The 288,358-nt window shown below is 39.9% G+C and overlaps 1 protein-coding gene across 1 annotated transcript; it reads right to left on the bottom strand.

Annotated features, from left to right (window-relative positions):
- Positions 1-85,879: 85,879 nt before the first annotated feature.
- On the bottom strand, positions 85,880-260,300 carry LOC115849998 (protein WWC3-like). Its single transcript, XM_060293136.2, is given in 25 exon segments — positions 85,880-86,564; positions 87,272-87,352; positions 89,899-90,038; positions 90,238-91,251; positions 92,270-92,374; positions 92,376-92,402; positions 92,549-92,776; positions 94,574-94,666; positions 118,298-118,587; positions 119,042-119,216; positions 119,755-119,947; positions 121,021-121,107; positions 121,812-121,886; positions 122,628-122,751; positions 127,326-127,648; positions 128,466-128,555; positions 152,157-152,399; positions 156,920-156,993; positions 169,349-169,498; positions 181,486-181,615; positions 211,732-211,811; positions 213,506-213,582; positions 232,757-232,960; positions 234,409-234,518; positions 260,068-260,300. Coding segments are annotated over 22 exon segments (3,225 nt in total). The 3' UTR covers positions 85,880-86,564; positions 87,272-87,352; positions 89,899-90,038; positions 90,238-91,137.
- Positions 260,301-288,358: the final 28,058 nt, after the last annotated feature.

Raw genomic sequence — 288,358 nt, 5'->3', positions numbered from 1 at the left:
GGCTTAAAAGCTTCCCCTGTGTCTAGGCCGATCTCTCCAATGAGGGTACTTCCCCGGTGGGAACATTTCCTCTTTCACGGCTCCTTCCCTGGGACATATTTCCCATCCTTATTTCCTTTCTCTCTTTTTTACCCCTTTTTTCTTTTGTCCTACCTGGTTACATGGAGATTTTCTTGCCTTTTTGAAAGCCTGAGGTCTTCTGCCTGCATTTATTATATGTTCTGTGCAAATTGTTCCACGTATAGATATATTTATGATGTACTTATGAAAAGAGGCAAGTTCATGTCCTACTTCTCTGCCATCTTGATCCTTCTCGAGAATTCCTGCTTTTAGTGAGGAATATGCTCAGTTTGGACCCTTAAACCCATCATCACTGTTTTAGTTTTCAGAATATATGTGTTTGACTTCCTAAGTTCATTTCTAGGTATTTTATTCTTTTCATGAGATTTTAAAAATGTTTGTTTAGGAATGCCAGAGATTTATGTGCATTAATTTTGTAACCTGCTACTCTCCAAATTCATTGATTAGCTCTAGTAGTTTTCTGGTAGCATCTTCAGGATTCTCTAGGTAGAGTATAATGTCATCTGAAAACAGTGATAACTTTACTTCTTCTTTTCTGATTTGGATTCCTTTTATTTCTTTTTCTTCTCTGATTGCTGTGAAAAAACTTCTAAAACTATGTTGAATAATAATGGTGACTGTGGACAACCTTGTTTTCTTCCTGATCTTACTGGCAATGTTTTCAGTTTTTCACCATTAAGGACAATGTTGGCTGTGTGTTTGTCATATATGGCCTTTATTATGTTGAGGAAAGTCCCCTCTATGCCTACTTTCTTCAGGGTTTTTATCATAAGTGGGTGTTGAATTTTGTCAAAAGCTTTCTCTGCATCTATTGAGATGATCATATGGTTTTTCTCCTTCAGTTTGTTAATATGGTGTATCACATTGATTGATTTGCGTATGTTGAAGAATCCTTGCATTCGTGGAAGAAACCTCACTTGATCATGGTTTATGATCCTTTTAATGTGCTGTTGGATTCTGTTTGCTAGTATTTTGTTGAGGATTTTTGCATCTACGTTCATCATGATATTGGCCTGTAGTTTTCTTCCTTTGTGACATCCTTTTCTGGTTTTGGTATCAGGATGATGGTGGCCTCGTAGAATGAGTTTGGGAGTGCTCCTCCCTCTGCTATATTTTGGAAGAGTTTTAGAAGGATAGGTGTTAGCTTTTCTCTGGCATTGCTATACACTAATGATGAAAAAAGTGAAACTAAGAAAACATTCCCATTTACCATTGAAACAAAAAGAATAAAATATCTAGGAATAAAACCTACCTAAGGAGAAAAAAGACCTGTATGCAGAAAATTATAAGACACTGATGAAAGATATTAAAGATGATACAAATAGATGGAGAGATATGCCATGTTCTTGGATTGGAAGAATCAACATTGTGAAAATGACTCTACTACCCAAAGCAATCAACAGATTCAATGCAATCCCTATCAAGCTACCACTGGAATTCTTCACAGAACTAGAACAAAAAAATTCACAATTAGTATGGAAACAGAAAAGACCCCAAATAGCCAAAGCAATCTTGAGAACAGAAAATGGAGCTGGAAGAATCAGGCTCCCTGACTTCAGATAATACTACAAAGCTACAATAATTAAGACAGTGTGGTACTGGCACAAAAACAAAAATATAGATCAATGGAATGGGATACAATGCCAAGGGAAACAGCCACGCACATTTGGTCACTTTATCTTTGATAAAGGAGACAAGAATATACAATGGAGAAAAGACAGCTTCATCAATAAATGGTGCTGGTAAAACTGGACAGCTACATGGAAAAGAATGAAATTAGAACACTCCCTAACACCATATACAAAAATAAATTCAAAATGGATTAAAAACCTATATGTAAGGTCAGGCACTATCAAACACTGAGGAAAAAATAGGCAGAACACTCTATGACATAAATCACAACAAGGTCCTTTTGGACCCACCTCTTAGAGAAATGGAAATGAAAACAAAAATAAACAAATGGGACCTAATGAGACTTAAAAGATTTTGCAAAACAAAGGAAACCATATACAAGACCAAAAGACAACCTTCAGAATGGGAGAAAATAATTGCAGATGAAGCAACTGACAAAGGATTAATCTCCAAAATTTACAAGCAGCTCATGCAGCTCAATAACAACAACAAGAAAACAACCAAATCCAAAAATCGGCAGAAGACCTAAATAGACATTTATCTAAAGAAGATATACAGATTGCCAACAAACACATGAAAGAATGCTCAACATCATTAATCATAAGAGAAATGCAAATCAAAACTACAATGTGATATAATATCACACTAGTCAGAATAGACATCATAAAAAAATCTAGAAACAATAAATGCTCCAATAAATGTGGAGAAAAGGGAACACTCTTGCACTGCTGGTGGGAATATGAATTGGTACAGCCACTATGGGGAACAGTATGGAGGTTCCTTAAAAGACTACAAATAGAGCTACAATATGACCCAGGATTCCCACTACTGGTCATATACCCTCAGAAAACCATAATTCAAAAAGAGTCATGTACCAAAATGTTCATTGCAGCTCTATTTACAATAGCCAGGAGATGGAAGCAACCTAAGTGTCCATCATTGGATGAATGGATAAAGAAGATGTGGCAGGGCTTCCCTGGTGACACAGTGGTTGAGAGTCTGCCTGCCAATGCAGGGGATATGGGTTTGTGCCCCGGACCAGAAAGATTCCACATGCCCTGGAGTATCTAGGCCTGTGAGTCATGGCCGCTGAGCCTGCGCATCCGGAGCCTGTGCTCCGCAAGGGGAGAGGCCACAACAGTGAGAGGCCTGCGTAACACACACACACACACACACACACACACACACACACACACACACACACACAAAGAAGACGTGGCACATATATACAACGGAATATTACTCAGCCATTAAAAGAAACGAAATTGAGATATTTGTAGTGAGGTGGATGGACCTAGAGTCTGTCACACAGAGTGAAGTAAGTCAGAAAGAGAAAAACAAATACAGTATGCTAACACATATATGTTCAATCTAAAAAAAAATGATCATGAAGAACCTAGAGGTAAGACGGGAATAAAGACACAGACCTACTAGAGAATGGACTTGAGGATATGGGGAGGGGGAAGGGAAAGCTGTTACAAAGTGAAAGACTGGCATGGACATATATACACTACCAAACCTAAAATAGATAGCTGGTGGGAAGCAGCTGCTTAGCACAGGGAGATCAGCTTGGTGGTTTGTGAACACCTAAATGGGTGCGATAGGGAGAGTGAGAGAGAGGGAGATGGAAGAGGCAAGAAATATGGGAACATGTGTATATGTATAACTGATTCACTTTGTTATAAAACAGAAACTAACACACCATTGTAAAGCAATTATACTCCAATAAAGATGTTAAAAAAAGTAAAAATGTTTTTTTTTCACATTCTCTTTCTGATATTTCATTATTATTTTATAGAAACACAAAAGATTTCTGTGTATTAATCATGTATCTTGCAACGTTGTTGAATTTATTGTTTAATTCTACTAGGTTTCGGATGGGGAATTTAGGGTTCTTTGTATATTGTACCATGCAACCTGGCAGTTCTACCTCTTCTAATCCAACTTGGTTACAATTTTTTTTTCTCATCTGATCTTTGGATAGGACTTCTAATACTATATTAAATACCATTCTTCACTTGTTCCTAAATATAATGGGAAGGTTTCCACCTTTTCACGTTTGAGTATGATGTTGGCTGTGGGTTTGGTATAAATTTTCTTTATTATATTGTGATATGTGTCCTCTATACACACTTTGATGTGCATGTTTATTATGAATCTATATTGAAATATGTCATCCCCCCCCTCTTGTTTTGCATCTGTTGAGATGTTCATGTGATTGTTATATTTCCTTTTCTTAACGTGGTGTATCACACTGATTCATGTGCATATGTTGAGCCATCCTTATGAATATGGAATTAATGCAACTTGATCATGGGGTAAAATATTTTTAATATATGGTCACATTTAAATTTTTAACATTTTATTGAGAATTTTTACAACTATATTTACCGAAGATATTGGCCTGTAATTTTCTTTTTTCTTTTTCTTGTTTTTTGTTTGTTTGTTTTGTTTGCTTGTTTGTTTGTTTTTTTGTCATGTCTTCATCTGGTTTTGGAATCAGAGTAATGCTGGTATCACAGAATGAATTTGTGAGTATTTGCTCCTCTTCAATTTTTGGTAATTGTTTGAGAAGTATAGGTGTTATTTTTCTTATATTTTTGTTACTTCCCTGTGACACTATCAGATCCTTGACTTTTTTTTTAATTGGAAGTTATTTTTATTACAAAGGCAATTTCACCTGTAATGATCTGTTTATTCATGATATAATTCTAGAATTTGTCAATTTCTTATAGGTTATCTGGTCTGTCTGTTATTATTTATAGCATGCTTTTTTCTTATTTCTGTAGTATCAATTTTTATTTCTCCTGTTTCATTTCATATTTCATTTATTTGAGTCCTCTCTTCTTTCTTCTTGTTGAGCCTGGCTAAAGTTTGACAACTTTTTTTTCCTTTTCCAAAAATCAAATCATGTTTTTATTGATCCTTTTTATTTCTTTCAACTATTTTACGTTGAAGTTTAGATGATTTACAAGATTGTGTTAGTCTCGGATGTACAGCTTAGTGATTCAGGCTTTATTGTGGGTTTTTTATTTCAGATTATATTCCATTACAAATTATTACCAGATAGTGGATATAATTCCCTGGAGTGTACAGTAAACCAGTTGTGCTTATCTATTTTATTTATAGTAGTTTGTATCTGTTAATTTCACACTCTTAAGATGTTTCTTCCACATCTCTTTCCACTTTGGTAACCATAAGTGGTATTTTTTTGTATGTCTGTGATTCTGTTTCTCTTGGTATGTCGATTCATGAGAGTTTTTTCCTTTTTTTTTAATCTCCTGAAGTCTGGAAGATTATACCTCCAACTTTGTTCTATTTCTTTTTCCCGATTGCTTTGATAATTTTAGGTATTTTGTTGTTCCGTACAAATTTTAGAATTGTTGGTTCTAGTTTTGTCAAAAACATCATGGGTAATTTGATAGAAATCACATTAAATCTGTAATTTGCTTTGGATAGTATGGCCATTTTAACAATATTAATTCTTCCAATCCAAGAACATGGAATACTTTACATCCTTTTTTATCATCTTCAATTTTCTTTGTCAGTGTTTTTTAGTTTTCACCATTTAGAACTTTCATCTCCTCAGTTACTTTCTTGTTTTTCTTTCTTTTTTAAAAAATCCAATCAAGTGTTTGGTTTTTTTTTCTTTCAATTTCTGGTATTCCATTATTAGTGTAAAGAAACACAACAGATTTATATGTATTAATCTTTTATCTGTTACATTGCTGAATTTATTAGTTCTAGTAGCTTCTGTGTGGAGTCTAGGGTTTTCTGTATAGAGTATCATGTCATCTGCATTCAATGATACTTTTACCTCTTCCATTACATTTGGATACTTTTTTCTTTCTTTCTTTCTTTCTTTTTTCCCCTCTCTCTGCTTAGGCTAAGTCTCTCAGTACTATGTTGAATAGAATTAGTGACTGTGGGTACCCTTAGTATTGCTCCTGATTTTACCTTTTCATTAGTGAATATTATGTTGGCTGTGGATTTTCATAATTGGCCTTTATTATGCTGAGTATTTTCCCTTCAAACCCACTTTGGTGAGAACTTTATCCGGGATGGTTGTTGAATTTTCTCACATGATTTTTCTGTGTCTATTGAGATGTTAATGTGATCTTGTCTTAACTTTTATTAATGTGGTGTATCACACTGAATGATTTGTATATCTCTAATTTTTCCTTTTGACAATGGAATGACTATACCTTGATCATGGTGTATGATCTTCTTTCATATATTGTTGGCTTGTTTGCTAATATTTTATTGAAGATTTTTGTATGTAGGTTTATCAAAGATATTGGCCTGTAATTTTTATTTTTGTAGTGTTTCTACGTGGTCTTCATATCAGGATTGTGGGGGCCTAACAGAATAATTTGGGAGTGTTCCCAAATCTTCAGTTTTTTGCAATAGTTTGAGATGGATTGGCATACTTTTTTACATCGTACGTTTGGTATAATTCCCCAATGAAGCTGTCTGGTTCTAGACATTTTTTTAAAATTACAGATTGTGTTTCACTGTTCATGTTGGACTGTTCAACACTATGTTTATACCTCAGTCAGTATTGGCAGGCTTAGCAGGCCATAGGTTTCTAGAAATTCCTCTACTTCTACGGTATTCAATTTGTTTTCATATAATTCTTCATAATATTCTCTTATGATTTCAAAAAAATTTCTATGGTGTGGATTGTTATTTCTTCTCTTTCAAGTTGTATTTTGTGTATTTGAGACTTCTCTCTTTTCTTTTTGATGAGTGTGGCAGGGGTTTGTCAATTTTGTTTATTGTATCAAAAAACCAACTCTTGGGCTTCCCTGGTGGTGCAGTGGTTGAGAGTCCGCCTGCCGATGCAGGGGACACGGGTTCATGTGCCGGTCTGAGAAGATCCCACATGCTGCGGAGCGGCTGGGCCCGTGAGACATGGCCATTGAGCCTGCACGTCCAGAGCCTGTGCTCCGCAACGGGAGAGGCCAAAACAGTGAGAGGCCTACGTACCACAAAAAAAACAAAACAAAACAAAACAAAACAAAAAACAACTTTTTAAATGTTGGTCTTTATAATAGTTTTGTTTTTATCTTTATTTTATTTATTTCCCCTCTGACCTTTAGTATTTCCTTCCTTCTAAGCTGACTTTAGGCTTTTATTGTTCTTTTTCTTTTTCTAATGTTTTTAGGAGGTGCATTATGTTGTTTATTTGAGATTTTTCTTGTTCTTGAAGATGACCAGTATCAGTATAATCTTCTCTTTTAGAATTGCTTTTGCTGTGTAACATAAATTTTGAACTTGTGTTTTTATTTTTGTTTGTCTTGTATTTTATAATTTATTGTCTGATTTTATCATTGACTCATTGGTTTTAGTAGGATGGAGTTTAGTCTCCATATGCTTTGTTTTGTTTCTGTTTTTCTTTTTGCAGTTGATTTCTAGTTTCATTCCATTGTGGTTGAAAACAATTATATAATTTATATTATCTTAACTTATTGAGGCTTTTTTCTTCTCACCTAGTATGTGATCTACCCTGGAGAGAATGTTCCATGTGTATTTACAAAGAAAATGTATTCTGTTGTTTGGGGAAATAATGTTCTGTAAATATGAATTAAGTTACCTTGTCTATTGTGTCATTTAAGATTATTAATTTTCTGTTTGGATGATTTCTTTATTGAAGTTGGTGAGGTGTTACAGACTATTTTTTTTGTGTGTCAATTTCTCCTTTTATGTCTCTTAGTATTTTCTTTGTAAGTTTAGGTGCTCCTGTGCTAGGTGCATATACGTTGACAAGTGTAAGATCATTTTTGTATTAATCCCTTTATCATTATATGAGTCCCTGCTTTGTCATTAGTTGTAGGATATATTTTAGACTCTATTTTGTCTTATATGCTTAATGTTACCCCTGTGTTCTTGTCAATTACATGAAATATCTTTTCTCATCCCCTCACTTTCAGCCTATGTGTGATTTTACCCTATAGTTAGCCTCTTGTTGGCAGGATATTGAAGGGACTTTTATTTTTATTCAGTCAACCACCCTATGTCTGTTTATTGGAGTACTTCATCTATTGACACTTAAAGTAATTATTGATAGGTATTTACTTTTTTCTATTTTATTACTTGTTTTCCAGTGTTTTGGTATTCTTTTCTCTTCATGTCTTCTTTTGGGGTCTCCAGCTGTGATTTGATGATTTTCTTTAGTAATATGCTTGGGTTCATTTCTTTCTTTTTTTTTGCTGTATAAATTATAAGTTTTTAACCTATAAAAACATATATGGACCCCATGGTAACTATGTTGCCCCATAATTACATAGTTTAGCTTTAAATATATAGTCATTAATGTCCAAACATATTCGAAAAGGTTTTTACTCCTTTCCCCTAAAAGTTATGGTAATGATATCATTTTTTACATCTTCAGGCTTATTCATTTACTGTTTATTTTAGTTATAGTTGATTTTACTATATTTCTGTCTCTTAATCTACATACTGACTTATTTATGTGAACTTCAATAGTTACTATATATTTGTGTTTCCTATTTTGATTTTCCTTTTCCTGTAGATTCTTACTTCTTTTCTATTTAAAGGAGACCCTTCAATATTTCTTTTTTATTTAACTATAGTTAATTTACAATATTGTGTTAGTATCTGGTGTACAGCTTCAGATTATTTTCCACTATGGTTTATTTATTATAAGATACTGAATATGGTTTTCTGTGTTTTACCGTGAATCCTTGCTTCTTATCTGTTTTATATATAGAGGTGTGGTCTGTTAATCCCATACTCTTCATTTAATTATCCCCACTGCCTTTCCCCTTTGGTACCCATAAGTCTGTTTTCTAAATCTATGAGTCTGTTTCTGTTTTGTAAATAAGTTTCATTTGTATTATTTGATTTAGATTCCACATATAAATGATATGTAATATTTGCCTTTCTTTAACTTACTTCACTTAGTATGATAATCTCTAGGTTCATCAGTGTTGCTACAAAGGACAATATTTTATTCTTTTTATGGCTGAGTAATATTCCATTGTGTATATACACCATATCATCTTTAACCACTCATCTGTTGGTACACACTTGGATTGTTCCATGTCTTGGGTACTGTGAATAGTTCTGCTGTGAACATTGGGGTGTATGAATCTTTCAAATTATTGTTTTCATCTTTTCTAGATATATTCCTAAGAGTGGGATTATTGAATAATATCATTGCTCTATTTTTAGTTTTTAAAGGAAACTTCACACTATTTTCATAGTGGCTGCATCAATTTACATTCTCACCAACAGTGTACAAGGATTCCCTTTTCTCCACCCTCTCTCCAGCACTATTTGTAGACTTTTTGATGATAGCCATTCTGACTGTTGTAAGGTGATAACTCTTTGGAGTTTTGCTTTGCATTTCTCTAATAAGTAACTATGTGGAGTATATTTTCATGTGTCTTGCCCACCTGTATGTCTTCTTTGAAGAAATGTCTATTTAGATCTTCACCCATTTGCTATTACCTTGTTTGGTTATTTATATTCAGTTGTATGAGCTTTTGTATATTTTGGAATTTAAGCTCTTGTTGGTCGCATTATTTGAAAGTATTTTCTCCAGTCCATAGGTTGTCTTTTTGTTTTGTTGATCATTACATTTGTAGAGCAAGCTTTTAAGTTTGACTAGGTACCATTTATTTATGTTTGCTTTCATTTCTTTTGCCTTGGTATACTAAGAATATTACTACAATTTATGTCAGAGAATGTTTTGCCTATGTCCTCTTCAAGGAGTTTTATGGTGACATGTCTTATATTGAAGACTTTCAGTCATTTTGAGTTTATTGTTGTGTATGGTGTGAGGCTGTGTTCTAATTATATTGGCTTACATAAGGTGGTCCAGCTTTCCCAACATCATTTACTTAAGAGACTACCTTTCTCCATTGTGTATTCTGGCCTCCTTTGTCAAATATTAACTGACTGCAAGTAAGTAGGTTTATTTCTGGGCTCTCTATTTTGTTCCATTGATGTATATGTCTGGTTTTGTGCCAATACCATGCTGTTTTGATTACTGTAGGTTTGTAGTATTGTCTAAAGTGTGGAAGGTTTATGCCTCCAGCTTTGTTCTTTTTTCCTTGGAAGAGCATTGACAATCTGGTGAGTTTTGTCTTTGTGAGTGTGTGTGTGTGTGTGTGTGTGTGTGTGTGTGTGTTATTCCATATAAAATTTAGGATTTATATTCCATATAAATTTTAGAATTTTCTTCTACCTCTGTAAAAAATGTCTTGAATATTTGGATAGGGATAGCATTAAATCTGTTGATTGCTTTGGGTGGTATGGCCACTTTATCAGTATCAATGTTTCCAATCTAATAGCAGGGAATATCTTTCCATTAATTTTTATCATCTTCAATTTTTTTTTTTACATCTTACTGCTCTCCACAGCTTTATTTTTAACATTTAACATCTTTATGGGAGTAAAAGTGCTTTATAATGGTGTGTTAGTTTCTGCTTAATAACAAAGTGAATCAGCTATACATATACATATATCCCCATATCTCTTCCCTCTTGCATCTCTCTCCTTCCCACCTTCCCTATCCCCGCCCTCTAGGTGGTAACAAAACACCGAGCTGATCTCCCTGTGCTATGCGGCCACTTCGCACTAGCTATCAGTTTTACCTTTGGTAGTGTATATATGTCCGTGCCACTCTCTAATTTTGTCCCAGCTTACCCTTCCCCCTCCCCGTGTCCTCAAGTCCATTCTCTACATCTGTGTCTTTATTCCTGTCCTGCCATTAGGTTCTTCATAAACTTTTTTTTTTAAGATTCCATATATATGTTTTAGCATATGGTATTTGTTTTTCTCTTTCTGACTTACTTCACTCTGTATGACAGACTCTTTTTACCATCTTCAAGTTTTTTTAATCAATGTTTTATATTTCCCAGTTTATAGGGCTTTTATATCATCACTTAGGTTCTTCCTAGGCTACTGTATTTTTTGAGTCAATTTTAAATGATAATTTTTTTTGCTATTTTATCTGATATTTTTACTTTTTTATCTGATATTTTATTGTTAGTGTAAAGAAATGCAACAGATTTCTATATATATTGTATCCTCCTAGCTTGCTGAATTCATTTTAGTTATAATAGTTTTTGTGAGCTTTTTTTTAAGGACTTTCTATAAGGAGTGTCATGTCATCTGCATACAATGACAATTTCACCTATTCTCTTACCGTTTGGATATAGTGTTTTTCTTGTCTGATTGCTGTGGCTAGAATTTCCAATAGTACATTGAAAGAAGTGGCGAGAATGGGCATCCTTGTCTTTTTTCCCAGAATTTAGTTGGGAGGCTTTTAACTTTTCACTGTTCAGTATTATATTGGCTGTGGATTTGTTATAAATGCCTTTTATTATGTTGAGATATGTTGTCTCTATACTCATTTTGGTGAGATTTTTTTATCATGAATGAATGTTGAATTTTATCAAATGCTTTTTCTGCAGAAAGCATGATCATGTTGACATGATCATGTTGTTCCTTTCTTCTGTTGATGTGCTGTCAACATTTCTGTTAGATGTGTTTAGTATTGGTGAATTCTTTTAGTTTTTGCTTATCTGAGAAGCTCTTTATTTTTTCTTCAATACTAAATGACAATCTTGCTGGGTAGTGTACCTATATTGCAGGTCTTTTTCTTTCAGGATTTAGATATATATCATACTACTTTCTTCTGGCCTGTAATATCTCTGCAGAAGAATTAGCTGATAGCCTTATGGGGATTACCTTGTACATGACTATTTTTTTCTACTACTTTTAGAATTCTCTGTTTATCTTTAACTTTTGTCATTTTTATTGTGATATATCTTGGTGTGGGCCTCTTTGTGTTCATCTTATTTGGGTCTCTATGTGCTTTCTGTACCTGTATATGTTTCCTTCTTCAGGTTTGGAAAGATTTTAGCCATAATTTCCTCAAATACATGTTTGATCCCTCTTCTCTCTCTTCTTCTGGAATGTCTATAATGTAAATATTTGGCATGTTTAAAGTTATCACGGATATATCCTAGATTACTTTCAAGTTTTGTTCAGTTTTCTTTCTGCTACTGTTCTGATTGGGTGATTTTCATTGTTCTATATTCCATATCATTTATATTTTCTTCTGTATCACTCAGTCTGCTCCTTATTCCTTCTTATGTGTTTTTAATTTCAACTATCGAATTACCTACTTTTGTTTGGTCTTCTTTATATTTTCTTCTTTCTTGTTAAACTGATTTTACTGTCCATGTTTTGAATTCTTTATCCAGTAGTTTTTTTCTTTCTGTTTCATTATCACTTTTTTTCAACTGTTTTCTCTTGTTTCTTCAGTTGAGAGTAGTTCCTCTGCCTTTTCATTTTACTTAACTTTCTCTGCCTCTATGACTTTAGGTGATACAGTTATATATTGTGGCTTTGAAATGGTATTTTTATGTGACACTGTTTCTATACATACTGTGTGTGCTTTGATGGGAGGCTTAGATTTGAGGTGGACCCCAGTCACCAGTTTCCTCAGGGTGTGCTCACTGCTATCACTTCAGCCGTGGGTTGGACTGTAGGCGGAGAAGCTGGAGCTTGCACAAGTATGATGCAACACTTCCTCTCTAGTGGTCATCATTACCCTGTCAGTGGTTGTATCTGATACCAGGATTCTGTAGCAGAAATTCTGATAATGGACTTGAGTTGTCTCTGTTCCCTTAAGTGTGATTTTTTTCTTCCTCCTCCACAAGGGCTGCTGGCTGAAGGTCCATGGGTTCTCAGGCCTGGTGTTGTTATGTTGGTGGGTGATGTCAGTGCCTTGAGGGTGGCCAGGGCCGATTTTGACCTACTTGTGGATGCAGCTGATACCCAGGAGTCCCAGTGATAATGCCAGACCACTTGTTGGCCGAACCTATTCCTTCTATCTCTCTCTGCAGGACCCTTGGTGTCCTGAAGTTAAGGTCAACCCAATGGTGTGCAGAGCTGTATCCTGAGAGCTGGGTTTGGGACCTTGAAGGTCCTGAAGCTAGTGCCAGTTCATTGGTGGGCAGGACAATGTCCTGTGTTCCCTGTGTATGGGTTCAAGTTTCAGGGCATCTGGGGCCTCAGGGCGTCTTAAGGAAGTTGGACTGCTGATTAATTGTGCTCTGTCCCCATCCAGGTAGTTGTTTGGCCTGAGATAAGACTTACTTATGCTGACAGACTGGTGGGTGGGGTCAGGTCCCTGTGACAATAAGCTAGAGGGAAAATTCCAAAATGGTACTTGAGAGCCCTAACATCCTCTTGGTAGAACGAAGTCCCCAAAATAACAAGCTATAACATCTATGTTCCCAGGGTGTGTGCCAGTTGCCTCTTGTCTTTCTGAGAGGATCTGCACTATCACCAGTGGGTCTGATCCAGGATATTTTGCAATTACTCCTTATATTATGGGTCTCAGAGCTTATGAGATTTTCTGTGCACTCTTTAAGAGCAGAGTCTCTATTTCCTACGTCTCTCTATCTCTCCTAAATTAAGCCTCACTTGTCTTCACAACCAAACATTCTGTGGGCTTATCTCCCTGGCTGAGGACCTCCAGGCTTGGGATCCCAATGTGTAACTCTTACTCCCTGCAATTGTTAATTATCTTCCCATTTGTGTGTTACCTCCCTGGTGGTATGGGTTTTTGCCTCTACTCCTCCCCTCCTACCTCTTTTGGTTTGGATAATTCTTTCTATCTTTAGCTGTAGAGATCTTTTCTGTTAGTCTTCAAGTATTTCTCATCCATAGTTGCTCTCTATATAGCTGTGATTTGGGTTTGCCTGTAAGAGAAGGTGAGCTCAGTGTCTTTCTGCTGTGCCATCTTGTTCACTCCATAGTGGTGAAAACTTTAAAATTTGACACTCTTAGCAACTTTCAAATATTGAATATGATATGGATAACTACAGTTGTTTTGGGCTTGTAAGAACCAGTTATTTTACTAGCAAATGGGTTTATTTGGGAACAGCAAAGAATTGCAATTCAGGACATGCAATCTATGGTGAAACACAAGCAAGTCCAGAAACCAAAGGAGGGATGTATTCTTTTACAGAGGAAAAGGTGAGTTGGGAAAAGCTGTTATATACAGAGATTCCATTGAAAAAACTGTGCTCTTGAATTGTAGTAGGTTTTTATTGGCTGAAGTGTGACAGTCTCTTGTTGACTGCACAGCTGTGGGCAAGGTGAAATTCTCTTCTCTTCTTTCTGGGTAATATAGGAGTAAAACTCTTACTTCTTACTGTTGAAGATGCAAAGTTTTGTTTCTTCCTGTTGGGCCTGCAATTGACATGGAGTGGCAGGGAATGAGAGCACACCCTCTGGCCTACAAACTCCGGTTAAAATGAAGTATCTCTTTATTAATGTTTATATCCTTGTGGTGTGCATTATATCCCCAGATCTCATTCACTTTTTAATCGGAGGTTTATACCCTTTGATGACCTTCAACCTTTATCTCTACTCCCCATCCCACCCCTAGTGACCATAATTTTTTTCCCCAAAAGAGAGGAACAGATTCGCTCTGACCCAGTTATTAGAAAATAATCATGACAAATCTCGTATAGAGAAAATCCATTGGTGCACCTCAATGCCCTGACTCTATAAGACCCCTCACACAAGCACTACTGACATGAGGAATTTCAGATGTAAAAGTACCCAGCTGGAAGCACACTGTATCAGGCAGTTATGAGGGACAGGTAGGCACATCCACACTGGTCCAGAATGTAGAGTGATTCAGAAAATACACTTGGGTTGAAACCCTCTATTGCCATCCATACCTTTTGCTGTTTCAAGGTTCTGTGGTGACCCAAGTCTCTTAAAGCCTTAAAATTTTGCAGGGCATAATGTTGCATATTCAGAGAAACATGAATATGAAGTTGCACATGGGCCGAATGTTAGAGAGGGAGTACATGGATCCAGGCTCCATTCAAATTCTGCCTCGGTGCCCTGGCACAGAATCTCTATAGTTTTTCACCTTGTGAAGAAAATCTGGGATCTCCAATTCCCCTGCTGTCTCCATTGTAGCCACATTCTTCTTTGGCCTAACTGTCTGTGCAGTAATTTGAAGGAAGCAAGGAAGGTCTTGATCATTTCAGACCAGTAAAGAATTGAAGTTTTCTGTTTCTTTGAGTTTTTATTTTTTAATCCAAATAAATGTGAGGTGATATGGTATTTTCTTTAATTTGTCTCGGTTGGTATAGTGCTCTCATGTTGCATCCAAGTTTTCACATATGACAGAATTTTTTTCTCATGGCTGAATAATATTCCAGTGCATATATTAATATGGTACATTTTCTTTATCCATTAATTCTTTGATAGACAAGTAGGATGTTTTAATGTATTGCCAATTGTGAATAATCTGGTAATAAACATGGGATGGATACTTATATCTTTCATATTGCATTTTCATTTCTCCTGACCAATATCCCCAGAAGTGGAATTGGGAGAACACATGGTAGGTCTATCTGTAATTATTATTATTAATTTTTTTTTGCGGTATATCGACCTCTCACTGTTGTGGCCTTTCCCGTTGTGGAGCACAGGCTCCAGACGTGCAGGCTCAGCAGCCATGGCTCACGGGCCTAGCTGCTCCGTGGCATGTGTGATCTTCCCGCACCGAGGCACTAACCCGTGTCGCCTGCAACGGCAGGCGGACTCTCAGTCACTGCACCACCAGAGAAGCCCCTATCTGTAATTTTTAAAGAAAATTTTACATTGTGTTTTATATTGGCTTAATAAATTTGCATTCCTATCAACAGTGGATAAGGATTCTCCTTTTCTCACTTTTCTGTCTACATTTCTAATTTCTTCCCTTCCTTTTCTTTTTCTTAACATCTTTATTTGAGTATAATTGCATTACAATGTTTTGTTAGTTTCTGCAGTATAACAAACTGAATCAGCTATATGTATACATACATCCCCTTATCCCCTCCCTCTTGCATCTCCCTCCCTCCCTCCCTCCCCCACCGCTCTAGGCACTCAAAAAGCACCGAGCTGATCTCCCTGTGTTATGCGGCTGCTTCCAAATAGCTGTCTATTTTACCTTTGGTAGTATATATAAGTCCATGCTACTCTCTTACTTTGTCCCAGCTTACCCTTCCCACTCCTCGTGTCCTCAGTTCATTCTCTACATCAGCATCTTTATTCCTATCCTGCCCCTAGGTTCTTCATAGCTTTTTTTTTTTTTTTTAGGTTCCATATATATGTGTTAGCATACAATTTTTTTTTCTTTTTCTGACTTACCTCACTCTGTATGCCAGACTCTATGTCCATTCACCTCACAACAAATAATTCAATTTCGTCTGTTTTTTGGCTGAGTAATACTCCATTGTATATATGTGCCACGTCTTCTTTATCCACTCTTCTGTCAATGGACACTTAGGTTGCCTCTATTTCCTGGCTACACTAAATAGAGCTGCAACCACAATATTGCAGTAGATGACTCTTTTTGAATTATTGTTTTCTCAGGGTCTATGCCCAGTAGAGGGATTGCTGGGTTGTATGGTAATTCTATTTGTAGATTTTAAGGAACCTCCATACTGTTCTCCATAGTGGCTGTACCAATTCACATTCCCACCAACAATTCAAGAGGGTTCCCTTTTCTCAACACCATCTCCAGCATTTAATTTTTGTACATTTTGTGAGGATGGCCATTCTGACTGCTGTGAGGTGATACCTCATTGTAGTTTTGATTTGCTCTACTTTAATGATTAATGATGTTGAACATCCTTTCATGTGTTTGTTGGCAATCTGTATATCTTCTTTAGAGAAATGTCTAATTAGGTATTTTGCCCATTTTTGGATTGTGTTGTTTGTTTTTTTGATATTAAGCTGCATGAGCTGCTTGTTTATTTTGGAGGTTAATCCTTTGTCAGTTGCTTCATTTGCTAATACTTTATCCCATTCTGAGGGTTTCCTTTTTGTGCTGTTTATGGTTCACTTTGCTGTGCAAAAGCTTTTAAGTTTCATTAGGTCTCATATGTTTATTTTTGTTTTTATTTCCCTTTCTCTAGGAGGTGGGTCCAAAAGGATCTTGCTGTGATGTATGTCATAGGGTGTTCTACCTATGTTTTCCTCTAAGAGTGTTATTGTGCCTGACCATGCATTTAGGTCTTTAAGCCATTTTGAGTTTATTTTTGTGTATGGTGTTAGGAAGCATTCTAATTTCATTCTTTTATGTGTAGCTGTCCATTTTTCCCAGCACTACATATCAAAGAGGCTGTCTTTTCTCCACTGTATATTCTTGCCTCCTTTATCATGATAAGGTGACCATATGTGTATGGTTTTATCTCTTGGCCTTCTATCCATTTCCATTTACCTATATTTCTGTTTTTGTGTCAGTACCATACAGTCTTGATTACTGGAACTTTGTAGTAGAGACTGAAGTCTGGGAGTCTGATTACCCCAACTCCATTTTTCTTTCTCAAGACTGCTTGGGCTTTTCAGAGTCTATTTTGTTTGCATACAAATTCTGAAATAGTTTCTTCTAGTCCTGTGAAAAATGCCAGTGGGGGTTTGATAGGGATTGCATTGAATCTGTAGATTGCTTTGAGTAGTATAGTGATTTTCACAATATTGATTCTTCCAATCCAAGAACGTGGTATATCTGTCCATCTGTTTGTATCATCCTTAATTACATTAATTACATTCTTCAGTGGGTTTCTGCATACAGGTCTTTTGTCTCCTTAAGTAGTTTTATTCATAAGTGTTTTATTCATATCTTACAATGATAAATAGGAGTGTTTCCTTAATTTCCTTAATTTCTCTTTCAGATTTTTCATCATCAGTGTATAGGAATGCCAGAGGTTTCTGTGCATTAATTTTGTATTCTGCTACTTTAACAAATTCATTGATTAGCTCCAGTAGTTTTCTCGTAGCCTTTTTAGGATTCTTTATGTTTAGTATCATGTCATCTGCAAACAGTGACTGCTTTACTTCTTTTCTGATTTGGATTCCTTTTATTTCTTTTTCTTCTCTGATTGCTGTGGCTAAAACTTTCAAAACTATGTTGAATAATAGTGGTGAGAGTGGCCAACCTTGTCTTTTTCCTGATCTTCGTGGAAATAGTTTCAGTTTTTCACCATTGAGGACGAGGTTGGCTGTGGGGTTTTCATATATGGCCTTTATTATGTTGAGGTAAGTTCCCTCCATGCCTACTTTCTGGAGCGTTTTTATCATAATGGGTGTTGATTTTTGTCAAAAGCTTTCTCTGCATCTATTGACATGATTGTATGTTTTTTCTCCTTCAATTTGTTACTATGGTGTATCACATTGATTGATTTGCCTATATTGAAGAATCCTTGCATTTCTGGGATAAACCCCATTTGATCATGTTGTGTGATCGTTTTTATGTGCTGTTGGATTCTGTTTGCTCGTATTTTGTTGAGGACTTTTGCATCTATGTTCATCAGTGATATTGGCCTGTAGTTTTCTTTCTTTGTGACTTTATTGTCTGATTTTGGTATCAGGGTGATGGTGGCCTTGTAGAATGAGTCTGGGAGTGTTCCTCCGTCTGATATATTTTGGAAGAGTTTGAGAAGGATAGGTGTGAGCTATTCTCTAAATGTTTCATAGAATTTGCCTGTGATGCCATCTGGTCCTGGGGTTTTGTTTGTTGGAAGGTTTTAAATCACAGTTTCAATTTCAGTGCTTGTGATTGGCCTGTTAATATTTTCTATTTCTTCCTGGTTCAGTCTCAGAAGGTTGTGCTTTTCTAAGAATTTGTCCATTTCTTCCAGGTTGCCCTTTTCTTTTGGCATACACTTGCTTGTATTAATCTCTCATGATTCTTTGTATTTCTGCAATGTCCGTTGTTCTCCTTTTTCATTTCTAATTATATTGATTTGAGTCTTCTCCCTTTTTTTCTGAGGAGTCTGGGTAATGGTTTATCAATTTTGTTTATCTTCTCAAAGAACCAGTTTTTCACTTTATTGATCTCCAATCTTTCTTCCTTCATTTCTTTTTCATTTATTTCTGATGTGAACTTTATGCTTTCTTTCCTTCTGCTAACTGTGGGTTTATATTTTCTTCTACTTCTTTCTCAGTATGCTTTAGTGTAAGGTTAGGTTCTTTATTTGTGATGTTTCTTGTTTCTTCAGGTTGGATTGTATTACTATAAAATTCCCTCTTAGAACTCCTCTTGCTGCATCCCATAGGTATTTTTCGTTCATTGTTTTTTTTTTCACTGTCGTTTAATTCTAGGTATATTTTTATTTCCTCTTTGATTTCTTCAGTGCTCTCTTGGTTACTAAGTAGTGTATTGTTTAACCCCCATGTGTTTGTATATTTTACACACTTTTTCCTGTAATTGATATACAGTCTCATAGCATATTGGTCAGAAAAGATACTTGATAAGATTTCAATTTTTTCAAATTTACCAATATTTGATTTTTGACCCAACATATGATGTATCCTGGAGAATGTTCCATGAGCACTTGAGAAGACTGTTTATTTTGTTGTTTTTGGATGGAATGTCCTATAAATATCAATTAAGTTCATCTTGTTTAATGTATCATATGAAGCTTGTGTTTCCTTATTTATTTTCATTTTGGGTGATCTGTCCTTTGGTGAAAGTGGGGTGTTAAAGTCCAATACTATGATTATATTACTGTTGATATCCCCTTTTATGGCTGTTAGCATTTGCCTTATGTATTGAGGTGCTCCTATGTTGGGTGCATAAATATTTACAATTTTTATATCTTCTTCTTGGATTGATGCCTTGACCATTATGTACTCTCCTTCTTTGTCTCTTGTAATAGTGTTTATTTATAGTGTATGTTTTCTGATATGAGAATTGCTAGTCCAATTTTCTTTTGATTTCCATTTGTATGGAATATCTTTTCCCGTCCCCTCACTTTCAGTCTGTATGTGTCCCTAGGTCTGAAATGGGTCTCTTGTAGATAGCACATATACCATTTTTGTTTTTGAATCCATTCCACAGGTCTATGTGTTTTGGTGGAGACTTTAATCCACTTATCTTTAAGGTTGTTATCGATATGTGTGTTTCTATTACCATTTCGTTAATTGTTTTGGGTGGGTTATTGTAGGTATTTTCCTTCTCCTTTGTTTCCTGCCTAGAGAATTTCCTTTAGAATTTGTTGTAAAGCTGGTTTGGTGGTGCTGAATTCTCTAAACTTGTCTTGTGTGTAAAGGTTTTAATTTCTCCTTCAAATCTGAATGAGATCCTTGCTCGTTAGGGTAATCATGGTTGAATGTTTTTCCCTTTCTTCACTTTAAATATGTCCTTCCCCTCCCTTCTGGTTGCAGAGTTTGTGCTGAATGATCAGCTGTTAACCTTATGTGGATTCTCTTGTATGTTATTTTTTGTTTTTCCCTTACTGCTTTTTATATTTTGTCTTTGTATTTAATATTTGACAGTTTGATTAATATGTGTCCTGTCATGTTTCTTCTTGGATTTATCCTATATGGGAATCTCTGCACTTCCTGGACTTGATTAAATATTTCCTTTCCCATGTTATGGAAGTTTTCATCTATAATCTATTTAAATATTTTCTCAGTCACTTTCTCTTTCTCTTCTTCTTCTGGGACCTCTACAATTCGAATGTTGGTGTGTTTAATGTTGTCCCAGAGGTCTCTGAGATTGTCCTCAATTCTTTTTTTCTTTTCTCTTTATACTGCTCTGTGTAGTTATTTCCACTATTTTATCTTCCAAGTCACTTATCCGTTCTTCTACCTCAGTTATTCTGCTATTGATTCCTTCTAGAGAATTTTTAATTTCATTTATTGTGTTGTTCATCATTGTTTGTTTGATCTTTAGTTCTTCTACGTCCTTATTAAACGTTTCTTATATTTCTCCATTCTATATCCAAGATTTTGGATCATCTTTACTATCATTACCCTAAATGCTTTTTCAGCTAGACTGCCTATTTCCTCTTCATTTGTTTGGTCTGGTGGATTTTTACCTTGCTCCTTCTTCTGCTGTGTGCTTCTCTGCATTCTCATTTTGCTTAACTTACTATGTTTGGGATCTCCTTTTCTCAGGCTGCAGGTTTGTAGTTCCCATTGTTTTCTGTGTCTGCCTCCAGTGTGTACGGTTCTTTCAGTAAGTTGTGTAGGCTTCCTGCTGAAGGGGATTAGTGTCTCTGTTCTGGTCAATGAGGCTGGATCATGTCTTTGTGGTGCACAGGGACATGTCCTGTGGTGTGTTTTGGGGTATCTTTTACCTTATTATGATTTCAGGCAGCCTCACTGCTAATGGGTGATGTTGTGTTGTTGTCTTGCCAGTTGTTTGGCATAGGGTATCCAGCACTGTAGCTTGCTGGTCTTTGATTGGAGCTGGGTCTTAGTGTTGCAAAGGAGTTCTCTGGGAGAGATTTCACTGCTTTGTATTATGTGGAGCTGGGAGGTCTCTTGTGGACCAATGTCCTGAACTTGCCTCTTCCACCTCAGAGGCAGTGGCCTGACACCTGGCCAGAGCGCCAAGACCCTGTCAGCCACACAGGTTAGGAGAAAAGGGAGAAAAAATATTAAAAATATATAAATATTAAAATGAAGTTATTAAAATAAAAAATACCTTTTAAAAATTTAAAAAATTAGGAACTATTTTTACAATTGGACAGACAGAACCCTGGACAAATAGTAAAAGCTAAGCTATACAGACGAAATCACATAAAAAAATATATACATACACACTTCCGCAACAATTTATTATCATTAGTATGTTATATCAATGATAATAAACTGTAAATACTAAACTAAGGTAAACTTAAGACCAGAAACAAATTAGATGCAGAAAACAAACCCCAAGTCTACAGTTGCTTCCCAAACCCACCGCCTCAATTTTGCGATGATTTCTTGTCTATTCAGTTTTCCAGATATGCTGGGTACATCAGGTTGATTGTGGAGATTTAATCCACCAATTCTGATTCTGCTGGGAGACATTTCCTTTTCTTTTCTTTGTTTGCACAGCTCCTGGGGTTCAGCTTTGCATTGGCCCTGCCTCTGTGTGAAAGTTGCCTGAGGACGTCTGCTCTTCACTCAGACAGGTCAGGGTTAAAGGAGCACTGGATTAGGGGGCTCTGGCTCACTCAGGCCTGGGGGAGGGAGTGGTATGGAATGCGGGGTAAGCCTGTGGTAGCAGAGACCAGTATGATGTTGCAACAGCCTGAGGTGCACCGTGTGTTCTCCTGGGGAAGTTGTCCCTATATCACGGGACCCTGGCAGTGCCGGGTTGCACAGGATCTCGGGAGAGAAGCTGTGGATTGTGACCTGTGTTTGCATACTAGGTTCTTGGTGGCTGAAGCAGCAGCCTTAGAGTTTCATGCCCTTCTTTGGTGTCCTCACTTGTAGCCGCGTCTCACACCTGTCTCTGAAGCTCATTTAGGCTGTGCTCTGAATCCTCTCTCCCTGCGCACCTGGAAACAATGGTCTCTTGCCTCTTAAGCAGGTGTGGATTTTTGCTGGACTCCCTCCTGGCTAGCTGTGGCACACAAGCCCCCTTCAGGCTGTGTTCACGCAGCCAACCCCAGTCCTCTCCCGGGGATCTGATCCTCAAACCCCAAGCTTAAGCTCCCGTCCCCCAACCCTCCCGGTGGGTGAGCAGACAAGCCTCTCAGCCTGGTGAGTGCTGGTTGGCACTGATCCTCTGTGTGGGAATCTCTCCACTTTGACCTCTGCACCCCTGTTGCTGTGCTCTCCTCTGTGGCTCTGAAGCTTTTCCCCCACCACCTCCCGTCTCCAGCAGTGAAGAGGCTTCCTAGTGTGTGGAAACTTTTCCGCCTTCACAGCTCCCTCCCAGAGGTGTGGGTCCTGTCACTTTACCCAGGTACATGGGGAGTTTCTTGCCTTTTGGGAAGTCTGAGGTCTTCTGTCAGCATTCAGTAGGTGTTCTGTAGGAGTTGTTCCACATGTACATGTAATTCTAATGTAATTTTGTGGAGGAAGTTGATCTCCACCTCTTACTCTTCTGCCATCTTGAAGTTCTCCCCTCTTCTCTTCTTGATGATAGACATTTTAACAGGTATAAAGTAATATTTTTTTGTCATTTTATTTTATAATTCCCTGGTAATTAGTTATGATGAGCCTCTTTCAAAGTACCTGTTGACTTTTTGGCTATCTTCTTTGGAAAACTGCTTATTTATTTCTTTTGTCCATTATTAAATCAGATTTTTTGTTATTGAGTTGTGTGTTTTTTCTATATTTGGACGTTAACTTCTTATTCAATACATGCCTTGAACATTTTTTTCTGCCGTCATGTATGCTGTCTTTTACTTTTCTTGACTGTTTGTTTTTTTATTGTAGAAGTTTTCAAGATTGATGTAATCCCATGTGTTGATTTATGGTTTTGTTGTTTGTACTTTTGTTGTCATATCACAAAGATTAATGTGAAAGTGTTTCTTCCCTAAGTTTACTTCTAGGAGTATTATCATAATGGGTCTTATGTTTAAATCTTTGATTAATTTTGAATAAATTTTTCTGAGTAGTGTAAGTTAAAGTCTAATTTTATTGTTTTTTCTGTGTTTATTTTCAATTCTCAACAGAATTTCTTTAACAAACTATCCTTCATTATTGGCCATTTCATCAACTATTAGGTGATTCTTCATGCCTAGGTTTAATTCTTGGCTATCTATTCAGTTCTATTTGTCTATTGTATTTCATGATGGTGCCAGGTTATTTTGAGTACTAGAGGTTGGTCGTGTGAAATCAGAAAGTGTGGCATGTTCAGATTTGTTTTCATTTCTCAGGATTGTTTTCATTATTCCTTATGGTTTCGTAAAACTTAGGATTTATTTTATGTGAGGAATGTATTGAAATTTGGAATGTATAGATGGCTATGGGTTATATCAACATTATAACAATATTACTTTTCCAAATCATCAACATAATACGTCTTTATGTTTTTTGTTGTTTTTGATTTCTTTCAAGAAAATTTTGTTGTTTATATTGTACACATATTTTACTTCCTTGCTTATATTTATTCCCATGTATTTCATATTTCCTGGATTCTATTGTGAATGAGATTGTTTTCTTTATTTCATTTTCAGATATTCATTATTAGTGTTTAGAAATGCAACTAATTTCTGTGTGTTTGTTTTATACCTTAAAATTTTATCAGATTTGTTGATTAATTCCAACAGTCTCTTGGATGAGTGTGTGATTTTCATATATAAGATCATGTGAATCACAAATAAGACCATTTTACTTACTACATTCTGATTCAGCTGTCTTTTTTGGCCTATTCAATATTTTTATATTTAGTGCAATTATTGAATATCTTTACTATTATCTTATTGATTGCTTTCTGGTTGTTTTGTATTTTTATTTTGCATTTGTCCCTCTGATCCTGCCTGCCTCTTTCTCTTGGCGGCCTTTCATGGTGGTAAAATCTATTAGTACTTTTTATTCTTTTGAGAATCTACTTTAGATTTTCCTGTGTTATTACTGTGTGGCTTACATAACATACAGAAATACAACAGTACATTTTATTATGATAACATCATATTTTTTTCCCTAAAAATCTCCATCCTTTTTGCTAACCTTCCTTTATATTCTAGATGTCACAATTTACCTTATGCTATGTATTTATTAAATTTATAGTAATTTGAATACGCTTTTCCTTTAACCTTTTTACCAATGATAAGTAATTAGCAAACTATCCTAATATAGTTACAGTTTTGCAATTCTATCTTACATCTTTACCAGTGTGTTGAGCGATTTCATATATTTACATGTCAGTGATGTGCATCTCTATATTTCAGCTTGAAAGCTCATTTTAGCATTTCTTCCAAAACAGATCAACTGCTAATTAATTCCATGATATTTTGTTTGTCTGGGAAAACCTTTATTTCTTCTTAATGTCTGAAGGATAACTTTTCTGGTTAAAGCATTATTGGCTGAAATGTTTATCTTTCAACACTGAATATATTATGTTTCCACATCCTGTCTTATAGAGTTTTTGCTGATAAATGTGCTGATAGCCTAATGGAGGCTCTTCATAGTTTACTTCCTTTAATTTTTCCTGTCTGCTTTTAAGGTTCATTATCATTGAATTTTGACATTTTTTACTATAATGTGTGTTTTTTTAACACCTTTATTGGGGTATAATTGCTTTAAAATGGTGTGTTAGTTTCTGCTTAATAACAAAGTGAATCAGTTATACATATACATATGTTCCCATATGTCTTCCCTCTTGCATCTCCCTCCCTCCCACCCTCCCTATCACACCTCTCTATGTGGTCACAAACAACCTAGCTGATCTCCCTGTGCCATGTGGCTGCTTCCCACTAGATATCTATTTTACATTTGGTAGTGTGTATATATCCATGCCACTCTCTCACTTTGTCCCAGCTTACCCTTCCCCCTCCCCACATCCTCAAATCCATGCTCTAGTAGGTCTGTGTATTTATTCCCATCTTACCCTTATGTACTTCATGTCCTTTTTTTTTCTTAGATTATTGCATATGTATGTCTTAGCATGAGGTATGTTTTTTTCTATTTCTGACTTACTTCACTGTGTATGACAGACCCTAAGTCCATCCATCTCACTACAAGTAACTCAATTTTGTTTCTTTTTATGGCTGAGTAATATTCCAGTGTATATATGAGCCACATCTTCTTTATCCATTCATTTGTTGTTGGACATTTAGGTTGCTTCCACATTCTGGTTATTGTGAATAGAGCTGCAATGAACATTTTGGCACATGACTCTTTGTGAATTATGGTTTTCTCAGGGTGGGAATGTAAATTGGTACAGCCACTATGGAGAACAGTGTGGAGGTTCTTTAGAAAACTACAAATAGAACTACCATATGACCCAGCAATACCACTACTGGACATATACCCTGAGAAATATTCTAGCTTTTAATCTCTGTTTTCCAGAATGCGTTTCCTCTTACACTAATTATGAGCTACAAGTTGAGAAATTTTATGTTTGTAAACAACGATGAAACATTTATCTTTTTCTCTCTACCTGGTCCTTCCAGAATTTGGTTTCTCCTGATGGCTCCCCTGTGTACTTGATGACTTGTTGTCAACTATAAGTTTACACCTGCTTACTACAATGTTTGCTGCTCAAGGGTGATGTAGCACTATGACTGCCAAGCTGCTTTCCACTGTGTTTTTGAGCTTTGTAAGGTCAAAGTATATGTCAAGTCTCACAACACTGGGAGGAGAGGGTCCTTAAACATTTAGCTAGTTGCCTTCACCACATCCATTAAATTGTCCACATTATGTGTTCTACTGAGACTAAATTAATTTCATCTCTATTGAGAGGACCGATTCCCAGCTGCAGATGCTGCCACCACCACAGCACTGCCACATATACCCTCTAGGACCACAGTCACAGGCTAAAGTCTCTACACCACCCCAAGGGGACCTTTATCCACAGACAACACTCAGGGCTCCACAGTCCTCCCCTTTATGCAGTTTTCAATATCTTTATGCAATGGACAGAAATCAGAGCTCATTTGTAGGGCTGCCACAACTGTTGGGCATGTTATGGGGTTCAACAAATGTTTTTTCCTCATTTATTGGCTTACATGGGTGATTTATTGACTCGGATTCAATTTACCCAATAGAAGGCAACCCACACATCCCCAGTGTTTTCCCAGATGAAAGCTCAACTGCTCCCATGCAGGACACTTTGCAACACAGTATGTGGCACCTGGCACATGCCCTTTATAGTCCTCCATATCTGCCCAGGCACCCACAACACATGGATGTGTATGACCTGCATCTCATTGTAAAGAGCACAATCCACATTGTCTTGAGCTTTATGGTCCAGCCATTCAGTAGGAACCCCAAGTTACTTCAGCTTCACCAATCAAACAGCTGGTGTCCATTGTGTGTCCATTGCCCTGGGACTGTCACACACTCATGGATTTCTGCATGTGCACTCAAGCTTCAATGTTTTTCCCTCCTTGCCAGCTACCAAGGAAATCTGTCTGTTCATACCAATGTACTTTAGACTGCCTGGGACTACCTTACAAATTGCTGAACAGGACCACCAATTCCTCTTTGTCTGCCGCCTCATTTTAAGTGTGTGGTATTTATCCCCATTATATTTGGAGTAATTCTGCTATTTTTCCTCATGGGGACTTAGCTTGGCACCACCACATTAGTCATGCAAAAAGAAATTATTAAGGCAAACACCAACTTCTCAACAATGCTGGCTGAACACATTGGGCTATTACACAAAACCTAGACTTAAAGCAGTGACAACATGATTCTTTAGCATGCATGATTTTGGATAATTGTTTAGCTTTAAGTTACTCATTGGACAGGAAACAGTTGTATGTGTTGTACAAAGCACTAGGTGCTGAATGTATATTAATTATTCTGGACCAATTCAGAAAAAAATTTTAAATATGGCTTATGAGATATAAGTATTCCATACTCTCACTCAGGTTTTTAAATAAAATACCTACCTTAGTCTTTTCCATGATTTTGGGCTTTGATTTATTTCTTGTCTGGAACCCAACAAATTGGAAGAATGGTGACAGACAGGATTTCAAACTGTCATTTGTTGATACTGATATCTATATATATACGTATATATATACATATATATATATAGGCTGCGATTTTTCATCATTGCTGCGTGCGGGCTTTCTCTGGTTGCAGCGAGTGGGTGTTACTCTTCATTATGGTGCATGGCCTTCTCATTGCCGTGGCTTCTCTTGTTGTGGAGCACGGGCTCTAAGGCGTGTGGGCTTCTGTAGTTATGGTGTGCAGGCTCAGCAGTTATGGCTCGAGGGCTCTAGAACACAGACTCAGTAGATGTAGTTCATGGGCTTAGTTGCTCCGACATGTGGGATCTTCCCAGACCAGGGCTTGAACCCGTGTCCCTGATATTGGCAGGACGATGCTTAACCACTGGACCACCAGGGAAGCCCTGATTGATATTTTTGATTGATATTGTTGACTGGCACTTTTACTGCTCTCCAATGGTTTATGCAGTCTCTTTTAATATCTTCACTAGTTACAAAACTGAGTTCCCCTAAAACCATGTTCCTCTCTCAAGTTTATGATTAACCTCTCTATCCAAAATTTTATTCCCTTTTTTTCCTGTACGTGTTCTCCTCAAGATTGAGGAGTATCATAGGAAAGGGGTGGGGGGAATGAAACTGAATACAAGCCCCTCTGTCCCTGTTCTTTGAAGTAAAAGGCTTTTGCTTTACCGTCCCAGGCGTCCAGTGAGTCTCAAAATGCTGGCTCAAGCATTAATGATTAGAAAATGTAAAGATGTAGAAACCAAGAATACTTGTTGGGCTGGGAAACTGGTAACAATTTATACTATAAACCAACCACATGGCAGAGTCATGAAATCCCTTGTTCCCTGAAAGACATAACGGTCTGACACACATTCCTGATTTGTCTTCATAGGAAACAGACCCCACCAGATGAAAACTGCTGACCACAATCATGTACACCTCAGACCAGTTGAAACCAGAAGGATGGTTGTGCTTGAAATTTCACCTCCATTGCAACCAATCTGAGAATTGTGCACAACGTGATCACACACTGTAGCCCCTTCCCTAACACTGCCTTTAAATATTTTTTCCCTGAAAGCCATCAAGGTGTTTCAGCCTTTTGCACATTAGATGCCTGTTCTCCTTGCTTGGGCCCCTGAAACAAATGCTGTACTTTCCTTTACCACAACTCAGTGTCAGTAGATTGGTTTTACTCTGTACTGGTGAGTTGACTCAAGACCAGGTTTGGCAGCATTCAGACAGTGCCCATCATTTCCCCCAAAGACTAATGCCTAGGCATCACAGGGTCCACTTTAATGCAAAAACAGCTTTCTTGACTTGCTGCCTAAGCATTTTATAGTATGACAATCCTGCTTACACCTGGAGTCTGGACATTTAGATAAGGACATGACTTTAGTATTACCACCACAAGTTACCACTTTGTTTTCCTCAGGGCAGCTTTTAAAACAACCACTTAGGGTTGAGCAACCCACTGCCCTCCCCCAACTTTGTAACTTCTGAACCATGATTGCTACACTGCTCTATACCCTACTGTCTTGTGATCTGACATGGAGAAATATTCTTTCCTGAGTTATTTCGCCCCCATTTCTGACATCTGTGGGCAGTAAATACTGTGACTTTGGACTACTAAACCTGGACCTTTGGTCAAAAAAACCCCCAGGTATTTTCATTTTCCCAAAGTGGGAGTGTGGATGCTGAGAGAAGTACCAGCTAAACCCATGTAGGTGGCTTGTGCCACTTCATTCACTAAATGTGAATATTTTTAATTATTACACCAACTATGGACCCCCAACAAAGTTGTGGATTTTCATATGTCTTCAAGTCACAGATTTCTGATTTTCCTTTCAGATTGAAGAAATTCTTTCAGAATTTCTTGCAAGTGAGGTTTAGTGGTAGTGAAATCACTCAGCTTTTTTTCCCCCCTACATACCTGAGGGATAACTCTGCCAGGTAAAGTATTCTTGGCTAGAATTTTTTTCTTTTCTTTCTTTCATCAGCTTGATAGACTAAAGGGAATTCCTTTGTAGGTTATATATATTTTTCCTAACTACCTTTAATTATCTTTCTTTATATTTGATTTTTGATATTTTTGGTACTGAAATCATAAGGTGATCAATTAGCTCTTTGTATATTTAATTATTTCCTATGTTTAACATGTTCTTAGCTTTAATTTCTTTAAATAAATCCTCTGCCCCATTGTGCATCATTTCTCCTTCTGGAATCCCAAATGTTTTCATATATTTTAATGGATTCTCATAACCCATGTAGCTATCTTCATTCCATTTGAATCTGTTTTTTGTTTTTTTCCAGTGTTATTTCAAAGTGTCTATTTCCAAGTTATTTATCCTTTCTTACATCTCGTCTGCCCAGCTACAGTTGTTTTTTATTACAAAATTTATTCCATTATTTAAATTCTTGAGCTCCAGAATTTTTATTTTGTTCCTTTATTACTTTGGTCTCTTTAGATAATAACTCTTTTGTCATATACTCTCTTCCTGATTTCACAAATTGCTTTTCTGAGTTTTCTAGCTACTTGCTGTGCTTCTTCATAACCAGTATTTTGAATTTTTATCTAAATTAAATTCTAGTGTTTAGTTTTCTTTTTGTAATGTAATAAGTCCTTACTTTTTCATATTTTTAAATGTTTCTTTCAGTTATGCCTTGGTGTTTTCCCATTGAAGTAGCTGCCAACTCCTTAATCCTGTGTATTATTTTCATCAGATGAGCTGTTTGGTTTAGATGGAGTGTTTAGTTGTACCATATTGCTAGCATCTGAGTTTTTATCGTGTGTTACAATGTGAACCTGCTTTCTTCTTCTTGCTCTGTCTTGTAGCTTAATTGTTTTAGCTTGTATGTTTTCTCTGGTTTTGACTGGCTATTGGAAACTCCCCCCCCCTTTTTCTTGCATTCAAAAACTTGTTGCTATAGGTCAAGTTTGTAGTTGTTGTTTTTTCTAGCTCACCTACCATGTATGGCCTCTTTTCTGAGCATGCTCCCTGTCTACCAGAGCTCACTATCGAAAATGTACTCAGGAGTATGCACAAGGAAACAATTGCAGAGTGAAGAGATGTATGCATTTAGCACTAGGTTCTTTGGTAATGCCTGCAGATCCAGTTGAGATTCCCAGGGCTAATACTCTCAGGGACTTGTGGGTGAACTTTTTGCTGAAAACAACTCTTTCAATACATTTTGAAACTCTTATTGGCCTCTTTCCCAATGTTCTCCCTCCCACCAGTCATAGACTCCCACCAAGGGATGGTGGAGAAAAATGTAACTTCTCCAGCTGTACCTTGCCTGGCTGGGATACAGGCGGTTTACTCACCACTTTAATTTTCCCCTAGAGAGAGATTACTTGTGCCAAGTAAATAGACTTTCTTCCGTGTTTCTTGGTGAAAGGGTGTTGCTGGAAAAAATGTTCTTTCATCTTCTCTTCTGCAGACAATCTTGTATATATTATTTTCATTTTTTTCTAAAATGGTGTCCTGGTATCTCCCTTTGGGAACACTGGACTTCTACAAGTTCTTCCTCATGGGTGTGTGCCTGTTGAATCAGCACTCCCCCAATTTTTTCTCCACAGTGGGCAGTGGAATCTAAGCTTCTTTTTATGGGTATACTTGTTCTACCTCCCTTATGAAGGTTTGTCTGTTTCTTACTGTGTGTACTGGTGAAAGAGATGCCCCTTGAATTACTTCGAATAAGTTTTAAGGAGACATAACAGACATGAAGACATAGAAATAATGAATGAATGTCTAGTATGTGGATTAAAAGGGGGGAGTTAAAGGACAAATGTTTTCCATTGCCATATTGCTGACATCCCTATGGTTACTCTTTTTAGGTGCTTAGATGTTGAGTGCAAATAATATACAATTTTTTTTAAGATTTTTATTGGAGTATAATTGCTTTCAATGGTGTGTTAGTTTCTGTTTATAACAAAGTGAATCAGTTATACATATACATATATCCCCATGTCTCTTACATCTTGCATCTCCCTCCTTCCCACCCTCCCTATCCCACCTTTCTAGCTGGTCACAAAGCACAGAGCTGATCTCCCCGTGCTATAGAACTGCTTCCCATTAGCTATCTATTATACATTTGGTAGTGTATATATGTCCACATATACACTACCACTCTCTCACTTAGTCCCAGCTTACACTTCCTCCTCCCTGTGTCCTCAAGTACATTCTCTAGTAAGTCTCCGTCTTTATTACCATCTTGCCCCTACATTCTTCATGACCAGTATTTTTTTTTCAAATTCCATATATATATGTTAGAATACAGTATTTTTTTTTCTATTTCTGACTTACTTCACTCTGTATGACAGACTCTAGGTCCATCCACCTCACTAAAAATAACTCACTTTTGTTTCTTTTATTGGGTGAGTGATATTCCACTGTATATATGTGCCACATCTTCTTTATCCATTTATCCGATGATAGACATTTAGGTTGTTGCATGTCCTGGCTGTTGTAAATAGAGTTACAATGAACATTGTGGTACATGACTCTTTTCAAATTATGGTTTTCTCAGGGTATATGCCCAGTAGTTGGATTGCCAGCTTGTATGATAGTGTTAGTTTTAGGTTTTTAAGGAATGCCCATTCTGTTCTGCATAGTGGCTGTATCAATTTACATTCCCACCAAGAGTTTATGAGGGCTCCCTTTTCTCCACATCCTCTCCAGCCTTTATTTTTGTAGATCTTTAATGATTTCCATTCTGACCCGTGTGAGGTGATATTGCATTGTAGTTTTGATTTGCATTTCTCTAAAGATTAATGACATTGAGCATTTTTTTATGTGTTTGTTGGCAATCTGAATATCTTCTCTGGAGAAATGTCTGTTTAGGTTTTCTGCCCACGTTGGGATTCGGGTTTTTGTGGGGTTTTTTTGATACTGAGCTGCATCATCTGCTTGTAAACTTTGGAGATTAATCTTTGTCACTTGCTTCATTTACAAATATTTTCTATGATTCTGAGGGTTGTCTTTTGGTCTTGTTTATGGCTTCCTTGCTTTGAAAATCCTTTTAAATTCATTAGGTCCCATTTATTCATTTTTGGTTTTATTTCCATTTCTTTAAGAGGTGGGTTGAAAAGGATCTTGCTGTGATTTATGTCATAGGGGGTTTTGCCTATGTTTTTCTCTAAGAGTTTGATAGTGTCTGGCCTTACATTTAGGTCTTTAAACCATTTTTAGTTTATTTTTCTGTATGGTTTTAAGGAATGTTCTAATTTCATTCTTCAAAATGTAGCTGTCCAGTTTTCCCAGCACTGCTTATTGAGGAGGCTGTCTTTTCTCCATTGTATATTCTTGCCTCCTCTATCAAAGAGAGGGTGACCATATGTGCATGGGTTTATGTCTGGGCTTTCTATCCTATTCCATTGATCTATAATTTTGTTTTTGTGCCAGTACCATACAGTCTTGATTGCTGTAGCTTTGTAGTGTAGTCTGAAGTTCAGGGACCTGATTCCTCCAGCTCCCTTTTTCTTTCTCAAGATTGCTTTGGCTATTCGGGGACTTTGTGTTTCCATAAAAATTGTGAAATTTTTTGTCCTAGTTTTGTGAAAACTGCCAGTGGTAGTTTGATAGGGATTGAATTAGATCTCTACATTGCTTTGGGTAGTAGAGTTATTTTCAAAATGTTGTTTCTTCCAATCCAAGAACACAGTATATCTCTCCTTCTCTTTCTATCATCTTTAATTTTTTCATCAGTGTCTTATAATTTTCTGCATACAGGTCTTTTTTCTCCTTAGGTAGGTTTATTCCTAGGTATTTTATTCTTTTTGTTGCAGTGGTAAATGGGAGTGTTTTCTTAATTTCACTTTCAGATTTTTCATCATTAGTGTATAGGAATGCCAGAGATTTCTGTTCATTCATTTTGTAACCTTCTACTTTACAAAATTCATTGATTAGCTCTAGCAGTCTTCTGGTAGCATCTTTACGAATCTCTATTTATAGTATCATGTCATTTGCAAACAGTGACAGCTTTACTTCTCCTTTCCTATTTGTATTCCTTTTATTTATTTTTCTTCTCTGATTGCTGTGGCTAAAACATCCAAAACTATGTTGAATAATATTCTTGAGAGTAGACAACATTGTCTTGTTCCTGATCTTAGTGGAAATGGTTTCAATTTTTCACCATTGAGGACGATGTTGGCTGTCGGTTTGTCATAAATGGACTTTATTATGTTGAGGAGAGTTTGCTCTATGTCTACTTTCTGGAAGGTTATTATCGTAAATGGGCGTTGAATTTTGTCGAAAGTTTTCTCTGTATCTATTGAGGTGATCATATGGTTTTTATCCTTCAATTTGTTAATACGTTGTATCATATTGGTTGATTTGCGTATATTGAAGAATCCTTGCATTCCTGGGAAAACCCCCTCTTGATCTTGGTGTGTGCTCCCTTTAATGTGCTTTGGATTCTGTTTGCTAGTATTTTGTTGAGGATTTTTGCATCTATGTTCATCAGTGAAATTCGTCTGTAGATTCCTTTTTCTGTGACATCTTAGTCTGATTTTGGCATCAGGATGATGGTGGCCTTGTAGAATGAGTTTTGGAGCATTTGTACCTCTGCTATATTTTGTAAGATTTTGAGAAGGATAGGTGTCAGCTCTTCTTAAATATCTGATAGAATTCACTTGTGAATCCATCTGGTTTTGAGTTTTTTTGTTGGAATATTTTGAAACAGAATGTCTATTTCAGTGCTTGTGATTTGTCTGGTTATATTTTCTATTTCTTCCTGGTTCAGTCTAAGAACATTGTGATTTTCTAAGAATTTGTCCATTTCTTGCAGTATGTCCATTTTATCAGCATATAGTTGCTTGTACTAATCGTTCATACTCCTTTGTATTTCTGCACTGTCAGTCGTTACTTCTCCTTTTTCATTTCTAATTCTATTAATTTGAGAGTTCTCCCTTTTTTCTTAGTGAGTTTGGCTAATGGTTTATCAATTTTGTTTATCTTCTCAAAGAACGAGTTTTCAGATTTTATTGATCTTTACTATCATTTCCTTCATGTGTTTTTCATTTATATGTTATCTAATCTTTATGATTTCTTTCCTACTGCTAATTTTGGCATTTTTTGTTCTTTCTCTGGTTGCTTTATTTGAAAGGTTAGGCTGTTTATTTGAGATGTTTCCTGTTTCTTAAGGTAGGATTGTATTCCTATAAACTTCTCTCTTAGAGCAGCTTTTGCTGCATCCCATAGGTTTTGGGTCTCCTTGTCTCCATTGTTATTCCTTTCTAGGTATTTTTTGATTTCTTATTGATTTCTTCAGTTATCACTTGGTTATTAAGTAATTTATTGTTTATCCTCCCTGTGTTTGTATTTTTTACAAATCTTTTCCTTTAATTGATATCTAGTCTCATATTGTTGTGGTCAGAAAAGATATTTGATACAATTTCAATTTTCTTAAATTTACCAAGGCTTGATTTGTGACCCAAGATATGATCTATCCTGGAGAATGTTCCATGAGCACTTGAGAAAAATATTTATTCTGTTGTTTTTGGATGGAATGTCTTATAAATATTAAGTCCATCTTATTTAATGTATTTTATAAAGCTTGTGTTTCCTTGTTTAACTTCATTTTGGATGATCTGTCCATTTGTGAAAGTGGGGTTTAAAGTCTCCTACTATAATTATGTTACTGTAAGTTTTCCCTTTTATGGCCATTAGTATTCACCTTATGTATTGAGGTGCTCCTATGTTGGGTGCATAAATGTTTACATTTGTTATATAATCTTCCTGGATTGATCCCTTGATCATTATGTAGTGTCATTCTTTGTCTCTTCTAATAGTCTTTGTTTTAAGGTCTATTTAGTCTGATATGAGAATTGATACTCCAGCTTTCTTTTGATTTCTATTGGCATGGAATATATTTTTCCATTCCGCACTTTCAGTCTGTATGTGTCCCTAGGTCTGAAGTGGGTCTCTTGTAGATAACATTTATATGGGTCTTGTTTTTGTATCCATTCAGCCAATCTGTGTCTTTTGGTGGGAGCACTTAGTCCATTTACATTTAAGGTAATTATCAATGTAAGGCCAGCAGGTCTGGGGAAGAGCCCAGGGAGCCAGACGGAACCCCCGACAAAGTGGTGATGCAGCCGACACCTGACATTGCCACACCACTTGGCCCTGGTCTTCCCGCTTCCCAAGGGGCGGAACCAACTGCTCTGAGGCTGATGCAACCGACACCTGACATTGCCACAACACCCGAGAGATTACCAAAAAAGGGCTGCTTACACAGCAAGCACCTCCCCTGTGTCCACCCCTATAAATTTTATTCACGCCCGCACCCGGGCATGACTTCTCTGACCCCTTTCTCTTGGACCAGTGAACTTGGCCCGGGAGCGTTCCCAAATAAAGCTTGTTTAAGCTCTCCTCCATTTTTGGTGCCATTTCTTATATTTGGTGCCAAAACCCGGGAGGGGTACCCAGCCCCACAAACTACCGCAGGGCCACCCCTCCCGCCCGGGGACCTCTGCTCACCCACCCGATCTGGCAGAAGTGGAGTATGTTCTTCCTTCGTTCCCCTCGACCCCCTGGGTCCCTACCCACTGGACTCCCTGTCCTTAACCACGGCCATGTCAGGGACTCCTCCATCTTCCCTCTGAGCCTCCGGCAGTTGTGGAGACGTCCCAACTGCCTGACTGCTCTCCAATCCACCGTGACCAGAGATTGAGACCAGAGACGTCTCTCTCTTTCTCTGTTCACCTGGGGACAAACCGGAGGTCATGGGGACTTCAGAATCCAAACCAGATCCAAAGGCACCCCTGGGTGCCTCCTGGCCAACTTTACAAAACTCGGCTTTACTCAAGATTCCGCTGCAGGCGGCTCATATTTTATTCCACCGAGGCCTGGCCATGGTACCCTCTAGACAATCAATCTAAACGACCTCCTGAAGGGACTTTCAATTTCAACACCCTCCATGATTTAGATAACTACTGCCGCAGGACGGGTAAATGGTCCGAGGTTCCCTACCAGGCCTTCTGGTATTTACGCTCCCGCCCTTCCCTCTGCATCGATTGTTCCACCTCCCAGATCCTCCTTGCCAAACAGACATCTCCTACATCTAAGCCCCTAATTTCCTTTGACGATGACCCCTCTGCACTAGCCGACCCACCCGAATCTCTCGTCTCTCCCCCTTCCAGAGCTCCTCTCCAACCCCCACCCTACCTTGGACCGGCCCCTCTCCCTCCCAAGCCTATTCCATCGCCCCTCACCGCTCCCCCACTCCCCCCGGCAACCTCCCCCTGTCTCCTCCTTCCCCTGCTTCCTCTCCCTCCATCTATCTCTCATCACCCCTCTCCTCGCCAGTCAGCTCACACACCTGCTCTCACCACCACGACTCCCAGGACCCAGACCTTCTCTGTCCCTTAAGAGAGGTGGCCAGAGCGGAAGGATTGGTTAGAGTTCATGTTCTCTTTTCCCTCCAAGATCCCTCTCAAATAGAAAAGGATTAGGCTCCTTTATTGCCGACTCCTCCCACTACATCAAAGAATTTCGCTACCTCTCTCAAGCTTACGATCTAACCTGGCACAACATCTTTGTCAACGTATCTTCTACTCTGACCCCCGACGAGAGGGAAAGAATTCAAACTGCTGCCCAAAACCACGCAGATCAGGTCCACCTCACTGATAATTCTATGCCCGTCGGAGCCACTGCCGTTCCTGGCACCGATCCGGGCTGGAGTTATCAGGACGGCCAAGACGGTCGCCGCAAACGCGATCTAATTCTTTTGGCTGGTATGCAGGCTGCCTCCCACAAGATTGTCAACTTTGAAAAGCTAAAAGAGATAACCCAAGAGCCCAATGAAAATCCGGCCGTTTTCCTCAACCAACTTACAGAGGCCCTAACTCTCTACACCTGCTTGGACCCTGACACCCCCGCAGGCGCAACGGTCTTGGCCACCCACTTTACCACCCAATCAGCCCCTGATATCAGAAAAAAACTTAAGCAGGCAGAGGACGGCCCCCAGACTCCCATCCGAGACCTGGTAAAAATGGCCTTTAAAGTCTATAATGCCCGTGAAGATTTGGCAGAATCCAGCCAAGAGGCTCGGATGCACCAAAAGGTGGCCCTCCTAACCCAAGCCCTCAGAGCCACCCTGCAGCCGGCCATCTCCCATGGACAGCATCCACGGGACCTGCCGAAGGAAACCCCACCAGGGGCCTGCTTCAAGTGCGGAAAAGAGGGGCACTGGGCTCGCCAATGTCCCAATCCCCGGCCTCCTTCCAAGCCCTGCCATGGCTGCGGGTTAACAGGCCATTGGAAAAGTGACTGCCCTACGGCCGGTCCTCCCTCAGCACCTCCACATGGAGGGTGGACTGACCCGACGGCTCCACCACTCGAACTCCTGGGATTGGCTGACGATTGACAACACCCGGACTCGAAGACCCCCATCACCCTCGCCGAGCCCAGGGTAATGCTACAGGTAGCGGGTGAGTCCATCTCATTCCTGGTGGACACGGGGGCTACCTATTCGGTCTTGCCTACATATTCCAGGACAGTTTTTCCTTCCCAGATCTCGGTTATGGGCATTGACGGTAAGCCGTCCTTCCCGCTCCAGACCGGCACCTTTCATGCTACATCAAGAGGCTCCCTTTCACTCATTCTTTCTTGGTCATACCATCCTGCCCAGTTCCTCTACTAGGTCGTGATGTTGTCTTCCAATTAGGGGTCTCTCTGCAAATTGCCAGACTTGATCCTAAGGCCTCCTCCTCTCAACTCCTGCTCCCCTTCCTCAGTCTGGCAGCGGAGTCCTCTCCCACCTCTCTTCCTCCTCCCATCTTCCCCAACCGGATAGACACCCAGGTCTGGGATACATCAAACCCCATAATAGCGACACAACACCCCCCTATCCTAATCCGTCTTAAAGACCCCTCCAAATTTCCATCCAGGTCCAATTCCCCATTTCTGAAGCTCAGCTAAGGGGCTTATGACCTATTATCACCAAACTCTTAGACCAGGGGCTCCTCATCCCCACGGACTCTCCCTGCAACACCCCCATCCTGCCTGTCCACAAAGCCTCAGGAGATTACCACCTGGTCCAGGACCTCCGACTAATCAATGAGATGATAATTCCCCTCCACCCAGTTTTGCCAAACCCATACACTTTGCTCTCCCATATCCCCCCACCCACCACCCATTTTTGGTCCTAGATCTCAAGGAAGCCATCTTTTCTATCTCCCTGCACCCTGATTCCTACTTCCTTTTTCCTTTCACCTGGACAGATCCGGATACCCAGGCTTCCCGCCAGCTTACCTGGACAGTTCTTCCCCAGGGCTTCCGCGACAGGCCCCACCTCTTTGGCCAGGCTCTGGTGTGGGATCTTGCTTCCTGCCCTCTCATGCCCACTATAGTCCTCCAATACGTGGATGACCTCCTCCTCTGTAGCCCATCTCTCAGCCTCTCAAAACAGCACACTGCTGACCTCCTCAATTATCTCGGCTCTCGTGGCTATCGGGTCTCTCCAGCCAAGGCCCAACTGTCTACACCCTCAATAACCTACCTGGGGATTCACCTTACCCCCACAACAAAGAGCCTGACAGCCGACTGCACCCAGGCCATCCGCGACATCCAACCTCCAGTGACAGCTGACAAGATTCTCTCCTTTCTGGGCCTAATAGGATTTTTCCGACACTGGATCCCTAACTTTGCTATTCTTGCTAAGTCCCTATATTTAACTGCTAAAGAAACCCCCCAAGGACCCCTTACCTCTCCCTCCACTGTTTGACTGGCCTTTCTCACCCTCAGAGACACCCTGATATCCTCCCCTCCCCTTTCCCTGCCTAACCCAGACGGTCCTTTCCACCTCTTTGTAGATGAACGGATCGGAATAGCTACTGGACTTCTTGCCCAGCCTGTAGGGCCTTCCTATTGCCCCGTGGCCTACCTCTCCAAACAACTTGACCCAACCATGCGGGGATGGCAACCATGCCTCTGAGCTTTGGCAGCAGCAGCCGAGCTGTCCAAACAAACACTCAAACTGACCCTGGCCCACCTGCTGACTGTATTTTCCTCCCACCGACTGGCCGATCTCTTCGGCCATAAGTCTCCCTCTTGGGCCCCTCCCGCATCCAGGAATTCTACCTGCTGTTCATTGAAAACCCTGCTATCTCCCTCGACCTCTCCCCGCGCCTAAACCTGGCCTCCCTCTTGCCTATCTTCGATTCTGGGACCTCCCCTTTCCACTCCTACCCCCAAATCATAGAGGCCCTCAGCCCGCCGAGGGAGGGACTCTTTGATACTCCACGGTTAAACCCGGACTGCTCCATCTTCGTAGATGGCAGCTCAATACTCGGTCCCGACGGACACCACCAGGCAGCCTATGTGGTAGTAACCATCTCAACCATTATCGAGGCCAACCGCCTCCCAGAAGGAACAACCTCTCAAAGGGCTGAACTGATAGTGCTCACGTGGGCCCTTGACCTCTCCAAGGGCAAAAGTGTCAATATCTATACAGATTCTAAATACACCTTCCTGATTGCACACAGCCATTCAGCTCTTTGGAGGGGGTGCAGACTTTTGACAACCAAGGGTTCCCCAGTGGTCAATGCCTCCCTCATCGCAAAACTTCTGGAGGCCCTCCAACTGCCTGAGGAGGTGGCAATCATCCACTGCAGGGGCCACCAGTCTCCTTTTAACCCAGTAGCACAAGGTAACTCAAAGGCTGACTCCGTGGCCTGCGAGCTCACTAAAGAGGCCCCTCCAGCTCCGATCTTGTTTCTCACCACCTCAATCCAACCTGCATATGACCCCCACGAAAAGACAACCCTACTATCCAAAGGGGGCCACCAGGCCGAAAAATGATGGATTTTTATGGAAAACAAAGTTGCCCTCCCTTCAGCCCAAGCGGCCAGCCTATCAGACAACCACAAGTCCCTACACATTGGCCCGAAGACGATGTTCCATTTCCTAGATCCCCTCTTTTACATGCCTGGACTCAGAGATGCCATCTCAAAAAATCACGCAGCTTGCAGACTTGTGCATCCGTCTCTCCACAAGGAGGTCTATGGCCCCGAATCCCTACTCACCAGATGTGCGGACACTAACTTGGTGAGGACTGGCAGATTGACTTCACCCACATACTCCCCTGTAAACGCTTCTGATATTTGCTCACTCTCGTTGACACATTTTCAGGTTGGATCGAGGCCTTCCCAACGGCCTGAGAAATGGCAGGTATGGTCACCACCATCCTTCTCCAACATATCATCCCCAGATTTGGCCTGTGGATCTCCATCCAGTCGGACAATGGACCCACCTTCGTCTCTCAGGTGGTTCAGCAGGTATCCGAGGCTCTTCAGATCACCTGGAGGCTCCACATCCCCTACCACCCCAAGTCATCCAGTAAGGTTAAGCGTGCCAACGGAATCTTGAAAGACCACCCCATCAATCTGTCCCTTGAGGTCTGTATCTCATGGCCCGATCTGCTCCCTCTTGCCCTCACCCAAATCCGAGCCTCACCTCGGACCCCTACTGGTCTCAGTCCATTTGAACTGCTCTATGGCTGCCCTTTTCTCCTCCATAACCTACCAACCCAAAACCCACCCTTAACTTCCTACCTCCCCTAACTGTCTCTGCTTTGCCACCTTCTCCGTGAACACGCTGACCACAACCTGCCGACCGTCACTGCCTCTGAAACTTCCTCTCTCCCTCTACAACCTGGCAATAGTGTCCTCCTCAAAGAATTACACCCCCAATCTCTCAAGCCATGGTGGACAGGCCCCCATATGGTGACCAATCCCACAGCAGCTAAACTCTTGGGACATGCCTCCTGGTACCATGTCTCCCGCCTTAAAATGGCCCCAACTCCAGAGACTTGGATGGCCCTACTGCTGGGTCCCATGAGACTACGGCTTCTCCATCACCCTGTCTCTCCTCCTGCTGCTCCTCCTGCCACCCAGGACTCACCAGATGTCCCTATGACGCTTCCAGGTCCATGGGACATGGCAAGCTAAAGGTCTGACCCATGCCCGAGTCCTGGGCATGGGAGACTGCCAACGAGATGGGTGCCAGGCCCTGGTGACAGTCCAGATCCCCATCTCTAACATTGAAGGTGTTCCCCTGGGTTGGTCCACCCCCACTGTCTGCTTCACTTATGATCAGAGCAGAGACTACTGTCAATGGTGGGGTGAGACCTATGGGGTGTGCCCTTATCACTCATGTAATATCCATGTGGCAAAACTAGATACCAGGAGCTCACTCCAACAATCCCACCTGCTCACCACAAATGGCAAGGGTCAATTATTCATCAACATCAAAGATCCCTGGGACACCAGATGGGTAAAAGGGGTACAAGGAAAAATCTACCAGTGGGTAACTGATGCCTATCCCCATGGGCTCTATCAGGGTCTTCCGCTCATATGTCAGAGTGATCCCTGAAAGTATCCAGCACTTGAGCGAACAGGCCACCATGGTCCAGGAGATGGAACAGGCCCTAGAACGCCAACTACCCCACCCTGACCACAAGACGGACCCTTTTCCTTGGTTGGCCCTCATCCGTCAAGGGGTACAAATGCTTAATCACACCGGAATAAGCAACATCTCTGACTGCTTTCTATGTGCCTCACTTGCCCGACCACCATTAACTGCTGTCCTACTCGATCAGCCCTTCACCTCTACCCTCCCTAGTTCCTCCCAGAACTTATCATTTCCCCCATTAAGAGTCCCCATATTCCTTGATTTAGGAAAAAAGAACCTCACAATTTGCTATGGCAGCCGCCCAAGCTTAACTGATGATGCACTCCCTTGCAATTCATCCCTCCCTGTAACTACGCCAATGGGGGCCCCACCAGGCTTGTTCTTTTGGTGTAATGGATCCCTTACAAAAGAGGTCAACTCTTCCTCCCCCTTCCCACGTATCCCCGTCACCCTTGTTCCACAACTCACATTATATGGCCAAGCCGAATTTCTCTCACTTACCACACAAATTTTTGGCCGACAAAAAAGGGCCATCTTTCTCCCTATGGTCGCAGGCATTTCCCTCACCTCCTCTCTCATCGCTGCGGGCATCGGGGGAGGAGCCCTAACACACAGTGTCTCAACATCCCGCGACCTAGAAAAGAAACTCCTGCTAGCCATTGAGAACTCTGCCGCCTCCATCACCTCCCTCCAGTGCCAGATCACCTCAGTAGCCCGAGTTGCCCTCCAAAATCGACGCGCCCTGGACCTTCTGACAGCCGACAAAGGAGGTACCTGCCTTTTCCTACAGGAAGAGTGCTGCTACTACATCAACGAGACAGGGGTCGTTGAAGACAATGTAGATGCTCTCCGACGCTTAAAAGAAGAACTCCAACGCAGGCAGTGACAATCCACCTCCCCCATCCCCGTTTGGTGGCAGTCCACCCTCTATACCAATCCTAGGCCCCTTAATCCTTATCTGCATCCTATTCATGCTTGCGCCCTGTTTCCTCAGGTTTCTCCACAGTCGCATACAAGAAGTCTCTCGGGTCGTGGTAAATCAGATGCTCCTCCACCCGTATACCTTACTACCCACAGAAACCCCCGTGGCCGCCCTCCTCTAACCTCCGGACCGCTGGCCACCCAACTCCCTTACGGCGCCCCTGTACGGCAGGAAGTAGCCAGAGACAAAATGTTGCCCCATTACACCAAAGAAGTCAGGATGTAAGGCCAGCAGGTCCAGGGAAGGGCCCAGGGAGCCAGACGGAACCCTCACCAAAGTGGCTGATGCAACCGACACCTGACATTGCCACACCACTCGGCCCTGGTCTTCCCACTTCCCGAGGGGCAGAACCAACGGCTCTGAGGCTGATGCAACCAACACCTGACATTGCTACAACACCCGAGAGATTACCAAAAAAGGGCTGCTTCACACAGCAAGCGCCTCCCCTGCGTCCACCCCTATAAATTTTGTTTGTGCCTGCACCCGAGCACGACTTCTCTGGCCCCTTTCTCTCGGACCAGTGAACTTGCCTGGGAGCATTCTCAAATAAAGCTTGTTTAAGCTCTCCTCCATTTTTGGTGCCCTTCCTTACAATCAATATATATGCTCCTATTCCCATTTTCTTAATTGTTTTGTGTTTCTTATTGTAGGTCTTTGCCTCCTCTTCTGTGTCTTGCCTAGAGAAGTTCCTTTAGCATTTGTTGTAAAGCTGGTTTGGTGGTGCTGAACTCTCTCAGGTTTTGCTTGTCTGTAAAGGTTTTAATTTCTCCATCAAATCTGAATGAGATCCTTGCTGGGTAGAGCAATCTTGGTTGTAAGTTTTTCTCCTTCATCACTTAAAATATGTCCTGCCACTCCCTTCTGCCTTGCAGAGTGTCTGCTGAAAAATCAGCTGTTAACCTTATGGGGATTTCCTTGTGTGTTATTTGTTTTTTCCCTTGCTGCTTTTAGTATGTTTTCTTTGTATTTAATTATTGATAGTTTGATTAATATGTGTCTTGGCATGTTTCTCCTTCAATTTATCCTGTATGGGACTCTCTGTGCTTCCTGGACTTGGTTAACTATTTCATTTCCCTTATTAGGGAAATTTTCAAGTATAATCTCTTCAAATATTTTCTCAGTCCCTTTCTTTTTCTCTTCTTCTTCTAGGACCCCTGTAATTCAAATGCCGGTACATTTAATGCTTTCCTGGAAGTGTCTGAGACTGTCATCAGGTCTTTTCATTGTTTTTTCTTTATTCTGCTTTGCAGTAGTGATTTCCATTATTTTATCTTCCAGGTCACTTCTCCGTTCTTCTGCCTCAGTAACTCTGCTATTGATCCCATCTAGAGTATTTTTAATTTCATTTATTGTGTTGTTCATCGTTGCTTGTTTCTTAAGTTCTTCTAGGTCCTTGTTAAATGTTTCTTGCATTTTCTCTATTCTATTTCCAAGATTTTGGATCATCTTTATTATCATTATTCTGAATTCTTTTTTCAGGTAGGCCTCCTATTTCCTCTTCATTTGTTAGGTCTGGTGGGTTTTTACCTTGCTCCTTCATCTACTGTGTGTTTTTCTGTCTTCTCATTTTGCTTATCTTACTGTGTTTGGGGTCTCCTTTTTGCAGGCTGCACGTTCGTAGTTCCCATTGTTTTTGGTGTCTGTCTCCAGTGACTAAAGTTTTTTCAGTGTGTTGTGTAGGCTTCCTGGTGTAGGAGACTAGTGCTTGTGTTCTGGTGAATGAGGCTGGATCTTGTCTTTCTGGTGGGTGGTTCCAGGTCTTGTGGTGTGGATTGGGGTGTCTGTGGCCTTATTATGATTTTAGGCAGCCTCTCTGCTAAGGGGTGGGGTTGTGTTCTTGCTAGTTGTTTGACATAGGGTGTCCAGCACTGCATCTTGCTGGTCGCTGAGTGAAGCAGAGTTTGGTGTTGACATGGAAATCTCTGGGAGATATTCACCATTTTATATTATGTGGAGCTGAGAGGTGTCTTGTGGACCAGTGTCCTGAAGTTGGCTCTCCCACCTCAGAGGCACAGCACTGACTCCTGGCTGGAGCACCAAGAGGCTTTCATCCACATGGCTCAGAATAAAAGGAAGAAAAAGTGGAAAGAAAGAAAGAAAGAAAGAAAAGAAAGAAAGAAAGAAAGGTAGGAAGGAAGGAAGGAAGGAAGCAAGGAAGAAAGAGGATAAAATAAAATAGTGTAATATAAAATAAAAGTTATTAAAATAAAAATTATTAAGCAAAAAAATTTTTAAGTTTAAAAAATAAAAAGAAATAAATGGATGGAGAGAACTCTATGACAATGATGAAAGCAAAGCTATACAGACAAAATCTCACACAGAAGCATACACATACACTGTCACAAAAAGAGGGAAAGGGGAACAAATAATAAATCTGTTCTCAAAGTCCACCTCCTCAATTTGGGATGATTCGCTATCTATTCAGTTATTCCACTGATGCAGCGTACATCAAGTTGATTGTGGAGATTTAACCTGCTGTTCCTGAGGCTGCTGGGGGAAATTTACCTTTCTATTATTTGCTTGCACAGCTCTCTGGGTTCAGCTTTGGATTTGGCCCTGTCCCTGCGTGTAGGTCACCTGAATGTGTCTGTTCTTTGCTCAGACAGGACGGGGTTAAAGGAGCAGCTGATTCGGGGGCTCTGGCTCACTCAGGCCGGGGGTAAGGAGGGGTACAGATGCAGAGTGAGCCTTCAGTGGCAGAGGCCAGCATGATGGTGCATCAGCCTGAGGTGTGCCGTGCGTTCTCCCAGGGAAGTTGTCCTTGTTTCACGGGAACTTGGCAGTGGTGGGCTGCACAGGCTCCTGGGAGGGGAGGTGTGGACAGTGACCTGGGTTTGCACACAGACTTCTTCGTGGCAGCAGCAGCAGGTTTAGCATCTTATGCCCATCTCTGGGGTCCACTCTTTTAGGCGCAGTTCGCACCCATCTCTGCAGCTCCTTTAAGCAGTGCCCTGAATCCCCTCTCCTCGTGCACCAGGAAACAAAGAGGGAAGACAAAGTCTCTTGCCTCTTTGGCACATCCAGACTTTTTCCCGAACTCCCTCTGAGCTAGCTGTGGTGCACTAACCCCTTCAGGCTGTGTTCACGCTGCCATTCCTCTCCCTGCACTCCGAACGACGCCCGAGCCTCAGCTCCCAGCCCTGCCCGCCCTAGCGGTGAGCAGACAAGCCTCTCGGTCTAGTGAGTGCTGGTTGGCACCAATCCTCTGTGCGGGAATCTCTCCGCTTTGCCCTCCGCACCCCTGTGGCTGCTCTCTCCTCCGTGGCTCTGGAGCTTCTCTCCTCCACCACCCACAGTCTCCGCCCACGAGGGGATTTCCTAGTTTGTGGGACCCTTTCCTCCTTCACGGCTCCCTCCCGCTGGTGCAGGTGCTGTCCCTATTCCTTTGTCTCTGTTTTTTTTTTTTTTCTTTTGCCCTACCCAGGTACGCGGGGACTTTCTTGCCTTTTGGGAGGTCTGAGGTCTTCTGCCAGTGTTCAATATGTGTTCTGTAGGAGCTGTTCCACATGTAGATGTATATCTGTTGTATCTGTGGGAAGGAAGGTGATCTCCACGTCTTACTCTTCTGCCATCTTTTCAACGTCTTCTCTGAATTCACTCAGTTTTGACAACTTTTTTCTTAACTCTAACTACAAGTGGAATTCTCTTTAGTAATTTCTTTGCAGTGTAGTTTGTTCTAATTAGCCATGGCAGTGTGACAGCTGCCATGTGAAACACTTTACTCTCGTTACATTAATAATCTGTTAATTACATTACCCTGTCAAATATGAACTACTAGATTAGAAAGATCAATCGGTTAGAAATTACCCCTTCCCAGAATAATATTACAACCTGAAAGACATTTAGGAATCACTCTTTTACTCTGTTCTTTGTATTAACAATATGTCCTGAATACTGGAGATTTCATTAATTACCAAGATAAACATATCTTGAAATTTGAAACAAAAAAAGCACATCCAATTCATTAAGAATATAATGTTGATCTAAAGTAGTCATATTTTAAAGATTGTTGAAGAAACTCTATGTTCTCTTCCACAGAAATTGCATCATTTTATAAGCCCAGGAACAGTGCACAATGGCTCCAATTTCTCCACATCCTCAACAACACTTATTTACTGTTTTGTTTTGTTTTATAAGAGCCATCCTAGTGGTTGTTAGGTATTATTTCACTGCAGTTTTCACTTGCACTTATCTGATTATCAGGTGTTGAGCATCTTTCCTTAAGCTTGCTGGACATTGTATATCATCTTTGAATGGATATCTTTACAAGTTTTTTGCCCATCCCTTAATTGGGTAATTTGATTTTTTGTTGTTTACTTCTGAGTGTCTTTTGATTGGAAAGTTTAATCCATTTCCATTTCAAGTAATTTCTGAAAGAGAAGGACTACAATTGCCATTTTGTTGTTTCCTAGTTGTTTTGTAGCTTTTTTATCCCCCTTTTCCTCTTATTGCCTTCCTTTGTGTTCCATTGATTTTTTATAGTGAGATGATTTGATTAGTTTATTCACTTTTGTGTGTATTCTGTAAATATTTTGTGTTAATCACAATTACAAAAAATCCTTAAAGTTACACTGATAACAATTTTAAATGGATAACATTTATTTTAAACTGATAGCAATTTCAATCACAGACAAAAACTCTAATCCTTTTCATTTCTACCACTAACCTCTTTTTATTATTGATGTCATATATTACATCTTTATATAACTATCAACATATTTATCATTTTCAAAATATTTCTATCATTTTATCATTCTATGCAGCAAAATTACAATATTTGTCCATGTGTTCACATTTACTGAAGAACCTTATATTGACATTTATACTGAGTTGCTATATACTATCCTTTTATTTCATCTTGAAGGACTCTCTCTGATATATTTTGTAGAGGAGCTCTAATGTAATGACACCATCAGATTTTGTTTATGTGGTGAAAGTCTTAATTTCCACTTCATTTTTAAGGGCAGTTTTGCCCTAAATAATATTCTCTGTTTACAGATTTTTCTTTCACTATGTTGAATAGACCATCCTACCCCCTCAGCATGGCAAAGTTTCTGCTAAGAAATTCACTGATAATTTTTATGGAATCTCCTTTGTAAGTGGCAGATCAATTATTTTCTTGCTGCTTTTAAGATTATCTAACTCCCAACACTTTGATTACACTGTGTTTTGTGGGAATCTCTTTGGATATATCCTACTTATGGTGCATTAAGCCTCCTAAACTTGTGTCTCCATTTCTTTCTTCAGATTTGGAATATTTTCAGCTATCATTTCTCCAGATAAGCTCTAATTTCCTTTCTCTCTTTCCTTCTGGGATTCCAATAGTGCATATATTTGTCCATTTGATAATGTCCCATCAGCCCTTTTTAATTGTCTTCATTCTTTTTTGTTTTGCAGCTCTGACTTAATTACTTTAAATGATCTGTCTCAAGTTCAGTGATTCATTTACCTGATCAAATCTGCTGTTGCTCCCTCTAGTGAATTTTTTAGTCCATTTATATTTTTTAGCTCCAGAATTTTTTGGTTCTTTTTTTAATCACTTTTTTGATATTCTCATTTCATTTGAGCACCATTTTCCTGATTTCATTTTGTTGTCTACTTGTGTACTCTACTAGCTCACTGAGTATTTTAAGACAGTTGTTTTAAATTTTTTTATGAGGTATTTTGGGGTCTGAGTTTCTTTAGGTTTGGTTTCCAGAGTTTCATTTTGTTACAGTGACTGGGCCATAATACCCTGTTTCTTTGTGTTCAGTGTAATCTTTTGCTGACTTTGAGCACTTGAAAACTCAACCCCTTCTCCTGACTTTGTGCAAATGAAAACTTTCACCAATGTCTTTTCTGATTTCTTGATCTTCTTCTGATGTCTGCCTGTGTAACTGTGGCTTTAAACGGGGGTGGTGCTTGTCTCTATTTTCATTTGTCTTCACAGCTATGGTTCCCACGTGGTCAGTTGGCCTCCCAATGTTCCAAGTCAGGTGAGGCAGAAATCAATCCCTGGTTAACACCCAGCCAGAATGTTGGATGCAAGGTCTACTTTGTTGTTTCCATTCTGATGGAAAAGCCTTAGTATGAGTAGTTTTCTCCCAGTTGTACCATGCTATTCACCACCTAGGTGGATGAGTCCACACAAAACAGGACTAATTTTCTACCTCTTTAGCTGGAATTTCTTCTTGATTTTACACTGATTTGGGTACTATAGCTTCTCTAGTCATCTCTAGAGCGTTCATAAAGTTATTCTTTTTCATACATTGTTGTTAACTCACTGTCTCAGTGGGGGAACAAGAACTCATATATTCCTACCCTACCAGCTTGCTGATGTCACCTTTCAGCACATAATATTGAGAGATTATTTCATTAAATCGCTTACTATGCCTATTTTAGAACCAAAAATTTAATTAGATAATATCCAGGAAATAACTAAATGATGAGGAAATGTCATTCAAAGGTACAGATTAGAAAATAAACTGCATACTAGAAATAGAATAGTTACTTCATACTTGGATCATAAAATAAAATGGAAAGAAATAATTCATAAAATAGTTATAACTAAAAAAAACCAATAAAATATGTGAAAGGAGTGAATTTAATAAAATTAAAATATTACATAAAGTTTTAGAGTTCAAGGCTAATAACTGCTATGAAATTGTTTTAAGAGTAAGAGATTGGTTAGCATGTATGTATCTACTGTATCATTGGCTTAATCTGGAGTGGTGGGAGGAACCCTGTTAAACAACCTTATTTCTTTCCTTTCTAGAAAGTTGCCTTTTGAAAATGCAACTAAATTTGAGAAAAATATCAGTAAAAGAACATTTAAAGCAACTCCAACTTTATCTAAACTCTACAGTAATAGATAAAATTTTATTGATATTGACTGATTTTGTAAGTAACAGGAAATAGTAGCAAATAAACTAAATGTATTTGCTTACCAGGTATATTGACAGTTATCTGGTACAATGGATCAAGAATTTTTTTCAAGTGTTGATTTTGAATACTAAGCAAGACTCGGTAAATAAGGAAAAATACAGCAGGTATTTTTACCCTATTTTTCTCTGTTTATAGATGCTAATGCACGAGACAACAGCATTATACATTTCACTGACACATTCTCCCTCAGAATTTAGAATTTCAAAAGTTCTTATAACAAGAATAATCATCGAGATAATTAGATTCTTGTTCAGTAGGTAGCAGTTATGTAGAAAACCTAGTGTTACAATTTCCTATAAAAAGGTATATAAAAATTGTAAATATTTAGACTCCAAGGTGTCTATTTTGTGTAAGCTTCAATCAAAGTGTGCTATAGCTGTCTTATGTGATTATATAGTTCAATAAGGACATGAAAATTCAATTTTATAAAACAGTGACTCCGGTTATTTATTTTCGTTAAATAAATTACTGAATAACTGTCATCATAAGAAATTTACAAGCTAAAACATTAAAAATTTTAACAAATATCTGGTATTATGAGTCTACCTACAAATTAGTTTATAAAGTGGATATTACATATGGTACAAATATATGGTGAATCTTCACAAAGAAATAGCCTGAAAATGATAATTGCAAGGATAAATTTGTAAGATATTTTTCCTTTTGTATAAATCTCACAGAATTGACTATTGAAGAAAATATACTAGCAATGTATTGTGTATACATAAAATAGAAAAAGTAAAATGCATGTCAATAGTACAGACTGAGGGGAAAACTAAATATACAATTTTAAGCTTTTTATATAGTATATGAAAAGATAAAATATCTCCTGAAGGGAGATTGTGATAAGTTAAAGATGTATACTACAAACCTCAAGGCAAGAGCTAGCATAATTAAACACAGAGTTACAACTAATAAGACGCAAAAGAGAATAAATGGAATGAAACATACTTGCTTCATTTTAAAAGAAGAGAGATCATGAGGAAAATGGGAAAAATAACAAAAGGAGAAAACAGAAAATTATATGAATAAGCACATTAACTGTAAATGGTCTAAATGCCCTGATAAAAAGGCAGAGCTTGTTGGATTGGATTTTTTTTAATCAAAATATATACTGCCTGCAAGAAACATACAATACATATAAAAACATGGATAGTTAGTAAAGATTAAGTAAAAAAAGAAACACGGGTTAATAATAAAGGCATAGAAGGCAAAGCATGTCCTCCTAGTCCTAGTCATTAAAGAGCTGGGTGGTTATATTAATATCAAAGTAGATTTCAGGCAAAAAAAACCCCTGAGAATAAAGGATGTCAATTACTAATAAAAGAGATCAACTGATGCTCCCAAATCAGCTCTGGTAAGAAATGCAATCTTCTGGATTAGAATGGCTTTGTCACTTCTTTGGGTTACTTAACCTCACGAAGCTATGGTCTCCACACCTATAAAATTACTATGATATGAGAACCTACCTGAAAAAACCTGAGAAAGTGGTGTAAATAAACAATACAGCAACGGCATGTAGAAGTTTTGGGGACATAGTGACATCACTATCATCACCATCTCATCATCTCTTTGTCAGACAGAATGGATGGGACTGACTGATTAATAGTATCTGGCAGTGGGATGAGGGAGAAGGAGTTGCCTTAACTGACACTGGGTATCTCAATGGTGAAGCTTGAAAGAATGTTTCTCGAAGCAGCATGTGGGGAGAAAAATAAAACATAAGTGTGAACATCTTAGGTTTTTTTTTTTAAGAGATAATATTTTATTTTAATTTTCTTAACATCTTTATTGGAGTATAATTGCTTTACAATGGTGTGTTAGTTTCTGCTTTATAACAAAGTGAATCAGTTATACATATACATATGTTCCAATATCTCTTCCCTCTTGCATCTCCCTCCCTCCCACTACTGGGCATATACCCTGAGAAAAGCATAATTCAAAAAGAGTCATGTACCAAAATGTTCATTGCAGCTCTATTTACAATAGCCAGGACATGGGAGCAACCTAAGTATCCATCAGCAGATGAATGGGTAAAGAAGATATGGCACATATATACAATGGAATATTACTCAGCCATAAAAAGAAACGAAATTGAATTATTTGTAGTGAGGTGGATGGACCTAGAATCTGTCATACAGAGTGAAGTAAGTCAGAAAGAGAAAGACAAATACCATATGTTAACACATATATATGGAATCTAAGAAAAAGAAAAGAAAAAAAAGAAACATCTTAGTTTTGAGATGTCTGCTGACAAAGAAAAAACAGAAAGGTGCACCTTGTTCCTTTAAAATTTATTGATGTTTGCATTACAACAGAGTTATAAACTTTTACTCTGAAACACTTAGAAAATACAGATTGCAAAAAGAAGGAAGCTAAGCATTTCCTAGTCCCGTCCATCAATAAAAGCAGTAGTAATAAGAAGTCTCTCAACAATTTATAAAAATAAACAGGGTGATCAAATAGTAAATGAAAGAAAGTTCTTTTTCTAAAATATAAAAATTCCAACTAATAGATGAGTATCAGAATTAACATATTAGCTTTTAGCAATTTTGATGAAATATAGATCCAGAGCAGAATCATCAAAGTCGGCTAAAACTAGTGGGTGAGAAATTCTGAGGAGAAACAATAATTGTGAACAACAATATTTGCCTCTTGGACTGATTAGATAGATATGCCCAGATAAACAAAAGGATGGAGATAATTGCCTGCTAGCCAGCCTGATCTACAAGAAATACAAATGAAATGTATCTCTGCAACAAATAGATCAGAAAGGTAACATCTGAACTAACCAACTATACTATCACAAAAGAGAGAAAATAATGTATCTCCTAAAGGGATGAGACTGAAAGTACACTGTAACTACAAGTAGAGAAGACAAGTGAAACATCCACATCTACCTACAAAGTAGTATAAATATGGAAACATAGTAGTCATTTGCAGATGATGTAATTACTCACCCAAAAATATCATAAAAACATTCTTTCCAAGTAATGCAAGCTAAGGATACATGTTAGCAAAAGAAGAATCTTATTTAAAATAACTTTTTAAAATGTCTATTAAATACCTAGTGACTAAGTGAATACGAAAAACAGAAAAGGAAAAAAAAAACCAGTACGGGAAGAGAGAAGAGAACAGAGAAGAATGGATTGAGAGAGGGAGAGATAGACACTATTAAAGTAGATGAAGAACACAATGTAAGCCACAAGTAAATCATTATACAAAAGTCTTTCTGAGCTTCAGAGAAGAGAGAAATCAGTATGATAAGAAATGAAGGGACTTCCCTGGTGGTGCAGTGGTTACGAATCTGCCTGCCAATACAGGGGACCTGGGTTCGAGCCCTGGTCCAGGAAGATCCCACATGCCACGGAGCAACTAAGCCCATGTGCCACAACTACTGAGCCTGTGTGCCACAACTACTGAAGTCCAGGTGCCTAGAACCCGTGCTCTGTAACAAGAGAAGGCAGCACAATGAGAAGACCACACACCACAACGAAGAGTAGCCCCTGATCGTCACAACTAGAAAAAAGAAAAAAGCCCGCATGCAGCAACAAAGACCTAACACAGCCATAAATAAATAAATAAATAAATAAATGTATGGGAAAAAAATAAATGAAACACTTTCTCTCCCCAGCCATCTATAAATCAAAGTAATGTTAATGTAGATTATACCTTTCTGTCTAGTCCACCCACTCCATTATCCTCAGAACACATAAGCTAGCGTCTAAAGTTTAGTTTTGGAAAACACTCATGAAAACATCTACATACGGAAGAGCCTTGGAGGTTAGAAGTGGGTTATCATTAGTCAAAAATTTACGGTGGAATACTAAAGAGAAGTCGAGTCACAGAACAATGGACTTCAGATGTACATGGTAATAGTACTTGTTTACACTGATATAGCCCATGCCTTAGTACATCTGAATAATTCAGAATATGGTTCACTTGCTGCTTTGATTGAGACTTAGCTTGATATTTAACTCTGAAATTTGTAATAAATTAACTCTTCACCTTTCTCCAACTCCACTGCTCACTAGCCTTCTTACTTCTCTTGAAATCAGAATTGAGGTCTCGGGGAGACTTCCGGGAAGATGGCGGAAGAGTAAGACGCGGAGACCACCTTCCTCCCCACAGATACACCAGAAATACATCTACGCGTGGAACAACTCCTACGGAGCACCTACTGAACGCTGGGAGAAGACCTCAGACCTCCCAAAAGGCAAGGAACCCCCCCACGTACCTGGTTAGGGCAAAAGAAAAAACTAAACAGAGACAAAAGGATAGGGACGGGTCCTGCACCAGCGGGAGAGAGCTGTGAAGGAGGAAAAGTGTCCACACACTAGGAAGCCCCTTCGCGGGTGGAGACTTCGGGAGGTGGAGTGGGGGAGCTTGGGAGCCGCGGAGGAGAGCACAGCAGCAGGGGTGCGGCGGACAAATCGGGCAGATTCCAGCGCGGAGGATCGGGCCGACCGGAACTCACCAGCCGAGAGGCTTGTCTGCTCGCCCGCCGGGGCGGGCGGGACTGGGAGCTGAGGCTCCGGCTTTTGTCGGAGCGCCGGAGAGGACTGAGGTTGGCGGCGTGAACACAGCCTCCAGGGCGTTAGTGCACCGCGGCTAGCCGGGAGAGAGTCCGGGGGAAAAGTCTGGACCTGCCGAAGAGGCAAGACTTTTACGTCCCTCTTTGTTTCCTGGTGCACGAGGAGAGGGGATTAAGAACGCTGCTTGAGAGAGCTCCAGGGACGGGCGCTAGCCGCGGCTAGCAGTGCGGAGCCCAGAGACAGACATGAGACGCTAGGGCCGCTGCTGCCGCCACCAGGAGGCCTGTGTGCGAACCCAGGTCACTAGCCACACGCCCTTCCGGGGAGCCTGTGCAGCCCGCCACTGCCGGGGTCCCGGGATCCAGGGACAACTCCCCCGGGAGAACGCACGGCGCGCCTCAGGCTGCAACGTCACAACGGCCTCTGCCGCCGCAGGCCCGCCCCACACTCCGTGACCCTCCCTACCCCCCGGCCTGAGTGAGCCAGAGCCTCCGAATCAGCGGCTCCTTTAACCCCGTCCTGTCTGAGCAAAGAACAGACGCCCTCCGGCGACCTACACGCACAGGCGGGGCCAAATCCAAAGCTGAGCCCCTGGGAACTGTGAGAACAAAGAAGAGAAAGGGAAATCTCTCCCAGCAGCCTCAGAAGCAGCGGATTAAAGCTCCACAATCAACTTGATATACCCTGCATCTGTGGAATACCTGAATAGACAACGAATCATCCCAAATTAAGAAGCCCTGTGGATGAAAGGCTCTTGGGGCTGCAGCCAGGAGTCAGTTCCCTGCCTCTGAGGTGGGAGAACCAACTTCAGGACACTGGTCCACAAGAGGCCTCCCAGCTGCACATAATATCAAACAGCAAAAATCTCCGAGAGATCTCCATCTCAACGCCAGCACCCAGCTTCACTCAACGACCAGCAAGCTACAGGGCTGGACATCCTATGCCAAACAACTAGCAAGACAGGAACACAACCCCACCCATTAGCAGAGAGGCTGCCCAAAATCATAATAAGTCTACAGACACCCCAAAACACATCACCAGACGTGGACCTGCCCACCAGAAAGACAAGATCCAGCCTCATCCACCAGAACACAGGCCCTAGTCCCCTCCACCAGGAAGCCTACACAACCCACTGAACCAACCTTAGCCACTGGGGACAGACACAAAAAACAACAGGAACTACGAACCTTCAGCCTGCAAAAAAGGAGACCCCAAACACAGTAAGATAAGCAAAATGAAAAGACAGAAAAACACACTGCAGATGAAGGAGCAAGATAAAAACCCACCAGACCTAACAAATGAAGGGGAAATAGGCAGTCTACCTGAATAAGAATTCAGAATAATGATAGTAAGGTTGATCCAAAATCTTGGAGATAGAATGGACAATAGAATGGACAAAATGCAAGAATCAGTTAACAAGGACCTAGAATAACTAAAGATGAAACAAGCAATGATGAACAACACAATAAATGAAATTAAAAGTACTCTAGATGGGATCAATAGCAGAATAACTGAGGCAGAAGAAAGGATAAGTGACCTGGAAGATAAAATAGTGGAAATAACTAATGCAGAACAGAATAAAGAAAAAAGAATGAAAAGAACTGAGGACAGTCTCAGAGACCTCTGGGACAACATTAAACGCACCAACATTCGAATTATAGGGGTTCCAGAAGAAGAAGAGAAAAAGAAAGGGACTGAGAAAATATTTGAAGAGATTATAGTTGAAAACTTCCCTAATATGGGAAAGGAAATAGTTAATCAAGTCCAGGAAGCACAGAGAGTCTCATACAGGATAAATCCAAGGAGAAATATGCCAAGACACATATTAATCAAACTGTCAAAAATTAAATACAAAGAAAGCATATTAAAAGCAGCAAGGGAAAAACAACAAATAACACATAAGGGAATCCCCATAAGGTTAACAGCTGATCTCTCAGCAGAAACCCTACAAGCCAGAAGGGAGTGGCAGGACATACTGAAAGTGATGAAGGAGAAAAACCTGCAGCCAAGACTACTCTACCCAGCAAGGATCTCATTCAGATTTGATGGAGAAATTAAAACCTTTACAGACAAGCAAAAGCTGAGAGAGTTCAGCACCACCAAACCAGCTTTACAACAAATGCTAAAGGATCTTCTCTAGGCAAGAAACACAAGAGAAGGAAAAGACCTATAATAACGAACCCAAAACAATTTAGAAAATGGGAATAGGAACATACATATCGATAATTACCTTAAATGTAAATGGACTAAATGCTCCCACCAAAAGACACAGATTAGCTGAATGGATACAAAAACAAGACCCATATATATGCTGTCTACAAGAGACCCACTTGAGACCTAGAGACACATACAGACTGAAAGTAAGGGGATGGAAAAAGATATTCCATGCAAATGGAAACCAAAAGAAAGCTGGAGTAGCAATTCTCATATCCGACAAAATAGACTTTAAAATAAGGACTATTAAAAGAGACAAAGAAGGACACTACATAATGATCAAGGGATCGATCCAAGAAGAAGATATAACAATTGTAAATATTTATGCACCCAACATAGGAGCACCTCAATACATAAGGCAAATACTAACAGCCATAAAAGGAGAAATCAACAGTAACACATTCATAGTAGGGGACTTAAACACCCCACTTTCACCCATGGACAGATCATCCAAAATGAAAATAAATAAGGAAACACAAGCTTTAAATGATACATTAAACAAGATGGACTTGACGGAAGGCGGAAGATGGCGGAAGAGTAAGACGCGGAGATCACCTTCCTCCCCACAGATACACCAGAAATACATCTACACGTGGAACAACTCCTACAGAACACCTACTGAAGGCTGGCAGAAGACCTCAGACCTCCCAAAAGGCAAGAAACTCCCCACGTACCTGGGTAGGGCAAAAGAAAAAACAGAGACAAAAGAATAGGGACGGCACCTGCACCAGTGGGAGGGAGCTGTGAAGGAGGAAAAGTTTCCACACTCTAGGAAGCCCCTTCGCAGGCAGAGACTGCGGGAGGCGGAGGGGGGAGCTTCGAAGCTGCGGAGTGCACAGCAACGGGTGCGGAGGGCAAAGCGGGGAGATTCCCGCACAGAGGATCGGTGCCGACCGGCACTCACCAGCCCGAGAGGCTTGTCTGCTCACCCGCCGGGGCGGGCGGGGCTGAGAGCTGAGGCCGGAGCGCAGGGAGAGGACTGGGGTTGGCGGCTTGAACATAGCCTGAAGGGGTTAGTGCACCACAGCTAGCCGGGAGGGAGTCCGGGGAAAAGCCTGCACCTGCAGAAGAGGCAGGAGACTTTTCCTTCCCTCTTTGTTTCCTGGGGCGTGAGGAGAGGGGTTTAAGAACGCTGCTTAAAGGAACTCCAGAGACGGGCGCGAGCCGCGGCTAAAAGCGCGAACCCCAGAGACGGGCGCGAGCCGCGGCTGAAAGCGCGGACCCCAGAGACGGGCGCGAGCCGCGGCTGAAAGCGCGGAATCCAGAGACGGGCGCGAGCCGCGGCTGAAAGCGCGGAATCCGGAGACGGGCGCGAGCCGCGGCTAAAAGCGCGGACCCCAGAGGCGGGCGGGAGACGTTAAGGCTGCTGCTGCCGCCACCGAGGGGCCTGTGTGCGAGCACAGGTCACTCTCCACACCCCTCTTCCGCGGAGGCTGTGCAGCCCGCCACTGCCGGGTTCCCGGGATCCAGGGACAACTTCCCCGGGAGAGCGCACAGCGCGCCTCAGGCTGGTGCAAAGTCACGCCGGCCTTTGCCACCGCAGGCCCGCCCCGCACTCTGTGCCCCTCCGTCCCCGCCGGCCTGAGTGCGCCAGAGCCCCCAATCAGCGGCTCTTTTAACCCCATCCTGTCTGAGCAAAAAACAGACGCCCTCCAGCGATCTACACGCAGTGGCAGGGCCAAATCCAAAGCTTAGCCCTGGGAGCTGTGAGAACAAAGAAGAGAAAGGGAAATCCCTCCCAGCAGCCTCAGAAGCAGCGGATTAAAGCTCCACAATCAACTTGATGTACCCTGCATCTGTGGAATACCTGAATAGACAACCAATCATCCCAAATTAAGGAAGTGGACTTTAGGAGCAAGATCTATGATTTTTTCCCCTTTCCTCTTTTTGCGAACGTGTATGTGTATGCTTCTGTGTGAGATCTTGTCTGTATAGTCTTGCTTCCACCATTTGTCCTAGGGTTCTATCCGTCCATGTTTTTTTAAAAATTTTTTTTCTTAATAATTAATTTTAATAACCTTATTATACTTTACCTTCGTTCTTTCTTTCTTTCTTTCCGTCTATCCTTCCCTCCTTTAGACAACGAATCATCCCAAATTGAGGAGGTGGTCTCTGACAGCAAGATTTAGGATTTTTCCCCATTTACCTCTTTTAGTGAGGGTGTATGTGTATGCTTCTGTGTAAGATTTTGTCTGTATAGCTTTGCTGCCAACATTTGTCCTAGGTTCTTTCCGTCCCTTTTTTTTTTTTCTAAATAAGAAGTTTTTAATTCAATAACTTTATTATACTGTATTTTATTTTTACTGTATCTTCTTTCTTTCTGTCTTTTTTCCTTCTTTCCCTCCTTCCTTCCCTCCTCCCTCCCTCCCTCCCTTCTTTCCTTCTTGCCTTCTTTCCTTCTTTGCTTCTTTCTTTCTTTCTTCCTTCCTTCCTACCCTCCTTTCCTTCTTTCTTTCCTCATACTTCTACTAATTCCCTCTACTTTTTATCCCTTTTATCCTGAGCCTGTGGATGAAAAGCTTTTGGTGCTCCAGCCAGGAGGCAGGGCTCTGCCTCTGAGGTAGGACAGCCAACTTCAGGACACTGATCAACAAGAGACCTCCCAGCTCCACATAATATCAAACGGCGAAAATCTCCCAGAGACCTCCATCTTAACACCAGCACCCAGCTTCACTCAACGACCAGCAAGCCACAGTGCTGGAAAACCTATGCCAAACAACTAGCAAAACAGGAACACAACCCCACCCATTAGCAGAGAGGCTGCCTAAAATCATAATAAGGCCACAGACACCCCCAAACACACCACCAGACGTGAACCTGCCCACTAGAGAGACAAGATCCAGTCTCATCCACCACAACACAGGCACTAGCCCCCTCCACCAGGAAGCCTACACAACCCACTGAACCAACCTTAGCCACTAGAGACAGACATCAAAAACAGGAGGAACCACAAACCTGCAGCCTGCAAAAAGGAGACCCCAAACACAATAAGATAAGCAAAATGAGAAGACAGAAAAACACACAGCAGATAAAGGAGCAAGATAAAAATGCACCAGACCTAACAAATGAAGAGGAAATAGGCAGTCTACCTGAAAGAGAATTCAGAATAATGATAGTAAGGTTGATCCGAAATCTTGGAGATAGAATGGACAATAGAATGGACAAAATGCAAGAATCAGTTAACAAGGACCTAGAAGAACTAAAGATGAAACAAGCAACGATGAACAACACAATAAATGAAATTAAAAGTACTCTAGATGGGATCAATAGCAGAATAACTGAGGCAGAAGAACGGATAAGTGACCTGGAAGATAAAATAGTGGAAATAACTACTGCAGAGCAGAATAAAGAAAAAAGAATGAAAAGAACTGAGGACAGTCTCAGAGACCTCTGGGACAACATTAAACGCACCAACATTCGAATTATAGGGGTTCCAGAAGAAGAAGAGAAAAAGAAAGGGACTGAGAAAATATTTGAAGAGATTATAGTTGAAAACTTCCCTAATATGGGAAAGGAAATAGTTAATCAAGTCCAGGAAGCACAGAGAGTCCCATACAAGATAAATACAAGGAGAAATACGCCAAGACACATATTAATCAAACTGTCAAAAATTAAATACAAAGAAAGCATATTAAAAGCAGCAAGGGAAAAACAACAAATAACACATAAGGGAATCCCCATAAGGTTAACAGCTGATCTCTCAGCAGAAACCCTACAAGCCAGAAGGGAGTGGCAGGACATACTGAAAGTGATGAAGGAGAAAAACATGCAGCCAAGACTACTCTACCCAGCAAGGATCTCATTCAGATTTGATGGAGAAATTAAAACCTTTACAGACAAGCAAAAGCTGAGAGAGTTCAGCACCACCAAACCAGCTTTACAACAAATGCTAAAGGATCTTCTCTAGGCAAGAAACACAAGAGAAGGAAAAGACCTATAATAACGAACCCAAAACAATTTAGAAAATGGGAATAGGAACATACATATCGATAATTACCTTAAATGTAAATGGACTAAATGCTCCCACCAAAAGACACAGATTAGCTGAATGGATACAAAAACAAGACCCTTATATATGCTGTCTACAAGAGACCCACTTCAGACCTAGAGACACATACAGACTGAAAGTAAGGGGATGGAAAAAGATATTCCATGCAAATGGAAGCCAAAAGAAAGCTGGAGTAGCAATTCTCATATCAGACAAAATAGACTTTAAAATAAGGACTATTAAAAGAGACAAAGAAGGACACTACATAATGATCAAGGGATCGATCCAAGAAGAAGATATAACAATTGTAAATATTTATGCACCCAACATAGGAGCACCTCAATACATAAGGCAAATACTAACAGCCATAAAAGGGGAAATCGACAGTAACACATTCATAGTAGGGGACTTAAACACCCCACTTTCACCCATGGACAGATCATCCAAAATGAAAATAAATAAGGAAACACAAGCTTTAAATGATACATTAAACAAGATGGACTTAATTGATATTTATAGGACACTCCATCCAAAAACAACAGAATACACATTTTTCTCAAGTGCTCATGGAACATTCTCCAGGATAGATCATATCTTAGGTCACAAATCAAGCCTTGGTAAATTTAAGAAAATTGAAATTGTATCAAGTATCTTTTCTGACCACAACGCCATGAGACTAGATATCAATTACAGGAAAAGATCTGTAAAAAATACAAACACATGGAGGCTAAACAATACACTACTTAATAATGAAGAGATCACTGAAGAAATCAAAGAGGAAATCAAAAAATACCTAGAAACAAATGACAATGGAGACACAACGACCCAAAACCTGTGGGATGCAGCAAAAGCAGTTCTAAGGGGGAAGTTTATAGCAATACAAGCCCACCTTAAGAAGCAGGAAACATCTCGAATAAACAACCTAACCTTGCACCTCAAGCAATTAGAGAAAGAAGAACAAAAAAACCCCAAAGCTAGCAGAAGGAAAGAAATCATAAAAATCAGATCAGAAATAAATGAAAAAGAAATGAAGGAAACAATAGCAAAGATCAATAAAACTAAAAGCTGGTTCTTTGAGAAGATAAACAAAATAGATAAACCACTAGCCAGACTCATCAAGAAAAAAAGGGAGAAGACTCAAATCAATAGAATTAGAAATGAAAAAGGAGAGGTAACAACTGACACTGCAGAGGTAAAAGAGATCATGAGAGATTACTACAAGCAACTCTATGCCAATAAAATGGACAATCTGGAAGAAATGGACAAATTCTTAGAAATGCACAACCCGCCAAGACTGAATCAGGAAGAAATAGAAAATATGAACAGACCAATCACAAGCACTGAAATTGAAACTGTGATTAAAAATCTTCCAACAAAGAAAAGCCCAGGACCAGATGGCTTCACAGGCGAATTCTATCAAACATTTAGAGAAGAGCTAACACCTATCCTTCTCAAACTCTTCCAAAATATAGCAGAGGGAGGACCACTCCCTAACTCCTTCTACGAGGCCACCATCACCTTGATACCAAAACCAGACAAGGATGTCACAAAGAAAGAAAACTACAGGCCAATATCACTGATGAACATAGATGCAAAAATCCTCAACAAAATACTAGCAAACAGAATCCAACAGCACATTAAAAGGATCATACACCATGATCAAGTGGGGTTTATTCCAGGAATGCAAGGATTCTTCAATATACGCAAATCTATCAATGTGATAAACCATATTAACAAATTGAAGGAGAAAAACCATATGATCATCTCAATAGATGCAGAGAAAGCTTTTGACAAAATTCAACACCCATTTATGATAAAAACCCTGCAGAAAGTAGGCATAGAGGGAACTTTCCTCAACATAATAAAGGCCATATATGACAAGCCCACAGCAAACATCATCCTCAATGGTGAAAAACTGAAAGCATTTCCACTAAGATCAGGAACAAGACAAGGTTGCCCACTCTCACCACTATTATTCAACATTGTTTTGGAAGTTTTAGCCACAGCAATCAGAGAAGAAAAGGAAATAAAAGGAATCCAAATTGGAAAAGAAGAAGTAAAGCTGTCACTGTTTGCAGATGACATGATCCTATACATAGAGAACCCTAAAGATGCTACCAGAAAACTACTAGAGCTAATCAATGAATTTGGTAAAGTGGCAGGATACAAAATTAATGCACAGAAATCTCTGGCATTCCTATATACTAATGATGAAAAATCTGAAAGTGAAATCAAGAAAACACTCCCATTTACCATTGCAACAAAAAGAATAAAATATCTAGGAATAAACCTACCTAAGGAGACAAAAGACCTGTATGCAGAAAATTATAAGACACTGATGAAAGAAATTAAAGATGATATAAATAGATGGAGAGATATACCATGTTCTTGGATTGGAAGAATCAACATTGTGAAAATGACTCTACTACCCAAAGCAATCTACAGATTCAATGCAATCCCTATCAAACTACCACTGGCATTTTTCACAGAACTAGAACAAAAACTTTCACAATTTGTATGGAAACACAAAAGACCCCGAATAGCCAAAGCAATCTTGAGAACGAAAGAAGGAACTGGAGGAATCAGGCTCCCTGACTTCAGACTATACTACAAAGCTACAGTCATCAAGACGGTATGGTACTGGCACAAAAACAGAAAGATAGATCAATGGAACAGGATAGAAAGCCCAGAGATAAACCCATGCACATATGGACACCTTATCTTTGATAAAGGTGGCAGTAATGTACAATGGAGAAAGGACAGCCTCTTCAATAAGTGGTGCTGGGAAAACTGGACAGGTACATGTAAAAGTATGAGATTAGATCACTCCCTAACACCATACACAAAAATAAGCTCAAAATGGATTAAAGACCTAAATGTAAGGCCAGAAACTATCAAACTCTTAGAGGAAAACATAGGGAGAACACTCTATGACATAAATCAAAGCAAGATCCTTTCTGACCCACCTCCTAGAGTAATGGAAATAAAAACAAAAATAAACAAATGGGACCTAATGAAACTTCAAAGCTTTTGCACAGCAAAGGAAACCGTAAACAAGACCAAAAGACAACCCTCAGAATGGGAGAAAATATTTGCAAATGAAGCAACCGACAAAGGATTAATCTCCAAAATTTACAAGCAGCTCATGCAGCTCAATAACAAGAAAACAAACAACCCAATCCAAAAATGGGCAGAAGACCTAAATAGACATTTCTCCAAAGAAGATATACAGACTGCCAACAAACACATGAAAGAATGCTCAACATCATTAATCATTAGAGAAATGCAAATCAAAACTACAATGAGATATCATCTCACACCAGTCAGAATGGCCATCATCAAAAAATCTAGAAACAATAAATGCTGGAGAGGGTGTGGAGAAAAGGGAACACTCTTGCACTGCTGGTGGGAATGTGAATTGGTTCAGCCACTATGGAGAACAGTATGGAGGTTCCTTAAAAAACTACAAATAGAACTACCATATGACCCAGCAATCCCACTACTGGGCATATACCCTGAGAAAACCAAAATTCAAAAAGAGTCATGTACCAAAATGTTCATTGCAGCTCTATTTACAATAGCCCAGAGATGGAAACAACCTAAGTGCCCGTCATCGGATGAATGGATAAAGAAGATGTGGCACATATATACAATGGAATATTACTCAGCCATAAAAAGAAACGAAATTGAGCTATTTGTAATGAGGTGGATAGACCTAGAGTCTGTCATACAGAGTGAAGTAAGTCAGAAAGAAAAAGACAAATACCGTATGCTAACACATATATATGGAATTTAAGAAAAAAATGTCATGAAGAACCTAGGGGTAAAGCAGGAATAAAGACGCAGACCTCTTAGAGAACGGACTTGAGGTTATGGGGAGGGGGAAGGGTGAGCTGTGACAGGGCGAGAGAGAGTCATGGGCATATACACACTAACAAACGCAGTAAGGTAGATAGCTAGTGGGAAGCAGCCGCATGGCACAGGGATATTGGCTCGGTGCTTTGTGACAGCCTGGAGGGGTGGGATGGGGAGGGTGGGAGGGAGGGAGACGCAACAGGGAAGACATATGGGAACATATGTTTATGTATGACTGATTCACTTTGTTATAAAGCAGAAACTAACACACCATTGTAAAGCAATTATACCCCAATAAAGATGTTAAAAAAAAAAAAAAAAAAAAACAAGATGGACTTAATTGATATTTATAGGACACTCCATCCAAAAACAACAGAATACACATTTTTCTCAAGTGCCCATGGAACATTCTCCAGGATAGATCATATCTTGGGTCACAAATCAAGCATTGGTAAATTTAAGAAAATTGAAATTGTATCAAGTATCTTTTCTGACCACAATGCCATGAGACTAGATATCAATTACAGGAAAAGATCTGTAAAAAATACAAACACATGGAGGCTAAACAATACACTACTTAATAATGAAGTGATCACTGAAGAAATCAAACAGGAAATCAAAAAATACCTAGAAACAAATGACAATGGAGACACAACGACCCAAAACCTGTGGGATGCAGCAAAAGCAGTTCTAAGGGGGAAGTTTATAGCAATACAAGCCCACCTTAAGAAGCAGGAAACATCTCGAATAAACAACCTAACCTTGCACCTCAAGCAATTAGAGAAAGAAGAACAAAAAAACCCCAAAGTTAGCAGGAGGAAAGAAATCATAAAAATCAGATCAGAAATAAATGAAAAAGAAATGAAGGAAACGATAGCAAAGATCAATAAAACTAAAAGCTGGTTCTTTGAAAGGATAAACAAAATTGATAAACCATTAGCTAGAATCATCAAGAAAAAAAGGGAGAAGACTCAAATCAATAGAATTAGAAATGAAAAAGGAGAAGTAACAACTGACACTGCAGAAATACAAAAGATCATGAGAGATTACTACAAGCAACTCTATGCCAATAAAATGGACAACCAGGAAGAAATGGACAAATTCTTAGAAAGGCACAACCTGCCAAGACTGAATCAGGAAGAAATAGAAAATATGAACAGACCAATCACATGCACTGAAATTGAAACTGTGATTAAAAATCTTCCAACAAGCAAAAGCCCAGGACCAGATGGCTTCACAGGCGAATTCTATCAAACATTTAGAGAAGAGCTATCACCTATCCTTCTCAGACTCTTCCAAAATATAGCAGAGGGAGGAACACTCCCCAACTCATTCTACGAGGCCACCGTCACCCTGATACCAAAACCAGACAAGGATGTCACAAAGAAAGAAAACTACAGGCCAATATCACTGATGAACATAGATGCAAAGATCCTCAACAAAATACTAGCAAACAGAATCCAACAGCACATTAAACGGATCATACACCATGATCAAGTGGGGTTTATTCCAGGAATGCAAGGATTCTTCAATATACGCAAATCAATCAACGTGATACACCATATTAACAAATTGAAGGAGAAAAACCATATAATCATCTCAATAGATGCAGAGAAAGCTTTTGACAAAATTCAACACCCATTTATGATAAAAACCCTGCAGAAAGTAGGCATAGAGGGAACTTTCCTCAACATAATAAAGGCCATATATGACAAACCCACAGCCAACATCGTCCTCAATGGTGAAAAACTGAAAGCATTTCCACTAAGATCAGGAACAAGACAAGGTTGCCCACTCTCACCACTCTTATTCAACATAGTTTTGGAAGTTTTAGCCACAGCAATCAGAGAAGAAAAGGAAATAAAAGGAATCCAAATCAGAAAAGAAGAAGTAAAGCTGTCACTGTTTGCAGATGACATGATCCTATACATAGAGAATCCTAAAGATGCTACCAGAAAACTACTAGAGCTAATCAATGAATTTGGTAAAGTAGCAGGATACAAAATTAATGCACAGAAATCTCTGGCATTCCTATACACTAAGGATGAAAAATCTGAAAGTGAAATCAAGAAAACACTCCCATTTACCATTGCAACAAAAAGAATAAAATATCTAGGAATAAACCTACCTAAAGAGACAAAAGACCTGTATGCAGAAAATTATAAGACACTGATGAAAGAAATTAAAAATGATACAAATAGATGGAGAGATATACCATGTTCTTGGATTGGAAGAATCAACATTGTGAAAATGACTCTACTACCCAAAGCAATCTACAGATTCAATGCAATCCCTATGAAACTACCACTGGCATTTTTCACAGAACTAGAACAAAAAATTTCACAATTTGTATGGAAACACAAAAGACCCCGAATAGCCAAAGCAATCTTGAGAACGAAAAATGGAGCTGGAGGAATCAGGCTCCCTGACTTCAGACTATACTACAAAGCTACAGTAATCAAGACAGTATGGTACTGGCACAAAAACAGAAATACAGATCAATGGAACAGGATAGAAAGCCCAGAGATAAACCCACGCACATATGGTCACCTTATCTTTGACAAAGGAGGCAGAAATGTACAGTGGAGAAAGGACAGCCTATTCAATAAGTGGTGCTGGGAAAACTGGACAGCTACATGTAAAAGTATGAGATTAGATCACTCCCTAACACCATACATAAAAATAAGCTCAAAATGGATTAAAGACGTAAATGTAAGGCCAGAAACTATCAACATCTTAGAGGAAAACATAGGCAGAACACTCTATGACATAAATCACAGCAAGGTCCTTTTTGACCCACCTCCTAGAGAAATGGAAATAAAAACAAAAGTACACAAATGGGACCTAATGAAACTTAAAAGCTTTTGCACAGCAAAGGAAACCATAAAGAAGACAAAAAGACAACCCTCAGAATGGGAGAAAATATTTGCAAATGAAGCAACTGACAAAGGATTAATCTCCAAAATTTACAAGCAGCTCATGCAGCTTAATAACAAAAAAACAAACAACCCAATCCAAAAATGGGCAGAAGACCTAAATAGACATTTCTCCAAAGAAGATATACAGAGTGCAAACAAATACATGAAAGAATGCTCAACATCACTAATCATTAGAGAAATGCAAATCAAAACGACAATGAGATATCATCTCACACCAGTCAGAATGGCCATCATCAAAAAATCTAGAAACAATAAATGCTGGAGAGGGTGTGGAGAAAAGGGAACCCTCTTACACTGTTGGTGGGAATGTAAATTGATACAGCCACTGTGGAGAACAGTATGGAGGTTCCTTAAAAAGCTACAAATAGAACTACCATATGACCCAGCAATCCCACTACTGGGCATATACCCTGAGAAAACCATAATTCAAAAAGAGTCATGTACCAAAATGTTCATTGCAGCTCTATTTACAATAGCCCAGAGATGGAAACAGCCTAAGTGTCCATCATCGGATGAATGGATAAAGAAGATGTGGCACATATATACAATGGAATATTACTCAGCCATAAAAAGAGACGAAATTGAGCTATTTGTAATGAGGTGGATAGACCTAGAGTCTGTCATACAGAGTGAAGTAAGTCAGAAAGAGAGAGACAAATACCGTATGCTAACACATATATATGGAATTTAAGAAAAAAAAATGTCATGAAAAACCTAGGGGTGAAACAGGAATAAAGACACAGACTTACTAGAGAATGGACTTGAGGCTATGGGGAGGGGGAAGGGTAAACGGTGACAAAGCGATAAAGAGGCATGGACATATATACACTACCAAACGTAAGGTAGATAGCTAGTGGGAAGCAGCCGCACAGCACAGGGAGATCAGCTCGGTGCTTTGTGACCGCCCGGAGGGGTGGGATAGGGAGGGTGGGAGGGAGGGAGACGCAAGCGGGAAGAGATATGGGAACATATGTGTATATATAACTGATTCATTTTGTTGTGAAGGTGAAACTAACATATAAAAAAAAAAAAAAGAATTGAGGTCTCAAGCTTCCAAAAAGCAATCCCTTAGGTCACCAGATTTATGCCAGACTCAAGTACAGTGAAATATCTGGGTTTAGGCAGAGAGAGAATGGGAGAGGTAGAAGTAGCTGACCCAAGAAAAGTAAAGGAGCTGCTCTTGCATGTTTACAGGAAGATACACCTTGTTTATTTGCTGCTCCATGTTTTTGGAACATGGTAAATGTGATTTTACTCTCAACCGGAAACTTCCTAGGACTTTTATTGAAATGGGGGACTTTACTCATCTCCCTTAAGCACCACCATTCTGGTCTCCTATTTTCAGCTTGCTAACTTACCATCTCCCCTGTGGTTTCCCCTTCCCATCCACATTCTGTCCGAAGGTTAAAATTTACGCATATTGGAGAAACATGATAAAAACAACATCTCCATCCAATCTAGAAAACCTTCTCATAAAGAGAGAAGGGAAAGAAAACAGTTTTATTATGGAATGAGTACTTGACTAGACGGAATGTGATACGCGTCACACGCTGTCTGCTAGAGATTGCAAAGACAGGAAGAAATTTTTCTCCTTATATAGTTAAGTAGATACAACATATTACAGTCATGTTTTCAAGATAAAACTGTTCATTTTCTCCTATCATTATGACTCAAGGTAAAGTTTGTAATTTGGAGCCAAGAGATAACTGAATTAGGCCATCTTCCCCTGAAGTCCATAAAGCCTTCTTCTTTCCTACATGATCCACCCATTCTAGCTCCCCAAAATTCTCAGCCACAATTTTGATGAGACATTTTTACATTTAAGTAATTTCTGTTTTCTGTTCCTCCCATTAACTCCCTGTTTTCTATACATGTACCTGCCATTGTTTGCAGCCCTAAGTAATCACTAGTCCCCCACAAAGCTGTTTGTGGAAAATTAAGAAAATGGCCTGAAAATTAAGGAAATTCCCTGAAAAGTGAATAAAAAAATCTTTACAATTCTGCAAAAAAATTTTGAATGAATTGTCAAAATTCATGAACCTGTATTTCATTGGAGTATCTGTTTTATCTTCACAAAATGTTTAATGATGTGAAATTTTATTACTTACTGTAAATACACAAAATTCTGAATTAAAAACCATATTACACAAAGACATGCTCCTAATAATGGCACTCTTTCTAGGTTTGAAAAACTGCTCTTAAAATATAATAAATATAAAAGTCATTACTAACATTTTGTGCACGTATTAAACACTTACCAAAGCCAAAGTAGTCAAATAGTCACAATGTTATTATAATAATTCTTTCAGCCATGAACAAAGAGAAATTCTTACTGATAATGCAGTGTTTTTATTTTTGAAAAAAGAAGAAACGTTTTACTCAAAACTAAGATTATTTCACAGAAATCCTGTTTTATAATGATACCCCTATATTGTTGGACAAAATATTATTCCACATAATCTTTTTTGTGTGTGTGTGGTACATGGGCCTCTCACTGTTGTGGCCTCTCCCGTTGTGTAGCACAGGGTCTGGACGCACAGGCTCAAGGCCATGGCTCACGGGCCCAGCCCCTCCGCCGCATGTGGAATCTTCCTGGACCGGGGCACAAACCTGTGTCCCCTGCATCAGCAGGCTGACTCTCAACCACTGCACCACCCGGGAAGCCCCTCCACATAATCCTTTTTTTTTTTTTTTTGACATAACTAATTTGTTAATTAATAGGTAAAGATATTAAAATTGGAAACTTGTATTTCTTAAGCCTCTAAAAAGCTCAATTTATAAATCTTGTTAGTCTATTTATAAATCTCAAAATCTTTGCATAAAAGTATGGACAATCACTTTCACTTATTCTTTATGATTTAATTAATTCATAAGCATAACAGACTATATACTTCTTGAATATTTAACATCATTTGCGTACTCCATTAATTAAATTTTATTAGATATCTTAAACTACAATTACAAATGTAATATATCTAACATTTGGCAGTGAAATTTTATAAGTACTTACATAACTCTTGTAAATCTAATAGCGATAAATCAATCTTATACCAGTGGTCACAAAATTCTCTTAAATGTTTCAAAGTTTTTTCTCCCAGTTTTACTGAGACATAATTGACAAACTGCACTGTATAAGTTTAAAGTGTACATTATTATTATTTTTTAATTATTTACTTATTTTTTTTACATCTTTATTGGAGCATAATTGCTTTACAATGGTGTGTTAGTTTCTGCTTTATAACAAAGTGAATCAGTTATACATATACATATGTTCCCATATCTCTTCTCTCTTGCATCTCCCTGCCTCCCACCCATATTATCCCACCCTTCTAGGTGGTCATAAAGCACCAAGATGGTCACCCTGTGCTATGTCGCTGCTTCCCACTAGCTATCTATTTTACGTTTGGTACTGTATATATGTCCATGCCACTCTCTCACTTTGTCACAGCTTACACTTCCCCCTCCCCATATCCTCAAGTACATTCTCCAGTAGGTCTGTGTCTTTATTCCTATCTTATCCCTAGGTTCTTCATGACATTTTTTCCTTAAATTCCATATATAAGTGTTAGCATATGGTACTTGTCTTTCTCTTTCTGACTTCACTCTGTATGACAGACTCTAGGTCTATTCACCTCCTTACAAATAGCTCAATTTCGTTTCTTTTTATGGCTGAGTAATATTCCATTGTATATATGTGCCACATCTTCTTTATCCATTCATCAGATGATGGACACTTTGGTTGTTTCCATCTCCTGGCTACCAATTCACATTCCCACCAGCAGTGCAAGAGTGTTCCCTTTTCTCCACATCATCTCAGCATTTATTGTTTCTAGATTTTTTGATGATAGCCATTCTGACCGGTGTGAGATGATATCTCATTGTAGATTTGATTTGCATTTCTCTAATGATTAATGATGTTGATCATTCTTTCATGTGTTTGTCGGCACTCTGTATATCTTCTTTGGAGAAATGTCTATTTAGGTCTTCTGCCCATTTTTGGATTGGGTTGTTTGTTTTGTTCTTATTATGCTGCATGAACTGCTTGTAAATTTTGGAGATTAATCCTTTGTCAGTTGCTTCATTAGAAAATATTTCTCCCATTCTGAGTGTTGTCTTTTGGTCTTCTTTCTGGTTTCCTTTGCTGTGAAAAAGACTTTGAAGTTTAATTAGGTCCCATTTGTTTATTTTCGTTTTATTTCCATTTCTCTAGGAGGTGGGTCAAAAAGGAACTTGCTGTGATTTGTCATAGAGTGTTCTGCCTATGTTTTCCTCCAAGAGTTTGATAGTTTCTGGCTTACATCTAGGTTTTTAATCCATTTTGAGCTTATTTTTGTGTATGCTCTTAGGGAGTGATCTAATCTCATACTTTAACATGTACCTGCCCAGTTTTCCCAGCACCACTTATTGAAGAGGCTGTCCTTTCTCCACTGTACATTCCTGCCTCCTTTATCAAAGATAAGGTGACCATATGTGCGTGGGTTTATGTCTGGGCTTTCTATCCGTTTCATTGATCTATCTTTCTGTTTTTGTACGAGTACCACACTGTCTTGATTACTGTAGTTTTGTAGTATAGTCTGAAGTCAAGGAGCCTGGTTCCTCCAGGTCCGTTTTTCTTTCTCAGGATTGCTTTGGGTATTCGGGGTCTTTGGTGTTTCCATACAAATTGTGAAATTTTTGCTCTAGTTCTGTAAAAAATGCCAGTGGTAGTTTGATAGGTATTGCATTGAATCTGCAGATTGTGTGGGTAGTAGTCATTTTCACAACGTTGATTCTTCCAATCCAAGAACACGTTTTATCTCTCCATCTATTTGTATTATCTTTAATTTCTTTCATCAGTGTCTTATAGTTTTCTGCATACAGGTCTTTTGTCTCCTTAGGTAGGTTTGTCCTATATATTTTATTCTTTTTGTTGCAATGGTAAATGGGAGTTTTTTCTTGATTTCACTTTCAGATTTTTCATCATTAGTGTATAGGAATGCTAGAGATTTCTGTGCATTAATTTTGTATCCTGCTACTTTACCAAATTCATTGATTAGCTCTAGTAGTTATCTCATAGCATCTTTAGGATTCTCTATGTATTGTATCACGTCATCTGCAAACAGTGACAGCTTAATTTCTTCTTTTCTGATTTGGAATCCTTTTATTTCCTTTTCTTCCCTGATTGCTGTGGCTAAAACTTCCAAAACTATATTGAATAAGAGTGGTGAGAGTGGGCAACCTTGTCTTGTTCCTGACCTTAGTGGAAATGCTTTCATTTTTTCACCATTGAGGATGATGTTGGCTGTGGGTTTGTCATATATGGCCTCTATTATGTTGAGGAAAGTTCCCTCCATGCCTACTTTCTGGAGGATTTTTATCATAAATTAGTGTTGAATTTTGTCAAAATCTTTCTCTGCATCTATTAAGATGACGTTATGGTTTTTCTCCTTCAATTTGTTAATAGGGTGTATCACATTGAGTGATTTGCATATATTAAAGAATCCTTACATTTCTGGAATAAATCCCACTTGATCATGGTGTATGATCCTTTTAATGTGCTGTTGCATTTTGTTTACTAGCATTTTTTTGAACATTTTTGCATCTATGTTCATCAGTGAAATCTTTGTGACATCCTTGTCTAGTTTTGGTATCAGGGTGATGGTGGCCTCATAGAATGAGATTGGGAGTGTTCCTCCCTCTGCTACATTTTGGGAAAGTTTGAGAAGGATAGGTGTTAGCTCTTCTCTAAATGTTTGAGAGAATTCGCCTGTGAAGCAATCCGGTCCTGGGCTTTTGTTTGTTGGAAGATTTTTAATCACAGTTTCAATTTCAGTGCTTGTGATTGGTCTGTTCATATTTTCTATTTCTTCCTGATTCAGTCTTGGCAGGTTGTGCATTTCTAAGAATTTGTCCATTTCTTCCACGTTGTCCATTTTATTGGCATAGAGTTGCATGTAGTAATCTCTCATGATCTTTTGTATTTCTGCAGTGTCAGTTGTCACTTCCCCTTTTTCATTTCTAATTCTATTGATTTGAGTCTTCTCCCTTTTTTTTCTTGATGACTCTGGCTAATGGTTTATCAATTTTTTTATCTTCTCAAAGAACGAGCTTTTAGTTTTATTGATCTTTGCTATTGTTTCCTTCCTTTCTTTTTCATTTATTTCTGATCTGATCATTATGATTTCTTTCCTTCTGCTAACTTTGGGGGTTTTCTTATTCTTCTTTCTCCAATTGCTTTAGGTGCAAGATTAAGTTGTTTATTTGAGATGTTTCCTGTTTCTTAAGGTAGGATTGTATTGCTATAAACTTCCCTCTTAGAACTGCTTTTGCTGCATCCCATGGGTTTTGGGTCATTGTGTCTCCATTGTCATTTGTTTCTAGGTGTTTTTGGATTTCCTCTTTGATTTCTTCAGTGATCATTTCGTTATTAAGTAGTGTATTTTTAGCCTCCATGGGTTTGCATTTTTTACAGATCATTTCCTTTAATTGATATCTAGTCTCATAGCGTTGTGGTCGGAAAAGATACTTGATACAATTTCAATTTTCTTAAATTCACCGAAGCTTGATTTGTGACCCAAGATATGATCTATCCTGGAGAATGTTTCATGAGCACTTGAGAAAAATGTGTATTCTGTTGTTTTTGGATGGAATGTCCTATAAATATTAAATAAGTCCCTCTTGTTTAATGTATCATTTAAAGCTTGTGTTTCCTTATTTATTTTCATTTTGGATGACCTGTCCATTGGTGAAATTGGGGTGTTAAAGTCCCCTACTATGAATGTGTTACTGGCGATTTTTCCTTTTATGGCTGTTAGTATTCACCTTATGTATTGAGGTGCTCTTATGTTGGGTGCATAAATATTTACAATTGTTATATTTTCTTCTTTGATCAATCCCTTGATCATTATGTAGTGTCCTTTTTTGTCTCTTCTAATAGTCTTTATTTTAAAGTCTATTTTGTCTGATATGACAATTGCTACTCCAGCTTTCTTTCGGTTTCCATTTGCATGGAATATCTTTTTCCATCCCCTCACTTTCAGTCTGTATGTGTCTCGAGGTCTGAAGTGTGTCTCCTGTAAACAATAAATATATGGGTCTTGTTTTTGTATCCATTCAGCTAATCTGTGTCTTTTGGTGGGAGCATTTAATCAATTTACATTTAAGGTTATTATTGATATGTATGTTCCTATTCCCATTTTCTTAATTGTTTTGGGTTTATTATAGGTCTTTCCTTCTCTTGTGTTTCTTGACTTGAGAAGATCCTTCAGCATTTGTTGTGAAGCTGGTTTGGTGGCGCTGAACTCTCTCAGCTTTTGCTTTCTGTAAAGTTTTTAATTTCTCCATCAAATATGAATGAGACCCTTGCATGTAGAGTAATCTTGGTTGTAGTTTTTTCTCCTTCATCACTTTAAATATGTCCTGCCAGTCCCTTCAGGCTTGCAGAGATTCTGCTGAAAGATCAGCTGTTAACCTTATGGTGATTCCCTTGAGTGTTATTTGTTGTTTTTCCCTTGCTGCTTTTAATATGTTTTCTTTGTATTTAATTTTTGAGAGTTTGATTAATATGTGTTTTCTCATATTTCTCCTTGAATTTATCCTGTATGGGACTCTGTGCTTCCTGGAGTTGAATAAGTATTTCCTTTCCCATATTCGGGAAGTTTTGAACTATAATTTCTTCAAATATTTCCTCAGCCCCTTTCTGTTTCTCTTCTTCTTCTGGAACCCCTATGATTAGAATGTTGGTTTATTTAATGTTTTCCCAGAAGTCTCTGAGACTGTCCTCAGTTCTTTTCATTTTTTTTCTTTATTCTGTTCCACAGTAGTGAATTCCACTATTTTATCTTCCAGGTCACTTATCCATTCTTCTGTCTCAGTTATTCTGCAATTGATCCCTTGTAGAGTATTTTTAATGTCATTTATTGTGTTGTTCATCATTGCTTGTTTCATCTTTAGTTCTTCTAGGTTCTTCTGAAATGTTTCTTGCATTTTCTCTATTCTATTTCTAAGATTTTGGATCATCTTTACTATCATTATTCTGAATTCTTTTTCAGGTAGACTGAAAAAAAGAGAGTCAGAAAGAGAGAAAGAAAGGAAGGAAGGAAGGAAGGAAAAAGGAAGGGAGAAAGAAAGAGGATAAAATTAAAAAGTAAGATAAAATATATAAAGTTATTAAAATAAAAAATAATTAAGAAAAAAAAATTTTTTAAGAAAAAAACAGATGGATAGAGCCCTAGGACAAATGGTGAAAGCAAAGTTATACAGACAAAATCTCAAACAGAAGTATACACATACACACTCACAAAAACAGGAAAAGGGGGGAAAATCATAAATCTTGCTCTCAAAATCCACCTTGTTTGGGATGATTCATTGTCTATTCAGGTATTGCACAGGTGCAGGGTACATCAAGTTGATTGTGTGGAGCTTTAATCCGCTGCTCCTGAGGCTGCTGGGATAGATTTCCCTTTCTCTTCTTTTTTCGCACAGTTCCCGGGTTTCAGCTTTGGATTTGGCCTCGCCTTTGCGTGTAGGTAGCCTGAGAGCGTCTGTTCTTCCCTCAGACCGGACGGGGTTAAAGTAGTAGCTGCTTCGGGGGCTCTGGTTCACTCAGGCCGCGGGGAGAGAGGGGCACGGCTGTGGGGCAAGCCTGCGGCGGCAGAGGCCAGTGGAACTTTGCACCAGACTGTGGTGCGCCGTGCGTTCTCCTGGGGTAGTTGTCCCTGGATCCTGGGACACTGTCAGTGGCGGGCTGCACAGGCTCCCGGGAGGGGAGGTGTGGAGAGTGACCTGTGCTCACACACAGGCTTCTTCGTGGCAGCAGCAGCAGCCTTAGCATCTCATGCCCATCTCTGGGGTCTGCGCTTTTAGCCGCAACTTGCGCCCGTCTCTGGAGCTCCTTTAAGCGGCATTGTTAATCCCCTCTCCTCGCACACCAGGAAACAAAGAGGGAAGAAAAAGTTTCTTGCCTCTTCGGCAGTTCCAGACGTTTTCCCAGACTCCCTCCCGGCTAGCCGTGGAGCACTAGCCCCTTCAGGGTGTGTTCACGCCGCCAACTTCAGTCCTCTCCCTGCGCTCCGACCGAAGCCTGAGCCTCAGCTCCCAGCCCCCGCCCACCCCTGCGGGTGAGCAGACAAGCCTCTTGGGCTGGTGAGTGCTGGTCGGCACTGATCCTCTGTGTGGGAATCTCTCCGCTTTGCCCTCTGCACCCCTGCTGCTGTACTCTCCTCCGCAGCTCCAAAGCTTCCCTACTCCGTCACCCACCGTCTCCGCCCACGAGGGGGCTTCCTAGTGTGTGGAAACATTCCTCTTTCACAGCTCCCTCCCACTGGTGCAGGTCCCGTCCCTATTCTTTTGTCTCTGTTTTTTCTTTTTTGTTTTGCCCTACCCAGTTATGCGGGGAGTTTCTTGCCTTTTGGGAGGTCTGAGGTCTTCTGCCAGCGTTCAGTAGGTGTTCTGTAGGAGTTGTTCCACGTGTAGATGTATTTCTGATGTATGTGGGGAGGAAGGTGATCTGCGCGTCTTACTCTTCCGCCATCTTCCCGATACCCCCACATAATCTTTTAATAAAAATCCTTTGGCTCTTGCAGCAAAAGTAATTTTCCTCTTAGACACATATACAAATTTACTCTACTTATAACACTGTCTTTTTACTTGTTATCTCCCACTGTTTAGGATCTCCTTCATGGTAAACCTACTACTTTCTCTTAAAACCTTATACTTCATGAGTATGTATCAGACATTTACAGACATGCTAAATAAAATCATGTTTATTACACTAATATGAAAATGTTTTTAATCTTGTTTAATGTATAGACTACTTATATAGAATATACAGATTAATAACTTTATATTGTGAAATCAGTGATAACAGATCCAACTCAACTTTAAAAACTGAATTAAAAAACACAATATAAAAATAACTATTTTGAAGTATACAATTCAATGACATATAGTATCTTCCGAATGTTGTGCACCCATCACCTCTCTAGTTCTCAAACATTTTCATCACCCTATAAATAGTATATGCCCTTTAAATAGCACTCCCAATCGCTCCTCTTCCAGGTCCGGGCAGCAATTAACCTGATTTCTGTCTTCATGGCTATGCTTCTTTTGTATACAAGTTCTGCACATATTTCAGTTCCAAACTGACAGAGCTATTTATCATTTGTTTTGCTTTACTCATTTTTTGCATCGTCCATTTACCAGGCCATATGCTACTCTAACCAAGCGGAACCCTATGGGGTCTTCCTGGAACAGACAACCCTCCCCCCGCCCCTCAGTGTCCCCTGCCTGCCTCTTGTCTCTAGAAAACTTTCACCTCCTAGACCTTCCCCAAGTTCCAAAGAGCAAATTTAATCAGAGAAGTGAGAATAATATGGAAACAAAGGAAAACAGTAAAGCAAGACAGAAATAATAATAGCTTAGCCATTAAACAAAGTGAAGGACATTTAGTTCCTCCTCCACGGCTATAGATAATGTTCTGACCCATGTCCTGTGAGCTGTTTTGCAGGTACTGAAACCTCCACCAGGTGGGAGAAGTTAACTTCATGCTGCCCACAAGCACGTAGACCCCAGACCAGTTAGAACCAGGTTGATGATGCCAACTCCCAATTACCTCACCACCAGCCAATCAGAAGAATGTCCACGAGCTGATCACACACCCCACATACTAAAAAAAGCATAATTTAAAGGACTATCTCCAACCTAGCTGAAATAACCCTTATTGAGTATTCTTAAGTACCTCGTGCACAAAGAAACTGAAGGGAATTAACCCTTAAATTCATATTTCCCACTTAAGAAGGGCCTTTGCATTGGACTGGTCAATAGAAAGGACTGCTGACTCCCAACAACATTCATACCATGAGAAGAAGACAACAGCAATGGTAGGCAGCTGACACAAGAAACTGGACCAGGCCTGTAAGACACATCCTATGAATTCAACTGTACTGTTTACCAAATATTTGTCTCCCTATCAACTTTGAAAGTTATTGTTCTACTTAATTTTGTTACCCTCAGTGTTTAAAATAGGAAAATAATTCTCTAATGGAGTTTTCACAGAGTATAACTGCTCATGATGTGTAACACTGCTTGCTTTAAATTTATTGCTGGAAGCACGGGTACAGTGCTTATGTGACAACTGGGTATGACTGATAAAATGTATACCCTATAAAATGTTTCCCCATTAACACACTTCTGAACACGTCTGTGATATCTGATTAGTTTTCCCCCAATGTGGATAACTAGGCCAATATGAAGGAGGCCTAGCACCAAGGGACATGATCTGGACCTGGGGCAGGCAGCTCAAACAACCCAGCAACGACGGACAGATATTTTGATCATCAATGCTTTTTCCTGAAAGATTTGCAATCAAAAGGGGGAAATGATGGAGGAATTGTTCACATATTGAGGTAATGTGACTCTGGCTTATACATGATTGAATATGAAATTTAAGCTAACTGAAATATCCTGTTTGTGGCCTATAAAACATGCACTGTGCATTGGCTTTAGCCATTAATGGAAGATACACTTAAAAATCAGAATGGAGTAACTGTGGTTCAAGCCTCCAAAATGGAGCTGGGTGCCCACTGTTGATGTGAGTTCAGACATGTTCTTATACTACTGAGAACCTGAGTTTCCTAAACTTTATCAAATGTAAGGACACTACCAGCCTTTCTCAAAACAGTATCTGTTAGCAGCTGCCAGCTGCAACCTTCTGGTCTCAAGGTCTCTTCATAACTGTGAAACCCATCTCCTACTTTAGAAATAGTAGTGGCAAATGAGCCAACTCAAGATAGAGCCTCCCAGCAAAAGGCGCTAGATTATTCAGCCAGAATACTATGAGCTAATAAAATTGCTTTAAATTACATTTTGGCAAAAAAAGAAGAGAGAGAGAGAGTGACACAGAGAGAGATACTAGTGGCCAATAGCTCCTATTATGTATAAAAACCCTGGAAAAATGAAAAACCCAAATATAGAATAATTTAAAAGCTTACTTGGTTACTGAATATATTTAAAGAGGAAACACTCCAAAGCTTATTTTTTCTGGTTGCATCTAAAATTAGAGGACTCTTTTTGATCATTATCCTCATTGTAATATGTTGGCTAATTTTCAAATGTGTGTCCAGGTGCTGTAACAAAACAATCAAAGAGAGAAGTAACGTTTTCATACTACAAAATATCGATGCTAAACTTGAAACTCAACAGTATTTCCAGCTCTGTGTCCATTCCCAAATTAGGCAGGTCTATGCTCCATTTCATTAGGTGGTAGCCAAAGTGGTTGTTGCCCCATTCCCTCAAAGAGTTCAGGAAAATTGAAACAGAAATGGAAACTAAAACTGAGTTCTTCTGCCATGTTTATAATTAACCTCTCTATCCAAAACTTTATTCCCTTTCTTTTTCTCTACCTGTCCCTCAAGACTGAGGTATCAAAAAAAAGGGGGGCATTGTAACTATGGAGGCTTCCTGGAACAGACACTCCCCACAATGTCCTCTGCCTGCCCTTGTCTGTAGAAAAACTTTACCCTCCTAGACTTCCCCCAAGTTCCAAAGAGCAAATTTAGAGAAGTCAGAATATGCAGAAAGAGAGGAAAACAGTGAAGCAAAACAGAAATAATAATAGTTTAGCCATTAAACAAAGTGAAGGCCATTTAGTTCCTTCTCCAGGGCTATAGATCATATTCTGAGCCATGCCCTTAGAGCTGTTTTGCAGATACTGAAACCCCCACCAGGTGGGAGAAGTTAACTTCATGCTGCCCACAAGCACATAGACTGCAGACTGGTTGGAACCAGAAGGTTGATGACGCTGACTCACAATGACCTCACCACCAACCAATCAGAAGAATGTCCACGAGCTGATCATGCAACCCACAACCCACCCCCTTCACCCTGTCTTTAAAAGCCTTTCCCTGAAAGCCTGCAGGGAGTTCAGGCCTTTTGAGCACTAGCTGCCTGGACTCCTTGCTTGGCACCTGCAATAAAGGCTACACTTACCTTCACCACAACCGGGTGTAAGTAGATTGGCTTTACTGCACACAGGCGAGCAGACCAAAGTGTGGCTTGGGAACACTACTGGCGCTAAGAGTATGTGTGTAGAAGGGAGAGAAATCACTTTTATTTCAGAAACGAAATGGATTTATTTATGTGATGTGTTTAAGACTCTTTAGGAAAGAGATTTTGCAGGTCTCATTTTTTTAAGTTACTGTTTAAGTAAGCAGCCCATATCTTGCTTTAACTGGATAAATTTCATAGGGAAGTGAACACTGGCTGAATGTTACACTTTAATTGCTAGGAGACCAGTCATCTTGTGGTGTCACAGCTACTCAGGTTGAGAACCACTGTGATGGTCTAGACGGTTTATCTGTGTAGGTCTGCCAAAGCAGCATGTGAACTCGCAGGGTTGAAAAACAAGGTGAGAAAAGTAGCTGAAGAAAATTTTATTTGAGATGGCACATATTTCTTCTGAAATTCAAGATGTGTCTCCTAGAGATGTGCCAACTGCTCCAGAAACCTCCATTAGATCTCCATTGTGGGGTCACAAATTCACTGGGGACTCAGTCTTGAGATCTATGATTGAAGAAAATGAATTTCAGGCTCTGTCCGAAGGATCCTTGATTAAAAGACCATGTTACATGTTTTGTGTCTCCAAACCAGAGGAAGATAATGATTTTCTTTCTCTGGCCTTTCCCAGAAACCTTTGGATGTATAGGAGTTTTGTAACAAAGAGCAGGTAGTTAGAATGTCAAAAGATTACAGTTAATTAAAGAAAACCAGACATCTCTCGTGAATGAATTTAGCACTTTTCTACGTATGGGAAGATACAACAGCCTAGGTTCACTGAAAGCATTCGTTTGATATGCACCTTAGCTATCTAGGGTCAGAATCATGTTCTTTCCCATCCTGAGTCCCCTCTGGGTGCACCACTGGGGGCGGCTGTAGTGGCTGAGGGCTTGATGGTGGGCTTCCTGTTTTTATCTTGAGTTCCTTCTGGGTTCACCTTCAGGGACAGCTGCAGTGGCTGATGGCTTGAGGGCCACAAAATCCTTTGTTTACTGATCTGGCTGGCAACACTCTTACTTCACAGTGTGCTCTTCTCTCTATTCCCTCAGGAAAACAGACTGTATGTAGAGACCATTCTTAATCCTGATCACAATACCACCATGGGCGTCTACCTCAGCAAGACCTAAAGTGGTCCTGCTAGCAGTCTGCATGTATAAAGTTTGGCCTGCAAACTTCTTTAGTTTTGCTAAATAAACTAGAGCACCCAACACCCTTTGAACTGCTGTACATCCTCTGACCTCAAAGTCCTTCCTCATACACCAAACACAACGAGAATGAAAGGGACAGCACATCTACAGAGGATGAGTACACAGGGACTCATCAGTTAAAATATCCTCCAGCTTCCAATTTCTGGTTATGGTGGGCAAGGCTTTTTTGGATCAAACTTCCTGCTTTTGAAAAAAACTACAAGCAATGTATGAAAACATTTCTTATGAGGGAGGTCCCTGGTGGTCTAGTGCTTAGGAACCAACACTTTCACACTTTCTGGGCCTATAGGCACAGGTTTAATCCCTGGTGGAAGAACTAAGATCCCGCCAAGCAGTGTGGCCAAAAAGAAAAAAAAAGAAAAAAACTTACCAATCCTCCTAAAAGGACCTAAGGGGTGAGAAGACAGAAAGGAAATTCCAGACTCAAAACCAGGAGCAAAAAGAACTCAGAGCAAGGTAATTAACTTCTCCTTCTTTCATAAAGGCTATCAGCTTTCTCTTTTTTCTTTTTTTTTTTTTGCGGCACGTGGGCCTCTCACTGCTGTGGCCCTTCCCGTTGCGGAGCACAGGCTCCGGATGCACAGGCCCAGCGTCCATGGCCCACAGGCCTAGCCGTTCCGTGGCATGCAGGGCCCTCCCGGACCGGGGCACGAACCCGCGTCCCCTGCATCGGCAGGCAGACTCTCAACCACTGCGCCACCAGGGAAGCCCTATCAGCTTTCTTTTTGATGACCTCTTAAGGAAACAGGAATAGAAATCAAAGCCCAAAGTTAAGTCTCAGGGTAAAGTTCAGTCTAATAGGAGACCCTGCCCACAACTAGCTGGGCCCCAAAGGGCCATAGCCTCACAAACAACTGAGCTGAAAACAATCCCATCTTCCTTAGAACTTAAAAACAAATGAATTTCACACTGCCTGGTCAGCACAGGGAATCTCAAGCCTTGATCAAGGGGATTTCAAGCTGACAGACACCCCAGAGACCAGAGAGATCAGAATGCACATTATCTAAGAAGGAAGCCATTGTCCTAGGCCTCTAAATATTCTTACTAATTATATTTTGCATACACTGTCCAGCACAGATGGAACTAAGACAGCATGATTAAGAACCAGCACCCGCAGAAGTCAGGCTCAAACAGACTTCAGAATTTGGAACTTCACTGAAAGTATCTACAAGGATAAAAGACAATCTTGGCAAAGCGACCAAGCAGATTTGAAAAACAATCAAGAAGAACTTTTAGGAATGAAAAATGCAGTAGCTGAAATTAAAAACCAAATAGAATGGGTTTAAAGAATGTATTTACATTCAGTTGAAGAGCAAATTAGAAAAATGGTGGATGATGAGAAAAAGTTGCCCTAAACTCACCACGGAAAGACAAAAAGGTGAAAAACAGAAGTATGGATGAACGTGACTAATGTGGAAAGACCTAACACAGGCTAAATCCAAGTCCCAGAAAAGAGAGGAGAGAGGAAGGAAAACCTAATTTTCCAGAACATGGCCAGAAACCACTCAAGCTCCAAGAAGTTAAAGAGGAGAGGGGTGTGGTATTCTCAAGACCTATTTTCCCAGAAGAGGAGAAACAATTTTGAACTTTGGTGGTTTCAATATGCATGCTACAATTCCTACAGTTACCTTTTAAATAGCAGTATCAGAAATGGCTAATATTTAAAATCATTCAGGAAACATAACTACCGTATGACCCGGCAATCCCACTACTGGGCATACACCCTGAGAAAACCATAATTCAAAAAGAGTCATGTACCAAAATGTTCATTGCAGCTCTATTTAAAGTAGCCAGGACATGGAAACAAGCTAAGTGTCCATCATCAGATGAATGCATAAAGAAGATGTGGCACATATATACAATGGAATATTACTCAGCCATAAAAAGAAACGAAATTGAGCTATCAGTAATGAGGTGGATAGACCCAGAGTCTGTCATACAGAGTGAAGTAAGTCAGAAAGAGAAAGACAAATACCGTATGCTAACACATATATATGGAATTTAAGAAACGAAAGTGTCGTGAAGAACCTAGGGGTACGACAGGAATAAAGACACAGACCTACTAGAGAATGGACTTGAGGATATGGGGAGGGGGAAAGGCAAGCTGTGACAAAGTGAGAGAGAGGCATGGACATATATACACTACGAAACGTAAGGTAGATAGCTAGTGGGAAGCAGCCGCATAGCATGGGGAGATCAGCTCGGTGCTTTGTGGCCGCCTGGAGGGGTGGGATAGGGAGGGTGGGAGGGAGGGAGACGCAAGAGGAAAGAGATATGGGAACATATGTATATGTATAACTAATTCACTTTGTTATAAAGCAGAAACTAACACACCACTGTAAAGCAATTATACTCCAATAAGGATGTAAAAAAGAAAAAAGTTTTGGTTATAGACAGTGGTGATGGTTACACAACACTGTGACTGTATTTAATGCCACTGAACTGTATATTTATAAATGGTTAAAATAAATATGCTTTATGTGTATTTTACCACAATACCAAAAGAGGAATATAAAAAATTTTTTAAAAAGTTGGAACATTACAAAATAATCAATCCAGGAAAGCTATGAAAGGGAAAGGGAGTGGGGGAAATAGCTGTACACAGAAGAGGCAGGACAAGCAGAAAGCACCATAAAAAGTGATACATATATGTGTGTGTGTGTGTGTATATATATATATACACACATATAAATATATATCTCAAACCTTAAATGGGCCACACAAAAAGCCAGCATCAAAAAATAAAATACAGGTCAGGTTTACCTACGATCTACAGATATCAAATATCTGGAAAGAAACTGATATGCTGCATGAATGCTAAACAAAAGGATGCTATAAGAGGTGAACTACCAGGGAGATACTGTATTTTAAATTTGTGTGTTCTAACAAGCTTCAAGTAGATACTGCAAAAACTGACAAATATAAAAGGACATATAAAGAATATCACACCCAACATTCCTGGACACTATATCTAATTAAGCACCAAGACTGTCTCCACCATGCCAACCTTCTAGTGGGTCAAGCATGAGCTTTGAACTTGTTTCTACTATCATGAAAGAAATTACTGGAAATACAGTTTGGTAGAAAGAATGGCAGATCAGGATCAAGAACCCACTTCCTTAGAGGAAACCTATTTTAAAATTTTATTTTATTATTAAAATTAAATAAATTTAATTTATTAAATTAATAATAAATTTAATTGGATCTTTGTTGCTGCGCACAGGCTTTCTCTAGTTGTGGCGAGCGGGGGCTACTCTTCGTTGTGGTGCACGGGCTTCTCGTTGCAGTGGCTTCTCTTGTTGCGGAGCATGGGCTCTAGGCCCGCAGGCTTCAGTAGTTGCAGCACACCAGCTCAGAAGTTATGACACATTGGCCCTAGAGCACACAGGCTTCAGTAGTTGTGGCGCATGGGCTTAGTTACTCCAGGGCATGTGGCATCTTCCCAGCCCAGGGATCAAACCCGTGTACCCTGCATCGGCAGGCAGATTTTTAACCACTGTGCCATCAGAGAAGTCCTGAAACTTTTTTGATTATACTTTTCCATACTGTTTTCTTCACTTCTGATCCAATCAAATTGGTCTTACATATTCAAAGGATGTGGATGAACAGGGAAAAAAAAGAGGAACACAACCTCATACTGCAAACAGAAGCAAACAAGCCTATCCAACAACACGCTGTTAACCAAGCATAGAGAAAATGGTGAGTAGTAAAGAGACTTCTAGTCTTTGCCTTCCTCAGCCCCAAGAGGTGACCTCTTAGCTCTTAGAACATCCAGCCTGGTAACAGTGTTTCTGGTGACCTGGGGGCTTCCGGCTACACTTGACAGTCTAACAGTGTGATATATGGTAGGGACTTGGGGCCATTGGGTATTAGCTCTACCACTGAAGGGACCAGAGGCTAGGATCAGCCACAGGGGTGGTCAGCCACATGGCTGAGCCCCAATAAAAACTCTGGACACTAAGGCTTGGGTGGGTCTGTCTGGTTGACCAAACTTCATGTCTGCTGTCACACGTCACAGCCAGGAATACTGAGCAATATCCATGACTTCACTGGGAGAAGACAATTGGAAGGTTTGTGTGTGTAGCTTTCCTAGACCCTGCCCTACTGCACCTCTTCCCTTGGCTGACTTTAATCGGTATCCTTTCCCTATAATAAATTGTAACCGTGAGCGTAACAGCCTTCAGTGGGTATTGCAAGTTGTTCTAAAGTGTTATTAAATCCGGGTGTGGTTTGGGGAACCCTCCCACCCACAAACTTGCAAGTGGTATCAGATATCAGGGTGTGGTATTGAGGATGACAATCTAACACTGCCACTGCTCGTAATCTACCAATACCACGTTAGTAATACCAGGAATATAATTCCAGGGTCAAAAAGAACTACAAAAACACCTTTGTCTCCACTCAGTGGATTTCTTGTCCCTAGGAAAACTGGCTTTGCAATTTTCATGTTATTTTATGTGTACTGTTTATAAAACTAAGTAACTTAATTAATACCAGGAGTTTCATCACAAGAGAAAGAGATACAGATATATGTAAAACAAAGTTTAGTTGGGGGAAAAATCTGTAAAGTTAAATTTTAACTGGAAATTTAATTTAATAAATAACGTTTACTTTAATTGGAAATAGGACATACAATTCAACTTCAAAAATTATTTTCAAAGGATTGCAAAAGTTGAGAAAATAAGAATAACGAGTCCCCATGTACGCACCCCCAGCTTCAACATTTTCTAACCCACGGCCAGCCTTGATTCATCTTTACCTAAGCAGTCCTGCACTGGGTCATTCTGAAACAAATGCCCAGCCACAGATCATTTGAACCTGAAATATTCTGGTACTCCTCTCTAAAAGGCAAGCAACTGCATCGGACTGCTAGGTTTCTTAGTCTCTTCCAATTTATGCTCTCCTCTCTCTTTTCATCCACGTTTGAGTCTGTTCTCCTTTTTGACAAGAATTCCTCACGAGAGGTATCGTGCACTGCCACTGGGAGGCACATCATGTTTGGTTATCTCTTTTGTTGTCATGTTGAAATCAAGCAACAGGTTTAGGTGTCATAAGCGTGACCCCCAACACTAATATCCACTCGCAATGTTTTCACTTAAGGAAAAGAACTTTGACACCAATGAAGTATTCTGGTCTACAATTTCCAGGTGAGTAGTAAATAATCAGGAGTGCAGGTAGCACAGGTGCAAAGTCCTTATGGTGAAATAATACTTGAACAATCCCAGACTGTGGAGTACTGAATTAGACAGGAAGCCTGCACTCTTTAAAATTCAAAACAGGGAGGAAAACTCAGGTTAAAAGAGTCCCAAAGAGACACTACAGAAAACTGTGTGTGAGAACATTGGCTGGTCCTTGGATCCACGTGGGGAAGGGAACACAGGCACAGGAAAAGAAAGAAAGAATGTAAAAGCAATAGAACAAGATGTTAACAATCATTTGCAGGTAGGCAGAAAATAAGCTGCCATCGGTTATTTGTCCTTGTCCTATTTTTTCAGTCTTTCTATATTTTGTGGTATTTTTGTTAAAACCAGTTGGGGAAAATATTGTACTTCATTAGCACATCAGATACCAGCTAACACTGGATGTGAACCTCTGTCAGAGGAATCTGAGGAGTGGAGAGGGGAAACAACTCTGCAGAGAAATATTTCATCAACACTAGGTTAAGGTTATTCGGACACCTTTAGCCCTTTACCTCAAGGAACCCACCTAAAGTCATCAGAGTCGAAACACAAAGTTTCCCTCTCGTGGCCAACTGTAGTTTATATAGCTAACCTGCAGAGACTCGGCTGATGGATGCAGCCCAAAGGGAAGTCTCACAACTGTTTAGCGTCAAGTTCAAGAGACCGTCTGGCAACTTCTCGTCCTAAATGTGTGGACTGGGATGAGAATGGGACTCAAGGAGAACATCTCTGCCAGAAGCAACCGTCACTTATCTCTCTGACTTCCACATTGCAGTTCTATCTAATCAAGGTAGGGTACAAGTAAAATAGAAGGAGCAACAGGAAAAAGGAAGAAAGAGAGAGAAGGTTGGGAGGGAAGAAAGGAAACAAATACTTACCTGTGTCCAATTTGATAAAGTTGGGTATCTTGCCAGTCCCTAAATCAATCAGTACGGTGTCCTTCACCTTGATGAGACAACCTGGGTATTGAACGGTACAAGCATATGAGTTACCAAGTGCAGGATTCCCTTTGTACCCACAGTTAACTTCCTCACTTCGCGTACTATCTCACACAGCAAAGAAAACCGATATAAAGTGTAAAAGCAAAGCCAACTGAAACCACCACCTAATTATTATCCCATCTGCATGATCAGATCCCCCAGATGGCTGTCCTCTTGCTCTCTGTACATCCCCTGCTGGACCGGTGCCTGCTTCGCCTACACCCTACTCACATGATTGACTTTGTCCTACATACCTGCCCCTGCCCCAGCTAGTGATTGCTGTAGCTTTAGATCAGAACACCTTTACCAGGATAGCTTAACAAAGGGGCAGTGAGGGGTGTGCCCCTCTACTAGTTTCCCTGGTAACTAATGAGCCGACCTGGTGTCAATTCCACCTATAACTGGTAACCTTCCCCCTACCCCAGGAGTCCTGCCTGCTGTGAGCTGCACATAATGGGGTGTTGCTCCAGGACCTTGCTTAGATGTGTAAGCCCCGCCCCCAGCCATTAAACCACTGATGTCTACCTTGCTGACCCCAGGCTCTTTCTTTGGTCTTAAAGCTGGGCAAGTGCAGGGTTTGCAGGCCTAGGGCTTGCAGGCCTCTGGCCTGCAGCCCAAGAGTGAGACAAAGGAAATCTCACAGGGATGAAAGATTCAGGATATATAAAATTTAAAAAATAATAAAGTAAGATAAAATAAAGTAAGGTCAATAGAACGCTATGATAGTTTGATTTAAAATAAGAAATATGTTACTTTGGTCTTCATCCAAGGTTCTTCCTAACACAGAAATCAGTGAAAAGGTGAAATCAATGTCTTTTTTTATTCCTAACAAGCTTTTCAACCATGAGTTTAATTTAATGAGGAGACTTTTGGAAAACCCTGGATTACTATAGGATGGCAGCTGAAATATTTACAGACAAAATGATATTGTGTGTGGGATTTGCTTCCAAATATGAGGAGAAGTGAATGGAAGTGTAAGAGAAACAAATTTGGCCATGACTGATCCATGTTGAAATTTGGTCAGAGGACCATAGGGATTTATTTTACTATTTTTATACATTTATAGTTCTCCAAAACTTAAAAGGAATTTTAAAATATATTTCCACTCTGTTTTAAGAACTCTAATTTTAAGAAATACTTTCAAACAATACAAATCGGAGGAAATGATGACATAAGCAAAGAGAGGAATATTGATTATTACTTATTCCCACAACAGAAGAATATTTATTTAAGGAGTTTTCAACCAAAGTTTGACAACTCAGTGATCATAGGAAGAAAAAATTAGTTTACTTGTAGCTCTGTTTTAAAAGAAGCTGGTGGCAGCATTTTGACAGTTTCTTGAAAAGGGATATCAACATTTGCAATCTACCTCTGACTCTGACTACCCTGAGTAAGACTGCCAATAAAATAGGGCAGTTTTCTTAATGACAAAGGAAACATATAAACATATTATGTCATACAGTTTATGATGCTCCCACGACGTCAGGAATTTATTCTAGGGCCTACAATAGTGCCAGGTAAGTAGCAGGTGTTCAGTAAATATGTTTTATTAATAAAGGAATGAATACATGAAAAAACATACGAATGACTGAGTTCTAAATTTTAATTGAGGAAGATATAGTATTTTATATCACTTCATCATGGGGACACAAAACTTAAGGATATACAAAGATAAACATAAGGCAACAGGACTTAACTTTTCGTTCATGTGGGATATGCTCCTGACAGTCTTAATTGATCAGAAGTTGCAAAATCAAGCCCACCATCTGCTCCACCACAGCCTCTAACACAGACCATTTGTCTTTTCCAGCATGAACAATGAACACTCAAAAAGGGGTCCTCCACAGGCAGCACAGAACTTTTCTTCATTGGTCTCGATTTTACTTCCTTACTATGATCTTATAAAAGCAATCACATGCAAGGCAGAGCATGGAGAAGTAAAACAGAGAAGTGGCAAATGTAAGAGGCCACTGCACGGCCATAGAAGCTGCATTTGGCTAAGATGGGATTTAAAACAACAAAAATCCCCCAGCTCTCTATCAGGGAAACACTTCCAAATGGAAATCTGTTTGAGCTGGGGATAGAGGGTGGAGAGGAGTATGTTATTCAGTGTTATTCAAAAGCACCTGTCTGGGGCATTTCTATGCTGGCACAGCTGCTAAGAAGAAGCACAGAGAAAATGCATTCTGCAAGCCTCCCCACATGAATGGAGACTGTACCTCAGATATAAATAACTTGCCATTTGCATCCTCTAGAGTCCCGTGGTAGACAGTTCTTTGTTTGATTTTAAAGTTTCAAATAGCTCAGGGAAGTTAGAGAGGGCCTAACTGTCCTCACTTGCTTACCCATGCTGTCTGCTTGGCTGCTAATTCTACTAAGGAATGTTTTGTGAGTCTCTACTTCCACTGCCAGTACATACACTAAGAAATTGACGAGGGAAAAAAAATCAAAACAAAGATTAGAAACACATAGCAACAGATGACAACTGTGAATAGCATAAAGTTTTCAGTCTTAGTACTACTTACAAACTCTATTGTCCATATTTTCAACGGAAAAGAGGGAGAAGAAAGCTACAGGAAGAGTTGTATGTTCTTTCTGTCTTTCTTTCTTTCATATTTTGTGACTGATCTTGTTTACTCATCCAAAGCTTCATGAAGAAGAGTGCCTTTTAAATATAATAAGTATATATTAGGCAAAATATTTATATCACTTGGCAATTCAAAGAATAGTTGTACCCTTTTATTGAATAAAAATATTTTTCCTCATGAGCTAGTTCTAAGATTTCTTAAGAAATGTTGGCAAGACTCCAGCATGGGGCGGGGGCCTTCTGAGCGAAAGCACATGCTCTCCTGTGAGTGACTCGCCTGGTAGCTGTAGTTCCCACGGAAGCTGGCTTCCTCAAGAAAGCGCCTTCAAAGGTTATCGTGTCCATGTCGTGACTGCTCTATCCATCAGCGGATCCAGTGACTCAGTGAAAACACACCTTCCTTCTTCTATTTTCACTTTCCTGCAGGGCAGAGCAGCAGAGCAGAAGCTCCACCACTGCCCTCCTTGTCGGTCAGGATCAGATGGGGCGGATTGGAAAGGCAGGCGGGGCTGCCGAGGCCGGGTGAGGGTGGGCTGTGTGCCTGCCGGGGGCTCCGTGACCAGCCTCAGACCCGGGGTGGGCACGGAAGGGTGCACGGAAACCAGGGGCTATGGGTGCCCAGCCCGCGCGGGAGACCAAGCTCCGCAAAGCGCACCCCGCACTGACTTAGGACTGAGCCCCTAAGGTGGCATCTTAACAGAACATAAAGGGTGCGAAAGTGTACACTATACATGATAAATGCACACAGGAGAAACGGGACGAGTGACGAGTTCAGCACATAGTGTTTGCATTTCCGATGTCAGAACACAAAACCGGCCCCAAAGATCCATTCTACCACATGGCAAATACTGAAGAACCAAGTTTCAGTCTTAAAATACATCTTAAAGTCAGTATTCTCCTTCAAGGAGGAAGAAAAGAACCATGAATAAATGACAATAGAGTGAATTTGCCTGAGTTTCTGTCTTCCACCCTTCAAGTCAAAGAAAACAGCATGGAAACTGTCGAATCTTCACACAACAGCTACTCTTTTATAAAATAACCTGTTTGAGATGTTAATTTAACAACAAGGAAAAGCCAAGCCCTGCTCCTGTCACTATCAAAAAATACATATTTATAGACTTTCAAAAAAAAATTGTATATTAATAACTTTGCACACATATTTGAAAGACAATTTTAGCTAGACAATTTTAGAACTTCGCAGAAATAAAATAGGCAGATAAATACTCCAGCAAACAGCATCAACCGGCAGCAGGGGTATGTTAGCCCGTGGTCTCGTGAAAAATGTTATCTTCTCCCTGGGTGGGCATGGAGAAAATTATGTTAGAAGGTGATATGCAGACACTGAAAGCTGGCAGGAAGCTCTCATATCAATGATGGCTTTCCTTGTTCAAAGAACAATCAGAATTTGAATTTCCATAATATATGTTCGTATACAAATTTTCAAAATTTTAATAGAAGTTATGATACTCCTAGGAGGGCAGGGATTTATCTCCAGTGGCTGGAAGAGTGCCTGCTACATAGTGTTAACTCTTGTTCTATCAACAAATGAATACATTTTAAAAATATATCAATAGATGAATTCTAAATCAAAACTGAAGGAAGTGGTTATAATATCTTGTGTTATTTTATGATAAGGACATAAAAATTACAGGTATAGAAAAAAACAAAGCTAAAAGTCAGGCACAAAGTAGTATGGATAGAACTGTGTTAACTGTGGCTGTATAAATGAACAAAACCATGCAAAACTAATTAATGTCATTAGAATTCAACACAGTGTTTAAGGAAATTTGCAGAGTAATCTGGAAATGCTGATAATGTTTTGATTTCTGTCATGTTCAGTTTATGAGAACTCACTAAACTATCTTGGTAAGAAAAGAACATTTTCCTGAATATAGAGTATGCTTCACTCTAAATTTTAAAAAGCAAAGATAACACATACTGTACATATGTAAATTGCTGTTATTTATGATCATAAACATAAAAAGATGTTACAAGAGCCGGTAAGTGATTTATGCTTATTAGATGAAATCAGTCATGAAAAAAATAACAGGTTAGGTAGTAACATGTGGTATGTTAATTCTTAATAAGCTGAATGCAAAATTAAACAAAAATGATCATACCTGGCCTTAATTAAAGCTCCACAGAAAATAAATCAGGAGAAAAATCGCACAATGCTAACAGCAGTGGGGATTCCAGCTTTGTTCTCGACTTCCTTGTGGGTCTCTCTCAATACTTACTTTACTCTTCATAATGACAAAGGTATGACAGTAAAAATCAAGCGCGAGAGTGAGGCCTGGGCTTCTCCCCACCTGAACGCCTGCACCCAGCTGGATGGGCTCTTTGAGGTTCCGCCCGCGCAGCTGGCACACCCCTTTGGAGGCCTTCTTCAGCGTCTTCTCAGCTGCCTGTTCTTGAATGCAAGTCAAGTTTGGTCTGTCTCGTCTGGAACAGCAACGCGGGGTGAACCAGACGGGTTTGCTTCCAGTTTTAAGGAAGAGCGATGGAAGCCCCTGCCAGCTCCGGGCACCGGGAGGAGAGAAAGGCCCGGCCGCCTGCCCCCTCCCCGCGTTGGCGGGCCGGGGCCTCACCTGCCTCTCGGCCTCCCGCAGCAGGCTCCGGAAGCGCTCGTCGCGCAGCAGCCAGGCCGGGGGCTCGGCGTGGCCGCGGAGCTGGGCGTCCTCCAGGCGCTGGCGCAGCTCGCGCAGGTCGCACAGCTCCTCGGTCAGCTGCCGCTGCCGCGTCCGCGACGCCTGGAGGTCCAGCTCCAGGTCCAGGGACGTGCGCGCCGCCAGCGCCGCCACGGAGGACCTGCAGGGCTGCGAGACCGCGGCCGTGAGCGCGCCCACCCCGCCCGCGCCCTTCCCGCGGCTTCTTCCCCGAGTGACCGACCCCACTGGAGACAGACAGCCGCAGCGTGGCCCGACGCCAACACAACACGGATGTGGGCCACACGGGTTCAAACCTCCACTCCGGTAACGAGCCAGTGACAGCAAGCTGTCCGCTGTAATGACGACCTAGGCTTTGGCTAAAGCGCAGAGAAACAGACCCTCTCACACGGGGCAGGAGGGCGTCATCTTTCTCAAGTGCTACTTGACACTATAAGCAAGAGCCACAAAATGTTGTGTTTTCTTTGGTTCTGAAATTTCATGTGACTTGCACCTGAAAGGCACAGCTGATGATGTGCAAAAGCTTTATGACAGAAAAATTCTAAATACCTGACAAGAGAAAAGTGATCAAATACATTATAAGGCCCGCAGAAAACGCAGCTACTGTAGAAAGATGAAAAATAGACCGACATGGCAAAATCTTAATGGCCTACTGTATAACGGGAAAAAAGCACGTTCTAAACCACGTTGAGGGCTTTCTGGTTAAACACACACAAGCTGTCAAAAACGTTCCTCCCCAGGGAATTCCCTGGTAGTCCGATGGTTAGGACTCCCCGCTTCCAATGCTGGGCTGCAAATTCAATCCCTGGTCAGAGAACTACAACTGCAAGCCGCGCAGCGAGGCCGAACATCAACAACAACAACAACAAAAAACGCTCCTCCCCACACACGCCTGAAGTAAGCAAGTCTCCTGTTTTCAAGAAAGCTCTAAGACGAGAATAGAATTTTGTACACGGAGCTGAGAGCAGTACTTCCCACGCCACGGCTAACAACGCTGGGGAAGGCAGTTAGTGCAACAAAATCACAAATCCACGAGCCTATCAGCGTTGTTGGGAGGACTGAATAACTGTGTGCGTTTTACACACCCATAACACTATTTTGCACATATACAGAAGTTAAATGCAAATCTAAGTGACTTAATAAACACAAACTCATTTAAAAGCTCTCCTGAATTCATAGTAGAGCTCACTGGTTCCCAACCACGGGTGACTTGGGCCCTCCAGGGACATTTTTGGTCGTCACAACTGGGGGAGGGGGTGGTACCGGCAACTAGTGGGTCAAGGCCAGGGATGCAGCTCAACGGCCCACAGTGCACAGGACAGCCCCCAACAAAGACAGACCTAGGCCAAAATGCCAACAGCCTGGCTGCTGAGAAATACTTTCGTTGCTGAGTTATGTATTTTCTCATCACTCTCAGTCAGCGGCTACTCTAAATACAACCACCACAAGGAGATCTGGGAATTTCTTTTTCTTTCAAAGAATTCTTGCCCGGGAAAGTCAGGGAACCACTACCTTACAAATTAAAAGGAGCAAAACTGTGTACACTGGCGTGACGTGGAGAAAAAATCCGGTGTATATAAAGGAAAACTGTAGAACAGTCCTATGTAGGAGAATGCGCCACGGTGAAAGACCCAAATTTTCTAAACTGTATATACTCCCTTGTCAAAAAAGAAAGAAGAATCTCTTATACAGAATGGCTGTTTATTAATTTATTATATTTTAAAATGTAAAGATCATGTATTATCTTAGATTACGACATTATCTTAGGAAATTAACAAATACTGGTAACATTGACATTATATACACTTTTAAAAATTATATCTAAGTAAACAAGGAAATAAACATATTACCTTTCAATTAATCTTACCTAAAATATTACCCCTTCAGGTTTGTGGAAATAACTCCCAGCGTACATACAGACGGCAGATTAGTCTACGTGGCACATACCTGCTTATAGCGAAGGGTTCGTCTTTCCAAAGTGTTTCGGACAAGGGGGGACTTGCGGGCCAGCATTGAACTGTCGCTGTCACTACGATAAAGCTACACCAAAAAGACGGCGGTTCAGAAACACTTCCTCAAGAGTTCAACATTCATTCTCTGTGTACTCTGAACTGGATTATTTTGGTTCTCGTGCAGGTACTCAAACAGTTATGACGTTTAGAGCTTTTACCAAGACTTTGGGTTTCGCGTACAAGAAAACCCCACACAAGAGTTTCAGGCCAAACAAAGACAAACCAAATAAGCAGACCAACCCCCGGCCCCACCCCTGCTTCAGGTCCATCAACCGAACCAGCTGAGGTTTTCCAGGCTAATCGAGCAACTTCGGTCCTATCAATGCCAACTGCCACTTGGTACAGTGTGACGCTCATGAAAACCCGCACTCTCCTCAGCGCTTTTCACTTTTTATCAGTCATTCTCATTTGCTGTGTTTCTAGCTTTGGCAAGAGCTGGGAAGAGTGGCGTTCCAGATAAGAGCCTCGTTCTTGGCAGGAGGACAAGACCACACCACTAACACCCACCCTGCCCGTCAAGGGAAAAGGCCTGTCTTTAAAAAGAAAAATAAATAATGCCGACTTCACGGGAGCCGAGACGTTACGTATTTCATTTGGCGGCAGGTTTTCATTTCAGGATCAACATGTATCTGTGTGAAAGCAAAGTCCTGGCCTTCACGGCCTTACTTTCCATGCCAGTGAACCCCAGATAGCAGGAAATGTTTCAGCACTGCACTTACGTGCCTCCCAGTCATCACAAACATATATAAAAACAGAGGCCTCTAGAAGCATCGCCGGTCAGTGCGTGTGCCTTTGTGCTGAGCACAAAGCACAGTGCAGGGGCTGGAGGCCTGTCTCTGGGGAGGTGAAGGGCTTCCTCCTTCACCGCCCCGTCCTCCTCAGCAAGCAGGCGGGAGGCTGCTCCACAGGGGTTCGGCAGGAGTCTAGGATAAGGAAGGATGGCCTTCGATCAGGCACCTCCAGCCGCGTGATGAAGCATCAGGCCCCACAGGGCCGCAGCCTGATGGGGCGGGAGTGCCCCGCCTGACCCTGGGCTGCCCGGGGCAGTGCGACCGGGACACCTCACTGTGTGGGGAGAGGAGCTGCAGGCCTCGCAAACGTGGCCACCCGGGCCCCAGTCCCTCCTGTGAGTTGCTCCCTCCTGTGAGTAAAGGATTCCCTGCCCAAGTATCCATTGACAGACGAATGGATAAAGCAGGCGTGGCACATATATACAGTGGAATATTCCTCAGCCATAAAAAGAAACGAAACTGAGTTACTTGTAGTGAGGTGGATGGACCTAGAGTCTGTCATACAAAGTAAAGTAAGTCAGAAAGAGAGAAACAAATACCCGTATGCTAACACATATATATGGAATCTAAAAAAAAAGGCTCTGAAGAACCTAGGGGCAGGACAGGAATAAAGACGCAGACGTAGAGGATGGACTTGAGGACATGGGGAGGGAGGGGGAAGGGTGAGCTAGGACAAAGTGAGAGAGAGGCGTGGACTTATATATACACTACCAAATGCAAAACAGATAGCTAGTGGGAAGCAGTCGCATAGCACAGGGAGATCAGCTCCCTGCTTTGTGACCACCTAGAAGGGTGGAGTAGAAAGGGTGGGAGGGAGACGCAAGAGGGAGGGGATATGCGGATGTATGCACACATATAGCTGATTCACTTTGTTATACAGCAGAAGCTAACACAACAATGTAAAGCAATTATACTCCAATAAAGATCTATTAAAAAAATACCACAGACTAGGGAGATTAAACAACAGAAAAGTATTTTTTCACAATTATGCAACTCAAGTCCTAGGTCAGGAGGGCTGTCAGCAGGGTTGATTTCTATTTTATTTATGTCTGGTTTAATCATTATTTCCTTCCTTGTGTTAGTTGTCATTTATTTGCTCCTCTTTTCTAGTTCTTTAAGTTGTAAGGTTTTGGTTTGTTGATTTGAGATATTTCTTCCTTTGTAAGGTAAGAGTTTATAGCCATTAATTTCCGTCTTAGTAGAGAGGAGGAAAACTTGCCACAATTTGGCAATGATGTTCTAGATATGACACCAAAAGCACAGGCCACAAAAGTAAAAAGGGCACAATCAACAGACCTCAAAGACAACCCACTGAATGGGAGAAAATATACCCAAATCAGGTATCCAGTAAAGAATTAATATCCAAAGTATCTGAAGAACTCCTACGAGTCAAAAACAAACAAATCTGATTTTAAAACTGGCAAAGAACTTAAAGAAGATATACAAATAGCCGTTAAGCTACATGAAAATATGATCACACTATGAATCCCTAGGGAAATAAAAAGCAAATCCACAACGAATACTACTTTACATCCATTAGGATAATTATTGTGACAGAAGCAGAAAACAACAAGTTTTGGCAAAGACTGGGAGAAAATGGAACTTCAAGTGCACTGCTGACAGGAATGCAAAATTGTGCAGCCACTGTAGAAGAAAATATGATGGATTCTTAAAAAATTTACTGTTGAATTACCATATGATGACCCATTTTTATCTCTAGGTATATACCCAAAAGAAATGAAAGCAGGGACTGAAACAGATATTTGTATAACAATTTTCTAGCAACATTATTCATCATAGCCAAAAGATGGATGCAACTCAAGTGTACATCGACAGATGAATGTATAAACAAAATGTGTCACATATGTACAGAGGAATATTGTTCAGCCTTAAAAAGAAAGGAAATTCTGATGCAACCAACATGGATGAACGCTGAAGACATATGCTAAGTGAAATAATTCAGACACAAAATGATAAATATTGTATGACCGCATTTATAGCAGGTAGCCAAACTAGGCAATCTCATAGAAACAGAAAGTGGAACAGTGTTTACTAAGACCTGGTTTGGGAAGAACTGGGAGTTACTATTCAATGGGTACAGAGTTTCAGTTTGAGACGACGGAAAAGTTCTGGAAATGTAATGGCAACGACTGTACAACATTATGAACGTACTTAATGCCACTAAATTATACACCTGAAAGGGTTAAATAGGTAAATTTTATATTTGCCACAATGAAAAACTTAATAAAGCTTTAAAAGCTCAAAAGAATCAGTATTATACTTTACTGATTTATTTGGTCTCTGGCATTCATGCTCTTGAAAGCAGGGCTGTTTCTTTTCTGTGCTGTTGCATGTGCAATCGGTGGTACATAACAGGTGTTCAATAAATACTTGAGGAAAGAATAGATATGGAGAGTAGGTACTGGTATCTACAAAAATTAAAGAAAACTATATATTGTCCCTGCTATCAATAAATGTATCATCCATTGAGAAGATCAGTTACACGCATTAAATACCTGAAGAATTCCAAAGAAACATGAAAACAATATGCAACAGTGTAGTATTGACTGTAATATGTCAATACTCACGGAATTCAGGATGAATTACTACGGGAAAATCATCAAGAAGAAAATCTGAGTAATGTGCGACATAAAAGGAAAAAGAACGCAGTCTGAAATGGCATAGAGTGGGCACAAAGCAAATGTAAAAATTCAGGAGAAAACTTTAAAGTGGCACCAAAAAGACTAGGGGGTTGGGGGAAGCCATAAAAAGCCTATTAGATCTATTTAGCTAATAGCAGGTCTGCAAGTTAGGATAAAGTACCTAGGTTTGCACTGATGAGTCAGAAAAAAGATACAGCATCCTAAGCAAAGTGATGACCTAAGGGAAAGATGTTTAAGGGAATCAATCTGAGGCTGAAATGAAAAATAAACTAATGTGGGTGGAAAATAAAGGCAATTTATGCAAAAAGTTCCCATAATGATCCGTTAAAGATATACTGAAGCCTATGGATCCTCTAACCAAGAAAAAAATCCATATACTTTGTTTGGCATATGATTATCAGGTTGAGGACCTCAGACCTAGGCTAAAGAACTGGCTGTGAAAAGAGAATGGCATGATTAAATCTAGGAGTTTACAATAAAGTAATGTAAAAAAAACTTAAAATCAGACACTTGTACTATGGATCCATTCACATAAATCAAATAGGACTAAAATTGACCGATATTTTGATTTTTAGATCTATAAACTGTTCGCTCTCTAGGGACATGGTTTCCTAGGACTGCTTCAGGATTTTTAGCGAAGACTGAAACTCACAACTTCATGTTTTCTTTTAAAAGCATAAAACTAGCATCAAAATAAATGACAGTGTTGGATTATGATACAGAGGACAGGAAAACAAAGCTGTGATTCCAAACTTATAACAAAAAATTTACTTTTAAAAATTAAGGGGGACGATCTCCCCCCAAGACACTTATTAACTACAAGGGAAAAATATTAATTTTATTGTGGAGAAACGCTGACAGACGTCATTTTAACAACATAAATAAAGCTGACTTCTTTAGCGGTATAGCAAATTCACAACATGTGTCTCCTGATAGTATACATATGACTCAACGTCACTTCTAGATATTTCTGCCAAAAACACAAACCTGAATCTAATGAGGAAAAATCAGACAAAGCCACATGGAGGGACATCCCACAAAATAATGGGCCTGAATTTGTCAAACATGTTAAGGTCATAAAAGACAAAAATGTTCCAGAATAATGAAGATAAAGGGACTTGAGAGGTAAAAGCAAAGCATAAACCTTTATTGGAACCTTGACAAATTTTTTTTTCTTTTTCTTTAAACCACATTTGTGTTTCAATTGGTTAAATTTAAATATGTCTATAGATTTGAAAATAGTACTAATTAGTTAATTTTCTGATTTTGATTACTATGGTAATGAGGCAGAATCATTGTTTTTAGGAAAATACACTGAAGAATTTGACTGGAAAAGGGTATGATATCTATAACGTATTCTCAAAAAAATCAGAAAAGAAATTATATTATGTTAAGTAAATGGAACACTTGATTGTTAACTGGATCCCAAATAAACAACAAAAGAAACAAACCAAAATGCAACTAAATAATAAACAAATAGGACTTCAAAGGAAATACCTAACTTTTTAAAAATACTTATGAAGCTGTGGACTAAGGATGCCACCTGCCATATCAGTGAACAACAGCCATCAGCCACTACAGCTGCCCCCAGTGCTGAGCCCTGAGGGAACTCAAGATAAAAACAGGAAGCCCACCATCAAGCCCTCAGCCACTACAGCCGCCCCCGATGGTGCACCCAGAGGGGACTCAGGATGGGAAAGAACATGATTCTGACCCTAGATAGCTAAGGTGCATATCAAAGGAATGCTTTCAGTGAGCCCAGACTCTTGTATCTTCCCCTATGTAGAAAAGTGCTGCATTCATTCACTTGAGATGTCCGGTTTTCTATAATTAACTTGCAGCAGTGGTGGAGGCAAGTCCTTGTACTGTGCAACCATCCCTATGCGGAAACCCACTCATTTTAACGAAAGCTTGCTCTGCTGGGAGCACGGATAAGTTCTGAGCATTGTGGTGGTTTTACACTACCAGAGGGAAAACCCAAGACACGTAAAAGGAGCTAAAATGACTTTAGGGCAAAATCCCGGAGGAGTTAGACTCACAAGCAGCACACTGGCCCACCCCACAATTTCACTAGAAAATTTTATCCCCAACAAATTCAACTTTAAAATGGGAAACAGATACTCTCAAACAGAGAAACATGGAGTGTCAGAAAGCCAGCCTCCTCGCTAACACTCTAGCCAGATTCACATGCAATACGTATGGAGCTCACGCTTGCAAGGACCAACCGAATTAGGGCAATTACACTAAGAGATCTCAACCTTAAATGGCCCAATTGGGTCTGTTTTGACATTTGAAAACCAGGGGATTTTTTTTTGCATATGCAGCTAGAAAAAGATCAAACAGAAATGGAATGCTTATTTCAATTGGTATTTAGAAGCGTCTAAAAGGGGAAATGATAAAGTAACTTCTTCGCAAAAAATCAACAAAAGGTTGCTCAAAATGATACTAGAATTTTTAAAAGCCACTAGCGTTAACCTTGTCTCTCACTCCGTTCCTTCTTTATATCCTCCTTTATCCAAACTGCCTAACCCAGACGCGCTCTCTCTCTCTTCCACCAACCCCATTCTCCTGCTGCTTCCCCTACCCCGGGAAAGGAAGACATAAAATCAGAAGTACTCATAGCTCCCTTGAAGGAGAAACCTATTACAGGAAGAGGTGAACTGTACTCTGCGCTTACGTACACATCCTGGACCCGAGCAGAACTTAGTTTAGCTAAGGACTTTCTCGAATGTAGTCAAGATCCATTGGGATTTGCTAAGGAATTTGAGCTAATCGTCCAAACCTATGAGCTCAGGTTTTCCGATTTATATCAAGTAATACAGCTATTAGTTTCTAAAAGTCAAACAAAGGAATAAGTAGAGAAAGCAGGATGGAGAGACCCCTTAACAAATTTTGATTTATACAACCTACAGGCTCAAGGTGAATGCAAGGAGTTAGCTCATAAATTACTCAGAATTATCACAGAGCTTTTTCCAAAAACTGCCGACTGGTCAAAGATTCAGCAAGTAAACAAACACGAGATGAATCAATCCTGGATCACTATGAGAGGTTCAAGGAAACTTTTAAACAATATTACAGCATGACACTCGAATCATTCTTTAACCACCAAGATGATTCTTTGCTTAACTCCATCTTTTTAGAAGGTCTGGATGAGGAATCGGCTGCTCTAAACGACACGATTTAGGCATGTTAATCATTTAGACATGATTTGTCTGTATCACATACAAATGCCCTTGTCATGCTGGCTGACCAACTTTTCAAAAGTACTAAAAAGAAAAAGATGCCTCTATAAAAACTATGAACATTCAGTTGCAACAATTAAATAATCAATGTCAGTCTAAAGTTAACCCAACCCTATTCAATCCGCGACTGGTAAATTCTGAAATTTGCCTTTACTGAAAAACACTGGGTCATTACTGGGGAAACTGCAAGACAAGAAAAGAGAGACCTAGAAGGGAAACCAGATACAGACTGTAATTTCAAGTTAAACAAGAGTAAGGCTGATCTGAGGGAACATGGGGAGTCTTTCCCCTTCTCCTCTCTAACACCCTGGAAGAAATAGAAATGATTATATGAGAAGAAAACAATTAAAGCAGTAATAGATACAGGAGCTACCTTTTACATTTTGAACCCTATCAAAATTAAAGGCTCTCTCTCTCTAACACCTCAGTACAGATGGTAGGGGTTTCTAATGCAAATATTAAGACGCTCAGATCATTACCTTTAGAATTATAACTAGGAGAACTTAAACAAAGGAACTCCTTTTTCCTAGTAGAATATACCCCTATGAACCTGAAAGGTATAGATTTATTAGGAACTTATGATGCTCATATTTCTTTTACTGTTAAGGGAGAAATGGTTTTAGCCCTAAAAGATTACTCAGATTTCTTCATCATATAATGTTTGTGACTGAGAGTGATGCTGAACAAGAAACTGCCAGGCTTAGTACCTGAAGAATTGGGGTCACTTGATCCTACTGACATAGGGAAAATACATTCTGCAGCAGCCATTAAAATTACCACAGACAAAAATAAACCCCTGTCCAATATCAGTCAATACCTATCGAGGCGGGAAGCCACAGAAGAAACAGAACTTTTGATATCAGCTTACATTAAGAAATGGCTTACTGTGCCTTACAGTAGCCCCTGTGACACTGCCATTCTGCCAGTTAAAAATCGAATGGCAAGAAAATTGAAATTGTCTCAAGCATCTTTTCCGACCACAACGCTATGAAACTAGGTATCAATTACAGGAAAAGATCTGTAAAAAATACAAACACATGGAGGCTAAACAATACACTACTTAATAACGAAGTGATCACTGAAGAAATCGAAGAGGAAATAAAAAATATCTAGAAACAAATGACAATGGAGACACGATGACCCAAAATCTATGGGATGCAGCATGGGCAGTTCTAAGAGGGAAGTTTGCAGCAATACAATCCTACCTTAAGAAACAGGAAACATCTCGAATAACAACCTAACCATGCACCTAAAACAATTAGAGAAAGAAGAACAAAAAAACCCCCAGAGTTAGCAGAAGGAAAGAAATAATAAAGATCAGATCAGAAATAAATGAAAAAGAAATGAAGGAAACGATAGCAAAGATCAATAAAACTAAAAGCTGGTTCTTTGATAAGATAAACAAAATTGATAAGCCATTAGCCAGACTCATCAAGAAAAAAAGGGAGAAGACTCAAATCAATAGAATTAGAAATGAAAAAGGGGAAGTAACAACTGACACTGCAGAAATAGAAAAGATCATGAGAGATTACAACAAGCAACTCTATGCCAATAAAATGGACATCCTGGAAGAAATGGACAAATTCTTAGAAATGCACAACCTGCAAAGACTGAATCAGGAAGAAACAGAAAATATGAACAGACGAATCACAAGCACTGAAATTGAAACTGTGATTAAAAATCTTCCAACAAAGAAAAGCCCAGGACCAGATGGCTTCACAGGCGAAGTCTATCAAACATTTAAAGAAGAGCTAACACCTATCCTTCTCAAACTCTTCTAAAATATAGCAGAGGGAGGAACACTCCCAATCTCATTCTACGAGGTCACCATCACCCTGATACCAAAAGCAGACAAAGATGGCACAAAGAAAGAAAACTACAGGCCAATATCACTGATGAAAATAGATGCAAAAATCCTCAACAAAATAATAGCAAACAGAATGCAACAGCACATTAAAAGGATCATAGACCATGATCAAGAGGGGTTTATTCCAGGAATGCAAGGATTCTTCAATATATGCAAATCAATCAACGTGATACACCATATTAAAAAATTGAAGGAGAAAAACCATATGGTCATCTCAATAGATGCAGAGAAAACTTTCAACAAAATTCAACACCCATTTATGATAAAAACCCACCAGAAAGTAGGCATAGAGAGAACTTTCCTCAACATAATAAAGGCCATATATGACAAACCCACAGCCAACATCATCCTCAATGGCGAAAAACTCAAAGAATTTCCACTAAGATCAGGAACAAGACAAGGTTGCCCAATCTCACCACTCTTATTTAACATAGTTTTGGAAGTTTTAGCCACAGCAATCAGAGAAGAAAAGGAAATAAAAGGATTCCAAATCAGAAAATAAGAAGTAAAGTTGTCACTGTTTTCAGATGCCATGATACTATACTTAGAGAATCCTAAAGATGCTACCAGAAAACTACTAGAGTTAATCAATGAATTTGGTAAAGTAGCAGGATACAAAATTTAATGCATAGAAATATCTGACATTCCTATACACTAGTGATGAAAAATCTGAAGGTGAAATCAAGAAAACACTCCCATATACCACTGCAACAAAAAGAATAAAATATCTAGGAATAAACCTACCTAAGGAGAAAGAAGACCTGTATGCAGAAAATTATAAGACACTGATGAAAGAAATTAAAAATGATACAAATAAATGGAGAGATATACCATGTTCTTGGATTGGAAGAATCAATATTGTGAAAATGACTCTATTATCCAAAACAATCTACAGATTGAATGCAATCCTTATCAAACTACCACTGGCATTTTTTACAGAACTAGAACAGAACATTTCACAATTTGTATGGAAAGACAAGAGACCGCGAATAGCCAAAGCAATCTTGAGAACAAAAAACGGAGCTGGAGGAATCAGGCTTCCTGACTTCAGACTATACTACAAAGCTACAGTAATCAAGACAGTATGGTACTGGCAAAAAAGAAAAACAGAAAGATAGATCAATGGAACAGGATAGAAAGTCCAGAGATAAACCCACGTACATATGGTCAACTTATCTTTGATAAAGGAGACAGGAATGTTCAGTGGAGAAAGGATAGCCTCTTCAATAAGTGGTGCTGGGAAAACTGCACAGGTACATGTAAAAGTATGATATTAGATCACTCCCTAACACCATACACAAAAATAAGCTCAAAATGGATTAAAGACGTAAATGTAAGGCCAGAAACTATCAACATCTTAGAGGAAAACATAGGCAGAACACTCTATGACATAAATCACAGCAAGATCCTTTTTGACCCACCTCCTAGAGAAATGGAAATAAAAACAAAAATAAACAAATGGGACCTAATGAAACTTCAAAGGTTTTACACAGCAAAGGAAACTATACACAAGACCAAAAGACAACCCTCAGAATGGGAGAAAATATTTGCAAATGAAGCAACTGACAAAGGATTAATCTCCAAAATTTATAAGCAGCTCATGCTGCTCAACAACAAAAAAACAAACAACCCAGTCCAAAAATGGGCAGAAGACCTAAATAGACATTTCTCCAAAGAAGATATACAGACTGCCAACAAACACATGAAAGAATGCTCAACATCATTAATCATTAGAGAAATGCAAATCAAAGCTACGATGAGATATCATCTCACACCAGTCAGAATGGCCATCATCAAAAAATCTAGAAACAATAAACGCTGGAGAGGGTGCAGAGAAAAGGAACACTCTTGCACTGCTGGTGGGAATGTGAATTGGTACAGCCACTATGGAGAACAGTATGGAGGTTCCTTAAAAAAGTACAAATAGAAGGACCATATGACCCAGCAATCCCACTACTGGGCATATACCCTGAGAAAACCAAAATTCAAAAAGAGTCATGTACCATAATGTTCATTGCAGCACTATTTACAATAGCCTGGAGATGGAAACAACCTACGTGTCCATCATCGGATGAATGGATAAAGAAGATGTGGCACATATATACAATGGAATATTACTCAGCCATAAAAAGAAACGAAATTGAGCTATTTGTAATGAGGTGGATGGACCTAGAGTCTGTCACAGAGAGTGAAGTAAGTCAGTAAGGGAAAGACAAATACCGTATGCTAACACACATATATATATGGAATTTAAGAAAAAAAAAACGTCATGAAGAACCTAGGGGTAAGACAGGAATAAAGACACAGACCTACTAGAGAATAGACTTGAAGATATGGAGAGGGGGAAGGGTAAACTGTGACAAAGCGAGAGAGTGGCATGAACATATATACACTACCAAATGTAAGGTAGATAGCTAGTGGGAAGCAGCCGCACAGCACAGGGAGATCAGCTCGGTGCTTTGTGACCGCCTGGAGGGGTGGGATAGGGAGGGTGGGAGGGAGGGAGACGCGCGAGGGAAGAGATATGGGGACATATGTATATGTATAACTGATTCACTTTGTTATAGAGCAGAAACTAACACAACATTGTAAAGCAATTATACTCCAATAAAGATGTAAACAAAAAAATCTAATGGCAAGAATTGGAGATTTGTACAAGGTTTGAGATCTATCAGTGCTACTATCTTCCTTGGTATTGTGCAGTGCCAAATACCCATACCTTACTGTCCTATATCCCTAAAATAGTGACTTCTTTACTGTGAAAGATTTCTGCAGTTCATTCTTTAGTATCCCTGTACATCCTGATGCCCAATATCTTTTTGCCTTTGCTTGGAATGAACTATAATATACATGGACCATGATGCCACAGGGCTACACTGAAAGCCCCACTTACTTTTCCCAGATATTAAAAGTGTACTTACAGGGGAGACCTTCAAGATGGCAGAGGAGTAAGACATGGAGGTCATCTTCCTCTCCACAAATACATCAGAAATACATGTACCCGTGGAACAACTCCTACAGAACACCTACTGAACGCTGGCAGAAGACCTCAGACTTCCCAAACAGCAAGAAACACCCCACATACCTGGGTAGGGCAAAAGAAAAAAGAAAAAACAGAGACAAAAGAATAGGGATGGGACCTGAACCTTGGGAGGTAGCTGTGAAGGAGGAAAAGATTCCACACACTAGGAAGCCTCTTCACTGGCGGAGATGGGGTGGGCAGTGGGGTGAAGCTTCCGAGCCATGGAGAGGGCAGTAATAGGGGTGCAGAGGGCAAAGCGGAGAGATTCCCGCACAGAGGCTCGGTGCAGACCAGCACTCACCAGCCGGAGACGCTTGCCTGCTCAGCCACGGGCGGGGGGGGGCTGGGAACTGAGGCTCGGGCTTCGGAGGGCAGGTCCCAGGGAGAGGACTGGGGTTGGCTGCGTGAACACAGCCTGAAGGGGGCTAGTGCGCCACAGCTAGCCGGGAGGGAGTCCAGGGAAAAGTCTGGAGCTGCCGAAGAGGCAAGAGACCATTGTTTCGGGGTGCGCGAGGAGAGGGGATTCAGAGCATGGCCTAAACGAGATTCAGAGACGGGTGTGAGCCGCGGCTGTCAGTGAGGACACAAGAGACGGGATTGAGACGCTAAAGCTGCCTGCTGCCACCACCAAGAAGCCTGTGTGCAAGCACAGGTCACTATCCACACCACCCCTCCCAGGAGCCTGTGCAGCCCGCCACTGCCAGGGTCCCATGATCCAAGGACAACTTCCCCGGGAGAACACAAGGCGCACCGCAGCCTGGTGCAACGTCATGCTGGTTTCTGTGGCCACAGGCTCACCCCACATCCGTACCCCTCCCTCCCCCCCGCCTGAGTGAGCCAGAGTCCCCGAAGCAGCGTCTCCTTTAACCCCGTCCTGTCTGAGAGAAGAACAGACGCCCACCGGCGACCTACACGCAGAGGCAGGGCCAAATCCAAAGCTGAGCCCCGGGAGCTGTGAGCACAAAGAAGATAAAGGGAAATCTCTCCCAGCAGCCTCAGGAGCAGAGGATTAAATTTCCACAATCAACTTGATGTACCCTGCATCTGTGGAATACATGAATAGACAACGATTCATCCCAAATTGAGGAGGTGGACTTTGGGAGGAACTGTAGACTTGAGGTTTGCTTTCTGCACTTAATTTCTTCTTGGTTTTATTTTTATCTTAGTTTAGTACTTAGAGTTGATTATCATTGGTAGATTTATTTATTTGGTTGCTCTCTTCCTTTTTTTTTAATATATAGATATATATTTTTTTCCTTTTTCTCTTTTTGTGAGTGCGTACGTGTATGCTTCTTGGTGCGATTTTCTCTGTACAGCTTTGCTTTTACCATTTGTCCTAGGGTTCTGTCTGTCCATTCTTTAGTATAGGTTTTAGCACTTACTATCACTGGTGGATGTGTTTTTTGGTTTGGTTATGCTTTTCTTTCTTTCTTTTTTATTTTTCTCTTCTTAATTACTTTTTAATTTTTTCAATTTTTAATAATTTTTTTATTTTAATAACTTTCTTCCTCCCTCCTTCCCTCCCTCCCTCTCTCTCTCTTTCTTTCTTTTTTTTTCTCCTGATCTGTGTGGCTGACAGGGCCTTGGTGCTCTGGTCACGTGTCAGGCCTGTGCCTCTGAGGTGAGAGAGCCGAGATCAGTACACTGGTCCACCAGAGACCTCCCGGCTCCATGCAATATCAAACGGCGAAAGCTCACCCAGAGATCTCCATCTCAACGCTAAGACCCAGCTCCACTCAGTGACCAGCAAGCTTCAGTGCTGGACACCCCATACCAAACAACTAGCAAGACAGGAACACAACCACACCCATTAGCAGAAAGGCTGCCTAAAATCATACTAAATTCACACACAACCCAAAACACACCACCAGACGTGGACCTGCCCACCAGAAAAATAAGATCCAGCCTTATCCGCCAGAACACAGGCACCAGTCCCCTGCACCAGGAAACCTACACAGCCCACTGAACCAACCTTACCCAGTGCAGGCAGACACGAAAAACAACAGGAACTATGAACCTGCAGCCTGAGAAAAGGAGACCCCAAACAGAGTGAGTTAAGCAAAATGAGAAGACAGAGAAACACACAGCAGATGAAGGAGCAAGATAAAAACCCAGCAGACAAAACAAATTAAGAGGAAATAGGCAGTCTACCTGAATAAGAATTCACAGTAATGATAGTAAACATGATCCAAATTCTTGGAAACAGAATGGAGAAAATACAAGAAACATTTAACAAGGACCTAGAAGAACTAAAGAGCAAACAAACAATGATGAACAACACAATAAATGAAATTAAAAATTCTCTAGAAAGAAAAAAAAATTCTCTAGAAGGAATCAATAGCACAAAAACTGAGGCAGAAGAACAGATTAGTGACCTGGATGATAAAATAGTGGAACTAACTACCACAGAGCAGAATAAAGAAAAAAATGAAAAGAATTGAGGACAGTCTTAGAGACCTCTGGGCAAAAATTAAACGCACTAACATTCGAATTATAGGGGTCTCAGAAAAAGAAGGAAAAAAAAAGGGTCTGAGAAACTATTTGAAGAGATTATAGCTGAAAACTTCCTTAACATGGGAAAGGAAATAGTCAACCAAGTCCAGGAAGCGCAGAGAGTCCCATACAGGATAAATCCAAGGAGAAACATGCCATGACACATATTAATCAAACTATCAAAAAAGAAATACAAAGAAAAAATATTAAAAGCAGCAAGGGTAAAACAACAAAAAACATACAAGGGAATCCCCATAAAGTTAACAGATCATCTTTCAGCATAAACTGTGCAAGCCAGAAGGGAGAAGCAAGTCATATTTAAAGTGATGAAATGGAAAAACCTACAAGCAAGATTATTCTACCCAGCAAGGGTCTCGTTCAAATTCGATGGAGAAATTAAAACTTTTACAAACAAGCAAAAGCTAAGAGAATTCAGCACCACCAAACCAGCTTTGCAACGAATGATAAAGGAACTTCTCTAGGTAGGAAACACAAGAAAAGAAAAAGACCTACAATAACAAACCCAAAACATTAAGAAAATGGTAATAGGAACAAACATACTTATCTATAACTACCTTAAATGTAAATGGATTAAATGCTGCAACCAAAAGACACAGACTGCCTGAATGGATACGAAAACAAGACCTGTATATATGCTGTCTACAAGGGACCCACTTCAGACCTAGGGACACATACAGACTGAAAGTGAGGGGATGGAAAAAAGATATTACATGTAAATGGAAATCAAAGGAAATCTGGAGTAGCAATTCTCACAGCAGACAAAATAGACTTTAAAATAAAGACTATTACAAGACACAAAGAAGGACACTACATAATGAGCAAGGGATCAATCTAAGAAGAAGATATAACAATTGTAAATATTTATGCACCCAACATAGGAGCATCTCAATACATAAGGAAAATACTAACAGCCATAAAAGGGGAAATTGACAGTAACACAATCATAGTAGGATACTTTAACACCCCACTTTCTCCAATGGACAGATCACCCAAAATGATAATAAATAAGGAAACACAAGCTTTAAATGATACATTAAACAAGAGGGACTTATTTGATATTTATAGAACATTCCTTCCAAAAACAACAGGATACACTTTCTTCTCTAGTGCTCATGGAAAATTCTCCTGGATAGATCATATCTTGGGTCACATATCAAGCCTTGGCAAATTTAAGAAAATTGAAATCGTATCAAGAATATTTTCTGACCACAATGCTATGAGACTAGATATCAATTACAGGAAAAAATTTGTAGAAAATAGAAACACACGGAGGCTAAACAATACACTACTTAATAGACAAGAGATCACTGAAGAAATCAAAGAGGATATCAAAAAAATACCTAGAAACAAATAAGAATGAAAGCACGACGATCCAAAACCTATGGGATGCAGCGAAAGCAGTTCTAAGAGAGAAGTTTATAACAATGCAATCGTACGCCAAGAAATAAGAAACACCCCAAATAAACAATCTAACCTTACACCTAAAGCAATTAGAGAAAGAAGAACAAAAAAAACCCCCAAAGTTAGCAGGAGGAAGGAAATCATAAAGATCAGATCAGAGATAAATGAAAAAGAAATGAATGAAATGATAGCAAAGATCAATAAAATTAAAAGCTGATTCTTTGAGAAGATATACAAAATTGATAAACCATTAACAAGACTCATCAAGAATAAAAGGGAGAAGACTCAAATCAATAGAATTAGAAATGAAAAAGGAGAAGTAACACTGCAGAAATACAAAGGATCATGAGAAATTACTATAAACAACTATATGCCAATAAAATGGACAAACTGGAAGAAATGGACAAATACTTAGAAAAGCACAACCTTCTGAGACTGAACCAGGAAGAAATAGAAAATATAAACAGACCACTCACAAGCATTGAAATTGAGAGTGTGATTAAAAATCTTCCAACGAACAAAAGCCCAGACCAGATGGCTTCAGATGGCTTCACAGGACCAGATGGCTTCACAGGTGAATTCTACCAAACATTTAGAGAAGAACTAAAAACTATCCTTCTCAAACTCTTCCAAAATACAGCAGAGGGAGGAACACTCCCAAACTCATTCTGTGAGGCCACCATCACCCTGATAACAAAACCAGACAAGGATGTCACAAAGAAAGAAAACTACAGGCCATTATCACTGATGAACATGGATGAAAAAATCCTCCACAAAATACTAGCAAACAACATCCAACAGCACATTAAAGGGAGTATACACCATGATCAAGTGGGGTTTATCCCAATATATGCAAATCAATCAATGTGATAAACTATATTAACAAATTGAAGGAGAAAAGCCATATAATCATGTCAATAGATGCAGAAAAAGCTTTTCACAAAATTCAACACCGATTTATGATAAAAACACTCCAGAAGCAGGCATAGAGGGAACTTACCTCAACATAATAAAGGCCATATATGACAAACCCACAGCCAACATCGTTCTCAATGGTGAAAAAGTGAAAACATTTCCTCTAAGATCAGGAACAAGACAAGGTTGTCCACTCTCACGACTATTATTCATCATACTTTTGGAAGTTTTAGCCACAGCAATCAAAGAAGAAAAATAAATAAATGGAATCCAAATTGGAAAAGAAGACATTAAGCTGTCACTGTTTGCAGATGACATGATACTATATATAGAGAATCCTACAGATGCTACAAGAAAACTACTGGAGCTAATCAATGAATTTGGTAAAGTAGTACGATCAAAATTAATGCACGGAAATCTCTTGCAGTCCAATACACTAATGATGAAAAATCTGAAACAGAATTTAAGGAAACACTCCCATGTACCACTGCAACAGAAAGAATAAAATACCTTGGAATAAACCTACCGAAGGAGACGAAAGACCTGTATGCAGAAAACTGTAAGACACTGATGGAAGAAATTAAAGATGACACAAACAGATGATATAAACAGTGTTGTATCATCTGCGAAAATGACTCTACTACCCAAAGCAAGCTACAGATTCAGTGCAATCCCTATCAAACTACCAAGGGCATTTTTCACAGAACAAGAATAAAAAATTGCACAGTTTGTAAGGGACCACCAAAGACGCCGAATAGCTAAAGCAATCTTGAGAAAGAAAAACTGAGCTGGAGGAATCAGGCTCCCTGACTTCAGACTATACTACAAAGCTACAGTAATCAAGACAGTAAGGTTCTGGCACAAAAACACAAATACAGATCAATGGAACAAGATAGCCCAGAGAAAAACCCATGCACATATGGTCACCTTGTTTTTGATAAAGGAGGCAAGAATATACAATGGAGAAAAGATAGCCTCTTCAATAAGTGGTGCTGGGAAAACTGGACAGCTACATGTAAAAGAATGAAATTAGAACACTCCCTAATACCATAAACAAAAATAAACTCAAAATGGATTAAAGACCTAAATGTAAGGCCAGACACTATAAACTCTTAGAGGAAAATATAGGGAGAGCACTCTATGACATAAATCACAGCAAGATCCTTTTTGACCCACCTCCTAGCGACATGGAAATAAAAAACAAAAATAAACAAATGGGACCTAATGAAACTTCAAAGCTTTTGCATAGCAAAGGAAACCATAAACAAGACCAAAGGACAACTCTCAGAATGGGAGAAAATATTTTCAAATGAAGCAACTGACAAATGATTAATCTCCCAAGTTTACAAGCAGCTCAATATCAAAAAAACAAACAACCCAATCCAAAAAATGAGTAGAAGACCTAAACAGACATTTCTCCAAAGAAGATATATGGATTTCCAACAAACACATGAAAGGATGCTCAACGTCACTAATCATTAGAGAAATGCAAATCAAAACTACAATGAGGTATCACCTCACACCAGTCAGAATGACCATCATCAAAAAGTCTACAAACAATAAATGCTGGAGAGGGTGTGGAGAAAAGGGAACCCTCTTGCACTGTTGGTGGGAATGTAAATTGATACACCCAATATGGAGAACAGTATGGAGATTCGTTAAAAATCTAAAAATAGAAGTAGCATACAACCCAGCCATCCCACTACTGGGCATATACCCTGAGAAAACCATAATTCAAAAAGAGTCATGTACCATAATGTTCACTACAGCTCTATTTACAATAGCCAGGACATGGAAGCAACCTAAGTGTCCATCAACAGATGAATGGATAAAGAAGAAGTGGCACATATATACAATGGAATATTACTCAGCCATAGAAATATATAAAACTTGAGTTATTTGTAATGAGGTGGATGGACCTAGAATCTGTCATGCAGAGTGAAGTAAGTCAGAAAGAGAAAAACAAATACCATATGCTAATATATATATATGGAATAAAAATTAAAACTGGTTCTGAATAATCTAGGGGCAGGACAGGAATAAAGATGCAGACGTAGAGAATGGACTTGAGGACACGGGGAGGGGGAAGGGTAAGCTAGGACGAAGTGAGCGAGTGGTATGGACATATATACACTACCAAATGTAAGATAGATAGGTACTGGGAAGCAGCCGCATAGCACAGGGAGATCAGCTCAGGTCTCTGTGACCACCTAGAGGGGTGGGATAGGGAGGGTGGGAGGGAGATGTAAGAGGGTGGAGATATGGAGATATATGTATATGTACAGCTGACTCACTTTGTTATACAGCAGAAACTAACACACCATTGTAAAGCAATTATACTCCAAAAAAGATGTTAAAAATAATAATAATTTTTTAAAATGTGGACTTAATGTGATCCAGCTTTTCCTCATAAGTCGATTTTCATACCATATGTAGATTATTTGCTGTTGTGTTCAAACCCTTGATACATAATCAGCAAGACACCCTGTACTTGCTTCAGAAGTTAGCCTCAAAGGGATATAAAGCACCCAAAGAGTAATTACAATTTTGTGAGGCTAATGTAAAATACTTAGGATGTTTGGTATCTAAAGAAGGGGTTTCAATTGCTCTAGAGGCAATTTGGCTTTCCCTGCTCCTAAAACAAGAAGGCAAGTAAGGGGATTTCTAGGCCTTGCAGGCTACCAAAGGCGCTGGATTCCAAATTTTTCTTTAGTGTCTCGACCATAAATAATTTGCCTAAACAATACGAACCTGAACCTCTTGGTTGGGGAATTGACCATTGCGAAGCCTCTGGTTTCTCTAAAGGGCTTCCTGGCAAAGGGGCATCCGATCTATGATTTTCCCTTTTTTTTCTCTTTGTGCATAAAAACAAGGGTGCCACACTAGGAGTATTAACTCAACTGTATGGCAGTCACTAATGACCAATAGGATATTACTGCCAGCAGCTAAATCCAGTAGCTAAGGGCCTCCCCCTTGCCTCCAAGCTGTCACAGCAATAGCTGTTGTTTGTCAGACAACAGAGGAGACAGTCATGAGTCACCCTCTCACCGTCTTTGTTCCCCACTCCATGAAAACTCTACTAAACTCTCTTCACACACAACCTTATTCAGCGAGCCATTTAACTTGAGATTGTAATCATGAGATTGTATTCCTCTCACCAAACATAATTCTCCACAGGTGTAATGAACTTAGTCCAGTGACCTTGCTCCCAGAAGAATCAATAGCAATAATGAAAAGTAAGATTGCATTGTTTTAACTGACAATTTTTTATCTTAAGAATCAAATGGCAATAATGAAAAGTATGATTGCATTGTTTTAACTGACAGTTTTTTATCTTCTAGGATTGACTGTCAAGAAAGCCCACTGTATAATCCTGACTTTATGTTATTCACTGATGGTTCATACTTAAGAGGACCTCGTGGAATGTACCAGGCTAGTAACGCTGTCGTTTCTCCACTGTGTATCCTTGAAAATGGGCCCTACCTAATATCTTTTCTGCCCAACAGGCTGAACTAACAGCACGAACAAGAGCCTGTCTGTCATTTGGCAAAAGGAAAATCTGCTAACATTTACACTGCCAGCCTCTATACTTTTGGGGTGGCACATGATTTTGGTATGCTTTTGGGAAAAAAAAGAGGGGGGATTTTTAACAACCTCAGGACAGCCTGCCAAAACTGGGAAACAAGTAGCAGAATTATTAGATGCAATTCTGTTGCCATGTGCACCTGCTGTTACTAAGGCATGGGGCCGTTCAAAGGCTAACACTGCAGAAGCAAAAGGAAACTCTCTAGTCGATCATGCTGCCACGACAGCAGCTCTGAAAAACAACAACAACCAACTAACCACTGTCTTTCCCTTTCAGCCTCCCAGTAACCTTACTGATATACTGCTGAAGTTTCAGGGAATGGTGTTTGCTGAAAATGGTTAAAGTTTTCAGAAAAAGGAAAAAGACACCTAAACACAGAATGGAGGAAGAGTCAACTAACAAAGAGCTGTGGACAGGTCCAAAGGGAAAGCCTATCTTTCTGTTTGGAGCTCAATATCCTATTTCACAATATATTTATGAGTTAACTCATTGGAACCCAGATAAGGTGGTATTACGACGTAAACAATATTTTTCAAAGCCTATTTTACAATAGCCCAGAAGGTTTACTCAAGATGTGCAACTTGGCCAAAATATAACCCAGGGAAGCATTTACACAGTTCTCAAAGAAATTTCCCATCACCTGCAGGTCTTTTTGAAATTTTGCATGTTCATTTTATACAAATGCCTCACTCAGAAGGTTATCAATACATTCTTGTTATAATTTGAATGTTTTCACATTGGGCTAAGGCATTCCCATGCAGAAAGGCCACAGTGCAGTAAGTAGAGAAATCAATTTTAGAAAGGGTGATACCTCTTTGAACAATCCCCTCAGAAATACATAGTGATAAAGGAACTCATTTTACTGGCCAAATTATTAAGAAAATTTGCAAGATTTTTCCAATTACGCAGCACTTCTATTGTGTTTATAATCCCCAGTCTTCTGTTTAGTAGAAAGAACAAATGGAACAATTAAAAAACAACTGGCTAAAATTATGGATGCTTATTCCTCACCTGGCCTAAGGCCCTTCCATTGGTTCTCAACCTCATATCCACCTCTCTTGGCAAACATCACTTCTCTCTCTTTGAGATGATCACAGGGAGAACAATGAGATTGAATGATGAACTATATTAACATATTATTAAAAGGAGACGTATTACATCATGGCATAGGCTTAACTGCATTTTTCAAAGGATATTCTAAGCTTGTTTCTGAAGCATATCATAGTAATCTATCCTCAAACGAAGATCATATGCCCCATGACTTACAACCTGGAGATTACGTACATTGGAAAAGGCAGTATTTAAAAGACTACCTCCACCCTAGATGCAAGGTCCCTTATCAGGTTCTTTTAACTAACTCATGTGCAGCAAAACTGAAGGGAACTGACTCTAGGATTCATGCTTCCCACCTAAAAAGGGCTCCTGCACCAGACTGGTCTATAGGGAGGACTGATGACCTCAAACTCACCTTAAAGTGATGCTCCAATAGGAAAGAAACACCAACACCAGGATGAGAAGGTGACATCAGAAATAGACAGCTATCCCAACAGGCTGGACCTGACCCATACGGTTATTTACAACATTTTATTCTTGGTTTCTTGGACTTCTGCACAGAAACCAAATGTTTTCCTATAATGGGAACAATTCTGTGCAAATTTTAGAAATCACTCCAATTGTTGGGACTATGGTCAATTACCTGCACCCGGTACTTCTGGGTTATCTTGGTGGGTTTCTCCACTCCAAGGGTCTGATTGGATGGCCCTCAGGAAATTTATTTTAGAAGAAAGAAATTATAGTTCTGTCAGGCCACTACTGATATTACTAGATGGGACCCCCTCACTTGGCCAATCAAACATACTTATTCTGACCCTAGCCATAAATATGAGTTTTCCATTGAGGTCAGTCAAGCTCAGTCAGAACAATGAACTGAATTTCAATCAAAAGGTGTAACTTTTTAATTATTAGGAGTGACCCTCCCTCAGTTATGGGATGGATTTTTACGGCTGAAAATGGTCATCAAATACGCTATGGCCGTCTAAGTTTAAAGACCTCCCTACGTTGGGAACAGTTAAATCACTCTAAAAATCATCAGCCTGACGACACTAGTACATTATGAAAAATGGTAATATATCATTTCCCTTAAAGATAGTGATAGGTATGGAACAGACTGGGTCAGGCGATGAGAATACAGTGGATCGTACGTAATGGAACTCAATGGCTTTGTGGGTCCAATATACGGCCCTGGCTTCCACCAGGATGGCTAGGAAGGTGTACTTTAGGATTTCCTTGGGCTCAAGCCCACTTATGTAAAATTTAGATATAAGTCCAGCAAATTTACCATCAGTATGAGCCCAATGGACCAAGAGATCTGTATCTCACTGGTATGATTACTTAGCAGTTATTTTTGTGCCTTCAGTAGGTCTGGAAGATATAGTTTCCCACATCGAAGGAGTAACAGAATTCAGTCAAAAGGCCTTAAATGATAGCAACCATGCTATTAGCCTACTGAATTCTGAAGTCTCTATGATGAGAAATGTGGTGCTACAAATTGCTTAACTTGAGGTGCCTGGTTTCCTTTAATTAACTATAATCTTTCAATGTTCCAACTACATAGTTTTTGTGGCAAAACCCCTATATATCCTGGCTCCTCCCTTACCTTTTTGGAGCAGTCTCTCAGAGCTACCTGAGAGGGTGTCTCCCAGGCTATAGTCCTCAGAAAGTCTGCCAAATAAAACAGAATTCTCAGCTTTTAGATTGTGCTTTTTTTTTTTTTTTTCAGTCAACAAAGCACAACGGAACAACGGAGGAATTTTGTGCGTGGACTTTATACTCGATGTCATTGTTATATTTTCTGAGTATAACTCTACTGTTAAGTATGAAAATGTGCTTGTTCTTAGATTTGTACTGAATTGTTTAGGAGGAATGTGTCACAATCTTGAATTAGTTTTCAAATGATTCAGAAGGAAAAAGAAGCTGGGTGCACACTCACATATATACACACAAAGAATGGAAATGTGAAGTATTAACAAAAGTGACTAGGGCATAATTTAAACGTTGGGGGGGGGGAAATACCAAAACTGCATCCCATGGCTGCTTACTCTGATTTGGGTCAATGATTGTAAATAAAAGTGTTATAAAGTAGAACAATCATAATTATTGGCAGCCTAATCCAAAATAATTATTCTTGATGTAATGCACTTTAATCCACTTTAGAAAGATGCCAAGCGAGGGGCTGTATGTCCCCATTTGTTATGTGCTGAATAGTTTCGGAACAAATATCTCCTCACTGGAGATACGGTGATGGGCACAACTAGGATCAGGTGAACAGAAGGGCCAAAAGGATGCTTCACTGCTCTTAATGTCAGAAACGGAGAAAAACGACAAGCGTCCAAAACGTTAGGAACGCACAAAACACCCTGAGCCACACGCGGCCCTGAAGATGGCACCTGAAGGAGTAAAAATCCACCCCATTTAGTTGTCCTTTCCTTTTAATTTAAAGTAGACAGACGTTTCCATGGTACCTGCTGTTTACAGATCTGAGGCCACTCACTTCAGTTCCCTCGCGTAGGGCACACAGGCCCTCCTTCCAGGGCAGCACATGGTGCTGTGAGGCAAAACATCAGGGGCTCCGCGAAATCCTTTGTCCTTTTCTGCTTACCTTCAGAGGTGGGGGCTGAAGTTTCTCCAGGCCGTAAGGGTCTGCCTGGCCAGCAAACGTGTGTCCGTGGATGGAGCTGACACCAACGCAGCAGGGCTCTGGGTGCGGGGGGCTGGTCTGGGCACAGCTGCTACAGCCACTGTCCACCGAGTCGGCTTGCCAACTCCTGAAGGCGGGCATGGCAACAGCCCCCAAAACGTTCATCAGGGCACTGACTTTACTGCTGCACTCAGAGCACAGCAGCAGACACACCCAATATTTGCTTCCAGTGACTGAAGACGGTTGCTTTTCTTATAAAATGAAAGGCAGTTCTGTTTCGTAGGGAAGACAGAGCTACAAGGCCTTTCATTAAGAGGGTCTGTCGGTGTGTATCGCCCAATTGCAGCCGCTGAAGATGCCAGCATCCCGGAACCCCCTCTCCCCGAGCCCGCCCAGCCTCCTACCCATCCCTGAACACACACCCTTCCCCCTCTGCCGTGCACTTTCCCTTTCGGAAATAAATTCCTCTCGAAAATAAATCCAGAGAAAGCTATTAGGAAGAGGTAGCAAGCTTTGGAAACATGATGCTCTTTATGGAAAACCATGGAAATAAAGCAACACGAAAGTGCTGCTGGAAAGGACCCGCCGGGAAGCGATTCCCTCACAGTGCCTGCCCATCTGAGCTATTCCTCTACTGCGGTGCCTGCCCATCTGAGCTATTCCTCTACTGCAGACACGTCTGCCCCGAGTCCAGCGTTCACCCACGGGCTGCTCCGGGGAAGACGTAAAGGGGTATCGCAGGGTCCCGGGAGTCGCTGTGTCCCAGCCGCTCGTCCTCCCGCCACGGGGGCTCAGGGCCGGTGAACACCTGCACCGAGTACCAGCGCAGCTGCATCTCGCTCGAACCACTGTAATCAGCCAAGTTAATCTGACCAATGCCCTGCGTGGTGTTTAAAAAAAAAAAAAAAAAAAAGGCACAACAGGCCCTGAATGACTACACCTTAACAACCAATGGGCATCAAGGTTACCCTTGAATCTTAAGCAGAAAGAATGAAAGTATTTCATTCTTACTAACAGGACTAAGGTAAAATGAAAGTAGTGTTAAAGTGGTGTTGGAGGATCCTAGGGAGGATGGCTCTCATGTTGCTTATTCAGCTCTATTAGAAACTGCTAGGAAGGGAACAAGGACAGACAACAAAAGGTAACACACAGTGAAGAAAATGGAAACTTCAGGATTGGATCTCACCTAGACTCTGGCCTATATGCTTCCTCCCTTGCTGATTTTAATCTGTATGTTACTCTGAAACAAACTGTAACCAAACAGAAAAACAGACAGAAACTGAGGAAGAGAGACAGGAAGAAAAGCAGGATTAAGGGAGAAGACAGGACAAGAGAAAGACTGATGTCAGAGACTGACAAAAAGAGAGGGGGAGAGAGGGGTGGAAGGTAGGAAGGAGAGGGTGAGGAGGGCACCGTACCAGCAGTTCTTCCTGCAGCTGAGGATTCACTGAGCACATGTATAACTGAAGTGACTTCAACATCACCATGTCTGAATGCACGGGGATTCTGCAAACTTCATTAAACACCAAGGGGGCTTTCAATTCCAGAGCCTTAGAGCAGAACGTGTTTGGTGTGCCAGGGTCAAGCGGAGGCAAACAGACGCAGATGTGCCTGGAATCGAGACAGGGAGAAAAGAGCATGGACCACATACACGAACACCCCTGTATGTTACGCTTTGGATGTGAATAGGTAAAACTGAAAAGTCCTTTGGAAAAAGCCCTTTTCTCAACAAAAAGAAAGTCCAAAGAACTGACCTACCTTTGGAGAGGAAAAAAAAAAAAGGAAAAGAAAAGAAAAGAAAAAATTAGCAAAAAGAAAACATAAAAATCAGCAATTATAACTTCAGGGTGAGTCAAACAGACTTTCTGCTTTCATCATCTTTGTGGCAAAACATCTGCACTGATCTCTCCACGACCCCATGGCTCCCTCTCCAAGCTCTGCCTGCTTTGCCTCTCAGAGTGCTCAGGCACCAGCCGGGCTGGGCTCCCGGCCCTATCCACCCCTAGCGTGGAAGCCAGCACCCAGAAGAAGCTCCAGCATCAGTGGAGTGAAGTACACGTCAGGGCGAGCAGAATCCCAGGGCGAACACTCAGCCGCTGAAAACCAGGCTGCTTCCAAGGCCTTCGGGAGGCCAGTTTACAAAGACGACTCACGGAAGGGGAGGGCACCGTTGGGCGTGAACACCCATCACCGGTGGGTTCACCCGCCAGGGTAAGTGGGACCTCACACCCCCATCGGGCACCCATCTCCCCACTGGGGACAACACAGATTTCCTTCTCCCTGCTCGGACAAGGATGCCTGAGCCCAGCCTGAGGCCTCTTCAGGCACCTCATCAGATCGCAAGAGCCGAGTGTGGCTGTGTCGCCACCAGCCTTGTGACCAGAATGGACGTTTTAAGCCCCAACGCTGCCGATGATGGGCACCCGGCACTTTGTCAGCACGGCCACGGCACATAACCAGCCTGGCTCCAGTAACTCCACCTGCCTCAAATAATAAACCAGCCTCTTCTTAAAACTTACAATCCTTTAGATTTCAGACAGACACCCCTAGCGTTTTATTGTAAATTCAGGTTCCAAGACAGTCTTTTCCCTCCCCAAACTGCCACGTGCAGCAGGTCAGCCAGTGGTGCCATGTGGAGGAGGGCCCGGGGGGAGGACACAGCCCCCACTGGCGCGGGAGCTTACATTTTGCAGTCTTCCTTCACCACCAGCCCGGCAAAGTTCTTCAGCTGGAGCACGTTCACGAGGAGACACTCGCTGGCACTGTCGTGCCTAGAAAATAAAATGCACGTTCACAGACTGCAAATGCCCCACGGTGCAGAAATCCTGCTTGAACGCCTGCAGTGGTCCTCACCCCACCCACAGGGGACCTGTGCAAAGTCTAGAGGCGTTTCTTACTGTCACACTGAGTGGAGGGGGGCTACTGCGTGTACTGGGCGGAGGCCAGGGCTGCTGCTCAACACGCCAGAGGGCACAGCACGGCCCCCCACCGAGAGTGACCCAGCCCGAATGCCACGAGTGCCGAGAAACACTAGGATGACAAGAGTGAGCAAAAGAAAGCTGCTGGGATGTGAACATCCTGCCTCGTTCGTCTGAACACTGCTGGTTACTGCCTTTCTAGACACTGTAGCTAGAAACCAGAACGCTTAGTGTTGCACAGCACCTGGCTACCCCAGCTCCGGCGGGAACTTCCCCGAAGGCCGGACTGTGCCCATGGGGTGAGAGTCCCTGGCTGTGACTCGCTGTTGGAGGACGACAATGGAGCCGCTCTTGCCCATCTCTCCTTCCCGCCACCTCTGTCCTTTCACCTGAGACTGCTGAGATGGGCCCAGGGGCACCCAGGCCAGGGAGCAGCAGCCGGATCACGCGGGTCCCTCCATCCCTCCTGGCCTGTGTGTGGAGGTGTGAGTCGCCGGGCGGGCCCCAATCTACCCATCGTCTTTACGAGCAACAGGGAAGGAGTCTTCTGTACTCACAAAAATCCAACATGGATCTGGGGCCCCTCGTTACCGCAAGCGTCTCCACGCGCAGGGTCGTCAGCATCCTCACTCCTGAACACAGTCGGAAAGGCACCGCGTTATTCCAGGGGGGCCTGGTTACCTCGGACTCGGCAGAAGCTCTCTCACACTAGGGGTGCTTCTTACTGAGAGGGGCTTTATTAAGTTGCAACATAAATAAATGCTTTAAGTGACTGGCAGGGCACGGCAGGTCCCCAGGATCCATGACGTCACCTCCCAGGGTACCTGCTGACGAAGTGGCCTTTTTCAGAAAATACCTCTCAAAACCACATGTGATATTCACGACAAAGTTCAAAAACATACTCTTAAAAGCTTTGCAGGCGGGACTTCCCTGGCGGTCCAGTGGTTAAGCTGAAAAAATGACATCAAAGGTCTCAAACAAAATAAAGCCCACAAGGAGTTTTGCCCTTGCAAAGTGATTCCTCCAGCTAAGGAAAGGGGACGGGGGGAACATCCATTTCTAGTGAATGTCCTTTCCAGAAAAGCAGGTCTCCCTCGCACACGGGTTCTCCTTTTCCGGCTCTACTGGGCTCATGCCTTCCAACCCCCGGGGCCAGAGAGAAAGCAGTCATGCTAGATGCCCGAAGCCAGGCCAGTCCCCAGACGCCACCTGGGAGCAGAGGGGGTCCGTGGGGATGCTCAGGGCCCCTACCGCATGGAGAGAAGCCAGGAAAGCTGCACCCCGGAGACACACAGAGTGTCAAGCCAGACAGGTCTCGGCAGGGGTGCCTTCTGGGAAGTCAGCCCAGGGAGGCCAGAAGGTCAGCTTCTAACCTTTCGGTGGGAGGTTCAAACACGCCGCTGTCGCTGGCCAGCGAGTAATCGGACAGGCAGGCGGACACGCAGCGCACTCTCCGCTCCAGCCTCTGGGCGTCGCTGTCTTCTTGGGGGGTCGCTGCTGCAGGCGAGAGAGACATGGCCAGTCTCAGAAGGCAACAGGGCGGGAGCCCAGGGCAGAGCAGAGACAGGCCAGCACGTTTGCAGATGTGTGTTTACATGCACTCTGCTCCAGTCTTTTCTTATACTGGAACAAACAAATGGAACAAACAGGCTTCTGGCTACTTCTTTAAAAGCTCTTTAAATGATCATCAATCTCCCTTCACCTCCTTAATGAGCGCACAGGTCAGAAGGTGGCGGGAAGGCCCTTGGCGTGGCCCTTTGAGAGTGTGTCACACGGGAAAGCCTGGAGAGAGATTTCGCCTGCACGTGGACGGCAGAGCGCTCTCCGAGAAGCAGGTGGGGGATGTTTCCTCCTTGACGCTGCTTGGTATTCTCCATACTTTATACAAGGAACACAGGCTACACTGCTTTATAATCAGAAAACAGAGTTTTTAAAAATCATCAAATAACCCCCAACAAAATGGAGTGACTTTCGAGTCAGAGGACACAGATGCACCCAGACTGGGCCTTTGCCAACGTCTCCGTGACCCCTCTGCCGCTCTAACTGCAGCGTCCTCCTCAGCAGCCCTGGGGCCACACTGGCTTCTAGAACTGTCTCCTGGGATTAGGAAGGACCATGACTGGGCAGCTTATTTTTGTCTCATATCTATTGTAACCAAGAGCAAAGACAACTACTGACATTTTCCCTTTTATCATTTCATCAACTCTTTCTACTCCTTCCCTCACAGCAACAAGTTTCTTTTAACAAAAGCAACAGAAAGAGGCATGCTGTCTCCTGCTGCTAAATGTGACGATGGACACAGGAACCTCAATGCTTCTGAGAGAGGCACACACAGTTAGAACACAGGCTTAAAGCATGAAGCCCCAAACTGAGCCTCACTCTGGCATCACAATGCCTCTTGTTAATAATGCAGGTCCCTCTTGTCTTTCTATGTTCTCCGGCCATCTAAGCTCTAGAAACTGAAAATCTAGACATCTGTGCACCCCTGACACCAATGACCATCTCTTTTCTTTTTTTTTTCTTTTGCCTGCGTTGGGTCTTCGTTGCTGCGCTGGGCCTTCTCTAGTTGTGGCGAGCGGGGGCTACTCTTCATTCCGGTGCACGGGCTTTTCAGGGCGGAGGCTTCTCTTGTTGCAGAGCATGGGCTCTAGGCATGCGGGCTTCAACAGCTGCAGCACATGGGCTCAGTAGTTGTGGTACACAGGCCCTAGAGCATGCGGGCTTCAGTAGTTGCAGCTCTGGGCTCAGTAGTTGTGGCTCGCGGGATCTAGAGGGCAGGCTCAGTAGTTGTGGTGCACGGGCTTAGCTGCTCTGTGGCATGTGGGATCTTCCTGGACCAGGTTTGAACCCGTGTTCCCTGCATTGGCAGGCGGATTCTTAACCACTGCGCCACCAGGGAAGTCCCCAACCATCTCTCTTTTCAGCCAAATTATTATTCACAGCAACCATTAAACCCAAATATATTCATCGGGGTACAAAACAGACAGGGCTGTGGCCTTTGGCCTCACGATGTTAACTGCAGACAAAAGCTGACCTTTCAAAGGCCTGCAGCGCCCAGTGTGGGGGCCACTGGCCCCGCCTCGGCCAAGGGCAGAAGCTGGCTCCGTCCTGGGGTGGCCAGAGGCACCGACTCTCAGATCGTAGATGACGACTCCCAAGTCCAGCTCTGCTCGTCACCCCGGCCCCATGGAAGGACCCAGAGCCTCCAGCTCTAAACTGCAGATAGAACCCCTCAGTTTGCTCCATGGAACCCCAGCAAACACAATGGCTCACTACTCCCATTCCCAGCCCTGACACTCGGCCCTACACGCCTTTAAGGAAGTAACACCACACAATGATCCAGTTAACTTCCAGGCAACCCAATGGTGTGACTGCCAAAATTTCTCTCTCATTGCAATGAAAGTGGATGAAGAGAGAAAGGAAATGGGGGAATCAATCCTCAGTGATCCTGGGCTTAGCACCTTCAAGGAGCAACTGGATGCAGGAGTTGACAGAAGGAGGTACGGTCAGCACTTGCCCTGGGTGAGAAAGAAAGCACACGGCACACCCCACAGTACACACCGCAACCATCTGCTCTTGGGTTTCAAGGCAACGAGACGGAGAGTGGGGAGCAATGCCAGTGAAGTAAGGAATAAACAAGCTTCCACACGTTCATTTTATAAACCTCAGACCTTTCCATCATTAAACACAGACAAACAGACACTGAGACCTAAGGACAGCAACGCTGCTTGACAAAAGGGAGGAAAGTATAAGGAAAATCACATCGTGGGCAAAGCTGCCAGCTGGCATATTAAAATAATGAAAGTGTTAAAGTCTGGGGAAAAAACGCAAGAAGGAAAAAATACGTCAAGCTCTTAGAAAAGTTCTTACACAACTTTCATAGCCAGGATGAATACCGTTCAAACGACAACAACAATAATAAGAGCAACTGTTGAGCTACATTAAAGCACAGCTATGAGCTATGCCCTTCCTGACCACACCCCGACCATCCTAAATACATTGATTCACTGCACAAAGATGTGGCACAGCCTGACCAGCAAGGCGAAGGAGAAGTCCAAGGTCACTTACAGTGAACGTTTCTGTCGAGCCGCATGAGAAAAGAGATAAAAAAAAAAAGCACAAAGTGAAAAAACTGTAGAATTTAAGACAACAATTTTAAACAGGGTATGAATGTAATAAAAACATCAATAAACAGATGAACAAAGTCAAAATATTTATGGACTTATATTAGCAAACACCAGTGCGAAATGAAAACAGGAACAGATTTTAGAATCGTGACACATTTGACTTTTAAAGTGTGGGGAATATAAAACTGTAGTAAACATGTAAAAACGGATAAAGATGACAGTTTATTTCCCCATTCCCTTGCCCCACCTTCTGTCCCCTCAGACTGACTTAAAACACAATGGGAAATTCTGAATTTTATGTTACTAAAATTTTTCTCACTAAAGCTTGTTTGAGTCAAACTTAGACTGTACTGTTCTTAGTCAGACTGGAGAGTGGAGGGAACTACATGACCTCGGGCGTCATAAATGAGGGGTGGGGTTATTATAACGAGTACTGAGATCCTCGCCAACTTTATGAAGCTGCAATGACTCTAGGCTCAGGCATTCCCACAAGCATCAAGGGAGGCAAGGAGTCACCCTGTGTCCATGCCTGAAGCTGCTCACCCAGCCCTGCGCAAGCACCTGTCAGGATCCATTCACTGAGTCAAGTACCTCTAGTTTGTAAGGGCCCAATTCCACTCATATGTGAACGCACTACCAGGTGGCAGTATCTGACCGTACCGATAGCAAAGACCTCCCAGTCTAAGAAGCTTGAAGAACTATAACATCCACCACCAAGTGGTGGATGAAAAATAAGGAAATCAAGTCAGCTCTTCTCCTTCCCACCCAGTCTCTCCCGTGGACCGAAAGGGGTCCTTAAATCTTTTGCTGACTTTGTGTATAACTGGATTGATACTTCTATATTTCGGACGGTTTGCATAGCGAAAAGAAAAGTTTGCACAGGGAAAAGAAGAGTAAAGGCTAGACAATAAGTGAAAATGGAAAAGTTTTAAGGAAAGTTTGCAAAGGGAAAAGAAAAGAGTAAAGTTAGACAATGAGTGCAAATGGACAAGAGTATATGTGTATAAAAAAGAACAAAGTAAATGCAGCTTACATATGCATACGAACTATGGAAATAATTTATATTGGGATGTTGAAATAATGTATAAGCAGCATTTGCAAACAAAAAAGATAGGAAAACAATGGAGGTGCCAATTAGCCAAGGGACTGATTCAGAACATAGCTGGTCTGTCATTAGATATGTAAATGCTAAGAGAACTTTCTCTTCACTAAGAGAAACTAGTACTATGTATATAACCCATGGGTAACAAAATGGTGTATTTGTTGAAGAGCAATGAAGCCGAGAGTCAACCAGGTCTAAGGGTGTGCCCAAGGATATGCAGTTAGAGTTGAGTAGGCAAGGATTTGAAGAATACCAGAGAAAGTAATTTGGTAGAAATTACTAATGCTTACTGGGACAACTTCTGAAATCATGCAAAATACTGTCATTTCCTGTTTGACAGAATTAAGTCTTTGAAAATTCTGGGAACAAATGATGAAGAGATGAAGTCACAAGGCCAACGTCAGTAGAGATTTCTGCCGGGCCACAGCCAGACAGCAGTCCCAAGGCTGGTCTGAGGCGGGCACACAGAACATTGCATGTGGGCACACGCCCCGGAGACTTCATTAAGGCCCGAGTACTTCTTTAGCAGCCTCCGAATGAGGAGGAACTGTCTCATTTTTGACAAATAAGTATATTCTGAAAACAAGCCAAATGCCTGGGAAAGACTACTTTGCCAGTTTCCATGACATTTCAAGCACCCAGGGCAAAAGCACGCAGAACGAGCGAGCTAGCGAGCAGGCGGGTGTGGGGGCCTCCTCTTGCCCTGGAGGGTCCTAAGCTGAGGGCTCACTAGGCCACAGCAGAGCCAGCTGGCTTCTATGCGGATGCACGCAGCTTCCTCCCTGAACTCGAGACATTTCCTCCCCGGCCCTGGGTCACCCACCAGACTCATCCGTACGTACTTGCAGCCGTGGGAGCGGCAGCCGCTTGGGGTCCTCGCTCGCGAGGTCCTTCTCTGTCCCTGGGGCACCCGTGAGGCGGCAGGGACACCGCGCCAGGCGGGTCTTCTTCCCCCATGGTGGAGGCCTGAGCGCGCAGCCTGTCCAGGGTGCCCACGCCCGCCACTTCGAAGGCGTCCAGGAGCGGGCCACCCTCGGCGTCGGGCTTCTTGTACTGAGGGAGGCCATAGATGTCAGTGAAGCTGACGGAGCTCAGGAAGCCCCAGCTGGAGGCCAGGGAGCCGCGGCTGCTCCCCGAGGAGATGGTCAGGGTGCTGGCAGACAGGCTGAAATGAGAAGAGCAGCCTGGAGCCCGCGACTGGAGCCTGCCCGTCCCCACCGGGAGCCGCGCCTCCGGTCTGCTCCACAAGGAGCAACACTCTGCCTCGGGCCCGTTCACCCTGGCGCCCCTTCAACACCTCTGAGCATTTTAAGACACCCCCCCACCCCCGCCCCTTCGTAAATATTTCCTTTGTTTCTTTGAATGTCGGTCGAGAGCAGTAGTTAACTTCAAGGGCTCTTGCTCGAGTTCAAGTTCCAGCTCACACTCAAGACTAGCTGAATGCATTTGATTTGGTCAAGGGCTTTGCCCTTTCCCAGCCTCCCACCTTCTCACCCTGCACTGGGACGACAGCGGTTCCTGCCTCAAGGCGCTGTGAGGGGGAGAACTGAGAAAATAATACACAGAAAGCCCTTAACACTACACTTCACGATACGGTAAGTGCTTGAAAACTGGAGCTCTTACTGAGCATCCAAATCGGATTTTAAAGATATTCATGCCTAACTAAAATGAATATCTTAAAAGGAAATAATTAAACGCGTATGTGTGCATCTATGTAGATGGATATATACAGTCCTGATGCTGTGAGTGACAAAATCCTTCGATAAATCCGACTTAAGATTCATTATTCTGAAGTCACATTTGGTTCTCCTCATATTCCTCGTGTCATATATAAGCAGCTCATCTTAAAAATACCCTGTCTTCACTTTCCTGTCCTGTGCTTACAACCACTGCAGGTTCTAAGTTCTGGGAGAGAAAACCAGGCTAAATGAATCATGAAGTTCACAGCCACTATGTTATAACATGATAATCAAGTTACCTACCTTTGTAACTGGGACTGGAGATAGGACATTAGTCAGGTGGCTTCTTCCAGTGGCATCAGGAGACAGTTTCTTTTTTCCTGAAGTATAATCCTGTAGGTACAAAAACAGTCCACTGGTGGATTTCAAAGTTGCCAAATATATTTTCCTAACAAGAAATTAAACTATATATTCTGCCAAAACAGATTAATGACTATCAGTTCTAAAAGCACACCTATGTCACAAGTTCCAAGATAACTGTTTTTGTTTTATTTCACAAAGTACCTCTAGAATCCTGAACAGTGCAAGTGATCCACACTAGAAGTTGGATGTGTGCTGGAACAGATGTATGGATAGAGAGATAAGATGGATGGATGGGAGGATGAGTGGGTGGACAGGCAGGTAAATAGACAGATGGATGGGAATCCAGCAGATGGGTTCAAAGGCAGGGCTCATAGAAAGCTACTGGATTTCCTTGGAATAAATCTGATTCCCTCATCCTAGGCAGTCTTCAAGGCAAAAAATAAATGCAATTCTAGTATCTAGAGAATAAAAGATCACAATCAAATAAAACAAAATATCAACAGTCATGGGTTGATATGGGTTGGAGGTATATATTTCTTCTTCCTTCTGCCTTCTTCTACTTCATAATTTTCTAGAATATTTTTCTCCTACTGTAGTAAGCTAACTGCCGAGACTAGAGCCCTACACATATAATAAATAATTGTTGAACTGTGGGGACTGATTAATCTTGCCTTTATAATGAAAGACTGATTTACAAATCAAAATGATTGCATTTTGATACGTGGCAGTGGAAAGAACCCATTAAACAAAGTTTTCCACCTGTTACGGAAGGCAAAATGCTCAAGGAGAGGAAACCAGAAGGAGGTGAACTTTGGCAGCAGCCAGAGTTACAAAGTTTTGACTATTACTGATAAGCAAAACTGATATACCGGGAACGAGGGGAAGATGGCAGAAGAGTAAGATGCGGAGATCACCTTCCTCCCCACAGGTACACCAGAAATACATCTAAACGTGGAACAGCTCCTACAGAACACCTACTGAACGCTGGCAGAAGACCTCAGACCTCCCAAAAGGCAAGAAAGTCCCCACGTACCTGGGTAGGGCATAAAAAAGAATAAACACAGACAAAAGGATAGGGACGGGACCTGCACCAGTGGGAGCTGTGAAGGAGGAAAGGTTTCCAACACACTAGGAAGCCCCTTCGAGGGCAGAGACTGCGGGGGTCAGAGGGTGAAAGCTTCGGAGAAGTGGAGGACAGCGCAGCAACAGGGGTGCGGGGGGCAAAGTGGGGAGATTCCCGCACAGAGGATTGGTGCCGAACGGCACTCACCAGCCCGAGAGGCTGGTCAGCTCACCCGCCGGGGTGGGCGGGGCTGCAAGCTGAGGCACAGGGAGCACAGGGAGAGGACTGTGGTTGGCGGCGTGAACACAGCCTGCAGGGGATTAGTGCACCACGGCTAGCCGGGAGGGAGTCCGGAAAGTCTGGACCTGCCGAAGAGGCAAGAGACTTTTTCTTCCCTCTTTGTTTCCTGGTGTGCAAGGAGAGGGGAATAAGAGCACTGCTTAAAGGAGGTCCAGAGACGGGTGCGAGCCATGGCTAAAAGCGCGGACCCCAGAGACAGGCATGAGACGCTAAGGCTGCTGCTGCCGCCACCAAAAAGCCTGTGTGCGAGCACAGGTCACTATCCACACCCCTCTTCCGCGGAGCCTGTGCAGCCCGCCACTGCCAGTGTCCCGGGATCCAGGGACAACTCACCCAGGAGAACGCATGGCGAGCCTCAGGCTGGTGCAACGTCCCGCCGGCCTCTGCCGCCGCAGGCTCGCCCCGCACTCCGTACCCCTCCCTCACCACCCCCCTGAGTGAGCCAAATTCTCCGAAGCACCTGCTCCACTAACCCCGTCCTCTCTGAGCAAAGAACAGATGCCCTCAGGCGACCTACACGCTGAGGCGGGGCCAAATCCAAAGCTGAGCCCCAGGAGCTGTGAGAACAAATAAGAGAAAGGGAAATCTCTCCCAGCAGCCTCAGAAGCAGCGGATTAAAGCTCCACAATCACCTTGATATCCTGCATCTGTGGAATACCTGAATAGACAATGAATCAGCCCAAATTGAAAAGGTGGAATTTGAGAGCAAGATTTATGATTTTTTCCCCCTTTTCCTCTTGTTGTGACTGTGTATGTGTATGCTTCTGTATGAGATTTTCTCTGCATAGCTTTGTTTCCACCATCTGTCCTAGGGTTCTATCTGTCGGTTTTTATTTTGTTTTGCTTTGTTTTTCTTTTTTAAACAAAATTTTTTTCTTAATAATTATTTACTTTTATAACTTTATTTTATTTCATCTTACTTTATTTTACTTTATCTTCTCTTTCTTCCGTCCTTTCTGTCTTTCTTACTTTCCTTCTCTTTCTTTCTTTCTTTCTACTTTTTCTCCCTTTTATTACGAGCCATGATGAAAGGCTCTTGGTGCTCCAGACAGGTGTCAGTGCTGTGGCTTGGAGGTGGGAGAGCCAACTTCAGGACACTGGTCCACAAAAGACCTCCCAGCTTCATATAATATCAAACGGCAAACAATTCCCAGAGATCTCCATCTTAATGCCAAGACCCAGCTCAACTCAACGACTAGAAAACTACAGTGCTGGACACCCTATGACAAACAACTAGAAAGACAGGAACACAACCCCACCCATTAGCAGAGAGGATGCCTAAAATCATAGTAAGTCCACAGGCACCCCAAAACACACCACCAGACATGGACTTGCCCACCAGAGAGACAAGATCCAGCCTCATCCACCAGAACACAGGCACTAGTCCCCTACACCAGGAAGCCTACACAACACACTGAACGAACTTTAGTCACTGGAGACAGACACCAAAAACAATGGGAACTACGAACCTGCAGCCTGCAAAAAGGAGACCCCAAACACAGTAAGATAAGCAAAATGAGAAGACAGAAAAACACACAGTAGATGAAGGAGCAAGGTAAAAACCCACCAGACCTAACAAATGAAGAGGAAATAGGAGGTCTACCTGAAAAAAGAATTCAGAATAATGATAATAAAGATGATACAAAATCTTGGAAATAGAATAGAGAAAATGCAAGAAACATTTAAAAGGACCTAGAAGAACTTAAGAAACAAGCAACGATGAACAACACAATAAATGAAATTAAAAATACTCTAGATGGGATCAATAGCAGAATAACTGAGGCAGAAGAACAGATAACTGACCTGGAAGATAAACTAGTGGAAATAAATACTGCAGAGCAGAATAAAGAAAAAAGAATGACAAGAACTCAGGACAGTCTCAGAGACCTCTGGGACAACATTAAACACACCAATATTCGAATTATAGGGGCTCCAGAAGAAGAAGAGAAAAAGAAAGGGACTGACAAAATATTTGAAGATTTTATACTTGAAAACTTCGCCAATATGGGAAAGGAAATAGTTAATCAACTTGAGGAAGGACAGAGAGTCCCATACAGGATAAATCCAAGGAGAAATACGCCAAGACAAATACTAATCAAACTGTCAAAAATTAAACACAAAGAAAACATATTAAAAGCAGCAAGGGAAAACAACAAATAACACACAAGGGAATCCCCATAAGGTTAACAGCTGATCTTACAGCAGAAACTCTGCAAGCCAGAAGGAACTGGCAGGACATATTTAAAGTGATGGAGGAGATAAACCTGCAACCAAGATTACTCTACCCAGCAAGGATCTCATTCAGATTTGATGGAGAAATTAAAACCTTCACAGACAAGCAAAAGCTGAGAGACTTCAGCACCACCAAACCAGCTTTACAACAAATGCTAAAGGAAAGTCTCTAGGCAAGTAACACAAGAGAAGGAAAAGACCTACAATAATGAACCCAAAACAATTAAGAAAATGGGAATAGGAACATACATATCGATAATTACCTTAAATGTAAAGGGACTAAATGCTCCCACCAAAAGACACAGACTGGCTGAATGGATACAAAAACCAGACCCATATGTATGCTGTCTACAAGAGACCCACTTCAGACCTAGAGACACGTACAGACTGAAAGTAAGGGGATGCAAAAATATATTCCATGCAAATGCAAACCAAAAGAAAGCTGGAGTAGCAATTCTTATATCAGACAAAATAGACTTTAAAGTAAAGACTGTTAGAAGAGACAAAGAAGGACACTACATAATGAACAAGGGATCGATCCAAGAAGAAGATATAACCATTGTAAATATTTATGCACCCAACATAGAAGCACCTCAAAACATAAGTCAAATACTAACAGCTATAAAAGGGAAAATCGACAGTAACACACTCATAGTAGGGGACTTTAACAACCCACTTTCACCAATGGACAGATCATCCAAAATGAAAATAAAAAAGGAAACACAACCTTTAAATGATACATTAAACAAGATGGACTTAATTGATATGTATAGGACACTCCATCCAAAAACAACAGAATACACATTTTTCTCAAGTGCTCATGGAACATTCTCCAGGATAGATCATATCTTGGGTCACAAATCAAGCATTGGTAAATTTAAGAAAATTGAAATTATATCAAGTATCTTTTCTGACCAAAACGCTATGAGACTAGATATCAATTACAGGAAAAGATCTGTAAAATAATACAAACACATGGAGGCTAAACAATACACTACTTAATAATGAAGTGATCACTGAAGAAATCAAAGAGGAAATCCAAAAACACCTAGAAACAAACGACAATGGAGACATGATGAACCACAACCTGTGGGATGCAGCGAAAGCAGTTTTAAGAGGGACCAGACATGCTTGTCTGGTTTTTGTATGAAGGTGATGGTGGCCTCCTAGAATGAATTTGGGAGAGTTGCTACCTCTGCTATATTTTGGAAGAGTTTGAGGGGAGAGGTGTTAGCTCTTCTCTAAATGTTTGATAGAATTCGGCTGTGGTGTCATCTGGTCCTCGGCTTTTGTTTGCTGGAAGATTTTTAATCACAGCTACAATTTCTGTGCTTGTGATTTGTCTGTTCATATTTTCTATTTCTTCCTCATTCAGTCTTGGCAGGCTGTGCATATCTGAAAATTGGTCCATTACTTCCAGGTTGTCCATTTCATTGGCATAGAGTTGCTTGTTGTAATCTCTCATGATCTTTTCTATTTCTGCAGTGTCAGTTGTTATTTCTCCTTTTTCATTTCTAATTCTATTGATTTGAGTCTTCTCTCTTTTTTTTTTGATGTGTCTGGCTAATGGTTTGTCAATTTGGTTTATCTTCTCAAAGAACCAGCTTTTAGTTTTATTGATCTTTGCTATCGTTTCCTTCATTTCTTTTTCATCTATTTCTGATCTGATTTTTATGATTTCTTACTTTCTGCTAATTTTGGGGTACTTTTGTTCTTCTTTGTCTAATGCTTTAGGTGCAAGGTTAGGTTTTTTATTCGAGATGTTTCCTGTTTCTTAATGTGGGATTGTATTGGTATAAACTTCCCTCTTAGAACTGCTTTTCCTGCATCCCATTGGTTTTGGGTCGTCGTATCTCCATTGTCATTTTTTTCTAGGTATTTTTTGATTTCATCTTTGATTTCTTCAGTGATCACTTCGTTATTAAGTAGTGTATTGCTTAGCCTACATGTGTTTGTATTTTTTTCAGATCTTTTCTTGTAATTGATATCTAGTCTCATAGCGTTCTGGTTGGAATAGTTACCTGATAGAATTTCAGTTTTCTTAAATGTACCAATGCTTGAATTGTGACCCAAGATATGATCTATCCTGGAGAATGTTCCATGAGCACTTGAGAAAAATGTGTATTCTATTGTTTTTGGATGGAATGTCCTATACATATCAATTAAGTCCATCTTGTTTAATGTATCATTTAAAGGTTGTGTTTCCTTTTTTATTTTCATTTTGGATGATCTGTCCATTGGTGAAAGTGGGTTGTTAAAGTCCCCTACTATGGGGCTTCCCTGGTGGCGCAGATGGTTGACAGTCCGCCTGCCGATGCAGGGGACACGGGTTCGTGCCCTGGTCCGGGAGGATCCCACATGCCGCGGAGCAGGTGGGCCCGTGAGCCATGGCCGCTGAGCCTGCGCGTCCGGAGCCTGTGCTCCGCAGCGGGAGAGGCCACAGCAGTGAGAGGCCCACGTACCGCAAAAAAAAAAAAAAAAAAGTCCCCTACTATGAATGTGTTACAGTCGATTTCTCCTTTTATGGCTGTCAGTATTTGCTTTATGTATTGAGGTGCTCCTATGTTGGGTGCATAAATATTTACAATTGTTATATCTTCTTCTTGGATTGATCCATTGATCATTACGTAGTGTCCTTCTTTGTCTCTTCTAATAGTCTTTATTTTAAAGTCTATTTTGTCTGATATGAGAATTGCTACTTCAGCTTTCTTTTCATTTCCATTTGCATGGAATATCTTTTTGCATCCCCTTACTTTCAGTCTGTATGTGTCTCTAGGTCTGAAGTGGGTCTCTTGTAGACAGCATATATATGGGTCTTGCTTTTGTATCCATTCAGCCAATATTGTCTTTTGGTGGGAGAATTTAGTCCATTTACATTTAAGGTAATTATCAATATGTATGTTCCTATTCTTATTTTCTTAATTGTTTTGGGTTAGTTATTGTAGGTCTTTTCCTTCTCTTGTGTTACTTGCCTAAAGAAGTTCCTTTAGCATTTGTTGTAAAGCTGGTTCGGTGGTGCTGAACTCTCTCAGCATTTGCTTGTCTGTAAAGGTTTTAATTTCTCCATTAAATCTTAATGAGATCCTTCCTGGGTAGAGTAATCTTGGGTGTAGGATTTTCTCCTTCATCACTTTAAATATGTCTTGCCACTCCCTTCTGACTTGCAGAGTTTCTGCGGAAAGATCAGCTGTTAACCTTATGGGGATTCCCTTATGTGTTATTTGTTGTTTTTCCCTTGCTGCTTTTAATATGTTTTCTTTGTATTTAATTTTTGACAGTTTGATTGATATTTGTCTTGGCATATTTCTACTTGGATTTATCCTGTATGGGACTCCTTGTGCTTCCTGGACTTGATTAACTATTTCCTTTCCCATATTAGGGAAGTTTTCAAGTATCATCTCTTCAAATATTTTCTCAGTCCCTTTCTTTCTCTCTTTCTCTTCTGGAACACCTATAATTCGTATGTTGGTGTGTTTAATGTTTTCCCAGAGGTCTCTGAGACTGTCCTCAGTTTTATTCATTCTTTTTTCTTTATTCTGCTCTGCAGTAGTTATTTCCACTATTTTATCTTCCAGGTCATTTATCCTTTCTTCTGCCTCAGTTATTCTGCTAATGATCCTATCTAGAGTATTTTTAATTTCATTTATTGTGTTGTTCATTGTTGTTTGTTTCATCTTTAGTTCTTCTAGGTCCTTTTAAATGTTTCTTGCATTTTGTCTATTCTATTTCCAAGATTTTGGATCATCTTTACTATCATTATTCTGAATTCTTTTTCAGGTAGACTGCCTATTTCCTCTTCATTTGTTAGGTTTGGTGGGTTTTTATCTTGCTCCTTCTTCTGCTGTGTCTTTCTGTCTTTCCATTTTGCTTATCTGTGTTTGGGGTCTCCCTTTTGCAGGCTGCAGGTTCATAGTTCCCATTGTTTTTGGTGTCTGTCCCCAGTGGCTAAGGTTGGTTCAGTGGGTTGTGTAGGCTTCCTGGTGGAGGGGACTAGTGCCTGTGTTCTGGTGGATGAGGCTGGATCTTGTCTTTCTGGTGTGCAGGTCCACGTCTCGTGGTTTGTTTTGGGGTGTCTGTGGACTTATTATGATTTTAGGCAGCCTCTCTGTTAATGGGTGGCTTTGTGTTCCTTTTTATCTAGTTTTTTGGTATAGGGTGTCCAGCACTGTAGCTTGCTGGTTGTTGAGTGAAGCTGGGTGCTGGCGTTGAGATGGAGATCTCTGGGAGGTTTTCGCCATGTGATATTATGTGGAGCTGGGAGGTCTCTTGTTGACCAGGGCCCTGAAGTTGGCTCTCCCACCTCAGAGGCACAGCACTGACTCCTGGCTGCAGCACCAAGAGCCTTTCATCCACACGGCTCAGAATAAATGGGAAAAAAGTAGAGAGAAAGAATTAGTAGAAGTAGGAAGAAAGAAAGAAAGAAACAAACAAAGGAAGGAAGGAAGAAAGAAAGGAAAGAAGGAAGGAAGGAAGGAGGAAGAAAGAAGGAAAGAAGGAAAGAAAGGAGGGAGGGAGGGAGGGAGGAAAGAAGGAAGGAAGGAAGGAGGGAAGGAAGGAAAAAAGAAAGAAAGAAAGAAGATAAAGAAAAATAAACTAAAGTAAAATATAATAGAGTTACTAAATTAAAAAAATAATTATCAAGAGAAAAATTGTTTAAAAACAAAACATAAACAACAAAACAAAAACAAAAAACCAAATGGACAGAACCCTAGGACAAGTGGTGGAAGCAAAGCTATACAGACAAAATCTGATAGAGATGCATACACGTACACACTCACAAAAAGAGAAAAAGGGGAAAACATCATAAATCTTTCTCTCAAAGTCCACCTCCTCAATATGGGATGATTCGTTGTCTAAAGGTGGGAAGGAAGGAAAGAAAGAATGCAAGAAAGATAAAGTAAAATAAAGTTATTAAAATAAAAAATAATTATTAAGAAAAAATTATTTTAAAAAAATGAACGGATAGAACCCTAGGACAAATGGTGGACGCAAAGCTATACAGACAAAATCTCACACAGAAGCATACACATACACACTCACAAGAAGAGGAAAAGGGAAAAAATCATAAATCTTCATCTCAAAGTCCAACTCCTCAATTTGGAATGATTCGTTGTGTATTCATGTATTCCACAGATGCAGGGTACATCAAGTTGATTGTGGAGCTTTAATCCGCTACTTCTGAGGTTGCTGGGAGAGATTTCCCTTCTCTTCTTTGTTCTCACAGCTCCCAGGGGCTCAGATTTGGATTTGGCCCTGCCTCTGCGTGTAGGTCACCGGAGGGCGTCTGTTTTTCCCTCAGACAGGACGGGGTTAAAGGAGCTGCTGCTTTGGGGGCTCTGGCTCACTCAGGCTGGGGGGAGGGAGGGGCACAGAGTGTGGGGCGAGCCTGCAGCGGCGGAGACCAGCGTGACGTTGCAGCAGCCTGAGGCTTGCCGTGCGTTCTCCCGGGGAAATTCTCCCTGGATCCCGGGAACCTCACAGTGGCGGGCTGCACAGGCTCCCCAGAAGGGAGGTGTGGGTAGTGACCTGTGCTTGCACACAGGATGTTGGTGGCGGCAGCAGCAGCCTTAGCTTCTTCTACCCATCTGGAGTCCGTGCTTTTAGCCGCGGCTCACGCCCGTCTCCTTTAAGCAGCGCTCTTAATCCTCTTAATCCTCTCCTCCCACACCAGGAAACAAAGAGGAAAGAAAAAGTCTCTTGCCTCTTCGGCAGCTCCAGACCTTTTCCTTGACTCCCTCCCGGGTAGCTGTGGTGCACTAACCCCTTCAGGCTGTGTTCACGCTGCCAACCACAGTCCTCTCCCTGTGAAGCCTGAGCCTCAGCTCACAGCCCCGCCCACCCCAGCGGGTGAGCAGACAAGCCTCTCGGGCTGGTGAGTGCCACTCAGCACCGATCCTCTATGTGGGAATCTCCCTGCTTTGCCCTCCACACCCCTGTTGCTGTGCCCTCCTCCGCGGCTTCGAAGCTCCCCTGCTCTGCCACCCCCAGTCTTCGCCCGCAAAGGGGCTTCCTAGTGTGTGGAAACCTTTCCTCTTTCACAGCTCTCTCCCACTGGTGCAGGTCCCGTCCCTATTCTTTTGTCTCTGTTTTTTCTTTTTTCTTTTGCCCTACCCAGGTACGTGGGGAGTTCTTGCCTTTTGGGAGGTCTGAGGTCTTCTGCGAGCGTTCAGTAGGTGTTCTGTAGGAGTTGCTCCACGTGTAGATGTATTTCTGGCGTATCTGTCGGGAGGAAGGTGATCTCCGCATCTTACTCTTCCATCATCTTCCCCTCGTACCCCAAAGCAATCTTGAGAACGAAAAACGGAGCTGGAGGAATCAGGCTCCCTGAATTCAGACTATACTACAAAGCTACAGTAATCAAGACAGTATGGTACTGGCACAAAAACAGAAAGATAGATCAATGGAACATGATAGAAAGCCCAGAGATAAACCCACGCAAATATGGTCACCTTACTTTGATAAAGGAGGCAGGAATGTTCAGTGGAGAAAGGACAGCCTCTTCAATAAGTGGTGCTGGGAAAACTGCACAGGTACATGTAAAAGCATGAGATTAGAACACTCCCTCACACCATACACAAAAATAAGCTCAAAATGGATTAAAGACGTAAATGTAAGGCCAGAAACTACCAAACTCTTAGAGGAAAACATAGGCAGAACACTCTATGACATAAATCACAGCAAGATCCTTTCTGACCCACCTCCTAGAGAAATGGAAATAAAAACAAAAATAAACAAATGGGACCTAATGAAACTTCAAAGTTTTGCACAGCAAAGGAAACCATAAACAAGACCAAAAGACAACCCTCAGTATGGGAGAAAATATTTGCAAATGAAGCAACCGACAAAGGATTAATCTCCAAAATTTACAAGCAGCTCATGCAGCTCAATAACAAAAAAACAAACAACCCAATCCAAAAATGGGCAGAACACCTAAATAGACATTTCTCCAAAGAAGATATACAGACTGCCAACAAACACATGAAAGAATGCTCAACATCATTAATCATTAGAGAAATGCAAATCAAAACTACAAGGAGATATCATCTCACACCAGTCAGAATGGCCATCATCAAAAAATCTAGAAACAATAAATGCTGGAGAGGGTGTGGAGAAAAGGGAACACTCTTGCACTGCTGGTGGGAATATGAATTGGTTCAGCCACTATGGAGAACAGTATGGAGGTTCCTTTAAAAAGTACGAATAGAACTACCACATGACCCAGCAATACCCTTCTGGGCATATACCCCGAGAAAACCAAAATTCAAAAACAGTCATGTACCAAAATGTTCACTCTAGCTCTATTTACAATAGCCCAGAAATGGAAAGAACCTAAGTGTCCATCATTTGATGAATGGATAAAGAAGATGTGGCACATATATATAATGCAATATTACTCAGCCATAAAAAGAAACGAAATTGAGCTATTTGTAATGAGGTTGATGGACCTAGAGTCTGTCATACAGAGTGAAGTAAGTCAGAAAGAGAAAGACAAATACTGTATGCTAACACATATATATGGAATCTAAGGGAAAAAATGTCATGGAGAACCTAGGGGTAAGACAGGAATAAAGACACAGACCTACTAGAGAACGGACTTGACGATATCGGGAGAAGGCAGGGTGAGCTGTGACAAAGCGAGAGAGAGGCATGGACATATATACACTACCACATGTAAGGTAGATAGCTAGTGGGGAGCAGCCGCATGGCACAGGGAGATCAGGTCGGTGCTTTGTGACCACCTAGAGGGGTGGGATAGGGAGTGTGGGAGGGAGGGAGACGCAAAAGGGAAGAGATATGGGAACATATGTATATGTATAACTGATTCACTTTGTTATAGAGCAGAAACTAACACACCATTATAAAACAATTATACTCTGATAAAGATGTAAAAAAAAAAAAGAGGTTCCCACTTGAAGGAAAAAAAGAACCTCTGATATATTACTATTTACAAAGTGGAAGACAAGCTACTCAGAATTAATTTAAAGCCTGAATGATAAACATAAACTCTATCATACCTTTGTTTCTCTTAGATGGAAACAGAACTTCAAAATGTTTCCATGTAAAGTTCTTGTTTCATAGGAAAGACACATCATTCCTTTATAATCTAGCGTGCAGGAATCACAGTACTTTCTGACTAATCAAATACCTTCTTAGCAAGAGCAAATTACCAAATTTAAATCTGATTTGTAAACGAGTGGTTTTCCAGGTGTCATCCAAGGATCAACGGGGATCCCAGACACCCTTTTACGCTGTCTAGTAAGGCTCCATTTCTCAATGACACATCCATATGCAGTCAGATTTTCTTCATATACCTAATCAAACTGACACCTCACAACACCTGGTCAAGCAGCTTTCTTTCACTAAGTAAACTACTTGACAAAAAATGTAAAACCATACCACTCTTCTACACAATTATTAAAAAATACTTTTTATAAAATAAATTTTTCATGTTAAACTATGATGGGCGTTATTATCACATAATAGATGATAAATATTTTTAAACTTCTCCATTCTGATTACTCATACATTAAATATAATCAGATAAAATCCACATAAACAAAAGTGCTTGAGGATCCTTAGACTTTTTTTTTTTAAACATCTCTATTGGAACTTAACTGCTCCACAATGGTGTGTCAGCCTCCACTGTACAACAAAGTGAATCAGCTACACACACACACACAAACACACACACACAAACAGACACACACATCCCCAAATCTCCTCCCTCTTGCGTCTCCCTCCCACCCTCCCTATCCCACCCCTCTAGGTGGTCACAAAGCACTGAGCTGATCTCCCTGTGCTACACAGCTGCTTCCCACTAGCTATCTATTTTACGTTTGGTAGTGTATATATGTCCATGCTGCTCTCTCACTTCGTCCCAGCTTACCCTTCCCCCACCCCATGTCCTTAAGTCCATTCTCTACAACTGCGTCTTTATTCCTGTCCTGCCCCTAGGTTCTTCACAACCTTTTTTTTTTGTTTAATTCCATATATATGTGTTACCATATGGTATTTGTTTTTCTCTTTCTGACTTCACTCTGTATGACAGACTCTAGGTCTATCCACCTCACTACAAATAACTCAATTTTGTTCCTTTTTATGGCTGAGTAATATTCCATTGTATATATGTGCCACATCTTCTTTATCCATTCACCTGTCAATGGACACTATTGTAAACAGAGCTGCAATGAACATTGTGGTACATGACTCTTGTTTTTGAACTATGGTTTTCTCAGGGTATATGCCCAGTAGTGCGATTGTTGGGTCATATGGTTGTTCTATTTTTAGTTTTTTTAAGGAACCTCCACATAGACATTTTAATAGTGTAAAAATGTTCTAGAACCAAAAACATCAAAAATGCTACAGTAAATTCTTCTAACTATAGGCTTTTAAAGTATCCATTTCCCTATAACATTTTAATATTTAGGGAAAATATTTTAGTAAAGTCTTGTATAAAATAAAAATAACTTTTTAAAAGCAATTCTGAAGTTATAGTGAATGAATTCTTTATATCATAATCCAAGAGACATATTATCTAACAAAAGCAGCACAGTATGATTGCCCATTTCAGGATGGCAACATGGAAAGATCCTGAACTCACGTCCTCCCACAAACATGTTGAATCTACAGATATATATGGAACAGTTTCCTCTGGAGAAAACATAAGAACGGGTGGAGTGACCCGTTCACATCAGGCAAATGAGAGGAGAACACACTCAAGTAGGTAGGAAAGGCTGAGACACAGTTTTGCCATACCCAGCATGGTGACCCACAACCAGTAGGGAAGTCAAAACCAAGAGTTTCTCCCTGAGAAGCAAAGAGTTTGAACCCCACATTGGGCACCTCAACTTTTAAGGCCTGCACCTGAGCGATGAGCACCCAAAACATATGACTGAAGACTGGTGGGGCTGACACCCACAAGACCTGCAGCGCTGTGGTGAACTAAAAGTCCTTAAAGGACCCCCACATGAGCTCATCCACCCCAGGGCCCAGGGCAGAAGCATCACTTTGAAAAGGATGAAATGAGTGAATTTGCTAATTATAAAGTGTTGGTCTGAGGGGCAGAGGGCTGGCTGTGATACTCTCTGGTGATGGAGGCTGGGGGTGCCATCCTCCTGCTTTCCCTCTGCCTTGCTAAATCTAACTTGTACCACATTTTTCCTTTCCACTGGGTACCATCTTTCATGGTGTCCCTTTGTGTTGCTAATGCTAGTGGGTGCCCTATTGGTTTGCTTGTTTCTTTTCATTTCTTTTTTTTCTGTTTATTTCTCCCCCACCCCTTTTTCTGGGTGCCATTTTTATGCTCTGTGTTTTAGGTCACCTGTATATCTAAGAGGGGGCCTTCTACACATATCCTGTACCCCAATTTTTATGTGTGGTAATGAGGTCTTTGTGGCTGCCCCTTGATTGCCTGGCTGTGGAAGTCCAGAGTCTTGGGTGTCTGGGTCCCTCAGGACTGTAACAATTGAAAGACAGCTCTTGGCAACCTACCACTCGGAGGGCACTGCACAGACAACAGACTTAAACCCAGCCTTAGTCTTTCTGAGAAAGAGGACTGTTTGCTTGTCCAGGAGCTTTAGCTTGAGGGGAAGGCTTCTAGTGTGGCACACTTCTAAAGGCCTGTGGAGTTGCTGTCAGGGAACAGAGGCTGGAGGACAGGATCTTTGCACTCTCCCTCTGCTTTGCTTCAGGTTGCTGCTATCTTCCATAACGCACCTTATCTGGTGCCCCAGTTGTTGTGTCTGCTGCCAGGGGACACCTCTACATTGCTTGGTTCTGGGGGCCAGTGATGGTCAGTGGGTACCAGAAGACCGTATCCAATGGAGGAAAGTTCTTAAACAGCTACCATCCCAGAGCACAGCAGGAGGCAATGGAACAGGGAGCTAGGGCTTTCTGTGAAAGAGGCTGATGAGCTTATTTTCATGGCTATGGACTGAGGGGCAGGCTTCTAAGTTAAACACACATCAAAGGGCTAACTGTAAGCCTTCCAGAGACCTAGGAAAGCAGGTGTTATCTTTGAGCTCCCCCTCTTATGCTCCAGAGTGCTAGACTCTCTTGGAGCGGAGCTCTTAACATGTGTCTGGTGCCTTGCTTTTGTGGCTGCTACCCATGAAATCCCCCTCCCACCCCCTCCAATGAATGCCTGGCCTGTTGCCCTGCAAGGTTTGTGTATCTGGGTCCCACAAGAGTCAGAGACACAGCTGGCTACCACAACCAGGGCACTGCACTGATAGCACACTGAAAACACCCCCTCCTTCTGTGGAAGAAGCCTGTTTGCTTGTCCAGGAACGTTGGTGTGAGGGTCAGTCTTTGGGTTTTGCACACATCCAGAGGCCTATGGACTCGCTTTCTAGGAAAACAGGCTGAAGGATGACATCTTTGTACTCTCCCATTGCCTCACTACAGCTTACCATAATCCCCAAGAAGGTGCTTATCCATTCTTATGGAGGCCTGAATTTTACAACTGTCACCAAAGGGGCACCTGCAGATGGCCTGGTCTGGTAGCCAGCAGAGCTTAGCTCACAGTTGTATGGGACTGTACATATTTGCATTTTTTAAAAGCTGCTGCCTTTCAGGGTCAGGCTTCCAATCAGCCTGAACCTAGGTTGTGCTGAAGTCTCCCCTGACCTCTTTGGGACACTGACAAGTCCTGGAACACACTCAACAACTGGGAGATATTAAAAATAAAATGAGCTGCTTGGACAAGCAATCACCAACGTTTGAGACACAAGCAAGAGCTGCAAGGTTGAAGGATAAGATTCATCTCCTAAATGAGGCCACTCCTCCAAGACTGGGAGAGGTGGATATTTCATGGACTGTATAAAAGCAAACACAGAAAGTCAAGCAAGATGAGGAAGAGGGGAAATATGCTGTACGTGGAACAATAAAATAAAACATTGGAGAAAAACATAATGAAATGGATATAGGTAATTTACCTATTAAAGTAATACTCATAAAGATGCCCACTGAGCTAGGAGAAGAATGCATGAACACAGTGAGGAGTTCAACAAAAACAGAAAATATAAGAAAGTAACAAATCGAAGTCACAGAACTAAAAAATTGAAAAACACTGAAAAATACACTAGTGGGGTTCAATAGAACCCTTAGATGAAGCAGAAGAAAGGATCAGTGAACTCAAAGCAAGGGCAGTGGAATTCACCCCAGCAGAGCAGCAAAAGGAGAAAAAAAAAATTTTAAAGTGAAGGCAGCTTTAGGAATGTGTGAGACAACATCAGGTGGACTAACATGCATATTATAGGGGACCCAGAAGGAGAAAAGAGAGAGAAATGGGCAGAACTCTTATTTGAAAAAGAATGACTGAAAAGTTCCTTAACCTGGGGGAGGAAACACATCCAGCTCCGAGTTCCAAATAAGCTGTACTCGAAGGAAACCACAGCAAGATGCAGTATAATTAAAATAATTATAAAAAAAGTTAGAGACTTAGGGCAGCAAGAGAAAAAGCAATTTGTTACACATAAGGGAATACTCAGAAGACTATCAGCAGGTGTTTCAGCACAAACTTTGCTGCCCAGAAAGAAGCTGCACAATATAATCAAAGTGCTGAAAGAAAAAAAAGAATACCTAGTAAAGTTACCATTCAGAAGGAGAGAATTTTCCATATAAGCAATCCTACAGGAGGTGATCACCACTAAACCAGTCTTATAAGAAATGTTAAAGGGACTTCTTTAAGCTGAAAAGAAAGGGCACTAAATAACAGGAACATATATCAAAATATAAATCACTGGTAAAGGTAAATATATATGAAAGGCAGTGGATTAATCTTTGTAAAGCTAGTATGAAGGTTAAAAGATGAAAGTAGTAAAAATTACTGTAAAAATAATAATTGGTATTAGGAGATACACAAGACAAAAGATGTAAAACATGACATCAAAAACATAAATATTGTGTGTGGGAAAATAAAAACTTAGAGCTTTAGAATGTATTCAAACTTAAGTTGTTATCAACTTAAAATACACTGTTATAAGCTGTTACATGTAAGCCTCATGGTAACTACAAAGCAACAATCTGTGGTAGATAACACAAAAAATAATGACAAAGGAATCTAAGCATACCATTTGCAAACTGCAAAGGAAGAGAGCAAGAAACAAGAAAGGAATGCTGGAACGAGAAAACAATTTTTAAAAAAATGAAATGGCAATAAATACAAATGGACTAAATTCTCCATTCAGAAGTAGTAGAGTGACTGAATGGCTAAAATAAATAACATATTTATACACTGCCTACAAGAGACTCACTTCAGGTTTCAGGACAGGCACAGACTAAGAGTGAAAGGGGGGACAAAGATATTCCATAGGAATGGAAACCAGAAGAAAGCTGTGGCAGGTATATATATATCAGATAAAATAGAGTTTATGAACAAAGACTGTAATAAGAGACAAAGAAAGGGATTACATAATGATAAAGGGGTCAGTACAGTAAGAGGATACAACATATGTAAACATTTATGCACCCAACACAGAACCATCTAAATATATAAGCAAATATTAACAGTCCTAATGGGAGAAATAGATATCAATACAATAATAGTAGGGGATTCTAATACTCCACTTATATCAACAATACAGATCATCCAGGCAGAAAATCAGTAAGAAAACGTAGGCCTTAAAGAACATGTGAGATCACATAGATTTATCAGATATATACAGAACATTCCATCAAAAAAAAAATCAGCAGAATCACACATTTTTCTGAAGAGCATATGGAACATTCTGGAGAAGAAATTATTTTTTAGGCCACAAAACAAGCCTTAATAAATAAAGGAAGATTCAAGTGTATTCAACAACAGGTGTAAAAGTAGAGATCAATTATGAAACAAAACTGGAAAGTTCACAAATGTGTGAGATCAAACAACATGTAGTGAACCGCCCATGGGTCAATGAAGAAATCAAAAGAGAAATTTAAAGAAAAACAACCTCAAGAAAATGAGAATACAACATAACAGATTTATGGAACGCAGCAAAAGCAGTTGTAAGAGGTAGGTTCTTGGTGATAAAATAAGAGGTAGGTTCTTGGTGATAAAATGCCTAACTCAAGAAACAAACTAACTTCACACACGAAGAAAATAGAAAAAGACCAAATGAAGTCCCAAGTTACTATTAGGAAAGAAATAACAAAGATCGGGATGGAAATAAATGTAACAAAGACTCAAGAGACAATAGAAGAGAGGAATGAAATCAAGAGGCTTTTTTTCTTTTAAAAGATAGACAAATTGATGAAAGTTTAGCTAACCTTGTCAAGAAAAGGGCTTAAATACATAAAATCAGAAATAAAAGAGGAGACGTTACAACAGACACCATGGAATACAAAGGATTACAAGAGGCTGCTATAAACAATTATATGTCAGCAAATTGAATGACGCAAAAGAAATGGATGCATCCTAGAAACATACAAGGCAGGACTGAATTATGAAGAAATAGAAAACTGAACATACCAATAAATAGTAAGGACATTGAATCAGTAATCCAACACTTCCCACCAAACAAAAGTTCAGGACCAGCAGGCTTCTCTGGTCAATTTTACCAGTCAAAGAAGATTTACTACCTGTCTTTCTCAAACTTTCTGAAAATGTTGAAGGTGAGGGATGCTTCTTAACTAATGATGCTAGCATTACCCTGTTACTAAAACCTGACAAGGACACCACAAGAAAAAGAAAATTATACTTCTATATCTGTACACACCAAATACACACATCAAACTTCTGGAATGCTACACAGCAGTTCTAAGAGCAATGTTTTTAGTGATACCTACTACAAGACATAAGAAAATCTTCAAATACACAGCCTAACTTTGAACCTCAAGGAATTAGATAAAGAAGAACAAATGAAGCCTAAAGTTAGCCCAAGGAAGGAAATATTAAAGATGAGAGCAGAAATAAATGAAATAGAGGCTAAAAGGACAGTAGAAATTATCAATGAAACCGAGAGCAGGTTCTTTGAAAAGATAAACAAAATTGACAAAGCTTTAACCAGGCTCACCAAGAAAAAAAGACAATTAAAATCAGAAATATCACAAATAATTAAACTAAGAAATGAATGAGGAGACATAACTAATACCACAGAAGTACAAAGGATCATAAGAGACTACTATGAACAATTACATACCAACAAATTGGACAACCTATGAGAAATAAATTTCTAGAAACATATAACCTTCCAAGACCAAACCATAAAGAAACAAAATTTGAAGAGACAGTTTACTAGTAACAAGACTGAATCTGTAATTAACAACCTCCCCCAAAAGTCCTGGAGCACATGATTTCACTAGTGAATTCTACCAAACTTTCAAAGAAGACTTAATAACAATTTTTCCCCAACTCTACCAAAAAATAGAAGATGAAGGAACAATTTCAAACTCATTTTATGATGCCAGCATTACCCTGTTAACAAAACCTGACAAGGACACTACAAGAAAAGAAAGTTACAGGCCAATATCCCTGATGAACATAGACGAAAAAATCACCAGCAAAATATTAGCAAAGTGAATTCAACAATAAATTAAAAGATTCATACACTATAATCAAGTGGGAATTATTCCAGAGATGCAATAATGGTTCAATATTTGCAAATCAACATTGTATACCACATTAACAAGATGAAGGACAAAAATGATATGATTATCTCAATAGATACAAAAAAAGCATTTAACAAAATTCAAACCATTTTTGACAAAAACTCTAAAAAAAGTGGGTATACAGGGAGCATACCTGAACATAATAAAGGTCATTATGACAAACCCACAGCAAACATCATACTCAAACATGAAAAACTAAAAACTTTTCCTCTAAGACCAGGAACAAGGCAAAGATGCTCACTCTCGCCACTTTTATTCAACATAGTATTGAAAGTCCTAGGCACAGCAATCTGACTAGAAAAAGAAATAAATCCAAAATGGAAAGGAATAAGTACACCTATAACTATCTGCAGATGACATGATATGACATATAGGGAACTCTAAGGACTCCACCAAAAAGTTGTTAGAACTAATAAATGAAGTTGCAATAAATTTGCAGGATACAAAACCAATATAGAGAAATATTTTACATTTCTAAACACTAACAGTGATCTGTCAGAAAGACAAATGATGAAAGACAATCCCATTTACAATTGTATCAAAAAGAATAAAATACCAGGAATAAATTGAACGACGGAGGTGAAAAACCTGTACAATGATGAGAGAAACTGAAGAAAAAAACAAATAAATAGAAAGATATTCTGTGCTTGTGGATTGGCAGAATTAATACTGTTAAAATGTCAATAATACTCAAAGCAATCTACAGAGTCAATGCAATCCCTATCAAAATACCAATGGCATTTCCCACAGAAAGGGAATAAACAATCCTAAAATTGGCATCCACAAATGACCCCAATAGTCAAAGCAATCTTGAGAAAGAACTAACCTGGAAGAATCACACTTCCTGACTTCAAACTAAATAACAAAGCTATAGTCAAATCAGTATGATATCTGTTTAAAAGACACATAGATCAATGGAGGAGAGCAGACAGCCTAGAAGTAAACCTACTCATATATGGTCAGTTAACTTACAACAAAAGAGACAAGAATATAAAATGGGGAAAGGACATTCTCTTCAATAAATAGTGATAAGAATACTAGACAGCCACACACAAAAGAATGAAACCGGACCACTAGCTTACACCATATAAAAAATTAACCAAAATGGATTAAAGATTTGGCTATAAGATGTGAAACTACAAAACTCCAAGAGGAAAACATAGGTGGTATGTCAAAACCCTGACACTGTTCTTGGTGACAACATTTTGGATTTGACATCAAAAACACAGGCAAAAGTAGCAAAAATAAGCAAATGTACTATATCAAACTAAAAACTTTCTGCACAGCAAAGGAAACCATTAACCAAATAAAAAGGCAACCTAATGAGTGGGAAAAGATACCTTCAAATTCTATATCTCATATGAGGTTAATATCCAAAATATATAAAAAATTCACACAACTCAATTGAAAAAAACAAAAAAATCAATTAAAAAAATGGCCAAAGAATCTGAAATAGACATTTATCTAAAGACATACAGATGACCAACACATGTAAAGGCACATGTAAAGATGCTCAACATCTCTAATTATTAGAGAAGTGCAAATCAAAACCACAGTGAGATACCACCTCACACCTGTCAAAATGGCTATAATCAAAAAGAACAGAAATAACAAGAGTTAGTGAGGATGTGGAGAAAGGGGAACCCTCCTACACCGTTGGTGGGAATGTAAATTGGTGCAGCCACTATGAACAATAATATGGAGGTTCCTTAAAAATCAAAAATAGAGTTACCATATGATCAAGCAACACCACTTCTGGATATTTATCCAAAAAGAAATAAGTGATAACATTAATTTGAAAAGATACATGTATCTCAATATTTATAACAGCATTAGTTACAACAGCCAAGATATGCAAACAAGGTAAGTGGCCATTGTCAGGTGAATGAATAAAGAAGATGTGGTAAATACACACACACGTTGGAATATTACTCAGCCAGAAAAGAAGAAAATCTTGTCATTTGTGACAACATGGAGAAATCTTGACAGTACTGTGCTAAAATGAGGTAAGTCAAAGACATAAAGTATGGTCTCACTTATATGTGGAATCTAAAACAAACAAACTAAGACGGTCATAGATACAGAGAGAAGATTGGTGGTGGCCAGAGCTGAAGGACAGAGTGAAATGAGTAAAGGTGCTAGACTTAATCATTCTGTATTGTGTATTTGAAAGTTGCTATGAAAGTAAATCTTATAGGTTCTCATCACAAGAAAAAAAAAAGTTGTAACCATGGTGGTGATGAACGTAAATGTAAATTCCCTGTAAAACAGAGGTGGAAACATTTATACAAGACAGTCTATCAATTATTGAGAGATGTAAAAACTGTCTGGGATGTAAGCGGTCATATTTCTTTTCTGTTTTTCTATAAAAATAGGAATCTTAAATACATGCCAAACTTCTGTACACATTTTTTCTACTAGGAAGCAAAAGACATACAGGAAACTTGCCAGGGTTCAGCCCTAGAAGTAGAGTCTCATGTTTGCACATTAAAGAAGGTGAACTTCTAAGAACATTAAGAACTCCTTCTACAAAGAGGAGTATTTTAAGAGATAATAGATTTTAAAATGTAGAGTCTAATTTACTATCTTTAAGTCATTTACTTTAAATAGTACTTTACTTTTTAAATGTTTATTTTTTATTAATTTCTACTGAAGTATAGTTGCTTTATAATGTGTTAGTTTCAGGTGTACAGTCAAGTGATTCAGTTATACATATATAAACAGATATTCCCTTTTTATACTCTATTCCATTATAGGTTATTACAAGATATTGAGTATAGTTCCCAGCGCTATACTGTAGGTCCTTGATGGTTATCTATTTTATATATACTAGTATGTATATTTTAATCCCAAACTAATTTATCCATCCTCCCTTTCCCCTTTACCATTTCTGACCCAGGACCAATATATTTCATGCTCAGAAGACAAGTTCACTTCTCCTTCTTCACCCCATGGTTTCAGATCCCAAGACTCAGCTCCTGCATTGTTCCCACAAAAGACCGCATAAACTGGACAAGTTTGGAGGACCCAGGCCTTGAATCCAAGCATAATGGTAACACCTGCTCTGGGGGTTCCCTGGATTTGTGCCCTGGGATCTCCACATGGCAAGGGCAGAATCAGTCACTGGTGTGTGGGTGTCAGGTCCTGAGAAGCAAGTAGTATTCACAGGACTGAATCCATCCCATTAACAGAGAACCAAGTGGAACTGCCAGGGCCTCCCACCCAGAACGTACACAAGAGAATACCATGGGAAGAATGGAAAGTGATATTAAGCGGAAACAATACAGAAGCACAAGAGCACAGATGAAACTTCCATTTCATATCCCTTTGCAGAGTCAGAAGCAATAAATTCTGGGTTTATTTTGAGCGAGGTGAGAGGGCACTCTACCATGCCAGGCAAATTAGAATGTACTCTGCCCATTCCTATGCACTGGACTCTCCAAACCACACCGCTTCCCTCCAGCGCTGACATTAGCCCCTAAGGACAGGACACAGACCTATCAATTAATGATGAATAACCAAGCAGAGATAACCCCCAGCAAATACAGGGGACAATCCTAACATTCGATGAAACAGTCATTATAAGGGCATCTGTATTAACCAAATAATTCAGGTGACTATTAAACTCTACCTAGAGAATGCTCACAGAGATACAGCTTATGATCCTGGTAATACAGTGAATTTTAAGGAGCCAGTATGTTATCAAATGGGCGGTGGGCTCTCCAAAGCTCAGCAAATATCCCCAAACTTCTAACAGCTGTGCAACGTGGAAAGCAGACCCAGCCTTCCACGCAATCCGTGATCACACAGCAATCTGTGATCACACACAGCAAACGCAAACCAGGAGACAGGGCACACGATGAAAGGGCGAGCAACAGAGGACAAAGGACTCTGTGCTGGCTTCATGTGTCCCACACTGGGAGAGCCCCAAGACCAACTGAAGAGGCGCACGTTCAGAAAGACACGCGAGAGAGCGGAGACTTCCTGCTGCCAAAAGGGCAGGCTTTGCTGGCGAGAAATCAAAGTCGGAGATAAAAGTAAGAGGTAGACTGCGGAAACGGAGATGCTGCTGATGTCAGGAACGAGGTTCCTCCGTGGTCACGGAGCCGACCACCACCTGCCTCCGGCCCCCTGTTGGCTGGAGACCCGACACCTGTCCTGGGCGCTGCCCTGAAAACACAGGGGCCGGGTGCACCCGGTACCTGCAGCGGGAGTGGGCGGGGTCTAAGTGGTGGGTTCCCCGGTCTTCCTTACTCTATCCGGTTCTCGACCACCTCCCACTTGTAATAGGGACCGGGAGCCTCTGAGCCCTGGGCACCCCCTGCAGATGGCAGGCACCGGCTCCCTCCACCTTCCGCCAGGCCGTAGCTGCCTGAGTAACAAGGCTTCGGCTTTGCCAGCTGCTCCTCCGCCGGAAGCCGGCCCCGCCTGCCCAGCCAGCCCACCTTTCCGTGGCACCCTGCACGGATGTGGCCCGGGAGCGCTGGATCTCCTCCTCCAGGCGCCGCCGCTCCTCCTCCAGCCGGGCCACGTCCTCCGCCGGCCTCCTCTGCTGGATGATGAGCTGCAGCTCCTGAAGCAGGGCCTCCTTCTCCTTGATGAGCTTCAGCCGGTCCCTGTCGGCCTCGGCCATGCGCGGCCAGGACTCGCTCTCAAACTGGGCCACCTGCCTCTGGATATTTGCGACTCTGCGAGACAGGGACACTGAAAAATCCATGAACTTCATTTTTAAAATTCTCTTCACAATACAGACGCTAAAATCCTCAACTAAGTATTAGCAAATAGAATCCAACATAACACAAAAAGATTTACACCACAACCATCAAGTGGGATTTATCCTAGATGTGCTGGTTCAACATTCAAAAATCAATTAATATAATCCATCACAGCAACAGATTAAAAAAGAAGATCATGTGACCATATCAAGAGATGCAGAACAAGCATCTGACAAAATCTAGCATTCATTTAGTATATATGAAAAACAAAACCAAAAACACCCCTCTAAAATAGAAACTTCCTCAATTTGATAAAGCACATCTACAAAAAAAAAAATAATAATACAACTAATACCATTCTGTTTTTAATTTTTTTATTAATTTATTTTGGGCTGTGTTGGGTCTTCATTTCTGTGCGAGGGCTTTCTCTAGTTGTGGCAAGTGGGGGCCACTCCTCATCACAGTGTGCAGGCCTCTCACTATCGCGGCCTCTCTTGTTGCGGAGCACAGGCTCCAGACGCACAGGCTCAGCAGTTGTGGCTCACGGGCCTAGTTGCTCCATGGCATGTGGGATCCTCCCAGACCAGGGCTCGAACCCGTGTTCCCTGCATTAGCAGGCAGATTCTCAACCACTGCGCCACTAGGGAAGCCCCAATACCATTCTTAATGGTGTGAAGCTCAAGCTTTCTCACTGATATCAACTTCAAAACAACGGTTTACCCCATCACTAATCCTTTTCAACGTCATATGGAAGTCCTAACTAATGGAATAACATAAAAGGAATACACTGTGCACAGATTGGAAAGAAAGACATAAAACAGTCCTTGTTCACAGCTCACATAATCATCTATGAGGAAAACCCAAAAGAAACTGATAAAAAAAAATTTCCCTTGGAACTCTTAAGCAATTAGTGCAAGATTGAAGTATATAAGCTTATACAAAAGTCAATTGCTTTCCTAAATACCATCAATAAACAAGTGGATCTTAAATTTAAAACACAATACCATTCACATGGCACCTCCAAAAATGAAATACTTAGTTATAAGTCTAACAAAACTTGTACAAGATCTATACAAAGGAAATTACAAAACTGTGATGAACTGAAACAAAGAAGAACTAAATAAATGAAGAAACATTCCATGTTCATGGATAGGAAAGATTCAACACTGTCAAGATGTCACTTCTTCCCAGCTTGCTCTATAGATACAAAACAATCCCAATCAAAATTCTAGCAACTTGTATTTGTGGACATAACAAAATTGATTCTAAAGGGACAACAGGCCCAGAACAGTCAACACAATACTTAAGGAAGAGAACAAAGCTGGAGAACTGACACTATGAGACCTCAAGACTTAATATAAAGCAGTACGGTAATCAAGATAGTGTGGCACTGGCGAAAGAATATGATAGCAAAGACAGTCTTTTCATCAAATGGTGCTGGAACAACTGGACATCCACATGCAAAAAAAAAAAAATCATCTAGACACAGACTTCACACCCTTCACAAAATTTAACTCAAGACCTAAATATAAAACGCAAAACTATAAAACTCTTAGGAGATTACATAGGAGAAAACTAATAAGACCTTGGTTTGGAAATGTCATTTTAGATACAATACCAAAGGCATGATCCATGAAAGAAATAATGGGTAAGTTCAACTTCATTAAAATTAAAACTTCTGCTCAGTGAAAGCCAATGTCAACACATGTGAGACAACAAATCACAGACTGGGAGGAAACATTTGCAAAAGACACATCTGATCAGAACTGTTATCCAAAATATAGAAAGAATACTTAAAACTCAACACTGAGAGAACAAAGAACTCAATTAAATGGGCCAGAGACCTTAATGGACACCTCACTGAAGAAGATAAACAGACAGCAAAGCATATGAAAAAAAGATGCTCTAAATCATACGTCACCAGGGAAATGAAAATTAAAACAACAGTGAGGTTCTACTGCACACCTATTAGAATGGCCAAAATGAGGACACTGACAACGTCAAATGCCGGTGAGGATGTGGAGTAACAGGAACTCCCATTCACTGCTGGAAGGAATGCAGAATGCTACAGCCACTTTGGCAGTTTCTCACAAAACTAAACACTCTTACCATGTGATCCAGCAGTCACACTCCTTGGTGTTTACCCAAAAGAGCTGAAATTTTATGTCCACACAAATCTACACATGGATGTTTTTAGCAGCTTTGTTTATAACAGACAAACCTTGGAAGCAATTTGTTTCCATCTCACTGCTTATTAATTTTGTCCTGCTTTTATTTATATCGTCTATGTATCAAGAAACACTTCCCTTTATGTTTTTACATTTTATCAATGGAAATATACGTTTATTCCATCAATAATATTGTACATAGGATAAAAAAATAAACTTGGAAGCAACCAAGATGTCCTACTTTAGTAGATGAATAGAGAAATAAACTATGGTACATTTAAACAATGGGATATTATTCAGCACTAAAAAGGAATGAGCCATCAAGACATGAAATACAGGAAGGAAATTTACACAGTATTATAACTGAAGAAGTCAATCTGAAAAGGCTACATACTGCATGATTATATGTATATGACTTTCTGGAAAACTATGGAGTTAGTAAATACTCAGTGGTTTTCATAGGTTAGTGCTGAGGAAGGAATGAGTAGGCAAAGCACTGTGGATTTTTAGGGAAGTGAAAAGACTGTACTGAATACCATAATATTGGATACATGTCATTATACATTTGTCCAAATGCACAGAATGTACAATACCATGAATGAACCCTAATGTAAAGGAACGATGGACTTCAGGTGATTATGATGTGACAATGTAGGTTCATGAATTGTAACAAATGTACCTACCCTCTGGTACATCTCTGGAGATGTTTATAGTGAGGGAGGTTATATGTGTAGATAGGTAAGAAGTACATGGGAACTCTATATTGTCCACTGAGTTTTGCTGTAAACCTGAAAATGCTCTAAAAAATAAAATATATGTAAAATATAAAATATACATAAGAAGGTGAAATGCAATGTTCTTTCATGAATAATCTACCTAAGTAGTTACCTAGACATTTTAAAGGTTATTCACTGTAACCTTAAAGGTTACATCTCTAGAAAATAAGAAATCACTCACTGTGTTTGGTAAATGTTACAGCAAAACATGTAACAATTACTTGCTAAGCATAGCATTGACCTATTTTCTGAGTTTAGTGCAGCCTGGCAAATTCCAGCCTACACTATGCATTTTCAGAACAAACATGCAAAATGCCCAGAGGAATATTCACAAGAGGCAACATTCCTTCAAAAAATACGAGCAGGCTAAAGAGAAGAAGTATATGATTAATAATGTGACCACTGTAGATAATCAATATGGATAATGAATTTTGAAATATTACATGTGGAAATTTTAAAGTCCAACACTACTACATCATAACAAGCAAGAATAAATTGAATATAAAACCACTTAGCAAACTGAAGACCTAGGTCAGTTAATGCTTGTCCTTAGCAGGGAGTCATGTGAGCTGCTTCTGTTGATATTTTTACATTTCCTAAGAAGCCAAGAAAAGTGAAATTCCAGACATACATAAATTATACACAATGATGAGAGCCAATTATTTAGCCAGAAAGTATCCTCCTTACACTAGCTGGTATCCTGCTGTTTTGTCTTCAAGATAGTATTTCATTTTTGACGAAAGAAATTTCTTTTTGATACGCTTTATAGCTTTAAGTACGACATATTTTAAACAACTGTGTTTTAACAAGTTGCCAAAGGGTGAAAAGAGATAAAGTCGCTAAGCAGGTGACAGTAATGCTAAAGCAGTGGGACAATATTGAAAACAAGGGGCCCTAAGCATTTGAGGAGAAATATGACGTATTAATTGTCTCAGTTTTGCCCATGTTCTAAAATTAAGACTAGGAAAGATAAACAAACAGGCACAAATATAGTCAAATACTGAATTTCAGAAGCCAGACTATTTATTATTATTTAGGTCAATATAAATAATTGCATCTAAATTCTTTCAAACAAAATGAAATGGAATATCTACTGCTATTACTTGTTACTCTAGTACTTAAAATGTCTTTGAAAACAATTATGTGTGGTTTTTTCCATTAATGGCTCAACATTAACCTATTGAGCTAAATAACTAAAAGGAAAAAACAATAGTTTAACTTAGGCTGGTCTGAGGGACTGATAGTCTAAGAGGAAGGAAAAAGGGAGTTCTCAGCCAGAAGGATAAAAAAAAGCTGAAAAATCTCCATTCTTAATGAATCAGATCTTTACAAGTGTTAGCAATATTTTGAATTTGACATTTTAAATGCACTTGACATTTTGTTACATGTATTCGGAAGCTAAACAAAAAATGAGAATCCATTATTTTGTATTACATTAGACACTGCATTTTGGTAAAATTGTAGGTAGACACATACTGAACTGTGTTCAATTTCTCTCCAGGGAAAAAGAAGTAAGCAGGAGGCAAGATATTTAAAATGAGTTTCTTACCTCTTTCTGGCCTCCTCACATTGCCGATTAAGTCTGACTTGGTCTACAAGGTTTGCTTTATCATCAAAGGCAAACTTTGGGGAATAAAAGAAAAACAATAAAAATTCACATTAAAACATTTTCAAAATTGTAAATTCATTTAAATTTCAGCAACAGTTAAAAATATTCTTTTAATTCTTCTTTAAATTTCAATTTTTTAAAGCACTGGAAGGAAATGTACCAAATAAAATTCTGTTGCAATCTCTGACCAGAGGGGTTTGGGAATCTGGGTTTAATATTATCTAAACAGTGGACTTTTTTTCCCCAGGGGAAAAATATTCGTTTGTTATTATATCAAACAAAATTGAAGTTTTTTGTTTTTGTTTTTTGTGGTACGCGGGCCTCTCACTGTTGTGGCCTCTCCTGTTGCGGAGCACAGGCTCCGGACACGCAGGCTCAGCAGCCATGGCTCACGAGCCCAGCCACTCCGCGGCATGTGGGATCTTCCCGGACTGGGGCACGAACCTGTGTCCCCTGCATCGGCAGGGGAACTCTCAACCACTGCGCTACCAGGGAAGCCCAAAATTGAAGTTTTTAAAGAAAGAAATAATTTATTAAGAGTTGATACAAAGTTTAAAATATTATCCCATTTTGTACAGTGTTCTCAAATATCAAGTTTCTCAATGAATATGGAATGATCATGTCCTACTAAGAAATAATAAAATCTGAAGAAGACAGACTAGTATGTGTTTGGGATATAGGATAACTCTCTCCAATATGGTATGCTATATAAAAGAACAAAATGTAAAAATAAGGAAATCAAAGAATAAAAATGACTGGGATTGGGCAATATTACTTTAAGAGCTAGAATATAAAATGTGGTGTTCTGGATCCAATCAGTAGTTGTATTTAAATATTTTTCCTACTAATTACACTGAAGTGAACGACATGCTAGACAAAACAAAAAGACCTATACGAAACACAACTGTGGCTTACTTTTTTTCATTCCTGGAAATGTCATAAAAATGTATTTTCAACAAATCCTTCAGGGACTTCCCTGGTGGTGCACGGGTTAAGAACCCTCCTGCCAATGCAGGGGACACGGGTTCAATTCCTGGTCCAGGAAGATCCTACATGCCATGGAGCAACTAAGCCTGTGCACCGCAACTACTGAGCCTGTGCTCTAGAGCCTGCAAGCCACAACTACTGAGCCTGCATGCTGCAACTAATGAAGCCCGCGCACCTATAGCCCATGCTGCGCAAGAGAAGCCACCACAATGAGAAGCCCGCGCACCACAATGAAGAGTACCCCCCGCTTGCTGCAACTAGAGAAAGCCTGCACACAACAAAGACCCAACGCAGCCAACAATAAATAAATTTTAAAAAAATCCTTCTAGGTGTAGACTTGACTTTATGAGTTCATATATTATGACCACTAAGTCTTTTTCCTTTTAATAACTTCATGTCAACAAATATTTAAGAACATTCTACTTGAATGATTAGTAATTTATCTGTTGATACACATTTTGATAAGTTTCTATTGTGAATTTCTCTACACGTGTATTGCCTTGGAAATATACTGAACAACAAGATGAAGAAGTGGCTTATGGTGCACTGAAAATTCTCCAATGAAATGAGTCACAATCATATATTTAAACAGTTCTATCAGCTCCCCCTTTCCACAAACTCTGCTCAGTATACATATTTCGATATGAAGTTTGACATCTTCAGAAACTTTCCAGAAAGGAAATGCTCTACTTGTCTTTTCATCACCCTCTTTATCACTGAGCTGATTCTTCAGTGAGATTAATACACTTCACTCCTTAAATCTCTTCTAAAAGTAATTTACAAACTTGTAGGCTTCACTCTTCTTTGAGACAAATAAAAATGTTTTAGTCAAAAACAAAGCAACCTACAATTAAAAAATACCAAAATGGTTCCTGTCTCAGTTTCTATATAGTCCTATACCATGTACCACAAATTCCAAATTCCAATGTTATGCTGATATTGCTTGTAAGTCTCTGGTTACAAATCCCTATTCTTGGAAAACATGTCATATACCTAACACCTGTCCTCAAAACTGGCTCATAATATTAACTAAAATAGATACACTTCTAAGTTGGCCCTCAACAATCTTCACTTTCTGTTATTCAGCCCAGGTGTGTTCACCTCTACTAGAAAGTAGGTTGGACCCAGTGACTTGATTCGATCCAACAGAAAAGAGCAAAAGTAAAGAAAAGTCATTTCTGTGATTAGGTTACAATGGATTGTTACTCCCATTATGTTAGGTGACTTTCTCTATTGCCTTCTCAGCTTGCACATTTTGGTGAAACAAACTGCCATGCTGAAGAGTACAGGTGATTTACAATGTTGTGTTAGTTTCAGGTGTATAGCAAAGTGAATCAGTTTTACATATACATGTATCCACTCTTTTTAAAATTCTTTTCCCACGTAGGTCATTACAGACTGTTGAGTAGAGTTCCCTATGCTATAGAGTAGGTCCTTATTAGCTATAAACTTTACACATAGTAGTGTCTATATGTCAATCCCAATCTTCCAGTTTATCCCTCCTCCCCTTTCCCCATCTAACCACAGTTTGTTTTCTACATCTGTGACTCTATTTCTGTTTTGTACATAGGTTCATTTGTATCGTTTTTTTTGATTCCACATATAAGCAATATCATATGATATTTGTCTTTCTCTGTCTGACCTACTTCACTTAGTATGGTAATCTCTAGTTCCATCCATATTGCTGCAAATGGCATTATTTCATTCTTTTTTATGGCTGAGTAGTATTCCATTGTATATATGTACCACATCTTTATCATTCCATGGTCAATGGACACTTAGCTTGCTTCCATGTCCTGGCTATTGTAAATAGTGCTGCAGTGAACACTGGGGTGCATGTATTTTTTCGAATTATGGTTTTCTCTGGATATATGCCCAGGATTGGGATAGCAGGATCATATGTAGCTCTATTTTTAGCTTTTTAAGGAAGCTCCATACTGTTATCCATAGTGGCTGCACCAGTTTACATTTCCAACAACAGTGGAATTTATTGCTTGTAGACTTTTTGATAATGGGCATTCTGACTGCTGTGAGGTGATATCGCATTGTAATTTTGATTTGCATTTCTCCGATAATTAGTGATGTTGAGCATATTTTCATGTGACTTTTGGCGATCAGTATGTCTTATTTTGAGAAATGTCTACTTAGATCTTCCACCCATTTTTTTGATTGCCTTGTTTGTTTCTTTTTGATATCCAGCTGCATGAGCTGTTTGTATATTTTGGAGATTTATCCCTTGTTGGTCACTCTGCAAATATTTTTTCTCATCTGTCTTTCCCTAGTCTTTTCATTTTGTTTATGGTTTCCTTTGCTGGGCAGAAGATTTTCAGTTTAATGAGGTCCCATTTGCTTATTTTTGTTTTTATTTTCATTACTCTAGGAGGTGGGTCAAAAATGATCTTCCTGTGATTTATGTCAAAGACTGTTCTTCCTATGTTTTCCTCTAAGAGTTTTATAGCGTCTGGTCTTACTAACCCATTTTGAGTTTATTTTTGTGTATGATGTCAGAGAGTGTTCTAATTTCATTCTTTTACATGTAGCTGTCCAGTTTTCCCAGCACTCCTTATTGAAGAGACTATCTTTTCCCCCTTGTACATTCTTGCTTGTTTGGTCACCTAATCTGAGACTGACTTTCTAATTGACCTGACACTTTGACTGCAGTTTTAAAACCCACATAGCAAGAGCTAATATATGATATCATATGTACTTATGATATAGGGCATAGCTTTTTGCTATTTTTCTCTATAGTAACATGATGTAGTAGACAGTGCAGAAGTTTAATCATCAGAGATGTAATTTTGAACCCAGACTTGCCTCTCTCAGCTTTAAGACCTTAGGTAACCTGGCACCTTAGTCTCCTCATCATACTATGTAACAGAGATGGGAACAACTGGTTAAAATGAGGTCAGACGTGGGAAGATGCCTGCCCCCGTACACTTAAGAGTTTCATCAATAAGAAGAATTTACTGCTATTGTTATTATAACTCTGTAACAAGCTTCACACCAAAAGGTTTAGGACATTCTATATAAATCATTACAAAAGTTTTTGATCTAACCCCTTTCTCCTCATGCTAGTTAGAAATAAATACATTCTAATTCTAACCTCCTGACAAGAAGCAATGACTAACTAAAGAAACTGAGTGAGTCAGACTTCTTTCCTTCTCTCAGTCACTCCAAAATCTTTAGAAAAAAATATTATTTTTTGGGTTAACAGGTTCTTCCCTGTGTGTTACAGTTAGTGACCATATTCTTTAAACCACATAATACATGTGGTTGAAAATGTACAAGTGTACTATTAGGAAAATGAGGGGAAAACTGAAAATAGGCTGTTCCAGAAAATTCAAGACTCATTATTTACTATACTTCCAAAAGAGGAAACGTTTGCTGAGTTTCAAAATAGTAGCTAATTATTTTTTTTCTCATTTTGAATATTTAATGACTAGTACTGTTAACAACACAAGATTTACAATCAAACAAGAATAAGCTGTGTGACCTTGGGCAAGTCACTTCACCTCTCTGAGCCTCAAATTCCAAACCTGCAATATAACAATTTTTTTAACATCTTTATGGGAGTATAATTCTTTTACAATAGTGTGTTAGTTTCTGCTTTATAACAAACTGAATCAGTTATACATACACATATGTTCCCATATCTCTTCCCTCTTGCGTCTCCCTCCGTCCCACATTCCCTATCCCACCCCTCTAGGTGGTCTCAAAGCACCAAGTCGATCTACCTGTGTTTTGCGGCTGCTTCCCACTAGCTATCTATTTTACATATGGTAGTGTATATATGTCCATGCCACTCTCTCGCTTTGTCACAGCTTACCCTTCCCAGTCCCCATATCCTTAAGTCCATTCTCTACTAGGTCTGTGTCTCTATTCCTGTCTTACCCCTAGGTTCTTCATGACATTTTTTTCTTAAATTCCATATATATGTGTTAGCATATGGTATTTGTCTTTCTCTTTCTGACTTACATCGCTCTGTATGACAGACTCTAGGTCCATCCACCTCATTACAAATAGCTCAATTTCGTTTCTTTCTATGTCTGAGTATATTGCATTATATATATGTGCCACATCTTCTTTATCCATTCATCCAATGATGGACACTTAGGTTGTTTCCATCTCTGGGCTATTGTAAATAGAGGTGCAATGAACATTTTGGTACATGACTCTTTTTGAATTATGGTTTTTTCAGGGTATATGCCCAGTAGTGGGATTGCTGGGTCATATGGTAGTTCTATTTGTAGCTTTTTAAGGAACCTCCATACTGTTCTCCACAGTGGCTGTATCAATTTACATTCCCACCAACAGTGTAAGAGGGTTCCCTTTTCTCCACACCCTCTCCAGCATTTATTGTTTCTAGATTTTTTGATGATGGCTTTTCTGACTGCTGTGAGATGATATCTCATCGTAGTTTTGATTTGCATTTCTCTAATGATTAATGAAGTTGAGCATTCTTTCATGTGTTTGTTGGCAGTCTGTATATCTTCTTTGGAAAAATGTCTATTTAGGTCGTCTGCCCATTTTTGGATTGGATTGTTTGTTTTTTTGTTATTGAGCTGCATGAGCTGCATATAAAATTTGGAGGTTAATCCTTTGTCAGTTGCTTCATTTGCAAATATTTTCTACCATTCTGAGGGTTGTCTTTTGGTATTTTTTATGGTTCCTTTGCTGTGCAAAAGCTTTGAAGTTTCATTAGGTCCCATTTGTTTATTTTTGTTTTTATTTCCATTTCTCTAGGAGGTGGGTCAAAAAAGATTTTGCTGTGATTTATGTCATAGAGTACTCTACCTATGTTTTCCTCTAAGAGTTTGATAGTTTTTCTCCTTACATTTAGGTCTTTAATCCATTTTGAGTTTTTTTGTGTGTGTGGTGTTAGGGAGTGATCTAATCTCATACTTTTACATGTACCTGTCCAGTTTTCGCAGTACCACTTCCTGAAGAGGCTGTCCTTTCTCCATTGTACATTCCTGTCTCCTTTATCAAAGATAAGGTGACCATATGTGCATGGGTTTATATCTGGGCTTTCTATCCTGTTCCATTGATCTCTCTTTCTGTTTTTGTGCCAGTACCATACTGTCTTGATTACTGTAGCTTTGTAGTATAGTCTGAAGTCAGTGAGCCTGATTCCTACCGCTCCGTTTTTTATTCTCAAGATTGCTTTGGCTATTCGGAGTCTCTTGTAATTCCATACAAATTGTGAAATTTTTTGTCCTAGTTCTGTGAAAAATTTCAGTGGTAGTTTGATAGGGATTGCATTGAATCTGTAGATTGCTTTGGGTAGTGGAGTCATTTTCACAATGCTGATTCTTCCAATCCAAGAACATGGTATATCTCTCCATCTATTTGTATCATCTTTAATTTCTTTCATCAGTGTCTGATAATTTTCTGCATACAGGTCTTTTGTCTCCTTAGGCAGGTTTATTCCTAGATATTTTATTTTTGTTACAATGGTAAATGGGAGTGTTTTCTTAATTTCACTTTCAGATTTTTCATCATTAGTGTATAGGAATGCCAGAGATTTCTGTGCATTAACTTTGTATCCTGCTACTTTACCAAATTCATTGATTAGCTCTAGTAGTTTTCTGGTAGCATATTTAGGATTCTCTATGTGTAGTATCATGTCATCTGCAAACAGTGACAGCTTTACTTCTTTTCCAATTTGGATTCCTTTCATTTCCTTTTCTTCTGTGATTGCTGTGGCTAAAACTCCCAAAACTATGTTGCATAAGAGTGGTGAGATAGGGCAACGTTGTCTTGTTCCTGATCTTAGTGGAAATGATTTCAGTTTTTCACCATTGAGGACAATGTTGGCTGTGGGTTTGTCATATATAGCCTTTATTATGTTGAGGAAAGTTCCCTCTATGCCTACTTTGTGCAGGGTTTTTATCATAAATGGGTGTGAATTTTGTCAAAAACTTTCACTGCATCTATCGAGATGATCATATGGTTTTTCTCCTTTAATTTGTTAATATGGTGTATCACTTGATCATGGTGTATGATCCTTTTAATGTGCTGTTGGTTCTGTTTGCCAGTATCTTGTTGAGGATTTTTGCATGTATGTTCATCAGTGATATTGGCCTGTAGTTTTCTGTCTTTGTGACATCCTTGTCTGGTTTTGGTATCAGGGTGATGGTGGCCTTGTAGAATGAGTTTGGGAGTGTTCCTCCCTCTGCTATATTTTAGAAGAGTTTGAGAAGGATAGGTGTTAGCTCTTCTCTAAATGTTTGATGGAATTTGCCTGTGAAGCCATCTGGTCTTGGGCTTTTGTTGGGAGATTTTTAATCACAGTTTCAATTTCATTGCCTGTGATTGGTCTGTTCATATTATCTATTTTTTCCTGATTCAGTCTTGGCAGGTTGTGTATTTCTAAGAATTTGTCCATTTCTTCCTGGTTGTCCATTTTATTGGCATAGAGTTGCTTGTTGTCATCTCTCATGATCTTTTGTATTTCTGCAGTGTCAGTTGTTACCTCTCCTTTTTCATTTCTAATTCTATTGAGTCTTCTCCCTTTTTTTCTTGCTGAGTCTGGCTAATGGTTTATCAATAATATTTATCTTCTCAAAGAACCAGCTTTTAGTTTTATTGATATTTGCTATCATTTCCTTCATTTCTTTTTCATTTACTTCTGATCTGATTTTATGATTTCTTTCCTTCCACTAACTTTGGGGTACTTTTGTTCTTCTTTCTCTATTTGCTTTAGGTGCAAGGTTAGGTTGTTAATTCGAGATGTTTCCTGTTTCTTAAGGTAGGATTGATTGCTATAAACCTCTCTTAGAACTGCTTTTAATGCATCCCATAGGTTTTGGGTCGTCGTGTCTCCATTGTCATTTGTTTCTAGGTATATTTTGATTTCCTCTTTGATTTCTTCAGTGATCACTTCGTTATTAAGCACTGTATTGTTTAGCCTCCATGTGTTTGTATTTTCTACAGATCTTTCCCTGTAGTTGACATCTAGTCTCATAGCATTGTGGTCGGAAAGGAAACTTGATACAATTTCTATTTTCTTAAATTTACCAATGCTTGATTTGTGACCCTAGATTTGATCTATCGTGGAGATGTTCCATGAACACTTGAGAGAAATGTGTGTTCTGTTGTTTTTGGATGGAATGTCCTATAAATATCAATTAAGTCCATCTTGTTTAATGTATTATTTAAAGCTTGTTTTTCCTTTTTTATTTTCATTTTGGATGATCTTTCCATTGGTGAAAGCGGGTTGTTAAAGTCCCCTACTATGAATGTGTTACTGTCGATTTCCCCTTTTATGGCTGTTAGTATTTGCTTTATGTATTGAGGTGCTTCTATGTTGGGTGCATAAATATTTACAATTATTATATCTTCTTCTTGGATCGATCCCTTGATCATTGTATAGTGTCCTTCTTTGTCTCTTGTAATAGTCTTTATTTTCAATCTATATTGTCTTATATGAGAATTGCTACTCCAGCTTTCTTTTCATTTCCATTTGTATGGAATATCTTTTTCCATTCTCTCACTTTCAGTCTGTATGTGTCCCTAGGTCTGAAGTGGGTCTCTTATAGACAGCACACATATGCGTCTTCTTTTTGTATCCATTCAGGCAGTCTGTGTCTTTCGGTGGAAGCATTTATCCACTTACATTGAAGGTAATTATCGATATGTATGTTCCTATTCCCATTTCTTAATTGTTTTGGATTTGTTACTGTAGGTCTTTTCCTCCTCTTGTGTTTCTTGCCTAGACAAGTTCGTTTAGCATTTCTTTTAAAGCTGGTTGGTGCTGCTCCACTCTCTCAGCTTTTGCTTGTCTGTAAAGTTTTAATTTCTCCATCAAATCTGAGTGAGATCCTTGCTGGGTAGTGTAATCTTGGTTGTAGGTTTTTCTCCTTCATCACTTTAAATATGTCCTGCCAGTCCCTTCCGGCTTGCAGAGTTTATGCTGAAAGATCAGCTGTTAATCTTATGGGGATTCTGTTGTGTGTTATTTTTCCCTTGCTGCTTTTAATATGTTTTCTTTGTATTTAATTTTTGACAGTTTGATTAATATGTGTCTTGGTGCGTTTCTCCATGGATTTATGCTGTATGGGACCCTCTGTGCTTCGTGGACTTGATTAACTATTTCCTTTCCCAAACTGGGGAAGTTTTCACCTATAATCTCTTCAAATATTTTCTCAGTCCCTTTCTTTTTCTCTTCTTCTTCTGGGACCCCTATGATTTGAATGTTGGTGTGTTTACTGTTGTCCCAGAGGTCTCTGAGACTGTCCTCAGTTCTTTTCATTCTTTTTTCTTTATTCTGCTCTGCAGTAGGTATTTCCACTATTTTATCTTCCAGGTCACTGTCTTCAGGTCTTCTGTCTCAGTTATTCTGCCATTGATCCCTTCTAGAGTATTTTTAATTTCATTTATTGTTTTTCATCATTGCTTGTTTCCTCTTTAGTTCTTCTAGGTTCTTGTTAAATGTTTCTTGCATTTTCTCTATTCTATTTCAAACATTTTGGATCATCTTTACTAACATTATTCTGAATTCTTCTTCAGGTAGACTGCCTATATCCTCTTCATTTGTTAGGTCTGGTGGGTTTTTGTCTTGCTCCTTCTGCTGTGTGTTTTTCTGTTTCTCATTTTGCTCATCTTACTGTGTTTGGGGTCTCCTTTTTGCAGGCTGCAGGTTCGTGGTTCCCTTTATTTTTGGTGTCTGCCCCCAGTGGTTAAGGTTGGTTCAGTGGGTTGTGTAGGCTTCCTAGTAAAAGGGACTAGTGCCTGTGTTCCGGTGGATGCGGCTGGATCTTTTCTTTCTGGTGGGCGGTCCACATCTGGTGGTTTTGGCGTGTCTCTGGTCTTATTATGTTTTTTGGCAGCGTCTCTGCTAATGGGTGGGGTTGTGTTACTGTCTTCTAGTTTTTTGGCATAGAGTGTCCAGCACTGTAGCTTGCTGGTGTTGAGTGCAGCTGTGTGTTGGTGGTGAGATGGAGATCTCTGGGAGGTTTTCACCACGTGATATTATGTGGAGCTGGGACATGTCTTTTGGACCAGTGTGGAGAAAAAGAAAGCAAGAAAGAAGGAAGGAAGGAAGGAAGGAAGGAAGGAAGGAAGGAAGGAAGGAAGGAAGGAAGGAAGGGAGGGAGGGAGGGAGGGAGGGTGGGAGGGACGGAGGGAGGGAGGGAGGAAGGGAGCAAAGGAGGGAGGAAGGGAGCAAGGGAGGGAGGAAGGGAGCAAGGGAGGGAGGAAAGGAGGTAGGAAGGAAGGAAGGAAAGAAGGACGGAAAGAAAGAATGAAAGAAAGAGGATAAAATAAAATAAAGATAAAACAAAATAGAATTATTAAAATAAAAAATAATTATTAAGAAAAAAAATTTTTTTAAGTAAAAAAATAACCGGACGGGCAGAGTCCTAGGACAAATGGTGAAACCAAAGCTATACAGACAAAATCTCACACAGAAGCATACACAAAGACACTCACAAAAAAAGGAAAAGGGGAAAAAATAATACATCTTTTAATATATTAAAATTCTCAAAATCTACCTCCTCAATTTGGGATGATTTGGGGGCTTTGGCTCACTCAGGCTGCGGGGAGGGAGGGGTCCGGATGTGGGGCGAGCCCATGTGGCAGAGGCCGGCGTGACGTTGCAGCAGCCTGAGGCTCGTCATGTGTTCTCACCAGGAAGTTGTCCCTGGATCCTGGGACCCTGGCAGTGGCGGGCTGCACAGGCTCCCGGGAGGGGAGGTGTGTAGAGTGACCTGTGCTCGCACACAGGCTTCTTGGTGGTGGCAACAGTGGCCTTAGCGTCTCCCGCCCATCTCTGGGGTCCGCGCTGTTAGCCGCGGCTCACGCCTGTCTCTGGAGGTCCTTTAAGCAGCACTCGTAATCCCCTCTCCTTGTTCACCAGGAAACAAAGAGGGAAGAAAAAGTCTCTTGACTCTCAAGCAGGTCCAGACATTTCCCCGGACTCCCTCCCAGCTAGCCGTGGTGTATTAACCCCCTGCAGGCTGTGTTCAGGCCACCAACCCCAGTCCTCTCCTTGCACTCCAACCGAAGCCTGAGTCTCAGCTCCCAGCCCCGCCTGCCCCGGCAGGTGAGCTGACAAGCCTCTCGGGCTGGTGAGTGCCAGTTGGCACTGATCCTCTGTGCAGGAATCTCAATGCTTTGCCCTCCACACCCGTTTCTGTGCTCTCCTCCGTGGCTCCAAAGTTCCCCCCTCCACCACCCGCAGTCTCCGCCCGTGAAGGGCCTTCTAGTGTGTAGAAACTTTTCCTCCTTCACAGCTCCCTTCCACTGGTGCAGGTCCCATCCCTATTCTTTTGTCTCTGTTTATTCTTTTTTCTTTTGCCCTACTCAGGTACGCAAGGAGTTTCTTGCCTTTTGGGAGGTCTGAGGTCTTCTGCCAGCGTTCAGTAGGTGTTCTGTAGGAGTTGTTCCACGTGTAGATGTATTTCTTATGTATCTGTGGGGAGGAAGGTGATCTCCGCGTGTTACTCTTCCACCATCTTCCCCCTGCAGTACTAATTATTTCAAGACCTGAGTTTTATGTCAATCTATTTTCTTTATTCTCTCATCTTTTTCTGTCTTCACCTTTCCACTTACACATCTCTGTTTAATAAGTCTTAGGAAAAAGAAGCAGTCCAAGTGGCTTTCTATTTGGTAAAATCTTAACAGCAAATGTCACTCAATGACATTACAAAAGTACTGCTTTTAAATATCCACAGTCCAGTTTCAAATACTGATTCCCAATCCTCACCTAACTCAAAGATTCACACATTATCAAAAGTGCATTTTGAAATTCTACCAAGTCTCAAACAAAATTAATTTTAATTCAGGTAAATTTCCTAACCTTTTTTTAGAACAATGACAAACAGTATCAAAGTAGAAGCCAAGAGTGCCTCAGCTACAAAGACTTCAGTAACCTAGTGTTGTAAAGTCAATCCTCAGGCAACCAGGGGAAAAATCCATTCTGCCACCTAATAAGTAAAGTTTTATAGGAACATAGCCACACCAATTTGTTCTTCTAGAACCTATGGGTCCTTGTGTACTAGATGGCAGAGCTGAATAGCTGACAGACACCACATCCCTGAAAAGCCTAATACATTCACTGTCTGATCCTTCTACAGAAAAAGCTTGCCAATCTGTGCATTAGAAAGTCATGTTTTGTTGAAAAAGTGTTTAATCTCAACTCTGCAAAGGGTTCTTTTAAAAAATCTAAGTCACAAGGACAAAGGTAGCTAAAAATTTAACTGCATCCCATACCATTGAACCTTCACAAGAGGGAATCAAACAATATGCTGTCTTTCAACCTAACTGCATAAAACATTAAATATTTGTGAAAATGGAAAATTAAACAAAACTGCTGATGGCAACACAAAAGAAGCCCTTCTCTCTCAGCACACTTGTTTCTTGTCCCTTAAGCAAGCATACCTCTCCAATGATATCCGTTTGAGATGAAGCATCACAGAACTGTTGAGGCAAATGAGAATCTACAAGTGAGCCCGAACTCTGAGAAAAATCCTGCAGAGAGTCAGTAATAAAGGAGAAATTCTTGAAACCATTGGTAAGGTTCACCAGGCTCTGTAACAGAATAAGACAAACTATTTGAAGAGAGATGTAATGCTTCCCTTCTCTTTAAAGCAGTCATTTCACTCCAATTATAGGTCTCCAACTCTCACTGGGCAGTTGACCCACCCCACTCTCCATTCTTGTTAGATTTAAAAGAAAATTTTCTCACTACTTGCACCTTTAATAAAATTTTTTATAATTTAAACCAGTGATTGACTGATTCTGATGGATTGTGACTAAAATGGTAAATAATTGTGGTACCATTTTAACTAGCTTTTAAAATCTTTGTTTCCTAAAGAAAAACAGTTATGTTAGTAAGAAAAAAATGCTAACATCCCTTGAGATCTTCATAGATAAACCACAGAGAATGTGAAAACAATTCCCATACTGTGCTCATATATGTTTTAGAGAGCTCAAATGCACCTAACACAATGCTTTCAAACTGAACCATTCTGTGGCAGTTAATGCAATCACCATGTTGTACAACCACTGCTTCTTATCTAGTTCCAAAACATTTCAACTGCCCCAAGAGGAAACTTGTAACTCTTTGAACAGGCAGTATCACTGGTTCCCTGACCTTAAGCAAATGACAATCACTTTTTTCCTCTAACGATTTACTTATTGTGAATATTTCATATAAAAAAATCATACAAAATCATACAACTTATGTCTGGCTCCTTTCATTTATAATAACATTTCTGAGATTCAAACATATAGCATGTTAACTACTTCACTCCTTTTTATGGCTGAATAATATTCCATTCTATATATAATTGAATATATATGCATTCATCGGCTGATAGGCACAAGCTATTTCTATTCTCTTTTCTACTGAAAAATAATGCTGCTATGAATATGTATGAATTCATATGAATACCTGTTTTAAACTCTTTTACATATAGATAAATTTGGCAGTGGAACTGCTGGATCATACAGTAAGTTGTACTTTTTGAAGTATTCTCAAACTGCTTTCCAGAATGGCTGCATGTTTTATAATCAACAGCAACATACAAGGGTTCGATTTCTCCATATCCTCACCAACGCTTGTTATTTGCAGTTTTTAAATTATATACCATCTTATTTTGCGGGAAATATTATTTCACTGTTCTTGGCTTTGCATTTCCTCAATGATTAATGATGCTGAGCATTTTTTCATATGCTTACTAGCCATTTGTCCATCTTCTTTCAAGAAATATCTGTTTAGGTTTTACCCCCTTTCAATTGAATTGTTTGCCTTTCTTTTGTTAGGTTTAAGAGTTTTTTTGTTCTTGTTCTGCATGCTACTTAAAAAATATATGATTTGCAAATATTTTCTCTGATTTTTGTGGATACCTTTTAACTGCTGGCATCACTTAATGCATAACACTTTATTTGAATTACAAAGTTTCTATTTTTTCTTTTATTCTCTGTGCTGTCTTGTGTTATATCCAAGAAAAGACTACCAAATCCAATGCTCTGAAGATTTTCCTCTGTGTTTTCCTCAAAGAGTTTTGTAATCTTAGCTCCTGCATTTACATCCTTCATCAATTCTGAGTTAACCTTTTTATAGTGTAAAGTAAGGCTGCAGCTTCATTCCCCTGCATGTGAATATCCAGTTTTCCAAACACCATTTGTTGAACAGAGTGTCCTTTCCAGTAATGAATAACAGTCTTGACTCCTTTGTGGAAAATCAATTGACCATATATATGAGAGCTTATATATGGGCTCTGTATTCTATTCCATTGGTCCACATGTTTGTCCTTATGCCAGTAGCACACAGTTTTACTTATTGTGGCTTTGTGCTAAGTTTTGAAATCAGGAAGTATGAGTCCTTTCACCTTGGTCTTTCTTTTGCAAAATGTTTTGGCTACCTAGGGGATCCCTTGAAATTCCATATGAAGTTGAGGACGGATTTTCTATTTCTGAAAAAGAAAACACTATTGGGGCTTTGACAGGGATTGAACTAAAACTACTGATTACCATGGATAGTATAATCCTTTGAATAATGTTAAGTCTTCAAATCCATGAGCATGGAATAACCTTCTTTTATTTATGTTTTCTTTACCGACTGTTCATCATTAGCATACAGCATTTTCCTTTGTCAGTATTCTCATTTTGTTCACACCGTTTTCTCAACTTACTGTAGTATTTTGTCCACATTTTTTGTTATGCTTTTTGATGATGTCTTACACGTGTGTTTTAAACTCTTTGTAGAGGGAGTTGAGGAAGATGGCGGAAGAGTAAGATGAAGAGATCACCATCATTCCCACAGATACATCAGAAATACATCTCTGCATACCTGGGTAGGGCAAAAGAAAAAACAGAGACAAAAGAATAGGGACGGGAACTGCACCAGTGGTAGGGAGCAATGAAGGAGGAGAGGTTTCCACACACTAGGAAGCCAACCAAGAAGCCTGTGTGCGAGCACAGGTCACTATCCACACACCCCTTCCGGGGAGCCTGTACAGCCCACCACTGCCAGGGTCCCGGGATCCAGGGACAACATCCCCAGGAGAACGCACAGCGCGCCTCAGGCTGGTGCAACGTCACACTGGCCTCTGCAGCCGCAGGCTCACCCCGTACTCCGTGCCCCTCCCTTCTCCTGGCCTGAGTGAGCCAGAGCCCCCGAATCAGTGGCTCCTTTAACCCCGTCCTGTCTGAGCGAAAAACAGATGCCCTCAGGTGACCTACATGCAGAGGTGGGGCCAAATCCAAAGCTGAGCCCCGGGAGCTGTGCAAACAAAGAAGAGAAAGGGAAATCTCTCTCAGCAGCCTCAGGAGCAGTGGATTAAAGCTCCACAATCAACTTGATATACCCTGCATCTGTGGAATACACGAATAGACAACAAATCAGCCCAAATTGAGGAGGTGGATTTGGGACTAATATATATTATTTTTTTCCCTTTTTCTCTTTTTCTGAGTGTGTATGTGTATGCTTCTGTGTGAGATTTTGTCTGTATAGCTTTGCTTTCACCATTTGTCCTAGGGTTCTGTCCATCCGTTTTTATATTTGTTTGTATTTTTACTTTTTTAAAATTTTTTTCTTAATAATTATTTTTTATTTTACTAGCTTTATTTTGCTTGATCTACTTTATTTTATTTTATCCTATTTCTTTCTTTCATTCTTTCTATTTTTTTCTGCCTTTTATTCTGAGCCATGTGAATGAAATGCTCTTGGTGCTGCAGCCAGGAGTCACTGCTGTGCCTCTGAGGTGGGAGAGCCAACTTCAGGACACTGGTCCACAAGAGACCTCCCAGTTCCCTGTGATATCAAACGGCAAAAATCTCCCACAGATCTCCATCTCAACACCAGCACCCAGCTTCACTCAACGACCAGCAAGCTACAGTGCTGGACACCCTATGCCAAGCAACTAGCAAGATAAGAAACTAACCCCACCCATTAGCAGAGAGGCTACCTAAAATCATTATAAGGCCACAGACATGCCAAAACACACCACCAGATGTGGACCTGCCCACCAGAAAGACAAGATCCAGGCTCATCCGCCAGAACACAGGCACTAGTCCCCTCCACTGGGAAGCCTACACAGCCCACTGAACCAACCTTACCACTGGGAACAGACACCAAAACAACAGGAACTATGAACTTACAGCCTGCAAAAAGGAGACCCCAAACACAGAAGATAAGCAAAATGAGAAGACAGAAAAACATGAAGGAGCAAGATAAAAACCCACCAGACCTAACAAATAAAGAGGAAATAGGCAGTCTACCTGAAAAAGAATTCAGAATAATGATAGTAAAGATGATCCAAAATCTTGGAAATAGAATAGACAAAATGCAAGAAACGTTTAACAAGGACCTAGAAGAACTAAAGATGAAACAAACAACGATGAACAACACAATAAATCAAATGAAAAATACTCTAGAAGGGATCAATGGCAGAATAACAGAGGCAGAAGAACGGATAACTGACCTGGAAGATAAAATAGTTGAAATAACTACTGCACAGCAGAATAAAGAAAAAAGAATGTAAAGAACTGAGGACAGTCTCAGAGACCTCTGGGAAACATTAAACGCACCAACATTCAAATCATAGGGGTCCCAGAAGAAAAGAGAAAAACAAAGGGACTGAGAAAATATTTAAAGAGATTATAGTTGAAAACTTCCCTAATATGGGAAAGGAAATAGTTAATCAAATCCAGGAAGCACAGAGAGTCCCATACAGGATAAATCCATGGAGAAACGTGCCAAGACACATATTAATAAAACTATCAAAAATTAAATACAAAGAAAACATATTAAAAGCAGCAAAGATGCCGCGGAACGGCTGGGCCTGTGAGCCATGGACACTGGGCCTGCACATCCGGAGCTTGTGCTCCACAACGGGAGTGGCCACAACAGTGAGAGGCCCGCGTACCACAAAAAAAACAAAACAAAAAACACACAAACAAACAAAAAGCAGCAAGGGAAAAACAACAAATAACATACAAGGGAATTCCCATAAGGTTAACAGCTGATCTTTCAGGAGAAACTCTGCAAGCCAGAAGGAACTGGCAGGACATATTTAAAGTGATGGAGGAGATAAACCTGCAACCAAGATTACTCTACCCAGCAAGGATCTCATTCATATTTGATGGAGAAATTAAAACCTTTCCAGACAAGGAAAAGCGGAGAGAGTTCTGCATGACCAAACCAGTTTTACAACACATGCCAAAGGAACTTCTCTAGGCAAGAAACACAAGAGAAGAACAACACCTACCATAACAAACCCAAAACAATTAACAAAATGGGAATAGGAACATACATATCGATAACTACCTTAAATGTAAATGGATTAAATGCTCCCACCAAAACACTCAGACTGGCCGAATGGATACAAAAACAAGGCCCATATATATACTGTCTACAAGAGACCCACTTCAAACCTACAGACACAACAGACTGAAAGTGAGGGGATGGAAAAGATATTCCGTGCAAATGGAACTCAAAACAAAGCTGGAGTAGCAATTCTCATATCAGACAAAATAGACTTTAAAATAAAGACTATTAGAAGAGACAAAGAAGGACACTACATAATGATCAAGGGATCGATCCAAGAAGTAGATATAAAATTGTAAATATTTATGCACCCAACACAGGAGCACCTCAATACATAAGGCAAATACTAACAGCCATAAAAGGGGAAATCGACAGTAACACAGTCATAGTAGTGGACTTTTAACACCCCACTTTCACCAATGGACAGATCATCCAAAATGAAAATAAATAAGAAAACACAAGCTTTAAATGATACATTAAACAAGATGGAATAATCGATATTTATAGGACATTCCATCCAAAAACAACAGAATACATATTTTTCTCAAGTGTTCATGGAACATTCTCCATGATAAATCATATTTTGGGTCCGAAATAAAGCCTTGGTAAATTTAAGAAAACTGAAATCATACCAAGTATCTTTTCCGACCACAACGCTATGAGACTAGACATCAATTACAGGAAAAGATCTGTAAAAAATTTAAACACATGGAGGCAAAACAATACACTACTTAATAACAAACTGATCACTGAAGAAATCAAAGAGGAAATCAAAAAATACCTAGAATCAAATGACAATGGAGACAAGATGACCCAAAACCTATGGGATGCAGCAAAAGCAGTTCTAAGAGGGAAGTTTATAGCAATACATCCTACCTTAAGAAACAGGAAACATCTCAAATAAACAGCCCATCCTTGCACCTAAAGTAATTAGAAAAAGAAGAACAAAAAAAACCCAAAGTTAGCAGAAGGAAAGAAATCATAAAGACCAGATCAGAAATAAATGAAAAAGAAATGAAGGAAACGATAGCAAATATCAATAAAACTAAGAGATGGTTCTTTGAGAAGATACACAAAATTGATAAACCATTAGCCACACTCAACAAGAAAAAAAGGGAGAAGACTCAAATCAATAGAATTAGAAATGAAAAAGGAGAAGTAACAACTGACACTGCACAAATACAAAAGATCATGAGAGACTACTACAAGCAACTCTATGCCAATAAAATGGACAACCTGGAAGAAGTGGACAAATTCTTAGAAATGCACAACCTGCCAAGACTGAATCAGGAAGAAATAGAAAATATGAACAGACCAATCACAAGCACTGAAATTGAAACTGTGATTAAAAATCACAGTTGATAGAATCTTCCAACAAACAAAAGCCCAGGACCAGATGGCTTCACAGAAGAATAGTGTCAAATATTTAGAGAAGAGTTAACACTTATCCATCTCAAACTCTTCCAAAATATAGCAGAGGGAGGAACACTCCAAAACTCATCCTACGAGACCACCATCACCCTGATACCAAAACCAGACAAAGATGTCACAAAGAAAGAAAAGTACAGGCCAATTTCACTGATGAAATAGATGCAAAAACCCTCAACAAAATACTAGCAAACAGAATCCAACAGCACATTAAAAGGATCATACACCGTGATCAAGTGGGGTTTAATCCAGTAATACAAGGATTCTTCAGTATATGCAAATCAATCAACGTTATACACCATATTAACAAATTGAAGGAGGCAAACCATATGATCATCTCAATAGATGCAGAGAAAGCTTTCAACAAAATTCAACACCCATTTAGATAAACACCCTGCAGAAAGTAGGCATAGAGGGAACTTTCCTCAAAATAATAAAGGCCATATATGACAAACCCACAGCCAACATCATCCTCAATGGTGAAAAACTGAAACCATTTCCAATAAGATCAGGAACAAGACATGGTTGCCCACTCTCACTACTCTTATTCCACATAGTTTTGGAAGTTTTAGACACAGCAATCAGAGAAGAAAAAGAAATAAAAGGAATCCAAATGGAATAGAAGTAAAGCTGCCACTGCTTGCAGATGACATGATATTCTACATACAGAATACTAAACATGCTACCAGAAAACTATTAGAGCTAATCACTGAATTTGGTAAAGTAGCAGGATACGTATCAATGCACAGAAATACCTGGCATTCCTACACACTAATGATGAAAAATCTGAAAGTGAAATTAAGAAAACACTCCTATTTACCACTGCAACAAAAAGAATAAAATATCTAGGAATAAACCTACCTAGGGTGACAAAAGACCTGTATGCAGAAAATTATAAGACACTGATGAAAGAACTTAAAGATGATACAAATAGATGGAGAGATATACCATGTTCTTGGATTGGAAGAATAAACATTGTGAAAATGACTCTACTACCCAAAGCAATCTACAGATTCAATGCAATCCCTATCAAACTACCACTGGCATTTTTCATAACTAGAACAAAAATTTCACAATTTGTATGTAAACACAAAAGTCCCCGAATAGCCAAAGCTATCTTGAGAATAAAAAACGGAGCGGTAGGAATCAGGCTCCCTGACTTCAGACTATACTACAAAGCTACAGTAATCAAAACAGTATGGTACTGGCACAAAAACAGAAATATAGATCAATGGAACAGGATAGAAAGCCCAGAGATAGAACCACTCACATATGGTCACCTTATCTTTGATAAAGGAGCCAAGAATATACAGTGGAGAAATGGCAGCCTCTTCAATAAGGGGTGCTGGGAAAACTGGACAGGTACATGTAAAAGTATTAAATTAGAACACTCCCTAACACCATACACAAAAATAAACTCAAAATGGATTGAAGACCTACATGTAAGGCCAGTCACTAACAAACTGTTAGAGACAAAACATAGACAGCACACTGTATGACATTAATCACAGCAAGATCATTTTTGACCCACCTCCTAAAGAAATGGAAAGAAAAACAAAAATAAACAAATGAAACCTAATGAAACTTCAAAGCTTTTGCACAGCAAAGGAAATAAAGAAGACCAAAAGACCACCATCAGAATGGGAGAAAATATCTGCAAATGAAGCAACTGGCAAAGGATTAATCTCCAAGATTTACAAGCAGCACATGCAGCTCAATAACAAAAAAACAAACAACCCAATCCAAAATTGGGCAGAACACCTAAATAGATATTTCTGCAAAGAAGATATACATATTGCCAACAAACACTTGAAAGAATGTTCAACATCATTAATCATTACATAAATGCAAATCAAAACTACAATGAGATATCATCTCACCAGTCAGAATGGCCATCATCAAAAAAATCTAGAAACAATAAATGCTGGAGAGGGTGTGGAGAAAAGGGAACACTCGTGCACTGTTGGTGGGTATGTAAATTGATACAGCCACTATGGAGAACAGTATGGAGGTTCCGTAAAAAACTAAAAATAGAACTACCATACAACCCAGCAATCCCACTACTGGGCATATACCCTGAGAAAACCATAATTCAAAAACAGTCATATACCAAAATGTCCGTTGCAGTTCTATTTACAATAGCCAGGACATGGAAGCAACCTAAATGTCCATCATTGGATGAATGGATAAAGAAGATGTGGCACATATATGCAATGGAATATTAGCCATAAAATGAAATGAAATTGAGATATTTGTAGTGAGGTGGATGGACCTAGAATCTGTCATACAGAGTGAAGTAAATCAGAAAGAGAAAAACAAATACTGTATGCTAACACACATAAATGCAATCTAAAAAAAAAAAAGATCATGAAGAACCTAGGGGTAAGACGGGAATAAAGGCACAGACCTACTAGAGAATGGACTTGAGGATATGGGGAGGGGAAAGGGTAAGCTGTGACAAAGGGAGAGAGTGGCATGGACATATATACACTACCGTACGTAAAACAGATAGCTAGTGGGAAGCAGCTGCATAGCACAGGGAGATCAGCTTGTTGTTTTGTGACCACCTAGAGGGGTGGGATAGGGAGGGTGGGACGGAGGGAGACATGATAGAGAAGAGATATGGGAACATATGTATATGTATAACCGAATCACTTTGTTATAAAGCAGAAACTAACACACCAGTGTAAAGTAATTATACTCCAATAAAGATGCTAAAAATAAATAAAGTCTTTGTAGAATATGTTTGATATCTGGGATTCTTACAGGTAATTTCTATCAATTAATTTCCTCCCTTGAATGAACCATGTTTTCCTGGTTTTTTTTTTTTTATGCCATGTGATTTTCTCTTGAAAACTGAACATTTAACTTTATAATGTGGTAATTCTTAAAATCAAGTACTCCCTCTTCCCCATGGTACTTTTTTTTTTTTTGGAAAGTTACAAAAGTCCGTTTGTTTTTACAAACTATATTTGCAAAGACTATTTCTAATTATGTGTGATCACCAAAGTCTGGTTCCTTTATCTAATGTTTCGCTAATGTTTGATAGTGACTTCGTTGAATGCCAGGAGCTGCAAAAACAAAAGTAAACCACCTCTCTATCTTTGTAGACTGGCTCTGTTTTCAGGCATTCCTCTACCATTTAGCTATACTTAGCTTATACTCTGAGTCTAAGAGAGCAGCACAAGCTCTAAAGCTCTTCTGAGGACTTTTCTGAGTATGTCTTTTACCTTTGCATACCCATAGCTTTCTAAATTCCTCCTCATATATAACTGCTTTAGATGTCCTAGTTTACCAGAGTCTCATCCCAACTTCTTCTCAGGTCCTTAAATAGTCTACTGTATGACTCCACTCATAAGCTCTCATCCAAGGTAAGTCCATGCTTACAGTCAGCCGTGTAACTTTTAGAGTAGTGACTGATGTTTTTCTCATGCAGGTTCCAAGTTATACAAAATGAACACCTCGCGTCAGATTTTAAGGTAATCCCAAAATAGGTTTGAACAGGTATACACATTAATTTCTACATAAGGTCTGCTGTGATCCCTCCAGTTCAAGGCAGGGAGCTAGATCACCATTTCCTCAAGACCTAGATAGTGCTGCATTGGTAATAGAATGGGGCAAGGGCAAGGGATGGGGTATCAAGTAAAAATGCCATGAAATTTCACAGTGTTTTGAACATAGATTTTTCTTGATTGTAAATTTGTGTGGTTCCTATAAGCCTCTGTCTGTTTTGCAGAATGCCCACAAAGTTGGATCAGTGTTTCATTTTTTTTTCTTTTTTTTCTTTTTCCAAGGGCTTGGGACTTCTGAATCTTCCATGTCACCTCTACTATGTGTTTCTACAACCTAATATTTTCCACCCTAATTGTACAGAGTTAAAATTAATATACATGCTAGTTTGCCAAAAAACACAGAAATTTTGGCAAACAGAACCTCTCAATATAAAAATTAAACAGATTTCAAATTTTCTACACTGATTTTACATTTCTAAACATACTCCTCTTCCACAGTTCTTACTACAAACTCAAGAACCAGAATACCTTGGTGCAATATAACTTGTATATGTGGTTGTAAACAAAAGTTTCTTAGAAGGGGTCAGTTTTTAGCATAAGAAAGCTAAAATAATTTATTTGATTTTAAAATAACATTTGATTTTAGTGCAATATAACTTGTATACGTAGTTGTAAACATAAGTTTCTTAGAAGGTGTCAGTTTTTAGTATAAGAAAGCTAAAATAACTTATTTGATTTTAGTGAAAGAGGGTGTTGCTCTTGCCTCTTCCTGGAGGTTCCCATAGATTGTGAAGGTATGGACATCTCAGAGAAAATTCTGAGGCCTGAAACTCCTTCCATAAACTCTCTATCCTTTCTCAAGCAACACAAGTGGATGATTTATCCACTGCTATGCACTGTAGCCTCAGAGGGGCCAGAGCAGGGAAACCAGCTTCAACCTGGGCCAAAGCCTCCATATATATACTATCAAACACCACTGCGTTCACTCTGAGGTTTTGGCTAGGCTTAGATGGGTAATGCATGCAGAACATCTTGTCCAATTCTGCACACACAGAAGGTTCACTAATGGTAGCTAGTCTTGTTACCATTGTTCACAGCAAAACTAAGAATACATCATTTACCTACCATGACCTGGAAAGTCATTTACAAATACAGATTTGTGGGCCCCAACTACATCATTCTAATTCACTAGAATAGGTTAGGGCCCAACAATGTGCATTTTAACCACCATTTAGGAAACTCTACTTAATTCACTGCAGCCTTGACTTTAGGAAGCACTGGTATACATTAAAATTATATATATGCATCTGTCTTATTTTGCCTCTATGTTTGATATTTACTTTATATATCCCTGTATGTCTTATACTGTGCAGAATCTACATAAATGTGTATAACATAGTACCTGCCCACTTGGCGGATTGAGTACATGAAGAAAAACTGAAAAGAAATTTAAAAAAACTATAACTAAAATGAGACCATAGGGATCTCCCTGGTGGTCCAGTGGTTAAGACTCCGCCCTTCCACTGCAGGGTACAGAGGTTCAATCCCTGGTCAGGGAACTAATATTCCACAAGCCACGTGCTACAGCCAGAAAAAAAAGAAGTAAAAACGAGAGAACGTAAAAGGAAAAACTGAATGCATTACAGCATCAAGCAAAAAGACCATCATATATCCACCTGCAAAAGCACATCTTTTTCTAAAAATAACAGAAGCTACAGGAGTTAAGGGGCCAAAAAGATAGTAATAACAATAAAGCAAAATAAAACTAACGATCTCAGATATATAATTTTTCAACATCCACATTATGGAATACTGTGCAGTTATAACTAAAGAATAAAGAGGTATTTGTGTATTTATTTGCAAAAGTACAGGATAGTATTATTATATGAGTAAGACAGCAAGATCAAACTGTATGTACATAATTAGCTTTTGCATGAAGGCTATTTTTGTCTTTATAAACACTAGAAGAGTACACAAGAAACCATTAAAAGCAGTTATGGGCTATGAAAGAACATGGTGATTCCAAGACCTCTTATTGTATACCTTTTGAATTGTTTTGATTATTGAACAACATGAACATTCCCAATTTTTAAAAAAAACTTTTAAACATAAATTACATATACATAACAAGTAATAAACCTATTAAAATGCATGTGTGTATAGATACACGGACATATATAGATGAGAAAGGGAGGATACATATGTATGTATGTGAATATATACAGAGAGGAAAGGAAGACAGACAAGCAGGCAGGCAGACGGAAGGACAGATGTGGGTTCTGAAGAGCACCGGGGCCTCTTACGTGCATCAGGTCCCGTCTTTCCTTCTCGCCTGTACAAATGGTTTTTTTGATGGTCCTGAGCTCGCTCATTATAGCCTGTGCCTCATCCAGTTTGTAGTTGGTGTGAGCACTTGACATCTTTCCATCAATCCTGGTTCAAAAAGAAATATGTGAGATTATAACATTCCATTAAATAATAGTAACAGTAACCCCAAAAGTTACACACACAAAAAAACAGACAGCAAGAAAAAAAAAACCCTTCTTTCTTTCTGGTACATAAAAATAAATAAACGTTAAGTGAGATCTATGTGCAGGGAGAATATATGGGTAAAGCTAAAAACAGTAAAGTATCAGTAACAGTGCTTTGTGCAAAGTTGAAAATTTCTACATTTCTTCTACATATCTCTTTTATTTCATTCTGGTTCCAATTTATTACTCTTTCCTAGCCATCTCCTAAATTCTTTCCTTCAATTCAAATACATATAAAAGGAACTTTTTCTCCTCCTTCCTTTCTTTTCTTTCTTCTTTCCTTATATCTACCCACCCACAAATCACAAACTAATATACTTCCTTCCTTATTTCCTTTCATTTCTTCTTGTTCCTTCCTCCTGCCTTCACTCCCTTCCATCCATCTATTCATACATTCTTCCAGCCAATCCCTGTGTGCAGCAAGGGTGGTAGAAGCAGAGCACTGAAGAAGACAAGGCTTGGCTCCACCCTTGAAAGAGTATGCAGTTTTCTGTAGCCAGAGAGAGAACGAACTCCTTCTCTGGAAAGTCACCAGATACACGATGACACAGATTCTAGCTCTAAACTGTTTCCCCCATGTTACCCAAAAATCCAGATGCTTAACGGCCAGCCCAAACGCCCTTCTGTTCCACTCACAAGAGCATCCTGGCATGCTGGTGAGTACAAGTGACACTCCAGCTCTACAGTGGGACCCTGGGCAAGACACTTAACCTCTTTAAACCTCAGTTTCCTCATGCCTCAGATGAGGACACTAAAACTGTCCCTCCCACTTAATGAGAAATGTAAGGAAAGGGCTTACTTGGCAGAGACCTGGCGTATAATGTCTGCACTGATTATTATTATCAGGATAATGCTCAGTCTACTTACTCATGGGAGAAAAAGTAAAAAATGCACCAACTCCGGTACTTTATTATCATTAACAAATTCCTGGCCACAAATGTCACAACTCACAGCAAAACTCAGCACCAGAGCTGATCTGAGCTATCAGCACCACTGGAATGAGAGAACAAGCAGGAAATCATTCTCTCCCTTCGGAATAGGGCTTCAGGGCTCAACAGCACTGCTATGATTGCCATCAACAAACAAAATATTTATGAAAACTGGGCCAAGTGCTCTCCCTTGGAGAGTGGATACAGATGCACTGGGGGACCCCACACATTGAATGGTGACACCTCTACATCCCAACAAGGTCTGGCCTCATGGGCACTTCCATAATGGATCAGTTACAGAGATGTATGTTCCTCATATACACATTGCTTTGAATGTTCCTATAAAGCATAAAGCTTTACTTATACATTTTTAGAGAAAGGTACATATATTTTTTAACTACAGAGTGTTTCATGAAGAAAGTTAAAATAAGTGAACAAAAACTAAAACTTGGACTACAGGCAAATTTTCTTTCTTTTTTCTCTGCTCTCATTAAACCCCTACTTCAGCTCTTTCATGCAACAGTTCATCCAAACCATTGAGGGGGTAAGCTTTAACCCTATATCACCTTTGAGTCACTGTCAGATTCAGTGATAAAATATAAAAAGTTCCTCTTGGTGGCTATTAAAAACTGGGAGCCAAAAACAAGGACGGCAGCAGTAGGCATATTAGCTTTTTATACATTCTTTTATGTCATCCCTCAAAACCAGCCCCACCTTTACCAAAATCACTGGCTTTCTCCCTCACTGCTAAGTGCCTTAAGCAGACTTATAAGTCACAAGTGACATGCATAAACGGTCCATCTCATACATTCTTACCAGTACAAACTCACAAAAAATCAGTGTAATTCACTACAATTTTACACAGGAGGCATTATGTGGTTGTACAATGTGATGACACCAGAAGTCAGGAGATGACTCTTGGTCCAAGATCTCTTGCAAGTTAACTGTGTCATCTTGAGAAGTTTCTGAACTCCCAGAAGCCTTGGTGACTTCATGAGGATGCCAAGTCTGCAATGGGATTCCCAAACCCAGCTGATCATCAGGACTATCTGGATCCCTACTGAACTTCACTCTCTAGAGGTAGAAGTTCATACATTTGTTCATACATTAATCAGGTCCCAGAACAACCAAGTTGGAGGAGTCTCTTCTTACAATGATTACTTTTAGCTGGCGGATGTTACTTATAATTAGACTGACCTCCATGCTCTCAGTACAGTTTTAAATATGCAGGGAATTGACACTAGAAAGAGAGAGCCATTATTCCAGGACTAAGATACATCAGAAATACAGATGATGTTCTCCTCCATGTCCAGTTCAGAGCTCAGACTCAGAGTGAGGTCCCTCGAACAGGGCTGTTCATCCACAGACTGCAGAAACACCAGGACATACATCGTAGGAAAACATAAAACAGAATGAAAGCCCAGGGCTTCCCTGGTGGTGCAGTGGTTAAGAATCCGCCTGCCAATGCAGGGGACATGGGTGCGATCCCTAGCCCGGGAGGATCCCACATGCCACGGAGCAACTAAGCATGTGTGCCACAACTACTGAAGCCCGTGCACCTAGAGCCCATGAGCCACAACTACTGAGCCCACGTGCCACAACTACTGAAGCCCGCACACCTAGAGCCCATGCTCCCCAACAAGAGAAGCCACCACAATGAGAAGCCAGTGCACCACAATGAAGAGTAGCCCCCGCTCACCACAACTAGAGAAAGCCTGCACACAGCAACGAAGACCCAACACAGCCAAAAATTTAAAAAAACAAACAAACAAAAACAAAAAAAAAGAAGAAAAGCCCACACAGTTTTCCACTGTAGGCACTCTATGGAGAACCAAGATTCTCTAACACAAGGCAGAAATAAAAGACCATCATTCTCACAGGACTGCATCTACCAAGGACGTGGCCCAACTTTTCTTTAGGAAAAAATGAAAATTACTTACATGGTAATGTATTCTTTCATTCATCCTGTGAAAAGGATGTATATCATACATTTATGTATATATTTACATTTTAATTTCATCACTCAAATGAAATCTGTAGACTTTCAAACAAAAACCCAAGGCCAGAAAAGTGTGATTTCCCTGTAAGAGTCAATGCCACTGCTAACCAGGTCTACTGGCTCCTCCAGAATGAAAAATACAGCAAATGAATTGTCACTTGACACTGACACCCATATAGAGAAATGAAATTCTACTGCATTGAACAAAGTGGTTTCAATTGCTTGAAAGTCAATGGTAATCAAATAGTCATAGAGTATAAACACACAACCACTGTTAAGGCCGCGACGTAAGATGCTAACCACATCAGCTTCAGCTTCGTACTTAGGTGTTGTGACTTCCTTACAGATTTTAGCAGCTGCAGAGTCTAAGTGCAGCTATCAGTAAAGCCAGGCACTGCACCAGCTGCCTGTCAAGGCACCAGCATCTACAATGGGAATGGCCGCTACCAGGGATCCCACAACCCTGGCTACCACTGCCTCTGAACACCTATACACTACCAAGTCATTGGAGCAGACTTGTGTGCATTGGGGCAGCCTCTGGAGCAGACCCCTGTGGTGGCCCACACACAAAGATGGGGCTGAAACCATAGCTGAGACCCAAGGGCCAGGTAACTAAGGACAGTGAGGTCCACCACACTACACCTACCTAGGGGTCTTGGAGGATCTCCTGGGGAGGCAAAGATCGACTATAGCTCACTGTGAGGGCAAGGACACTGGTAGCAAACACCCCAGGGAATACTGATTAGAGTGAGCTCTCCCAGAGGTCCACATTTCAGCACCAAAAACCAGGCTCATGCAGCAACTTGCCCGCTCCAGTGCTGGAAAGCTTCAGGCCAAACAACCACCAAAACTGGAACACAGCTCCACCAATTAGCAGACTAAAGACATACTGCGCTCACAGCCACCTCAAAGCACACCCCTTCACAAGGCCCTGCCCATCAGAGGGACAAGACCCAGCACCAACCTCCCGAGGGCAGACACCAGTCCTTCCCGCCAGGAAGCCTGCACAGACTCCTGGACCAACCTGACCCATCAGGGGGCAGAAACAAGAGCAAGAGTAACCACAATCCTGTAGCCTGTGGAAAGAAGACCACAAACACAGGATGTGAGACAAAGTGAGATGGCACAGAAATATGCTGAAAACAAAGAAAGAAAATAAAACCCCACAATAACAACTAAATGAAGAGAAGATAGGCAATTCACCTGAAAAAGAATTTAGAGTAATGATAGTAAAGATGATGCGAAATCACAGAAAAAGATTGGAGGCACAGAGTGAGAAGATACCAGATATGTTGAACAACGAGCTAGAAGAGTTAAAGAACAAACAGAGATGAACGCAATAACTGAAATGAAAAATACACTGGAAAGAATCAATAGCAGAATAACTGAGACAGAAGAAGAAATAAGTAAACTGGAAGACAGAATGCTGGAAATCACTACCACAGAACAGAATAAAGAAAAAAGAATGAAAAGAAATGAGGAAAGTCTCAGCGACCTCTGGGACAATATTAAAAGCACCAACATTTGCATTATAGCAGTCCCAGAAGAAGAAGAGAAGAAAGGAAAGGGCTGGAGAAAATATTTGAAGATATTACAGCCAAAAACTTCCCTAACATGACAAAGGAAACACTCACACAAGTCCAGGAATCACGGAGAGCCCCATACAGGATGAACCCAAGGAGGAACATGGCAAGACACATATTAATCAAAGTGATAAAAATAAAAGAAAAAATGTTAAAAGGAACACAAAACATACAAGGGAATCCCCATAAGGTTATCAGCTGATTATTCAGCAGAAACTCTGCAGGCCAGAAGGGAGTAGCACGATATATTTCAAGTGATAAAAGGGAAAAACTTACAACCAAGAATACTCTACTCTGCAAGGTTTTCATTCAAATTTGATGGCGAAATCAAAAGCTTTACAGACAAGCAAAAGCTAACAGAATTCACCACCACTAAACCAGTTTACAACAAACGCTAAAGGAACTCTTCTAGGTGGGAAAGAGACCAGCAAATTTAAAACAGCCTTGTACATATACAGACTGCTGTATCAAAACCTCATGGGTTGTAATGAGGTGGATAGACCTAGAGTCTGTCATACAGAGTGAAGTCAGAAAGAGAAAAACAAATGCTGTATGCTAATGAGCACATAAAGAATCTAAAAAAATGGTACTGATGAACTGAGTGACAGGACAGGAATAAAGACACTGATGTAGAGAATGTACCTGAAGACATGGGGAGGAAGGGGAAGCTGGGATGAAGCGACAGAGTAACACTGACACATATACACTACCAAATGTAAAATGGATAGCTAGTGGGAAGCTGCTGCATAGCAAAGGTAGATCAACTTGATGCTCTGTGACCACCTACAGGGATGAGAGGGATGCTCAAGAGGGAGGGGATATAGGGATATAAGTATACATATAGTGGATTCACTTTGCTGTATAGCACAAACTAACATAAGATTGTAAAGCAATTACACTCCAATAAAGATATTAAAAAAATAAACCTCATGGGCACAGCAAATGCAAAAACAACAGATACACAAACACAAAACAAACAGCAACCCTAACACAACACTAAAGATGATCATCAAATGACAAAGGAACAAAAGAGGAAGGAAAGGGAAAAAACCTACAAAAACAAACCCCAAACAATTAAGAAACTGATAACAGCAACATACATATCCATAATTACCTTAAGTGTAAATGGACTAAATGTTCCAACCAAAAGACACAGACTGGCTGAATGGATACAAAACAAGATCCATATATATGCTGTCTACAAGAGACTCACTTCAGACCTAGGGACACATACAGACTGAAAGTGAGGCAATGGAAAAAGATATCCAATGCAAATGGAAATCAAAAGAAACCTGGAGTAGCAATACACATATCAGACAAAATAGACTTTAAAATAAAGACTGTTAACAGACAAGGAAGGACATTACATAACAATCAAGGGATAGATCCAAGAAGAAAATATAACAGTTATAAATATATGTGCACCCAACATACGAGCATCTCAATACATAAGGCAAATGATATCAGCCATAAAAGGGGATATCAGCCATAAAAGGGGAAATCAGCAGCAGTGCAAAAATAATGGAGAACATTAAAACCTCACTTACACCAATGGAGAGATCATCCAAACAGAAAATAAAGCAGGAAAAACAAGCTTTAAATGACACAATACTCTAGATAGATTTAATTGATGTTTATAGGATATTCCATCTGAAAGCAGCAGAATACGCTTTCTTCTGAAGTGCACATGGAACATTCTCCAGGAATGATCACATCTTGGGCCACAAATAAAGCCTTGAAAAATTTAAGAAAACTGAAATTTTATCAAGTATCTTTTCCAACCACAATTCCATGAGATTAGGAATCAATTACAGGAAAAAAAAACTATAAAAACACAAACACATGGAGGCTAATAACGAAAACACTACTAAATAACCAAGAGATCACTGAAGAAATCAAAGAGGAAATCAAAATACACAGAAACAAATGACAATAAAATCACAACAACCGAAAACCTATAGGATGCAGCAAAAGCAGTTCTAAGAGGGAAGTTTATAACAATACAATCTTACCTCAGGAAAACAGAAAAATCTCAAAGAAACAACCTAACTTTATACCTGAAGCAACCAGAGAAAAAACAAACAAAACTCAAAATCAGTAGAAGGAAAGAAATCATAAAAATCAGAGTAGAAATAAAAACAAAGAAAACAACAGCAAAAATCAATTAGACTACAAGCTACTTATTTTAGAAGATAAATGAATTTGATAAGCCTTTAGCCAGACTCATCAAGAAAACAAACGAGAGGACTCAAATCCATAAAATTAGAAACAAAAAAGCAGAAGTTACAGTGGACACCAAAGAAATACGAAGGATCCTCAGAGACTACTATGAGCAACCATACACCAGTAAAATGGAGAACCTAGAAGAAATCCACAAATTCTTAGAGAGGTACAACCTTCCAAAAATGAACCAGGAAAAAACAGAAAATATGAACAGACCAATCACAAGTACTGAAATTGAAACTGTGAATAAAAAACTTCCAACAAGGGCCTCCCTGGTGGCGCAGTGGTTGAGAGTCCGCCTGCCGATGCAGGGGACGCAGGTTCGTGCCCTGGTCCAGGAAGATCCCACATGCTGCACAGCGGCTAGGCCAGTGAGCCATGGCCGCTGAGCCTGCGTGTCCAGAGCCCGTGCTCTGCAATGGGAGAGGCCACGACAGTGAGAGGCCCCCATACAGCAAAAAAAAACCTTCCAACAAAAAAAAATCCAGTACCAGAAGGCTTCACAGGCAAATTTTACCAAACATTCAGACAAGAGTTACCCATCTGAAATTCTTCCAGACCAGTTCCTCTCATCAGGAAGCTTGCACAAGCCTCTTAGATAGCCTCATCCACAGAGGGCAGACAGCAGAAGCAAGAAGAACTACAATCTTGCAGCCTGTGGGAGGAAAAGCACATTCACAGAAAGACAGACAAAGTGAAAAGGCAGAGGACTATGTACCAGATGAAGGAACAAGACAAAATCCCAGTAAAACAACTAAATGAAGTGGAGATAGGCAACCTTCAATAAAAAGAATTCAGAATAATGATAGTGAAGATTATCCAGAACCTCGGAAAAGAATGGAGGCAAAGATCGAGAAGATGCAAACAATGTTTAACAAAGACCTAGAAGAATTAAAAAACAAACAAACACTGATGAAAAATACAATAACTGAAATGAAGAATACACTAGAAGGAATCAATAGCAGAATAACTGAGGCAGAAGAACAGATAAACGACCTGGAAGACAGAATGGTGGAATTCACTGCCATGGAACAAAGTAAAGAAAAAAGAATGAAAAGAAATGAAGACAGCCTAAGAGATCTCTAGACAACATTAAATGCACCCGGATCCACATTATAGGGGTCCCAAAAGGAGAAGAGAGAGAGAAAGGATACAAGAAAATATTTGAAGAGATTATAGTTGAAAACTTCCCTAACATGCGAAAGGAAACAGCCACCTAAGTCAGGGAGCACAGAGAGTCCCAGGCAGGACAAACCCAAGGGGAAACACACTGAGACACATAGTAATAAATTCACAAAAATTAAAAACAAAGAAAAATTATTAAAAGCAACGAGGGAAAAATGATAAATAACATACAAGGGAACTCCCATAAGGTAAACAGCTGATTTTTCAGCAGAAACTCTACAAGCCAGAAGGGGTGGCACAACATATTTACAGTGATGAAATGGAAGAACCTACAACCAAGATTACCCTACCTGGCAAGGATGTCATTCAGACTTGACGGAGAAATTAAAAACTTTACGGACAAGCAAAAGCTAAGAGAATTCAGTGCCACCAAACCAGCTTTACAACGAATGATAAAGGAACTTCTCTAGGCAAGAAACACAAGAGAAGGAAAAGACCTACAATAACAAACCCAAAACAGTTAAGAAAGTGGTAATAGGAACACACATATTGATAATTACCTTAAATGTAAATGGATCAAATGCTCCAACCAAAAGACACAGACTGGCTGAATGGATAAAAAACAAGACCCATATATATGCTGTCTACAAGAGACCCACTTCACCTAGGGACACATACAGACTGAAAGTGAGGGGATGAAAAAGATATTCCATGCAAATGGAAATCAAAAGAAAGCTGGAGTAGCAATACTCATATCACAGAAACAAGGCTTTAAAATAAAGACTATTACAAGAGACAAAGAAGGACACTACATAATGATCAAGGGATCAATCCAAAAAGAAGATAAGACACTTGAAAATATTTATGCATCCAATATAGGAGTACCTCAATACATAAGGCAAATGCTAAGAGCCATAAAAGGGGAAATTGACAGTAACACAATCATAGTAGGGGCCTTTAACACCCCACTTACATCAATGTACAGATCATCCAAAATGAAATTAAATAAGAAAACATAAGCTTTAAATGATACATTAACCAAGATAGACAGTTAATATCTATAGGATATTCCATACAAAAACAACAGAATATGCTTTCTTCTTAAGGGCTCATGGAACATTCTCCAGGTTAGATCATATCTTGGGTCACAAATCAGGCCTTGGTAAATTTAAGAAAATTGAAATTATATTAAGTATCTTTTCTGACAACAATGCTATGACACTAGATATCAATTATAGGAAGAAAACTGTAAAAAATACAAACACATGGAGGCTAAGCAATATGCTACTAAATAATCAAGAGATCCCTGAAGAAATCAAAGAGGAAATTTAAAAATACCTAGAAAGAGATGACAATGAAAAAACGATGACCCAAAACCTATGGGATGCAGCAAAGGCATTCTAAGAGGGAAGTTTATAGTAATACATTCCCCCTCAAGGAACAAGAAAAATATCAAATAAACAACCTACCCTTACACCTAAAGTAATTGGAGAAAGAAGAACAAAAAAACCCCCAAAGTTAGCAGAAGGAAAGAAATAAAAATCAGATCAGATATGAAAAAGGAATGAGGGAAACAATAGCAAAGATCAATAAAATTAAAAGCTGGTTCTTTGAGAAGGTAAACAAAATTGACCAATTAGTAGCCAGTCTCATCAAGAAAAAAAGGGGAAAGACTCAAATCAACAGTTAGAAATGAAAAAGAAGTAACAACTAACACTGCAGAAATACAAAGGATCATGAGAGATTACTACAAGCAACTCTATGCCAATAAAAGTGACAACCTGGAAGAAATGGACAAATTCTTAGAAAAGCAAACCTTCTGAGACTGAACCATGAAGAAACAGAAAATATAAACAGATCAGTCACAAGCACTTGAGACTGTGATTAAAATCTTCCAAAAAACAAAAGCCCAGGACCAGATGGCTTCACCGGCGGATTCTATCAAACATTTACAGAGGAGCTAACACCTATCTTTCTCAAACTCTTCCAAAATATAGCAGAGGGAGGAACACTCCAAAACTCATTCTACGAGGCCACCATCCCCATGATACCAAAACCAGACAAAGATGTCACAAAAAAAGAAAATTACAGACCAGAATTACTAATGAACATAGATGCAAATATACTCAACAAAATACTAGCAAACAGAATCCAACAGCACATTAGAAGAATCATACACCATGATCAAGTGGGGTTTATCCCAGGAATGCAAGTATTCTTCAATATACGCAAATCAATCAATGTGATAAATCATATTAACAAACCGACGGATGAAAACCATGATAAACTCAATACATGGAGAAAAAGCTTTCAACAAAATTCAACACCGATTTAAGATAAAAACTCTCCAGAAAGTGGGCACAGAGGGAATCCACCTCCACATAACAAAGGCCATATATGACAAAGCCACAGCCAACTTCATTCTCAATGGTGAAAAACTGAAACCATTTCCTCTAAGATCAGGAACAAGACAAGGTTGCCCACCATCACCGCTATTATTCAACATAGTTTTGGAAGTTTTAGCCACAGCAATCAGACAAGAAAAAGAAATAAAAGGAATCCAAATCGGAAAAGAAGAAGTAAAGCTGTCACTGTTTGCAGATGACATGATACTATACATAGAGAATCCTAAAGATGCTACCAGAAAACTACTAGAGCTAATCAATGAATTTGGTACAGCAGCAGTATACAAATTGAATGCACAGAAATCTCTTCCATTACTATACATTAATGATGAAAAATCTGAAACAGAAATTAAGGAAACACTCCTATTTACCACTGCAACAAAAAGAATAAAATACCTAGGAATAAACCTGCCTAAGGAGACAAAAGACCTGTATGCCAAAAACTATAATACCCTGATGAAAGAAATTAAAGGTGATACAAACAGATGGAGAGATATACCATGTTCTTGGATTGGAAGAATCAACATTGTGAAAATGACTCTACTACCCAAAGCAATCTACAGATTCAATGCAATTCCTAGAAAACTAACAATGGCATTTTTCACAGAAACAGAACAAAAAATTTCACAATTTGTATGGAAACACAAATTATCATGAAAAGCCAAAGGAATCTTGAGAAAGAAAAATGGAGTGGGAGGAATCAGGCTCCCTGACTTCGGACTACACTACAAAGCTACAGTAATCAAAACAATATGGAACTGGCACAAAAACAGAGATATAGATCAATGGTACAGGATAGAAAACCCAGATATAAACTCGCCCACATATAGTCACCTAATTTACGACAAAGGAGGCAAGAACATACAATGGAGAAAAGATAGCCTCTTCAATAAGTGGCCCTGGGAAACTGGACAGCTACATGTAAAAGAATGAAATTAGAACACCCCTAACACCATACACAAAAATAAACTCAAAATGGATTAAAGACCTAAATGTAAGACTGGATACTATAAAACTCTTGGAGCAAAACATAGGCCGAACACACTATGACATTAACTGCAGCAAAATCTCTCCTGATCCAGCTCATAATGAAAATAAAAACAAAAATAAACAAATGGGACCTCATTAAACTTAGAAGCTTCTTCACAGCAAAGGAAACCATAAACAAAAGACAACCCTCAGAATGGGAAAATATTTGCAAATGAAGACACCAACAAGGGATTAATCTCCAAAATATACAAACAGCTCATGCAGCTCAGTATCAAAAAAAACCAAACAAGCCAGTCAAAAAATGGTCAGAAGATCTAAATAGACATTTCTCCAAAGACATACAGATGGCCAAGATGCCAATGAAAGATTGTGAACATCACTAATTATCAGAAAAATGCAAATCAAAACTGCAATGAGGTATCACCTCACACCAGTCAGAAAATCAGAAAATCTACAAACAATAAATGCTGGAGAGGGTGGGGAGGAAAGGGAACTCTCTTGCACTGTTGGTGGGAATGTAAACTGATATAGCAAATATGGAGAACAGTATGAAGCTTCCTTGAAAAACTAAAACTGTAGCTACCATATGATCCAGAAATCCCAATCCTGGGCATATATCCAGAGAAAACATTAATTCAAAAAGATATATGCACCCCATGCTCATTGCAGCACTATTTACAAGAGCCAGGACATGGAAGCAACCTAAATGTCCACCAACAGAGGGATGGGTAAAGAAGATTGGTACATACATGCAATGTATAAAAAGGAACAAAATAATGCCATTTGCAGCAACGTGGATGGACCTAGAGATTGTCATACTGAGTGAAGTCAGACAGAGAGAGACAAATACATGACATCGCTTATATGTGGAATCTAAAAACATGGTATAAATGATGTTATTCACAAACAGAAAAAGAGTCACAGATGCAGAAAGCAAACATATGGTTACCAGGGGGAAAGGGAGGAAGGATAAACTGGGAGATTGGGATTGATATACAGACACTACCATATATAAAATACATAACTAATAAGGGCCTAGTGTATAGCATAGGAAACTCTACTCAATACTCTGTAACGACCTATACAGGTAAATAATATATAAAAGAGTGGACATATGTATGTATAGCTGACTCACTTTGCTGTATACCTGAAACTAACAGAACACTGTAAATCAACTATGTTCCAATAAAAATTATTTTTAAAAATTAAAAAAAAAATCAGTGGACTCTGAGTAAAACATTAGTCTGCATAACGTGGGTGGGCTTTATCCAATCAGATGTATGTTCTTGGGCATCACCCATTTGGGAAACTCATTCTGAGTCCTCCCTGCTATGTCTCTGGATGCTAGTAATGAGTTACATGAAGAAAATCTTTCAAAGCAAGCTTCAGGAACTTTAGGGCAGCAGAGCCTACTAGTTCTCTCACTGGATAAGGATAGCCCAATTTATCTGGGGACTTTAACTACTTGTTGTAAGAGTTTTCAATATTTGTTTGCACCAAGTATTTCACACATTTTATACATGTTCTGAAGTGTTTTATAAAAGGCCTCAAAAGAAATGTGAAATAATACTACACTGAGAAATTTCTCCTATAATACTGACAAAAACACTAAGGTTTGACAACACATGCTGTTAGTAAAGTTCTGGAAAACAGAATCACCTGTATCAGTGATGGAAATCCAAAATGGTGCAATATCTAACTATACAGCAAACGCATTTGCCATTTGGCCCAGAAATTCCTCTTTCAGGAAATCATCCTGAAAAGATATATGTGTAAAACCTTAAGTAAAAAGCTGACGGGAAATGTTATAAATGCATGCATCAGATTGACAATACAAAACCCCAGTGAGTAGCTTCACACCAAGAAAAGAGACAACCAGCCCCTTAGCAGAAGTGACCCAGGAGGACACAGCCACAGCACATACAGAAGCACCCTAGCAGGCATCTGAGCATCTGGATGTGGGCAGGGTTTTACAGAGTAAAATTACAGAACGGGTACTGGTGCACCGGGAAGCATCACAAAGATGGACAAAATGAGTAACAAAACCAGTAGCTGATGTTGAAAATGAAGCTTGATTTGCTTAAGAGAAAAACAATTTTACATGCTGTGCTAACTGACTATAGATAATTAAAGAACTCCTTTTGTAGATCCAAATCAGAGGAGAATGAACACAATGCTGGGTAATGGTCAGGGAAGCAAAAGAAGACGATTAGTTTAAAAGACTTCGGATCAGATCAAGATGACATAGAAGACACAATCCTGCATCCCCCCACAGAGATCAACAATGAGTTATCTAGGAATAAAACAGCTCTGGGAGAGCTCTGGGTTCCATTGAGACACTTCAGCAACACAGTGAAACAAAAACCCTGAGAATAACTGCACAAAAAGGGAATGAAGAACAGCCTCATTTTATCTGCTGGTCCCCTTCCCCAGGCAGCACTATTTAGCATCAGGTGAGAACCACTCAGCTATAAAGAGTTCCCCTTGCCAATAAAGGGACAGTGGGTAAGCAACCACCTTACCCTGCTTACTAGGGCATGAGAGCAAGGACTCACTTTGGTTCACCCCACTGAGACATTGACAGACTGAGATGTAGAGAGATGGCTAAGAAGAAGGAAGAGCAGAGGTTTCCAACAGCAGGAGAAGCAACTGTGGTTCCCAGTAATCTGGCCTGCAGTGGACCTTACCACTGAAGAAATATATAGCCTGCTCAATTGCCACAGCTACCCTGCAGATTTCATCAGCCCCTTGCCATTGGTATTACTGTTTGTTGATGCCAGCCCTACCCTCCCTCCAGAGCCCAGGATCTGCACTCGTAGCCAGCCCAGGCCTCTGTAGCTGCGTGAATTACCAATACCATGCTGAGGCCCACCAGTATGCACATGCTTAGGACTGGCTTCTCCTGCTATTCATCTGAATGCTATGTGCCTGAACCCTCATCACCGGCCTCAACAAACAGCAGTACACACACCTGGGCAGTACACACACACATCTGTGCAGCCACAGGAGTGCACACCAACAACTAATACACCACAGCAGCTTGCGGGTCCGGATTCTGCCCTCTCTCCAGTCACTGGCCTGCAACACTGTACACCTGCAACTAGCTCCTCCAGCTGTGCACTTGCAAAATCCCAGTCCACCCCCAGCCACTGTCTCCACTGCCATGCCCTTCTGTCAAGAACCAGTAGACACAGTAGTGTACATCAACAGCCAGGGTCTTTGCAGCTGCCAGTGAGCCCACACTTGGCCCCAGTCCCTACCCTGGCCCCCACCAATAAATGTGTCTGGAAACAGCCACTGCTACTACATAGGCACCTGGGGCTGGCCCCACAGCCAAGTATATGCAAAACCACTGGTTCTAGCCACCACTGCTCTTTTCCCTTTTCTCTAGCCACTATACCCAGAGTAACTGCTGAAGACCTCAACAGCCATTGCAGCCACTACAGGACACCTGCAGTTGTCAATGCGGGGGACCTGAAAGCCTCTGCTAATGAGTCACCAAACCCTCCACATGTCTAGTCCAGGTATATGCCATGACAACTGGTGCGCCATACCACTAAACTATGGGTCAGAGCACTCTCCAACATGCTGTAAAGCATAAGGACATCCACTATGTTAAGGTCTTTCCAACTGAAGACACAGTCATAAATTGAACTTGAAACCATCAAGTCTGGAATAGGTGATGGCTTCTTCAGATGCACAGACACCTACACGAGGCACAGGGATCATGAAGAGTCATAACATTTTCTAAGGAAAACAGTAAAGTAATAGAGAACACAGTAAGAATACAATAATTCACCCAAAGAAACGGAGATTCAGGAATTACCAGAGAAATAATTCAAAATAATTATTCTAAAGATGACCACAGAGCTGCAAGAGAACATAGAAAATTAATAGTGCTTTCAGGAAAACAACACAAGCACAAAATAAGTTCAACAAGCAGATAGAAAGCATTAAAAAGAAATAAAGAATGAACTGAAGAATTCAATAGAGAGCTTCAATAACAGACTTGATAAGGAAGACAAGCAGAAGAAAGAATCAGGGACCTCCAAGACAGATCATTGGAAATTATCCATCCTGAGGAGCAAAAAGAAGGATGAATGAAAAGGAATTAAGAAAGCCTACAGGACCAATGGGATGACAATAAGAGAAACAATTTACACATCACTGGAGTCCCAGAAGGAGAAGAGCAGGAGAAAGGATTGTGGAAAGCTTATTTGAAGGAATAATGGCTGAGAAGTTCCCAAGCCTTGGAACAGATTTGGACACCAAAGTTCATAAAGCAATTAGGTCACTCCAAAATTCCAATCCAAAGTTTTTTTCTCCAAGAGTCATTATAATAAAACCCTCTAACATCAAAAACAATGTTAAGCCATCAAGAGAAAAATCATTCTCTCATACAAAGGAACCCGCATAAGGCTATGAGAGGATTTCTCAACAAAAACCTTACAGACCAGGAGAGAACAGAACGATATATTCAAAGGGCTGAAGCAAAAAACACTGCCAACCAAGAATGCTTTATCCAGCAAAGTTGTCCTTCAGAATTAAAGACAAAATAAAGCCATTCCTTATAAACAAAAGCTAAGGGAATTTATCACCACTAGACCTATCTCACAAGAAATCCTGGAAGGAGTTCTTCAAGTTAACACAAAAAGATGCTAATTGGTAACATGAAAATACATAAGACACAGGTAAAGCCATGTCTATATATTCAGTTTCAGAATATTCTAACACTTTAACATGGAGGCATGTTGACCACTTAATTCTAGTATATTGGTTGAAGGGCAAAAGAACTGAATACAGCTGGCATAACAATAACTTGTTAATGAATATAATTTTAAAAACAAGTGAAGTGTGATATCAAAAATATCAAATGGGTACGGGGGGTATCGAGGGTTGAGTTTTTGTATACAATCAAAATTAAGTTGTTATCAGCTTAAAATAGATTGTCATATCTTTAAGACATTTCATGTGAGCCTCTCACAAAACAAAACTCTGTAACAGATACCAACAAGTAAGAAGAAGAAAATCAGAGTACCAACTACAAAAATCATTAATTCACAAAGGAAGACAGCAAGAGAAAAAAGGAACAAAGAAACTTTTAAAACAGTCAGTAAAGAATGAACACATCATTGTGGCATGTGGGATCTTTAGTAACATCATGTGGAATCCTTAGCTGCAGCCTGCATGATGCAACTAAAAAAAAAAGAAGATTCCACATGCCACAGTGAAGATCTTGCATGTGGCAAGGAAGATCCCGAGTGCCACGACTAAGACCCGGCACAGCCAAATAAATAAATCTTTTCTTTTAAAAAAAAGAAGAATTGGGCTTCCCTGGTGGTGCAGTGGTTGAGAGTCTGCCTGCCGATGCAGGGGACATGGGTTCGTGCCACGGTCCGAGAAGATCCCACATGCCGCGGAGCGGCTGGGCCCGTGAGCCATGGCCGCTGAGCCTGTGCGTCCGGAGCCTGTGCTCCGTAACGGGAGAGGCCACAACAGTGAGAGGCCCGCGTACCACAAAAAAACAATAATAATAAAAAAAAGAAAAAAAGAAGAATTAACATGTCAGCAATAACTCCTTACATATCAATAATTCTTTTAAATGTAAATGGGCTAAATGCGCCAATCAAAAGGCATAGAGTGGCTAGATGGATAAATAAACAAACCAACGTATATGCTGCCTACAAGGGACTCACTTCTGATTCAAGGACACAAATAGGCTCAAAGTGAGGGGATGAAAAGATACTCCAAGCAAGTAAAGAGCAAAATACTTACAACAGACAATATGGACTTCAAGCTAAAAACAGGAAGAAGAATCAAAGAAGGTCAAATAATGTAAGGTTTATAATTACATTATAATAATATAATTATAAAGGGTCAATTCGTCAAGAAGATACAACAATATTAAATATATACGAATCCAATATTAGAGCTAAATATATTAAGCAAATACTAACAAATCTGAAGGGAGTAATAAACAACGATCCAGCAATGGTACGAGACTTTAATACCCTGCTTTCAACAATAGATAGGGTTTCCCTGGTGGCACACTGGTTAAGAATCCACCTACCAATGCAGGGAACACGGGTTCGAGCTCTGGTCCAGGAAGATCTCACATGCCTTGGAGCAACTGTGTCCCTGCACTACAACTACTGAGCCTGTGCATTAGAGCTCACGAGCCACAACTACTTAGCCTGCATGCCACAACTACTGAAGCCCACACGCCTAGAGCCCATGCCCCACAACAAGAGAAGCCACCACAATGAGAAGCCCACGCACCACAATGAAGAGTAGGCCCCACTTGCTGCAACTAGAGAAAGCCCACAGCAGCAACAAAGATCCAACACAGCCAAAAATAAATAAATAAAATAAATAATTTTAAATATCACCAATAAAGCATAAAAAAAGGGATAGATCATCCAGACAGAAAATCAAGTTGAACTGTAGACAAAATGGACCTAACAGGACATTCCATCCAACAGCAACAGAATACCCTTCTCCTCAAGAACACATGGAATATTCCCCAGGACAGATCATGTGTTAGGTCACAAAACTATCTTTAAGAAATCTTAAAATCTTATCCTTAATCTTAAAAGACTGACATTACACCAAGTATCTTCTCTGATCACAAATATAAAACAAGATATCAATGACAGGAGAGAAACTGGAAAATTCACAAATATGTGGAAATTAAATAATACACACCTGAAAAACCAATGGCTCAAAGATGAAATCAAAAAGGAAATTTAAAAACATCTTGAAACAAATTTAAGTGTAAACACAACATACTAAAATCTATGGGATGCTGCAAAAGCAGTTGTAAGAGGGAAGTTTAAAGGCAATAAACACCATATATTATGAGGGGAGAAAAAGGTCTCAAAAAAAATTACTTTTACACCTCAGGGGAAGAGTAAAACAAACTAAGCCCAAACTTAGCAGAAAGAGGAAATAAAGATCAGAGAAGAAATAAATGAAGTACAAATTAGAGAAAATTTTTAAAAATCAACAAAACTGTGTGTTTTTTTTAAAGATAAAATTTTAGCTAGACTTACCAAGAAAAAAAAGACAGAGAAGACTCAAAAAAATTATGAATGAAAATGAAGACACATAAAAAGGATTATAAAAAGCTACTAATAATTATATGTCAGCAAGTGAACAACCTACAAGAAATGGGAAAATTCCTAGAAACATAAAACCTAACAAGAGTGAATCATGAAGAAATAGAAAATGTAAACAAACCGATAACAATAAGGAGACTGAATCAAAATCTCTCAATAAAGAATAGTCCAGGTCCAGAAGGCTTCATGGCTAAACTCCAGCAAACATTTGAAGAAGAATGAATATATATCCCTCTCAAACTCTTCCCAAAAATTAAAGAGGAGGGAACACTCCAAAACTTATTTTACTAAGTCAGCATTACCCTGGCATTACCAAAGCTACCTAGATAAGGTTACTACAAGAAAAGAAATCAGCAGACCAATATCCCTGATAAATATAAATGCAAACATTCTCAACAAAATACTAACAAACAGAATTCAACAATACTTTAAAAGGGTCATACACCTTGATCAAATGGCATTAGTTCCTGGGATGTTGGCATATTTCAACATATATAAATCAATCCATAGATTACACAATAATAGAATGAAGGATAAAAGTCATATAAAGTGGATGATTGTGGAAGAGTAAGACGCGGAGATCACCTTCCTCCCCACAGATACATAAGAAATACATCTACACGTGGAACAAGTCCAACAGAATACCTACTGAACGCTGGCAGAAGACCTCAGACCTCCCAAAAGGCAAGAACCCCCGCCACGTACCTGGGTAGGGCAAAAGAAAATACTAAACAGAGACAAAAGGAATAGGGACGGTACCTGCACCAGTAGGAGGGAGCTGTGAAGGAGGAAAGGTTTCCACACAATAGGAAACTGCTTCGTGTGCGGAGACTGCGGGTGGCGGAGAGGGGAGCTTCGAAGCTGCGGAGGAGAGCACAGCAACAGGGGTGCAGAAGGCAAAGCGGGGAGATTCCCGCACAGAGGATCAGGGCCGACCGGCACTCACCAGCCCGAGAGGCTTGTCTGCTCACCCGCAGGGGCAGGCAGGGCTCGGAGTTGAGTCTCTGGCTTTGGTCGGAGCGCCGGGAGAGGACTGGGGTTGGCGGCGTGAACACAGCCTGAAGGGGTTAGTGCACCACGGCTAGCCCGGACAGAGTCCAGGAAAAGGTCTGGAGCTGCCGAAGAAGCAAGAGACTTTTTCTTCCCTCTTTGTTTCCTGGTGCGCGAGGAGTGGGGATTAAGAGCGCTGCTTAAAGGACCTCCAGAGACAGGCACGAGCCGCAGCTAAAAGTGCGGACCCCAGAGACGGGCAGGAGACGCTAAGGCTGCTGCTGCCGCCACCAAGAAGCCTGTGTGCGAGCCCAGGTCACTATCCACACCCCCCTTCCGGGGAGCCTGTGCAGCCCGCCACTACCAGGTCCCCGGGATCCAGGGACAACTTCCCCGGGAGAACGCACAGCGCGCCTCAGGCTGGTGCAAGGTCACACCGGACTCTGCTGCCGCAGGCTCGCCCCACACTCCATACCCCTCCCTCCCCACGGCTTGAGTGAGCTGGAGCCCCTGAAGCAGCGGCTCCTTTAACCCCGTCCTGTCTGAGCAAAAAACAGACGCCCTCCGGCAACCTACACGCAGAGGCGGGGCCAAATCCAAAGCTGAGCCCCTGGGAGCTGGGAGAACAAATAAGAGAAAGGGAAATCTCTCCCAGCAGCCTCAGGAGCAGCGGATTAAAGCTCCACAATCAACCTGATGTACCTGCATCTGTGGAATACATGAATAGACAGCAAATCATCCCAAATTGAGACGGTGGACTTTGAGAGCAAGATTTATTATTTTTTCCCTTCTCCTCTTTTTGTGAGTGTGTATGTGTATGCTTCTGTGTGAGATGTTGTCTGTATAGCTTTGCTTCCACCATTTGTCCTAGGGTTCTATTCGTCCGTATTTTTTTTCCTAATAATTATTTATTTTAATAACTTTATTTTATTTTACTTTATTTTATTTTACTTTATCTTCTTTCTTTCTATTTTCTTTCCTTCCCTCCTTCCTTCCTTCCCTCCTTCCTATCTTCCACCATCTGTCCCTCCCTCCTTTCTTTCATTCTTTCTTCCTTTCTTTCTTTCTTCCTTCCTTCCTTCCTTTTCTTTCTTTCTTCCTACTTCTACTAATTCTTTCTCTCTACTTTTTCTCGCTTTTATTCTGAGCTGTGTGGATGAAAGGCTCTTGGTGCTGCAGCCAGGAGCCAGTGCTGTGCCTCCGAGGTGGGAGAGCCAACTTCAGGGCCCTGGTCAACAAGAGACCTCCCAGCTCCTCATAATATCAAATGCGAAATCTCCCAGACATCTCCATCTCAATGCTAGCACCCAGGTTCACTCAACGACCAGCAAGCTACAGTGCTGGACACCCTATGCCAAACAACTAGCAAGACAGGAACACAACCCCACCCATTAGCAGAGAGGCTGCCTAAAATCATAATAAGTCCACAGACACCCCAAAACACACCACCAGATGTGGATCTGCCCACCAGAGAGACAAGGTCCAGCCTCATCCACCAGAACACAGGCACTAGTCCCCTCCACCAGGAAGCCTACAAACCCACTGAACCAACCTTAGCCATGGGGACAGACAGCAAAAACAAAGGGAACTACGAACCTGCAGCCTGCAAAAAGAAGACCCCAAACACGGTAAGATAAGCAAAATGAGAAGACAGAAAGACACACAACAGATGAAGGAGCAAGATAAAAACCCACCAGACTTAACAAATGAAGAGGAAATAGGCAGTCTACCTGAAAAAGAATTCAGAATAATGATAGTAAAGATGATCCAAAATCTTGGAAATAGAATAGACAAAATGAAAGAAACATTTAACAAGGACCTAGAAGAACTAAAGATGAAACAGGCAATGATGAACACCACAATAAATGAAATGAAAAATACTCTAGAAGGGATCAATAGCAGAATAACTGAGGCAGAAGAACGGATAAGTGACCTGCAAGATATAATAGTGGAAATAACTACTGCACAGCAGAATAAAGAAAAAACAATGAAAGGAACTGAGGACAGTCTCAGAGACCTCTGGGACAACATTAAATGCACCAAAATTCGAATTATAGGGGTTCCAGAAGAAGAAGAGAAAAAGAAAGGGACTGAGAAAATATTTGAAGAGATTATAGCTGAAAACTTCCCTAATATGGGAAAGGAAATAGTTAATCAAGTCCAGGAAGCACAGAGAGTCCCATACAGGATAAATCCAAGGAGAAATATGCCAAGACACATATTAATCAAACTGTCAAAAATTAAATACAAAGAAAGCATATTAAAAGCAGCAAGGGAAAAACAACAAATAACACACAAGGGAATCCCTATAAGGTTAACAGCTGATCTTTCAGCAGAAACTCTGCAAGCCAGAAGGGACTGGCAGGACATATTTAAAGTGATGAAGGAGAAAAAACTACAACCAAGATTACTCTACCCAGCAAGGATCTCATTCAGATTTGATGAAGAAATTAAAACCTTTACAGACAAGCAAAAGCTGAGAGAGTTCAGCACCACCAGACCAGCTTTACAACAAATGCTAAAGGAACGTCTCTAGGCAAGAAACACAAGAGAAGGAAAAGACCAACAATAATGAACCCAAAACAATTTAAAAAGTGGGAATGGGAACATACATATCGATAATTACCTGAAATATAAATGGACTAAATGTTCCCACCAAAAAACACAGATTGGCTGAATGGATACAAAAACAAGACCCACATATAAGCTGTGTAACGGAGACCCACTTCAGACCTAGAGACACATACAGACTGAAAGTAAAGGGATGGAAAAAGATATTCCATGCAAATGGAAACCAAAACAAAACTGGAGTAGCAATTCTCGTATCAGACAAAATAGACTTTAAAATAAAGACTATTAGAAGAGACAAAGAAGGACACTACATAATGATCAAGGGATCGATCCAAGAAGAAGATATAACAATTGTAAATATTTATGCACCCAACACAGGAGCACCTCAATACATAAGGCAAATACTAACAGCCATAAAAGGGGAAATCGACATTAACACATTCATAGTAGGGAACTTTAACACCCCACTTTCACCAATGGACAGATCATCCAAAATGAAAATGAATAAAGGAAACACAAGCTTTAAATGACACATTAAACAAGATGGACTTGATATTTATAGGAAACTCCATCCAAAAACAACAGAATACACATTTTTCTCAAGTGCTCATGGAACCTTCTCCAGGATAGACCATATCTTGGGTCACAAATCAAGCCTCGGTAAATTTAAGAAAATTGTATCAAGTATCTTTTCTGACCACATGCTATGATACTAGATATCAATTACAGGAAACTGTGAAAAATACAAACACATGGAGGGTAAACAATACACTACTTAATAACGAAGTGATCACTGAAGAAATCAAAAAAATCAAAAAATACCTAGAAACAAATGACAATGGAGACACGATGACCCAACACCTATGGGATGCAGCAAAAGAGTTCTAAGAGGGAAGTTTATAGCAATACAAGCCCACCGTAAGAAACAGAAAACATCTCAAATAAACAACCAAACATTGCACCTAAAGCAATTAGAGAAAGAAGAACAAAAAAACCCTGAAGTTAGCAGAATGAAAGAAATCATAAAAATCAGATCAGAAATAAATGAAAAAGAAATGAAGGAAACGATAGCAAAGATCAATAAAACTAAAAGCTGGTTCTTTGAGAAGATAAACAAAATTGACAAACCATTAGCCAGACTCATCAAGAGAAAAAGGGAGAAGACTCAAATCAATAGAATTAGAAATGAAAAAGGAGAAGTAACAACTGACACTGCAGAAATACAAAAGATCATTGAGTGATTACTACAAGCAACTCTATGCCAATAAAACGGACAGCCTGGAAGAAATGGACAAATTCTTAGAAAGGCACAACCTGCCAAGACTGAATCAGGAAGAAATAGAAAATATGAACAGACAAATCACAAGCACTGAAATTGAAACTGTGATTAAAAATCTTCCAAAAAAAAAAAAACCCAGGACCAGATGGCTTCACAGGTGAATTCTATCAAACATTTAAAGAAGAGCTAACACCTTTCCTTCTCAAACTCTTCCAAAATATAGCAGAAGGAGGAACACTCCCAAATTCATTCTACGAGGCCACCATCACCTTGATACCAAAACCAGACAAGGATGTCACAAAGAATGAAAACTACAGGCCAATATCATTGATGAACATAAATTCAAAAATCCTCAACAAAATACTAGCAAACAGAATCCAACAGCACATTAAAAGGATCATACACCATGATCAAGTGGGGTTTCTTCCAGGGTTGCAAGGATTCTTCAATATACACAAATCAATCAATGTGATACACCATATTAACAAATTGAAGGAGAAAAACCATATGATCATCTCAATAGATGCAGAGAAAGCTATTGACAAAATTCAACACCCATTTATGATAAAAACCCTGTAGAAAGTAGGCATAGAGGGAACTTTCCTCAACATAATGAAGGCCATATATGACAAACCCACAGCCAACATCATCCTCAATGGTGAAAAACCGAAAGCATTTCCACTAAGATAAGGAACAAGACAAGGTTGCCCACTCTCACCACTCTTACTTAACATAGTTTTGGAAGTTTTAGCCACAGCAATCAGAAAAGAAAAGGAAATAAAAAGAATACAAATCGGAAAGAAGTAAAGCTGTCACTGTTTGTAGATGAAATGACACTATACATAGAGAATCCTAAAGATGCTACCAGAAAACTACTAGAGCTAATCAATGAATTTGGTAAAGTAGCAGGATACAAAACTAATGCACGGAAACCTCTGGCATTCCTATACAATAATGATGAAAAATCTGAAAGTGAAATCAAGAAAACACTCCTATTTACCACTGCACCAAAAATAATAAAATATCTAGGAATAAACCTACCTAAGGAGACAAAAGACCTGTATGCAGAAAATTATAAGACACTGATGAAAGAACTTAAAAATGATACAAATAGATGGAGAGATATACCATGTTCTTGGATTGGAAGAATCAACATTGTGAAAATGACACTACTACCCAAAGCAATCTACAGATTCAATGCAATCCCTATCAAACTACCACTGGCATTTTTCACAGAACTAGAACAAAAAATTTCACAATGTGTATGGAAACACAAAAGACCCCGAATAGCCAAAGCAATCTTGAGAACGAAAAAGAGAGCTGGAGGAATCAGGCTCCCTGACTTCAGACTATACTACAAAGCTACAGTAATCAAGACAGTACGGTACTGGCACAAAAACAGAAAGATAGATCAATGGAACACGATAGAAAGCCCAGAGATAAACCCAGGCACATATGGTCACCTTATCTTTGATAAATGAGGCAGGAATGTACAGTGGAGAAAGGACAGCCTCTTCAATAAGTGGTGCTGGGATAACTGGACAGGTACATGAAAAAGTATGAGATTAGATCACTGTCTAACACCATACACAAAAATAAGCTCAAAATGGATTAAAGACCTAAATGTAAGGCTGGAAACTATCAATCTGTTAGAGGAGAACATAGGCAGAACATTCTATGACATAAATCACAGCAAGATCCTTTTTGACCCACCTCCTAGAGAAATGGAAATAAAAACAAAAATAAACAAATGGGACCAAATGAAACCTCAAATCTTTTGCACAGCAAAGGAAACCATAAACAAGACCAAAAGACAACCCTCTGAATGCGAGAAAATATTTGCAAATGAAGTAACTGACAAAGGAGTAATTTCCAAAATTTACAAGCAGCTCATGCAGCTCAATAACAAAAAAACAAAAAACCCAATCCAAAAATGGGCAGAACACCTAAATAGACATTTTTCCAAAGAAGATATACAGACTGCCAACAACCACATGAAAGAATGCTCAACATCATTAATCATTAGAGAAATGCAAATCAAAACTACAATGAGATATCATCTCACACCGGTCAGAATGGCCATCATCAAAAATTCTAGAAACAATAAATGCTGGAGAGGGTGTGGAGAAAAGGGAACAACCTTGCAATGCTGGTGGGAATATGAATTGGTACAGCTGCTATGGAGAACAGTATGGAGGTTCCTTTAAAAACTACAAATAGAACTACCATATGACCCAGCAATCTCACTACTGGGCATATACCCTTAGAAAACCGTAATTCAAAAAGAGTCATATACGAAAATGTTCATTGCAGCTATATTTACAATAGCCAGGAGATGGAAACAACCTAAGTGTCCATCATCGGATGAATGGATAAAGAAGATGTGGCACATATATACAGTGGAATGTTACTCAGCCATAAAAAGAAACGATATGGAGCTATTTGTAATGAGGTGGATAGACCTAGAGTCTGTCATACAGAGTGATGTAAGTCGGAAAGAGAAAGACAAATACCATATGCTAACAAATATATATGGAATTTAAGAAAAAAAATGTCATGAAGAACCTAGGGGTAAGACAGGAATAAAGACACAGAGCTACTAGAGAACAGACTTGAGGATATGGGGAGGGGGAAGGGTAAGCTGTGACAAAGTGAGACAGTGACATGGACATATATACACTACCAAGCGTACAACAGACAGCTAGTGGGAAGCAGTCGCATAGCACAGGGAGATCAGCTCAGTGCTTTGTGACCACCTAGAGGGGTGGGATAGGGAGGGTGGGAGGGAGAGAGATGCAAGAGGGAAGAGATATGGGAACATATGTATATGTATAACTCATTCATTTTGTTATAAAGCAGAAACTAACACACCATTGTAAAGCAACTATACCCCAATAAAGATGTTAAAATAAATAAATAAATAAATAAAAGCCATACAAAGTATTTGATAATTTTCAACATGTTTTCATGATAAACGTTCTCAACAAATTGGTTGTAGAAAGAACATACCTCAACATAATATAGGACATAACATGACAAATCCACAGCTAATACACTCAGGTGAAAGACTGAAAGAAACCTTTTCATCTAAGATGGTAAGAGGCATGCTCTAGCCACTTTTACCCAACACAGTACTGGAATTCCTAACCAGGGCAATTAGGCAAGAAAAGAAATTTCAAACTGGAAAGGAAGAAGTCTCTGTCTCCATGTGACATATGCCTGTATATGGAAAATCCTGAAGACCCCACCAACAAAACAGTCCTAATAAAAAAATTCAGCAAAGTTGCAGCATTCAGTGTCAAGGTACAAACATCAGTTGTGTTTCTACACACTACAATGAAATATCAGAAAGAGAAATAAAGAAAAAAAATCCATTCACAATAGCACTAAGACCAACAAAATACTAGGAATGAGTTTAACCAAGGAAGTGAAAGTTCTATACACTGAAACCTACAAGACAGTAATTAAAGAAATGAAAAACATGAATGAAAGGTTTCTCATGTCAATGATCAGAAGAGACAACACTGTTAAAATATCCATGCCATTCAAAGGCATCTATAGACTCTATGCAATCCCTATCAAAACTCCAAAGGCATTTTTCACAGAATTAGTAAAGAACAATTCTAAATGTGTAAAAAAGATCTCATAAAGCCAAAGCAATAATGAGAAAGAAGAAAGCCGGAGGAATCAAACTATCTGATTTTAAACTATACAACAAAACTATATTTATCAAAACAGTATGGTACTGATATAGACACATAGACCAATGTAGCCAAACTGAGAGCCCACTATAGGTTAAATTAATATTTGACAAGGCAGCCAAGAATATTCAAGGGGAAAGAAAATCTCTTCAATAAACGGTATTGGGAAAACTGGATATTCATATGCAGAACAGTGAAACTGGACACATATCTTACACCATTCACAAAAATTAACTTCAAACAGATTAAGGATTTAAATTAAATGTAAGACCTGCAAATGTAAAATTTCTCCAAGAGAACACAAGGAAAAAGTTCCTTGCCATTGGAATTAACACAAAATATATAAAAAACTCATACAATTCAATAGCAAAATAACAAACAATCCAATTTAAAAATAAGGGGAGATAGCTAGTGGGAGGTAGCCACATAGCACAGGGAGATCAGCTCAGTGCTTTGTGACCACCTAGAGGTGTGGGATAGGGAGGGTGGGAGGGAGACACAACAGGGAGGGGATATGGGGATATATGTATATGTATAGCTGATTCACTTTGTTATACAGTAGAAACTAACACACAATTGTGAAGCAATTATACTCTAATAAAGATGTAATAAATAAATAAATAAGAAAAGAAATTCAATTCCAACTGGCCTAAAACCAAAAAGGGAAATTACTGATTAAAAACTCATTTATTAAAAGTAAATAAATAGGGCTTCCCTGGTGGCGCAGTTGTTGGGGGTCCGCCTGCCGATGCAGGGGACATGGGTTCGTGCCCCGGTCCGGGAGGATCCCGCATGCTGCAGAGCAGCTGGGCCCCTGAGCCATGGCCGCTGGGCCTGCGCGTCCGGAGCCTGTGCTGTCCGAGACAGGAGAGGCCACAACAGTGAGAGGCCTGCGTACCACAAAAAAAAATAAATAAGGGGAGGATCTGAATAGACAGTTTCCTAAGAAGACCTACAGATGGCCAATAGGCACATGAAAATATGATTAATATCATTAAAACTCAAGTAAATTCAAATCAAAACCACAATGAGATACCACCTGACACCTGTCAGAATGGCTATCATCAAAATGATGAGAAATGCTGTTGGTGAGGATGTGGAGAAAAGGGAATTCTTGTACATTGTTGGTGGCAATACAACTACTACAGAAAACATAATGGAGGTTCTTCAAAAAAAATAAAAGTAGAGCTAACATATGATCCAGCATTTCTACTTCTTGGTATATATTACAAGGAAATGAAACCTCCATCAAATAATATGCACTCCCATATTCACTGCAGCATTATTCACAATAACCAAGTCACAGAAAGAACCTAATGATCCACTGACAGATGACTGGATAAAGATATACATACACACAGTGCAATATTATTCAGCCACTAAAAAGAATGGTACCTTACCATCTGTGATAACCTAAAGAGAGCTGGAGGCTTTATGCTAAGTGAAATAAGTCAGACAGAAAAGAAAAATATTGTATTATTTCACTTATATGTGGAATCTAAAAAAAAATTGAATTCACAGAAACAGAGAATAGAGTAGTGGTTACCAGGGACTAAAGGGTGGGGGAAATGTGGAGATGCTGGTCAAATGGTACGGACTTCCAGTTATAAGATGAATAAATTCCAGAGTTGTAATGTCCATAAAACAACAACAACAACAACCCCTCCCCCACAAAAGACAAATGACTCATAAACCCAACCAGTCTAGATAATTAAGAAAATTAATTTCAACCAAGTATTAAAGAACAGGACTTGACCTATGTTAATTACCTTTATATGACACTGAAATAATATATTTGTTGAACAGTGACATTTATCTTTTACCTTATAAACAACAATACTGCAGTCACATCTGACACAGGATTTTTGAATCTACATATTGGATGCAAAGAGTGGAATGCTTCTACATTTACCAATAATAGTAACCACATGGATTCCAACCATAAACTGAAAGCTATGTATTAGATGCTGCTGCTGTTATCAGAATGATTACCATTCACAAATCAATGAGAAACGTAGGCACAGAAAATGTGAAGTCTGTGCCCAAGTTCAGGAAATAAAGATAGGATATAAATCAAGAATAATTTCATCCAAAAAGTAAACCAGTAATGTTATCATTGGTAAAATAACGCTTGTTCATTAACTTAATATAGCTCACAAATTATAAGAAATTCATCCCCAAACTCTTAATAGGAATATAAGGAATATAATAGGAATAATTGTAAAGATGACTTCAGGAGGAAGACCTATAAACTATATTGTCAAATAGAACATTCTGTAATGATGGAAATGTTCTATTATTTGAGTTGTCCAATACAGTCATCATTAGCCTGGTGGTTCTCAACTGAGGGGTAATGTGTCCACCTAGGAGATATCTACCAGTACTGGAGAACATTTTTGGTTGTCACAATCAAGAGGTGCCACTGGTATCCAGTGGGGAGAACCCAGGGATGCTGCCAAATATCATACAATGGACAGCACATCCTCCATAAAATATCATAGGACAACTGAAAATGTCAATTGCGTTGAGGTAGAGAAAAGCTGAACTAACCACGTACAGCTAATAAGCACTTGAGTATGGCTAATGAGAAAGGAGAACTTAATTTTTAAATTAATGTACTTCTAATTAAGAAAATTTAATTTAATAATGATTATACAGCTTTATCTACATATATAAAGTATGTAGCTAGAGATAATGAGCATAATATAAAAATAAGGATCTTGTTTCTCAAGTATTTTAAAAGCTGAGCATCTTCAAAGAACAGATTCTGTGATTAGCATATACACACTACTAAATATAAAATTGATAACCAGCAAAGACCTACTGCATAGCACAGGGGACTATACTCAATATTATGTAATAACCTATAATGGAAAAGAATATATATGTATATGTATATACATAACAGAATCACTTTGCTGTATACCTGAAACTAACACAACACTGTAAATCAACTATACTCAATACAATTTTTTTTAATTTAGGGAAATAATGAGCATAAATAAAAGCATAAAAGTGAACACCCGTGAAGCTTTAGGACACATGTCCCGGCACCAAACAGGAAATCGCAGGGAAACTCTCCCTCTGTCACTGCAGGCCACTCACTCTTGCAGGGTCTCCACCCCCTTTTCTTTGTACTTCAGTTCTTGCTTCATCTGGGTCAGCTCTTGTTTTAATCTGCAAAGCTAAAGACAAATTACATTTTTTTTTCCACAAAAAGAAGCTGTGAGAAATGATTTCTTCAGTTGTTAGCATTGTCATCTAAGTTTCTGAATAGCTTGCAATTCACGGGGTCACCCAGTCTCTCCATGACCTCCCATCCCTGGCATATCAAACAGCCCTGGCAGAGGGGCTGGCTCGCTTAGACACAGAAGGCCCGGGTCACCAAACAGCTTTCTACCCATGTGGAGCCCTGGAACCGGCAACAATTTTCTTTTTCAAGGTATTGATTTACACATTGCAATGAGCAAACTTTGTCATACTTTTTTTCATCCTCTCTTCTGCTTACTACCCACAGATCTCACCTAGGAAACCCTGTTGCTCAAAGCATGGCTTCCCACTACCTGAAAGTCAGTCGCCTGCAGTGCTTATTTAAACAGGTGCTAGGACCCACTCCAGGCCTTGTTAAAACTCCACCTCCAGTTCCTTCAGAAGAAACCCCGCGTCTTTCCCCGGTCCCCCTGAGAAGGTCCCCCACACTCACTCCCCCTCTTCCATATCCAGTGACACACGTGTGGGGACGAATCGAGGACATGGTGACTGCACGGGACAGGGAGGGCTTGTAGACCCAGGGCAGCCCCTCCGAGCCCCTCGTGGAGGAGAGAGGCCCCTCCACCCACTTCTGGAGAAGCCTGCCGGTCCTGGAGCCTGGTGACAAAATGCCTTCCGAGCAAGGGGACAAAGGGCAATGCCCAGGAAGTGATTTTAAACCTAATGGTTCCCATGTCTTTTGTTCAACATCTTTGGGGCACCTGGCAGGCCTGCTCACACAGCACCCAGTGAAAATCGCAGGAAGGCTGACGTCTGGGATCTCGTAACAGGCGCAGCACCTGGTCACAGACTGGGGCGAGCTCATGTTTCTAAGATGCCGAGAAAAATCCCCACGCAGGTGTCTGATCGCTCCAGAGAGCAGGCATACTGACAGCCCTTCTGAACCATGCTGGCTGGGGTTGGGAGCCATCTCTGGCAGCCGAGCAAGCAGGGGACACTTAATTGTGGGCCGTTTGCTGGCAGGGAGCCCTGCCTCTTCCAGGGACAGCCAGCATGGTAATGAGACAGTTTCTATGGAAATGGGGATGGGGCTCACACTTTGAACTGATGCCCCCGGTGTTTTTTGTTGGTGCACTAGAATGTGAGAACCACAGCACTAAAAGAGACACTCTGGTTTAGGCACTGAGACACTAGGATGGGAGGCTTGGTCTCCAAGATGTCTCCTGTCCCCCCTCCCAGACACCAAAGACAAGAGGATGAAGGGATGGAACACGGTGGCACACAAAGAACCTGGCACCACTGGCAAAGAGCACCGGCACCTTCTGGTCAAACACCATCGCAGGCAAGATTTCTCTGGGAATACAGAGACCAGGGAAGAACGGCAGATGCTAAATCTGCCAAGGGACAGAGCTGGCCTCCCACTAATACAGGGAAGCAGCCCTGTGAGCTCGGGCCTGGACATCGCCAAATCTTTCCAAATGTTGGGTGAATCTAGCCCTATGAAATACACAGAGGGATACAAGCAATTTTTTGTTAGATGGGCTGAGGCTTTAAAATGAAACTTTTCTCTTCCTATCAAAGGAATTAAGTAAATCATAATAAGTGATGTTATCAGTATATAAAGAATACACAAGCTGCTTCTAGTGTAAAAACACTCATTTTTACTCACCCTGTCCTGATGACTTGCTATTTCTGCTTTTATTTGGAGTGGGCTGTACTTAGTATTTGTTGAATATCCAGAAAAGGCTAAATAGAAAGAAAATATTTTATTTTACAATAGATCCATTAAATTACATACATGCATACAGATAAGAACTTCATATTCACCTTATTAATTACCTCTTAGCATCACACATACAAATTAACATTAGCACTGACAACTAAAGAACTAACATTTCACAGCCTCAAATATTTTTAATGGTTGATTTTTACTTAAGGATTTGTTTGCAGATGACTTGACCTTTATATGAAAAATCTGAAAAAAATGACCAAAAGACTTCCAGTAACTAATAAATGATTATAACAAGACTGTAGGATATAAGGTTAAGATATAGAAGTTAACTGCTTTCCTAAATACCATCAATAAACAAGTAGATCTGAAATTTAAAACACAATACCATTCACATGGCACCCCCAAAAGTGAAATACTTAGTTATAAGTTTAACAAAACTTGTACAGGAGCTATACAAAGAAAATTACAAATCTCTGATGAACTGAAACAAAGAAGAACTAAATAAATGAAGAGACATTCCATGTTCATGGATGGGAAAGATTCAATACTGTCAAGATGTCACTTCTTGGGGCTTCCCTGCTGGCGCAGTGGTTGCGAGTCCGCCTGCCGATGCAGGGGACATGGGTTCGTGCCCCAAGGCCGGGAAGATCCCACATGCCGCCGAGAGGCTGCGCCCGTGAGCCATGGCCGCTGGGCCTGCGCGTCCGGAGCCTGTGCTCTGCAACGGGAGAGGCCACAGCGATGAGAGGCCCGCGTACCGCAAAAAAATAAATAAATAAAAAGTTTAAAAAAAAAAAAGATGTCACTTCTTCCCAGCTTGCTCTATAGATTCAAAACAATCCCAATCAAAATTCTAGCAACTTATTTTGTGGACATCAACAAATTGATTCTAAAGCAGCAATAGGCCCAGGACAGCCAACACAATACTGAAGAAGAACAAAGCTGGAGAACCTATCAGAACCTATCAGACCTCAAGACAATATAAAGCTACAGTAATCAAGAAAGTATGGTAGTGGCAAAATAATATGATAGCAAAGACAGTCTTTCAACAAATGGTGCTGGAACAACTGGACATCCACATGCAAAAAAAAAAATCATCTAGACACAGACTTCACACCCTTCACAAAATTTAACTCAAGACCTAAATATAAAACGCAAAACTATAAAACTCTTAGAAGATTACACAGGAGAAAACTAAGAGGACCTTGGTTTGGAAATGTCATTTTAGATACAATACCAAAGGCATGATCCATGAAAGAAATAATGGGTAAGTTCAACTTCATTAAAATTAAAACTTCTGCTCAGTGAAAGCCAATGTCAACACATGTGAGACAACAAATCACAGACTGGGAGGAAACATTTGCAAAAGACACATCTGATCAGAACTGTTATCCAAAATATAGAAAGAATACTTAAAACTCAACACTGAGAGAACAAAGAACTCAATTAAATGGGCCACCACCAATTAATGGACACCTCACTGAAGAAGATAAACAGACAGCAAAGCATATGAAAAAAAGATGCTCTAAATCATACGTCACAAGGGAAATGAAAATTAAAACAACAGTGAGGTTCTACCGCACACCTGTTAGAATGGCCAAAATGAGGACACTGACAACATCAAATGCCGGTGAGGATGTGGAGTAACAGGAACTCCCATTCACTGCTGGAAGGAATGCAGAATGCTACAGCCACCTTGGCAGTTTCTCACAAAACTAAAAACTCTTACCATGTGATCCAGCAGTCACACTCCTTGGTGTTTACCCAAAAGAGCTGAAATTTTGTATCTACATAAAAACCTGCACACTGCAGAAGGTTCATAACTCAAAACTGCCAAAACCTGGAAGCAACCTAGATGATCTTCAACAGGTGAATGGTAAATAAACTTTATTTCAACCAGACCATACAGTATTATTCAGCACTAAAAAAGAGAAAAGAAATAAAAAGTCAGGAAGCCATAAAGATATGAAGAAACCTAAAATATGCACGTGAAAAAATATACAAGTGACAAAAGCCCATCTGAAAAGTCTGCATGCTATATGATTCCAAGTATATGACAATCTGGAAAAGGCAAAAACTGTATCCTACAGCAAAAGAATCAGTCAGTGCCACAGGTTGTAAGGGGGAATTAATAGCTAGAAACCAGAATATTTTTAGAGAAGTAAAAATACTCTAAAAGATACTATAATGATACATACATGTCAGTATATGTAGGTCCAAACTCACAGAATGTACAGTACCAAGAGACAGCCTAATATAAAGATGAATGCTGGGTAATGATGATATGTCAATATATATTCATCAGTTGTAACAAATGTGCCCTTTGGTAAGTGATGGGGGAGGTTGTGTATGTGTAGGAGCAGTGGAATATGGGAACTTTCTGCTGAATTTTGCTGTAAATGTAAAACTGTAAAAAATAAAGTTTTTTAAAGGTAGCTTTATAGTAATCTGTCAGTATATGGCAGGCCTGAGAAAATGCAATTCCTCCAAGGTTTTTTCCCCACACACACTGAAGAGCCCACAATTTTATCCTGAGTTGGATTTCACAGATATGTAATAGCTAAAATACAATACATGGCTTACTGCTTTCATAAACAGTGAAGTGCACATGATTTAAAGTTCTTTAACAGGCACAGCATCATTACCAAGAATAACCCATATCTAGGGGTGAATAAGACAGAACTTTTACACAGTCAGCCACTTTCTGGCAGCACAGAGTGCTGCAAGCCTTTTCCAGTGTCTCGACACCTAGACCACTTTAGTGGCCGTTTCTAATTTCTATCACCCCGTCCACCTCTCTGCATCCCTTTTTCTTGATGCTTCTGTCTCCTTTCTCTTAGGCCTTGAAGGTACGGTGACTTGGTTCCTGTCCCTTTCTGAGTTGTGGAGACTCCTCTTTCTTCATCTGAGAGTCACCCCACACTGGTGTATTCTGCATCCAGGGCACTTTCATTAGTTTCTCCTGCTTATAAGACCCAACTGCAGGGCCAGCATCCATTCTTTTATTCCTTTGATCTGGGTACTGAAGGCTATCATTCAGGTAACTTAGGTGGCAACACCTAGAAACTAGGTCAAAATCATTTCCTGACCTCATATAGGTGAGTGTGGCTTGTAGAGGAAGAATGTCATCTGCCATATCAGTAAGCAAAGCAGGCACCTCCAATGGTACACCCTGAGAAAACACAGGATACTGGCTCCAGATAGCTGAAGTGCATATCAAAGCAATGATTTCAGTGAGCCAGACTCTTCCATCTTCCCATACATGGGAAAGCACTAAATTCCTTAATGTGACATATCTGCTTTCTTGTATAAACAGTAAACTTTTACCTGTTTTTCTGTTGCAAAACTCTTCTATATGCTGGTCCTCCCTTACCTCTTTGGATCAGTCCCTCAGAGCTATCTGAGACACTGCCTCACGGGCTTGAGTCTTCAGTAAGAGCCCCGAAAAAAACAAATCCCAACGTTTAGATTGTGCATCCTTCAGTCAGCAGCTACAGACCTGAAGTGGCTTAAACACCAACAATGTTCAATAGCTCCACAATCAACCAAATCCAAATAATTTGAACAGGTCAGAACTTCCTATTTATAAAACAAACAAACACAAAAAAAACTTTTCTCTGTAAAACTTACTTAACTATCAGTCAGAATTCCAAACAACTGTATCCACTGGAAATAAATTTCTATAACAGCTAAAATATTTGCCAAAATTACCTCAAATTTTCATTTACTAAGAATCATAGTTACACAAACACAATGGATTAAGTATTTAAAGAATATAAATCATCCATAGGCCAAGTCCTATTCCTTTTGTTTTGCCTTTTTCTTTCCATTTATTAAGATCACAAACAAAATGAATACCTCAAACAATGCCACTGAAAGAAATCATTCATACAAAATCTCCACGTTAAAGTCCTGGGACTCAAACACAGTAAGTTAAGCAAAATGAGAAGACAGAGAAACACACAGCAGATGAAAAGGCAAAGTAAAAACCCACCAGACCAAACAAATGAATAGGAAATAGGCAGTCTACCTAAAAAAGAATTCAGAGTAATGACAGTAAACATGACCCCAAATCTTGGAAATAGAATAAACACAAGAAACGTTTAACAATGACCTAGAAGAACTAAAGAGCAAACAAACAATGATGAACACAATAAATGAAATTTAAAATTCTCTAGAAGGAATCAATAGCAGAATAACTGAGGCAGAAGAATGGATAAGTAACCTGGGAGATAAAGTAGTGGAAATAACTATTTCTAGTGGAATAGTAGTAGAATAACTATTATTCTGCAGCGCAGAATAAAGAAAAAAAAGAAAAAAAATTGAGAACAGTTTCAGAGACCTCTGGGACAATATTAAACACACCAACATTCAAATTATAGGGAAACCAGAAGAAGAAGAGAAAAACAAAGGGACTGAGAAAATATTTGAAGAGATAATAGTTGAAAACTATACTAACATGGGAAAGGAAATAGTTAATCAAGTCCACGAAGCACAGAGAGTCCCATACAGGATAAATCCAAGGAGAAACAAGACAAATACTAATCAAACTATCAAAAATAAAATACAAAAAAAAATATTAAAAGCAACAAAGGAAAAACAATAAATAACATACACGGGAATCCTCATAAGATTAACAGATGATCTTTCAGCAGAAACTCTGCAAGCCAGAAGGGAGTGGCAGGACATATTTAAAGTGATGAAAGGGAAAAACCTACAACCAAGATTACTCTACCTAGCAAGGATCCCATTCAGATATGACAAAGAAATTAAAACTTTTACAGAGAAGCAAAAGCTAAGCAAATTCAGCACCACCAAACCAGCTTTACAACAAATGCTAAAGGAACTTCTCTACGCAGGAAACACAAGAGAAGGAAAAGACCTACAATAATAAACCCAAAACAATTAAGAAAATGGTAAGTGGAGCATACAAACCAAAAATTACCTTAAATGTAAATAGATTAAATGCTCCAACGAAAAGACAAACACTCACTGAATGGATACAAAAACAAGACCCATATATATGCTGTCTAAAAGAGAACCATTTCAGACTTAGGGACACATACAGAGTGAAACTGAGGGGATGGAAAACGATATTCCATGCAAATGGAAATCAAAAGGAAGCTAGAGTAGGAATACTCCTATCAGATAAAATAGACTTTAAAATAAAGACCATTACATGAGACAAAGAAGGACACTACGTAATGATCAAGGGATCAATCCAAGCAGAAGATATAACAAGTGTAAATATTTATGCACCCAACACAGGAGAACCTCAATACATAAGGTAAATGCTAACAGCCATAAAAGGGGAAATCAACAGTAACACAATCATACTAGGGGACTTTAACACCCCACTTTCACCCATGGAGACATCAACAAAAATGAAACTAAATAAGTAAACACAAGCTTTAAATGATACATTCGACAAGTTGGACTTAATTGATATTTACAGGACATTCCATACAAAAACAACAGAATACACTTTCTTCTCAAATGCTCATGGAACATTCTCCAGGATAGATCATATCTTGGGTCACAAATTAAGCCTTGGTAAATCTACGAAAATAGAAATCGTATCAAGTATCGTTTCCGATCACAGCACTATGACACGAGATATCAATTACAGTAAAAACTCTGTAAAAAATACAAACACATGGAAGCTAAACAATACACTATTTAATAAACAAGAGATCACTGAAGAAATCAAAGAGGAAATCAAGAAACACCTAGAAACAAATGACAATGAAAACACAACAACCCAAAACCTACACAATGCAGCAAAAGCAGTTTTAAGAGGGGAGTTTATAGCAATACAATACTACCTCAAAAAACAGGAAACATGTCAAACAAACAACCGAATCCTACACCTAAAGCAATTTGAGAAAGAACAACAAAAAAAAAAAAAACGGAAGATGGCGGAAGAGTAAGACGCGGAGATCACGTTCCTCCCCACAGATACACCAGAAATACATCTACGCATGGAACAACTCCAACAGAGCATCTACTGAACGCTGGCAGAAGACCTCAGACCTCCCAAAAGGCAAGAAACCCCCCACGTACCTGGGTAGGGCAAAAGAAAAAACTAAACAGAGACAACAGGATAGGGACGGGTCCTGCACCAGCGGGAGAGAGCTGTGAAGGAGGAAAAGTGTCCACACACTAGGAAGCCCCTTCGCGGGTGGAGGCTTCGGGAGGCGGAGTGGGGGAGCTTGGGAGCCGCGGAGGAGAGCACAGCAACAGGGGTGCGGAGGGCAAAGCGGACAGATTCCAGCGCAGAGGATCGGGCCGACCGGAACTCGCCAGCCGAGAGGCTTGTCTGCTCGCCCGCCGGGGCGGGCGGGACTGGGAGCTGAGGCTCCGTCTTTTGTCGGAGCGCCGGGAGAGGACTGAGGTTGGCGGCGTGAACACAGCCTGCAGGGCGTTAGTGCACCGCGGCTGGCCGGGAGAGAGTCCGGGGAGAAGTCTGGAACTGCCGAAGAGGCAAGAGACTTTTACGTCCCTCTTTGTTTCCTGGTGCACGAGGAGAGGGGATTAAGAACGCTGCTTGAGAGAGCTCCAGGGACGGGCGCGAGCCGCGGCTAAAAGTGCGGAGCCCAGAGACAGACATGAGACGCTAGGGCCGCTGCTGCCGCCACCGGGAGGCCTGTGTGCGAACACAGGTCACTAGCCACACGCCCTTCCGGGGAGCCTGTGCAGCCCGCCACTGCCAGGGTCCCAGGAGCCAGGGACAACTCCCCCGGGAGAACGCACAGGCGCGCCTCAGGCTGCAACGTCTCGCCGGCCTCTGCCGCCGCAGGCCCGCCCCACACTCCGTGCCCCTCCCTACCCCCGGGCCTGAGTGAGCCAGAGCCTCCGAATCAGCGGCTCCTTTAACCCCGTCCTGTCTGAGCAAAGAACAGACGCCCTCCGGCGACCTACACGCACAGGCGGGGCTAAATCCAAAGCTGAGCCCCTGGGAGCTGTGAGAACAAAGAAGAGAAAGGGAAATCTCTCCCAGCAGCCTCAGAAGCAGCGGATTAAAGCGCCACAATCAACTTGATATACCCTGCATCTGTGGAATACCTGAATAGACAACCAATCATCCCAAATTAAGGAGCCCTGTGGATGAAAGGCTCTTGGTGCTGCAGCCAGGAGTCAGTGCTGTGCCTCTGAGGTGGGAAAGCCAACTTCAGGACACTGATCCACAAGAGACCTCCCAGCTGCACATAATATCAAACAGCAAAAATTTCCTAGAGATCTCCATCTCAACGCCAGCACCCAGCTTCACTCAACGACCAGCAAGCTACAGTGCTGGACATCCTATGCCAAACAACTAGCAAGACAGGAACACAACCCCACCCATTAGCAGAGAGGCGGCCCAAAATCATAATAAGTCTACAGACACCCCAAAACACACCACCAGACGTGGACCTGCCCACCAGAAAGACAAGATCTAGCCTCATCGACCAGAACACAGGCACTAGTACCCTCCACCAGGAAGCCTACACAACCCACTGAACCAACCTTAGCCACTGGGGACAGACACAAAAAACAACAGGAACTACGAACCTTCAGCCTGCAAAAAAGGAGACCCTAAACACAGTAAGATAAGCAAAATGAAAAGACAGAAAAACACACCGCAGATGAAGGAGCAAGATAAAAACCCATCAGACCTAACAAATGAAGAGGAAATAGGCAGTCTACCTGAAAAAGAATTCAGAATAATGATAGTAAGGTTGATCCGAAATCTTGGAGATAGAATGGACAATAGAATGGACAAAATGCAAGAATCAGTTAACAAGGACCTAGAAGAACTAAAGATGAAACAAGCAACGATGAACAACACAATAAATGAAATTAAAAGTACTCTAGATGGGATCAATAGCAGAATAACTGAGGCAGAAGAACGGATAAGTGACCTGGAAGATAAAATAGTGGAAATAACTACTGCAGAGCAGAATAAAGAAAAAAGAATGAAAAGAACTGAGGACAGTCTCAGAGACCTCTGGGACAACATTAAACGTACCAACATTCGAATTATAGGGGTTCCAGAAGAAGAAGAGAAAAAGAAAGGGACTGAGAAAATATTTGAAGAGATTATAGTTGAAAACTTCCCTAATATGGGAAAGGAAATAGTTAATCAAGTCCAGGAAGCACAGAGAGTCCCATACAGGATAAATCCAAGGAGAAATACGCCAAGACACATATTAATCAAACTGTCAAAAATTAAATACAAAGAAAGCATATTAAAAGCAGCAAGGGAAAAACAACAAATAACACACAAGGGAATCCCCATAAGGTTAACAGCTGATCTTTCAGCAGAAACCCTGCAAGCCAGAAGGGAGTGGCAGGGCATATTGAAAGTGTTGAAGGAGAAAAACCTGCAACCAAGATTACTCTACCCAGCAAGGATCTCATTCAGATTTGATGGAGAAATTAAAACCTTTAGAGACAAGCAAAAGCTGAGAGAGTTCAGCACCACCAAGCCAGCTCTACAACAACTGCTAAAGGAACTTCTCTAGGCAAGAAACACAAAAGAAGGAAAAGACCTACAATAACAAACCCAAAACAAGTAAGAAAATGGGAATGGGAACACACATATCGATAATTACCTTAAATGTAAATGGACTAAATGCTCCCACCAAAAGACACAGATTGGCTGAATGGATACAAAAACAAGACCCATATATTTGCTGTCTACAAGAGACCCACTTCAGACCTAGAGACACATACAGACTGAAAGTAAGGGGATGGAAAAAGGTATTTCATGCAAATGGAAACCAAAAGAAAGCTGGAGTAGCAATTCTCATATCAGACAAAATAGACTTTAAAACAAAGACTATTAGAAGAGACAAAGAAGGACACTACATAATGATCAAGGGATCGATCCAAGAGGAAGATATAACAATTGTAAATATTTATGCACCCAACATAGGTGCACCTCAATACATAAGGCAAATACTGACAACCATAAAAGGGGAAATCGACAGTAACACATTCATAGTAGGGGACTTGAACACCCCACTTTCACCAATGGACAGATCATCCAAAATGAAAATAAATAAGGAAACACAAGCTTTAAATGATACATTAAATGAGATGGAGTTAATTGATATTTATAGGACATTCCATCCAAAAACAACAGAATACACATTTTTCTCAAGTGCTCATGGAACATTCTCCAGGATAGATCATATCTTGGGTCACAAATCAAGCCTTGGTAAATTTAAGAAAATTGAAATTGTATCAAGTATCTTTTCCGACCACAACGCTATGAGACTCGATATCAATCACAGGAGAAGATCTGTAAAAAATACAAACACATGGAGGCTAAACAATACACTACTTAATAACGAAGTGATCACTGAAGAAATCAAAGGGGAAATCAAAAAATACCTAGAAACAAATGACAATGGAGACACGACGACTCAAAATCTATGGGATGCAGCAAAAGCAGTTCTAAGAGGGAAGTTTATAGCAATACAATCTTACCTTAAGAAACAGGAAACATCTCGAATAAACAATCTAACCTTGCACCTAAAGCAGTTAGAGAAAGAAGAACAAAAAAACCCCAAAGTTAGCAGGAGGAAAGAAATCATAAAAATCAGATCAGAAATAAATGAAAAAGAAATGAAGGAAACGATAGCAAAGATCAATAAAACTAAAAGCTGGTTCTTTGAAAGGATAAACAAAATTGATAAACCATTAGCCAGACTCATCAAGAAAAAAAGGGAGAAGACTCAAATCAATAGAATTAGAAATGAAAAAGGAGAAGTAACGACTGACACTGCAGAAATACAAAAGACAATGAGAGATTACTACAAGCAACTCTATGCCAATAAAATGGACAACCTGGAAGAAATGGACAAATTCTTAGAAAGGCACAACCTGCCAAGACTGAATCAGGAAGAAATAGAAAATATGAACAGACCAATCACAAGCAATGAAATTGAAACTGTGATTAAAAATCTTCCAACAAGCAAAAGCCCAGGACCAGATGGCTTCACAGGTGAATTCTATCAAACATTTAGAGAAGAGCTATCACCTATCCTTCTCAGACTCTTCCAAAATATAGCAGAGGGAGGAACACTCCCCAACTCATTCTACGAGGCCACCATCACCCTGATACCAAAACCAGACAAGGATGTCACAAAGAAAGAAAACTACAGGCCAATATCACTGATGAACATAGATGCAAAGATCCTCAACAAAATACTAGCAAACAGAATCCAACAGCACATTAAACGGATCATACACCATGATCAAGTGGGGTTTATTCCAGGAATGCAAGGATTCTTCAATATACGCAAATCAATCAACGTGATACACCATATTAACAAATTGAAGGAGAAAAACCATATGATCATCTCAATAGATGCAGAGAAAGCTTTTGACAAAATTCAACACCCATTTATGATAAAAACCCTGCAGAAAGTAGGCATAGAGGGAACTTTCCTCAACATAATAAAGGCCATATATGACAAACCCACAGCCAACATCGTCCTCAATGGTGAAAAACTGAAAGCATTTCCACTAAGATCAGGAACAAGACAAGGTTGCCCACTCTCACCACTCTTATTCAACATAGTTTTGGAAGTTTTAGCCACAGCAATCAGAGAAGAAAAGGAAATAAAAGGAATCCAAATCGGAAAAGAAGAAGTAAAGCTGTCACTGTTTGCAGATGACATGATACTATACATAGAGAATCCTAAAGATGCTACCAGAAAACTACTAGAGCTAATCAATGAATTTGGTAAAGTAGCAGGATACAAAATTAATGCACAGAAATCTCTAGCATTCCTATACACTAAGGATGAAAAATCTGAAAGTGAAATCAAGAAAACACTCCCATTTACCATTGCAACAAAAAGAATAAAATACCTAGGAATAAACCTACCTAAGGAGACAAAAGACCTGTATGCAGAAAATTATAAGACACTGATGAAAGAAATTAAAAATGATACAAATAGATGGAGAGATATACCATGTTCTTGGATTGGAAGAATCAACATTGTGAAAATGACTCTACTACCTAAAGCAATCTACAGATTCAATGCAATCCCTATGAAACTACCACTGGCATTTTTCACAGAACTAGAACAAAAAATCTCACAATTTGTATGGAAACACAAAAGACCCCGAATAGCCAAAGCAATTTTGAGAACGAAAAATGGAGCTGGAGGAATCAGGCTTCCTGACTTCAGACTATACTACAAAGCTACAGTAATCAAGACAGTATGGTACTGGCACAAAAACAGAAATACAGATCAATGGAACAGGATAGAAAGCCCAGAGATAAACCCACGCACATATGGTCACCTTATCTTTGACAAAGGAGGCAGAAATGTACAGTGGAGAAAGGACAGCCTATTCAATAAGTGGTGCTGGGAAAACTGGACAGCTACATGTAAAAGTATGAGATTAGATCACTCCCTAACACCATACACAAAAATAAGCTCAAAATGGATTAAAGACCTAAATGTAAGGCCAGAAACTATCAAACTCTTAGAGGAAAACATAGGCAGAACACTCTATGACATAAATCACAGCAAGATCCTTTTTGACCCACCTCCTAGAGAAATGGAAATAAAAACAAAAGTAAACAAATGGGACCTAATGAAACTTAAAAGCTTTTGCGCAGCAAAGGAAACCATAAAGAAGACCAAAAGACAACCCTCAGAATGGGAGAAAATATTTGCAAATGAAGCAACTGACAAAGGATTAATCTCCAAAATTTATAAGCAGCTCAAGCAGCTTAATAACAAAAGAACAAACAACCCAATCCAAAAATGGGCAGAAGACTTAAATAGACATTTCTCCAAAGAAGATATACAGAGTGCCAACAAACACATGAAAGAATGCTCAACATCACTAATCATTAGAGAAATGCAAATCAAAACTACAATGAGATATCATCTCACACCAGTCAGAATGGCCATCATCAAAAAATCTAGAAACAATAAATGCTGGAGAGGGTGTGGAGAAAAGGGAACCCTCTTACACTGTTGGTGGGAATGTAAATTGATACAGCCACTGTGGAGAACAGTATGGAGGTTCCTTAAAAAGCTACAAATAGAACTACCATATGACCCAGCAATCCCACTACTGGGCATATACCCTGAGAAAACCATAATTCAAAAAGAGTCATGTACCAAAATGTTCATTGCAGCTCTATTTACAATAGCCCAGAGATGGAAACAACCTAAGAGTCCATCATCGGATGAATGGATAAAGAAGATGTGGCACATATATACAATGGAGTATTACTCAGCCATAAAAAGAGACGAAATTGAGCTATTTGTAATGAGGTGGATAGATCTAGAGTCTGTCATACAGAGTGAAGTAAGTCAGAAAGAGAGAGACAAATACCGTATGCTAACACATATATATGGAATTTAAGAAAAAAATAATGTCATGAAAAACCTAGGGGTGAAACAGGAATAAAGACACAGACTTACTAGAGAATGGACTTGAGGCTATGGGGAGGGGGAAGGGTAAACGGTGACAAAGCAATAAAGAGGCATGGACATGTATACACTACCAAACGTAAGGTAGATAGCTAGTGGGAAGCAGCCGCATAGCACAGGGAGATCAGCTCGGTGCTGTGTGACCGCCTGGAGGGGTGGGATAGGGAGGGTGGGAGGGAGGGTGACGCAAGCGGGAAGAGATATGGGAACATATGTATATATATAACTGATTCATTTTGTTGTGAAGCTGAAACTAACATACCATTGTAAAGCAATTATGCTCCAATAAAGATGTTAAAAAAAAAAAAAAAAAAAAAAAAACACCTAAAGTTAGCAGAAGGAAGAAATCATAAAGATCAGATCAGAAATAAATGAAAAAGAAATGAAGGAAACTATAGCAAAGGTCAATAAAATTAAAAGCTGGTTCCTTGAGAACATAAACAAAATTGAAAAACCATTAGCCAGACACATCAAGAAAAAAAGGGAGAAGACTCAAATCAACAGAATTTGAAATGAAAAAGGAGAAATAACAACTGACACTGCAGAAATACAAAGAGTCATGAGAGACTACTAGAAACAACTATACATCAATAAAATGGACAACCTGGAAGAAATGGACAAATTCTTAGAAAAGCACATCCTTCTGAGACTGAACCAGGAAGAAACAAAATACACACAGAACCATCACAAGCAGTGAAATTGAGACTGTGATTAAAAATCTTCCAACAAACAAAAGCCCAAGACCAGATGGCTTCACAGGGGTTTAGTATCAAACATTTAGAGAACAGCTAACACCTTTCCTTCTCAAACTCTTCCAAAATATAGCAGAGGGAGGAACACACCCAAACCCATTCTACGAGGCCACCATCCCCCTGATACCAAAACCACACAAAGATGTCACAAAGGAAGAAAACTACAGGCCAATTTCACTGATAAGCATAGATGCAAAAGTCCTCAATAAAATACTAGCAAACAGAATCCAACAGCACATTAAAAGGATCATAGACCATGATCAAGTGGGGTTTATCCCAGGAATGCAAGGATTCTTCAATATATGCAAATCAATCAATGTGATATACCATATTAACAAACTGAAGGCAAAAAAACCATATGGTCATCTCAATAGATGCAGAAAAAGTTTTCATCAAAATTCAACACCGATTTAAGATACCCCGCCCCCAGAAAGTAGGTATAGAGGGAACTTACTTCAACATAATAAAGGCTGTATATGACAAACCCACATCCAACATCATTCTCAATGGTGAAAAATTGAAACCATTTGCTCTAAGATCAGGAATAAGACAAGGTTGTCCACTCTCACAAGTATTATTCAACATAGTTTTGGAAGTTTTAGCCACAGCAATCAGAGAAAAAAAGGAAATAAAAGGAATCCAAATCGGAAAAGCAAAAGTAAAGGTGTCACTGTTTGCAGATGACATGATACTATACATAGAGAATCCTAAAGATGCTACCAGAAAACTACTAGAGCTAATCAATGAATTTGGTAAAGCAGCAGGATACAAATCTACATGTAATGAATGTAAGAATGTAAGAATGAAGAATGTAAGAATGTAAGAATGAAATTCTAATTTCATGTAAGAATGAAATTAGAACACTCCCTAACACAATACTCAAATATCAACTCAAAATGGATTAAAGACCTAAATGTTAAGGCCCGACACTATAAAACTCTTAGAGGGAAACACGGGCAGAACACTCTGTGACATAAATCACAGCAAGATCCTTTTTGACCCACCTCCTAGAGAAATGGAAATAAAAACAAAAATAAACAAATGGGACCTAATGAAAATTAAAAGCTTTTGCACAGCAAAGGAAACCATAAACAAGACCAAAAGACAACCCTCAGAATGGGAGAAAATATTTGCAAATGAAGCACCTGACAAAGGATTGATCTCCAAAATTTAAAAGCAGCTCATACAGCTCAATATCAAAACACAAATCACCCAATACAAAAATGGGCAGAAGACCTAAATAGACATTTCTCCAAAGAAGATATACAGACTGCCAACAAACACATGAAAGGATGCTCAACATCACTAATCATTAGAGAAATGCAAATCAAAACTACAATAAGGTATCACCTCACACCAGTCAGAATGGCCATCATCAAAAAATCTATAAACTGTAAATGCTGGAGAGGGTGTGGAGAAAAGGGAACACTCCTGCACTGTTGGTGGTACGTAAATTGATATAGCCACTATGGGGAACAGTATGGAGGTTCCTTAAAAAACTAAAAATAGAACTACCATACGACCCAGCAATCCCACTCCTGGGCATATACTCTGAGAACACCATAATTCAAGAAGGGTAATGTACCACAATGTTCACTGCAGCTCTATTTACAATAACCAGGACACGGAAGCAACCTACATTTCCATTGACAGATGAGTGGTTAAAGAAGATGTGGCACATATATACAATGGAATATTACTCAGCCATAAAAACAAATAAAATTGAGTTATTTGTGGTGAGGTGGATGGACTTATGAGTCTGTCATACAGAGTGAAGTAAGTCAGAAAGAGAAAAACAAATACCACATGCTAACACATATATATGGAATCTAAAAAAAAAAAGTGGTTATGAAGAACAAGGGGCAGGACAGGAATAAAGACACAGATGTAGAGAATGGACTTGAGGACATGGGGAGGGGGAAGGGTAAGCTGGGATGAAGTGAAAGAGTGGCATGGACATATATACACTACCAAATGTAAAATAGATAGCTAGTGGGAAGCAGCCCCATAGCACAGGAAGATCAGCTCGGTGCTTTGTGTCCACGTAGAGGGGTGGGATAGGGAGGGTGGGAGGGAGACGCAAGAGGGAGGGGATATGGGGATATATGAATATGTATAGCTGATTCACTTTGTTATAAAGCAGAAACTAACACACCATTGTAAACTCCAATTAAACTCCAATAAAGATGTTAACAAAAAAAAGAGAGAACCCCCTACAGAACCAAGACTACAAGAACGATTCCCACATAATCAGAGAGGAAGGGGGAAAAGTACTGAGTTGGCACCTGTGACCCTGGGAGGGAACTAAGAAGAAAAGGGAGGCTACGTAGGCAAAGACCAGCCCTGGGGAGTGAGCAGGTCAAGCCACAGACTGCATCCTACATGCAGGAGACGAGCACTGTGAGACCTGGCTGCAAGGAGAACTGCTGGGACCAACAGAAAGGCTGGAGAATCTGACACTCCACACCTGAGAAGTGTTTGTGTGCTGCCTTGCCCTCAGGCAGGATTTACAGCATGGATTGAGAAGACACAGGTGGCTGGCTGATTTCTCGTGAACCCCTGGGCGCATTGATTCCGCAGACTGATCCAAGCAAACACCCTAGTAGGCTTGCTGCATGTCACAGCTCCACAGTAGCCTGGCAAGCCAAGGACAGAAAACTTGGCCATGGGAGGCAGAGGCACCTCAGACCTTAAAGAGGTTATCTGCATGGGGCAGAGGCAGCCATTTCTGGCACTCACTTTCAGGAGAAAGTTCCTCTTTCTCTTACACTGCTCCAGCAACATGGGACCTGACCACACCTTGGATAGGGCAGTAATAGTCACTGAACAGAAGAGAAGCCCTGGTTCAAACTGGCTCTGGCTCTAGGCCCTCCATGTCCAGTCCCACCACCTACCAAGGTGATAGCTGCCAGCACACCCTGAGGAAAGACGTGACTAGTGATCACATCAGATCAAGCTCTCCCAACAAAGCCAATGGGCACAGGCAGAAAAAGCATTTGACAAAATTGAATATCATTCATTATAAAAATTTTAATCAAAATTGGTATAGAGAGAACTTATCTCAACATAATGAAGGCCATTTATGACAAAGCCAGTCAACATAAGTACTCAATGGTGAAAAGCTGAAAGCCTTTCCTCTAGAATGAGAAAGAAAACAAGGATGCCCACTCCTCCCTCTTCTATTCAACTTAGTAGTGAATACCTGGACATAGCAATCAGACAGGAAAAAGAAATTAAAAGATCCAAACTGGAAGGGAAGGCATAAAACTGTCATTATTTGCAGGTGACAAGATACTCTATATGGAAAACTCTAACGTCTTCAATAAAAAACTATTAAAACTAATAAATGAATTCAGTAAACTTGCAAGATACAAGATTAATATTCAGAAATCTGTTGCTTTTCTATACACTAACAATGAAATATCAGAAAAAGAAAGCAAGAAAACAAATCTGTGTAAAATGTCATCAAAAAATTAAATAAAATATCTAGGAATAAACTTAACCAAGGAGATGAAAGACCTATACACTGAAAACTATAAAATACTGGTGAATTAAATATGATGCAAAGAAGTAGAAAGATAACCTATGCTCTCTGCTTGGAAGAATTAATATTATTAAAAGGGCCACACTGCTCAAAACAATCTACAATTTAAAGCTATCACTATCAAAATATCAGGACATTTGTCACAGAACTAAAACAAATAATCACAAAATTTATATGGAACCACAAAAGACCCCAAGTTACCAAAACAATCTTGAGAAAAAGGAACAAAGCTGGAGGTATCACACTCCCTGATTTCAGACTACATTACAAAGCTATGATAATCAAAATGACACGATATTAGCACAAAAACACTCACATAGATCAATGAAAGAGAATAGAGAGACGAGAAATAAACCCACACACCTACAGTCAACTAACCTATGAAAAAGGAGGCAAGAATAACAATGGAGAAAAGACAGTCTCTTCAGCAAGTGGTGCTGGGAAAGCTGGACAGCTGCATGTAAATCAATGAGATTAGAACATTTCCTCACACTGTACACAAAAACAAACTCAAAATACTCTAAAGACCTACATGAAAGCCCAGAAATCATAAAACTTCTGGAAGAGAATAGAGGTGAAACACTCTGACATAAATTGTAGCAATATTTCTTTGGATCACTCTCCTAAGGCAAAAGAAATAAAAGCAAAAATAAACAAATGGGACTCAATTAAGCCTAAAAGCTTTTGTACATCAAAGGAAACCATCCACAAAACAAAAAGACAACCTATGGAATGGGAGAAGATATTTACAAATTATGTGACCAACAAGGGGTTAATGTCCAAAATATACAAACAGCTCATACAACTCAATATCAAACAAACAAACAACCCAAACAAAACATGGGCAGAAGACTTGAATAGACATCTTTCCAAAGAAGACACACAGATGGCTAACAGGCACTTGAAAAGATGCTCAACATCACTAATTATGAAGGAAATGCAAATCAAAACTACAGTGAGGTATCCTCTCACACCTGTCAGAATGGCCATGATCAGAAAGTCTACAAACAACAAAATGTTGGTGAGAATGTGGAGAAATGGAACTCTTGTATGCTGTCGGTGGGAAAGGAAACTGGTGCATACACTGTGGAGACCAGTATGGAGACTTGTTATATAAATTAAAAATAGAGCTACCATATATGACCCAGTAATTCCACTCCTGTATATATCCAGAACAAGAATGAAAGCACTAATTTGAAAAAATGCTTGTACCCAATGTTCACAGTTGCTTTATTTACAATAGCCAAGATATGGAAGCAACCTACGTGTCCATCAACAGACAACTGGATTAAGAAGATGTGATATATGTATATATATATATATACACAATGGGGTATCACTCAGTTATAAAAAAGACTGAAATTCTGCGATTTGCAACAACATGGATGGACCTAGAGAATATCATCCTTAGTGAAATGAGTCAGAGAAAGAAAGAAAAATACCATATGTTATTACTTATATGTGGAATCTAAAAATAAAACAAACTACTGAGTATAACAAAACAGTAACAAACTCACAGCTACAGAAAACAAACTAGTGGTTACCAGTGGGAGATGGAAGTGGGGAGGGACAAACTAGGGGTAGGAGATTAAGAGACACAAATTACTGGATTTGAGGATACAGGGAGGGGGAAGGGTGAGCTGTGACAAAGCGAGAGAGAGGCATGGACATATATGCACTACCAAACGTAAGGTAGATAGCTAGTGGGAAGCAGCCGCATAGCACAGGGAGATCAACTTGGTGCTTTGTGACCGCCTGGAGGGGTGGGATAGGGAGGGTGGGAGGGAGGGAGATGCAAGAGTGAAGAGATATGGGAACATATGTATATGTATAACTGATTCACTTTGTTATAAAACAGAAACTAACACACCATTGTAAAGCAATTATACCCCAATAAAGATGTTAAAAAAAAGAGACACAAATTACTATATATAAAGTAAATAAGTCACATAGATATATTGTATAGGACACAGTATATATATTTGGTATAATTTAAATCAGTATAATCTATAAAAATACTGAATCACTGTGTTGTATACCTAAAACTAATACAGTATTTTAAATCACTATACTTCAATTTTTAAAAAGTAAAACAACAAAAAACATTGACAAGTTTATTTCATGTCACTACCTGAAACATGCTTGTTTATCTTCTCCCTTCCCCAGCCGCACGGAAGCTCCGTGAGGGCAGGGGCCTCTCATTTCTTGGGGTTCCCCGTGTTGCAGTGCCTGGGCACAAGACGGACACTTGATCAACATTTGCTGAAGGAGCGGTAGTGAATGACCGTCGGATTCCAGTGTGGAAGACTGACTACCTAACAATCTGCGATTAGAAAATTTAGGAAGCTGTCTTGCCTGACTCAAGCTCAGTGTCTGCAAAAAGCCTAGCAGAGAGACAGCTTTGGAAGTCACGCGTGTTAACCGCGGGGGACGGTGAACTCACAGCTGGCGTACGAGCGGCCGTCATCCTCACACATCTTGTGCAGCTGCTGGTATTCCTCCTGGGCCAGCTCGAAACGCTGCTGCTTAATCTGGTAGATTTCTTTCTTGGCGTTGAGGGCCTCCTGGGCTACAATTAAATACTCCTTCAGCATCCGTTCCTGCTCCCGCCTCCACTGTTCTCTGGGATCCTCAATCTGGGTAAGCTCTGAAATTGAAAGGGTAACATAAGGGACTTCAAAGTAAAATCTTTACATTGACCAATAATCATGCAGTTATATGACTAGTCGATGAGAAAATTAATTAACTACCAGGAGGTACATTATGGAAGCGTCTACATAACGAACCTCCCAGAGTGCGGATCACCTCCTATTTACATATCCACGCTTGGGACGAGAAGAAAGCTCTGTAGACATGCAATAGCTCCATGGAGGGGAAGATGGTACCAGGCAACTTTTCACACTCTAAGTAAATGTTGGTGGGCATGAACCCAAAGGAGGTCATCCCTGTCAAACTAAGACACACGTCCAAGCTTCCTCTCCCTGCTTTCTTCAAGCCAGGCTGCTGTGGGCTCTGCTGTCCCCGTGGCTGGCTCGCTCCCCTTCTCCCACCTCCCATGCCAGACAACTGCATTCTTCGTGGACTTCCCATAAATCCCCCATTTTCCGCTCTGGCTCTCTCACTCTAGCAGCTCCCGTAAGGGCTCATGCCCACCTCTGGCTCCTACCTCTCCCCTGAGCACCCATCCTTTCCTTCCTCCTCCCTCCTAGAGGCATCTTCACCTGGACGGATGCAAAGTAATTCTGAGTCACTCGTCCAAAGCATGAGCAAGCAGAGTTTACAAAGATGAGCCAGAACAGGTGGGTCCCAGGCCACAGAGGCAGGTAGGCAGCATTTGCAGAAAGGTTATGTAAGGCAGCCACCTGTGCCATTCAGTACTGCCACACAGACCCGGAGAGGCCAAAGCCGTAGTACAGGTGTGCCCAGCCCACAGCTCAGGGAAGGTCGCCCAGACAGACAGACACCCTGGCCGCAAGCAATCCAGGGGCACTGGGCCAGCTGGGCCAGGGGGAGGGCGGCGCTTGGGTACAGCCTCGCTACTCACCATGCCCAGACCCGCCTGGAAGCCCTCCTGCCACTGGGATAACTGCCAGGGAGGGCAGCAGGACCAGGGCAGCACTCACACCCCTGCCCAATCCCTGGGTAAGAGCCGCAGTCACATGAAGGCTGAGGGTACAGATCGGAAACTCCCCTGCCCCAGGACCCAGCCAGGATGCCTCGCCATTCAGGGTTCCAAATGCTGAACCCCGGAGGCCAGCTGGCAAGTGACAATGCAGGAATCAGCCCTGAAGATACAAACCCCGGTCGATCACACTAAGGGGACAGGAGGAGCCGTGAGGAAGGAACTTTGTCACTCACATGCTGGGCACCGTGCATCTACAGGAGCCCCCAGCCTCCCCTGCACTCAACGAATCAAAGGACAGAAAGCACACTAAGGGGAACTTGGTGTCCCCAGTAGTAACAACAATGACAGAAACACTGGGCAGCTTGAACAAAAATTGGAGTGTGATGAAATGTGAATCTGAGAGAGAAATGGATCCCTAACTGGAACCCAATGGAGAGTAGTATAATAATCAAATGTGGCACTCTACTTACTTTTTATGTGGTTCATGTAATAAATGCCAACTTGTTTATCATATACAGTTTCCCATCCTAAAGGAAGTTCATCCCCAACACAATCAGCAAAGGTCAGCGGCTTTGTTATCCTATAAAATAAAGCAATGAAGATAAATTTGAAATTCAAGACAATTTTGTACGTATACTGAATCAATCTGATAAGTAAATCTTATACTTAATCCTATAATTGTAATTATTCCTATAATTAATCCTTAACAAAAACATATTATCTAATCCATTTGATTAGATAATATTGCAAACATCTGCTCCAATATTCTACTGAAAAACTAATTCACAAGCTTTTCCAGAAAAAACAACTAGATCAGTACACTTATAATTAACACCATTAAAATCTCAAAATTCAATGTTTAACTGCAGTGTAAATATATAAAGTAAAAATAAAACTGTTAAACAAGCATTTTTCAAATAATCATATTTAATGACATTATGCAAAAGAGATGTCACTCATTTTGAACAACAGAATACTTATCTTCTGTTCTCATCCCCTGAGAAATGTTTCTATCCAAATGTTTCAGTTTCTCTACTTCAAACATGAACACTGGCTTAAATCTATATACTAAATGCTTATGTAATATTTTCATTGATGAGTGTTAATGAATTCCACATTAACCATTAATCAGTTACAAAAACCACAGTATATTAGCAAACTCTATCCAGCAGCATATTAAATACCCACAAAAAGAGACAATAAACAAGTTCTGCAAAGTTGCAGAATATAAAATGACCTTGTAAAATTATACATTCTTTCCAAGTATACATGAAATATTCTCCAGGATAGATCACATACTAGGTCATAAAACTAGCCTCAACAAATTTAAGAGGACAGAAATTATATCAAGCAGTTTTCCAACCTCAGCAGTATGAAGCTAGAAATCAACTACAGAAAGAAAAAGGAGAAATGAACACACATATGGAGACTCAACATTTTACTGAAAAATCAATGGTTAAATGATGAATTCAAGAAGAAAATCAGAAAATACCTCAAAATAAATTAAAATGAAACCACAACTTTCCAAAATCTATGGGATGCAGCAAAAGCAGTTCTAAGAAGAGATAAATCTTCCTCAAGAAACAAGAAAACTCTCAAACAACATAGCCTACCACCTAAACAAACTAGAAAAACAAGAACAAACTAAGCTCAAAGTTAGCAGCAGGGAGGAAATAATAAAGATCAGAGAGGAAGTAAACAAAATAGAGACGAAAAAAGCAATACAAAAGATCAATAAGGCAAGAGCTGCTTTTTTCAAAACATAAACAAAATTGATAAACCTTTAGCCATGCCCACCAAGAAACAAAAAAGAGAGAGAGGAGATCCAAGTAAACAAAGTAAGAAATGAAAGAGGAGAAATAACCACCATACTACAGAGATACAAAAAATCGGAATACTATTTACAGTTATATGCCAACAAACTGGACAACACAGAAGAACTGGACAAGTTTCTAGAAGCATACGGCCTGCCAAAATTGAGTAAGGAAGAAACAGACAATCTTAATAGGATGATCACTATCAGTGAAATAGAAATTGTAATAATAATAATTTTTTTAACACTCCCAAAAAAGAGAAGTCCAGGAACAGACAGCTTCACAGGAGAATTCTACCAAATATAAAGAAAAGTTATTACTCTTTAAATTATTCCCAAAAAAACTGAAGAGGAGGGAACAATCCAAAATCATTCTACGAGGTCACCATCACCCTGATAACAAAACCAATCAAAACACTACCAAAGGGCTTCCCTGGTGGCGCAGTGGTTGAGGGTCTGCCTGCCAATGCAGAGGACACAGGTTTGCGCCCTGATCTGGGAGGATCCCACATGCCACGGAGTGGCTGGGCCCGTGAGCCATGGCCACTGGGACTGCGCGTCCGGAGCCTGTGCTCTGCAATGGGAGAGGCCACAACAGTGAGAGGTCTGCATACCGCAAAACAAAAAAAAACAAAAAAAAGATTATAGACCAATAACTGATGAATATAGACCCAAAAATCCTCAACAAAATATTAGCAAACTGAATTCAACATTATATGAAAAGAATCATACACCATGATTAAGTTGAATTCTTTCCAGTGTCATTTGGATAGTTCAACATATGCAAATCAATTACTATGATACACCATATGAACAAAAGGTAAAGATAGAAACCACATGACCATCTCAATGTTGACAAAATTCAACATTAATTCATGATTTAAAAAAACTCTCATCAAGGTGGCTGTAGAAGGGACACATCTCTACATGATAAAGGCCATTTACAACAAACCCTACAGCCAACATAATACTCAATGGTAAAAGCTGAAAGCCTTTCTTCTAAAATGGGAAAAAAAGACAGATGCCCACTCTCATCACTTCTATTTAACACTGAAACTATTTGAAGTCCAAGCCACAGAAATCAGACAAGAAAAAGCAATAAAAGGAATCCAAAGTGGAAGGGAAAAAGTAAAACATTATTTGTGGACAACAAGATACTCTATATAGAGAATCTTAAAGCCTCCATCAAAAAAGTATCAGACTTGGGGCTTCCCTGGTGGCACAGTGGTTGAGAGTCCGCCTGCTGATGCAGGGGACACGGGTTCATGCCGCGGTCCAGGAGGATCCCTCATGCTGCAGAGTGGCTGGGCCCGTGAGCCATGGCTGCTGAGCCTGCGCGTCCGGAGCCTGTGTCCACAACGGGAGAGGCCACAACAGTGAGAGGCCCGCGTACCACAAAAAAAAAAAAAAAAGTATCAGACTCAGTGAATTCAGCAACGCTGCAAGATATAAGATTAATATTTAGAAATCCACTGAGTTTCTATATTCTAACAATTAAATACCAGAAAGAGAAAAGGTTTTTTTTAAATCCTATTTATAATCACATTAAAAACAAACAAAAAACACAACCTAGGAATAAACTTAACCAAGGAAGTGAAAGACCTATATTTTGAAAACTATAAAACACTGATGAATGTTACTGAACAAGATTCAAAGAAATGAAAAGATATCCCATACTCTTATATTAGAAGAATTAATGTTATAAAAAAGGTCATACTTCCCAAAGCAATCTACAGATTTAATGTGATCACTATCAAAATACCCAGGACATTTGTCAGAAAGCTAAAACAAATAATCCTAAAATTTACATGGAACCACAAAAGACCCCAAGTTGCCAAAACATTCTTGAGAAAAAGGAACGAAGCTGGAGGTACCACACTCCCTGATTTCAGACTACATTACAAAAGCTACGATAACCAAAACGACACGACATTAGCACAAAAACACTCACATAGATCAATGAAAGAGAATAGAGAGACGAGAAATAAACCCACACACCTATAGTCAACTAACCTATGAAAAAGGAGGCAAGAATAACAATGGAGTGGTGCTGGGATGATCACTATCTTCAGCAAGTGGTGCTGGGAAAGCTGGACAGCTGCATGTAAATCAATGAGATTAGAACATTTCCTCACACTGTACACAAAAACAAACTCAAAATACTCTAAAGACCTACATGAAAGCCCAGAAATCATAAAACTTCTGGAAGAGAATAGAGGTGAAACACTCTGACATAAATTGTAGCAATATTTCTTTGGATCACTCTCCTAAGGCAAAAGAAATAAAAGCAAAAATAAACAAATGGGACTCAATTAAGCCTAAAAGCTTTTGTACATCAAAGGAAACCATCCACAAAACAAAAAGACAACCTATGGAATGGGAGAAGATATTTACAAATTATGTGACCAACAAGGGGTTAATGTTCAAAAATACAAACAGTTCATACAACTCAATATCAAAAAGCAAACAAACAGGGCTTCCCTGGTGGCGTAGTGGTTGAGAGTCCGCCTGCCGATGCAGGGAATGCAGGTTCGTGCCCCGGTCCGGGAGGACCCCATATGCCACGGAGCGGCTGGGCCCATGAGCCTTGGCTACTGAGCCTGCGCGTCCGGAGCCTGTGTTCCACAACGGGAGAGGCCACACAGTGAGAGGCCCACGTACCACAAAAAAAAAGCAAACAAACAACCCAAACAAAACATGGGCAGAAGACTTGAACAGACATCTTTCCAAAGAAGACACACAGATGGCTAACAGGCACTTGAAAAGATGCTCAACATCACTAATTATGAAGGAAATGCAAATCAAAACTACAGTGAGGTATCCTCTCACACCTGTCAGAATGGCCATGATCAGAAAGTCTACAAACAACAAAATGTTGGTGAGAATGTGGAGAAATGGAACTCTTGTATGCTGTCGGTGGGAAAGGAAACTGGTGCATACACTGTGGAGACCAGTATGGAGACTTGTTATATAAATTAAAAATAGAGCTACCATATATGACCCAGTAATTCCACTCCTGTATATATCCAGAACAAGAATGAAAGCACTAATTTGAAAAAATGCTTGTACCCAATGTTCACAGTTGCTTTATTTACAATAGCCAAGATACGGAAGCAACCTACGTGTCCATCAACGGACAACTGGATTAAGAAAATGTGATATTTGTATATATCTATATATGTGTATATATAGATATATATATATGTATATATAGATATATGTATACACAATGGGATATCAGTCAGTTATAGAAAAAGACTGAAATCCTGCGATTTGCAACAATATGTATGGACCTAGAGAATATCATGCTTAGTGAAATAAGTCAGACAGAAAAAGACAAATACTATCTGATATCACTTACATGTGGAATTCAGAAATAATTATAATAGTAATAATAATACAATGGCTGTATCAGCAAAACAGAAACAGACTCAGATACAGAAAACAAACTGGTGGTTACCAAAGGTGACAGAGTAGGGGGAAGAGACAAATTAGGGGTATGGGATCAATGGATACAAGCTGCTATTAAACTACTATTAAAATAGACAAGAAACAAGAATATAACGTACAGCACAGGGAATTATACCCAGTACCTGGTAATCACCTACAGTGAAATATAATTTCTGCAAAAAAATTTTTTTAAAAAGCAAGCCTACCCAATATCTCTGTAATTGGGAGGTATACCTCAGTCCTGGTCAGGTGACCATGAGTGAACCAGAGGGACTTGCAGAGTTCCCCTGCCGGGATCAGAGAAGAAAAGAAATTAGTCCCAGTCCCAGCTAGGTCACCCTGGGAAAACTTTCTTTCTCCATAGACATCCCCTTCCCTTAACAGGAAACAGATATTGAAACAGTAATGAAGACTCACTCATGGGTGATTCCTGCAGTGTTAAAATGAATTTACATTCCTATAGAAAGAGAAAAAAAAGGATTTACATTTTGAAAAGAAATACAACTTAAAATACTTCCACAGCAAAAAAAAAAAAAAGAAGAAGAAGAAGAAAATTCCACTTGAAAATAGCACCTAGAAGAAATAAATACTTAAAAACAAGTTTATGGATAATCGAAGATGGCGTAAGAGTAAGACGCTGAGATCACCTTTCTCCCCACAGATACACCAGAAATACAACTACACGTGGAACAACTCCTACAGAACACCTACTGAACGCTGGCAGAAGACCTCAGGCCTCCCAAAAGGCAAGAAACTCCCTACGTACCTGGGTAGGGCAAAAGAAAAAAGAGAACACAGAGACAAAAGAATAGGGACGGGACCTGCACCTCTGGAAGGGAGCTGTGAAGGAGGAGATGTTTCCACACACTAGGAGCCCCTTCGCGGGCGGAGACTGCGGGTGGCAGAGCGGGGAAGCTTCGAAGCCGCGGAGGAGAGCGCAGCAACAGGGGTGCCGAGGGCAAAGCAGAGAGATTCCCGCACAGAGGACCCGTGGCGACCAGCACTCACCAGCCCGAGAGGCTTGTCTGCTCACCCGCCGGGGTGGGCGGGGCTGAGAGGTGAGGCTCAGGCTTCAGTCCGAGCGCAGTGAGAGGACTGGGGTTGGCGGCATGAACACAGCCTGCAGGGAGTTATTGCACCACGGCTGGCCAGGAGGAAGTCCGGGGAAAAGTCTAGACCTGCCGAAAGGCAAGAGACTTTTTCTTCTCTTTGTTTCCTGGTGCGCGAGGAGATTAACAGCAACGCTTAAAGGAGCTCCAGAGACTGCGCGAGCCGCGGCTATCAGCGCGGACCACAGAGACGGGCATGAGACGCTAAGGCTGCTTCTGCCGCCACCAAGAAGTCTGTGTGTGATCACAGGTCACTCTCCACGCCTCCCCTCCCGGGAGCCTGTGCAGCCCGCCACTACCAGGGTTCCGTGATACAGGGACAACTTCCCCAGGAGAACGAACAGCGCACCTCAGGCTGTTGCAGAGTCACACCGGCCTCTTCGGCCACAGGCTCACGCCGCAGCCGCACCCCTCCCTCCCCCCAGCCTGAGTGAGCCAGAGCCTCTGAATCAGCTGCTTCTTTAACCCCGTCCTGTCTGGGCGAAAAACAGACGCCCTCAGGCGCCCTAAACGCAGAGGCGGTTCCAAATCCAAAGATGAACCCCGGGAGCTGTGCTAACAAAGAAGAGAAAGGGATATTTCTCCCAGCAGCCTCAGGAGCAGAGGATTAAATCTCCAAAATCAACTTGATGCACCTGCATCTGTGGAATACCTGAATAGACAACAAATCATCCCAAATTGAGGAGGTGGACTTTGGCAGCAAAGATATATATTTTTTCCCTTTTTCTCTTTTTGTGAGTGTGTATGTGTATGCTTCTGTGTGCGATTTTGTCTGTAATAGCTTTGCTTTTACCAATTGTCCTACAGTTCTGTCCTTTTTTATTTATTACTTTTTACAATTTTCTTAGTAATTATTTTTTAATTTTAATAACTATTTTATTTTATCTTCTTTCTTTCTATTTTTTCTCCCTTTTATTCTGAGCCATGTGGATGAAAGGCTCGTGATGCTGCAGCCATGTGTCAGTGATGTGCCTCTGAGCTGGGAGAGCCAACTTCACGACACTGCTCAACAACAGACCTCCCGGCCGACGTAATATCAACAGCGAAAATCTCCCAGAGATCTCCATCTCAACGCCAAGACCCACCTTCACTCAACGACCAGCAAGCTACAGTGCTTGGACACTCTATGCCAAACAACTAGCAAGACAGGAACACAACCCCACCCATTAGCAGAGAGGCTGCCTAAAATCATAATAAGGCCACAGACATGCCAAAACACAGCACCAGACGTGGACCTGCCCACCAGAAAGACAAGATCCAGCCTCATCCACCAGCACACAGGCACTAGTCCCCTCCACGAGGAAGCCAACACAGCCCACTGAACAAACCTTACCACTGGGGACAGACATCAAAAACAACTAGAACTACAAATCTGCAGACTGTGAAAAGGAGACCCCAAACACAGTAAGATAAGCAAAATGAGAAGACAGAAAAACAAACAGCAGGTGAAGGAGCAAGATAAAAACCCACCAGACCTAACAAATGAAGAGGAAATAGGCAGTCTACCTGAAAAAGAATTCAGAATAATGATAGTAAAGATGATCCAAAATCTTGGAAATAGAATAGACAAAATGCAAGAAACATTTAACAAGGACCTAGAAGAACTAAAGATGAAACAAGCAACGATGAACAACACAAAAATTGAAATTAAAAATACTCTAGAAGGGATCAATAGCAGAATAACTGAGGCAGAAGAACGGATAAGTGACCTGGAAGATAAAATAGTGGAAATAAGTTCTGGAGAGCAAAGTAAAGAAAAAACAATGAAAAGAAATGAGAACAGTCTCAGAGACCTCTGGGACAACATTAAACACACCAACATTCAAATTACAGGTGTTCCGAAGATGAAGAGAAACAGAAAGGGACTGAGAAAATATTTGAAGAGATTAGAGTTGAAAACTTCCTAATATGGGAAAGGAAATAGTTAATCAAGTCCAGGAAGCACAGAGAGTCCCATACAGGATAAATCCAAGGAGAAATACGCCAAGACACATATTAATCAAACTGTCAAAAATTAAATGCAAAGAAAACATATTTAAAGCACCAAGGGAAAAACAACAAATAACACACAAGGGAATCCCCATAAGGTTAACAGCTGATCTTTCAGCAAAAACTCTGCAAGCCAAAAGGGACTGGCAGGACATATTTAAAGTGATGAAGGAGAAAAAACTACAACCAAGACTGCTCTACCCAGCATGGATCTCATTCAGATTTAATGGAGAAATTAAAACCTTTACAGGCAAGAAAAAGCTAAGAGAGTTCAGCACCACCAGACCAGCTTTACAACAAATGCTAAAGGAACTTCTCTAGGTAAGGACACAAGAGAAGGAAAAGACCTACAATAACAAACCAAAAACAATTTAGAAAGTGGGAATAGGAACATACATATCGATAATTACCTTAAATGTAAATGGACTAAATGCTCCCACCAAAAGACACAAACTGGCTGAATGGATACAAAATCAAGACCCATATGTATGCTGTCTACAAGAGACCCACTTCAGACCTACGGACACATACAGACTGAAACTCAGGGGATGAAAAAAGATATTCCATGCAAATGGAAATCGAAAGAAAGCTGGAGTAGCAATTCTCACATCAGACAAAATAGACTTTAAAATAAAGACTATTACAAGACACCAAGAAGGACACTACATAATGAGCAAGGGATCGATCCAAGAAGAAGATACAACAATTGTAAATATTTATGCACCAAACATAGGAGCACCTCAATACAAAAGGCAAATACTAACAGCCATAAAAGGGGAAATCGACAGTAACACATTCATAGTAGGGGACTTTAACACCCCACTTTCACCAATGTACAGATCATCCAAAATGAAAATAAATAAGGAAACACAAGCTTTAAATGATACATTAAACAAGATGGACTTAATTGATATTTATGGGACATTCCATCCAAAAACAACAGAATACACATTTTTCTCAAGTGCTCATATAACATTCTCCAGGATCGATCACATCGTGGGTCACAAATCAAGCCTTGGTAAATTTAAGAAAACTGACACTGTATCAAGTATCTTTTCTGACCACAATGCTATGAGATTAGATATCAATTACAGGAAAAGATCTGTAAAAAATAGAAACACATAGAGGCTAAAAATACACTACTTAATAACCAAGTGATCACTGAAGAAATCAAACAGGAAATCAAAATATACCTAGAAACAAATGACAATGGAGACACGATGACCCAAAACCTATGGGATACAGGAAAAGCAGTTCTAAGAGGGAAGTTTATACCAATACAATCCTATCTTAAGAAACAGGAAACATCTCAAATAAACAACGTAACTTTGCACCTAAAGCAACTGGAGAAAGAACAAAAAAAAATGCCAAAGTTAGCAGAAGGAAAGAAATCATAAACATCAGATCAGAAATAAATGAAAAAAAAAAGAAGGAAACAATAGCAAAGATCTATAAAACTAAAAGCTGGTTTTATAAAAAAGTGAGAGAGTGGCATGGACATATATACACTACCAAACATAAAATAGATAGCTAGTGGGAAGCAGCCGCATAGCACAGGGTGATCAGCTAGGTGCTTTGTGACCACCTAGAGGAATGGGATAGGGAGGGTGAGAAGGAAGGAGATGCAAGAGGGAAGAGATATGGGAACATATGTATATGTATAACTGATTCACTTTTTATAAAGCAGAAACTAACACACCATTGAAAAGCAATTATAGTCCAATAAAGATGTAAAAAAGGTGGGGGGCTTCCCTGGTGGCGCAGTGGTTGGGAGTCCGCCTGCCTATGCAGGGGGCGCGGATTCGTGCTCCGGTCCTGGAGGATCCCGCGTGCTGCGGAGCGGCTGGGCCTGTGAGCCGTGGCCGCTGGGCCTGCGCGTCCGGAGCCTGTGCTCCACAATGGGGGAGGCCACGGAAATGAGAGGCCCGCGTACCGCAAAAAAAAAAAAAAAAAAAGGTGGTTCTTTAACAAGATAAACAAAATTGATAAACCATTAGCCAGACTCATCGAGAAAAAGAAGAAGACTCAAATCAATAGAATTAGAAATGAAAAAGGAGAAGTAACAACTGACATTGCAGAAATACAAAAGATCATGAGACATTACTACAAGCAACTCCATGCCAATAAAATGGACAACCTGGAAGAAATGGACAAATTCTTAGAAATGCACAACCTGCCAAGACTGAATCAGGAAGAAATAGAAAATATGAACAGACCAATCACAAGCACTGAAATTGAAACTGTGATTAAAAATCTTCCAACAGGGGCTTCTCTGGTGGCGCAGTGGTTGAGAGTCTGCCTGCTGATGCAGGGGACACGGGTTCGTGCCCCGGTCTGGGAGGATCGCACATGCCGCGGACCGGCTAGGCCTGTGGCCATGACCGCTGAGCCTGCGCATCCAGATGGCTTCACAGGCGAATTCTATTAAACATTTAGAGAAGAGCTAACACCTATCCTTCTCAAACTCTTCCAAAATATAGCAGAGGGAGGAACACTCCCAAACTCATTCTATGAGGCCAACATGACCCTGATACAAAAACCAGACAAGGATGTCACAAAGAAAGAAAACTACAGGCCAATATCACTGATGAACATAGATGCAAAAATCCTCAAAAAAATACTAGCAAAGAGTATCCAACAGCACATTAAAAGGATCATACACCATGATCAAGTGGCGTTTACTCCAGGAAACAAGGATTCTTCAATATACACAAATCAATCAATGTGATACACCATATTAACAAATTGAAGGAGAAAAACCATATTATCATCTCAATAGATGCAGAGAAAGCTTTCGACAAAATTCAACACCCATGTATTATAAAAACCCTGCAGAAAGTAGGCATAGAGGGAACTTTCCTCAACATAATAAAGGCCATATATGACAAACCAACAGGCAATATCATCCTCAACGGTAAAAAAACTGAAAGCATTTCCACTAAGATCAGGAACAAGACAAGGTTGCCCAGTCTCACCACTCTTATTCAACATAGTTTTGGAAGTTTTAGCCACAGCAATCAGACAAGAAAAGGCAATAAAAGGAATCCAAATCGGAAAAGAAAAAGTAAAGATTTCACTGTTTGAAGATGACATGATACTATACATAGAGAATCCTAAAGATGCTACCAGAAAACTACTAGAGCTAATCAATGAATTTGGTAAAGTAGCAGAATACAAAGTTAATGAACAGAACTATCTGGCATTCCTATATACTAATGATGAAAAATCTGAAAGTGATATCAAGAAAACACTCCCATTTACCATTGCAACAAAAGGAATAAAATATCCAGGAATAAAGCTACCTAAGGAGACAAAACATCTGTATGCAGAAAATTATAAGACACTGATGAAAGAAATTAAAGATGATACAAATAGATGGAGAGATATACCATGTTCTTGGATTGGAAGAATCAACACAGTGAAAACGACTCTACTACCCAAAGCAACCTACAGATTCAATGCAATCCCTATCAAACTACCACTGGCATTTTTCACAGAACTAGAACAAAAAATTTCACAATTTGTATGGAAACACAAAAGACCCCGATAGCCAAAGGAATCTTGAGAATGAAAAATGGAGCTGGAGGAATCAGGCTCCCTGACTTGATAGTATACCCCAAAGCTACATAATCAAGACAGTATGGTACTGGCACAAAAACAGAAAGATAGATCAATGGAACACGATAGAAAGCCCAGAGATAAACCCATGCACATATGGTCACCTTATTTTGATAAAGGAGGCAGGAATGTACAGTGGAGAAAGGACAGCCTCTTCAGTAAGTACCGCTGGGAAAACTGGATAGGTACATGTAAAAGTATGAGATTAGATCACTCCCTAACACCATACACAAAAATAAGCTCAAAATGGATTAAAGACCTAACTGTAAGGCAAGAAACTATCAACATCTTAGAGGAAAACATAGGCAGAACACTCTATGACATAAATCACAGCAAGGTCCTTTCTGACCCACCTCCTAGAGAAATGGAAATAAAAACAAAAATAAACAAATGGGACCTAATGAAACTTCAAAGCTTTTGCACAGCAAAGGAAACCAGAAAGAAGACCAAAAGACAACCCTCAGAAGGGGAGAAAATATTTTCAAATGAAGCAACTGACAAAGGATTAATCTCCATAATTTATAAGCAGCTCATGCAGCTCAATAACAAAAAAACAAACAACCGAATTCAAAAATGGGCAGAGACCTAAATAGACATTTCTCCAAAGAAGATATACAGACTTCCAAGAAACACATGAAAGAATGCTCAACATCATTAATCATTACAGAAATGCAAATCAAAACTACAATGAGATATCATCTCACCAGTCAGAATGGCCATCATCAAAAAATCTAGAAACAATAAATGCTGGAGAGGGTGTGGAGAAAAAGGAACACTCTTGCACTGCTGGTGGGAATGTGAATTGGTACAGCCACTATGGAGAACAGTATGGAGGTTCCTTAAAAAAGTACAAATAGAACGACCATATGACCCAGCAATCCCACTACTGGGCATATACCCTGAGAAAACCATAATTCAAAAAGAGTCATGTACCAATAGTTCATTGCAGCACTATTTACAATAGCCCAGAGATGGATAAAACCTAAGTGTCCATCATCAGATGAATGGATAAAGAAGATGTGGCACATATATACAATGGAATATTACTCAGCCATAAATAGAAACGAAATTGAGCTATTTGTAATGAGGTGGTTGGACCTAGAGTCTGTCATACAGAGTGAAGTAACTCAGAAAGAGAAAGAAAAATACCGTATGCTAACACATATATATGGAATCTAGGGGGAAAAAATGTCATGAAGAACCTAGGGGTAAGACGGGAATAAAGACACAGACCTACAAGAGAACGGACTTGAGGATATGGGGAGGGGGAAGGGTAAGCTGTGACAACGTGAGAGAGTGGCATGGACCTATATACACTACCAAACGTAAAACAGATAGCTAGTGGGAATAAGCTGCATAGCACAGGGAGACCAGCTCGGTGCTTTGTGACCACCTAGAGGGGTGGGATAGGGAGGGTGGGAGGGAGGAAGACACAAGAGGGAAGAGATATGGGGACATATGTATATGTATAACTGATTCACTTTGTTATAAAGCAGAAACTAACACACCATTTTAAAGCAATTATACTCCAATAAAGATGTTAAAAAAAAATCTGTCTTCAAATGCTGTATGGTATCATTTTGTTTGCCTCTCCTATCCCTGCCCCTATCTTAACAGTTCCCCAAACCATCCTCCCAAACACATAAACTTTTTGAATAATTTCTTAGGTTTGTAACTGATCTTTATACATCTACAAGAAAGTCTGAATACTGACACTTATTCCCACACAAGTGGTTATATTTGAGCTCATAAGACAGTAACTGTTAACATTTTACACTTGTGCATTACTTGGACAACCAGACCAGTAGACTTTCTCATCTCTCTCCTCTTAACGACCAACTTGCCAATTAGAGTCCTGTGCAATGTTTGTGTTCTGTATGCAAGTAACAACAGCTGCCATTTTTGTAGTTCTGCGCACGGCCTTAGTTCATTTAAAAATCACCGGAGTAAGACGCATGGATCACCTTCCTCCCCACAGATACACCAGAAATATATCTACACGTGGAACAACTCCTACAGAACACCTAGTGAACGCTGGCAGAAGACCTCAGACCTCCCAAAAGGCAAGAAAGTCCCCACGTACCTGGGTACGGCAAAAGAGAAAAAGAATAAACAGAGACAAAAGAATAGGGACGGGCCCTGCACCAGTGGGAGGGAGCTGTGAAGAAGAAAGGTTTCCACAGACTAGAAAGCCCCTTTGCGGGCGGAGACTGCGGGTGGCGGAGGGGGGAGCTTCGGAGCCGCGGAGTAGAGCACAGCAACAGCGGTGCAGAGAGCAAAGCAGGGAGGTTCCCGCACAGAGGATCGGTGCCGACCGGCACTCACCAGCCCGAGAGGCTTGTCTGCTCACCTGCCGGGTCAGGCAGGGTTTGGAGCTGAGGCTCGGGCTTCGGTCAGAGCGCCGGGAGAGGACTGTGGTTGGCGGCATGAACACAGCCTGCAGGGGGTTAGTGCGCCACGTCTAGCCAGGAGGGAGTCCGGGAAAAGGTCTGGAGCTGCCGAAGAGGCAAGAGACTTTTTCTTCCCTCTTTGTTTCCTGGTGCGCGAGGAGAGGGGATTAAGAGCGCTGCTTAAAGGAGATCCAGAAACGGGCGCGATCCGCGGCTAAAAGCGAGGACCTCAGAGACGGGCAGGAGACGCTAAGGCTGCTGCTGCCGCCACCAAGAAGCCTGTGTGCGAGCCCAGGTCACTATCCACACACCCATTCCGGGGAGCCTGTGCAGCCCGTCACTGCCAGGGTCCCGGGATCCAGGGACAACTCCCCCGGGAGAACGCACAGCGCGCCTCAGTCTGGTGCAACGTAATGCCAGCCTCTGCCGCCGAAGGCCAGCCCCGCACTCTATGCCCCTCCCTCCCGCGGGCCTCAGGGAGCCAGAGCCCCTCAATCAGCAGCTCCTATAACCCCGTCCTGTCTGAGCGAAGAACAGACGCCCTCCGGCGATCTACGCGTCGAGGCGGGGCCAAACCAAAGCTGAGCCCCTGGGGGCTGTGCGAACAAAGAAGAGAAAGGGAAATCTCTCCCAGCAGCCTCAGGAGCAGCGGATTAAAGCTCCACAATAAACTTGATATACCTGCATCTGTGGAATACATGAATAGACAACGAATCATCCCAAATTGAGGAGGTGGCCTTTGACAGCAAGATTTATGATTTTTCCCCTTTTCCTCTTTTTGTGAGTGTGTATGTGTATGCTTCTGTGTGAGATTTTGTCTGTATAGCTTTGCTTCCACCATTTGTCCTAGGGCTCTATCTGTCCGTTTTTGTTTTTGTTTTAATTTTTTTCTTAATAATTACTTTTTATTTTAATAACTTTATTTTATTTTACTTTATATTCTTTCTTTCCTTCCTTCCTTCCCTCCTTTAGACAACGAATCATCCCAAATTGAGGAGGTGGACTTTGACAGCAAGATTTAAGATTTTTTTCCCTTTTTCCTCTTTTTGTGAGTGTGTATGTGTATGCTTCTGTGTCAGATTTTGTCTGTATAGCTTTGCTTCAACCATTTGTCCTAGAGTTCTATCTGTCCTTTTTATTTTTAAGTTTTTTTCCTTGTATTTTCTCTTAATAATTATTTTTTTATTTTCATAACTTTATTATATTTTATCTTACTTTATTTTACTTTATCTTCTCTCTTTCTTTTTTCCTTCCTTCCCTCCTTCCTTCCTTCCTCCCTCCCTCCTTCCCTCTCTCCCTCTTCTTTCTTTTTTACTTTCTTTCCATCCTTCCTTCCTTCCTTCTTTCTTTCTTTACTCCTTTCTTTCTTTCTTTCTTTCTTTCTTTCTTTCTTTCTTTCTTCTTCTTCTACTAATTCTATCTTTCTACTTTTTCTCCCTTTTATTCTGAGCCATGTGGATGAAGGGCTCTTGGTCCTACGGCCAGGAGTCACTGCTGTGCCTCTGAGGTGGGAGAGCCAACTTCAGGACACTGGTCAACAAGAGACCTCCCAGCCCCATATAATATCAAATGGCGAAAATCTCCCAGACATCTCCATCTCACCCCAGCACCCAGCTTCACTCAACGACCAGCAAGCTACAGCTGGACATCCTATGCCAAACAACTAGCAAGACAGGAACACAACCCCACCCATTAGCAGAGAGGCTGCATAAAATCATAATAAGTCCACAGACACCCCAAAACACAACACCAGACATGGACCTGCCCACGAGAAAGAAAAGATCCAGCCTCATCCACCAGAACATAGGCACTAGTCCCCTCCACCAGGAAGCCTATGCAACACACTGAACCAACCTTAACCACTGAGGACAGACACCAAAAACAACAGGAACTAAGAACTTGCAGCCTGCAAAAAGGAGACCCCAAACACAGTAAGATAAGCAAAATGAGAAGACAGAAAAACACACAACAGATGAAGGAGCAAGATAAAAATCCACCAGACCTAACAAATGAAGAGGAAATAGGCAGTCTACCTGAAAAAGAATTCAGAATAATGATAGTAAAGATGATCCAAAATCTTGGAAATAGAATAGAGAAAATGCAAGAAACATTTAACAAGGACCTAGAAGAACTAAAGACAAAACAAGCAATGATGAACAACAAAATAAATGAAATTAAAAATACTCTATAAGGGATCAATAGCAGAATAACTGAGACAGAAGAATGGATAAGTGACCTGGAAGATAAACTAGTGGAAATAACTACTGCACAGCAGAATAAAGAAAAAAGAATGAAAAGAACTGAGGACAGTCTCAGAGACCTCTGGGACAACATTAAACACACCAACATACGAATTATAGGGGTTCCAGAAGAAGAAGAGAAAAAGAAAGGGACTGAGAAAATATTTGAAGAGATTAGAGTTGAAAACTTCCCTAATATGGGAAAGGAAATAGTTAATCAAGTCCCGGAAGCACAGAGAGTCCCATACAGGATAAATCCAGGGAGAAATACGCCAAGACACATATTAATCAAACTGTCAAAAATTAAATACAAAGAAAATATATTAAAAGCACCAAGGGAAAAACAACAAATAACACACAAGGGAATCCCCATAAGGTTAAGAGCTCATCTTTCAGCAGAAACTCTGCAAGACAGAAGGGAGTGGCAGGACATATTTAAAGTGATGAAGGAGAAAAACCTACAACCAAGATTACTCTACCCAGCATGGATCTCATTCACATTTGATGGAACAATTAAAAACTTTACAGACAAGCAAAACCTGAGAGAGTTCAGCACCACCAAACCAGCTTTACAACAAATGCTAAAGGAACTTCTCTAGGCAAGAAACACAAGAGAAGAAAAATACCTACAATAACGAACCCAAAACAATTAAGAAAATGGGAATAGGAACATACATATCGATAATTACCTTAAATGTAAATGGACTAAATGCTCCCACCAAAAGACACAAACTGGATGAATGGATACACAAACAAGACCCATATATATGCTGTCTACAACAGACCCACTTCAGACCTAGAGACACATACAGACTGAAAGTAAGGGGATGGAAAAAGATATTTCATGCAAATGGAAACCAAAAGAAAGCTGGAGTAGCAATTCTCATATCAGACAAAATAGACTTTAAAATAAAGATTAATAGAAGAGACAAAGAAGGACACTACATAATGATCAAGGGATCGATCCAAGAAGAAGACATACAATTGTAAATATTTATGCACCAAACATAGGAGCACCTCAATACAAAAGGCAAATACTAACAGCCATAAAAGGGGAAATCGACAGTAACACATTCATAGTAGGGGACTTTAACACCCCACTTTCACCAATGGACAGATCATCCAAAATGAAAATAAATAAGGAAACACAAGCTTTAAATGATACACTAAACAAGATGGACTTAATTGATATTTATACGAAATTCCATCTAAAAACAACAGAATACACATTTTTCTCAAGTGCTCGTGGAACATTTTCCAGGATAGATCATATCTTGGGTCACAAATTAAGCCTTGGTAAATTTAAGAAAATCAAAATTATATCAAGTATCTTTTCTGACCACAACGCTATGAGACTAGGTATCAATTATAGGAAAAGATCTGTAAAAAATACAAACACATGGAGGCTAAACAATATACTACTTAATAACGAAGTGATCACGGAAGAAATCAAAGAGGAAATCAAAAAATACCTAGAAACAAAGGACAATGGAGACACGACGACCCAAAATCTATGGGATGCAGCAAAAGCAGTTCTAAGTGGGGAGTTTATAGCAATACAATCCTACCTTAAGAAACAGGAAACATCCTGAATAAACAACCTAACCTTGCACCTAAAGCAATTAGAGAAAGAAGAACAAAATACCCCCAAAGTTAGCAGAAGGCAAGAAATCATAAAACTCAGATCAGAAATAAATGAAAAAGAATGAACGAAACAATAGCAAAGATCAATAAAACTAAAAGCTTGTTCTTTGAGAAGATAAACAAAATTGATAAACCATTAGCCAGACTCATCAAGAAAAAAAGGGAGAAGACTCAAATCAATAGAATTAGAAATGAAAAAGAAGAAGTAAAAACTGACACTGCAGAAATACAAAAGATCATGAGAGATTACTACAAGCAACTCTATGCCAATAAAATACACAACCTGGAAGATATGTACAAATTCTTAGAAATGCACAACCTGCCAAGACTGAATCAGGAAGAAATAGAAAATATGAACAGACCAATCACAAGCACTGAAATTGAAACTGTGATTAAAAATCTTCCAACAAACAAAGCCCAGGACCAGATGGCTTCACAGGCGAATTCTATCAAGCATTTAGAGAACAGCTAAACCTCTCCTTCTAAAACTCTTCCAAAATATAGCAGAGGGAGGAACACACCCAAATTCATTCTACGAGGCCACCATCACCCTGATACCAAAACCAGACAAGGATGTCACAAAGAAAGAAAACTACAGGCCAATCTCACTGATGAACATAGAAGCAAAAATCCTTAACAAAATATTAGCAAGCAGAATCCAACAGCACATTAAACGGATCATACACCATGATCAAGTGGGGTTTATTCTAGGAATGCAAGGATTCTTCAATATATGCAAATCAATCAACATGATACACCATATTAACAAATTGAAGGAGAAAAACCATATGGTCATCTCAATAGATTCAGAGAAAGCTTTTGACAAAATTCAACACCCATGTATTATAAAAACCCTGCAGAAAGTAGGCATAGAGGGAACTTTCCTCAACCTAATAAAGGCCATTTATGACAAACCCACAGCCAACATCGTCCTCAATGGTGAAAAACTGAAACCGTTTCCACTAAGATCAGGAACAAGACAAGGTTGCCCAGTCTCACCACTCTTATTTAACATAGTTTTGGAAGTTTTAGCCACAGCAGTCAGACAAGAAAAGGCAATAAAAGGAATCCAAATCAGAAAAGAAGAAGTAAAGCTGTCACTGCTTGCAGATGACATGATACTATACATAGAGAATCCTAAATATGCTACCAGGAAACTACTAGAGCTAATCAATGAATTTGGTAAAGTAGTAGGATACAAAATTAATACACAGAAATCTCTGGCATTCCTATATACTAATGATGAAAAATCTGAAAGTGAAATCAAGAAAACACTCCCATTTACCATTGCAACAAAAAGAATAAAATATCTAGGAATAAACCTACCTAAGGAGAAAGAAGACCTGTATGCAGAAAATTATAAGACACTGATGAAAGAAATTATAGATGATACAAATAGATGGAGAGATATAACATGTTCCTGTATGGAAGAATCAACATTGTGAAAATTACTCTACTACCCAAAGCAATCTACAGATTCAATGCAATCCCTATCAAACTACCACTGGCATTTTTCACAGAACTAGAACAAATATTTCACAATTTGTATGGAAACACAAAAGACCCTGGATAGCCAAAGCAATCTTGAGAACGAAAAATGGAGCTGGAGGAATTAGGCTCCCTGACTTCAGGCTATACTACAAAGCTACAGTAATCAAGACAGTATGGTACCGGCACAAAAACAGAAAGATAGATAAATGGAACACGATAGAAAGCTCAGAGATAAACCCATGCACATATGGTCACATTATCTTTGACAAAGGAGGCAGGAATATACAGTGGAGAAAGGACAGCCTCTTCAATAAGTGGTGCTGGGAAAACTGGGCAGGTACATGTTAAAGTATGAGATTAGATCACTCCCTAACACCATACACAAAAATAAGCTCAAAATGGATTAAACACCGAAATGTAAGGCCAGAAACTATCAAACTCTTAGAGGAAAACATAGGCAGAACACTCTATGACAAATCACAGCAAGTTCCTTTTTGACCCACCTCCTAGAGAAATGGAAATAAAAACAAAAATAAACAAATGGGACCTAATGAAACTTCAAAGCTTTTGCACAGCAAAGGAAACCATAAACAAGACCAAAAGACAACCCTCAGAATGGGAGAAAATATTTGCAGATGAAGCAACTGACAAAGGATTAATCTCCAAAATTTATAAGCAGCTCATGCAGCTCAATAACAAAAAAACCAAACAACCCAATCCAAAAATGGACAGAAGACCTAAATAGACATTTCTCCAAAGAAGATATACAGACTGCCAACAAACACATGAAAGAATGCTCAACATCATTAGTCATTAGAGAAATGCAAGTCAAACTACAATGAGATACCATCTCACAGCAGTCAGAAAAGCCATCATCAAAAAAATCTAGAAACAATAAATGCTGGAGAGGGTGTGGAGAAAAGGGAACACTCTTGCACTGCTGGTGGGAATGTGAATTGGTACAGCCACTATAGAGAACAGTATGAAGGTTCCTTAAAAAAACTACAAATAGAACTACCATATGACCCAGGAATCCCACTACTGGGCAGACACCCCTAAGAATACCATAACTCAAAAAGAGTCATGTACCAAAATGTTCATTGCACCTCTATTTACAATAGCCCAGAGATGGAAACAACCTAAGTGTCTATCATCGGATGAATGGATAAAGAAGATGTGGCACGTATATACAATGGAATATTACTCAGCCATTAAAAAAAACGAAATTGAGCTATTTGTAATGAGGTTGATGGACCTAGAGTCTGTCATACAGAGTGAAGTAAGTCAGAAAGAGAAAGACAAATACCATATGCTAACACATATATATGGCATTTAAGAAAAAAAATGTCATGAAGAACCTAGGGATAAGACAGGAATAAAGACACAGACCTACTAGAGAACGGACTTGAGGATATGGGGAGGGGGAAGGGTAAGCTGTGACCACGCGAGAGAGAGGCATGGACATATACACACTACCAAACGTAAGGTAGATAGCTAGTGGGAAGCAGCCACATAGCACAGGGAGATCAGCTCGGTGCTTTGTGACTGCCTGGAGGGCTGGGATTGGGAGGGAGGGAGATGCAAAAGGGAGGAGATATGGGAACATATGTATATGTATAACTGAGTCACTTTTTATAAAGCAGAAACTAACACACCATTGTAAAGCAATTATACCCCAATAAAGATGTTAAAAATATATATATATATTAAAAAAAAATGAAAAAAAAAAAAGCAGAAACTAACACACCATTGTAAAGCAATTATACTCTAAAGATGTAAAAAAAAAAAAAAGACAGTATGGTACTGGCACAAAAGCAGAAATATAGGGGCTTCCCTGGTGGCGCAGTGGTAGAGAGTCCGCCTGCCGATGCAGGAGATACGGGTTCGTGCCCTGGTCAGGGAAGATCCCGCATGCCGTGAAGCAGCTGTGCCCGTGAGCCATGGCCACTGAGCCTGCGCATCCGGAGCCTGTGCTCCACAACAGAGAGGCCACAACAGAGAGAGGTCCGTGTACCACAATAAAAAAAAAAAAAAAACAGATATATAGATCAATGGAACAGGATAGAAAGCGCAGAGATAAACCCACTACATATGGTCACCTTGTTTTTGATAAAGGAGGCAAGAATATACAATGGAGAAAAGATAGCCTCTTCAATAAGTGGTGCTGGGAAAACTGGACAGCTACATGTAAAAGAAGTAATTAGAACACTTCTTAACACCATACACAAAAATTAACTCAAAATGGATTAGAGACCTAAATGTAAGGCCAGATACTATCAAACTCTTAGAGGAAAAAAAACGGAACAGTCTATGACATAAATCACAGCAAGATCCTTTTTGACCCACCTCCTAGAGAAATGGAAATAAAAACAAAAATAAACAAATGGGACTTAATGAAACTTCAAAGCTTTTGCACAGCAAAGGAAACCATAAACAAGAGCAAAAGACAGCCCTTAGAATGGGAGAAAATATTTGCAAATGAAGCAACTGAAAAAGGATTAATCTCCAAAATTTACAAGCAGCTCATGCAGCTCAGTATCAAAAAAACAAACAACCCAATCCAAACACGGACAGAAGACCTACACAGACATTTCTCCAAAGAAGATATACAGACTTCCAAGAAACACATTAAAGGATGCTCAACATCACTAATCATTAGAGAAATGCAAATCAAAACTACAATGAGGTATCACCTCACACTGGTCAGAAGGGGCATCATCAAAAGGTCTACAAACAATAAACGCTGGAGAGGGTGTGGAGAAAAGAAAACCCTCCTACACTGTTGGTGGGAATGTAAATTGGTATAGCCACTATGGAGACCAGTATGGAGGTTCATTAAAAAACTAAAAATAGAACTACCATACGACCCAGCAATCCCACTACTGGGCATATACCCTGAGAAAACCATAATTCAAAGAGAGCATGTACCAAAATGTTCACTGCAGCTCTACTTACAATAGCCAGGACATGGAAGCAACCTAAGTGTCCATCAACAGATGAATGGATAAAGAAGATGTGGCACAAATATACAATGGAATATTACTCAGCCATAAAAAGAAACGAATTTGGTTATTTGTAGTGAGGTGGATGGACCTAGAGTCTGTCATACAGAGTGAAGTAAGACAGAAAGAGAAAAATGAATACCGTATGCTAACATATATATATATATATATATGGAATCTAAGAAAAAAAAAAGATCATGAAGAACCTAGGGGTAAGATGGGAATAAAGACACAGACCTACTAGAGAATGGACTTGAGGATATGGGGAGGGGGAAGGGTAAGCTGTGACAAAGTGAGCGTCACGGACATATATACACTACCAAACATAAAATAGATAGCTAGTGGGTAGCAGCCGCATAGCACAGGGAGATCAGCTCGGTGCTTTGTGACCACCTAGAGGGGTGGGATAGGGAGGATGGGAGGGAGGGGGACGCAAGAGGGAAGCGATATGGGAACATATGTATATGTATAACTGCTTCACTTTGTTACAAAGCAGAAACTAACACATCATTGTAAAGCAATTATACTCCAATAAAGATGTTTAAAAAAAAAAAAGATGGTCTTCCCTGGTGGTGCAGTGGTTGAGAGTCCGCCTGCCGATGCAGGGGACACGGATTCGTGCCCCGGTCCGGGAAGATCCCACATGCCGTGGAGCGGTTGGGCCCGTGAGCCATGGCCGCTGAGCCTGCGCGTCCGGAGCCTGTGCTCCGCGGGAGTGGCCACAACAGTGAGAGGCCCGCATACAGCAAAAAAAAAAAAAAAAAGATGTGGCACATACATACATGGAATATTACTCAGCCATAAAAAGAAATGAAACTGAGTTACTGTAGTGAGGTGGATGGACCTAGAATCTGTCATACAGAGTGAAGTCAGAAAGAGAAAAACAAATACTGTACGCTAACACATATATATGGAATCTAAAAAAAAAAAGGTTGTGAAGAACCTAGGGGCAGGACAGGAATAAAGACCCAGATGTGGAGAATGGACTTGAGAACACAGGGAGGGGGAAGGGTAAGCTGGGACGAAGTGAGAGAGTAACATTGACATATATACTCCACCCAATGTGAAATAACTAGTGGGAAGCAGCTGCATAGCACAGGGAGATCAGTTCGGTGCTTCCTGACCACCTAGAGGGGTGAGATGGGGAAGGTGGGAGGGAGACGCAACAGGGAGGAGATATGGGGATATATGTATTTGTATAGCTGATTCGCTTTGATATAAAGCAGAAAGTAACACACGTTGTGAAGCAATTATACTCCAATAAAGATGTTTTAAAAAAATTATCTCGAGGCTTCCCTGGTGGCGCAGTGGGTGAAAGTCTGCCTGCCGATGCAGGGGACGCGGGTTTGTGCCCCGGTCCGGGAGGATCCCACGTGCCGCGGAGCGGCTGGGCCCGTGAGCCATGGCCGCTGGGCCTGAGAGTCTGGAGCCTGTGTTCCGCAATGGGAGAGGCCACAGCAGTGAGAGGCCCGCATACTGCAAAAAAAAAAAAAAAAAAAAAGGTAAAAAAATTATCTCATAGAAGACTCATGTGTTGTTACTTTGCAAAAAAAAAAAGTAGCAACATATTCACTTTTGTTCACTGGATTGGTACTTTTAGCATTTAAGTGGTACTTTTTTTGAACCTGTAGCTAAGTGATGTTGAAAAAGAAGTGTAAAATGCTATTCAATTACACAAACTAATCTTCATAAAAAGGAAGCTAGGAAATGTATCTGAATGACATGGAAATGAAGATTATACAACCTGATTTCTATAGTCTGCTCACTTATGTTGCTTGATTTATCATTAAAACAGAAACTTACACATTCGTAGTTTCATTATGAATTCCCACTCCAAGACAAATTTTTATATTACCCTCATAAAATCACCCGTGGCCTCTTCTAAGCAAAAACAGTACGTTTAATTGGCTCATTTTCCAGTTGTTTGGATTTTTAACAGACTTACAGCATAAAAAGACACCATATTCCAAGCAGTTTTAGTAACTCCAGAACCATCCAAGTCTTGATCAGACAGCTGTGGCTCTAGCTTTTGGGTAAAATTATATGATCTCATCTCATAGTTACATTTTCAACATAACTAACAATCTTACTAACCTTTAAATTTCTGCTAGGATTCATATAAATTTCTGAGTCCAGAAGGTTGCAACACTGAGAGTGAATGTTAGGGAATCGATCCTTTTGCTTGGTTTTTCCCTATCAGAACCCAGAGAAATCCTTAAACAATAATTCAGCAGATTGTCTCCTTTTTTATAAAATAAAAGAGCGTATTTTGAAATGCCTGTGCCAGAAGCACTGCCTTTCCAGTGCAGGTAGGAGGAATCAGGAGCCTGTCACCACACTGGGCGTTTTCAGATTTTCTTCTGAAAATCACTGGGAAGCTTGCAGTATTTCCTTTCTGGCATTCAGGCCCAGGGTGGAGAGAAGTTGCTCCAGACAGAACAAGATATCAGATAATCACTGGAAAGGCTCAGTTTGAACAGAATTCCAACTCCACAAAAAAATCCATCTCTCTAAAAGCGGCTGAACATTGAAAGCAGCAGACAATTGAGCAAAAATTAAGAGAAAGCATCATTAGATGAACTTAAATTTAATATGGTAGTAGTTTTAAAGGTATTCGTTTTTACTCCATAAGATTTATTTATATGAATAATAAGACTTAGTGGTCTTTTCGTATCTTGCACAAAACGGTAACCTAAAATTTAACTCTTTTTTTCCCTTTGTTCAAAAAGCATATGGGTCTAATCACAATCCATTCTCGCCGCAGTACACAGGCTTTTTCAATCAGATTTTTAACTCAACTTTTAACTTTTAAGGTTACTCCAAAGAATCGGGAATCCCTGAAGTGTCCCATCTGGCACAGTCTTCGAATGGAAACTAGGCTCAGCCCGCCAGACAAGGAACCCACACCACGAGGCTGGGGCGCACGTTTGTGCTCCAAGATGATAGCTCATCTGGCCACCGCGACGTCGTGGGGCGCCTGTAGGGCCACAGCCTGGGGGTGGTGGGCCGCAGAGCCCCGACAGGGATAGGCGAGACCGCGGAGGAAAAAGGAAGAGAGGGCCATCCGTCAGCCCCTGGAGAGGAAATTCCAGGCGCCCAGCTCCCAGCCGTCGGTCAGCGGGTGACGTGACCAAGGAAGAGACTTCGCTGTGCAGAGGGAATCCCAGAGGTCAAGACTCCGCGTTCAGTAGTGTCACAAGCTTGCAGAGCGTACGACCCAATTAACTCCTTCGACCTATCGGGTAATCCACGGACCGGACCCAAGTTTAGGGGCTCCAGACGGCTCCGAGCTGGGCGGAACATATCGCCAGTGCATCCGCCAGTGCTTCAGCCGCCGGAGGTGGCACTCCCTCAGAGTCACACCGCCCCCGCGCCCCCCTTACCTGTCGCGGGGGTCAATCCACGACGTCTGGCGCGTGTTGTGGTCGATGTAGAAGACGCGGCCGTCGTAGTCGCGCGCCTCCTCCCAGCCGGCGGGCAGCTGCAGCTCGGCGCTCTCCTGGGCCCTCAAGGGTGGCTGCGCGGAGGGCGCGGGGGCCGCGGGCAAGGGCTGCTCCCGCGGGGCCTCGCGCGGCTGTCCCCGCCGCCGCCGCCTGCCGCCGCTCATCCACGGCATGACGGCGAGGGCCCTGCTGCCGCCCGGCAGCCCCACTCTCGCCGCCTCCTCCGCCAGCCCTAAGGCCCAGCGTCTGGGGCGCGGGGGCGGCCGCGGGGAACCGACAGTAGCGCCCGGTGCATCCTCCGCCCGGTGCCCGCGCACCGGCGCCCGTCTGCAGCCCGCCAGCCGACGCCCGCTTCTCTGCTTCGCCTGGATAGCCGACACTTGCGCGGAGTCACAGGCTAGGAGTCAAAGCCACGGCCCCTCCTGAATGCCTATTTTCAAGGAACGCACAACCGCTTTCGCACAGTTTGCAGCCGTACTGGGTGTGGGCGGGAGTGTAGTTAGCAAAAGACCCCACCTCCTTCCTACGCCCGGTGGCTCCTCCCACAATCTTCATGGAGTGTTCTTACTCCTCCAGCAGCGATCTGTTCCGCCTCGGGCTCTGTCTTGCTCTAAATCGCTCAGCTGCTTTATTCTTCAGGCATGCTACGGACTAAAGACTGTCATGCCAACCCCCCTCCCATATGCGTACCAGAAGGTAAGGATATTTGGAGGTAAGTTTTCAAATCTCTGTTTAAGTTAAAACGAGGCCCTCAGAATGGAGCCTACCATTTAATGCAATCTGACTGGTCCCTTAATTTTAAGAAGATGAAATTTTTGCAGGCAGGTTTGTACATACAAAGAGAATACAGTCAGAGAGAGGGTATCCATCTCCAAGCTAAATAGAGGAAACTAACCCTGCCAGCACCTTGGGCTTCAACTTCCACCCCCTAGAACTGTCAGAAAGTAAATTTTTGTGGTTTTGGCCACCGAAGTCTGTACTATTTTGTTAAGGCAGCCCTAGCAAACTAATACCAGAGTCCTGATTGCAATACTTTATCGCAGGAAAATATGGACGTTTTGTTTTGTTATTTTTTTAATGAAATATAATTGCCATATAGTATTATGTTAGTTTCAAGTATACAACATAAAGATTTCATATTTGTGTATATTGGGAAATGATCACCACAATAAGTGGAGTTAAATCAGTTACCATACATTGTTACATTTTTTCTTGTGATGAGAATTTTTAAGATTTACTCTCTTCACAAATTTCAAATGCACAGTACAGTATTGACTATAGTCACCATGCAGTACATTACATCCTCATGACTTATGTATTTTATAACTGGAACTTTCTAACTTTTGACCCATTTCACCCATCTCCCCATGCCCTGGTGTCTGGCAAGCACCTATGTTCTCTATTTTTGTTGTTGTTGTTGTTTATAATGCCACATATAAAATCATACAGTATTCATCATTCTCTTTCTGACTTATTGCACTTAGCATAATGCCCTTAAGTCCATCCATGGCATCTCAAATGGTAAGTTTTCCTTCTTTTTTAATGGCCAAATTCCATTGTATATATACACCACATCTTTTTATTCATTCATCTGTTATGTATGGTATACGATAGTAGTTCAGTTTCATTCTTTTACATATAGTTTAGTTTTCCCAGCACCACTTATTGAAGAGACTGTGTTTTCCCCATTGTACCTTCTTGGCTCCTTTGTCACAAAGCAATTGATCATGTATCTGTGAGTTTATTTCTGGGTTCTCTGTTCTGTTCCACTGATCTGTGTGTCTGTTTTTATGCTTCTATCATACTGTTTTGATTACTATAGCTTTATAGTATAAATAGAAATCAGGAAATAGTATGCCTCCAACTTTGTTCTTGTTGCTCAATATTTCTTTGGGTATTTGGGGTCTTTTGTGGTTCCATACAAATTTGGGGATTGTTTGTTCTATTTATTGGAAAAATGTCATTGGAATTTTGATAGGGATTGCATTGAATTCATAGATTGTATGGACATTTTAACAACATTAATTCTTCCAAACAATGAGCACAGAATATCGTTCCATTTATATGTGTTTGTGTTTTTTTTTTATCAGTATCTTACAGTTTTCAGTGTGCAGGTCTTTCTCCTCCTTGCTTAAATTTATCCCTAAGTATTTTATCTTTTTGATGCAGTTGTAAATGGGATTGTTTTCTTAATTTCTTTTTCTGTTGGTTTGTTACTAGAGTATAGAAATGCAACATTGATTTTTTATCCTGCAACTTTACTGAATTTGTTTCTTAGTTCTAACAGTTTTTTAGTTGAGTCTTTAGGGTTTTCTATATATAATATCCTGTCATCTGCAAGAGTGACAGTTTTACTTCTTCCTTTCTTTTCTTGCCTAATTGCTCTGGCTAGGACTTCCTATAATACAATGAATAAAAGCAGCAACAGTTTTGTTCCTGATCTTGGTGACAAGCTTTCTGCTTTTCACCATTCAGTGTAAATTTACTTGTGGGTTTGTCACATATAGTCTTTATTATGCTTAGATATGTTCCCTGTATACCCTCTTTGTTGAGAGTTTTTTTCATAAAAGGATGTTGAATTTTGTCAGATTATTTTTCTGCATCTCTTGAGATGATCATATGATTTTTATCCTTCGTTTTGTTAACGTGATGTATTACGTTGACTGATTTCTGGTTGTTAAACCACTTTTGCATCCCTGGAATTAGTCCCACTGGATGAAGATGTATGCTTCTTTTAATATGTTGTTGGATTCTGTTTGCTAATGTTTTTAGAAGATTTTTACATCTATGTTTATGAGAGATATTGGCCTGTAATTTTCCTTCCTTGTAGTGTCCTTGTAGTGTCTGGTTTTGGTATCGGCAATGCTGGCATCATAAAATGAGTTTGTGTTCTCTCTTCTTTTATTTTTTGGAATAGTTCCAGAAGAATTACTATTAATTCTTTAAATGTTTGTTAGAATTCACTAATGAAGCAGGCTGGCCCTCGGCTTCATTGTGGGATGTTTTTAATTACTGATTCAATCTCCTTCCTAGTTTTCTGACTGTACTGATTTTCTACTTCTTTATGATTCAGTCTCAGTAGGTTGTACGTTTCTAGGATTTCTATATTTCTTCTAGGTTTATCCTATTTTTGGCATATAATTGTTCATAGCAGTCTCCTATGACCTTTGTATTTCTGTAGTATTTCTACAGTTTGTTTTGGGTTTTTTTTAGTCTCTATTACATTCATTTCTGCTCTGATCTTTATTATTCCCTTCCTTCTACTATCTTTGAGCTTAGTTTGTCTCTTTTTCTAGTTCTGTGAAGTATTAAATTAGGTTGTTTATTTGAAATATTTTTTGTTTTATGATAAATGCCTTAAGTTGTGGTATGTGGTATTTTCATCTTGTCTCAAGGTAAATTTTTTATTTCCCTTCTTTTTAAAATTGAAGTAGAATTGACTTACAATATTGTGTTAGTTACAAGTATACAGCATATTGATTCGATTATAAATATATATATACATATATAAATATATACCTGTATATATATTCTTTTTCAAATTCTTTTCTACTATACGTTGTTACAAGATACTGAATATAGTTCCCTGTGCTATACAGTTGGTATTTATCTATTTTATGTATAGTAGTATGTATCTGTTAATCCCAAACACATATTTCTATTTTGATTTCTTCATTGACCAATTGGCTGTTCAGTACCATTGTCTAATCTTCATATATTTGTGAATTTTCTAGTTTTTTTCTTGTATTTGATTTCTAGTTTCATACCATTATAGTCAGAAAAGATGCTTGATGTGTTTTCAGTCTTCTTTAAATTTATTGACTTGCTTTGTTGCCTGACATATAAGCCATCCTGAAGAATGTTTTATATACACTGGAGAAGAGTGTATATTCTCTTGCTTTTGGAGGGGATGGTTTGTAAATGTTGTTTTACATTGACTTTGTCCAGTGTATCATTAAGCAAAATGTCTTCAAGTTTAATCCATGTAGCATATTTCAATTTCATTCCTTTTTATGACTGAATAATGTATCATTATATGAATATACACTTTTTGTTTATTCATTCCTGTGTTCAATGAAAATTTGGGGGTTTTTTCCCCATCTTTTGGCTATGGTGAATAATGCTCCACTGAACATTGGCATGTAAGTATCCATGAATGTGATATTGGCACAGGTTCAAAAAGTATGTGTCCTCCTTTTTACCAGCATATAGTTGGATAAACCTATTGTGTAGTCAAGGCAATCCATGGAGTATCATTATTAAGAATAAATCTTGGGACTTCCCTGGTGGTCCAGTGGGTAAGATTCTGCACTCCCAATGCAGGGGGCCCAGGTTCCATCCTGGGTCAAGGCACTAGATCCCACTTGCATGCCGCAACTAAGAGTTCGCATGCTGCAGCTGAAGATCTCCCAGGCCGCAGCTAAGACCTGGTACAGCCTAAATAAATAAATAAATATTTTTAAAAAAAGGAAAGAAAAGAAATTTCATTACATCAGGCAAACTGATTAAGGAGAAAGGTTTCATTTTGTATGTGAAATCAAATTCCAAAAAGCCTGCCAGAAACTAAAGTGTCTTTTATATGTTTTATGATATATATTTATAGCAGCTTTTCAGATAGTAAGGAAGGTCACTTACTGGCATGCCGGGAACATTAGGAGATTTGGGGAACCTTGAGGAGACATGATTTACCACATTTGTAGGCACTATAGTTGAAATACTAGAACCAAATTTCTTGGGTTTCCTAGTCATGATATTCAAAAACAAATAACAAAGTCTTTAAAATTCTTTTATCTCTTTATAAAAGATACTTTATAAAATCTCTTTAGGTAAAAAGATTTTTGCCCAATACCTCTAGATTTAGTGACCATGCTATAAAGAAGAGTTATGGCTGCCTTATGTAAATTAATCAGGCCAGAACACAATAAGGTCAGTCCTTTTTGTGTATGATTAAGAGGATCTTTGGAAAATGTTAAGGGGGAGGGAGTTTTAAGAAAAATTATGTAAAATTGGTCATTAGGCAAAAGGATGACTGCATATCCTTTTAATGTTATAAGGGAGTATGGTTCAACAGACTTTATTATTTAATTATAAGGTAGGCATATACCTTTGTTTGACTTGCTGTTACTACTAGTTAAGGCCCAGACTCTCTGAAGTTACATGTTTTTTTGCCTGGTTTTGCCTGGTTTAGGTGAAAATTATTTTTGTCAAGGAGAGAAAATAACCCTAAAGTTTACAGTTTTATTGTTCTTTAGGACATTAACTAGTTTCACCTCTTAATTAGCAAACTTATTCAAGCATTCCCTTTCTATCTGGTTATAAATCTCTATTTCTTACATTCTCTTAGAATCAGCTTCTGATTAATGATTTAATTTTTAAAAATTTTTCTTTGACACGAGTTAACGTGGACTTTGGGGTTAAGGCTTAAAATGACATTACTGAGAATTTGCTGCACAGTTAAGTATAGCATTTACCCTAGTAAATTACCCGCTTAGTATCTGTCCCAGGTTTTTTTTTTAACATCTTTATTGGAGTATAATTGCTTTACAATGGTGTGTTAGTTTCTGCTTTATAACAAAGTGAATCAGTTATACATATACACATGTTCCCATATCTCTTTCCTCCTGTGTCTCCCTCCCTCCCACCCTCCCTATCCCACCCCTCTAGGCGGTCACACATCACCTTGCTGATCTCCCTGTGCTACGCGGCTGCTTCCCACTAGCTATCCACTTTACGCTTGGTAGTGTATATATGTCCAGGCCACTCTCTCAACTCATCACAGCTTACCCCTCCCCCTTCCCATATCCTCAAGTCCGTGCTCTAGTAGGTCTGTGTCTTTATTCCCGTCTTACCCCTAGGTTCTTCATGATCTTTTTTTTTTTTTCTTAGATTCCATATATATGTGATAGCATATGGTATTTGTTGTTCTCTTTCTGACTTACTTCACTCTGTATGACAGACTCTAGGTCCATCCACCTCACTACAAATAACTCAATTTCATTTCTTTTTATGGCTGAGTAATATTCCATTGTATATATGTGCCACATCTTTTTTTTTACATCTTTATTGAAGTATAATTGCTTTACAATGTTGTGTTAGTTTCTGCTTTATAACAAAGTGAATCAGTTAGACATATACATATGTTCCCATATCTCTTCCCTCCTGCATCTCCCTCCCTCCCACCCTCCCTATCCCACCCCTCCAGGCGGTCACAAAGCACCGAGCTGATCTCCCTGTGCTATGCGGCTGCTTCCCACTAGCTATCTACCTTACATTTGGTAGTGTATATATGTCCATGCCTCTCTCTCACTTTGTCACAGCTTACCCTTCCCCTCCCCATATCCTCAAGTCCATTCTCTAGTAGGTCTGTGTCTTTATTCCTGTCTTACCCCTAGGTTCTTCATGACATTTTTTTCTTAAATTCCATATATATGTGTTAGCATACGGTATTTGTCTTTCTCTTTCTGACTGACTTCACTCTGTATGACAGACTCTAGGTCTATTCACCTCATTACAAATAGCTCAATTTCGTTTCTTTTAATGGCTGAGTAATATTCCATTGTATATATGTGCCACATCTTCTTTATCCATTCATCTGTTGATGGACACTTAGGTTGCTTCCATGTCCTTTTCCCAGATTCTTTTAAAGAGAAGGAAATAATACAGATATTCTTGAAACCCACTGCATGTTTTTATGTTTTCACTGCATATGTATGAATTGATATGCAATATCTAGTTTTACTTTGCATGTTTTGAAACTATTTATAAACACTATTGTATTGCATGAATTCCTTTGTTAATTACTATTTTTTTTAATTTGAGCTTACTTTTTTAAAACTAAACTTTTTATTGGGAATAATTTTAGATTTACAGAAAAGTTGTAATGCAGGACAGCTTCCTCTAATGTTAACATCATACATAACCACATACAATTGTTGAAACTAAGAAATAAACATTGGCACAGTACTACTAACTAGACTACACACTTTTTTTCAGATTTAACCTGTTTTTCCAGTAATTCTGTCTTCCTATTCCAGGTTCCAGTCTAGGGCACCACATTGCATTTAGCAGATTACATTCTGAAGATTTATAATGACACATAGTATTCTAATTCATGCACTTTAACTGAAGTAAGAATTTATTCTGCTATTGCTGTTGGTTGTTTCCAAACACCATGGTACAGTCTATACCATGTATTATTTACCCTATTAGGAAACATAGAAAAAGCCTGTGACTTATGGTAAAATCCGTACCTTTAACTTCAAAATCTGACTCTGATGTTTTTTTCCCTAGGCTTATCCTCTTATCCTCATGCCCAGCCTTTCTTCAGTGTTTTCAAAACCTCCCCACTGCTTTTGTTTTCCAGCTTTGCCTTTTCTAGTCAGTCATCTTCCTCACGCCACCCCTAGCGACAGCCGTGTCTGTTAGAATGCTCTGCAGTTTAAGAGAAGAATGTGAAAGCTTAGGAAAGTTCAGGAAAACTTGGACTTGGAATGAAATAGCGTTAAGTTCATATCTTTCTATATCTTCATTTGACAAAGAGTTACTAATCATCTCCTGTATGCCAGAAACTGCTAGGTACCCAGAGGTTTTTCCTTAAATTCTTCTCTTCCAATTTTACATGCCAGGTGGATCTCATTTATTCTAATTGTTTCAACTAAGAAATTACACCTTTTGCCAGACTTTGCTTCTGAGCTTCTAGCCTATATATCTAACTGCTTCCTGGACATCTGCATTTGGATATCTCATAAGTAATCTGAGTCAACCCATTCAAAAATTAATTTCTCATCTGTAAACATGCTCTTAACTGCTCCTCTTCTAATATTGCCTATCTTAGGGAGTGCCATCAGCAATCTTCCAGGAACAGCTGGAGTTTTCCTTGATTCTTTCTCTTATCTAACATGAATCCAATGCAGTATCAAGTTCTGTCTGTTCCATTACCTTAGCACTACTCATATTTGTCAATTGCACTTATTTATTCATTCATCCTCCATTTATTCAGTGCTTTTTAGTGACAGAACCTGTCTTGTGTTCTCAGGAAACAGATAAACTAGTGCTTCTCAAACTATCTGGTAAAAGGCTGTTGTTGTTTTTCTTTTCTCTTTGCAATTAGTCATGGGTAGATTGTCTGGTAAAATACAATGAAACTTAATTAGTAGACAAATGAAATGAAAAGAATATTCAAAGTTCCCCATTTTTCATTATCAGTTTCAGTAAACAAAAAATTGTTTGCCAAATTACTTATAAAAGTTTCTAAATGCTTCTCAAAATTTTTTTACCTATGAGGTTGCACACTGGTAAAGTTTGCTACCTAGCATCATGCATGACCTCATTTTGAGTTAAAAGAATCACAACTGCCATGGATGGTGGGGTTCAGATGATGGGTTGGGGGACTCCTCAGTGACCCAGGACTGCATTGTAGAGGCCCCAATTTACAAGGGAGGTGAGAAGAGAAACAGTCATTCTCAGGCACAAGGTGTGCTTTTCTAGAATGGACTGTTGGTGGAGGATGAGGCTAGAGCAGTAGGCAGGACTGGATGTGGGGTTCAAACTTTTTTACTCCTAAGGGAGAAGCTCCAAGTTTTAAGTTTTCTCATGAGATAAGTACTGTACTAGAATGGGTTTATGGCAAAATTATGTCACCCTCTCCTGCCTGCTTTGATGTGGGTATTTTTTTTCTTGTTTCCCCAATGTGTAGGAATTACTTAGCTAGCTTGTAGGTTACTTTCAGATTTGTGTATGTTTGTGGGAGGGTGTGAGTCCAGATTATCCTACATCACCATTTCGACAAGATCCTCCTCAATGTTTTTGAAACACTGTTAAAGTGATACAAAAATAGCTAGTAAAAACTCTTAACACTGTAACAAATGCAGATTTACAAGGGAAGGAAGCATAGAGAACAATGTCAGGAAGTGCTCACAGCAGTTTGCATTCCTTTAGTAGAGCTAATACTAGACCAACCCATCTTTAAGCAAAGATTGACTTTTGCCTTTTTTTCCCATGCATCTCTATCCAGGACTGGTTACATATTTTGTGTGTAAACCAGTGCAAAATGAAAGTGTGGGGATATTTGTTCAAAGAATATTGAGTTTCATGTTGGTGACAATATAGCTTTAAATCAAGTACAGAAGCCATCTGTATGGGACTCTGTGCACAACACAGGTCAGATGCCAGTTAAGCTGGCCTTGTCCTCTGACTTGTGTCCTTTAAAAATTCCAAACAAATAGTAATTTTCAAAAAGAAAATCCCGAGGGGTAAGACAGGAATAAAGACACAGACTTACTAGAGAATGGACTTGAGGATATGGGGAGGGGAAAGGGTAAGCTGTGACAAAGTGAGAGAGAAGCATGGACATATACACACTACCAAACGTAAGGTAGATAGCTAGTGGGAAGCAGCCGCGTAGCACAGGGAGATCAGCTCGGTGCTTTGTGACCGCCTGGAGGGGTGGGATAGGGAGGGTGGGAGGGAGGGAGACGCAAGAGTGAAGAGATATGGGAACATATGTATATGTCTAACTGATTCACTTTGTTATAAAGCAGATACTAACACACCATTGTAAAGCAATTATACTCTAATAAAGACGTAAAAAAAAAAAAGGAGTGAATTTCCTATGGCTTGGATGCAAATTTTTAGTTACTGAAAGAATTAAATGTGTTTTTAAAACTTCAACAAACCTTTTCAAAATAAACAGAGCCAGCCTAAAAAAAAAAATCATTTTGGACAAAGAATTTGTTATTAAATTAGTTGTTACTGACGACTCCTCTGCCAGCCAGTTGTGTCTCAGAGGTCAGTCTCAGCCCCTCAATAGCGGTGCTATTGGCTCAGAATGCCTGAGGCACTCACCTGGGCCTGCATTTCTGGTCATAAGTTTGCATGGACATGTTCCCAACCAGAGACAATGGACCAGCCCTTGTAATTCTTATTATGCTTGCAGAACATGCCTGGCAACAGCCCTCAGAAAGCTTTGGAAAAACAAGCTTTCTTACTCACAGGTCCTGGAGCGTACCATAGCACACCCAGCGCCACACAGCAAAGTTGAGAGTAGAGAGGGGAACAACATGGACCTGCAGTTCTGCCTTTATTGTTGCCTAAGGGTGGGGTGCCTCAGGTTTTGAGGTTCACTGTCTGTTAGTGAATTTAAAACATAAGAACAGGAATTAAAGTGCAGGAAGGGAAAACCGGGGTCACTCAAGTGGTCAGTTATCTAGGTAAGCCAGGACTTTCTAAAAGGGGAATTTCATGGGTGGGGTGGCCTGGTTTCCTTTTTAGTTTGTTTACTAGAGGCTGTGTCATATAACTGGCAATGCAATATATTTAGTCAAGATGGCTGTCTGAAATCAATGCTCCAGAAATCAAAAGCTTAGTGTCAGGCACTTAACACTACAATAGAATTGTGTTCATGACATCCCAGTTAGAGCTAGGAAATCCCAAAAAAGAGAATTCTCCCATGACAGCCTCAGAAATAACAACAAATCCAATAGCTCCAGTATAAAACACCTGAGTCTGTGACCACCTTCCATAAACAGTACTAGCTAGTAGGCCAAAGGCGATCCAGAAATTTCCATAAATGAAATGTAATGCTCGAAGTTCAGATTTACCTTGCACCTCTTGATAACCAGTCTGTACTTGAGGGGAAGTATTCCCTTATGGAATCATTCCAGCAAATCATGAAGAAGGAATCATAGAAGTACAATGTCATCATTTTCAATTCTACAAGAATTAAAATGGAGCTCAGCTTTGAGCAGCAGTAGCTGCTACAATTATAAGAATATGTTACCTCTCCGTGGAATTAAACACCACCACTTAGGACATAGTATTGTCCAAAGCTCAAACCTGAATTTGATCAAAGCTGTTGGACCCTGTAACAGCTGGCAGGACACACAGATATCAGAGAAAAGATTAAAACATCAGGATGCAATCAGTAAAATCTAGACTGTGGAAACTACCCAACAAATGATCGTTTTTCTTTGACAAATAGCCAGTGAAGAGAGGGAGGTAGAGAAGAAACTGTGCATTAAAAAGGAACTTAATTTCAGGTGCACAGCAAAGCGACTCAGCCATACATATACATGTATCCATTCTACCCCAAACTCCCCTCCCATCCAGGCTGCTACATAACATTGAGCAGAGTTCCCTGTGTTATACAGTAGGTCCTTGTTGTTATCCATCTTAAATATAGTAGTATGTACATGTCAATACCAAACTCCCTAACTATCCCTTCTCCCCATTTTCCCCCGGTAATCAAAAGTTCGCTCTCTAAGTCTATACCCAAATATAAAATTAAAACAATTTTTAAAAAGGAACTTAAGAGATATAACATGATGTGGGCCATATTTGGAATCAGATTCATACAAACAAGCTGGGCATACTTTTGTGATACTTATGAGACAGTTGGAAATGTGAATACTCTCTGGATATTTAATGATATTAAGAAGTAATTTTTTGTAAATTTGAATTTAAAAATTTAGATTTAATAGTGGTATTTCATTTATTTTCTTAAGTGTCCACACACATTTGGAAATAATTATAAAAATATGACATATTTAAGTCTTAATTCAAAATAATTGGATAGAAGGGAATGGGAAGAATTGGATATAAAGCAAGTTTGCCAAGACTTAATGTTGAATTTGATGGTAGATCACAGAAGTTCATTATCCTATTTTTAATTTGTATATGGGAGACAGGAGTGATATTGGCATCTTATGATTATAGCCTACAGATTTCAAACCACAGCACAATACAGTAAGTCTTTATTTTATTTATGGCCTAAAATATCAGTAGTACTGAAGATGTGAAACCTTGAACTAAAAGCAACATTAAGAAAGCATGTCTGTTTTTTCACCACTGCATAATCTGGCAAAAAGCAAGTAATAAATATTTGTGGACTAAATAAATTATTATGCTCACAATCACATACATCACAAAAAGAGACAATCGTATATGATGTGCCTCTGTGGAAGAAAACACCACCACCTATGATGTAAGCCTGCCTAAAAATAAGGACAATCTGGCCAGCTTCTCTATAGAGATTTTATGGAATCTGGAAGTCTTTATTAGCTTAATTTTTCCCTCTAATTTTGGAAGAAAAATTTTGTCAAATATAGAATTCTTAGTTAAAAGTTTTTTTTGTTTTTTTTTTTCCACTAGCATTTTAAATATATCATCCCACTGCCTTCCAGGCTATGAGATTTCTGCTGAGAAATTACCTGGTAGTTTTTAGAGGCTCCCTTATAACTTGTTGATTCTTTTCCTTTTGCTACTTTCAAGATTCCTTGTCTTTGACTTTTGACTGTTTGATATAATGTGTCTCAGTGTGGGTCTATTTGGCTTTTTCCTAACTGGAGTTGACTGAGTTTCTTGGATTTGTTGATTTATGTCTTTTTTTCTCAAATTTAAAAAGTTTTCATTCATTATTTTTTCAAATAATCTTTATATATATGCTTTTGTCTCTGTCTCTTCTCCTTCTGGGACTTCTATAATGCATATATTGGTCCTGTTGCTTGTATCCCACAAGTTTCTAAGCTCTGTTCACTTTCTTCATTCTTTTCTCTTTGTTTCTTTCCTAAATAATATTAAATGTTCTGTGCTCAAGTTCACTGATTCTTTCTTACTGCATGCACAAGTCTGCTATTGAACTTCTCCAGTGAAATATTCAATCTGGCTCCTTTAGTTTTCAGCTTCAGAATTTGATTCCCTTTTTAGAATTTATGTTTCTTTGTTGCTGTTCTCTTTTTGTTCATATACCACCTTCCTGCTCTCCTTTAATTTTTTTAAAACATATTTAAGACAGTTGTTTTAAATGTCTTTTCCTAGTAAGTCCAATTCCTGTTTTCTTGGGGATGGTTTCTGCCGCTTGATTTTCTTCCATTGAATGGGTCATGTTTCCCTGTTTCTTAGTATGCCTTGTGATCTTTTGCTGATAATTGGGCATTTGGAGAAACATTCACCTTTCCAGACTGACTTTTTACCATGGACACTCTTCACTAATTAGCTGTGTATAACATAGCCTTGATGTCATCCTGAGGAGAAAGTTTCTTAGCTCTTTTCTGAACATTAAGTATTGCTTGTGCCTGTGTATGCTTTTTTCCATTTCTCTGTACATATGACTGATTACTAAATGTCATATAAAAATTTTTAAGATAATTATCCATCCAACGATTCTTCTTGATTTTATCACTTCCTATCAGTGTTTACTGTATCTTGTGTATTTTACTTTTCATTTCCTTGATAACAAATGAGAATGAGATCTTTTCAAATATATATTGGCCATCTAAAAATTTATTTTGTTCTGTGCCAGATTAAATCCTTTGTGGGACTTATATTTTATATCCCACTATATTTTATATCCCACATTTTTTCTGTGTCCTGTTTCTTCTGTATGGATGGCCTGTCTTTCCCAGACCCTTGTATGAATTGTTTTTATTATTTTGTAAGAAATGTGCCCTTTTCCTTGAAGAGCAGCCACTATCTCTTTCTCTAAAAGATTGTACAGTTTTACACAAGGTAGGCCTCCGTTTTCCTGGGGTAAAAATAATATATATTTAATTTATATTTGATATTTTTTCTCTTTTATTGAGATATAATTGACATACACATTATATTAGTTTCAGGTGTGCAACATAATGATTTGATCTTTGTATATATTATGAAATGATCACCATAGTAAATCTAGTTAACATCTGTCACTCTACGTAGATACAGAATTTTTTTCTTTTGATGAGAACTTTTAAGATCTACTCTTTTAGCAACATTCAAATATATAATGCAGTATGATTAACTATTGTTGCCATCTTAATTTAATATTTTTAAATCAATGGACATTGTTCTGAAGAGTTTACAAATATACTCTCATATAATCCTCCTGACATTTCTATGAGGCTGGTACTAATTATTATTTCAGTTTTTAAGATGAGGAAACTTAGGTATATAGGGGTTAATAACAAGCCAAGGTAACACTGATGTTATGTGGTGGGCTGAGATTTGAACCCAGACAATCTAGCAACACAGCCTGCACAACTACATAATAGGTGTTGGCACTAAAGTCATCTGCTGCCCCTGAGAGAGTTTTTAATATTGCATATCTTCTGCTCTCTTCCTAGTATCCTCCTGTTCTCACCAAACTTTTTCTTTCCTTCTCTTGTTCTCTTTTGACTTATTGCTACTCAGTCAACAATGTTTAATTACCATGTACTTTACCAGCTACCTTTCCTTTACCAGCAGCTACAAGAGAAAATACTTGACTGGTGATATTTGTGCACAAGGTCATTCCTGAAGGCATTTATCATTCTTCAAAAATTATTAATAGTATCTAACAAAAATAACTTAGTTTTTAACCTGAATGCCCATGATCTCTGACCATTGTGTCATCAAGGTTCATTTTTTTCTTATTGATTTGCAAGAATTCTTTATAATTAAAAGGTAGCAACTCATTTTATAGTAAGCCTGCTTGAGATACTTCTCCAACATTTTGTCTGCTTCAAAATTTTTTATATATACATGTGTATACAGAAGCTTCAGTTTCTGTGGGAAATATAAGAAATTCTGTCTTGATAGTATCTTAATTTGCAGTAAGAAATTAAATAAACAACTACCCACATATTCTTCCAGATCTGTGTTTAGTCATGACTCATAATTTGTGGGAAAATACTTTTTAAAGGCCTATACTCCAAAAATTTTCCAATTTTACTAGTAATCTAATTAAGGAAATAAACACGACAGCAGTGTTGAGAGTAAAACCATTTTGGAAAACTAGCATTTTATATTAGAGTTTAACAGATGCATACCTTACTATGCATTTGTTTTATCCTTTGATATATATGCAACAGAAATGCAAAATATATGCACCACAACACATTACACGGGTTTTACAACAGTACTGTACATCGTGGCCTCAAACTGGAAAGTACTCAAATGCCTATAACCAGCAGAATGGATACAGAAATTGTAGCACATTAATACAATGGCATATGGTATATAGCAGTCGGGGGGTAATGTCTGAAAGAGGGCCTTATGGTTGTTTCTGGACCTAATGTTTTATCTTGATCTGGGTGTTGGTTAAATGGTCCTAACAAGTTTGTGAAAACTGATCACTCTTTACAGTTTGGATATGTGCACTCTCTTATATGTACATGTAACTTAAGTTTTCTTTAAAACCTTTTTAAAAATCATCTCCATGCTCTACTTTTTATCTAACTAAATGGCAATTTTTTTTTTAATTTACAGATGTTTGTGAGGGCACAGGAAAACATAAAATCTAAAGGGATTTTATGATCATGGGCAGACTCTGCCTTCATGAAAGGGAGGGCTAGGTAAACTCCCACTGAGGTAGAAAGGAAGGTTGTTTCTTGATGTCGCTCCAAAGGAAGGAGATGGTAAACAATCCCTTGAGAAAACAAAACCTCAAGCGTGTATAACACAGGAGTCTGAATGTACAACATCCTTATCGAGTAGTAAAAGAACAGCTGAGAATATATCAACATAGAAAGACATGAATGCTCAGAGCAGATAAACGAGACCCAACTCTAGCATATAGAAGTGAAATTAAAATTTCTGAACACAAAAGCCAAGTGAAAATTTTGAGAACAGGGAAAAAATTACCAACAGTGAAAAATGAAGTAGTTTAACAATATGAATTACATCAGCAGGAAAAAAAAAAAGCAGGAAAACAATGAAATATCTCTAAGCGCCACCAACTTAGAATTCTGACAACTGAGAAGTTAAAAAGAAATGTGCAAAACATATGTAACAAAATCTTAAAATATTAGTAGAAGACCTAAAAGCTTGAAAAGGTGGAAGAACATATCAGATATACATTCATTATGGAAGAACATATCAGATACACATTCTTTAGGAAATCCCCAGATTAAAGTTTTCAAAAGTAATGAGAATATATTTTAGAAATACATTACTTTAAAGTTAATATGGAAAAATTGGCAAACAAAGGCAGGGAAAAAATTAAGAAAAGAGTAAATGGTCGCAGGCAGTACTAGGACTATTAAATATTAAATACATTATAAATGCGTTAATTTTATGGGTACAGTTCTGAAACATCGACAGATTAATGGGTAAAACTGCCTGAAATTAGTACATAGCATAAAAATTATTATATAAGAAAGTGATATTGTGTAAGTGTATGGAGAATGGGATTATTTAATAAATAGCAAACTTGACAAATTTGTAGTCACTTAGAAAAAAATCATGTGGATCTTATCCAAAGAGTGGTAGTTGTCCTCCAAACTCCATTTTCTCCTTCTCCCTGGGTACATAGATACATTTAATAGCCCCTTTCATGGTTGGGTGTAACTATACAACAAAGTTGTTGCCAAAAGAGAATGAGTATAAGTAATAGGTGAGTTTCCAGCCTAGATTTAAGACCTTGAATTTAACTCCTCCTTACTCTCATATTTCTTCCAATTTGTTGCCACCCAGAGGTAGAATCACCCCAGAATTGACAAGGGTGACATCTGAGGGGATGGAGGGAGGATAAAATAGAAACTGGACCCCTAAATGATGTTTGGAAGCAAACCGCCCACTGGTCTGGAATGACCACCTTAGTCATTGCTGTGAGCTGAATGTTTGTTATCTCCCCAAAATTTATATGTTGAAATCGTAACCCCCAATATGATGCTATTTGTAGGTGGGGCCCTTTGGGAGGTCATGAGGTCATGAGGATAGGGCCCTCATGAATGGGACTAGGGCTCCTATAAAGATCCCAGAGAGACCCCTAACCTGTACCACCATATGAGAACATAGAGAATAGACAGCTATCTATGAACCAGGAGGAAGTCCTTTATGAGATACAGAATCTGACAAAGTTTTGACCTCGGACTTACCAGAATCCAGAACTGTGAGACATAAATGATTGTTGTTTGATTCCCAGTCTATGGTATTTTATTATAGTAGCCCAAACTGACATCTTGTGAGATTTATATTTTCAGCTACTGAACATTTTAGAATTTTATTTCTAAAGCAGAGTAACCTTCACAGTTTCTCATAGAGATCTTTAACTCACATCCCAGCTTAACAAAGTCTAGGTGTATTAAAATTTAAATTTAATAAATGATATATGGGAGACTTAAATTTTTTTTTATTTTGAAATGAGCATAGTTTCACAGGAAGTTGTAAAGTTAGTACCGCGAGCTTTTCTGTGCCCAACAGAGATATCATTGTGTGCACTATTCAGGTTTCCCCCAATGATTTATCTTACATAGATGTAGTACAATATGAAATTAACATTCGTAAAGTGACATTTTATCACATATATAGATTCATTTAACCACAACTACAATCAAGACACAGAACCATTTTATTACTGTGAATATCTCCTTCCTTCTACTCCTTCATAGTCATACCTACTTCCCTGTCTGAGGTCTCTATTCTGTTCTATTTATATGTGTGTTTATGCTTCCTCTAATACTATACCTCCAATACCAGTAGTACTTCCAAATCAATGAATATAGCTATTTAAATGTCTTGAAATCATGTGGTCTGATTCTTCTTTATACTTACTTTTCAATTTAACAACTCTAATTCCTTTGTCTTTTCACATAAATTTAAAATAGTTCTCCCTAAATCCTTAAAAAGTCTTGCTGAGATTTTATAGGAATTGAGTTAATCCTGTCAATTTAGGGATAATTAACATCTTTACTCTATTGAGACTCCTTATCCATGAATACAGTATGTGTCTCCATTTATTTAGATCCTTTTTGTAGCTTTGCAGCTTTCAAGTTATGAATATACTTTGTTAGATTCACACCTAAATATTTCAGTTTTAGATTGACTGTAATGGTATTATATTTTTTAATTTCATGTATTCATTGCTGTTATATGTATTCATTGCTGTTATATCGGAATACAATAAGTTTTGCATGTTAATCTTTCAAATCGCAAAGTTGCTTAACTTACCAATTCTAGGAGGTTTTATATAGACTCAGTGGAATTTTCTACATAGACCACCATGACATTTGCAAATATTTTATTTCTCTCCTATCTGTGTAGGTCTTATTTCCTTTCCTGCCTTATGCAGTGATGAGAACTAGGAAGTACTATGCTGAATAGCAGTGATGAGGTAGGACATCCTTCCTTTTTTTCTTCTCCAGTAGTATGTTAGCTATAGGGGTTTTGTAGATATTCTTTATCAAGTTCAGGAAGGTCCCCTCTATTTCTGGTTTAGTGAAAGTCCTTATCATAAATTGCTGACAAGTTTTGTCAAGTGCTTTCTCTGTATCAACCAGTGTAGTCACATGACTTTTCTTAACCACCCTGTTAATATGTCAGTTAAATTGAGTGATTTTTAAACAATATTGAACCAGCCTTGCCTCACTGGAATGAACCCACTTAGTCATGTATATAATTTATTAATTCATTCTGGAGTTTGATTTGCTTATATTTTCCTGAGCATTTTTGTTTCTAAGTTCATGAGAGATATTGGTCTATAATTTTTTTAAATATACTTTTTTGTCTGGTTTTGGTATCATAGTAACATAAAATGAAATGGAAAATATTCCTTCCTCTTCTATTTTTTGGAAAAGATTGTGTAAAATTGCTCTGTTTGTATGCATATGGAGTCTCAGAGTGGGGAAGGTCTTTTTCAAATTGTAAAAATCCAGATGCTGTAAAGTAAATAATTGAAAATATGTGATCACACAAAAATAAAAATATATCTCAGGGGATAAACTATTAATTTTTAGTAAATAAATCCTAAAAGAAGAAAAACAACATAAATAATATCAGAAGTTAATAAACTGGGGGTAATTGGTAACTGATATGACCAAAAAACGAATCAATTTTCAATTTTCTACATAAAGAATTTCTATAAAACAATTAGAAAATTACAACCACAAATTAGGAAAATGGGCAAGGAGATAGAAATGGCTCTTAAACATGTGAACAAAGATTCGGTCTTACCCATAGTAAAAGAAATACAGATTAAACTCTGAAGTTATCGTCCATTTATGAGATTGGGCTAAAAATGTTATATAACATAAGGTATAGATGTTGGAGTATAAATTGACATTACTGCTCTGAAGAACAGTTTATCTATTGGGAGTACTCTCTAAACCTAGAAATTCTATTTCTGCAAATATATTTTGCAGATTGCCTTGCAACATATATGTCCAGAAATACCTATGTACAAAGACTATTTGTTGTAGTAAAGAGTTGAAATCAACTTAAATATTTATCAGTAAGATATTTGTTAAATAAGTTATCTCCACACAATGGAATGTTGTGAAGCTATTAAAAAGAATAAGGTGTTCTGTGTGCACGTGTTTGAAGCCATTTGTAAAACATTTTAAGTGAAAGAGCCAGGTACAGCTACAAGTGTATTGCATACTACGATTTAAAAACTGAGAATTGTTCTTTTTTTTTTTTTTTTTGAGAATGGTTCTTTTAATCATCGCTGGCAACCAGTATGAACTGAGTCTGGTGCTCCGGCCCCACCCTGGCTTAACGGTGGGGCCTCTGGAGAGGTTGGGGGACAGGGGGTGCTAAGAAGGCAGGAAGTGTGGGCTTACTGCCCTGACTCCCGGTCTGTGGAGGGAGCTGGCTGTGACCCTCCACCAGAGCTTGGCTCCTGGGCGTCAGAAACTTCGAAGTTTTTACCCTCCCGCGAGCTCAGAAGTCAGCTTGCCCCGGTTTCATGCGCATATCCTGATGGAAGGCACCAGAGCCCTGGTCAGAGGCACAGACTTTATTACAGCAAAATGCAGCAGCCAGAGCAGTGTCTTTACTTGATACCCAGCTCGCCGGTTCCCACAGGGCGACGTAACAAGAGCGCTGTCACCTGCCCGTGGTGGGGACGCGGCAGAGCACAGGAGCCCTGAGTTAGGAGCCGAGCTGCCAGCAGGGCTGCTGCTGGCCCGCCCTCCTCTCCTGCGGAGAGATGACTTTCCCTGGGATGCAAGCCAAACTCCCAGGGCCTGAGCCGGAGGCTCTCCAGCTTTGTTGCCCTGGAAGGCGAGCAAAGTTCTCCCGGTTGAGAAGGAGAAGGCCGAGGGACCCGGATGGCTCCGGAAGTGCCACGTTCTTAGTCTGCAATATCCACTCTCTTCAGCTCTCTGGGCTGGCTGCTGTCCCATCATCCTCTAACAAAGCCTCTCAGCGTCCTTTGCTCAGAAGATTCGGACCATATACAGGAACACCAAAAATCTCTGAATAATTGTCCTCAGAGCTTCTTTTTCACATCAAACCGAAAGTGGTGAGGACTCACCAGTGTTACCAGCCTTGACTGTTGCATGATCCCTTATTGGTTTTCCTCCACATCTGCTCTTACTTTCGTAATAATCAAAATCTCCTTAATTACCCATTTGTGCATGGCACACACACTTAGAGACCTTGTCTTAATTAAGCATATATTCAAAACATTTAGAAATCAATAAGAAAAAAGATATACAATCCAACAGGGTAATAAACAAAGGCTATGAACAGGAAATTCACAAAAGATGGAATCTTGTTGGCCAAGAAGCATTAAAAGATGTCTAACCGCAAAGATGCTTAACACAACATCTCACAACACACAGTGGTGGCAAGGATGTGAGGAAATGAAACTTTCATTCACTACTGGCTGAAGTGTGCAATTTGCCAGTATCTAGAGGAACTGAAATAGCACATGCCTCTAACAAGATATTCCTCTTCCAGGAATCTCAGATTCCTTAAATTGGTACAGTTAATTCTTCTCCAGGCATATCCCCTAGAGAAAGTCTAGGTAAACTCTTGAACACGTGTTCAATCATAAGAGCATTGATTCTAAATTACTTGAAACAACCTATGTGTTTATTAGTAGAAAAACTGTGAATAAATTACATTAATATATTTATAAATTATAATATAAGGGTTACAATGAACTCCATGTATGTCAACATGAGTAAATTTCAAAATCAGGGCTTCCCTGGTGGCGCAGTGGTTGAGAGTCCGCCTGCCGATGCAGGGGACACGGGTTCGTGCCCTGGTCTGGGAAGATCCCACATGCCACGGAGCAGCTAGGCCCATGAGCCATGGCCACTGGGCCTGTGCGTCGGAGCCTGTGCTCTGCAACGGGAGAGGCCCCAACAGTGAGACACCCACATACCGAAAAAAAAAAAAATTTCAAAATCATAGTGTTAAGAGAATTAAAGGTATGTACTTGCATTTTATGTGTAGAATTTTAAAAACACAGAGAAAATTTATATTATTTATGGATACACAGTTTGTAGTTAAATAATGAACTAAAGAATAAGAAAACAAACCAAAAAAATAGAATAGGAAGAACAATCACCAATTTAAGATTAGAGATTAATTTTGGGATGGCAGGGTAGGAATAATTGGATAAAGCTTCAACTCTATATGTAAACTTTTCTTTCTTTTTTTGGCCACACCAACCTGCTTGTGGGATTTTAGTTCCCCAACTACGGATTGAACCCTGGCCCTTGGTAGTGAAACCATGGAGTCCTAACCAGTGGACTACCAGGGAATTCCCCTGTAAACTTTTATCCTAAAATATAATCTGAAGTGAAAGGTGACAGAAAATAAATGTGTGTCAAATTTAGGTAGTGACATATTTTATAAATAATCGAAACAGTTTAAATGACCAATTTAAATAAGCTAAACAAGGGACAGTGCATCCACAGGTTGGAACACCATCCAGTCTTTAAAGATTACTTACTATATCAAAAAATACTTAGTATGGGTAAATGCTCAAGATACATTTGAACTGAGAGATTAGTTAGAAAAAACTTGTATAAAGGCAACATATTTTGTTTTAAAATGTGTAGATCCCTCTTTTCATCACTTACCTTTAAAATTGAAGGCAGTAGCAAGGCTTTAAATCATGGCTGTCTTTTAATAATGTGACTATCTATAAATGATATGTATTTTCTCCAGTAAACAGACTTTCCAAAGAACATATAGTCATCAGAAAAATAAACAGGTGAACAACTCATTTTTACAAGTAACATGTCAAAGTAAACAACCGAGCATACTCAATTTCAGACAAAAATACAAGAAATTACTGTTGTAGCATGTATTAGTGCTCCATTCATACTGTGGCTGAATAATATTTCAGTTACTCGTTTATACCACCATTTGTTTATCCTTTCATTTGTTGATGGACTTTGGTTGTGTTAGCCTTTTGACATTATGAATAATGCTAGTATGAACATTCATGTAAATGTTTTTGTGTAGACAAATATTTTTAATTGTTTAGGGTATATACTGAGGAGTGGAGTTGCTGGCACATAAAGAAGAAAAGTTTTTGACTCCCATATGTGCCATTTCTGCAAACTAGCATCCTCCAACCTCCAACCCCATCTCAGATTGGCTTTACTTAGTCTTTACGGGTATAAGGCAGGGATTCGCAACACTGGCTGCCAGTAGGCTGTCCAACTGTCTTGGTTACCTGCAACTCTCATTTTTACTGAAAGCCCGGTGTCCTGGTGAAACCTCTTAGTTTTCCTTAGTCCTAGGCAAACTAGAATAGTTAGTTACCCCACCGTTGGAACCACTGGATCCATCAAGAAACCTGGTGCTGTACCCCACCTCCAAAGATGCTGATGTAATTGGTCTGGGGTGAGGCTTGGGCACCGGGATTTTTAAATCTACCCAAGTACATCTAATATGCAGCTAGACTGAAAAGCCACTGGTGTGTTTTGCTCTAGGTATCACAGTTGGGAGCTGTTCTGATAGCTGTACTGGCAACAGAAAGGACTCTTGTCTTCCCCTGGATGTGGTTCCATCTATGGCTCTCAGGACTTTACAAAATGGATTTTGTTCTTGAGTACTGCTGGTAGATTTTGCTCTTTGTATTTTCATCTTTGTTTCCAAGTATCTGATAGCAATTGTATAAGGAGTTCTTAATTTACCCAACTACCACACTGAGAAACTCAAGTACCAGACTAATCTGTATGAAACTATTCTCTTTCTATTTGTACCAATCAGGTTTCCTAATTAGAAGCAATGGAAACCTACTCCATTTGATTTAAACAGAATGGGATTTAACAGATGAATATTTTTGGAATCTGGGAAAGATCAGGGAATAATGATTCCTGAAATCACCAGGAACAATGGTTAGAACCACCCCACAAGGGGAGTTTATAAAGACACTAATGCTTGCTTCCAGCACAGGCACACTTACACATCATTTGCATGAATGATGCTAAGCTCTGATGCTACCCTGAGAAGTGCAAGCTATGCTTCTGCCTCTGACACTGGCTGTCACTAGCCTCACCAGCAAGATCCCAGACTTTGTCTCCAACTCAGTGTCTGATAGATGCACTAGTTGGAAAAGTGTGGGACGCATGCACTCACTGACTGAAAGGGAAGCTGGCAAGATCAGGTTCTACAATGGGAGATGTTATTCTGCTACATAAGAAGGAAATTCCCCAAATGTAGGAAATTTTAGATTTTGGGAGCCAAAACTTAGTGATGAATAGCCACTAACCTGTCCACACAAAGAAGTGATGTTAGGGGGAAAAAATGTCATCATCCAGAAGGTCATCATATGTCAGAACAACTGGATGTGGAAATTTTCATGAATTCCTAGAAAATTGCACTGGGTAGTTGTTTAAGATGCAAGTTGCCTATCAAGCCACACTCACAATTTGCCTAGAACTTTCAATTTTATACATGGGTCTCCTTGACTGGAATGTAAACACTTAAAAGGGCATAGTCTAAGTTCATATGATTGTGTTCCTTTGCCTATTAGTGTAGGCATCTGCCCTGGAGGTGAAGCTCCAACTTCATGGTAGAAGTGGAACAGTGGAACAGCAATGAAAGCATAGTTGGTGGTACCTAAAATCAAACCATGGACAAGTTCAGCCTGGGAACCCTGAATGAGGTTTATGGTACATTCCCAGTTGATACCAGGAGGTTGTTATGAGTGACTCTGAGCTGGTAGAGGTAGCACAAAAGCCAGAATTTCAAAACAGAGTCAAGACCAACCATGGGGAAGCAGAGATAAAGTACAGGGATAGAGCCCTCCTAGTCCTCATAGTCATACAGGGATAAATTAATTCTACTGGACAGTATTATTCACAATTGGATCTTTTTCTTTAAGTGGATCTGGGTTTTTGTTGTGGTAAAATATATGTAACATAAGACTTGACACCTAAACCATTTCTACATGTACAGTTTGGTAGCGTTAAGTAACTTCACATTGCTAGGCAACCAATCTCCAGAACTTTTCATCATGCAAAACTAAAATTCTATACCCATTAAACAACTCCTCATTTTCCCCATATGCAAATCCTGGAACCCCCGATTCCACTTTCTGTTTCTATGAATTTTACTACTTTCAAGTACTCCATACCAGTATTTGTCCTTTTATAACTAGATTATTTCACTTAATGTCTTTGAAGTTCATCCATGTTTTAGCATAATGTCAGAATTTTGTTCCTTTTTAAGATTGAATAAGAGTCGTTTTATGCACAGGCCACATTTTGTTTATTCACCTCTTGATGGACATTTGGGTTGTTTCCACATTTAGCTAATGTTAACAACAGTGATGTAAATGCTGTTGTGCAAGTATCTGCTTGATACCTGCTTTAAATTTTTTTATATATATAGCTAGGACCAGAATTGCTGGATCATGCTGTAATGCTGTGCTTAAATTTTGAGGAGAACCAAACTGTTTTCCATATTGGCTGCCCCATTTTGCATTCCCTCCAAGGATCCAGATTTCTTCACAATTTCCCCAAAGCTTATTTTCCATTAAAAATATATGTATCATAATAGCTATGAAGTGGTTTTCATTTGCATTTACCTAATGAATAATGATGTTGAGTCTCCTTTCACGTGCTTATTGTTCATGAGTGTATCTTATTTGGAGAAATCTCTATTACGCTCTTTACCCTTTTTTAAAATTGAGTTTTTGTTGTTGTTACTGTTGAATTATAGGAATTTTTTACATCTTTGGATATTAATCGCTTATCATATATATGAGTCATAGACATTTTCTCCCAATCTGTGGGTTGCCCTTTCACTCTGTTGATAGTACACTTGATACCAAAAAAATTTTAATTTTGTTGAAATTCAATTTATTTTTTTATTTTGCTCCCTGTGATTTGGTCACGTCAAAAAAAATTAGTGTCAGATCCAATATCATGAAGCTTCTCCTGATGTTTTCTTCCAAGAGTTTATATTTTAATGTCTTATATTTAGGTCTTTGATTCATTTTGAGTTAATTCTTGTATACAAGGGTCCAACTTCATTATTTTGCATACAGGTATTCATTCTCCCTGGCACCATTTCTGGAAAAGACTGTCTTCACCCACCAAATGTTCTTGGCATCCTGTAACTGGCTGGCTGTTCTACTTAACTGGTATTTTGCCTTTATGCCAGTATCATACTGTTTTGATTATTGTAGGTTTTAGCGTATTTGCAATGAAGCAGTACGAATCTTCCAACTTTGTTCTTCAATTATTTTGGCTATTTAGTATCCCTTGAGAATCCAGTTAAAATTTAGGATTGATTTTTCTATATCTGTAAAAAATTATTTTGAGATTTTGATAAGAATTGCATTAAATCTGTAGATTCTTTGGGTATGTTATAATATAACATAATATATATATATTATATATATATAACATAATATAATAATGTTATAATTATCATTATAACATTATTGTCTTTTAATCCATGAATACAGTATGGCTTTATATTTATCTAGGTCTTCTTTACTGTCTTTTAGCAACATTTTGTACTTTTTATCATACAAGTCTTTCCTCTCTTTGATTAAATTTATACCTAAGTATTTTATTCTTTTTGATGCTATTTTAAATGAAACTGTTTTCTTAATTTTCTTTTTGTTCATTACCAGAGTACCTAAATGCAATTGATTTTGAATGTGTGTGTTGATTTTGTATAATGAAAATTGGTAGAATTTGTTTATTAGCTCTAACTTTTTTTTTATGTCTGGGATCTTTAGGTTTTCTACATATAAGTTTACGTCATTAGTAAACAGAGATAATTTTACTGCTTCCTTTCCAATTTGGATAACTTTTATATTTATTTATTTATTTATTTTTGGCTGTGTTGGGTCTTCGTTTCTGCACGAGGGCTTTCTCCAGTTGCGGCGAGCGGGGGCCACTCTTCAGCGTGGTGCGCAGGCCTCCCAATTTGGATAACTTTTATTTCTTTTTCTTGCCTAAATGTTGTGCCTTCAATTTTCAGTATAGTATTGAATGGAAGTGGTGAAAGTGGGCATTCTTAATCCTGATTTGATGGGAAATAATTTTAGTTTTTCTCCATGCAGTAAGAGAGATTACCTGTTATTGTTACTGAGGATCCCATGTAAGTGATGAGTATCTTCTTTCTTGCTGCTTTCAAAATTCTATATCTTTAGATTTAGACAATTTCATTACAACGTGTTTGGTTTGGGGTCTCTTTGAGTTTATCTTGCCTATGGTTTGTTGTGCTTCTTGACCATGTATATTCCTGTCATATTCAAATTAGGGAAGTTTTGTTCCACTACTCTTTCAAGATATTTTCTGCTCCTTTATCTCTCTTTTCTCCTTTAGGAACTCCTATAAAGTGTATGTTGATATGTTTGGTTGTGTCCTATAAGTACCGCAGACTTTGTTAATTCTTCCCCATTTTTTTTCCTGCTTATCAGATAGAATACTTTCATTGGGTTATCTTTAAGTTCACTAATCCTTTATTTTGCCTGATCAAATCTGATGTGGACACATCTATTCAGTATTTCACTTCAGGTCTTGTACTTTGCTGTCCCAGAATTTCTTTTTGGGTTTTTTTTTTAATATAATTTCTATCCCTTTATTTTCATTTTGCTTGGACATTATTTTCCCAATTTCCTTCAGTTCTTTTCCCATTGTTTCCTTAGCTCATTGGACCTACTTAAGACAACTGATTTAAGAGTGACATCAACTTTACGGAGGCATAAGATGTTCCTCTTTTTTTGTCCCCATCTTTACCAACAAAAATATGCTATCTGTCGATATCTGTCCATGAACAAAAAAAAGTGCATCCTTGAGAGATGTGAGATCCTCACCATACAACAAGGGACCCGGGAGGATTTTTTGCCCACCTGTGCATTGAGTTATAGGTAGATGGACTTTGATTCAACCTGTGGAGCATGGATGAGAGTGTAAACAAGTACCAGTCTTTCTTGGCCACAGTCTGGGAGTACCTGGAGAATACTGACTGGGTCAGTCCCCATGGACAAGAGAGCCTTTGTGGAAGTCCAGGCTCCCAGAGGAGAAATTTCAGCACTCTGTTGGAGGGGAATAAAAACAAGTTTTGGTGCATTGGAATGGGTAAGAAGAACAGCTTGACTTTGCCCACATCAACCCCTACAATAAGGGGGCACAGCTTAGGGCTAAATGAGACCCTCTCAGGCTGTTTTTTTCCTCAGAGGGTAAATGAAATTGTGGCTTCACAGCTCTGTGTGACTCTGCCAAATAAACTCATTTGTCTCTCACAGCATCCAGAGTTTTAAATTAGGGGCTCCATCACTGTGGGGAGGGAAAAGATTAGGAGAGCAGCAAAAAAGGCATTAAAGGGATACAATTTCTGCTCACTGTGCTATGGACTCCATCAGGAAGCCTAGTGCATGAGCCATTGGGAAAGCCTCACCTGTAGAAACCCTCAGCTGACCTATGAGAACCCTCAGCATCTCACATGACAAACTCACATTTTCCCTACTCTATGGCAGTATATCTGAGTGCCCTCCTGAGGGCATCAAGAGTGACATTTGGTCAAACTGGTAGGGAAAATATAGAATTGTCACTTTGTGCAGATGACAAGATTCTACATGTAGAAAACCCTAAAAACTTCACACAAAAACTACTAGAACTATAAATTCAACAAGGTAGCAGGAGACAAGATTAACTTACAGTAATCAGTTGCATTTCTTTAACAATAAAATATCAAAAAGTGAAAGTAAACAGACAATCCCTTTTAAAATGACATTAAAAAATAAAATATGTAGAAATAAACCTCACCAAGGAGGTGAGAGACTTATATGCTAAGAACTACAAAACATTAATAAAGGAAATTGAAGATGATTCAAAGAAATAGAAAGATATCCCATGCTCTTGGATTGGAAGAATTAATATTGTTAAAAGTGGCCATACTACCCAAAGCAATATACAGATTTAATGCAATATCTATCAAAATACTCATGACATTTTTCACAGAACTATAACAAATATCATAAAATTTATATGGAACCATAAAAGTCCCGGTAGTGCCAAAAGAATCCTGAGGAAAGAGAACAAAGCAAGAGGTGACACCCTTTGAC

This window comes from Globicephala melas, chromosome Y (assembly GCF_963455315.2).
Source record: "Globicephala melas chromosome Y, mGloMel1.2, whole genome shotgun sequence".
In the NCBI taxonomy this organism is placed as follows: Eukaryota; Metazoa; Chordata; class Mammalia; order Artiodactyla; family Delphinidae; genus Globicephala; species Globicephala melas.
The sequence above is the reverse complement of the archived record's forward strand: the minus strand, read 5'-3'. Positions and strand labels throughout refer to the sequence as shown.